Source organism: Mesoplodon mirus (genome assembly GCF_964341445.2).
Source record: "Mesoplodon mirus genome assembly, chromosome: 13".
In the NCBI taxonomy this organism is placed as follows: Eukaryota; Metazoa; Chordata; class Mammalia; order Artiodactyla; family Ziphiidae; genus Mesoplodon; species Mesoplodon mirus.
This window is the reverse complement of record NC_138989.1, coordinates 7,480,883-7,718,386: the sequence shown is the minus strand read 5'-3', so window position 1 is coordinate 7,718,386 and position 237,504 is coordinate 7,480,883. Positions and strand designations below refer to the sequence as shown.

At 44.2% G+C, this 237,504-nt stretch overlaps 8 protein-coding genes across 19 annotated transcripts; 4 read left to right on the top strand and 4 right to left on the bottom strand.

The window, feature by feature from the left end:
* Positions 1-9,991: 9,991 nt before the first annotated feature.
* LOC309814294 (ubiquitin-protein ligase E3B-like) lies at positions 9,992-27,659 on the top strand. The gene is made up of 5 exons (XM_082639928.1): positions 9,992-10,088; positions 11,089-11,266; positions 11,713-11,876; positions 13,020-13,187; positions 27,474-27,659. Exons 1-5 carry the CDS (start codon positions 9,995-9,997, stop codon positions 27,530-27,532), a joined length of 663 nt encoding a protein of 220 aa, XP_082496054.1. The 5' UTR covers positions 9,992-9,994; the 3' UTR covers positions 27,533-27,659.
* A 2,722-nt stretch (positions 27,660-30,381) lies between these two features.
* LRRC43 (leucine rich repeat containing 43) lies at positions 30,382-49,158 on the top strand. 6 transcript variants are annotated; one of them, XR_014295665.1, is made up of 14 exons: positions 30,382-30,483; positions 31,525-31,785; positions 32,405-32,515; positions 35,920-36,059; positions 38,107-38,345; positions 39,026-39,213; positions 39,905-40,128; positions 40,351-40,492; positions 40,646-40,813; positions 40,903-41,091; positions 41,378-41,414; positions 41,535-41,582; positions 42,012-42,079; positions 45,951-45,998. XR_014295665.1 is itself a non-coding variant. In XM_082639922.1 (14 exons), the coding sequence occupies exons 1-13, from the start codon at positions 30,391-30,393 to the stop codon at positions 46,076-46,078; spliced, it is 1,968 nt and encodes a 655-aa protein (XP_082496048.1). In that variant the 5' UTR covers positions 30,382-30,390; the 3' UTR covers positions 46,079-46,093; positions 49,044-49,158. The 6 variants fall into 6 exon arrangements, 5 of the variants coding, with proteins under 5 accessions (XP_082496048.1, XP_082496050.1, XP_082496049.1 ...); XM_082639922.1 differs by lacking the exon at positions 42,012-42,079 and adding an exon at positions 49,044-49,158 and having other exon boundaries at positions 45,951-46,093; XM_082639924.1 differs by lacking the exon at positions 42,012-42,079 and having other exon boundaries at positions 35,920-36,038; positions 45,951-46,172.
* Positions 46,293-50,278, top strand: B3GNT4 (UDP-GlcNAc:betaGal beta-1,3-N-acetylglucosaminyltransferase 4). Of its 2 annotated transcripts, XM_082639927.1 has the most exons (3): positions 46,293-47,641; positions 48,092-48,286; positions 49,044-50,278. In XM_082639927.1, exons 2-3 carry the CDS (start codon positions 48,175-48,177, stop codon positions 50,111-50,113), a joined length of 1,182 nt encoding a protein of 393 aa, XP_082496053.1. In that variant the 5' UTR covers positions 46,293-47,641; positions 48,092-48,174; the 3' UTR covers positions 50,114-50,278. The 2 variants fall into 2 exon arrangements, with proteins under 2 accessions (XP_082496053.1, XP_082496052.1); XM_082639926.1 differs by having other exon boundaries at positions 46,293-48,286.
* A 141-nt stretch (positions 50,279-50,419) lies between these two features.
* DIABLO (diablo IAP-binding mitochondrial protein) lies at positions 50,420-66,784 on the bottom strand. 2 transcript variants are annotated; one of them, XM_082641494.1, is made up of 6 exons: positions 66,693-66,784; positions 65,739-65,865; positions 62,357-62,488; positions 60,504-60,614; positions 60,222-60,318; positions 50,420-51,278 (listed from the first exon to the last, which is right to left on the bottom strand). In XM_082641494.1, exons 1-6 carry the CDS (start codon positions 66,740-66,742, stop codon positions 51,082-51,084), a joined length of 714 nt encoding a protein of 237 aa, XP_082497620.1. In that variant the 5' UTR covers positions 66,743-66,784; the 3' UTR covers positions 50,420-51,081. The 2 variants fall into 2 exon arrangements, with proteins under 2 accessions (XP_082497620.1, XP_082497619.1); XM_082641493.1 differs by having other exon boundaries at positions 60,504-60,548; positions 66,693-66,783.
* Positions 66,785-67,176: 392 nt separating this feature from the next.
* LOC309814788 (uncharacterized protein) lies at positions 67,177-67,311 on the bottom strand (the record flags this gene model as incomplete). Its single annotated transcript, XM_082640916.1, has 1 exon — positions 67,177-67,311. The coding sequence occupies one exon, from the start codon at positions 67,309-67,311 to the stop codon at positions 67,177-67,179; it is 135 nt and encodes a 44-aa protein (XP_082497042.1).
* A 1,769-nt stretch (positions 67,312-69,080) lies between these two features.
* Positions 69,081-98,228, bottom strand: VPS33A (VPS33A core subunit of CORVET and HOPS complexes). 2 transcript variants are annotated; one of them, XR_014295790.1, is made up of 14 exons: positions 98,059-98,228; positions 95,719-95,784; positions 94,979-95,106; positions 93,903-94,089; positions 86,997-87,113; positions 85,890-86,064; positions 82,057-82,250; positions 80,506-80,632; positions 79,548-79,615; positions 78,188-78,325; positions 75,410-75,547; positions 73,228-73,396; positions 70,607-72,848; positions 69,081-70,080 (listed from the first exon to the last, which is right to left on the bottom strand). XR_014295790.1 is itself a non-coding variant. In XM_082641492.1 (13 exons), the coding sequence occupies exons 1-13, from the start codon at positions 98,158-98,160 to the stop codon at positions 72,667-72,669; spliced, it is 1,791 nt and encodes a 596-aa protein (XP_082497618.1). In that variant the 5' UTR covers positions 98,161-98,228; the 3' UTR covers positions 70,584-72,666. The 2 variants fall into 2 exon arrangements, 1 of the variants encoding a protein (XP_082497618.1); XM_082641492.1 differs by lacking the exon at positions 69,081-70,080 and having other exon boundaries at positions 70,584-72,848.
* Positions 98,229-100,103: 1,875 nt separating this feature from the next.
* Positions 100,104-222,965, bottom strand: CLIP1 (CAP-Gly domain containing linker protein 1). Of its 4 annotated transcripts, none has more exons than XM_082641031.1 (26): positions 222,820-222,965; positions 185,634-185,826; positions 181,661-182,232; positions 167,806-167,930; positions 165,579-165,801; positions 161,224-161,421; positions 160,493-160,596; positions 158,530-158,590; positions 157,285-157,317; positions 153,869-153,973; positions 149,124-150,068; positions 147,458-147,574; positions 144,728-144,785; positions 144,115-144,198; positions 143,046-143,202; positions 140,784-140,949; positions 140,470-140,685; positions 134,653-134,769; positions 132,479-132,585; positions 126,835-126,955; positions 111,845-111,897; positions 105,853-105,970; positions 105,625-105,775; positions 105,026-105,075; positions 102,597-102,721; positions 100,104-101,790 (listed from the first exon to the last, which is right to left on the bottom strand). In XM_082641031.1, the coding sequence occupies exons 2-26, from the start codon at positions 185,716-185,718 to the stop codon at positions 101,565-101,567; spliced, it is 4,317 nt and encodes a 1,438-aa protein (XP_082497157.1). In that variant the 5' UTR covers positions 185,719-185,826; positions 222,820-222,965; the 3' UTR covers positions 100,104-101,564. The 4 variants fall into 4 exon arrangements, with proteins under 4 accessions (XP_082497157.1, XP_082497158.1, XP_082497160.1 ...); XM_082641032.1 differs by lacking the exon at positions 222,820-222,965 and adding an exon at positions 216,170-216,243; XM_082641034.1 differs by lacking the exons at positions 153,869-153,973; positions 157,285-157,317 and adding an exon at positions 135,933-138,200.
* Positions 222,966-225,191: 2,226 nt separating this feature from the next.
* On the top strand, positions 225,192-226,247 carry LOC309814624 (RNA-binding protein 3-like). The gene has a single exon (XM_082640614.1). The coding sequence runs from the start codon at positions 225,262-225,264 to the stop codon at positions 225,730-225,732; it is 471 nt and encodes a 156-aa protein (XP_082496740.1). The 5' UTR covers positions 225,192-225,261; the 3' UTR covers positions 225,733-226,247.
* The last annotated feature ends 11,257 nt before the right edge of the window (positions 226,248-237,504 follow it).

Below are 237,504 nucleotides of genomic sequence, written 5' to 3'. Positions count from 1 at the left end.
GGATTAAAACAGACATGTAGATCAATGGAATTCTAGTCTATCAAGAGTCTAGAAATACACCTATAAATCTATTATCAAATGATTTTTGAGAGGGATGCCAAGACTCTTGTGGGGAGAGAATAATCTTTTCAGTAAATGATGTTGGGACTTAGAAGAAAACCGGTCTAAATCTTCATGACCTTGGACTGGGCAACAGTTTCTTAGACATGACATCAAAAGCACAAGCAACCAAAGGAAAAATAGAGTACACTTCATCAAAAATAAAAATGTGTGTCAAAGGACACTATCAAGAAAGTGAAAAGACAACCCACAGAATGGGAAAAAATATTTGCAAATCATATATAAGACAAGGGGCTGGTACTCAGAACATATAAAAAACTCTTACAACTCAATAATAAAAAGACAATTTAGGGCCTCCCTGGTGGCGCAGTGGTTGAGAGTCCGCCTGCCGATGCAGGGGATACGGGTTCGTGCCCCGGTCTGGGAGGATCCCATATGCCGCGGAGCGGCTGGGCCCGTGAGCCATGGCCGCTGAGCCTGTGCGTCCGGAGCCTGTGCTCCGCAACGGGAGAGGCCACAACAGTGAGAGGCCCACGTACAGAAAAAAAAAAAAAAAAAAAAAAAAAAAAAAGACAATTTAAAAATAGACAAAGGATTTGAATGGATCTTTATCCAAAGAAAATACGCAAGTGGCCAATAGTCACAAGAAAAGATGCTCAACCTCATTAGTCAGTCATTAGGGAAATGCATATTAAAAACCACTGTGAGGGCTTCCCTGGTGACACAGTGGTTAAGAATACGCCTGCCAATGCAGGGGTCATGGATTCAAGCCCTGGTCTGGGAAGATCCCACATGCCGCAGAGCAACTGAGCCCGTGTGCCACAACTACTGAAGCCTGTGCACCTAGAACCCGTGCTCCGCAACAAGAGGAGCCACCGCAATGAGAAGCCCGTGCACCGCGATGAAGAGTAGCCCCTGCTCGCCACAACTAGAGAAAGCCTGAGCGCAGCAACGAAGACCCAGCACAGCCATAAGTAAGTAAGTAAGTAAATAAATAAATAAATTTATTTTTAAAAAAACTTTAAAAATGAGGAAAGACAGTCCTTTATAGATACACATGAGTGATAAAACAATGTTTCTCAAGTTGGGGAGATCAGAGAGAAGTGTCAGAATCAATCAAAGTCTTTTTCAAATGATAGGAGTCCTTGACCTTATCTCCATTTGGAGATGACGTGGAGAGCCACGACTAGCAACCATGTGCCTGTAGCATCCCTCAGAAGTGGAGGGGCAGAGGCGGAAAGTTGAGATATAAGATGTGGAAATAATCAGGAGGATCACTTCATATGAATGTGTTAATGTATATATTTTGTGGGTTTTTAAAGAAATTTTCATTGAAATATAGTTGATTTATGATGTGTTAGTTTCAGGTGTACAGCAAAGTGATTCAGTTATACACATATACATATATATGTATCTATTCTTTTTTTAGATTCTTTTCCATTATAGGTTATTATAAGATATTGAGTATAGTTCCCTGTGCTATACAATAGGTTCTTGTTGGTTAACTATTTTATATATAATAGTGTGTATATTTTAATCCCAAACTCCTAATTTATCCTTCCCTCCCCTTCCCCTTTGGTAACTATAAGTTTGTTTTCTATGTCTGTGGGTCTGTTTCTATATATTTTTTGGGGAAAAAAAAGAGGTGGTTTTGGGAGAAAAGAAAATCTTCTCCTAAATAGAGTTGAGAGGTGAAAATGGAGTGAACTTGAATACAGAGAGCACAAGTCACTGTGGGATGCTAGTTGGATCTGTTCTTCTAAAGCAGAGCCTCCGGGCCTTCTCTGGTGGCGCAGTGGTTAAGACTCCAAGCTTCCAATGCAGGGGGCCCAGGTTCAATCCCTGGTCAGGGAACTAGATCCCACACGCATGCTGCAACTAAAAGTTTGAACGCCCCAACTAAGGAGCCCACGTGCTGCCACTAAGGAGCCCATGAGCCGCAACTAAGGAGCCCACCTGCCACAACTAAGACCCAGAGCAACCAGATAAATAAATATTTTTTAAAAAGAGAGAGAGAAAAAGCAGAGCCTCCCATGAACCACTGACAAAGGGCCTCAGAAGCTTTTTCGGCAATAGAGCAAAATGTTTCAGCTCGCTGGTTTCTGTAGTGGGAGAAACCTCGGTTCTGATCTCAGCTTAGCTTCTTATTAAGCTTAGGGAGTAGCACCACCAGCTAAAGAACTACTTAAATCTCTGAATCATGATTTTCTCATGTATAAAATGTTGATGACAGGGGCTTCCCTGGTGGCGCAGTGGCTGAGAATCTGCCTGCCAATGCAGGGGACACGGGTTCGAGCCCTGGTCTGGGAATATCCCACATGCCTTGGAGCAACTAAGCCCGTGAGCCACAACTACTGAGCCTGTACGTCTGGAGCCTGTGCTCTGCAATGGGAGAGGCCATGAGAGTGAGAGGCCCGCGCACCGCAATGAAGAGTGACCCCTGCTCTCCGCAACTGGAGAAAGCCCTCGCACAGAAATGAAGACCCAACACAGCCAAAAAAAAAAAAAAATGTTGATGACAATACTAAAATTGTTCCAAGGATTGTGATAATGTGTGTAAAACACTAGGCAGTCAATAAATGATAGTTTTTATCATTGCCTATTACAAAAAAATTTAAAATTAAAAAAATTAAAGAACACTGTGAGGGCTTCCCTGGTGGCGCGGTGGTTGAGGGTCCGCCTGCCGATGCAGGGGACACGGGTTCGTGCCCCGGTCTGGGAAGATCCCACATGCCGCGGAGCGGCTGGGCCCGTGAGCCATGGCCACTGAGCCTGCGCATCTGGAGCCTGTGCTCTGCAATGGGAGAGGCCACAACGTGAGAGGCCCGCGTACCACAAAAAAAAAAAAAAAAAAAAAAACACTGTGAGATGCCACTTCACACCCACCAAGCTGGTGATAATAAAAACAAAACAAAACAAAACAAATGGAGAATAAGAAGTGTTGTGAAGGATGCAACAGGCAATATTGGAATCCTTGCACAAAGCTGGTTGGAATGTTAAAATGGTGTGGGCTCTGTGGGGGAGTTTGGTAGTTCCTCCAGAAGTTAACTCCAGAGTTACTATGTGGCTCAGCAATTCCATTCCTAAGCACATGTTCCAAAGAAATAGCTGTGTGCAAATATTCATAGCAGCACTCTTCATAATAGCTAAATGCAGAAACAACCCACACGCCCTTGAACTGATGAATGGATAAACCATAGGTGGCATATCCATGAAGTGGAATATTATTCAGTCCTAAAAATGGATAAAGTACCGACACAGGCTACAACATGGATGAATCTTGAAAACATTATGCTCAGTAAAAGAAGCCAGACTAAAAAGGTCATGTATTGTATTATTCCATTTCTATGAAGTGTCCAGAATAAGCAAATCCATAGACAGAAAGTAGGTTAGTGGTCACCAGGGGCTGAAGGGAGAATGGGAAGTGACTGCTACAGGATACAAAGTTTCTTTTGGGGGTGATGAAAATGTTCTGGAAATAGATTGTGGTGATGGTTGCACAACTCTGTGAATATACTTACATACACACACACACACACACAGCTAAATTGCATACTTTAGAGAGATGAAGTAGTTTATGTAAAGTTACATCTGGTCCTAAATAGAGGACCAGAAACTGGAACCCAAGAATATCTGCTTTTACACCAATGCTGTTGGGGGAAGAATGTTTCCAGGGCCCTTGAACAAGTAAATTAATATAGTTGGGATGTCACAGAGCCTCAGAAGTATCATTTTGAATATTCCTTCTCATTATGAAATACTATAGTTTTGGATAGTCCATAGAAGGGCTGAGAGAAGTAATATTGGTTACACTGAAAAATCGGTTATACTATGCAAGGACTAATCCGCCCTGATGCTCTGCTTTGGTTGTGCCATTCAGCTGGGAGTCTGAAGAGGAGATGAAGAGCTGTGAACAGGGAACTCTAGTCTAATTTCAGAGATCAACGAGAAGAAATGACAAACTTTACAAGCCCATTGCTGTGGTGAACAGCCAAAGAATTTTACCTTTACCCGTATGTGTAAAACCCTTCAAAGCTCTCCATTTTTCATCCTCTTTTCTCTGACAGCTATTTCTTTCAAAATTTAAAGTGTGTTTATTTTACTGATTTCTAAAATAATACATACTAATTTTAGAAAATTTGGAAAGTACATAAAAATATAAAGAAAATTATCCTCATCCCCAAAGATACTTTTTTCCAGTCTTGCTTTCTGTCCCTATACTATATAGGTATATACACACATTTTTAAACTCAGTGAGAATGATGATAGATACAGTTTTGTATCCTGCTTCTATAAACATCACAGTTGGAGCATTTTACCATATCATTAAGTATTCTTTGAGGAAATGATTTTGAATAGCCACATAATACCATCTTATAGAGACACAATAGGTTTTTTTTGGTTTTTTGTTTTTTTGCCATTTCCTTATTTTTAGTCATTTGGGTCACATGGAAGCCATGAAAATATGCCTCTCATATCTCCTACTTTAAGAAGCTAGTGGACTGAGGGTCCCAGCTGCTGTGCTCTGAAGCCCAGCAGCCCATCACGCAGGGCTTCGTCCCCCACAGGCCCCTCCCAGACAATGACAGGGTGGCAGGGACACCGAGGCTGCCTCACTCCTGGGAGGCACGAGGTCCCTCTGACAAGTGACTTGGAGGATTTCCTGACAGCCTTGCTGATCTCTCTCAGCAAAGCACCTCAGCGTGAGGTGCTACTCCCTGCCCTCCTGCCTTCTCTCTTCTCTTCAGCACAGGCCAGGCCTTCCTCTTCCTCCCCCACTTCCCCTTACGGGCTTGTCCGTGGATAAACCTTTCTTCACGGCGAATCCCGTCTCCGGATCTGCGCCTCGGATGGCCTCAACTAACTCAGGTTGCTTCCACTCTTGTTTCCTTGTTTGTTTTCTCATTAATGCTATTATGAACACGTCAGTGTGTATATCCTGTCCCAGTTATGATCATCTCCTTAGGAAATTCCGTGAGCAGAGAATACCGAGGAGGGCTCCCCGGGGAGGGTTCCCCAGTGAGGGATAGCGTCCTTTTATAAGACGGGCACCTGTTTCCAGAAGTGGGTGAGTAGGCCTTTCACAGCCTCATCATCAAGCCCGAGCTCTTGTAAAACCTCTGCTGATTGGATGGACGGGAAAGAGAGCCTTCTGTTTATTTGCCTTTCTCGGTTACTCAGTGAGGTTCAGCCGAGTTTCACATTTACGGGCTGTTTGATTTCTTGTTTTCACATTTACACATTTCTTTCTCTTCTCTCCCCTCTCCTCCTCCTCTCTTCTCTCTCTTGTTATCTATTGCCTTTTCTATTATTTCCTTTTGATTTTTCCTCTCATGTTTTTAAATCTCCAGAATAAGAATATGACATTGCTTAGAGGTGTTTTTCTTACAGCTTTATGTTCCCGACTCTTCCTTTATAAATTGAGCAAGTTTTAGCTCTTAAGCTTGAGCTCAGTCTCAAAAAGTTACCCCTGAAAAAAGTAAGTCCTATTATCATATTAGTGTTTTCTTCTCTGTGACCCTTGATTACTTGTTTTCCTCTTCTTTGTGAGTCAGCGGCACTTGATTTTTTTTTTTAATTTTTAAATTTTTGGCTGCATTGAGTCTTCATTGCTGCGCGCAGGCTTTCTCTAGTTGCAGCGAGCGGGGGCTGCTCTTTGTTGCTGTGTGTGGGCTTCTCATTGCGGTGGCTTCTCTTGTTGAGGAGCATGGGCTCTAAGCGCGAGGTCTTCAGTAGTTGCAGCACGCAGGCTCAGTAGTTGTGGCACTTGGGCCCTAGAGTGCGCGGGCTCAGTAGTTGTGGCTCGCGGGCTCTAGAGCGCAGGCTCAGTAGTTGTGGCCCACGGGCTTAGTTGCTCCACGGCATGTGGGATCTTCCCGGACCAGGGATTGAACCCTTGTCCACTGCATTGGCAGGCATATTCTTAACCACTGCGCCACCAGGGAAGTCCCCTGGGTTTTTTAAAAAAATGTTTTATTTTGAAATAAATTTAGAAATACAGCAAAGTTATAGATAGTACAGAGTTCCCATACACCCTTCTCCAGTTTCTCCTAAATGTGAAGTCTTACATAACCCAGCCACATCTATCAAAACTAAGAAATTAACACTAGTACAGGCTTAATTTGGGTTTCCACCAGTTTTTTCGCTAATATCTTTTTCAAATCCCCTCCAAGATTGCATCCAATGATCATGTCCCCTCGGTCTCCACTCTGTGATAATTTCTCAATCTTCCCTTGACTTTCCTAACCCTGACACTTGAAGAGGACTGGTCAGGGATTCTGCAGATTATCTCACAATTTGGGTGTGTCTGATATTTTCTCAGGAGGACGCTGGGCTTGTGGATTTGGGGGAAGAGTCCCACAGAGGTGAGGGGGTGCCCTTCCCATCATGATATATCAGGAGCATCCGACACCCTGACTGGAGGTGTTTATGTCACTACAGGTGGTGTTGACTTTGCCCACTTGCTCAGGGCGGTGTCAGCCGTGTCTCCACCGCTGAGTTGCTGTCTTTTGCTTCCCTACTCTGTGCTTTAGAAGCAAGTCACCATCCAGCCTACTGTCAAGGGGAGTGGTATCCAACTGCACCTCCTGGAGGGGGAATATCAAAGAATTCGTGGACACAAGGTAAAACCACCACAATAATTAGTAAATATTGGGAGGCAGATGCTGGGAGGCCATGCAAATTCCCTGTTTCTCCTCCATTTCCCCCATTAATTTCGGCTTTCATCTGTGGGTCTTATCCGCAGCAGTTACTGCTGTGGTGCTTCATGGTGATTTTCCTCATTTCTATGTTTATTAACGAGAATTCTGTAAGGAACACTTTTTCCTTTTCCTCTATTTATTTATTTATATCACTACAGAGTAGTAGATGTTAGTTTTATTCTTTGGGAAGACATATGGTCACCTTTCTGCCTTATTTCCCTGTTTTGGATAATTTTTCTAATAATAGTAAAGGTGTTCCAATATAGGACAATCGAAAAGAATGATAGATTTCCAACCAACCACAGTGGGTGTTTGTGGAAGGATTGACCAAAACATTGTCATTGGGGGCTGGGACATTCGGGGGCTTTACAAGCCTGGTGTGGGTCTGGAGAAGAAATGCCCACAAGAGGGACTTCCCTGGTGGTCCAGTAGTTAGGACTCGGTGCTTTCACTGCTGTGGCCCGGGTCCAGTCCTTGGTCAATGTACTAAGATCCTGCAAGCTGTGTGGTGTGGCCGAAAAAGAAGAAGAAAAAAGAAATACCCACAAAAGTAAGAATGAGAAGAAACCAAGGCTGGACTGCGTATCTCGGAGTCCAGGTATGCAGATATCCAGATATGGATCTCGCAGTCCAGATATGATGAGAACCACATTAAATAAGTCAAAAGAAAGGGGAAATTGAGTTTAACGATATATTTGATATAAACTGCTATATCCAAATTTATCATTTTTGCATGGGATCAATACTTTTAAGTTATTTATTTTAATGAAAATTAGATAATTTATTCATTTCTCTTTCCGTGCTGAGTCCTCAAAAAGTGGTGGATATTTTACACTTAAAACACAGGAATTTGGCCTAGCCACATTTTATGTACTCAGTAGCCCCTGACATGTGGCCAGTGGCTACTGCATTGGACAGCACACCTCTAGAGGCTAGACCTTCATAACAGGAACAGAATCCAACCGGTTATGCTTTGATTAAAGAAGTAGAACAAATTATCTTGGTAACAGTCATACGTTCGTTACGTACTTTGAGAGGAGTTACATAGACATGTATTTAATGAGTCGTAACACATGTTTTCCTAGATCAGGTTTACTGCAGCTCCCTCTCCTGAGTCACCTGAGCAGCTCATTCCAGCAGCATCGCCCACCCTCTCCTCTGTCAGAGACAGCAGAGGATTGACACACAGACGCCTGAGCCCAGGAGCGCAGCAGCATCCTCTGGCTCCCCTGTCTTCCATCTCCCAAGAACACAAGTTGTCTTTCCGTCCCAGCATCCTTCCCCTGTCCCACTGTGGCTGCAGTTCACACTGTGATCCACCAAGAGGGTCATCTAGTCATTCCACCACGTTTCTTCTCCTTTGAGAATATAATAGCGTCCATGATTTTAAGTTTTTTCTTTCCATATGTCAGAATCCATGGACTCACTTGTTAAGGCTGGGCTGTTCTGAAGCCTTTTTCTTGCACAGTGCACTTTTTGTCCTCCTCTGAATATTTGTAAGTAATTGAACAGGACCAGGACCTTGTAAAACAAGATATTCAGTGGTTTTGTCATACAATATGTAGATACCACTATTAAAAGTCTATGAAGTCATAACTGATATGTTTAGATGGGATCACCAAGTCCTATAATACAAATAGCTAACATTCATGGGCCGCACGTTGTTTTAAGACTTCTACGCAGGGCTTCCCTGGTGGCGCAGTGGTTGAGAGTCTGCCTGCCGATGCAGGGGACACGGGTTCGTGCCCCGGTCTGGGAAGATCCCGCATGCCGCGGAGCGACTGGGCCCGTGAGCCAAAATTACTGAGCCTGCGCGTCTGGAGCCTGTTCTCCGCAGCAAGAGAGGCCGCAATAGTGAGGCCCGCGCATCGCGATGAAGAGTGGCCCCCGCTCGCCACAACTAGAGAAAGCCCTCGCGCAGAAACGAAGACCCAACACAGCCAATAAATAAATAAATAAATAAAGCAAACTGTAAAAATAAAAAATAAATAAATAAATAAATAAATAAATAAATACAGTCCCATTTCCATAAAAAAAAAAAAAAAAAAAAGACTTCTACGCACATTAACTGACTCCTCACCGCATTCTCTTATCTCCATTTTATAAATGAGGCAGCTAAGGCCCAGAGAGGTTAGGTCTCTTGCCCTTGGTCACACAGCCGGGAGGGGCGGGGCCTGGAATTAAACCTGGGCCATCTGACTCCAGAGCCCACACTTTTTATTCCTTACTCTTTAGACTTGCTTCATATAGTCAACACATTTTTATATTCTAAGATCAATATATATTTCTTAAATTAATGGCCCATGGGAACCTCCCCAAACTCACCTTGTTCCATTTATGATCTGGATATATATTCGGAATAAATTGCTTAATTGAAGTACGAGTTATTGGTGACTTATCACCCAGTAAACACACCCGTGTAAGCCGCACCCCACTGTGAAATAGAACCACAGCAGCAGCACCCCAGGAGCCCCTCTTCTCCTCCTTTCCACTCACTACCCCCATCCTCCTCTCCCATGTATATAGTTTCTCATTCTGCTTTTTTTTTTCAAAGTTGTTTATAGCATGAGGATTCTCTCATGTCAGTAAAACTTCAGTAAATTGATTTTTCGTAGCTGCGTCATAGACTAAAGTATCACTTATTCAACCTTCCCCCAGTGAATGGGCCCATTTTCAGCCTTCAGTCTTCCTAGAAGTCCTGTGAAGCATAATTCCAAGGGATTTGGGGGTGTTGGTAGGGTTGTTGTTTTGTTCCAGGTTCACATTAAACATGTCTGAGTAAGGTGATACATCTGTGTCTAGCCCTGTGATTGCTGCACAATTTTCAGACAGTCTGATCCGGCCGTTCCTCATCCACATTGTGTCCGTGCCCGCTCTCATGACTTATCTCAGCACAGTGACCCCCGAGGTGAGTGGGCTCTGAATTCCCCCAATTCCATCTTTGCCTTTGTCCTTAAAATAGAAAGTAAAATGTTTTCTCTGTTAATTTCTACCTCGTCTCCTGATGGTTCTCCTAAATCAGTAGCTACCGTAGACACACTTGTGTTAGAAGCCCAGAGAAAAGGTGTCTCATCTTTGTTCATTTTCTTCTTGGTGATGGATAACATGTTTGGCAGCTAGGGAGTGATCTGCAGGGATAGAGTTCACACTCTGGTGGGAAGCTCCTTTTATCAGCTTCCGCTTTAACAGTCTACTATTGTTTGCAGCGCCTCACAATTTTAGAATCTCATGACATGCTCCGTAAATTCATCACACTTTTAAGAGATGAAGATCCATGCCGTGATGTATATGAAAGTTTAGAAGGATGCCATACACTTTGTCTCATGGGTAAGTATCTATGGCTGGAATTTTATTGTGTTCTGGGCGTTGGGAAAAGCCCAGGTGTTTTGCTTTCCACCATTCTGGAGGCCACAAGCTGTTTTTAGTAAAAGTTGGAAGTGCTTACAATAAAAGACAGGTAATGAGGTAAACAGTTTAAGTAGACACATGAAACTGAAAATCACATGGAAACATACATCAGCCTGGCAAACTAGCCGAGTGACTGTAAATGAATGTTAAATTTCAGCCCTTAGCTTCCTGGCAGCCAAGGGAAAAATGAAAACGTGTTGAGTTACCTGGATAACTCTCATCTCAAGAGAGAAGAGAGCACAGTTGGGTGGGGCTTAGATCAGAGTAGGGTCTACAATGTCTATTTTACAGTGTTTTCATTTAGATGAGGAAAGGGTTTGGGGATAGAGAAGCATCTGAAACAGCAGAGGTACACAAGTCTCGTCGCCTAATTAGAGGAAATTTATTTTACATAGAAAAAGGTTCTTGGGGCTACATTTTAAGGGAGTCGATGGTAAGAGTCCTCCCAGAAAACGTTAAATAAATTCAGTGAACACTGAATAACAGTGATTTCCCAGGACTCTTCAGCTATTCTTCAGGAGGTCATTTCTTGTGTTGACCCTTGGTTGTAGAATCTTGGTGTAAGAAAATGTTATACTAACTTAAAAATCTGCGTACCTGACATTTTACATGTTATGTCATATAGTCCTCACGTCAGGAGTAGGGGTCATCACTCCAGTCTTACAGGTGAGCAAACAGACTCAAGAAGTAAGTTGAGGGTCGCCTAGCTCGCCTCTGGCAGAACCAGGATTTGAGGCCAGGTCTGCCTGTTCCTAAGCCCTGCACAGCACTGCAGCCCCAGCACTGATGGGCTCCTCTCTGCGTGGAGTTTCTTCCTGCACGTAGACATGGATGCACGAGCCCCAGGCAGACAGCAGGGCTGGGAGATGAGGAAGCGTGTCTGTCCGGGCCTCCCACACTCAGCCTTCTCTCTTCGCAGGCAGCCTCCTGCACTTGGGCTCCCTCAGCCCCAGGGCGTTAGAGGAGGAGACAGATGGGTTTGTGAGTTTGCTCACCCAGATGCTCTGCTACTGTCAGAAGTACGTGTCCCAGAAGAAATCCAGCCTGACCCCCTGGCGCCCTGTCCTTGGCTGGTTCTGCCAATCCGTGGACTGTGGGTGAGTCCTGGAGGCAGATCACTGTCTTCCTTGTCTCTGCCTGACTCTCTTCCACCACTTCCCCCTTTTCATCGAGATTTGTGGGCCAGGCCTGCAAGCCGGCTATGAAGAGGACAACGCAGTAGGCATCGGGAAGCTTTTGTCGACTGGGCGGTAAACAGGATGGAATTAGCATGAAGGACAGATAGAGGGTGTCTGGGGAGTGACAGTGACACGTGGGGCCTGGGGGGAGCAACAGTGCTGCTGGAAGCACGGGAAGCCCGTGTGGAGCGAGAGAGCCGAGAAAGAGGTTGGTGCCTTCTGCATCCAGGCCTCGGCGGCGATTTGTGGATCCCACTCCTCTTTTAGCATCTGACTTGCCGTGCTGAGTGGCGGTCCCCAGCTACCCTTCCGTGTGGCCATCCGGCAGGTGGAACTGACGTGCCCGCTCTCCTGCTGTCGCCTAGCCTTAACGAGTCCACGCCCTTGGTCACCAGACAGCCGCAGTTCCTGTGGGGGGTGCCTCTGATCCGGATCTTCTTCAGTGACATCCTGAGCAAGAAGCTGCTGGAGAACCAGGAGCCGGTCCACGCGCCGCCAGCCTCCCCACAGAATGTGCTTCCCGTGAAGGGTGAGTGGCTCTCCTTCCCCGAAGTGCAGCGCCTGACTGGCCCTGTGAACCTGCTCCCCTCTGTCATGTGACCTCCGACTTCTCCCCTGAAGATTTTGAGACGGCTTAAATCAAGTTCACGTTTAGCAAAACAGTGCCTGGAAGTCCTTAGGGATAGTAAACAAGGACTAGGGAAATGTAACTCTGTGAACAAAATCAAGGTTGTGTGTAGAGAACATCCACGGATGATCCATGAGGGCTGCCGTGCTTATCTCTGAACTTCCATTTGGCTCTGAATTTCCAGTGGCCAAAAATGAGAAGGGATTTGTGGACCCTTTATCACTTCCCACTAGTAGGAAGAAGGAGGAAGATCTATTTCTTAGGGGAAGTAGAGCTTTTCTGAGTTCCTGATCGTGAAATAAATCTCCCCCGTGGAGCTCCTTATACAGGTGGCTGTGGTCACTGACCAGGCTACCACCTCAGCGGCATCCCCGTTGCAGGGTCACTAATGGGTTCCTTGGAAAGGTTTCTTACTGCGCACTCTGATAAAAGTAAGGCAATGCTGTTAACACATAATTCAGTGGAGTTACTTGCCTATGGCAGATTGCCAGGTTCGGTGCGGTCTTTCTTCTGCCACCCAGTGTGTCACAAAGCTCCATCTTGTAGCTGTCCATGAGCATGGGCTCAGTGTCACTTCAGCAGGATATAGATGCGAAGGTGTAAAACGAGGGTACAACCCCAAACTGATGATGAGTACTTGAGGTTGATGCTCCTACTTCCCTCTGAAAGCACAGGACACTGGGAATTAGCCAGGCCCCCCACCTTTGCCCCTCTTCCCATAATTCAGTCCTTGGAAGGTTCACCTTTGTGGGTTCTGCAGTTAAGTGGTTACAGTAAAAGAATCCACGGTAAGAATCAAATATGTTTGGTTTGTTCTGACAGATCTTGTGCTGTTCTAAAGAGGTCGTTGTGTTCTGTCTGAAAACCTTTTGTGACTGCTTTTCTGATTTATCCAAAAGAGATGATTTGAATCAAAGCTGCAGCCTCTCTGTCTGGCTCTGGTTGGAAATTAGGAGCTTTCCTGAAGTGCTGTTCCCTTTATGGGGTGGAGTTTGGCAGATGGCTGAACTTCTGCTCACACGTCCCTCCTCCTCTCCACGCCAGCTCTCCTGAAGCGTGCATTTCAGAAGTCGGCGTCAGTTCGGAATATTCTCAGGCCTGTTGGGGGTAAACGTGTTGATTCTGCGGAGGTACAGAAGGTTTGCAACATCTGCGTCCTCTACCAGACCTCGCTGACGACTCTCACCCAGATCCGGCTGCAGATACTCACAGGTCTGGAGTCCTGAGGTGGTCTCTGCCATCTCTCACATTTGCCAGACTAGTTTTCTTAGAACTTGATTCTCTTCAGTTAAATAGCTTAAGGTCATTGTAGTCCTGGCACTTCTAGGTTGTTCCTGTGACCTGGCTTTTATTTTCACTGTGAAGTGCAACTTGCTTTTTTAAAAGTTAATAGTGTTTTATGAACAGAAAACTAGAAAAGACAAGGAAGCTGAAAAAAGAAAACTTAAACCACTCTTAATCCTACAGTCCATAGATAACCACCTGATCCTGAGTCTGTTACATAAATATGTATTTAGATTGAAATACATAGTTTTATTTTTCCCTTTCCATTAATCACATGATAAGCATTTTATCATGTCAGAATTCTTTAAAAACCTCATTTTTATTGGCTGCGTAAGAGCTCATTGCATGGATCTGCCCGACATTTTCCTTTTTAGTTGAGCAAAGGAAGAAAGTCCCCGCACAGGAGTTGTTAGTATGACGGGTGTTATGAGGACAAAACGTCTATAAGCCTTGAAGCTGTTGACTGCATAAAGGGTTAAGAACGTCTCTGTTACATTTTACATTTTTTAAATCAAAGTGCTGCTACTTCTGTCTTTCACACTTACTCACTCATCTTCGGATATTTATAGAGCACCTGTGTGTGCCAGACACTGAGGATGCCGAGGGGAATAAGACAGCCAACCAAGGTCTGTGTTCCCAAGAGGATTGCACTGTAGTAGTGAGGAGACCAATGATAAGTAAGAGGAAAGTATATTTAATATAATGAAGGACACTGTGACAATGAAAATAATGAGAGACATGGTTGACTTGGACTAGGGCAGGGTTTCTCAGCCTTAGCACTGTGGACATTTGGGGCCAGATAATTCTTTGTTGTGGAGGGCATCCTATCCATCATAGGATGTTTAGTAACCCCTGACCCCTACCCATAAATTCCAGTAGCACCTCTCTCCCACTTTTGACAACCGTACATGTCTCCAAACATTGTCAAATGCCCCCTGGGGTGGGGCAGTGTGCAAAATCATCCTTGGTTGAGAACCACTGGGCTGATGGAGATGGAAGCAGGAGGATTTACAATCCCCTCCAGGAGTGGAGTTTACAGGTCTTACTGGTAGATTGGATTTGGGGGAGTGAGGACTATAAGTTTCAAAGATGTTGCCAGATTTCTGGCCCAAGCAACTGTGTGGATGGTGGGGCCATTTGCTGAGCTAGGGGATGACCAGCTTGGATGGGGGGGCAGGAGGTGGAGGGGGGATCGTGGGCCATCGAGAGTTCTGTTTGGCTGTGATGAGTGTAAGGTACCTGCTGGACCTGCAGCAGAGATGCCAAGCCAGCATACTGTGTACTGTGTGGAGGCTTGAGCAAAGGGGTGGGGTGAAAGGCCTGGGCCTGAGGGCCATTTCCCTAAGGAGAGTGCAGAAGGAGAAGGGGCCCAGACGAGCTGGCACCCCAGCACAGTGGGAGGGTCTGGGAAGCAACTGAGTGAGATGATTTTGAGGTTATAGCCTGTGTCCACCTTTATAAGATAACCACATTAAGCATCCCCCATTGTCCCAATGAGAGAATTGAAAAAGAAGTTTTTTGGCCAATTTGAAAGTATATGATTTTAGGGAATTCCCTGGTGGTACAGTGGTTAGGACTCAGCTCTTTCACTGCCAGGGCTCGGGTTCAATCCCTGGTCGGGGAACTATGATCCCACAAGCTGCGCTGCGTGGCCAAAAAAAAAAAAAAGAGGGAAAAAAAATACATGATTTTAAAAATGAAGATGAGCTAGTCTAAAGTATATGTATAATATTCGTTCTATTAGCTTGGCTATACACAAAACTATACACAAACTAGATTATAGAAAGTAACATACTAGTTTTAAAAATACTGATTATAGGGCTTCCCTGGTGGCGCACTGGTTGAGAGTCCGCCTGCTAATGCAGGGGACACGGGTTCATGACCCAGTCCGGGAAGATCCCACATGCCGTGGAGCGGCTGGGCCCGTGAGCCATGGCTGCTGAGCCTGCGCATCTGGATCCTGTGCTCCGCAACGGGAGAGGCCACAACAGTGAGAGGCCCATGTACCGCAAAAAAATAAAAATAAAATAAAATAAAAATACTGATTATAGAAAATAACATACTAGTTTTAAAAATACTAGTTTTAGAAATACATACTAGTTTTAAAAAATCGTGCTCCTCACATACGTGTGTTGGTCCTGGAGCCACATGCTGCTCCTCTGACCCAGCTCTCCAGAGCATGGCATCTTCATTTCTATCTAAGTTGCTTGGGATGCAGCCCTCGTTGAATTGGTATATCATGCTGTAAATGAGTATATTTGTCCTGTAGAAGTATACCTGTGATCTCTGCATTGTAACTTCTTACTCCATTGTTTTTAATTGAGGTGTAGTTGACATGTAACATTATCTTAGTTTCAGGTGTATGACATGATTTGATATTTGTACACATTGCAAAATGATCAACACAGTAAGCCTAGTTAACATCCACCACCATACATTGTTAAATTTTTTTCTTTTTTTTCTTATGTTAAAGACTTTTAAGATCTACCCTCTTAACAACTTTCAGAAATTCAGTATATATTATTAACTGTAGTCACCACGCTGTACTTTATGTCCCATGATTTATCTATTATATAACTTGAAGTTTGTCCTCTTTGATCCCCTTAACCCATTTTGCTTACCTTTCTCCTACCGCCAACCCCCTGCCCCAGCAACCATAGGTACACCAATCTGTCCTCTGTATCTATGAGCCTGGGTTTCTTTCTTTGTTTTTTAGTTTCTGCATATAAGTGAGATTATATGGTATTTGTCTTTCTCTGACTTATTTCAGTTAGTATAATGACCTCAAGGTCCATCCATGTTGTCACAAATGACAAGATACCATTCTCTTTTATGGCTGAATAGTATTCCTGTGTGTGTGTGTGTGTGTGCACTCACGCTTGCGCACACATGCACACCACATCTTTTTATCCATCTGTCCATTGGTGGACACTTGGGTTGTTTCCTTTATCTTGGATATTGTAAATAATGCTGCTGTGAACAAGGGGGTACATACATCTTTTCAAATTAGTGTTTCTGTTTTCCTCAGATGAATACCCAGAAATGCAATTGTGGAATCATATGGTAGTTCTATTTTGTTTTTTTGGGGGGATCTCCATACTGTTTTCCATAGTGGCTGCACCAGTTTACATTTCCAGCAACAATGCACAGGGTTCCCTTTTCTCCACATCCTCACCAACACTAGTTATTTCTTGTCTTTTTGGTAATAGCCATTCTAACAGGTGTGAGGTGATATATCATTGTGGTTTTGATTTGCATTTCCCAGATGGTTAGTGATGTTGAGCACCTTTACATGTGCCTGTTGGTCATTTGTATGTCTTCTCTGGGAAAATGTATTCAGATCCTCTAACCATTTTTTAATCAGATTGCTTGTTTTTTGTTGAGTCGTGTGAGTTCTTTATATATTTTGGATATTAACCCCTTATCAGGTATATGATTTGCAAATATTTTCTTCCATTCCATAGGTTGCCTTTTCATTTTGTTGATGGTTTCTTATGCTCTGCAGAAGCTTTTTAGTTTACTGTAGTCCCACTTGCTTATTTTTATTTTTGTTGACTTTGCTTTTGAGGTCAGATCCAAAAAAAATCATTTCCAAGACCCTTGTCAAAAAGCTTACTGCTGGGCTTCCCTGGTGGCGCAGTGGTTGAGAGTCCACCTGCCGATGCAGGGGACACAGGTTCGTGCCCCGGTCCGGGAAGATCCCACGTGCCACGGAGCGGCTGGGCCCATGAGCCATGGCCGCTGAGCCTGCGCGTCTGGAACCTGTGCTGCACAACAGGAGAGGTCACAACAGTGAGAGGCCTGTGTACCACAAAAAAAAAAAAAAAAAGAGCTTACTGCCTGTGATTTCTTTTAGGAGTTTCATGGTTTCAGATCTTACATTCAATTCTTTAATCCATTTTGAGTTTATTTTTATGTATGGTGTAAGGTATTAGTCTAGTTTCATTCTTTTGCCTGTGGCTGTCCCATTTTCCCAATACCATTTATTGAAGAGACTGTTCTTTCCCCATTGTAAATTCTTGCCTCCTTTGTTGTAAATTAATTGACCATATATGTGTGGGTTCATTTCTGGGCTCTCTATTCTGTTCCATCGATCTGTGTGTCTGTTTTTATGCCAGTACCATACTTTTTTGATTACTGTATCTTTGTAATATAGTTTGAAATCGGTGCATGATGCCTCCAGCTTTGTTCTTCTGTCTCCAGATTGCTTTCCATTCAGGGTCGTTTTTGGTTCCATACAAATTTTCATTCTATTTCTCTGAAAAATGCCATTGGAATTTTGATAGGGATTGCATTGAATCTATAGATTGCTTTGAGTAGTATGGACATTTTAACAATATTAATTCTTCCAGTCCATGAGCATGAAATATCTTTCCATTTATTTGTGTCTTTTTTGATTTCTTTTATCAGTGTGTTTAATTTAATTTAATTTAATTTTTTATTTATTTTTCATTGCATTGGGTCTTCGTTGCTGCGCGCGGGCTTTCTCTAGTTGAGGCAAATGGGGGCTGCTCTTTATTGTGGTGCGCGGGTTTCTCATTGTGGTGGCTTCTCTAGGCACACGGGCTTCGGTAGTTGTGGCACGTGGGCTCAGTAGTTGTGGCTTGCAGGCCCTAGAGTACAGGCTCAGGAGTTGTGGCACATGGGCTTAGTTGCTCTGCGGCATGTGGGATCTTCCTGGAGCAGGGCTCGAGCCCATGTCCCCTGCGTTGGCAGGCAGATTCTTAACCACTGCGCCACCAGGGAAGTCCCTTGTCATTGTGTAGTTTTCAGTGTACAGGTCTTTCAGAACTCCTTGGTTAAATTTATTCTAGACATTTTATTCTTTTTGTTGCAGTTGTAAATGGGATTGCTTTTGTAATTTCTATTTCTGATAGTTCATTTCTGATAGCAGCAGATTTTTGTATATTGATTTTGTATCCTGCAATTCTACTGAATTAATTTATTCTAATAGTTTTTTTTATGAAATCTTTAGGGTTTTCTATATATAATATCATGTCATCTCAAATAGTGAATCTTACTTCTTCCTTTCCAACTGGGATGCCTTTTATTTACTTATTTTTTCTTGCCTAGTTCTGGCTAGGACCTCCAGTACCATGTTGAATAAAAGTGGTGAGAGTGGGCCTCCTTGTTTTGTTCCTGACCTTAAAGGAAAAGCTTTCAGCTTTTCACAATGATGTTAGCTGTGGGCTTTTCATATATGGCCTTTATTATGTTGAAGTACATCCCCTCTGTACCCACTTTGTTGAGAGTTTTTTATCATAAATGGATGTTGAGTTTTGTCAGATGTTTTTCCTGCATATATTGAGATGATCATGTGATTTTTATCTTTCATTTTGTTAATATTATGTATCACATTGATTGATTTGCAGATACTGAACCATCCTTGCATCCCTGGAATAAATCCCATTTGATCGTGGTGTATTATCTTTTTAATATCTTGTCAAATTCGGTTTGCTAATATTTTGTTGAGGATTTTTTGCATCTATGTTCATCAGGGCCTGTAATTTTCTTTTTTTGTTGTATCTGTCTGGTTTTGATATCAGGGTAATTCTTGCTTTGTAAAATGGGTTTGGAGGCATTCCCTCCATTTTTTGGAACAGTTTGAGAAGGATGGGTATTAATTCTTCTTTGAATGTTTGGTAGAATTTATCACTGAAGTCATCTGGTCCTGGACTTCTATTTGTTGAGAGGTTTTTGATTCAGTTTTCTTACTAGTAGTAGGTCTATTCAGAATTTGTTTCTTCATGATTCAGTCTTAGAAGATTGTATGTTTCTAGGAATTTATCCATTTCTTCTAGGTTGTCCAGTTTGTTGGCATATAATTGTTCATAATAGTCTCTTAGGATATTTTGTATTTTTTCAATCAGTTGTCTCTTCTTTCATTTCTGATTTTATTTGAGCCTCTTTTTTTTTTTTTTTTTTTGGTGAGTCTAGCTAAAGATTTGTCAACTTTATTTCAAAGAACCAGCTCTTAATTTCATTGATCTTTTTGGTTGCCTTTTCAGTCTCTATTTCATTTATTTCTCCTCTGATCTTTGTTATTTACTTCTTTCTACTAACTTTGGGCTTCATTTATTCTTTTTCTAGTTCCTTAAGGTAAAAAATTAGATTGTTTGAGATTTTTGTTGTTTCTTGAGGTAGGCATGAATCACTATGAACTTCCCTCTTAGAACCACTTTGATGCATGCCATAAATGTTGAAATGTTTTATTTCCATTTTCACTTGTCTCAAGGTATTTTTTAAATTTCTCTTTTGATTTCTTACTTGATCTATTGGCTATTTAGTCACCATGTTGTTTTTTTTTTTTTGAACATCTTTATTGGGGTATAATTGCTTTACATTGTTGTGTTAGTTGCTGGTGTATAACAAAGTGAATCAGCTATATGTATACATATATCCCCATATCCCCTCCCTCCTGCGTCTCCCTCCTACCCTCCCTATCTCACCCCTCTAGGTGGTCACAAAGTACCGAGCTGATCTCCCTGTGCTATGCGGCTGCTTCCCACTAGCTATCTATTTTACATTTAGTAGTGTATATATGTCCATGCCACTCTCTCACTTCGTCCCAGCTTACCCTTCCCCCTCCCCGTGTCCTCAGGTCCGTTCTCTACACCTGCGTCTTTATTCCTGTCCTGCCCCTGGGTCCTTCAGAACGATTTTTTTTTTCTTTAGATTCCATATATATAAGGGACTTCCCTGGCGGTCCAGTGGTTAAGACCTCCAGAGATTCTGAAGGAGGTAGCACCTGCAGGCCTTGAAGAACATGGCACTCGGGGGGAAGGAGGAGGAGTTCAGAGCGTGCTCAGGTTCCCGGCCTGGGGGCCTGGCTGCTTGAGAGAGCCATTCCCAGAGGTGGGGGCACAGGCAGGAGCGGGACTGGGAAGAGCCGGGAGCAGGCGACGTGTCTGCGGCTCCTCGAGGCCAGTGGACATGAGGGTCTGGAGTGCAGGAGAGAGGACGGGGCTGGAGGTGGACTCGACCTTCGGACGGCTTGCAACCTCCTCGGTGCATTCATGGATGAGGCTGAGGTCGTCAGGGAGCCAGAGGGAGTGAGCAGACCGGGACGGAGGCCAGAGCCCTGCACAGGGAGAGGAGTGATCAGAGGACGGAAGAGAACCGGGGGGTGTGGCATACAGAGCCACGGGGCGTGAGAGCCTTGGGAAGGGCCAGGTGCTGCGTCAGGGGCGCCCGGGAGATGAGGGGTGTCCCTGGTGTGTCGTGAGCGCTCCAGAAATGTCTGCTCCTTCGGGGGGAGGCTCCTTAGAGCCCACAGGTGCCCTTTCCTTTCTCTCCTGCCTTACTTAGTACTCCTCACTGTTCTCTGGTATCGTCTTGACCTTGATGTCATACTTGTCCCTTCTTTACCTCCCCTCAAGCAGCGGTTCACAAACAGATGTGGCCGTTTAAATTCTTACTGCGCCTGACAGCAGAGCCTCTCACAGAGATGACTTAGTCGAGCACCCTCTATGCGGAGCCCCTTCAGCGGCATCCCTGCCCCTGCCTCAGAGAGAGGACGTGCAGCTGTGCAAAGCAGGCCATGGTATGGCTTCTGTCTTCCCAGTGGTGGAACATCCTTCCTTGTCTTACACGATCTACTTCTCTGTAACTTCTACCCTTTGGTCCTTGAACAGCCACTAAAAGTGGACGGTGCCATCTTCTGCGGTTTGCTTTCTGGGTGGTCTGTCTTCCAAGGGTGGGGCCCTGCTCTCCTCCAGCCAGTCCTCCTTTGAAGTGGGCTCCAGCCCTTCACCTCGTGGGTCTGGTCCAGGTTGGTGGAATCGGACTTGACATGCGGCTCCTCGCCCCGTTCCTGGGTGTCTGTGACTTCAGCCCTGGCCCACAGCGTCCCCACAGCGTCTGGTCTGGAATCTCCACTCTGTGTGTCTGCAGTTAACAAATGGTGTGCTGGGGCACCCCGGTTGCTACCAGATATTTTAAATTTTTGAGGGAAACACAGTGAAATCTGTTGGGCACCGTGTGAAGTACTTGCTTGAGTTCACAGCATCAGCGTCAAATTCTGCTCTATTCTTCTCGATGATGTCCTATTTGCTAAGCTGGGTTTTAAAAAAATGAAATTAAAATATTTTTAATTTCAATTTATGCGTGTTTTTTAAATACAACTACTAAGTTCTTAGGACATAAACACTTATTAAGTTGTTAGGACTTAACTGTCTACTAAACGGAACTGTTAGGTACTTTTTTTGACCTAAGATTGCGGTAAGAAATATTACTGAGCCATTAGGGGTGCTGAGAACAAGAAAGTCTGGGAAGCTCTGGGTGTAGCTGACCTGACTTAATAAGAGTCCAGGCTGTATGGTAATCCTCACCAAGGGGCGGGGTGTGGGGCACTTAAGATCGACAGCATGAAGATTATGAGCCGTTGGTCCTTGGCTCATAAACCTCTTGCCTCCCTTGGGAAAATAGGGCCCTTCCTCATCTTCTGGCCCCTGTCCTGCTCCTGTGATGGCACCAGCAGGTCTGGGATAGTGTCTGAGGCTTGGCGTGTTTTCTGTGTCTCTCTCTCTCTCTTGCTTTGGCCTAGAAGACCTAGGGCCACGTGTGGTGGGTAGGGCTGGGTAGTGTGGTGGTCTGTGCATGGGCCCTGGTCCCCCGTGCACCAGCTGTGTGACCTTGCATAACAGTTTCCTCATCTGCAGAGTGGGATGATGATCCTCACCCAGATGTCCACTGTGCCCATTGAGGTCTCCTAGCCCCTTGAGAGCTGGTGAAAGTTACCCCAAACCTTCTTCCCTGCCCCACGGAAATCCAGAGCCCCATCCAGTCTTTCTGCGATTCATGGGAGGCCGGCAGTCTGGTGGTCACCTCTGTAGTTCTGCCTCTGTGTCCGCTGTCTCTGCTCCATACGGTATTAACCTTGACAGGAGGCTTATCTTCTGCCTCAAGTTCCACAAGACAGCACCCCTTGTTCAGGGGATCGTGCTAAAGACTTGGGGGTCACGGGAAGCAGTCATGCCACATGGCCCCCCATGAATTAAATACCTGTGCCTGTCTCCAGCTCCCCAGCACAGAAAGCAGAGGCGGGAGTCCCCGGCATGTGCATCTCCAGCCACTCTCGCTGTCCTCAGCCTTCTCTCTCCCTTCCGCGTTGCCCAGGAACCCCGAGAGCTTTTGCTGTTTTTCAGGGCACTTCAGTCCTAGATTCCAGACTTGTAAACCAGCCACATGGCGCCCCTTCACTGACCAGTCCCTCCACTGAGCACATCCCCCATCTCAGGAGGTTGTCGGCAGTGGCTTTTTCTGTCTCAACCGTATTTTCTTCAGGGAGCTAATAGAATGATCAAATGAAAATGCAGTAGCCTCCCCTCGTGTATAGTTAGCTCTTATTACTACTGTGGCTGTTACTATTATTCCTGTTATTATTTGTATTTAACAATGCTCTTGCCTTTGGGGAGATTTCCATTTTTCAGAAAAACAGCTGAGGTTGGAGTTATTCGTTCATTCCGCTGACATGATTTGAGTGCTATTACAGGATGGGGCCAAAGGTCAGTGCTCTCCTAAAGGAGCCTATCAGAGCCTTGAGAATGCGAGAGGCTTCTATTTAAATGATACTTGAGAAATATTACTGGTGGGACTGCGATGTGCTTGAGGGGACTGGGGAGGCAGGTGGAAAGGTCAGGGACCTTTATAGGGTCAGTTACACATTTCTGACAGTAAAATATATGTATCTTTGAAAAGTTTCTGTGTTTTAAATTCATGCTATTGATTTCCTCTAAAGCAGGCACGGCTGTATAAAGCACCCTCTGTAATGCGTGCTGCCGCAAGGTTTTTACGGTGGATGATTGACTGAACAAGGAGAATGATTTTTCTCCCAGACTGTTCTTAGCTGGGCTCTGGCTGCAGCCAGACCACTCTTTCTGGAACCTTTCCCCCTGGCATGTATTCAGCTATATTTCTAATTCCCAGGAGCGTTTGGGGGGATGTTTACTGTCCTCACAAAACACTTCTAACCTGTAGCACACATCAAAGCGTCCCATTCTGGGATCCTCTCACGTGCTTACATGTCATTCATTTTGTACAGTGTGTTTTAGGGGATCCTCAGTTGTTGACCCCTTTATCGGTCTCACCTTTGCCCACTTCAGAGAGTTCTCCTGTTCCGAAACATGGTGACCAAGGAGAAGGAGAGACTGGGGCTTGTGGAAACCAGCTCCGCCTCCCCTCATGTCACTCACGTTACCGTCCGCCATCCAGGATGTTGGAGGTGAGAAGCCTGTTGCAAAGTGCGCTCTGTAAACTGGAGGGTTTCTAGTGGGTGACCTGTTGCCTCTGAACTGTTCTTATCACTCCTTGATCTAATGACACTGAAGCCAGGGCTGTGGGTGCAGGAAGGGCCTGTTTGTCCTGCCAGCTGCTCTGAGCACTGCGTGATTAAACACGCCCTCAGTTCTGGAGCCCCCAGCGCAGCATTTCCCTCCCTTTACCCCACGAGGTGAGAGTGGCCAACACTCTGTGCCTCTGAAATGAGGACAGACACGCTTATACCTGTGCAGACTCTGTCTGTCCCGGCAGGCACTTTGCCCAGCCGCCCAGCTGTGAGTGTGGAGGCTGGAGTGCGGGTGTTAAGTTACTGAGCCATCCTGGGAAATACATCGATCACAGAGCTACACGTTCTTTTTGGACATAAACTTAGGCGCCGCACGTGAAGTGGCCCACCTAGGCCAAGCCCAGCGTCCAGGGTTCCTCCCATGCAGCGACTTTGTGTGGCTTTGAAGTAGGTGCCTGTCCTCAGGACACTGTCCTCCGTATGTCAGGAAGTTGTCATGATATGTTGATTTTTGCTGGAACAAGACCCTGAACATTGTCATAACAAATGCACGCGCCTGCAGTGTCTGCATCGTGCCTGCCGCACGCCCCTCTGGCATTGTGCAGTGTATGTGCATGTATGGTGATTGAGCCCCATGTCCCCATTCCCAGGAGCGGCCACAGCTCCTCATCGGCATGTTCTGCAGCGTAGAACAGTCAGGGGATCCCAGGACAGCACGGGGCCGCATCGCCAGCCACCAGCAAACGGCATCGGCAGCAGCCCTTCCTCCCCACGCGTTTTCATCTCTGCCTCGGGGCATCTGTGCTGTGTATGTCGCTCCTGGAGAACTTGCTTAAGTTCTCTGACCACTGGTGACTGACACTGAAAGCTGCCGGGGAAAGGCAGCAGGTGGTGAACAGATGATTCTGACATTCTCAAAAGTAGGGATAAGAAATGTAAGTGCCCCCAGGGGCGCTGCCAGTCATGGAGATGAGTAACGGTCGCCGAGAGTGTCTCGGCACAGGGGCATTTGGTTTGCATGCTAAATGAACAGAAATATTCTCCACTTCTACTGCTTGCTCCCGTTTTTCTTGAAACACAGCCCTTGGACTGACCTCACAAGTGAGTTGATAAATGACAACTGACAACCAGCCTCAGTGTCGGGGCGCAGGAGAGGGTAGGCAGGTGGAGAACACATGCCTCTAAAAGAGGCCACCTGAGTATTGCCTTGTGGAGATTTGGGCTCTATAATGCTCCGGCTTGTTAAGAGAAGACCAAAATTTAGAGTTTTGTGTGAAATCCACAGATCCTTTGTGTTGTGAACTAGTCAGTTTTTGTAAAGTACCTGGAAGGTCAGATAACACCTGTCTGCCCATCAAATTCAACCTGCTGGCCACCAGTTTACAACCTCTGCTTTGACTCAAAGAAAAAAAAGCCCAGTGGTGTTGTAGGAACTCACTTCTCCAGCACTTTCTTTGTTGGACCCAGATGCACCTTTCCTGTCTCTTAAACTCCTCCATCCCACTGCCTGTCATACCCACTCCCATGTGGCCAGCACAACGGGGAGTCTGGGTGGTGGAAACTGTGGTGTCTCCTGAGAGTCACAGAATCCCCGACGCCCTCCTCAAGTGTCACTGCGAGATTTACCAGACACCCGCTTACCCTGGGCCAGCTTGTTTAAACACATCCCTCAGGGATGTCAAGGGAGGAATTTCTGTCTTAGATTTTAGGCAAAGTCCATTTTCCTCTTTACGTTCCATTGGGATAGATCCTGTCATGAAATTGATCACTGGTGTTCGTACTGAATGAGGAAGGAGAGAGGGTCATTGATTCAGTGACCCCAGTTCTCACGATTCAGTGGTTTGGGGATCAGAACTTGAGAGCCCAGTGGCCTTTGCTTGATGAGGACACAAGGGGGCATCAAAAAGCCGATATTTGACCCATGATATCCTGGGCTTTTATTCTGTCCCCTTGTTTATGGTTTGTACTGAAGGTGAGGCTTGTGTATTAGGCTTCCAGGTGGTGGTCCAAAGTCCTGCAGGAAGGCCTCTCCTCACAGGGGTGAACGGGGGCCAGAACACCAGCACTGCAGAACTAGAAGGAGCCGTGGACACACCCTTGCTCATCCCCTTCCCCTCACCCCATCAAAGGCAGGGCTGAGGCCAGAGGAATTCAAGGTCCCTCAGGTGTCAGTGACAGAGCTGGGCCTGGAAGCCAGTTCCCCCGTCCCGTCCCCGTCAGTGTTCTGTGCATCCGCTCTTTGAGATGCAGAAGAGAAGAGGAACGCCCAGTCCCCCTTTCACCTTCCCCTGGGGCACAGATATAGAATCCTCCAGAGAGGGCAGTGGGGTGCAACAGGAAGTATGTCAGAGGAGGTGGGCAGCAGATTCCTCTCTACAGTGTTTCAAAGGGAGGCTAAAGTGGGGCTGATCCAGCCAAACTGAGATTTGAGTCCAGCAAACATTCCTGGAGCACCTGCCATGAGGCTGACCACTTGCTAAGAGCTTTCACATGGACCAGCTCGTTTAATCTGCATGACTCTGACACACCTCCTAACACATGCTAAGGTTAGGGAGGCATCATTTTAAAGCAGAATGGAGGAAGTCCTGCAGGCAGGGGCATGTTAGAATTCTCTCCCCGCCCCCACTCAGTGCCAAGATAATTACCTTACATTTAGGCAGAATGACTGAAATGCTGCAGCAGCTGCCTGGTGACTCCCTCTGCTTTTCTCTCCTTTTCGTCTGACTTAATGATTTTCATATTTCATGTGCATAAAAAAGTACTTTTCAGGATTGTGCACTCAAAACCGTGTTCTTATTCCTTCAGGTGACTTAGGGGACTTCAGAGGTAGTTTTTTTTCCCTGCTCACTAACTTTGGAACCTAACTCCTAAATAAGATGGGTAGCTACCATGGCACAGGCCTTTGCATCAGTAGGTGAGCACAAGGAAAACATGATCGGCAGGAAGGCAGCAAGCGTTCCCCAAAACGGGTCTTGCCATACTGGCCTCATTTGATTTGTGACAAGGAACCAGACTGGCAGGTGAGTGGGTGCTGTGGAGATGGCCTGTCTGATGTCAACAGAGCGTCTGAGAGCACTGCATTTGTGCCTGAGGGGAGGAACGTGGGGTGGCCACAATAGGACGTGGCAGCTGATTTGTAACCTTTTCTGTGATGGTATCTAAAGACATCGGTTTGACCCTGGTTATGGGGCCTCTCAGGCTGGGCCAAAGTACTCCTCCCTGGGCCCTGTCGTGTTCTAAGCACGGGTTTTTATAATCACTGCTCTGAAATGAAAGCCTAAGCAGCTTGCCCGTCAGCACCCACCTGCCAGGAATACATTTGAGGACAGGCTCTGGAGCCAGGAAGGCCTCGGCAGATCAGAATCAAGAGATAGACTGTGCACGATGATTTAGCAGGAGAGCTCCAGAGTCATGTCCTAGCTTTCTGGACAGGGAGACGTGCCCAGTGGCTGCGTGTCTCAAGGGAGCCGACCACAAGCCGGAGGTGCTGAGGCCTCTCTTCCCACTGCTTCTGCCCTCCTGCAGGCCCAGCAGCACTCCTGGCACCCATCTCCCTGCTTCCTGCCATCCCTCTGCTTTGCTTCCAACAGAAAGATCTTCCTAAGACAGAAAGCCAGCCACGTGACTCTCTGCCTAAACTCTTCTGTGGCTCCCCAGCACCCTGAGGAAATAACCTGAATTTCCCAGCATGACTCACAGCCTTTCATGATCTGGGGAAAGGTACCAGGAGTTGAGTGGTGGGGGGCTACTCTGATTTTTCATCTCACAGCTTTCATCTTGGCTCAGCGTCTTCCGTCCTGATGACCGAGAGCTTGTCGTGGCTCATCGCGTCTGATCTCTCCATCTCACTGCTCTGCATCCTCCTGAGGGCAGTCTCCCCTTGCCAGAGAGTGGTAAAGTCACATCCCCAAAATGGGTTTTTTTAACAGGCTCTCGTCTAGAAGCAGGTGAAGACTGCTGGCTCTCCTCATGCACCCGTGCGTCCTGACACATTTAGTAATTACACTGGGAAGGCTTCCCACAGGGGAGAGGGAGCTTTGAGGAGGGAGCCCTGAATTATGCGGGGGCCCTTGGGTTCCTAATGGGCTATAATTCTGCCCTTGGCAGGACGGCTACGAGCAACTTCAGCAGCTCTCCCAGCTCTCCCAGTTAGTTATTTACACACAAATAACTCAAAATTAGTGTGGCAGCAAAATCAGAAAATAGTGGAGGGCGCTGGAGGGCTGGGAGAATCCACTCCCTTTGGGATGTCCGCTGTGGAGGTCTGGGGCCAGAGTAAGGAAGCTGAGAGGAGCTTCTCAGAAGCATCTGGGCTTTTACAGAGGGAAAAACTACTGCTCCCCAGAGTGGAATGCCCATTGTAATTCACTGAGGCCTCCCTTTGCGGAGGGTGCTTTTCTATACTTGTGTGTTATTCTACATAGAAATGTTTAAAAAATAAACCAAGGAGGAGACCAATTTTGCTTGATGTAAGAGCCTCCAGTGCTAAAAATAAGACATATCTCTAAAATTAATGCTAAATCTGTACAGCTCAGACAGGAAGTAACCGGCACTCACTAGCTGACTCAGGAGCGGAGGGGGAGCAGAGAGGCGGCCCTCCTTCCTTGGCCTCGTGTCTCATTTAAGCTGCCAGACACTGCACAAGCTCCATCCCCTCTGAGTCTCAGGCTGAGGCCTCCAGGTCAAGATCTTCAGAGGTGTCAGACCAGAACCTGCCACACAAAGGCAGGGACTGGAGTCAGTGGGGAGGTGGGCTCCCTGGGGTCGGTGTGTGGGACCCAGGGGGCTACTCAGACCCTGGAAGTGACTTTGGGCCCCGACATCCCAGGGCTCACATCCCCAGGGCACTGGGGCCTGTTTGCTGCTCTTTGCCAAGTGTGTTCTGGTAGCAGGGAGACATGTCCGACAGGGGCGATTTAACCTGGGCATTTGGCCAGGCGGCGTTCAAGTGACTGGTCCCCTGAACAGTGAAAGTGATGCAGAGGAAAGGGGAGGCTCTGGAGCTCCAGAGTGAAAAGTGTGGGTCCCTCCCACCTGGGCGCTCTGAGGAGTGGGAGGTCTGATGACACAGGTGGGAGTAGTGACCCTGTCCGTCCAGCCCTACTCAACCCGACCCATCAGGAGACCTGCACAGTGGAAATGAACAATTAATTGTTAAGTCACATTTTACCCCCAATAATTTTTTTCCTAACATCCCCACCAAGCCTTGCTTGCTTCTTTCACTTTAGAAAAAGATTATTCAGTGGTAATAAAAAAAATAAGGTTTATGGCCTTAAGTACTCCAATGTGAAGAGGTTATAGAAAACACTGCTATGTAAAATACAATGAGGGCTTCCCTGGTGGCGCAGTGGTTGGGAGTCCGCCTGCCGATGCAGGGGACGCGGGTTCGTGCCCCGGTCCGGGAAGATCCCACATGCCGCGGAGTGGCTGGGCCCATGACCCATGGCCGCTGAGCCTGCGCGTCCAGAGCCTGTGCTCTGCAACGGGAGAGGCCACAACAGTGAGAGGCCTGCGTACCGCAAAAAAAAAAAAAAAGTGGAAACAACTCTAATGTCCATCAACTGATGAATGGATGGATAAACAAAATGCCTTCTACCCATATATAGAAAATTATTCAGCCATAAGAAGGAATGCAGTACGGACACATGCTACAACATAGATGAACCTTGAAACCATTATGCTGTGAAAGAAGCCAGTCATGGAAGGACAAATACCGTATAACTCCACTTACATGAAATGTCTAGAAGATGCAATTACAGAGAAAGAAAGCATATTAGTGGTTGGCAGGGACTGGGCAAATGGGGGTGGGTGTGGGGCTTGACTGCTAATGGATGGTGTTTCCTTTTGGGGTGAGGAAAACGTTGAAAATTAGATTACAGTGACAGCTGCACGACGAATATAGTGGCACTGTGAATATATTAAAAACCACAGAATTGTACACTTTAAACGGGTGGATTTTAGTTATGTAAATTAGATCTCATTCAAGAAGTTGCATTTCCAAATTATAGGAACCAGAATCATCTTACCCCATTAATTTCACAAACCGGTGCCCAGGAGTGCTTAGAATGTTGGGCAGTGGGCTAGGTGCTGGGAGGATGGAGAGATGAATGAGACTGGACGAGTCTAAAATGGGGCCTTGGTGCTAAACGGTTGTATAGATGGACAGTGATTAAAACCCCTGACTCGGGGATTAAAGAGATCCACCTTGGAATCCACCGACGAGAGTGTTCAGATTATTTGGCCCTGGGCTCATTTCTCCTCTCCAGTTCTGCCAAACAGGGATGGGAATTAACACTTTATTCCGAGGGGGCTTCGGAGTAGAAATAGAAACAGATTAACAACTGGGAAGCGCTCAGTACCTGCTGGGGCCCCCCAAGGTTATAACCCCCAGGCTGTGGTGGGGAAGTGTTTTTTTGGTTTGGTTTGGTTTGGTTTTTTTTTTGCGGTACGCGGGCCTCTCACTGTTGTGGTCTCTCCCGTTGCGGAGCACAGGCTCCGGACGCGCAGGTTCAGCGGCCATGGCCCACGGGCCCAGCCACTCCGCGGCATGTGGGATCTTCCCGGACCGGGGCATGAACCCGCGTCCCCCTGCATCGGCAGGCGGACTCCCAACCACTGTGCCACCAGGGAAGCCCGTGAAGTGTATTTTTAACCCAGCGCACGTGGGGCTGAGTCGGGGGTCTCAGATTCCCGGCTGGGAAAAGTTCGCCCGCAAGGGGAGGTAGTGGGTTTCACGAGGGCCGGCGCGGCCGCGCGCCCCCGCCTGCTGGAGCACGCGCCCGCCCTGGCGCACGCGCGCTTCCTAGCGGTTGCCTAGCAACCGGGTGCCGTGGAGAACGCGCGATCATGGAGCCGCCCGCCCTGACAGTGAGCGCCGCGGTCCGGGAGCACCTGCGGCAGTTGTGTCTGCACGAGTTCCCGTGCGGCACGGGCAGCTGGGTGCGGGCGCTGGCGGGGCGGCTGGAGGAGGGGCTCGGGGCTGTGAGGGACGGAGGGGACTGACCAGGGGCCAGGCCGGGGCCTAGGGGCGGAAAGCGGGGCTGGGGTGGTGCTGGCCCGGGGTGCTTTAGGGGGCTGCCAGCCCCAGGAGTTGGCTGGTCTGTAGAAGCCTGAGAGGATGTTTGTGTCTGGGCGTTTAGGGATAGTCCTGACTGGGGCGTGGTGGGGGGTAATGGGGATGGACTGTGGGAAGAGGGGCACTGCAGGGGTGGACGGGATAGGCCCCCCGGGGCCTGTGGGCGCTGACCCAGGGTGGAGGGCAGGGACCCCCCCACCCACCAGAGCAGGACCCCATCCTGAGCGCATCAGGCGGATCCGGGGCAGGCCCCTGGCTGTCTTAAAGACACCGGGCTCCTTTGGGGTGGAAAGCTCATCCTGAGAGCAAGGTTTGCAGTTAGGACCCTGCTGTGCTGTGGCCACAGGGGCCATCCTCATCACCTAAGTGCACAAGGAGCATGACATTGAGAACCCGGGGCTTCCCAGGTGTGCCCGGAAGTCTTGAGTCCTGAAGGGTTCCCGTGGACTTGGTGGGAAGCTGGGGCCCCACCTACTCTTGTCGGCTGGTTTCCATTTTCATAGAAGAGAAAACTGAGATACCAATCAAGGAACTAATTTATTTGTTTCAACAACAAACATTGATTGGGCACCTACTATGTGCCTGGCGTTGTGCTGAACTTGGGGGTTTCATAGATAGATGTGTCTCAAGAGGAAGGAGTGGGAGAGAGTAAACTCCAGGACCGAAATTGTTCATCGTCCACTTACGGCATCTCAAGGCTCTGAATTTACCTTTGCAGGCTTTGCTGCCTCTTCTTCAAACACCTTCCCTTGGCTCGTTACAGCCCACAGATTGCCTTTTGCACCTCCCGGCTTCGAAACTCTCCCTGATTGTCCTGTTTTACAATCGATTGCGTTTTGAGAGTTTTGAGTCCTTGAGAGGGGCTGAGTCATAACGAGAGAAATTCTCTGCCTCCACCTCTGCAGAATAAGTCGCGCTTTCTTCCTCAAACTTACCGAGCATGGCGGGAGCTGATCCCCAGAGACGAGGACGCTGTGGGCCCCAGGGAGGAGACGGTGGATGCCCTGCTGGGCCTGGTCTGCAGCCCCCACTCACCCTGGGCCCTGCTGGAGGGCTCAAGCGCTGAGGACTGTTTTCTGAGAGAGCTGGCCATCCAGAATCCCCTGATGCTCAAAGACAGCTTCTTCTACACCTACTTCAGGTCGCTACGGGTGGTGGACAAGCAGGTGAGCACTGGGGGCGAACACCAGGCACAGAGTCGGTGTTAGGGGGGCCATTCCCCTTACGGGCCTTGGTGGTAAGACCTAGCTCTTCTCTCCTCCTAATTAATCTCACCAGCTTGTCCACAGAGCAGGGCCAACAATCTTGGCGAGCTGGCCCAGTCTGTTACCCCAGAGAAGGGAGGCCCAGCCGGGAAGGGCCCCTAATGTCCTTGAAGCCAAAGTCAACTGAGGATTCACAGACAGACCCCTCCTGAAGCTTCTGGTCTGACCCTGCTGGGTGTAAACTAGAAAGATTCCTTAAGACCATAGGATTCACTGTGGCTCTGGGGTAGACAGTGGAGAAGGTGGGATTCCTGGCTTCAGGAGCTGACAGTCCAACAAGGGACACAGGACATGAGCTGGAAGTTGTCCAACACCTACAGTCAGAGGAGGCGTGAAGGTTGAGAGGTGACAGGCCACTGCGACGGCCGAGGCACGCGGATCCTGGCAGGAAAGGCGTGCAAGAGAAGAAAGGGCTTGGGGTGTGGGGCGGTCACTCTCTGCAGATGGACGCGCCATTGCCGTCCTCACTCCAGTGCCGCCTCATGCGCTGGAGCTCTGAGCTCCCGTTCCTCCCTTCCAGGTGAGCCTGGTGGACAGAGACCTCCTGAAATTTGTGAAGCTTGAAGAGTTGGTGCTGTGTGCTAATCAAATCGAGGAGATTGACACCACCAACCTGCCCCCAACTCTCAAGGTAAAGGAGCCCAGGTTCTGTTCCAGGTCTTGGAGCCAGTGCTGCCCAGAGGCCCTGCCCCTCTGCTGCCCCCCACACAGAAGGTTTGGCCATCGTGACTGTGCTAAGGGCCGGCCTCAGGCTTTGGAGAGGTAGGCCTGATCCCTCAAAAAGTTAAACCTAGAATTTCCACATGACCCAGCAATTCCCTTCCTAGGTATACACCCCAAAGAATACAAGGCAGGAATCAGACAGATTCCTGTACGCCAGTGTTCACAGCAGCGCTATTCACAATAGCCAAAAGGTAGACACAGCCCGCTTGTTATCAGCAGATGAATGGAGCGGCAAAATGTGGTCTTGTCCACACCGTCATAAAAAGGAATGACACATGTACAACATGGATGACCTTGAAAACATGATGCTGAATGAAGGAGGCCGGACACAAAAGGCCATGTATTAGATGATTGCACTGCATGAAATATCTAGAAGAGGCAAATCCATAGAGACAGAAAGTAGGTTAGAGGTTACCAGGGGGAAGGATTGGGGACTTACAGCTTAATGGGTACACAGTTTCTGTTTGGAGTAATGGATAGTAATGATGGTTGTACATTAAGTGAATGTACTAATGCTGCTGAATTGTCCACTTAAAAAGGGTTGAAATGGCAAATTATATATATTTTACCACAATAAAAAAGTTTTAAAAAGAGGTAGGCCAGGCTTTTTTTCTTTTAAGAATACTTTATTTTTAATAAATTTATTTATTTTTGGCTGTGTTGGGTCTTCGCTGCTGCGCGTGGGCTTTCTCTAGTTGCGGCGAGTGGGGGCTACTCTTCGTTGCGGTGCGTGGGCTTCTCATTGCGGTGGCTTCTCATGTTGTGGAGCACAGGCTCTAGGCGCACGGGCTTCAGTAGTTGTGGCACGTGGGCTCAGTAGTTGTGGCTCACGGGCTCTAGAGCGCAGGCTCAGTAGTTGTGGCTCGCGGGCTCTAGAGCACAGGCTCAGTAGTTGTGCCTCACGGGCTTAGTTGTTCCACGGCATGTGGGATCTTCCCAGACCAGGGCTCGAACCCGTGTCCCCTGCATTGGCAGGCAGATTCTTAACCACTGTGCCACCAGGGAAGCCCCAAAAAGAGGTAGGCCAGGCTTTATTACGAGTCTTCAGCTGAGCATATCAAAGTGGTCTCAATTTTAAATTAAATGCTGAGACTACTAGATTTTGTGGCAGAAGAGGCTCAGAAGTATGGCTCAGTACTGGGCTCAGGAAGAAAGTGGGCAAGGCCTTGGAGGAGAAATACAAGAACTCTGTTATCTTTGGGTTTATTCCCTATTCCAGCCAGGGGCCCTTTGGCTTTCCCAGAGACAACTGCCATGAGTCAAGAAGTTGCAAAAATGTTAACTTGGGGCTTCCCTGGTGGTGCAGTGGTTATGAATCTGCCTGTCAATGCAGGGGACACAGGTTCAAGTCCTGGCCCGGGAAGATCCCATGTGCCGCAGAGCAACTAAGCCTGTGCACCACAACTACTGAGCCTGTGTGCCTAGAGCCCATGCTGCGTGACAAGAGAAGCCACCACAATGAGAAGCCCGCGCACAGCAATGAAGAGTGGCCCCCACTCGCCACAACTAGAGAAAGCCCACACGCAGCAATGACCACGCGCAGCAACGAAGACCCAACACAGCCAAAAATAAAAATAAATAAATAAATAAAAATTTAAAAAGTGTTAACTCATTTCCTTTCCCACTCTCTCAGACATCACCTCCACTCCATATTTTAAAGTTTCCTTCACAAAAGGAAAGGAAACTTTTTTTAATTTTTAAGATTAATTTTTATTGCAGTATAGTTGCTTTACAATGTTGTGTTAGTTTCTACTGTACAGCAAAATGAATCAGTTATACGTATACATATATTCCCTCTTTTTTGGATTTCGGTCCCATTTAGGTCACCACGGTGCATTAAGTAGAGTTCCCTGTGCTATACAGTATGTTCTCAGTAGTTACCTATTTTATACATAGTATCAACAGTGTATATATGTCAATCCCAATCTCCCAATTCCTCCCACCCCCAATTTCCCCCTTGGTATCCATACATTTGTTCTCTACATCTGTGTCTATTTCTGCTTTGCAAATAAGATCATCTGTATCATTTTTCTAGATTCCACATATATGCATTAATATATGATATTTGTTTTTCTCTTTCTGACTTACTTCACTCTGTATGACACTCTCTAGATCCATCCACATCTCTGTAAATGACCCAGTTTCATTCCTTTTTATGGCTGAGTAATATTCCATTGTATATATATACCACATCTTCTTTATCCATTCCTCTGTTGATGGACATTTAGGTTGCTTCCATGTCCTGGCTACTGTAAATAGAGCTGCAATGAACATTTTGGTACATGACTCTTTTTGAATTATGGTTTTCTCAGGGTATATGCCCAGTAGTGGGATTGCTGGGTCATATGGTAATTCTGTTTTTAGTTTTTTAAGGTACCTCCATACTGTTCTCCATAGTGGCTGTATCAATTTACATTCCCACCAACAGTGCAAGAGGGTTCCCTTTTCTCCACACCCTCTCCAGCATTTATTGTTTGTAGATATTTTTTAAGTTTTATTTATTTTATTTTATTTATTTTTGGCTGTGTTGGGTCTTTGTTGCTGCGCGCAGGTTTTTCTCTAGTTGCGGTGAGTGGGGACTGCTCTTCACTGCGGTGCGGAGGCCTCTCATTGTGGCGGCCTCTCTTGTTGCGGAGCACAGGCTCTAGGCACACGGGCCTCAGCAGTTGTGGCTCGGGGGCTCTAGAGTGCAGGCCCAGTAGCTGTGGCGCACAGGCCCAGTTGCCCCACGGCATGTGGGATCTTCCCGGACCAGGGCTCGAACCTGTGTCCTCTGCATTGGCAGGTGGATTTCTAACCACTGCGCCACCAGGGAAGCCCTGTCTGTCGATTTTTTTAAATGATGGCCATTCTGACCGGTGTGAGATGATACCTCATTGTAGTTTTGATTTGCATTTCTCTAATAATTAGTGATGTTGAGCATATTTTCTTGTGCCTCTTAGCCATCTGTATGTTCTCTTTGGAGAAATGTCTATTTAGGTCTTCCGCCCATTTTTTGATTGGGTTATTGGTGTTTTTAATATTGAGTTGCATGAGCTGTTTGTATATTTTGGATATTGATCTTTTGTCAGTTGCTTCATTTGCAAATATTTTCTCCCATTCTGAGGGTTGTCTTTTCATTGGAAAAGAAACTTTCTGACACCTGCTGCAGGAATATTTTCTTCCCGGATTCTTAGAAGGGGGTCCAGGTGGGCACAGGGAGATGAGGCATGAGTACTTCGTTAATTCCTCTCCTGAGCTGCCCAGGGCGGAAGCAGGGAGTGGGTTCCATTTTGTCTGGGCTCACAGGCTGTCTTTCCACCCGCGTCGCAGGTGCTGGAGCTCTACGGCAACAGGATGACCAGCATGGAGTGTCTGTGCACCCGCCCGCCCCCAAGGCTCCAGCACTTGGGATTGGGTCACAACAAGCTTCTGGGCCCCCTGGAGAGTCTGTACGTCACCAGTGATTACTGGTAACTCGGGAGCCCCACGTGGAAAGAGGGAGGGAGGGGGTGAGCGTTAGATTGGGGCCATTCCGTGCTGGCGGTTCAGAGAACTCAGCTTTACTCTTCTCTATAATAACTCCTGGTGGGCTGCTAAGTCCAGACCTAGGATTTATTTCTCTGACCCAATAAACAGAAAATCCCACTGAAGCCCAGGGAAGGACACCAAGAGGTATTGGGAATGAGTGGGACCTTTTGCTTCGGGGTTTCTGCTGACACTCAGGCCAGCTAATTCTTGGTTGTGAGGGCCGTCCTGGGCACTGCCGTAGGTGGAGCAGCATCCCCGGCCTCTACCCACCAGATGCCAGTAGCACCCACCCCACACCAGCTGCGACAACCAGCAGGTCTCCAGACAGCACCAAATGTCCACTGGGGGGCAAAACAACCCCCAGTTGAGAACTGCTGCCCTACAGACAGCTCTCGGTTTGACTTTGTCTTCTTGGTGGGTGAGCAGTGGGAAACTGAAACGCTGGATCTGAGGAGCCTCAGGGCCTCAGATACCACCTGTGAACATCCATCAGAGGAAGCGGGGCCAGGGAGGCCTGTCAGAGAAGCTCTGAGGATTCCCGGGGCTCAGCATCCTGGGCAGTACTTCCCCGGGCTGACGTTCATGACTGTTGCTTTCTTCATGGCCCAGAAGGGGGAATGGGGCGCAGGGCAACATCGCTTCCCTGCTTTCCCAGGTCTCCTGGGAACGTGCTCGTGGAAGGCCCGTCTCTCTGACCCTAATTTCCTCCTTCCTCCTCTTTCCCTACTCTTGGCCAAGCTGCCTCTTCACAGCCTTGGCCGTGTGCAATTCCGGATCCCTTCCCTCCACTGACCTCAGCCGTCAGGGTGTGTAGCACAGGAAGGAAACATACACTTTGGACTTTGTGTGTCAGCTGAGTTCAGACTCGTACCATGGACAGAGTTCTAAGTGTTCTGGTTTTTGATTTGGAAAACAGACTGATGAGAACATAACCTGCTTAATGCTGAGTATGGATTTCATAGAAACACAAATGTGTGAAACCTCTGTCTTTTGCTGTTTTGAATTTAGAAGGAGGGTATATATACTTCCTGAGAATCCATTTTGCTGATGTTTCCACCAGTTCTCTTGAAGGAGGCTGATATTGGGTAAAATCTGTGTGCCGGTCAGCATGAAATGTTCTTCTCGGGTGTTTTCGTCACTGGCTGGCCAACATCCTGGGCAGGATGAGAGGAGGGAGAGAGGGGAGTTGAAGTTCCTGAACTCAACAGCTGGGAGGCCGTCACACGTGATGACGGGACTGTACTGATGCGTTGTCCCCTTGTGGGCTTTGGTTCTGTTTGTTTTTGTGCCTCTGTTCTCAGAGCTGAAATTGCTTTGCTTTCTGCTTTGTGCAGCAGGGAGGCCCTCTTCTCCAGGTCGGGGTGCAGGGCGCCTCCTCTGCCCTCCCCGGCCAGTTCTTCTTCACCCACGTTCCCCAGGAAATGAACCAGATGGCTTCCTGTGGTCAGGCGCTGGTCTGACTCTGGAGGGCGTCCTCCAGCTTCTAGACCCCTCAAGCCTCATGCACCCTCTTCCCAGGCCCCCCTATTTACTGACCTCTCCTACCCCCACCCGCTGCTCCTCCGCGCAGAGGCTCCCCTCCGCCTTCCTCGCCAGTTTGTCCCTCTCTGCTGAGAACCTTCTAGATGCACAACCCCGTATTAGGTTCTCTGGGAGATAGACCCTTAACTGAGAAGAGGTCTGTACACGTGGAAGTCCGGTAGAGGCAGGATGTGGCGGTGGCCACCTCTATGCCACAGCAAGGAGGGAGGGCACTGGGAGAACCAGGAGCCCCTTCCCAACAGGGGGGCTAACCCAGGTCAAGGGCAGCACAGAGCTTGGGAGTTGAGGATGGGCACAGCCTCCCATCCCATCCTCAGCACCAGGCCTTGTCCATCGGGGACTCGGGGTGCTGGGGGATGCAGGCGCCGTGGCAAGACCACAGCTACCTGTCCCCACCCCTTTGCTTAGCTGGCCTCTTGACTTCTGGCGGTCCCACTCACCTTCCAGGCCCAACCTCATCTCCCTGGACCTGAGCTTCAACGACCTGACGGACCTGCAGGGCATGGTGGCCGGCCTCCGAACGCTGCGGCGCCTGAGGTTGCTGGTGCTGCAGGGGAACCCGCTGGCCCTGGTGCCCTGCTACCGGGGCTTCATCATCGATAGCCTGTCCGGCCTCTGCGTGCTGGACGACATCGCCGTGGCCCCCAGCGAGAAGCATCTGTTCCGTGGGCTCAGCCACAGCGGGGGTGAGGGAGCCGATGTGCAGGGCAGGGCGGGGGGTTGGGGGACCTGCTGGCCCGCCCATCACCCTACTGGCTGCACATGTCTGTCTGTCATCCAGCTCCCTGGCTGACCCAGACCCTGGTCAGGTGTAGGTCACCTTCTTGGTCAGAGTTCTCTCCCAGATTTTGATCGTCGTGATTGAGATTTGGCAACAGAAATGGTAGGGAGGCTGGGACCCTCACAGTCCCCTCCCTTCCTAGACAAACGGGAAACATTCTTGAAATGTTGTCCGTGGTGGCTTGAGATCACCCCCTTGTGGCTCACAGCACAAGCTGCACCAGAGCCTTCTCAAGGTCAGGGTGACAAAACATGGATAAAAATAGCGACGCCTGCGGAGTACCAGTCCGGGCTAAGGTAACATAGTCTCCACCTGTAAGTACCCTGCAAAGTAGCTACTACCATTCCCATTTTACACATCAGGAAAACAAGGCTTAAGAGGGGCCTCTTGCCCAAAAGAGACTTACCCCAGATCACGGTGTGTTGAACTTGGTAGAGCTGGGATTCGAACCCAAGTCTGCAGAGTGAGGCTCAGCCCTGCTCGGAGGAAAGAAGGCAGGAGCTGAGCTCGCCTGCCCTCCCCCGCTGTCTGCCTGCCCACGCCCTCCCCGCGGCTCCCCCCACCCCTGCCCGTTCCCCCCTGCAGATCTCCTGGCGCAGGAGGCGCGGTTGGTGGTGACTGTTGGACATGTCACAGGGGTTCTGGACTCCTCGGTCTTGGACCCGGAACCAGGGCCCCAAGGCCCTTTCATCACTTACAGCTATTATGTAACGTACGAGTTTGTGGAAGATGAGGAAGGCGAAGGAAATGAATACGGCCGCGTGCTGGCTGAGGTGTGTCCACGGGGGCTCTGCTCTCGGGTGCTCAGGGGCTCCTGTGCAGGCACAACGGCTTTGGGGACCCAGGAGAACCCTTAACATGGATCTTTCCAATTCATACCCTACTCTGAGCAGGAAACTGGCTTCCACTCAGCCCGTTTCTTGCAGCTGGAGTAATTCTCAAACCTGTTCACCCCTTCCCATCCTCCCTGAAATGGGAGCAAAGGACATAACAAGGGAGCTGCCGGCTTCCCCACCGCGTTCTCCAACTCCCCCTGCGCCTCCCGGCTCCTTTCCTGTCACATGAAAACCCAATGGTGGCATCCCACTAGGAGAAATGCCTGGGGCCAGGACTTCCCTGACGGGCCAGTGGTTAAGACTGCGCTTCCATTGCAGGGGGCGCGGGTTCGACCCCCGGTCAGGGAACTAAGGTCCCATGTGCCGCAGGGCATGGCCAAAAGAACCCAAAAAACGCGAGGGTCCCCAGCTAATGTGGAAGTTGTTACTGTTTTTACTGTTAACATAGAACTTTCAGAAAAAACAGGACTGGTAAGTTTTTTTATAACTTCCTGCCTTGTAAGTCCACGTGTTTGCTTTGCTTCACATCCGTCAAACACTGGTGCCCATTTACACCACCTTCACATAGTGTCTGGTGAGAGCTCTGAGGCCGGCAGCCCTGGACGTGTTTTCGTGTTTTCTGTGGTAGATCGTCAAGCCCTCGCCCAGCACGGAACAGCTAGGTGAGGACATCCCCAAAGAGCCCATCAAGGAGGCTGAAGACTCCGTAGGGCCTGGGCTGGCCTGCCAGTCCCAGTCCGGGGAGCTGGAGGAGTCCGGCGCCTCAGCGCCCTTGCCGCGGTCCATAGACTCTGCAGAAGAGCTGGCCAAGCTGCGGCCGCGCCTGGATCTCCGGCTCTGCCCGTCCCCGGGGTAAGGATGCTCACCGGGCTGGGACCAGGGCCCGGACCACACCTGCATTTCTCGGTCTGCATTCTCCTCCGGCCCACGGCCCTCCCTGACAGCACGGGCCCCACAGCCTCACGCTGTGCCCACGTGTGCACATCTTCTCCAAGTGCCCTCCCAGCCTTGTCCCTGGTCCCCAGCACAGCCCCCTGGGTGATGGCCCCCGTGTCTCCATCTCCCCTCCCCAAGGACAGTTCTCTTTAGCACAGTCCGCAAGCCCTGGTCTGACGTCATCGCCTGCAACTACGCGATGCAGCACACGCTCAAGGGCCTGGTGCCGCTCAGGGCCTTCCTGCTCTCAGGGACCACCGTCACCGTCGTGGAGGAGAAGGTGGGAGGCTGGTCTCCAGGGTCCACACACTGCCCCGCTTCTCCTCTGTTCCGCTCTTCTGTCGGGCATCTGTAGCCCCGCTCCCTTGTTGGCAGACCTCGGTGCCTGTCCAGAAAGATCCTGGCTAGCTCCAACCCAGCTCCTGTCCCCTAGATTCTCTCCTGGCCTGCGGTGCCACCTTCCCCCAACAGTCCCTCGGCTGCTAAGAAGGGAAAGGGAGAGACAGACAAGAAAGGGAAGGAGAAAAACAAGGAAGAGAAAGACAAGAAGGGGAAAGATGGGAAAGACAAAGCAGGCAAAGGGGAGAAGGGACCAGCCAAGGTGCGTCTGTGTGGGGTGGCCTGGGTGGTGGGGGGCTGCGCGCTCGGTCCCCTGCTCCCCGCGTCCACTCGCCCGGCCTCTCCCCGCAGGAGCAGAAGGGGAGCAAGAAGAAGAAGGAGCTCCGTAAGGATCTGCGCCAGGACCCACCCGTCCTCCGGGTGCTGGGCAGTGGCCCGGTGGTCCTGGAGCCCCTGCTCTCCGGGGAGCCATTCGTGTCCACCGTGTGCAACTTTGGGGTGGTCCGTACCTTGGAGACCGACAGGCTGACGCTTTACAGGGTACAGCAGTGCCCCTGGCCTCCCCTGCCCACAGAAGCCTGGCCAGGCTGTGGGGGGGAGGGGGAGGGGGCCAGAACCACAGGAGGGGGGGCTGGAGGGGTGACGCAGCAAGGGTCACCTGCATGGAGGGTGGCCTTCTCGAGTGCGAGGGGCCAGGGAAGCGGGTACGTCGGGCAGCTGCTCCCCAGGAGACCAGTCGAGGCCCTGGCGGGGGTGAGAGCACCCACCCCTTCCCCAGCATCCCCCCACTCCAGCAAGGAACTTATTTTGTGGTTCTTCCTCTCAGGATTCAAAGAAGAATAAGAGTAAGAAAGCTAAAAACGGTAAGACCGATGATGGGAACGGGGCAGGGAGTGTTTACTGAGGACCAGTCCTAGTCCATTCAGGTTGCTGTAAAATTCCACGGCGTGGGTGGCTTCTAAACAACAGACATTCATTTCTAGCTGCTCTGGAGGCCAGGAAGTCAAAGACCAACTTGCCAGCAGCGTCAGGTGAGAGTCCTGTTCCTGGTTTGTGCCTTCTCCCTGGGTCCTCACGGGGCGGAAGGGACCAGCCGTCTCCCTCTGCCCTCATGACATAATCGCCTTCCAAAGGCCCCACCTCCTAACATCATCACCTTTGGGGGCTGGGATTTCAACATATGGATTTGGGGAAGGGCACAAATATAGCAGGACTTGCTGAGGGATCAGCCTGATTGGGGACCAAAGGAGTGGAAGGATGGAGAATCATCTCTTCCAGCCGGTGGGAGGGCCACGTCTACCCTGAGGACCAAACCCTGTGTCTTCCCTGCAGCCCCGCTGCGGTCATGACATGGGCAGGACAGGCATTCTGGGGTGGGGGCCAGGATGGAGTGAGTAGGGAGGCCCAGGGTTGGGAGTGTCCAGGGTCCTTCTGGCTCAGCGGTGGTCCTGCTTCTGCAGGACATTAGCCCTGATTGCTGTATAAGGAGCCTGGACTTGTTGTATGGGCAGTGGCAGCATTGAAATAGGTAAGTTTTATATTTAATTTTTAAAAAGATTTATTTATTTTATTTATCTTTGGCTACATTTGGTCTTAGTTGAGTCATGCGGGATCTTCGTTGAGGTGCGTGGGCTTCTCTCTAGTTGTGGCGTGCAGGCTCCAGGGCACGTGGGCTCTGTAGTTTGCAGCAGGCAGCCTCTCTAGTTGAGGCACGCAAGCTCAGTAGTTGTGGCACGTGGGATCTTAGTTCCCTGACCAGGGATCAAACCCGTGTCCCCTGCATTGTAAGGCGGATTCTTTACCACTGGACCATCAGGGAAGTCCCTAGATTTAATTTTTAGAACTATCTGGCTTGGAGGGAGAGGTAGGAGAACAGGTCACTCAGCTGGGAGACTGCTGCAAAAGTCTAAAGCAAGACCACAGCAGCTCGATTCAGAACAGCCAAAAAGTGGGAAGAGCCCAAATGGCTATCAACAGATGAAAGGATAAACAAAATGTGGTCCATCCATACAATGGGATATTATTCCGTCACAAAAAGGAATGAAGCACTGACATGTCCTAAACCACGGATAAACCTTGAAAACTCAATGCTAAGGGAAAGAAGCCAGACACAAGAGACCACATAATGATTTTATATGAAATGTGGAGAATTGTCAAATCCATAGAGACAGAAAGTAGATTAGTGGTTGCCTGGAGGCGGGAGAAGGAGGGAATGGGGCATGACTGCTTAATGGCTGCGGGTTTTCCATCTGCGGTGATGAAAGTGTTCTGAAATGAGCGGTGATGGTTGCACAACATTGTAAATATACTAAAAGCTCCTGAACTGTACCTTTTTTTTTTCACACACACAGTGTATTTTATTTTTACAAGAGATAAATAAACTGACACCAAGCACTGTAAATGGATGACCACAACAAAAGCATCAATGACTGCAATTACCAAACACAACAAAGGGTTCTAGTTAATAAGCCAACAAAGGAGAGAAAATAGGGATTATAAAAATATTCAGTTAATCTGAAGGTGGAAACAGAAAAAACAAAGAACATATGGGATAAATAGAAAACAACAAGATGGTAGACTTAAACCCAATTATATTGAGTCACATGAAATATAAATGGTCTGAATACCCAATTAAAAGGCAGAGATGATCAGATTGGATAAAAAAGTAAGACCAAGCTATCTGCCTATCAGAAACCCCCTTTAAATATAAAGATACAAAAATATGAGAAATAAAAAGGATGGAAAAAGATATTCATGCTAACACTAATCAAAAAATGGGCGTAGCTGCATTAATATCAGGCAAAGTAGATTTCAGAGCAAAGACTATTACCAGGGATAAAGAGGGTCATTTCATAATAAAGGAGTCAGTTCATTGGGAGGATGTAACAGTCCTTAGCATGCATGCACCTAATAATTGAGTTTCAAAATACATGAAACAAAAGCTGATAGAAGTACAAGGAGAAATAGACAAATCCAAAATTATATTCAGAGATTTCAGCACAAATAAGTAATTGCTAGAACTAATAGAAAATCAATAAGCATGTAGAAGACTTGAATCACTGCCAATTAACTTGAGCTAACTGACAGCTACAGAGCGCTCCATCCAATCACACACACACACACACACACACACACACACACACACATTCTTTAAGTGCACACAGAACTGAGATATTCTACAACCTGGGCCATAAAGCAAGTCTCAAGAAGTTTAAAAGAATTCAAGTCAAGGGCCTCCCTGGTGGCGCAGTGGTTGAGAGTCCGCCTGCCGATGCAGGGGATGCGGGTTCGTGCCCCGGTCTGGGAGGATCCCATGTGCCGCGGAGCGGCTGGGCCCGTGAGCCATGGCCGCTGGGCCTGTGCGTCCAGAGCCTGTGCTCCGCAACGGGAGAGGCCACAACAGTGAGAGGCCCGCGTACTGCAAAAAAAAAAAAAAAAAAAAGAATTCAAGTCATATAAAGTATCCTCTATGACCACAGTGGAATTAAACAGAAAAATATTTGCAAAATCCCCAAATTTTTAGAAACTAAATAACACACTTCTAAATAACCTATGGGTCAAAGAAGAAATCAAAAGGGAAATTAGAAAGTATTTTGAACTGAATGGAAATAAAAATACAAAATGTCAAAATTAGTAGGATATAACAAAGCAGTATTTAGAGAGAAATTTATTGCACTAAATGCATATATTAGAAAAGCTTCTAAAACTAATAAGTGAGTTTAACAGGGTTGCAGAATACAGGGTCAGTATTCAAAAAATGTTTCCATTATGAGCAATGAACAATCAGATATTAAAATTTTTAAATAATACCATTTACAATAGCATTATCAATAGAAGTTTTATATGTTGAAAACTATAAAATGTTACTGAGAGAAACTAGACCAAAATCAGTGGAGATATATACTATGTACATAGATTAGGAGATTCAGCATTGTTAAGATGTTGGTTTTCCTCAGATTATTCTACAGAGTCAGTAAAATCTCAATCATAGCCCTGGAGGGGGTTTTTTGTTTGTTTTTTTTTGCGTTACGCGGGCCTCTCACCGCAGTGGCTTCTCCCGTTGCGGAGCACAGGCTCCAGACGCACAGGCTCAGCGGCCATGGCTCATGGGCCCAGCTGCTCCGCGGCATGTGGGATCTTCCCGGACCGGGGCACGAACCCGTGTCCCCTGCATCAGCAGGCGGACTCTCAACCACTGCGCCACCAGGGAAGCCCTTTTTTTCTTTTTTTTTGGTAGAAATCAGCAAGCTGATTCTCAAGTTCATATAGAAATTCAAAGGATCTAGAATAGTCAAAACAACTTTGAAAAAGAACAAAGGACTTACACTACTGGAATTGAAGACCCAGACAAATATGGACATGAGATTTGTGATTGAATCCTGGGGTTAAAATGGGCTTAAACAAAACTTTTTTTTTTTTTTTTTACATTTTTGCAAATTTCTTTAATGTCTGGCTTAATTGAGGAAGCCATATTTGCATAGCTGCTTCTGCAGTCAGTCTCTATGATGTGTTGCTGTAGTTGAAGTGTATGAAGAAAATCTCACCTCACATGGACATGTAATTGGAAAAGAGGGAAATATTTTAATAGGCTTTTAAATAACTGTGGATATTCCTCTTTGCATGAGACTTGACAACTAGTAGTTTTTTAAAGGTTGTTACAGTGTGAAAACTGAATCTATATGGGTGAATTTTTTCATAATCAGTTATGTTAAATTAATCCATTGGTCTACATTGCCTTTTTTTTTTTTTAACATTGCATTTTGAACGGCTATCTTACCCATGCACAATTGTTAACATCTGGCAATTGTTATTTGTAAAATACTGGTTCACTGAGTTATGCAGATCTTCCAACTGTTGACACATTTTTTTTATCCATTATCCAAAAATCGCGTTCTTTATCATCAAGCATAACATCAGAAAAGTCTTTTGAGTATTGGAAAACTGTTAAGTTCATGGTGGCAGATACAGTGTTACAAAATTCTAGTTTCTACTTGAAAGTTCAAATGTTATAAATGTATTTATCAGAATGCTTTCAGTTGTTTTCCCTGAAGTGCCAGGCTTGCTTCATTCTTTTTTTAGAAAATATCTGCCAGATATTCACGTCGAAATAACCATATTTTGTCAGCGTACTTTCAAGTGAAAATGATGTTCCAAGAAAAGCAGCTAGTTCATCTTGTAATTCAAACTGAGACTTGTTAAATGATCTAGTTAGATGTGATTTAATTTTATTCCTTATTACGGTTAAGACCCGAGGGCGGAATCTGATTCTGAAACCGTGCTCGCCTCGGGACGGCGGAGGTCACATTTGCGTTTCCGGGACGTGTCGTGAGCTGGCCCGGGATGGCCCGGCACTGCCACCCCGCTCATCGCTCCGGATTCACACTTTCATATTTCCTCAGAAATAAGAAAATCTTTGGTTTCCGTGTACGAAAGCGACTACCGCCCCGACCCCCTGACGGTGGAGATCCAGATCCAGCTGATCCAAGGCCGCTCGACGGAGGAGGCGCTTCGGGGGCTTCTCCCATAGGGCGCGGGATTAAAGGTTGTTCTGACTCCGCGGCTCCGCGTCTGTCCAGCCGCCGCCGCGCGTCCGGGGAGCGGGGTGCTGGCCGTGGGGAGGAGCGGGGAGGGGGCCTGGCCGGGAGGAGGCGGGAGTGCCTGGCTGGGGAGGAGCGGGGGAATGGCCGTGGGGAGCGGGGAGCCTGGCCGTGGGAGAGCGGGGTCGGCCTCCCCCGGTCAGCACCGCAGGGCCGGGCCTCTCAACCCGCCGGTGCGCGGGGAGCTGCGCAGACCCAGGTGGGCGGGGACCCGCGGCGGCCCCGGGCCCGCCCCCAGAGACCGCGCCCTCAAGCCCAGCCTTTGCCGCTGGGTTGGTGGGCCGAGCGGGGGCGTGGCCAGCGCTCAGGGGTCGCCGCTGAGCCCTGCCCACCTCCCGCGCCCCGCGGAGAGAGCCGTGCTTATGCGGCTGCGCTGCGCGAGCTCCTCGCCGGTGTCCGCTCGGCGTCTTGGCTCAGGTAGGTAGGCGAGGGGCGCGCGGTGTTTGGCCTGGGGCGCCTGGAGCCCCGCTGCTGGGAGGGGGCTGTCACACTGTGAGCGGAGGGGCGCCGAGCCCCCGGCGGGAGGAGCCGACTTGGCAGCAGCGGGGTCGCGGTCGTACTGCCCCGCGGGAGCGGCCTCCCGCCTGCGGTGGACCGTCGGGGCCAGGTGGCCTCCTGCTGCCTGTCGGCTTCTGTTCGCCCCGCTGGGGCGAGAATGGCCGGAGCCGCGGGTTGTGGACGGGGCAGCCTGGGGGCGCTTGCTCCGGAGTCCCCGACGGGCAGCGCCGCTCGCTGTGCTCAGGCCCGGAGGGGTGTCCCCCGCGGGGCTCTGGTCCTTGCTCTGGCGACCCCACGGGCCTTTGCGCCTCCACAAGAGCCCTTTAGAGGCTGTCGTGTGGAGAGAATGAACCAGTCCTTGACCCTTTCCCTCATCAAAGCGTGATGGGTCGCCGAGCCCTGTGAGGACCCCAGAAGCAATTTCAGACCCTTAGGGCTCGCGGCACCCACTTGGAGGGGGGCGTGCACTCGCCGAAGCCCGAGCCGGTTAAGGACCAGGCTTGGGGGCTCGCAGAGCGGAGGGAGGCTTACGCTTAGCAGGTACTGAATGGGATTCACAAGCAGGTGTGTGGAGTGGGGAGCTTCGGGTTGGTTCCCGCAGTGAAGCGCTTGGGGGATTGCGTGCATTGGGAGCGCTGTGGACAAAGGGGAAATCAGGTCCACAGCGCATCTCAGCCTGGGCCTCTGAAACGCACAAGTCAAAACCAAAACAGCTGGCTTTGCGCCCTTCTCGGTAAGTGGCACCACCAACCCGCCCCCCACTCTTTCCCCTCCCCGGGTGCCCTCCCCCACAGCAGGCGTAGCTCCCACACCTGAAATCCATTTTCCACGCCTGAAATCCATCTGGTTTTCTCGTGCTCCACGGCCCCCACCCGAGTCTCAGCTGCGGCTGGTTACTGACTAATGCAAGAGTTTGCTAGCTGGTCTCTTGTTACCACTTCTGCGCTTCCACAATCCATCATCTAAGCAGGAGCAGTAGTGACCTTCCAAACAATGTAAATTCTTATTACCGCCTCTGTTAAATCCTCCGACGTATCTCCGTGGTGCTTACAATAAAACACAAGCTCTTTCCCCAAACTTTCCCCATGGATCTTGCATGTGACCCTCCTCAGGCTACTGCCCCCGCTTCACCACCTAACACTTTCCTCCTTGTTCTTTCTGGTCCAGCCACGCTACACACCTCCTGCCCTGCTTCAGGAGCTCTGCACTTAACTATTCCCTCTGCCCGGCCCACTCCCCCACTCTCCCCCCCCCCGCCCCCAGGTCTTTATGTGGTTTGGTCCCTTACTTTGTTCAGTTCTTGCTCAAGTGTTCTTTTTCAGGGAGGGCTTTCTAAACTACCGTGGGCTAAAAGAGCCTTTCCGGTCACTCTATTCCATCACACTGCTTTAATTTCTTCTCCGCACTCCCTGAAGTTCGTACTGGTTTCTTGGTCTCTTTGTGAGGGCTGGGACCTGTCTTGCCTGCCACTGCATCCCTGGCAGCTAGAAGAGATGCTTTTGTGGCAGTGGCGGCAGGGACAACCGGGATGAGGCTAATGCGGGTAGACCGGATCGAAGTGATGGCCAGCTGGACCAGGACACGGCAGGGGGAGGTGACGAGGAGGGGACTGCTGCCTGGCTACTGTGGCTCTTGGGCAGGTTACTGTACTAAGTTACCATTTCTCAGCTTTCTCTTTGTATTGCTGGGAGACTTGCTGAGAGAAAACCAGAACTCAGTAAGCGGTAGAACTGGTGAGGGGTGGCCGCAGGGGAGCCATGCTGGTACAAGTCTATGGCTTTCCTATTTGCCTTCATGCTCTTCCTGTGCATGTTTTTTTTTTTTCCCCCCCCTAAAGCTCCATTTAAACGACTCCCCAGGAAACCCATACTTCAGGCAAACCTGTACCAGTATGTGTTAAGTGGGTGTGTTCTGTGGTGGCTTCCGCCACCTGCTGCTGCCCTGCCGTGGTCCCCTCCCCCTGGAGGAGCAAACTCCCTAAGGGCAGTGCCGGGGGCCGTCATCTCTGAGACAGGAAACGCAGGGCCTGCCGCCGCTCTAGACTTTTGTTTTTTGGAAGTGAGCGGTGCCATTTTCACCAAAGCTCACTAGGTACTTGAGCTTCGTGGGAAATGCTGAAAACACCTGTGGTGTCTCAGTTTTAAAGTGGCTGCAAGTCCTTTTGGAGAAAACGTTGACCCAAGAGTCCCCTAATGACAGCAGAAGGGAAGCGAGGGCTGGCATAGCAGGTGTGTTTGGTCTGTCCTCTGGGAGAGGGACTCTGGAAAGAGCCGGAGGACACGCTGAAGAAGATAAAGAAAAGGACCTAGCTGCTGGGCCGTGGGTTGCCCTTGGGACCGGGGAGGTGGAGGACGGGCAGGGCCGGGCTCGGTCCGCTCACGGGCTCTCTCCTTGCAGGCCCTGCCATGTTCCGCAGGGGAGGCTGGCTGGTCCTGTACAGCCTTGCTGTGATGCTGCTCAGCTGCCTGTTCTTCCTGAAGAAGGAGGCCCACCCAGCGGGGGGCCCCATGGCCCGACAGCCCTTCTGGGCTCCCCCAGGGCCCCGGCGCAGCCAGTGTCCACCCAACCACACGGTGGCTAACGCCTCCCTGTTCCTGCCTAACCGTCACCGCCTCTTCTTGACCTATCGCCACTGCCGCAACTTCTCCATCTTGCTGGAGCCTTCGGGCTGTGCCGAGGACACCTTTCTGCTCCTGGCCATCAAGTCACAGCCTGGCCACGTGGAGCGGCGTGCGGCCATCCGCAGCACGTGGGGCCGGGCAGGAAGCTGGGCTAAGGGGCGGCAGCTGAAGCTGGTGTTCCTCCTGGGGGTGGCAGGACCTGCACCCCCAGCCCAGCTGCTGGCCTACGAGAGTCGGGAGTTTGATGATATCCTACAGTGGGACTTTGCTGAGGACTTTTTCAACCTGACGCTCAAGGAGCTGCACTTGCAACGCTGGGTGGCAGCTGTCTGTTCCCAGGCCCACTTCATGCTAAAGGGAGATGACGACGTCTTTGTCCATGTCCCCAGTGTGCTGGAGTTCCTGGACGGCTGGGACCCAGCCCAGGACCTACTGGTGGGAGACGTCATCCGCCAGGCCCTGCCCAACAGGAACACCAAGGTCAAATATTTCATCCCACCCTCCATGTATAGGGCCCACCACTACCCGCCCTATGCTGGGGGTGGAGGGTATGTCATGTCCAGAGCCACTGTGCAGCACCTCCGAGCAGCTGTGGAAGAGGCTGAACTGTTCCCCATTGATGACGTCTTTGTGGGGATGTGCCTGAAAAAGCTGGGGGTGAGCCCCATGCACCATGCTGGCTTCAAGACGTTTGGAATACAGCGGCCCCTGGACCCTCGGGACCCCTGCCTGTACAGAGGGCTCCTTCTGGTCCACCGCCTCAGCCCCCTGGAGATGTGGACCATGTGGGCACTGGTAACAGATGAGGGGCTCAAGTGTGCAGCTGCCCCCTCGTCCCAGCTTTGAGGGGTGGGCTGAGCGAGCAGACTGTGAGTTTTGCAAAATCACGAGAAATCGAAAACCCTGGAACCCGGCCCTTGATGGGCTACGAGAAATGCTGACTTTGTTTCTGTAACCCCCTCCCAAACCTTGCTAACGCTGATTAAAACACTGAAACCCGGCTAACTTGTACCCATATGTGTTCAATGGGCAAATGCTGCCACCACTCCAGGGGGGACTCCTGGAGCCCCTCGGGGCTCTTCCAGTCTGGAGGGGGTGGTGAAGGAGGGAGGCTGCCTAGGGCTCCAAAAGACACACACAAACGTCTTTTTTAAATGCAAAAAAAAATTATTCTCCTTTAGATACAACAGAGAAACTCCAAGGAAAGAAGGAAACGAGAAGTGTGTTGGAATAAGTCCTGTTAAGAGCACCAGGTAAACACTGCATCCAGTCCCTGGGCTTTTGGCTCCTTGGCCCGAGCTGTCCTTACAGGGCAATGGGGCCAGGTCACAGAAGGCATTAGAAACACTTACCAAAAAGAAATCTTACAAACACACAGGCTCCCCTTTCCCCAAAAAACTCACATCCCTATGGAGGGAGCAAATACTAAATCATATCTGAAAATGTAGATGGGGAACTGAGGTTTAACAGCTACTAAACTTGTGGACCTGAGAAGGCCCCTTCTCTCTGGCCAGGTTGGTGAGATGCTCTGGGTGGGAGGTAAAAAGATCAATGGATGAGAGGGCAGCTGTGCTGAGCAGGGTGAAATATTAACAGGCTGCAGGGCTAAGAACCAGGTCCAGTAGAAGCCTGAGACCGTGGAGATAGGGGTCAGGCACTCACAGCTCACAATGACCTCTGGTCTGATGGGCCAGGGCAGGACCTGCCTGACATGCCTCTCTGTGCAGAGAAAGCTGTGCTGACCCGGGGCTGGATGGCGTCTGCCCTTGCTTTCCCCAGGCCAAGTGGGCAGACGCGGGCGGCAGCTCAGGCCCTCAGTCCTCACGCAGGTAGGCCTCCTGCTCCGGCTCAGCCCTCTCGTCCCCTTCCTCCTGTGTTTTCTGTCGGAGTTCTTCTGTCTGTGCTTCTGCCAACTTGGCTTCTGCTTTCCGGGAAAGCTGGTGCACCCCCTGCACCTGCGACCTCACCAGCTGGATATGACTCCTGGCGGCCACAGAGGCCTGGTCCGCTCCTGCCAAAAGATGGGCCACTTATGCTCAGTGGACGCAAGGAAAGCCCGGGGGCTCTGTGGCTGTCATCTGAGCCTTTCTTGGGGCCACTTCCCCTGCCCTCCCCGCAGAGCAGAGAACCCTCTGCCCTCCACATCCAGGTCTGCATTTTACTCCTTATTGTCAAAACCCTGGCATTTTCCTCCAGCTGTCAGCAGCCATCATTGTTATGATCATCAAATGCAATTCCCACAATCACCTTTATAGCTACTCAGTTCTTAGTATAGATGTTTTAAGATTTTAATCTTTTTAACTGCACAAGTAATACATTTCTTTTTGACAAATGAAGAGATCACTAATAAAATTGCCAAACATCTCTCCTCACCCTACCCTATCCTCAGAGATAACATCTTTTAGAAGTTTAAAGGGCACCTTCCTCATCCTTTAAAATGTTACTATAAAGTAACATTTCGGGCTTCCCTGGTGGCGCAGTGGTTGAGAGTCCGCCTGCCGATGCAGGGGACACGGGTTCGTGCCCCGGTCCGGGAGGATCCCACATGCTGCGGAGCGGCTGGGCCCGTGAGCCATGGCCGCTGGGCCTGCGCGTCCGGAGCCTGTGCCCCGCAATGGGAGAGGCCACAACAGTGAGAGGCCCGCGTACCGCAAAAAAAATAAATAAATAAAGTAACATTTCATCTGTTTACTAGATGGGCTGCTGTCCAATTCATGAACTGTTGAATAAAGCCAATTAGGTCTTTTTTAAAAAGTTACTACATTCATATGGAATACATAGAAAAAATTTTTATGACTATAAATCTACAAAATGGCACAAACAGTATTTATTGAATGTATTTTGCAATTTTGTTTTTGAGCGCTATCATTTTACCTGCTGCTAGTGTATTTCACAATATAGATATCCATATTTATTAATTCATCTACAGAACATTCAAGCAGTTCTTTTATATGTTACTGCATTAATGAGAACCTTTAGTACAATGTAGAAAGATAGTGGAGGATAGCAGGTATCCTTGTATTTCTGGCGTTGATGGAAATGCTTCTCACATTTCACTATGAAATAGGATTATTTAACCATCATGTTAAGAACGTTCTCTCTATAATTGTACTCAGATTTAAATCGGAAATGGGCACTACATTTTACTGAAGGCTTCTGGGGCATACACTGATAGGATTACACAAGTGGCTTTTCTCCTATAATCTACTGTAGATAATCTCAAGTAGTGAACTAAATGTTGATAGGGTTTTTTTTGCCATATGTAGATTTTTAAAATTTTATTGAAATGTAGTTGATATACAATGTTGTGTTAGTTACTACTGCACAGGAAAGTGGTTCAGTTACACATATATATGCATTCTTTTTTTTTAATATTCTTTTCCATTATGGTTTATCGTAAGATCCTGAATAGAGTTCCCTGTGCTCTACAGTAGGACCTTGTTGTTTATCCATCCTATATATAAAAGCTTACATCTGCTAACCCCAGCCTCCCACTCCATCCCTCCCCTAATGCCCTTGGCAACCACCAGTCTGTTCTCTCTGTCCCTGATTTTGTTTCTGTTTCATAGATAAGTTCATGTGTGTCATATTTTGGATTCACATATAAGTGATATCATATGGTATTATTTGTCTTTCTCTTTCTGACTTACTTCACTTAGTATGATAATCTCTAGTTGCATCCATGTTGCTGCAAATGGCATTATTTTGTTCTTTTTTATGGCTGAGTAGTATTCTATTGTATATATGTACATCTTCTTTAACCATTCATCTGTCAATGGAGATTTAAGTTGTTTCCATGTCTTGGCTATTGTGAATAGTGCTGCTGTGAACATAGGGGTGCATGTAGTTTTTGAATTATAGTTTTGTCCAGATACATGCCCAGGAGTGGGATTGCTGGATCATATGGCGACTCTATTTTTAGTTTTCTGAGGAACCTCCATACAGTTTTCCACAGTGGCTGCACCAACTTACCCTCCCACCAACAGTGTAGGAGAGTTCCCTTTTCTCCACACCCTCTCTGGCATTTGTTACTTGTAGACTTTTTAATGATGGCCATTCTGACTGGTGTGGGGTGGTACCTTATTGTAGTTTTGATTTACATTTCTCTAATAATTAGCGATGTTGAGCATCTTTTCATGTGTCTATTGGCCATATGTATTTCTTCTTTGGAGAAATGTCTACTTAAGTCTTCTGCCCATTTTTCGATTGGGTTGTTTGCTTTTTTGTTGTTGAGTTGTAGGAGCTGTTTATATATTTTGGAAATTAAGCCCTTGTTAGTCACATTGTTTGCAAATATTTTCTACCACTGTGTAGGCTGTCTTTTCGTTTTGTTTATGGTTTCCTTTGCTGTGCAAAAGCTTTTAAGTTCAAGTCCCATTTGTTTACTTTTGTTTTTATTTCCATTGCCTTGGGAGACTGACCTAAGAAAACATTGCTATGATTTATGTCAGAGAATGTTTTGTCTATGTTGATAGGTTTTTTAAATGTTGAATTATCATTTTATTTTGAAGATAAATGGTTATATTTGATTTATATCTATATTCATAAGTGATACTGAACTATAGTTTTTTTGTTCTGGTGCTGGGCAAGTCCAGTTTGGGATCAGGCCTATGCTGGCTTTAGACAATTATAATAGTTGGGAGGCTTGTCATCATTTTTTGGTACACTTTCTATAACACAGGAATTATGTTTCTTGAAGATTTGATAAAACTCTCCCACAAAATTGCCTGAGCTTAGTGTCTATGTTGGGGGAACAGATTCTTTGTGAATACTATTTCAACTTTTGTGGTTACTGATCTTGGATTCTTTACTTCTTGGGCCACCTTAGGATTTACATAAAGATCATAATATTCTCTTATGAGTTAAAACCCCTCCATATCTATAATAGCTCCTTCTGATGTTACTTCTGCTCTCTAAAAAGTTATACTTGCCAAACCTAATTTTTAAATTCTTTTCAAGGAACCAGTTTGCCTTTCTGACTATTTACTTTTGGCAGCATTGTGTCCTCATTGCCGCACACAGGCTTTCTCTAGTTGCGGTGAGCAGGGGCTGCTCTTCATTGTGGTGCGTGGGCTTCTCACTGCAGTGGCTTCTCTTGTTGCGGAGCACGGGCTCTAGGCGTGCGGGCTTCAGTAGCTGTGGCATGCAGGCTCAGCAGTTGTGGCTTGCGGGCTCTAGAGCTCAGGCTCAGTAGTTGTGGCACACGGGCTTAGTTGCTCCACGGCATGTGGCATCTTCTCAGACCAGGGCTAGAACCCGTGTCCCCTGCATTGGCAAGTGGATTCTTAACCACTGCACCACCAGGGAAGCCCCTATTTCTTTTCAGTCTTTTTATACCTTTTCTTTCTTTTATTCCACATTGTCTGAATTTATTTTGCTTTCTCTAACTTACTGGGTTAAAAGTTTAATTAATTTATTTTCAGTTCTTCTTAGTACAGTGAACATTACCTGTCACTTATGGCTGCTGTTCTTTTTATTTATGACATGTGCCTTTAAATAAGGGTCAATTTCTATTTAAGAGCTACTTGTATACAACTCTCTGGGTCTGCTATGTACAAGACTTATGACAGTTCTAAATACATTTAAATTTCCATTTTTCTTTATTGAGGTATAGTTGATTTACGATAGTATATAAGTTTTAGGTGTACAACATAGTTATTCACAATTTTAAAGGTTCTAATCCATTTATAGTTACTGTAAAATACTGGCTATGTTTTCTGTGCTGTTCAGTATATCCTTGCAGCTTATTTATTTTATACATAGTAGTTTATACCTCTTCATCCTCTCCCCACTGGTAACCACTAGTTTGTTCTCTGTATCTGTGAGTCTGTTTTGTTATATTCACTAGTTTTATTTTTTAGATTCCACATATAAGTGATATCATACAGTATTTGTCTTTGTGTCTGACTTATTTTACTAAGACTAAACCTTGCAAGTCCGTCCATGTTGTTGCAAATGGCAAAACTTCATTCTTTTATGGCTGAGTAATATTCCACTGTATGTATACACCACATCTTTATCCATTCATCTGTTGATGGACACTTAGGTTGCTTCCAAATCTTGGCTATTGTAAATAATGCTGCTATGAATATTGGGGTGCATATATCTTTTTGAATTCACAGTTTCATTTTCTTCAGAGATATACCCAGGAGTGGAAAGGAATTGCTGGATCATATGGTGGTTCTATTTTTTTTTCTTTTTTTTCCTCTCTTTTTTTTTTTTTTTTTTTTTGCTGTGCTGCTTGGCTTGTGGGATCTTAGTTCCCCAACCAGGGACTGAACCCGTGCCCTTGGCAATGAAAATGCAGAGTCCTAAACACTGGACCACCAGGGAATTCCCACTATTTTCAGTTTAAGGTGAATCAGTTATACATACACGTATATCCACTCTTTTTTAGATTCTTTTCCCATATAGGTCATTACAGAGTATTGAGTTCCGGGTGCTATACAGTAGGTCCTTATTAGTTATCTATTTTATACATAGTAGTGTATATATGTCAATCCCAATCTCTCAATTTATCCCTCCCCCGAACCTTTCCCCCGGTAACGATAAGTTTGTTTTCTACAGCTGTGACTCTATTTCTGTTTTGTAAATAAGTTCATCTGTATCATTTTTTTTGGTTCCACATATAAGCGATAATCATATGATATTTGTCCTTCTCTGACTTACTTCACTCAGTATGACTATCTCTAGGTCCACCCATGTTGCTGCAAATGGCATTATTTCGTTCCTTTTCATGGCTGAGTAATATTCCATTGTATGTATGCACCACATCTTCTCTATCCACTCTTCTGCTGATGGACATTTAGGTTCCTTCCATGTCCAGGCTACTGTAAATACTGCTGCAGTGAACACTGGGGTGCATGTTACCTTTTCAAATTACCGTTTTCTCTGGATATATGCCCAGGAGCGGGATTGCTGGATCATATGGTAGTTCTATTTGCAGTTTTTTAAGGAACCTCCATACTGTTCTCCACAATGGTTGCACCAATTTACATTCCCACCAACAGTGTAGGAGGGTTCCCTTTTCTCCACACCCTCTCCAGCATTTATTGTTTGTACATTTTTGGATGATGGCCATTCTGACCGGTGTGAGGTGACACCTCACTGCATTTTTGAATTGCATTTCTCTAATGATTAGTGATACTGACATCTTCTAATGTGCTTCTTGGCCATCTGTATGTCTTCTTTGGCAAAATGTTTATTTAGATCTTCTGCCCATATTCTGATTGGGTTGTTTGTTTTTCTGTTACTGGGCTGCATGAACTGTTTGTATATTTTGGAGATTAATCCCTTGTTGGGCACTTCCTTTGCAAATATTTTCTCCCATCCTATAGGTTGTCTTTTTGTTTTGTTTATGGTTTCCTTTGCTGTGCAAAAGCTTTTAAGTTTAATTAGGTTCCATTTGTTTATTTTTATTTTCATTACTCTAGGAGGTGGATCAAAAAAGATATTGCTGTGATTTATGTCAGTGTTCTGCCTATGTTTCCCTCTAAGAGTTTTATAGTATCTGGCCTTACACTTAGGTCTTTAATCCATTTTGAGTTTATTTTTGTGTATGGTGTTAGAGAGTGTTCTAATTTCATTCTTTCACATGTAGCTGTCCAGTTTTCCCAGCACCACTTATTGAAAAGAGACTTTTTGCCATTGTATATTCTTGCCTCCTTTGTCACAGATTAGTTGACCATAGGTGTGTGGGTTTATTTTTAGTTTTTTGAGTAACCTCCATACTGTTTATCACAGTGGCTGCACCATTTTACATTGCCACCAACAGTGTACCAGGGTTCCCTTTTCTCCATTCTCACTGACATTTGTGACTTATGATCTTTTTTTTTTTTTTCTTTTTGCAGTATGCGGGCCTCTCACTGTTGTGGCCTCTCCCGTTGCGGAGCACAGGCTCCGGACGCGCAGGCCCAGCGGCCATGGCTCACGGGCCCAGCCGCTCCGCGGCATATGGGATCCTCCCAGACCGGGGCACGAACCCGCATCCCCTGCATCGGCAGGCGGACTCTCAACCACTGCGCCACCAGGGAGGCCCTTATGATCTTTTTATGATAGCCATTCTGACAGGTGAGGTGATACCTCACTGTGGTTTTGATTTGCATTTCTCTGATGATTAGCGATGTTGAGCATCTTTTCATGCATCCACTGGCCATCTGTACGTTGTCTTTGGAAAATGTCTATTCAGATCTTCTTTCCATTCTTAAATCAGGGTTTTTGATATTGAGTTGTAAGAGTTAAATTTCCATTTTGATCTTTGGTGAGGAAGGGGGGGTATCAAGTCATTTGCTGAGTCTTTATCACTTGGCATAAAAATCAATTTCTGTACATGTTGTATACTATTTGAATTTGAAGAGAATTTTTTTTTGGGGGGGAGGGCAAAATTTTGTATTCAGTATATGTATTTGGTTAAGCTTTTAAAAACCATTCTGTTCCAACACTTACTAGTTTTGTTTTGGTCTTGACCTGTGAGCCCAAGATGGGTATCAAGCCCCACTTCTCCTTGTAAGCCTGTCAGTTTTTGCCGCATTAGGCACACGATTCATGACTGGTGTCCTGATGAACTGTTCTGTCCCTTTCAGTGCTCTTTGTCTGGAATCCCCCTTCAGATTCGGACATGGCTCTGCCACCTTTTTGGGGGTAGATTTCTTTTTGTTAGTAATGGTTTAGTTTATCTTAAAATTCTAAACCTGCCTATGCGTTTTTGTTTTAGATGTGCCTCTGTAAACGGTTTTAGCTAGAATTATTTTTTAATACATTCAGAAAGTATCATTTAATATGTAAATTTATTCTAATTAACAGGCTTTCTTTTTTTTTTTTTTGCGGTATGCGGGCCTCTCACTGTTGTGGCCTCTCCCGTTGCAGAGCACAGGCTCTGGACGTGCAGGCTGAGCAACCATGGCTCACAGGCCTAGCTGCTCCGTGGCATGTGGGATCTTCCCAGACTGGGGCACAAACCTGTGTCCCCTGCATCGGCAGGCGGACTCTCAACCACTGCACCACCAGGGAAGCCCAACAGGCTTTATTTCTTAAACCTTTCCTGCCTTAACTGAATTTTATCAACTTTTCCCTCCTCGCCCCCCCCAAATCTTTTTGAAGTGTTTAACAGTGTCTAATGTTAAGCCATTGTCTCTCTTCTCAAGAAAGCTTAGCATGCTTTCACTTCTTCCCCAAACTGATTTGATTACTTAAAAATTTAACACTCAGGGGGCTCCCCTGGTGGCACAGTGGTTGAGAATCTGCCTGCCAATGCAGGGGACACAGTTCAGTCCCTGGCCCAAGAAGATCCCACATGCTGTGGAGCAACTAAGCCTGTGCGCCACAACTACTGAAGCCTGTGTGCCTAGAGCCCATGCTCCATGATAGAAGCCACCGCAATGATAAGCCTGTGCACTGCAACAAAGAGTAGCCCCCGCAACTAGAGAAAGCCCATGCACAGCAACGAAGACCCAACACAGCCAAAAATAAATTTATTTTTTAAAAAAATGAACACTCAGAGCTTTTGACAAGTTTTACTAAATTTTCATTAGTTTTGTATCTCAGTTGCTTCTTTCTAATTTTTCTTTACGCAGTTTTTCCAGAAAGCATAAGCAGTTGGTAAGCTGAGTCTTTATGTCTGAAAACATCTTTTATTCTCACATTTTAAAGATATTTGGATGGTTTTTTGTCACCTTGCATCTAGGGTTGCAGATAAGAAGATTAATGTCTGATTATACTTCCTTTGTAAGTTATTCTGTTTTTTTCTTATAGTTTTTAGGATTTTTCTTTGTATAGTTTTTGTTTTTTACCATATGAGGTATATTTTAAATTCTGTTCAGAACCTTTGTGAGCCCTTTCAATCAGTTCTGGGAAAATGTCTTTTTTCAGATAATGCTTATAATTTACTCTCCCTCTTTTCTCCTGCTAGATCTAAGCCTAGTGAGTGGTGAGGGCTGCCTGGGACTGTTCCTGCTGTAGAACCCTCAGCAAACCTCCCTGTGAGTGGTGAGGGCTGCCTGGGACTGTTCCTGCTGTAGAACCCTCAGCAAACCTCCCTGTTCACTGCACCTGGAAACCCTGCTCCCACCTTTGGTGTGCCACTACTAAAATGCTACTTTTACACTTCTGTTGTTTCGCTCTTCATTCCAATCCTGTTTTCAGAATCTCTTATTCCTCGGGCATTAGTTAACTAACAAAGAATTTTTTGTTTTTACTTTAAAAATCTTTTATATCTTTAAGATTTGAGAAAACAAAACCACTTTAACAAACCAGTTTCCTAATAAGAATTTCTGTGGTGACATAGTTTGGGCCCAACCAGGTAAGATGTCAAATGAGGGGTTCCCTCAAATACATTTAATTAGAAAACCATTCAGCTCAAGCCCACTGGATGGATAGTGATGGTTTAAAAACGCCTGGTGAATGAATAACTGCATTTTCTATATGCAGGCACCAAGGCACAGAGGATGAAGCCCTGGCTACCAGGGGCAAAGGCTTTAGAATTTGACCTACCTTGCTGAATCCCCGTTTGGCTGCTTACTTACTGTGTACCACAGCATGCTGGGTGAATTACTTAACCCCCTCTGTCAGTTTCTTCATCTATAAAGTGGGAATGATGACAGTAACTCCTACTTTAAAGGAACTATGGGGGTTAAATGTCTATAAAATGTTTACCACAAAGCCTGAAATATAGATACTAGTTAGTTATTCATAAATTATCCAGGTTATTTAAAAATAAAATGTTCAAAAACTATTTGGAAGCAATCAAAATTTCCGGCTGACAGTAGTTTTATCATTTCTCTTTTCTAGATATTAACTATCTAGCTTCTATGGGTCTGGTCTACAAGGGCGTTAATTTTTCCTTTGTGCAGATGAAATATTGGTTAATATATTGGAAATGGTTACAGCCACAATATCCCTCACTTTTCAGCTAGATGAAAACTCAAACAGCACCTCCAGGGTAAGAACTTTAACCTACCAGTTTGGTATGCAGCTTCTGCTGCCATCTCTGAAAGACTAACTGCAGTCATCCAGGTGGTTTCCAACTTCAAGTACTCTTGCTGTTTTGAAGTCATCTATAAATTAAACAAAGCACTTTAGACAACATGACTCTGCATTACGTCATTAAGCACATTTAAATGGACTATCCAATAGTAGACTGAGAGAACAGCTACTGGTAAAACACCTTCATTCAATCATTTAGATAACCACAATGAGGTAGGAGCACTAATACAGAAACGCCAAGTAACTTTTTGCTCACCTCAACTCTGGCTCCTATGATCACCTGCCACACTTCGTCTTCCTCCTGTGAATTCATTTTCCCAAGTAAACTCGTGTATTGTCGGTACAGAGAAATTAAGGTATAAACAGCCTACAAATATAGAATAAATGAGTAAAATAAGTGAGGCATATTAGGGTTAGTGAGACTTACACCTCAAGGTGAAGTCCCATTGCAGCAAACTGGCTCTTCAGTCCTCATGCCTCACTGAACCTGCAGTATTGTATGAAGTAGAGGCATTATCCTAGGACATCAGTATCTCCACTTGTAAACTTCTGTGTTTTAAAAGCTTGTTAGCAATTTAGACATACAAAAAGAACGTAACGCAGATGGAAAACTCAGAAAACTGGGAATAAAGCTGCTGGAAAATGAAGGTAAAGAAACATATAAATGAGACTTTTTAAAATGATTCTGATTATCCACATACTCTCTATTAGCTCAGATCAGTGGTTTTCAAACTGTCCTCACATAGAAACCCCTGGTACCCCCAACTGAACCAGATCAGCATGGTTCCCCTGTCTTATATACCGGGCTGCTATATTTAAGATTTTTCTTTTAAAAAGGGTTCCTGAACAGTGAGGCTGACCACAGCCCCTTCCCAGAGGGCGAGTGTCCCACCTGCAGGGGCCCTACATTAAATAAGGATAAAGCAAAACTCTAATTCAAAAAGATACAAGCACCCCTATGTTCACAGCAGCACTATTTACAACAGCCAAGACATGGAAGCAACCTAAGTGTCCACTGACAGGTGAATGGATAAAGATGAGGTACATATATACAATGGAATATTACTCAGCTATAAAAAAGAATGGAACAGGAGCTTCCCTGGTGGCACAGTGGTTAAGAATCTGCCTGCCAACACAGGGGACACAGGTTGAAGCCCTGGTCTGGGAAGATCCCACATGCTGCGGAGCAACTAAGCCCATGTGCCGCAACTACTGAGTCTGCGCCCTAGAGCCCACGAGCCGCAACTACTGAAGCTCACACGCTTAGAGCCCGTGCTCTGCAACAAGAGAAGCCACCACAAGGAGAAGCCCACACACCGCAATGAAGAGTAGCCCCCGCTCGCCACAACTAGAGAAGCCCATGCACAGCAACAAAGGCCCAACTCAGCCAAAAATAAATAAATAAATAAATATTTATTTTTAAAATGGATAATGTCATTTGCAGCAACATGATCATACTAAGTGAAGTACCCCAGAAAAAGACAAATCATGTGATATCACTTGTATGTGGAATCTAAAATAATGCTACAAATGAACTTACAAAACAGAAACAGACTCGCAGATATAGAGAACAGACTTGTGGATGCCGAGGGGGAGGGAGGTGAGGGAAAGATGGATTGGGAGTTTGGGATTAGCAGGTGCAAACTATTATATAGAGAATGCATAAACAACAGCACAGGAAACTATATTCAATATCCTGTGATAAACCATAATGGAAAAGAATATGAAGAAGAATATATGTGTAACTGAATCACTTTGCTGTACAGCAGAAATTAACACAACATTGTAAATCAACTATACTTCAATAAAAAAATTTTTTTAATAAAATAAAATGAATAATAAAAAGGGTTCCTGGAGAAAGTCTAAAAACCAGTAATTTAGATCAGGACTCAGCCAACTTTTTTTTGGAAAGGGCCAGAGAGTGGCCCTACAATCTCTGTTTGCAACTATTCAACTCACGAAAGCAGTCATAGACAATACACAAAAAAAACGAGCCTGACCGTGTACCAATCCAACTACAAACGCAGGCATCAGATCCGATTTGATCTGTGAGCCACAGTTTGCTAACCACTGACTTAGATGACCAAGACTTAACAAGAGGACACTTACCTTAGTATATTCAGTGATTGCTTCAATCAATGCATATGTGGTCTGAGAGAGAAAGGTAGAGGTGCTATCTGTTACCAAAGACACAGCCCTCCTCATTAACGCATCATTACTAAGAGGATGAGGCTCCGGTTTCTGAAACACACAAACATTTTTAGTCAATTTTGAACCTAAAGCTCGAGCTGGGATCATAGACAGCCAAGTGAAAAATGTAATTCTCACACTGCAACTGCACTATGATGCTTCTGTGTTACCTTTTTCTTTTTAAGCTTTATTTTCGCTATTTAAGACAACATATGAAAATAATTCTAGAATATGCTTTCTACCTACTTTTGTTGCTTATTCTCTGCTCCAAAAAGCAAAGTATTTCTTTTTATCAAATAAAAGGCTAGTATTTATAATCAACAAATTTCATGAAGTTATGATTCATTCATTACCACAGTGCTAGATGCTTGGGATATAAAGATAAATTAGAAAATTAATGCAATCAAGTACCATGGGAGCTGTGGAAGAAGTCTGGAGGGGCACATGTAAGATAGCAATCACTTCTACGTTGAATGAGAATAACTTAGAAAAGGCTTCATAGAGTTGACAAGGATTAAGCTGAGTCTAAGGAAGTAAATGGTGGAGAGGGCAAATCTGCAGAATGAGCTGTACAGTCTTGATGTGGGGGAGAGGAGACACTTCCCTCTGACCTCAGCTGTTGTTTAAAAAAAAAAGAAGGGCAGTATAACTATCTCACGAGTTAAGGGAATGTGGTGGCCAACTTGATTAAATATTGGCAACTATGATGACAAGTCATCCCTAACTTTCCCTTTTTCTCCCATAGCAGAGGATTTATTGTATCAGAACTAACAATCCCTCTATCGTCTGTTGTCTTTTTGCTATTTAAAGTATAAGCACACTGAATCACTACCTGTTGAAAGTAGCAATCAAGAAATATCTCTGATACATGAACAAATCATGAATTTTATCATATTTATATTTCATTCAATCAACTAAGTAAGTATTCATTATGTACCTAGCACTGAGGGGCTAGAAAGGAAAGAATGATATCATCTCTGCTCGTGAGAAGCTAACTTTGACCTGTTCTGATAATCTGTGTCTTCATAATGCTCTCCATTTTACAAGGCATGTGTACTTGTTCCTCACAACAGTCTAGGTATTAGCACTTCTCTTTTAATGAGGACATGGAAGCTCAGAATAGTTATGTAACTCTCCTCAAAAGTACACATGTAGACCTCAAACCAAATCTTCTCACTCCCAAGTTTCCATTATGCTCTGCTGACTCAGGGGAGTCAAATAGATTATCATCAAATATCAAAATAGACAATATAAGTGGTCAGAGAGGGAAATCATTGTTGGCCAGGAACTAGGAAAGCCTTTAAAAAGAGGTGGGAGCTTCCCTGGTGGCACAGTGGTTGAGAGTCCGCCTGCCAATGCAGGGGACACGGGTTCGTGCCCCGGTCCGGGAAGATCCCACATGCCGCGGAGCGGCTGGGCCCGTGAGCCATGGCCGCTGAGCCTGTGCGTCCGGAGCCTGTGCTCCGCAACGGGAGAGGCCACAGCAGTGAGAGGCCCGCGTACCGCAAAACGAAACAACACAACAAAACAAAAAAAAGAGGTGGGATTTGGGTCTCAAGACAACTAGGATTAGCATGGACATGCGTCCTGGGTTAGAAGAAACGATGAGGAAAAGAATACATGTGATGTATGCAGGGGACGTCGGGAATCTAGCCTGGTTGGAGTGGATGGCACCAGGGAGATGAGACTGGCTAGGGCACTGGAGTGCGAGGAGAGTTTGCTGGATTGTAGCTCTGTGACACATTACGGGGAACCACTGCAGGCTCTGAAGAACGAAAGTGGTACTGCTGTCCCTACAGGAGAATGACTAGAGGCTCCTGTCAACCAGAGGCTCCTGGCATGTGGCCTAGAACTGAGGTAACTAGGGCTTAAGAATAGTATACGAACTAGAAAGGACAAACACAGGGGGCTCCTCTGGTGGCACAGTGGTTAAGACTCCGCGCTCCCAATGCAGTGGGCCTGGGTTCTTTCTCTGGTCAGGGAACTAGATTCCACATGTGTGCTGTAACTAAGAGTGCATGTGCTGCAACTAAGGAGCCGGGGAGCCACAACTAAGACCTAGCGCAACCAACCAAATAAATAGGTAAACATTAAAAAGAAATAAAAAGGACAAACACACAAAAAATCTTTTGGAGGAAGAAAGGCTGTCCTAACAATGACTGAAAATGGCTTGGTGTCCAAGTAAGGATTTTAGGGTTAAAGGGTCATTAGTACAGAGATGAGGGCTGAAGTGAGGCACAAAAAGGGAAAGGCTCACGAGTGAGCCTCAGAAGATGCTGAAAATACTTGTGATAGATGGAATTAATCTTGTTGCTGTGATAAACACACACTTAAGTATCAGGAATGTTTTGCCAAAATGGGGTTTGCCGATTTCTTATTTAGCTCTTCCTGATAAAGCATATAACCAACGGTTTTTTAATAAGGTACCACTTTCATATCACTGTCTACTTGACAACTCCACCTAGATGTCATTTCCAAAACTGAACTCTTGGTCTCTTCCTCCCCAAACCCATTCCTCTCCATCCCAGTATATGGCAACAGCATTCTCTCCGTTGCTTAGGCCTTTTAAAAGTACTGGAAGCGAAGTTATATACTTCACACCTAACCCATTGGCAACTCCTGCTGATGGCATTCAGCCCGCTCCCCCCACCCAAGCCAAGCCCGCGATCATCTCATGCCTGGACCCCTGCTGGTCTTTTTAGTTCCACACAGCCACCTTTAAAAACTTACATCAGATCATAATAATCTTATGTTACAATCCTCTGTGGCTTCTTTTCCATAATAAAATCCAAAGCTCTACAATGGCCCACAAAGTACAGAAGTCAAAGCACATTCTGGTCCTGAGCTAACTCTGTGAGCTGAGCTCATCTATTTCTCTCTGTCTCTCCCCCTCTCATTCCACTTTCTCCTCTTCCTTCTCTCCAGAATGTAAGCTTTATGAAAGCAGAAACTTCGTTTGATTTGCTCGTACGGTCTCAGTGTGTATAGCACGTAAAAGTTGCCCAATAAATTTTTGTTGAATGAAAGACTATCTTGTTGACACTGTAATATGTTCTTTTCTTTCTTCCCTCTTTATACAATCTGACCAACTTGACACAGTGTTCCTACCAAATAATACTATTAAAATGGAAATATTACTATATTTGCTCAGCTCTGACAAGAAGATGCCGATACACTAGAAAGTGGGGAGGGGCGCGGGGTAAAACCATGAGAGCTTGTCAGATGCTTCACTGCCCACCTGGGACTTCACAAGAGGACACAGTACACAAAGACAACACGGAGTGACAGGACAGTACTTCACCTGTGCAATAGGAACTGCACACAGGGTTACCCCAAATCCAGCAGCCACGGTTTTGTGCCATGGTCTTATCAATTCCGAGAAAGAGCGCTTCTCACCGTTAGCCACGACTGGCACACACTGTTTGTACCTAGAAACAGAAGTCAAATTTAGTAAGGCACAACCACCAACCTGTGAACGCCTCTTCAATTTACTGTTATTTGCAGGGGCTGGAGACTCAAACTCGGGCCACGCTGGAACCCACACGACAGGACTCTGTGCGGAGCTGGGGGGACTGGAAAGGCCCGGGCTAGAAGAAACCGCTACTTGGCTCCCCGCGCGGGAAGGCGGGCCGATGGTGCCGCAGTTTAAGAGTTACCAGGTGTGGACGTTTAAGAGGTGGCCTCAAAGCCTTTTAAAAACTCAGGCCAAAATAAAACGCTTCTGCAGGCAGGATTTAGCGCTGGCCCTCTGGCCTAGGCTGCAAGTGCTCTGATGGTCCCCTGGAGCCCGCAGACGTCAGGAGGCCGAGGGAGCAGGGCCCGCGGGGAGACAGGCAAGTTCCTGGGGCTCCTCCGCCCTCACGGAAAACCTCCTCCGGGAACCCGCCGCCTGCCCGGGCCTCTCCCCCTACTCTCCCCAGTGACTTCAATGGGCCAACGAGAGTCACTTCGCGGGCAGGCCGAGCGCCCCCCAAAAGACAGCCCGAGAGTGGGGGAACGCGCTTTCGGCAGGTGGGAAAACGGAAAAGCCGTCAGTGAGACACGAAGCCCGGGCTTGGCCGAGGAGGAGGGAGGCCTCTGGCCCGAGGCAGAGGTGGGACGTCCTCAGACCTCCGAGAGGGGCGGGACGCCATGACCCTCTCGGCTGAGAAGGGAAGCGCGCGCCCGCAAGGCCGGGGCTGCGGCCCGGGCGCGGCGCTCTCAGCGTCCCCTCCCTCTGTCCGACCCTGACCTCCTACACGACCTCAGGCCTTACCTGAAGAAGAAGGCTACGCTCCGCGACAGCCAACTCCGTAGAGCCGCCATCCCGCGTCGAACGGACCTCACACGCACACGCCGGAAGTGACGCCACTTCGGAGCGGGGGGCGGGCACGCGGCCCCCAATTGAGATGGCCTCTTCACATGACCACACCCCCCACCCGAGGGCGCAGCCGGGATTGGACAGACGGGGAGAGAGGGGGAGGGGCTGAGGGTAAAGGCTCTAATGGCCTGGCGGGACACCCGACTGCCGGAGCTTCCGCGTGGGGCGGGGCGGGCCGTGTGAGGACGCGGAGCGGGCGGAGCCAAGCCGGCAGTCGTGGAGGGTGGTTGGACTGAGGCCCTTCACCTCGGGAGAGTTCTCTCGTTAGCTGGCCGTGCGGGTCTGTCAGGACAGAAGTCCGAGGCGGAGCAGCGCTCTGCTGGGCAGGCTGCTGCTGGGGCGGGGGGCGGGGGGGCGGGGAGCCGGGCCAGCGGCGCTGTCACTTCAGCACCAGGAAATAGGTGGTCCAGCCGGCCAGCAGCAGCGCCCCGATGAGCACCGTGTAGCTGAGGAGCACGAAAGCCAGCAGCTCCCGCAACAGCTGCAGCACGTGGATGGTGGTCGAGGCCGGCATCGCCCTGCGCGGGGGGCCCGAGGACCTGCGGGGCAGGGCACCCGGGAGACCCTGAGCACGCAAAGAGGACGGTTCTCTCCCCTTGACCAACCTCCGCTGGACCCTAAGCAAGCGCTGCTGAGCCAGGCACTGTTATAGGCAGCGTGGACACAGGGGGCTAGACTAGGTCCCGGCCCTCTGAGTTAACATACTTTCCTAAGGCTAAGGAAGCCCGAAGTGCTGATTTTCTCCATTAACAACCACCTGGACACTGCACTGACACTACAGAATTCTTTTAAACCGAAAGTTCTCCTCATTCTTCGGCTCCCGATCTGGATCTGGGCTCAGAGAAGAGAAGCCTGGCGGTTCCCAGACCCCGCTGCTGCACTGGTCTTCATCCCCCGCCCTCTCCTCCCATCCACCTCCTTCATTTTTAATGTTGTGAGTGCTGCTAATGCGCTGGTGAAGTAAAGCTTTCTTTTGCCATCATTCAAGCTGCAGCCCCGGCTGTCAGCGCTCCTTGGGAGGGGAAGAGAAGAGCCTTTTGAGTAGGGGGAAAGCAGCAGCCCCTCACTGCAGCCCCTCTGCAATTCCTCTGGCCCCAAGGCTTATTAGTACACAAGAGTTTGAGGATCCCTGCTTTGTGGCCAGGCCTGCTTGCCCTTCTGGCCAGCCAGGATAGCAGGAGTGCCAAGAGGTGGGTAGCAATTTGATTCTGGGCTCATCTCCTTCCCCATCGTGCTCTTGGCATCTGCTCCAGCGCTCTATCTTCCACCACAGATGGAATCATATGGTAACAATCACAAACCAGTTCTTTACCTCCACTGCTGCCCTGCCCAGTAACGCCCCTCAGTGCCAGCCACCAGCTTCCCTTTCTCCCCACTTCACTCACTCAGGAAAGTTTCCACGACTCGTCCACCGCAGCACCTCCACGGTCCCTCTCTGGTCTGGTGTCCAAAGGTAGGCTTGCGTGCACTCCGGCGATGTCAGCAGAGCTGAGGGATTTTCAGGCAGCAGCTGCACTCACCAACTAGGTGTGGTCTAGAGACCAATCACAATCTTCACGTGGTCCCTGAGCTCTCACGGAGCTGCGCACAGGCGATCCCAGACCAGGCGGGGCACTGGCAACCCTGCCCGCCCTCTGCCTATGTCACCACCACGGCCCACAGAGCTCTGAACTTGCCTGCAAAGCTCCTGACTTAGATGGGCTGAGCAAGTGGTACACTAGGGGGGATTTCATGGCCCTCTTGTCTGGCTTTTCTAAACACTGCAGGTGGGATACAGTCCAAATCCTAACAAACTCCCACTGAGAGCAGTCCCATCCTACTCAAGTCTCAGACAAGAAGAACCACTGTACGTCCAACACTCATGACTGCCCAACTAAAGCAAAAGCTGTTGTCTTAAAACATATGCAAGTTCGAGCATTTGTGTGTGTGCGTGTGAGAACCAGCTCAGAGAACCAAGAGCTCCCAAGTGCTTGATTCTAATTCACAGAGTTTAGCAGGTTAGAGACTCATTATACAGTCACCTTCCCAATGTGCCCACTTCCAATTTCAACTCTTCCAAATGCCAGGCAAAAAGAACCAGTCAGGATTTCAGCCAGTAAAGAACAGACCCTTTCCCAGATGTAACAATGAAGGGAAAAGAAAGCACAAACTTTATGCTGCTTCTGATTCTTCTGCGTTTTGTAGTAGTTTGTAGTAAGAATATGTTTTGACCTTTAAAAAAAAAGCAGGCAGTGTGGACATCAACCCTTTTATCAACATCATCATCCAGAAGCAAATGGCTCTTTAATTTGATCAGGATCTCTTATTATCAAATCATTGCCCCGCCGCAGCTGGGCTGAAAACAGGAGCAGAATATTATCAAGCTGCGCAGGAAGCCAGTGAGTAGTAATTGCTCCCCCAGAGAACTGGTCATCTGGAGGGCTCTGTGTCCTGCCGAGTCACAGGAAAGAGAGTACAGCTGAGATTTATACCCTCATCCCACACCAAAGTAACAGATGAAAAAGGCGATTAAAATAGGCCTCATTCTGTTCCCCTTTAACTCTCACAACCTTCAAATGGATATCTCAAGTCAGTTATGTGTTCCAGCCTTTGCAGACTCTAGTCACCACCCAATCCGGGGGTATTTTACAGCAACGAGTAACTGGAGCTGAGAAACACTGTGTAGCTTGAAGTTCATATGCATTCATTTAGAAGAGAATCTGAGAAATTTTACATTACTGCCTTTGATTGTTGGATGACAAAACGGCATCCTCTATTTTCTACAGTATGTCATCATTAAACCATATGATTGAATATAATACACCAGGCTCTAGAGTATAATTCACAGTCTGTTCATAATTCATAGTCTATGTGATGTCTGTATTTCTCTGCCTTGCCATCTTTATTACAGCCCCTCTTCCTGGCTGCTTTAGATACTCAGTTTGTTCTGGTGTTTTGTTGTTGTTTTTTAAGAAGTATTTCTTCTTGAGTTCAACTCTGCTGAATACAAACACTTCCTCCTGGTGACAGGCCAGTCTTTAACATACAACTGAGAACAAGAGACAGGCTCCATGTCGGATTAATCATAATCCACTTGCCGTGAGGGCAGAGCTACAGTGGACTATCGCATGGAGATGCTCCCTTCCCAGTTCTCTTCAAGAACTAAATGGGCTGTTTTTAATCCTCCTCCTTTTAACCATTAGTCTCTTGCTCCACAGTTAAACTACAGTTCAAATACTTACTTCTCTGTTGGCTAAAATTCAAAAGTGTACAGTATGACACAAAATAGTGTCTACGTAGACTTCTTTGTCTACGTGGACTTCTTTGTCTACGTGGACTTCTTTGTCTACGTGGACTTCTTTGTCTACGTGGACTTCTTTGTCTACGTAGACACTTCTTTGTCTACGTAGACACTTCTTCGTCTACGTGGACTTCTTCGTCTACGTGGACTTCTTCGTCTACGTGGACTTCTTCGTCTACGTGGACTTCTTCGTCTACGTGGACTTCTTCGTCTACGTGGACTTCTTCGTCTACGTGGACTTCTTCGTCTACGTGGACTTCTTCGTCTACGTGGACTTCTTCGTCTACGTGGACTTCTTCGTCTACGTGGACTTCTTCGTCTACGTGGACTTCTTTGTCTACGTGGACTTCTTTGTCTACGTGGACTTCTTCGTCTACGTAGACACTTCTTCGTCTACGTGGACTTCTTCGTCTACGTGGACTTCTTCGTCTACGTGGACTTCTTCGTCTACGTGGACTTCTTTGTCTACGTGGACTTCTTTGTCTACGTGGACTTCTTTGTCTACGTGGACTTCTTCGTCTACGTGGACTTCTTTGTCCGTAGACTTCTTTTTGGTAGGACTGCTGGTGTAGAACCGTCTACCCAACTAGACAAAAGTCCAGACATGATGGAAACAATCCACCCTCTCCAAGAATAAATGTACCATTCACATACCCTTTTTCTCAGTAAGGGCACACTCCTTTGAGACAAAGACTGCTTCAAGTATTAAATGAACTTACACAAAGGCGTATAATATATAATTATCCACCACTTTCTATTTGCATACAAATGAAGCAATTGATGTTTTGAAGTCTTCTGCTGAATGCATTTTTAGGAGCTGACCTAACTATGCTCGGAGCAAGCAAGTATAGAGCCACCAGTGAATGCAGACACACGAGACACAACCGAGTACCTGTTCACGGGACAAAACCCCAGCCAAGGAGACTTGACTGGGCTTAAATTGAATCCCATGAGCCGAAAACACTTACAGACAAGGTGGATTTCATTCTCTAAAGCAGCTGAGACTCACAGCCGCTGGGGCTGGAAGGTATAAACTAATCTCCCTGGGATAACAAGTAGCTGAAAAAGGATTCCTAAAACAGGAATCATATTAAGACCTTTCCAAATACTGAATATCAAAGCCACGTTAAATCCTCGAGTACCTAATCTTTTAAATATTCCCTCTTCTACCCCTCATTCTTACATTAAGGAGATTTTTTAAAAAGTACAGAATTTCTCCTTCACTCATAACATGCAGTGTGCTAAGAGACTTCCACTAGCGAAAGAAAGTCAGGAAAACATGTACGGGTACTAATTAACAGTAGAAATGACACCTGGGGAAGGACACTGACTTTGGCCCCCAGCAAAGACGGGGATCAGCTAATTTGGCTGGAGACTCAGGCAAGGGCTGTGACACCGTCAATTTGGTCCCCTTCTTGGCCTTAACTCCTCCAGACGCTGGGATAGAGCAGGAGGGAGATTTCCAGCTTCTCCAGCAGCACCCAAGCTCCTCTATCCTGCAGTCTAGCAGTCTCCCGTAGGAAGGTAGCAGCTGGACTCCAAGATCATTGACAAGCTGCGCCAGAGGGGGATGGAGTCACCGGACCACGGACTGAAACGGGGCTGGGTGTTTTCTAGCAAAATAAATGCCAGAGGCCGAATAGGTGTGTCTGCAGACTGCTGGGGAAGCATGTGTGACACTTACCGGGGAGGGGGAGCTGCCGGATGCTGGAGAAGCCGAGCTGCCACTGCTCACAGTGGGACTGGCTGGGTGGTGCGGCCCACGATGGGCAGGGGAGAGAACTGGAGGCATCTACCATTGAAACGTCTTAAGAGTTAATAACACGTGCACTAAGAACGCGTCTTTGAATGGTTACACTCTCAGGAAGCGGCTCCCTAATTATTATGTTACTCAAAGTAAAAAGCCCTTGATAAGTATGGGACCCATACCGACTTAGCTCATCAGGCAGATCATAAACCTGTTCTGGGGAAAGCAGCTCTTCCAAACCTCTTGCTTTTTAGAAGCAGAGGAATCAAAAACAGAAGGAACACAACTTGCCTTAATGACCAGATAAGGTAGAGACTGGTGACACTGAATGTAATGTGCCATGTTCTGCAGGAAAAAGAAATCTCAACTCAGTGATAATACTAGCCCTAGGCCCCCAGCACTCAGCCACTGCCCTAGGCATGATGCACCTTTAAGAAATTCAGCACTATTTATTAGGGGTCGGACCTTCCACTTTTATTTTCATTTTTTACCTGCTTGGTCCCTGCTTTCTTAAGAACTGGACCCATCTGTGTGGCTGTATAGATTATCCATCCCACCATCCTTAATATATTTCCAGAGGCCTCTAATGAAGATCCTGAGCTCAGAACATTAAAAACTGTTATGTCTTTTACCCTGGCTGATTCTCTTCCGTTCTTCTTTCTTTAAGAAATTAGGAACACAAAAGACAATCAGAAAGGAGAAAACAGCGTAATTTAAGAAGCTGACCCCCAAGTAAATTCTGTATCTCGTGTTATTCCTCCATGGGGTTGTACTTCCTTCCAGCAACTTCTTTAAAGGAGCAGTTTATTCTGCGGTTCACCGGTAAGTCTCCTTTGAACGCCCTAGAAAGGTTTTTCCATTAGCGACTCTATCCAGCTGGCCCCGTTTATTAGCTTAGTGGTGGCGATGACGTATTCTGTACCTCCATCTTCCAGCTGAGAAAGAAATCGCAGGGCAGCAATTTCAGCAAAGGTTACACCCCCGAGGAAAAATATCAGAGTGACTCGGTTTTCTCCCGGTTGACCTAAAATAAAAACATTTCAGAATGAAGAATTATTATTGATGCTTCTCTCCCCACCTCTTAAAAAAATTACACCATTCCTAAGGAAAAAGAGTCATATATGTCTTGGTACAGACAATTCATTTGAAACTCAGGACCATGATTTTGATCTCAATGTTTTTTCTAACTTCTGAGATCCTCAGTTCAGAGGTTGAAAGAGGCTTCTCCTGAGGGAGTAGTGGGTTCTAGTGCTTACAATATAATTCACAACTAACAAAAGAGGTGTGTATATCGGACTCTGACTCCTAAGTACTTTACAATGTATTTTACAAAGCAATTGCATAATACGTGAAAAGCACACTAACACTACATAATCATCTGTGGATACGGGCCGTGGACTTACGTTTCTTTTGTAGCCCTGTGGGCAACGGCTGCCGTTCCTCAAAGTGGGGCCCTGGGAGGATGCGCAGAACTTCCTCAATACTGCGCCAGCCGGGCCGGGAAAGCAGCTGGGCCAGGCGCACGCTGAGAGGGGCATAACCACTGTACACATACGATATGTCCGTGGGATTCTGTTAAATAATTAAAGGAAAAAAGGCCTGCAGAGAGGGTGAGAGAGAGAGACGTATAGCTGCCTAACTGTGGCTTGTGGGGTAACCCAAAATTATTTGATTTGGCTTTGAAGGCAGAAACACAAACCCCCGAAATAGCCTGCTCCAATATTGAAATATCCTGCTGCAATATCAAAATATCCTGTTCCAGTCCACCCCTGCTGGGCTCTGCTCTTAGCAGCCAAAGGTTTACTTTTGACTCAAATCTTCAACAGCCACTCAGAGCATCTATAGGTACTGAAGATGAAAAATTGTTACTTGGTTTGGCAAGAAACTTCTTGGACGGTAAAGTGGAACTCCCTAGCCGAGAATATAACCCTTGAACACGGCAATTCCACTTTCAGGCACTTATCCCACAGAGGGGCTTGTACTCTAGAGGACAAAAGACCAAAGCACAAAGATATTAACTGCAACACTGTGCGAACTAGCAAAGGACTGCAAACGACCTGAATTTCTATCAGTAGAAATCTGATAAATCATAAAATAAGATGTATCTGAAAAACCACTAGGTAGCAATTAATTTAAAAAGTTATTTTATTTTAGGGGCTTCCCTGGTGGCGCAGTGGTTGAGAATCTGCCTGCCAATGCAGGGAACATGGGTTCGAGCCCTGGTCTGGGAAGATCCCACATGCCGCGGAGCAACTAGGCCTGTGAGCCACGATTACTGAGCCTGCGCGTCTGGACCCTGTGCTCCACAACAAGAGAGGCCGCGACAGTGAGAGGCCCGCGTACCGCGATGAGGAGTGGCCCCCACTTGCCACAACTAGAGAAAGCCCTTGCACAGAAACGAAGAGCCAACACAGCCATAAATAAACAAACAAACAAACAAATAAATAAAAAGAGTTTGTTAAAAAAATTATTTTATTTTATTCTTGGCCTTGGCGCTCAGCCTGAGGGATCTTAGTTCCCCGACCAGGGATCGAACCCAGGCCCCCTGCAGTGGAAGCTCAGAGTCCTAACCACTGGACTTCCAGGGAAGTCCCTAGGTAGCAGTTAAAAAGAACTTAAAAGAATGAGGAGATCACAGAAGGCTCTTCAAGATACAGTGTTAAGTGGGGGTGGGGTGGGGAAAGTGGTCAGCGCCGTGAAGAGCTGAACTAATCTACGACTTACGTTGTACAACACAGGAATTAAGATTATCTATATTCCCACTGGACAAAAACAATCCAATTTTGCTACTGAGGCAGGAGACTGTTAGCTTTTGCGGCAAGACGCAGCCTAATCAAGTCCCTTATGAAAAACCAAAAAATAAGAAAAATGAAACTTAGGAAGATTGGAGTAAGCAATAAATATAAAGCAAAGCGCACCCTACTTTGGAGACCAGTGGTATAGAATATGCAGCATTTACGTAAAAATGTTTGTCTGTACGTAGAATCTTTCTGGAAGGATAGACTACAAACTCGCCTCGTTACCGTGCTCGCCTCTGAGGGGAACCTGAGGCTGGATGTGGGAGGAGCCTTGCTTCCCACTGTTTGCTCTCCCTGTGCTGGATCTGTGCTGGACCCTCCCGCATTTCTCCTTGTTGCTCTGTGCCCCAGAGGCAGCCCCGTGGGCTCTGTACCAGCTGGAAACTGGAGAGAAGATGGCAGCGTGAGTTGTTGCCCTGACTTCCCCTCTGTGGTGCTGCCAGAGGTTGGCTGTGTCCCTCCGCTTGTCAGACGGCCTGGTCACACAGTTCTTCTCTCCCGGTTCTGGAACAGCCCCCTTCCCCTGCCCTCAGGCCTCGGCTGGGGAAGGTTCCCCACTGCACTGCCTCTCCCCGGTCCACCCCGTCTTTATGAAACTCCCTTAAACTACCCAGTGCAAGAGCACCCTCTGCTTCCTGCTGGGATCCACACGAATGCACGACTTTCTCCAAAACATTAGAAAACTGTCGTTAGAAAGCAAGGTGGATGCGGAGATCAAGTAGCGTGTGTCGTTGCAATAACCCGTTAACTGGGAGCTCAAATGAGCTGAAGAGCAGGAGCGTCTTACTTGCTCGTTTACATCATCCATCCAGAGGCGTAACGTTTTCCGGATGGTTGGGTAAGTGTTTCTGCCCCCCGTCTGTGGTTTCAGCAGGCCAGCCTTCTCTAGGTTGTGTAAGGTCAATATGTGCTCATAGCCGTACGTCTGCAAGAGAAGTCGAATCAGGAAAACGGTTTCTGCGACTTTCAAAAAAGAGCACTTCCACGCACACATGGCCAGTAGGCACGTGAAAAGCTGCTCAACATCACTAATTATTAGAGAAATGCAAGTCAAAGCCACAACAAGGTACCACCTCACACTGGTCAGAATGGCCATCATTAAAAAGTCTACAAATAACAAATGCTGGAGAAGGTGTGGAGAAAAGGGAACCCTCCTACACGGTTGGTGGGAATGTAAGTTGGTGCAGCCACTATGGAAATCTGTATGGAGGCTCCTCAGAAAACTAAAAATAGAGTTGCCATATGATCCAACAATCCCACTTCTGGGCATATATCCAGACAAAACTATAATTCAAAAAATACATGCATCCCTATGTTCACAGCAGCACTATTTACAATAGCCAAGACATGGAAACAACCTAAATGTCCATCGACAGATGAAAGGATAAAGATGTGGTACATACATACAATGGAATATTACTCAGCCATAAAAAAGAATGAAATAATGCCATTTACAGCTACATGGATGCAACTAGAGATTATCAAACTAAGTGAAATAAGTCAGAAAGAGAAAGACAAATACCATGTGATATCACATACATGTGGAATCTAAAATATGGCACAGATGAACCCATCTACAAAACAGAAACAGAGTCACAGACATAGAGAACAGACTTGTGGTGGCCAAGGGGAAGGGGGGTGAGGAGGGAAGGACTGGAAGTTTGAGGTTAGCAGATGTAAACTAGTATACATAGGATGGATAAACAACAAGGTCCCACTGTAGAGCACAGGGAACTATATTCAATATCCTGTGATAAACCATCAGGGAAAAGAATATGAAAACAAAGAACGTCTCTATGTGTATAACTGAGTCACTCTGCTGTACAGCAGAGATTGGCATGACATTGTAAATCAACTCTACTTCAATTAAAAAAAAAAAAAGAGCACTTGCAACAAATCCACTGGTTTGTACCCTGGGGCATGTTACCGAAGTCCAGGCAATGACCATCCATGGGCACAGGTGCAGGGCAGGGATGAAGCCTGCCCTAAAACTGCCTGCCATTACAGCAAACCCAGCTCACTGGATCCCTCAAAGAATGATGTAAATTTTTTTACTTTAAAGTCAGAATTTATGGACCCAACTTAAGTGAGCATCAAATAAATTATAGTATATTTTTATATGGGATATAATTAGCTATTTAAAAAAGAAAGAGGCAGATCTATACATCCTGATAAGAAAGACCTTCTGGATTTATTCTTCAGGACAAAAAAAATATAAGAAGACTATTACGTATAGTAGGATTTTATTTTTGTTAAAGAAGATATAGTAAGTAATAATAATAGCTAACACTTATATAATACTTTCTACGGGGGGGCACTGGTGGATTCTAAGTGCTTTACATACATCACTCAGTCATTCTTATTATAACCCCACGAGGTAGCCACTATTATCTCCATTTTATAGAGAAGTTTAAATAACTTGCCCAAGGTCACACAGCTAATGACTAACAGAGCTGGGACGTGGATCCAGCTGGTCTCGCCCCATGGTCTGTGTATGTAAACATTCTTTGTACATAGATGCAAAGACAGGAATCTGGAAGCACACAAACCAAACTGCTGACATTGGTCCCTTCCAGGGAGGGAAATGGGGGGAGGGGGAGGCGGGGGAGGGTCATGGTTTGCACCATGTACTTCTGCTTTGTTTGAACGTTATATGATGAGAATGCACGTGTCATTTGTGTAATTTTTTAAAAGGCAAAAAACAAACAAACAGGCTTCCCTGGTGGTGCAGTGGTTGAGAGTCCGCCTGCCGATGCAGGGGACACGGGTTCGTGCCCCAGTCCGGGAAGATCCCACATGCCGTGGAGCGGCTGGGCCCGTGAGCCGTGGCTGCTGAGCCTGCATGTCTGGAGCCTGTGCTCCGCGGCGGGAGAGGCTACAACAGTGAGAGGCCCGTGTACCGCAAAAAAAAAAAAAAAAAAAAAAAACCCCAAAACCCAACCTGAATGAGTATTTAGTTTTAACACTAACATACTTAACTGTGACTAGTAATAGCAAATAAATAGTGCCTGAGACATTTTTAAACAGAAGGGAGAATTTTAAAAACAATGGTGGGCTTTTCCTTATATAAAGTAACAGGCTTGATTTAAGTAAGTTGGCTAAAGAATCATCATCAGAAATGTGCAAAACGTTCCCTTCCTCCATCGAACAGATGGGTTAACAACAAGAGCACTAGACCCTGGCTGCCTGGGTTTTAGCCCTGGCTCTGCCACATACTAGCTGGTGACCTTGGGCAAGTTACAGCACTACTCTGTGCCTTAGTTTTCTCATCCATAAAATGGGGATGGTAAGAGTATACAACTCAGTGCCGTTGTAAGGATTAAACAAATGAATACACATAAAGCTCTTCCAATAGAGCCTGGCACATAGTAAAAGCTCACTAAACATTAGCTATTGTTATTATTATGCAAACACAATAAACAATGAATACCAAGGACAATCCCTCCATGTATTAAAAAATTTAAAAGATAGTGGAAACACTATACCAAAATAGCAGCTTTGGGAAGTATTTTTTTAAAAAGATGTTTTCTCCCCTGGCAAATTAGTAATTTAAAATTATACTGACCTGAAGGATTTCTCTTTTGTAATAATCCAAAACTTTTTGTTTGAGTCCACTATTGCACACGGATTGGAGGCAAACCAGTCTTAACACCTTGATCAGTGGATGTTTTTGGGCAATACAATCCTCAATGTAACTGTTGACCTGGAAACAAAATATATACCGGTACCAGCATCTGGTCTGGGGACCTCAAGAACTTGATATTTACTATTATTTTTCAAAGTCAAATATTGTGTGGTGATCTGGGTGGGAAGAGAATTTGAAAAGGAATAGATACCATAATCTATTCCTATATATACGTGTGTAGATGTATGTATATACGTATCTGAATCACTTTGCCGTGCATCTGAAGCTAACACAACATTGTTAATCAACTATACTCCAACATAAAATAAAAAATGAAAAAAAACAAGGAGCTGCGTGGGAGAGCGGTTCCTTCCTTTTTTCACTGTCCCTAAGGCCCCTCCGAAGTAGGTCCTCTGCCTCTGCTACACGCACCCCCGTCACCATGCAGACACACCAGCGACGGGGAGCACAGGGCACTGAGGGCACACGCAGGCAATCCAGCGGCCTGTCTGGACTCACCTGTCTCCACGGACAACCTCGGGAGAGGCTGCTGCATGTCCCGGGTGTGTGACCATAACAGCAGCAATTTATCAGCATAAAGTGACAGGAATCTTTTTAGAAGATGGGAATTTTCATAAATCGAGCAATTTTAAATTTAGTAATAGAAGTGAATATTTAAGGGAAATTATATGATCAATCCTCTCAGAAAGCAAATCTATTCATTTATCTATTATAGTCCTTAAAGGTCTTTGATTTTAGGGGCTGGGTCTCACCTCTCCGTGCACTGCAGAAAGTGCCTTCATAGGATAATGTTAAATATTTGATACTTGATGAAATCTCTATTTTCACATTTTGCATTTGCTCTTCAAAATATGTAGACAAGGGGCTTCCCTGGTGGCCCAGTGGTCGAGAATCTGCCTGCTAATGCAGGGGACACGGGTTCGAGCCCTGGTCTGGGAGGATCCCACATGCCGCGGAGCAACTAGGCCCGTGAGCCACAACTACTGAGCCTGCACGTCTGGAGCCTGTGCTCCGCGACAAGAGAGGCCGCGATAGTGAGAGGCCCGCGCACCGCGATAAAGAGTGGCCCCCGCTTGCCACAACTAGAGAAAGCCCTTGCACAGAAACGAAGACCCAACACAGCAAAAATAAATAAATTAATTAATAAACTCCTACCCCCAACATCTTAAAAAAAAAATGTAGACAAGGCATGGGAATCAAAGCAATTGCTTTTCTAGCTATAATCTTATGTTTGATAAGATATCAGTTATTTGTTAGAACAGTTTTATTGTACACATACCTTATCCGTGTCTATTCCAGACATAAACTCCTGCTCCACTGTTAATTTATCAAAGAAGTCTTCAGAAGCTAAAATGGAATTAGCAAATTTGTAACTAAGAAATTGATGTTAACCCTTTTATACACAGAGCATGATTAAGAAACGAGACACACAAAAAGGAAAGCAAGCAAAAAGTTCAAATCGTCACCTGACAAGAATCTTCTAAGAAACATGGAAACCCCTACAATCCTGAGCTCCTAAATTACATCTAGAAATAGTCGACCACTGTACCCCTTTGCTATCCTTAGGACTTTCAAAAGGACTCAAGAATTTTTTCTCAGTATCAGTGAAAGCTAATCTTGAAAGACCATTTTAACTTGCATCATCACATCCAACCCAGTTTCACTTGATTTCCACTTCTATTAATATGAAAACAATGGATTGATTTTCCAACACTTTTATATAAGATTCAAAGTATACTTTATAAAACAGGGCATTGAACAATCTCCAACTCAGCTTTTACAGCCTGTGTTTTAATGAGTAAACACACATCTTCCAAGCCCTTTCAAAATACTTAACATATGCTCTCTACCAATTCTGCAGAGAGTCTTCAAGAGAAAAACAAGAACTAAAACAGAAACATGATGCTGCTCTAATTAATTAATCTTTAACAACAGGAAAAAAACCAGACTGAAAAAATTAACCGCCTCATGTTATGGGAAGAATTTTTTTCTCTTTTTGACATTCCAAATATTTTATCATATGATTATGTGATTTTAATAATGAAAAAAATTGAGCTAACCACAAAGGGAACATTTTTGACTATAAACATTCGAATACTTAACGCTGAGAATAACATATGGTGTTAAAACAGAGCTGACCTTCCCAAAGGAGTACTGTGGTGCCAGTGATCACGGTGTCAGTCATGGTGCGTGCAAGTCAGGCCCAGGTGAGCACCATCACTCCCAAGGATACTCACTAGTTACGTCTTTGATTAGCTCTGCAATCGAGGTGTGGTTTGCGAGGGAGCCCCTTGCTGCCTGCATGTGGGGCAGTTGCGAAACGAACTGCTTGATCTCCCCAACGGTCTTGGCGTTGTGCCTCTCCTGAAACGGGTAAAACAGCAGAACCGTTGAGCAGGGAAAATATTTTCAGTACTCTGTTCTTTGTACTGCTTAGAGGACATTTAATTTATACTAATGTGAAAGAACAGAACACAAATAAATCAGGCCAAACCCACCTCCAACATGACCCAGAAAAACAGAAAAGATAGGCTCGTTGTTCCCGTTCACTGCATTAGTACTTTTTTTTTTTTTTTGCGGTACGCGGGCCTCTCACTGTTGTGGCCTCTCCCGTTGCGGAGCACAGGCTCCGGACGCGCAGGCTCAGCGGCCACGGCTCACGGGCCCAGCCGCCCTGCGGCATGTGGGATCTTCCCGGACCGGGGCACGAACCCGCGTCCCCTGCATCGGCAGGCGGACTCTCAACCACTGCGCCACCAGGGAAGCCCGCGTTAGTACTTTTTAAGGGAGCAAATGCCTCATGTTTTTTCTTTCCAGGCATCAGATCATATTGTGATTAGTATTTGTGGGGGACAGTACTAGGTTGTCCACAAACATTTCTAAGTAAAAAACTAAAACAAAGACATGTTAAGAGGGGAACATAAACGGCAAAATGTTTCCTTCGTAATAGAAAAATAAATCCATTCTTACTGCTGAACCTCAATCTTGAATACTGTCCATGAATAAAGAGAACCTTACTGGGTGATGAGAACATTGTTTGTTTTGCAAAATTTAGTAATTTAAGCCAAAAGTAACTTCAGAAATTTGAAGAAAATCAACTGGCAAACACAATTCCTAAGGAAGATGAAACCTGGAATACACACTCAATTAAAAAAAAATCAGCCTTCAAAAATTCTCCCAATTTATGTTTCCAAAGATTAAAGACGCAGAGTTCAGCATCTTACTGAATTCACATGTTTCAAAAATGAGCTTAACCAAGAATAAATCAGTGGTGGGACAAGAGGAGGCAGGAAGGTGATAATGAAGCCGCCAATTTAAAAGCTCTGGACTGCTGGGATTTCACTCTTATTATCACCTACCGCATCTGCAGCGTTCCCCTGCATGTTGGTTAAACTGGGAGCTTTTGGCCCAAATTGCAAGTTCTATTATAGAGGATATTTTATTTAGAGTACAGCTGGCTTCCTCTTTTTTTTTTTTTAAACAGCTGCCTTCCTCTTAAGTGAGATAGGAAATAATTAAAAGGAAGGTAAAACAAATATTTATGGTGAAAGCATGTAAACTGCAAACACTACCCCTTTCTCCCCCAAAAGGAGAAAAAATTAACACCTTTTCTCATGGGTCTGGGAAGAAGTTTAAAAAGAAACTCTTGGGTCCTCCAACGGCTGAGCCTGCGGTTTCTCAGGATGAGAACTGCAGCTCTGCTTCGTGGCTGCACTTCCGGCAGCTCGCCCTTCCTTCGGGGGGTGGGCAGTCTAGCCAGAACCAGGAGGACAACCAAACCGTCTCACCTCAAACGCTGCAGAGATCACCTTTGCTTTCTTGCTAAGCACGGAGCCCACTGCATTGAAGTTTTTATCTCGGATCTCAGCATACAGCTCCTCCGCAGAATTCAGCTGAAGCTTCTTTGCTTCCGTGGGAAGGTCCTTACCACCATCGCCCTGTTTCTTAGGTGCAAATTTCTCCGGAGGTAATTTCACGTAACCTGAACAACAGTGGAAGGGAACAAGGCTCTGTGCGCACTTAATGGAAGAACCAGTCAAGTGCTCAGGCACAAAACAGAATCTTCCAACTTAGGAGAGGATGGAAGCCGGCTTTAGAAAAAACTGGAGTATAGCACTGAGGTTCTGATTTTTCCACGATCAAAGTACAGAATGTAGTGACTCTTTAATATTCATATCATGGTTCCGCTTTTCTTTGGGGGCACCTATCTGAATCACTGCAGCAATGACCAGTTCCTGAACTTATTCAGGGATCAGGTTACTTTTTCACTTAAAAAAAATTACAAGGCTCTCCCCATTATCTTCCGGCATTTTTCAAACCGTAAGTCATGTCCTATTAGTAGATCATGAAATCAAGTTGGTGGGTTGCAATTAGCATTATAAACAAACAAAACATTAAATACCATAGTGCATCACATGAAGTAGGGTGTTTTTTATTTAAATAAAATGTTGCTTCAGTTTCACACACACATATGTGTGCATGTACTAGGTCATGATATAAAATATATTTCTTGGGCCTCCCTGGTGGCGCAGTGGTTGAGAGTCCGCCTGCCGATGCAGGGGATACAGGTTCGTGCCCCGGTCCGGGAGGATCCCATATGCCGCGGAGCGGCTGGGCCCGTGAGCCATGGCCGCTGAGCCTGCGCGTCCGGAGCCTGTGCTCCGCAACGGGAGAGGCCACAACAGTGAGAGGCCCGCATACCGCAAAAAAAAAAAAAAAAAAAAAAAAATATATATTTCTTACTATAGGTTGTTGTCGAAAATAGTTTGAAAGCCCACTTCCTGTTTTTATAAATAAAGTTTTATTGGCACAAAGCCATGCCTTTTCATTATGTCTCATTTGGGGCTGCTTTCACATTATAAAGAAGAAGTGAGATTCCACAGAGGCACTGCATGACCTAAAATATTTGCCATCTGGCTCTTATAAGTACCGTGCGCTAACCGATGGCGCCACTGGAGCTACCGCTATCTGGCTCTTTACAGAAGTTGTCCACCCCGCTCTAGAACAAGCTCCCAAATTCCTCAGCACAGCATCCAGCCCCTCCACTAAGTAGCCTTAACCCTCTTCTCCCGTCTCTGTTCCTGCCAAACCAACTTAGTCACCATTTCCGGGAACACCCCACACGCCCTTATGAGTTGCCTATAAGCCAGTTTAACTCTAAGAAGCTTGGCAATATGAATCAAGGGCCTTATAACATTAACAACTTTGACCCCAAAATCCCGCATCAGAGAATGTAGCGAAAGAAAGTAATATGCTATATGAAAAAAAATTTTTGTATACAGATGCTTTTATAACCATAAAAAACCCCCAAATAACCTAAAATGCCCAACATTAGGGGAAGGATTATGCAAACCATGGTATAATATATATTATGGATTTTAATTAAGCTGTTAAAATTATGCATATGCTGAGAAAATGCTCATATTATACCAAATCAAAAAAGAGGTTCAGGGAATTCCCTGGCGGTCCAGTGGTTAGGACTCCGTGCTTTCACTGCCGAGGGCCAGGGTTCAATCCCTGGTTGGGGAATCCCGCAAGCCACGCGGTGAAAACAAAATGACAAAAAAAGAGGTTCAGAATAATTTGGACAAGCTGATGCTATTTATTTTTCGTTAACTAAAATCAACTCTGCATAGAAAAAGACTATAAGGAAATATACCAAAATATTAACATTGGCCGTCCCAAGGTTTGGGGGGTAGGGCTTCAGGGATAATGGGAGATCTATGTTTTCCTTCTTTATTTTTCCAATTTTCCCTTAATTGATATTTGACTCATATTATGGAAAAAACTTGCTGCAGAGAAACTGTGAATTTCTACATATTCCTTCTCTTCTTGGAGAATCCCCTCCTACCTCTCACCTGTCTTAGACAGAGCCCCCTGAGGCTGCCTCACAGGTCACCTCCCTGCTCTAAACTCTAGCTCCCTTTAATGGTCTCCTGGGTGTTTCACTCTCTGGGACCACGAGAGGAGAGGCACCCTTGTTTCCTTCTGTTTTTTTTTTTTTCCAACAGCCTTGCTACCTCGTTTCTTTGACTCCCACCCACTCTCCAGCACAGAACTCCTCTGTCAATGAAATGGAGTTTTAAAAAGTATTTAAGATGTCATCTTTTGGAACAAATAATTTAAAAATAAGATTTTTTACAACTTTATCATTAAAGACTCTTTGTTTTGTGGAAACCCCTCTTCGTGGCTGTGTCTTCACCCATTCCCTCGGCTACCTATCCATCCTTATGGTTAAAATACGCATAACATAAAATTTACCATTTTAACCATTTTACGGTGAACACTGCAGTAGCATTTAGTACATACACAACTTTGTACAACCACAGCTAGTACCTAGTTCCAGAACCTTTTTATCCCAAAAGGAAACCCCATACCCAATAGGCAGTCACTCCCCATCCTCTTAGAGTCCTGGCCACCACTACTCTGTTTTCTGTCTCTGTGTTTTCTCCTCTAGGCTGTTCCTTGGCTCCCTGTGATGTAATTCAGCATGGCAATAGAGGCCAGGGGCTGATGGAAACCAGAGAAGGGGGCCTGCATGGGACAGAGGGAGTGGTGGGACCTGTCGTAAACCGGAGACAGGGGCCTGTCTAAAGAGGGAGCTCCACTGGGCACCAGCTGCAATGTGGGAATGTGACCTCGGGGTCGCCCGAGCTTCAGATGTTTTTAAAGACATGGCATACATGGGAATTCCCTGGCGGTCCAGTGGTTAGGGCTCCGTGCTTTCATTTCCGAGGGCCTGGGTTTGATCCCTGGAGCTAAGATCCCGCAAGCCACGTGGCATGGCCAAAGAAATAAAAATAAATTTAAAAAAAGACATGGCATCCATCAGGATTATTACTAAAAATTCTCTCCAATTTTAAATGCTGACAGAAACAAACAAACATCATGCGGACCAAAACCAGATAAAACATTTGTGACCTCTGACCCCAACAGTTTGTCAGGCCTAAACTCTAGCAGGCCTTCAAATCTTCTTTTGAGTGTCCCAACCTCCCGTATCAGCCTTTTCCCCACAGCGTCCCAGCTGTGCTCTCTGCCTCAGCAAGCTGCTCGTCCCATGGTTCCCTGCAGGTGTTATGCCACCTGCCCCTCGCCAGCAACCCCCCCAAACTCTACCCCTCTTTCCAAACCCAGTACCAAGGCCACCTCTTCCAGAAGCTTTCCTGAACAACTGCCTGCCACGGCATCTATGTTCTCCAACTGCAGAGCCATCTGTTTATTTAGCCCTTGGCCTCTGCTCACAGCGGGCAAGCACAGTCCTGTGCAGTCAACAGCTGCCAGCCCTTGTGTGGCAGACAATGGTAGTTTGCTCAGATGTCGTTTAATTTTTTTTTTTTTTTTTTTTTTTAGCCACACAGTGCGGCATGCAAGATCTTAGTTTCCTGACCAGGGACTGAACCCGTGCCCCCTGCATTGGAAGCATGAAGTCTTAACCACTGGACCGCCGGGGAAGTCCCTCAGATGTCGTTTAATCCTAGCGTCTGCAGGTCTAAAGTCAGCATTTTAATTTTTTTCAAATATTCTCTGATTTATTTGAAAAGGAAGCACCTTCTAAAAAAACGGCCTTTTGGGTATTTTTATCAGATTACCTATTAGTAAAAGTAGGTGTTACTTTACTCACTGTTCTGAATGCCATAAATTTCATCGATGAGTCCTTCATACGTAAGCTGAGTGGCAAGAGGCGTTAGCAAGTCCACATTCCGATCGAGCAACAAGAGATTATCAAAAACAGGGAATATCGAGTTCTGGCTCCCTGTGAACTCTCTCTTCATCCTGATCATCATATTGGCCACTTGCTGGAAACAAAACATGGGATCAGGTGGGACCCTCCTGGGAATAAGCAGGTTAAAATATTCGGCTAAAAATGGAAAGAATCAAAAAAGTGAAAAAAGGAGAAAAACGGTGGAAGAGTGAGATGGATAAGAAATAAGCAGCTACAGAAAAGCGTTCGCTGTTGGCCGCCTGTCCCAACACTTACACTTTAGCCAGTGGCAGCAGCTACTTCTCAACGGGGCATAATTCAGAGTCTATTTCTGTTACTCACAGTAGTTCTGTTCTATAAAGTTGCTGTGAAAACTGAATCAGCAAATACCGAACCACTGCCCCGAGGGGCAATCAGGGTTAGGGTGCCGCAAATCTCTGGTTAAAACATTTTTGTCATCTGATCAATATATAACCTTGTCTTATGTGTGTTTCTGTTTAAAGACACATTAAATATATGCCGCTGATTCTCTAACACCATCACGCATGCCTGAACGAAGCTCATCTAACACGAGATTTCTCCCTAAGGCCCATCACAGCCTTCCTGCGCTCTGAGCACTAGACAGTGCTTCTGCACCACCCTTGGGGGCCATTTTAAACAGCAAAATCACCATCAAAAAGAGCACAAAAATGCAAAAAAAAAAAAAAAAAAAGTGGCACTGAGCAGCGCATGGCATTATATAGGGGCAAAAAGGACACTTGTTTATGGTATGAGCTGAAGGCAGAGGGCTGCTCTGTGTGACCTCAGCTGGGAATATGCACACTGGACAACTCAAATTACTGCTGCTCTGAGCATGTCCACAAAACACTGTGAATATTGATTTGGGGGCTACAAATAAATTTCAGCAAATAGGTGAATTCCCAAATAAAAAGGATTAACTGTATTTGTAAACAGATTCCCACTCCTTCCCTTCCTGGGGACCAGGGGACCCTTCCTCCACCACCAGAAGCACCTGCCGTTTCTCACCCGGGCGCACTCTCCTTTCCCAAAGATCTGGGGGATCGTCCCGTACAGAGCTTGCAGGGTCATCAGCCCCTTGGCTGCGTGGTACAGGCTGGTCTGGTCGCTCTCCAGGTAGCACTCCTGCGGGGACGAAGGGCCGGTTACGGTCACGGTCATCTGGGTGCGTGAGGCACCCACCTCTATCTGGCGCTGGGACTACACAGCCACTGGGTAAGACCATTTCCACTAATTCCCCACTTTGCCAGGAAGCTGCAGACTCGGGTCCAGCCCAGGCCAGGAGGCCAAAAGCTCTGCCGTCGGGGGCAGCTATGGCAGCAATTCTCCCATGGCAGAGCCTTCTGGAAGGCACTCCTCTTAGTTTATCAGCTCTTGAATAAGCTACTGATTAAGAAAGACTGACACAGGGACTGGGCTCTCTCATTCACCGTTGTGAGTGTAAAGGCTAGGAGGACACCGTGGGAGGGCCACATAAGCGCACATATTCTTTGACCCCCCAAAGTCCCAGATGACCTCACAACAGAATACCTGGCAGTTTTTACAAACATGATGCCAGTTTCATATGTACTGACAGCAAATGAAGGCCATAATGTCTTGAGAAATGAGAAAGGGGTAGCTGAAGAGTCTTTAGAGAGTGATCTCATTTTCAGAAAATATATTTTACCTTATACAATATACAGGGTATATTTTGTAAAGCAGACAAAATTATACTTTTCTGCATGGAAAAAGGGACCCCAAAATATACACAAAACCAGCTAGGAAGTGAGAAGAGAGACTCTAGCAGTTCTGACGTGGGAAAGAGCACAGGTTCTCGACTCTGGTTGTTTTGATCTGAACCTCGGCTGTGTCACTTCCCAACTGGTGCCCTCGGCCACTTAGGTAACCTCTCTGTGCCTATTCATTGTCTGCAGAAGGGAGTATATTCAACACAGTATACGGATTAAATGAGGTAATTGCATGTAAAATATTTCATCCCAGGACCTGAAACATATAGTAAGTCCTTAACAAATGTTAGCTTTTATTATTAGAAATTGTTTGATTTTTTTTTTTTACAATCATCATCCACTCATAAGTCAAAATGGAACACTGTACCAGACACCCCTCACCGACCCTCCCAACGTGCTTCTAGCCTCCAAAGCCAGGAGGGAGGGGACACTAGAGGCATTAAGCACGAGAGGGTGCGACTCATGTGCTCCACCCAGGGAGGAAGGAGGGCTGTGCCTGGAAAGAGCCTGGGGAGAGTGCTTGGCGGCTCTTCCAAGTCTGATGATTTTAACATTTCACTGCATGCGACATGTCCAACTCAAGAATGTCCGAAGACGTACTTCCTTGAAAAATTACTTAAAACTTCTTATCAGAGCAGAGCTAAGCTAAAAATTCAAGAAAAAAAAATATTAGGGAATATCTCTCAATATCGTATTCATTTTTTTAAACTTAAAAAGTTGTATTACTATAGACATTCTTTTTGTAATTCTTTTTTAAAAAAATTTAAAAGTTGATGACATATTAATCTTGAATTTTTTGCTCTATTATAATTCGTGGTCGGATGATTATTTGTACTAATATCCCTGTATTCTGTGCTTGTGGAATCACCTGGTATTTCAAGCCATGAGGACATTTTTGGAGGGACAAATGCTAATACCCATTAACATTTAAATACACATATTTTTTTACCCCAAAGTCCCACATGCCTACACGATAGAATACCTGGCAGTTTTTTTGTGGGTTGTTTGTTTTGTTTTTCTATGTTTATCAAACCAGAGAAAATGAATTTTAAACAGGTGTACTTGTAACTACTTGGAATGTGTTTGTTTTCTTGACTTAATTGTAGGCAATTCTTACTTCAGGTTGGGGGAAAAAAGGGTAGGCAGTTTTGATTTTAACTAAAATTATAGTGCTTCACTCACATAACACCAGCCAGTCTAGTGCACTATATAAGAAGTAAGACCTTTTAAAGAAAACTTTACATTCTAAAATTATTAAAAGGACAACATGAACTCATTCAATCATGCAGGTCCTTTAAGCTTTGCTTTGAAAGTCTTAAGGAGAAAAAAATATGGTACTGTGACTAGGGCATAGGCTGGAGAAAACTTTATTTTTCTTCCCTTACCTTACTACTTGAGAGAAGTCAATACAATTTTCCATTTGTATAAACGAAAGGCCACAGTTTTTTTTTTTTTCTTTCTTTTTTTTTTTTTTTTTGTACGCAGGCCTCTCACTGTTGTGGCCTCTCCCGCTGCGGAGCACAGGCTCCGGACGCGCAGGCTCAGCGGCCATGGCTCACGGGCCCAGCCGCTCCGCCGCATGTGGGATCTTCCCGGACCGGGGCACGAACCCGTGTCCCCTGCATCAGCAGGCGGATTCTCAACCACTGCGCCACAAGGGAAGCCCGAAAGGTCACAGTTTTTAACTCTTGTATAATAATATTCCTTGAGCCAGAAGAAGATATACATATTTTCCACATTTTAGTTACATTTCAACAATTATGTATTATATGCTTATAGGGATCATGTTCAATGGCAAAGTGAAGGGGGCCGATGGTCTCAGATGTTTCCGTGTAAGACAGCGTGTCAAGAACTGGCTTATATATTATCCGTCCTCCAGACTGACATCACATTTCAAAATAGCTTGGTAGGATGATGGCTGTCAAAATCGCCTGCATGGGAACATCCGTGCCACTGGGCCTGGTCGTGCCACGCGGGGACCTCGCAGGGAAGGATGCGCGGGCTGGCACGGGGGAGAGAGCCCCAGCGGGTAGCACCCGCACCGCCGCCTCGGAAGGGAGGCCTCCACCGTCCGCTACCTTGCAGTTTTCACAAAGGAGGTAGGTAGATTTTATGTATACTGATTTCTGCATATACATATGAAGGCCACAGTAGTTTAAGCCCTGTGACTGAGCATTAGAGTTCAATGAGCTGAACTCTAATTCCCACGTTTTGTGCAGTGCGATGCTCAAGACGATCATAATCACAGCCCAAAGCACAGAGAGATCTACATGTGCCTCCTGATGCCATGAAAAGCTAAATTATGCTCACTGTTTAAAATCACATAAATAAGTAAAATTACCTCAACTCTATCAGAAACCGGACTTGAATTTAACATTAGGTAGAACTTTCAGCTTTATTATCCAGGCGAAATCTTTGACTTCTAAAATAGAATCTTAAGTGAACATATATAAGCCAAGGGCTTGAAATTCTCAGCAGAAAAGAATTCTGTTCTTTTTCTGCAAACCAGCGGTTAAATAAACAGGAAATCTCTCCTCTGGACAGGTTTTGTCATGCCAGGACAAGTTTTTCTCAGCTGCTACCAATTCACATTAATTACACGGATGTGAATTAATTACATGAGGGTATACCATTATAGCTACGTGATAAAGCCAATATAGCAAAATGTTAATTTCAGAACCTAGGTGATGAGTATACAGGTGTTCACTGTACCCTTCTTTCAACTTTTCTGTATATTTGAAATTTTTCACATAAAATGTTGGGGGGCGGGAAATCTGTACCATCATTGGAAGAGATTTACTGTAAGCAAATCAGTGGGGAACATGGCTGAAAAGAAGAGCCAAGAAGCTCTCCTGGTTATAAAATTCATCAGCGGTGCCACTTAGTTCTTCCTCAGGTTAACTCTTTGAAAGCGGTGGTCACTGTAACAACATACTAGGGAAGAAAGAGTTTCAAATAATTTTTTGCACAACACCAGTGGTTCTCAAAAGTTCTAGTCTCCAGACCAGCAGCATCAATGTCACATATGCATAACTCAGAGAAGGAAATACAGATAAATATGATTACACTAAGAAAGTACGCATAGCAAAAACTACCATAAGCCAAGTCAAAAGACAAATGTCAAAGGCAGGTAAAGAGCCTACAGATACAGGGCCCACGTGTACAGTGATCTATGCACGAGGTAATTCACTGTAGCACTGCCTCTAAAAGCATAAGATGAGAAACAACAAAATGTCCTTCAAAAGGGGACTGACTTAATAAATCATTGTACATCCAAACAATGGAACAGTATACAGCTTCAGCTAAGAATAAAAAAGTATTTTCAGGGCTTCCCTGGTGGCGCAGTGGTTGAGAGTCCGCCTGCCGATGCAGGGGACACGGGTTCGTGCCCTGGTCTAGGAAGATCCCACATGCCGCGGAGCGGCTGGGCCCGTGAGCCATGGCTGCTGAGCCTGCGCGTCCGGAGCCTGTGCTCCGCAGCGGGAGAGGCCACAACAGTGAGAGGCCCGCGTACCGCAAAAAAAAAAAAAAAAAAGTATTTTCATAGATGGTAGAAAATGACTCCAAGATATATTATTAAGAGAATAAAGCAAGTTACCGAAGTTATATAGGATATGCTACCATTTGAATAAAAGCTCATATATACTATGAGCTGTAGCTGCCTAAAGCACTTCCAAAAACAAATAAAAAAGAACGAGTAATAGTGATTGCTTCTGGGAGGTATGGCATTTTGAGAATTGGGTGGAGAGTGGCTTACTTTTCATTCTGTACCCTTTCTTACTCAAAGAAAATTTTCGTGTACACAGATTATGTTTACGAAAGATTTTCAAATTACTTTTTTAAACATAAAGTAATATTCTTATGAGAGAAAGCATTCTTTGAAATAAAGTTGTAAACAAAACCAATATCTAAAGTTACATTTGGAAAAACCATCCAGAACTGGGGAACAAAGATATGCATATTTGCTAACAAACACATGCCGAAAATAATCAGTGGGGAAAAATTGCGCTGGAACAACTGGCACTATATGGAAAAAATAAATAAGCCCCATATGGAAAAATACAGATAAAAATACATTAGTCCCTACTTCACACCACACACTCCAAACACATGGTTCAAGCTGAATTAAAGACATGAATATGATAAGCAAAACTTCAAAACTTTTAAAGGAAAATACAAGATTTTCTATGTCTTCAGGTAGAGAAGGATTTATTAAGACTAAAAAAACACAAACTGAAAGAAAAAAAGTGATATACTACTTTGAAGGGCTCATACCTCCAAATTTCAACGCTTACTACCAAGTTACATTTATCAAGACAGTGTGTTACTGGCATTAAGGAAAGACATATTGATCAGTGGGGTAGAGCTGAGACACCAGAAATAAACACCTTTAGGGACAACTGATTTTCGACAAGGGTACCAAGACAATTAACTGAGGAAAATATACTCTTTCAGCAAATGGTACTGGAACACATGGATATCCACATGCATATCTGCACATGCAGAGGGAAGTTGGACCCCAACCTCACATCAGATAAAAATAAACTCAAAACACATCAAAGACCTAGATGTAGGACCAAAATCGTAAAATTCTTTGAAGAAAACATAGGAGTAAATTCATGACCTTAGATCAGATGCGACACCAAAAGCATAAGCAACAAGAGAAAAAACCAGATAAATCGAACTTCATCAAAGTTAAAATCTTTGGTGCATTGAGATATCCCTTTCACCAAAAAGTGAAAAGAACCCACAGAATGGGAGAAAATATTTGCAAATCAAATATCTGGTAAGAGACTTGCATCCAGAATATATTAAGAATTCTTAAAACTCTTAGAACGCAAAGATAAATGCCCAATTCTAAAAACGTGCCACGCTTAAAGACTTAAATATATGATACCATAAAACTCCTAGAAGAGAACATAGGCAAAACATTCTCTGACGTATATTATACCGATGTTTTCTTAGGTCAGTCTCCCAAGGCAATAGAAATAAAAGCAAAAATAAACAAATGGGACCTAATCAAACTTATAAGCTTTTGCACAACAAAGGAAACCATAAACAAAACGAAAAGACAACCTATGGACTGGGAGAAAATATTTGCAAATGATGCGACTGACATGGGCTTAACTCCCAAAACATGCAGACAGCTCCTACAACTCCATAACAAAAAAACAAACAACTCAATCAAAAAATAGGCAGAAGACCTAAATAGACATTTCTCCAAAGAAGACACACAGATGGCCAATAGGCACATGAAAAGATGCTCAACATCGTTAATTATTAGAGAAATGCAACTCAAAACTACGATGAGGTATCACCTCGCACTGGTCAGAATGGCCATCAGTTATTTGCAAAGCAGAAACAGAGACACAGATGTAGAGAACAAACGTATGGATACCAAGGCGGGGGGGAGGGAGGGTGGGATGAATTAGGATATTGGGACTGACATATATACACCGCTAGGTATAAAATAGACAGCTAATGAGAACCTGCAAGGAAATCCAAAAAAGAGGAGATATATGTATACGTATAGCTGATTCACCTTGCTACACAACAGAAACTAACACAACATTGTAAAGCAACTATACTCCAATAAAAATTAATTTAAAAAAACAGTCTACAAATAATAAATGCTGGAGAGGGTGTGGAGAAAAGGGAACCCTCCTACATCGTTGGTGGGAATGTAAATTGGTGCAGCCACTGGAAAACAGTATGGAGGTTCCTTAAAAAACTAAAAAGAATGAAGTATTGCCATGTGCAGCAACATGGATGGACCTAGAGAATGTTATGCTTAGTGAAGTAAGACAAAGACAAATACTATATAACATCACTCATATGTGGAATCTAAAAAAATAATACAAATGAATGTATACACAAAACAGAGACCGACTCACAGACACATAGAAAACAAACTAGTGGTTACCGGTGAGGAGGGGAAGGGGGGAGGGACAAATTAGGGGTATGGGATCCACAGATACAAACTAGAACACATAAAATAGATAAGCAACAAGGCTTGACTGTACAGCCCAGGGAATTACACCTAATATCTTGTAATAACCTGTAACGGAATATAACCTGCAAAAATACTGAAGCACTCTGCTGTACACCTGAGATTAACATGACCATCATGCTCACAAACTTGGCAAAAATTAAAGTCTGACGTTAAACAAGAAAACGCCAAACTTACTTTGAACGCACCCTCTGATTCCATGGATAAGAGATCCCCGTCAAATGGAATGAGATCTAGGCTGTACTCCTCCCTGTGAATAAGGGATCCCAAAACACCTAGATCCTTCAACCGCTGTTCGCACAATAAGCTACGTCGTGGCACAAACAAAATGTGGAAGTCTCTTGCTGGGCCACGTCTGTCTTCACTGCAAAAGAAGCAACATTTGTTAGCTTGCAAGCTCTTTAGAGTCACAGACCCTTTCACTTACTTTATTCAAACTGCCAGGCACATAGGTGGCACTAAATAAATGCTGGGTGGCACTAAATAAATGCTGGCTAGATAAACATATGAACATTGACTTTCAGACCCAAACTGTTAACAGTCGCTTTCTCGCTCTCTCTCTTTTTTTTTCCCTGAAAGGAAAGCATCGATTCATAGCCAGTATCTGCATTTTCTAGCTTTCTCTTCAACTATTTATGGGGGCATTAAAGCTCTCAGGTTTATTGAAACAGGATATCTGTGTCTTGTTGAAAACAAATTGTTCTTTAACCAAACCAATGCAGCCGCAGCGTCTCATATTAAAACGAAACATCACTCTTGGCTCCTATCTCTCCTCGACACTGGACTTCTCAAAATAGCCCATATGCTTTTAAGATTTTAGGGGCCACATCGATCGATTATACCACAGAGTACAGACTGGGCTGAGAGAACTTCCTCTCCCTAGACTGGATGCTAAATTAAATTTTAATCAGCTCTTACTTTGCTTATGAAATTCAAGCACCTTATATTCAGTATAACCATTAGAGGTGTTTTGTTTGTTTTAAAATCAGTGTCCTTTCTACTGATACACGTCCAAACTCTTAGCTGCCCTGAAAGAATGGGGTTTTATGATAACCGCCCTCTCAAACTGTTTGAACAATGTCACAAGTTTCCCACTTTCCTTCGTTGTATTCTTCCGTGCCTGTCCCAGTTTTTCCAAAAGACCATTTTCCAAGGTACTGGCAAGAGAAGGGGTTCACAATGAAAAGCTCAGGACATTAAAACCACGAGAAGGATTCACTTCTTTTGGCCCAAACATAAGCTCTGAGAGATACCTGAGCACATTTTCAGCGATTATATCCATCAGTTCTAGCCTGGGTCTGACAACAAAAATAATATTCTTGACATCAGCTGCTGGTAAACGACTTCCTTTAAGCGTGAACATTTTTTCCACTTCATGTTCCTAGGAAAACACACACACACGAGAGGTTAACAAAACCCCTGAAATTTACGTATGGTATCCAGACTCAGACATCATAAACACTCCCAGTCAAATGTACATCAATACTTTGTTATCAAAATTTAGATTTCCCAAAGCCAGCTGTGTAACGGACAAGGTTTCTGGATGAAGTCACTGCTACTGTATCTGAATTTAAATGACTCTCACGTGATGAGCTATCAGAGACACCAGGTAACAGTCACATAATACAATGCTAGTAATTAGGATCAGTATAGAATCATTAGCTGAAGGACTGCTGTATACAAAATGTTAGCCAGGCATTGGTATCGGTGTTTATAAAAACCAAAGAGCCTTGCAAGCCAACTACGCAGGAGGAAATGTAAACTTATCATTATTGCTAAAGTACAGAATTATTATTATTTTTTAAATTTAATTTAATTTAATTTTAAAATTTATGGCCGCAACTCGCAGCATTCGGGATCTTAGTTCCTGGATCAGGGATCGAACCTGCGCCCCCTGCAGTGGAAGCGCAGAGTCTTAACAGCTGGACTGCCAGGGAGGTCCCTAAAGTACAGAATTATCAATCCCTGAACAAAACCCAAATAGCTCATTTACCTTCAGTAGTGAATACTGTGCAATCAGGCCAAATGGTCCTGTGAGGTACTCATCCCAAACTATTGCCTATAAGAGGGGAGAAACATTCTCTTATTACAGTTAATATCAGGAATTTCAACAATATCAACAGAAAATAGCAGTCATACGTAGTAGAACTATTGGCCTCAAAATCTGAATTCACAAAGATTGTAACTGGCTCTGGTCACATTCATATCCTGCAGGTCTTAAAAAAATAGCATCAGGGCAAGTGATGTTGCTGGTGTTAATGGGAAAGTTAAGACCTAATCACTGTCCTCAAAGGAAAGAAGGAACTGTACTTTGTTGTGTATCTGTGTCATGGTATTATTATTAGACTGAACCATATGGAAACTGCCAATTGCAACAACTCAACTTGTATTTTATTTTATTTTATTTTTAAACTTATTTATTTTTGGCTGCATTGGGTCTTTCTTGCTGCGTGCAGGCTTTTTCTCCCGAGCGGGGGCTACGGCTTCTCACCGCGGTGGCTTCTCTTGTTGCGGAGCACAGACTCTAGGTGCGCAGGCTTCAGGAGTTGTGGCACTTGGGCTTAGCAATTGTAGCACTCGGGCTCAGTAGTTGTGGCTCACGGGCTCTAGAGTGCAGGCTCAGTAGTTGTGGCACAAGGGCTCAGTTGCTCCGCGGCATGAACCAGGGCTCGAACCCGTGTCCCCTGCATTGGCAGGCGGATTCTTAACCACGGCACCACCAGGGAAGTCCTCAACTTGTATTTTATATATAAGTATCATATAATCGAATTATAAAAATTAAAACCTCTGACATAGGTATTACAAATCTTATTTTGACAGAAGAGGAAATTTTTAAAATTGAATTGTATACTTTATTTTTTAAACTAATTAATTAATTTTTATTTTTGGCTGTTTTGGGTCTTGTTGGGTGTGGGCTTTTTCTAGTTGCGGCGAGCAGGGGCTACTCTTTGTTGCAGTGCAGGGGCTTCTCATTGTGGTTGCTTCTCTTGTTGCGGAGCACGGGCTCTAGGTGCACCGGCTTCAGATGTGGCACATGGGCTCAGTAGTTATGGCGCATGGGCTTAGTTGCTCCGCAGCACGTGGGACCTTCCCGGACCAGGGCTCGAACCCGTGTCCCCTACATTGGCAGGAGGATTCTTAACTACTGCGCCACCAGGGAAGTCCCAGAAGAGGAAATTTTTAAAGGCTCAGAAAGTTTAAGTAACGTCCAAGGCCATATAGGGACCTTGGACGTACACAGTATAAGGGAGTCAGGACTCCAACCTAGGACTTAATGACCCCACAGGGTAGTGCTCTGGGGCTCTACTACTGCTAAAATCCAGTGTGATTTCCTTTTCTTTCATTTTTAATTGAAATTTTTATTGATATAACTGTAGATTAATATTCAGTTGTAAGAAACAACAGAGACCCCCTAGTACACTTTGCCCAGTTTCCCCCAATGGAAACATTTTGCAAAACTATAGTACAATAGGTATTACAACCAGGATACTGACATTGATACAATCCATGATCTCATTCAGATTTCAGATTTATTTCCTGAGCTTGAACTGGGCACGTAGGACTTAGCCTGCTTTTGTTTTCTCTCAATTACTTCTAGCATCCACTCTACCTCTTGAGGTCCTATTCTTTCTAATACTGATTCCTGAGTTTCCCCAATTTCCCCTTTCTCTTCAGAGTTGTATTGCCAGTTACTTACTGGAGGTAAGTACCAGTAATACTGGTAATACCACTTAAAAGGTAATACCACTTAAAAGAAATCCTATGAAGTCTCTAATCTACGGTTTCTGATTCCATTGTGAGCTGGGTGCTAACAAACGTCTAACAGGAGGAACAATACTACTTAAGGAAGCCGACGTTAAAACCTCAAATAGCTACAACTTCTCATAATCCGAGGGTGCAGCAGGTTGTAAGGTGCTGGTGCTTCATACTTTTGAGGGTATGATTTGTAACGACACATATAATCATTGTAATGAACGGACACTGGCCCAGCTACGTCCCTGGGCCGGGCCCGCCTCACCAATTCCAGTGTCTGGGGTGGGAGCTGGGGGGCACCAGATCCATCCCTCGACCTGACCACGAGCTGGTTCACTAGGAGCTGAGACAGCACGGTGGCTTATTCTGCTGCCATGAAACAATCACGATGCCACGCGGACTGCGGGCTGGACGCCCCAGGCCCCACCAGCGGGCTCCTCTCCCCGACTTATCATTCCCGCCAGCTCTCCTCCTGGAAGCCCTAGGAAACCTCGTACACCTGAAGCCCAGGCGGTCAGGGACCTGATCAGGCCAGGCCGGACGGCGCCGGAGGGCGGTGTCGCCGCGCACTGTCCCTCACCTTGCTTCCCGCGCACTTGTCCAGGAACTCGCGCAGCTCGCGACGCACCGCCTCGCGCAGCACGTTCAGGTTCACTCGCCCGTAGGACAGGTGCGTCGCCATCTTGCCCCACCGCTCTCTTTTTCCTGCAATCCAACCGGATCGGCTTTACCCCTACGCGAGGACCACAGACGCTGTCACGTGACGGCATGTTCACGTGACGAGGGCCGCTGACAGCAAGCCAAACCCGGAAACCGGAATCGGTGGGTGTCTGCTGCTTTCTCCCCAGGCCCTAGCGCCCGCCTCTTTCTGCCACTGCGTGGGTTCCGAGGCTCCCCACGACCGACAGACCCGTCCAGACCGCGCCCCAGTCCAGGGCACCTCAGTTGGGCGCTGAGAATTGGGTTTAAGGGCAGAGACCGGATCCTACTCGTCCCGTTTAAAAATCGAGACTTTCATCTTAGCAGCAAGCGTACTCGCTGTAAAATGGTAACGAAGCTAAACTTGAATGGAAATCTTTTAACTTATAGCAATCAAAAAGGTCCTGCGCTTTGCCCTTTTGGTTTGTCGGCTAAAATCTACAAAAATGGCTAAGGGCTGAGGGAAACTTGAGTGACTTGTCTGTTCAGCTCTTTCCTAGTAGACATTCACGCGACATGTTATTTCACACAAATACTATCCGATGTGGAATCTAGGTAAAATTCGCATGTTACCTCGTGAGTTGCGAGGGTGAAACAGGATGTAATTTACATCGTGTGATTTATGTAAAAGGCTTAGCAGGGTGCCTGTTATTTAATAATTGCTAAGTAAATAATTTATTAGGAAGATATATCCGTTTCAGTACTTTGAGGTGTAAAATTGGCTATTTGGGATCTGGTGAAAGGGGCTTGAAAATGTCTGGTCTTGCCTGGCTCCCTTCAACCCTTTATACACTGTTACTAAGAAAGGACTCGCTAAGCAATTACCATGGAGTATGAATAAACAAAGAGTGGAATTCGGAGATGACACAGTAATCAACTATACGTATTTACATACTTCCACTCTCAACTTCTTGACTCTATCAAAGACATTTAATTTTAAAATAACATGTTTCCACACATGCAGACTGTTCCATGCCCTAGTTCTCACCCGATTTTCACAGGGATTCTTCTCAACCTGTATCACAAACTCTTCTCACCTGCCCAGGTTTTTTGCTCAGCTGAGAACATGTATTATTTTAGCACCATCTGTGAGAATAAATGTTCAGCTCAGCAGGCCATGTCCTGAACTGGTAAATGAGGGCACACCCACGTAAGAGGTAAAAATGCCCACGGTTAGCGAACTCTCAGGCATGCGTGGGTGCAAATGAGCAAGACAGGATGATAAACGATCCTCTGCAAACAGGACCAGGGTTCTAAATGATCAACAGAGGTGTTTTATTTGTGTAAAGACCCAACTGGAGATGCTGCAATACTACCGCAGTTGCCCTATAAATATCACAGACTTGTTTAGTGTTAGAGATTTTTTCTTTTTAAAATGTATTTTTAATTGATATAATGGATATTTAATATTAATTTTAGGTGTACAACATAATGATTTGATATATGTATATGTTGTGAAATGGTCACCACAACAAATGTAGTTCATAGTTTTGAGTCTTTTCATCAATTCGGTCAATGCTGAAGTCAAGGACCACTGTCAGGGTAATTTTTAGGTCAAAATAATGTTCAGCTGGTAACTCTGCTTTGGAAATATCTACCTATGGGGGGGTCAGAGCTCATAAAACAGATTGCTTGGTTCAGTTATCATTTTGGAAAATACCACAAAAGCTTTCACAGAGTTTCCTTCCAAACTTCATGCTGTAATAGGTAGTGGGTACTACATGGTGCCACTTTCATTTCTGTCAGGTAATATAGTGAGACATAGCAATGGATAACCACCTTGGGTATTTATCTTATGCTGAATGGGTCACAGAATGCTTTGAGATAATTTCTTAAAAGCAATTTATCAACAGACTGCAGTAGAAATTGCTATTTGGGTCTCTAGTGCTCGCTCACTTAAAGAAAAAACATTACGACAAATAAACCTGAGAATAATACCAGTTTACTACACTGGCAAAAAAGAACCATTTATTAAAGTAGATACAGAACACTTGTTTGCTCAGATTTTAATATTGCTTTACATATCGTTTGTGAAACAGTTCCTATTATAATGTTTATAACCCCAAATTTCAACTGACTACAGATTTTTCACTTGTCAAACACATAGTTGATAACTTGAGAGGAAAATACATCAAAGGCATATATACAATTATAGAAGTTATTATACATGTCTCATGGAAGATACATTTATTTATTACTTTTTACATATTCTAGGAGACATTCAAATGAAGATAAATAGATTCAAACTGGTTGATAAACTTCTTGTGGTTGAGGTCCTTCAGTTTATTTTTTGTGATAAGAAAATCCAAAATTATTAATGTTGAATTTCTCATCGTACATTCATCTAAAAACACAGTAAAAAAAAGTGTAAAGATTGTAGATTGGTTAATTTAGGTGTTTTATAGTGGCTTATTATCTAATTAACTGACTGCTGGGGATATCTGCTGGAGAAGGAAAAAAAATCTGGAGAAAATTCTCCCAGTTATTTACATCTGAAAAAGAAATAAAATGAAAACACAAAGAACAAAGAGCTGCAAAGCCACATGATGCTATTTCTGGCCTAGTCCGCTAGGTCCTGATGAACATTTTAAGGGTTTTCTTTTTCATAAAGGTAAAAATCTGAAAAGAAAGACACATTGTATATGTTTTTTCCCAAAATAGAGATTTTACAAAAATATATACATATAATATATAGAAGCTGAAATTATGCAAAACCAATAAACAAAACACCATAGAAGAGTAAGTGGGTGCAGCATAGAGATTATAAAATGTCCCCACAGCAGTTTGGGGGCTTCCCCCTCCCTTTACCTGTTTCATGATTTTATAATCACACCTAAGTATCATCAAGCCTGAAATAAAGGCACTACTGACATCAGGTAGTGCAAAGAGCTCAGATATTTCTTTAAATATAAAATACTTTAAATGAGTAGATGAATATGCAAAGTAGCACATTTTTTCAACTCATTCCAGTGTCAAAGTTTAACCAAAACATCTAAATATACAAACGCAGCCTGGAAATATTTTAGTGCAAATATGAAAAGTAACAGCATAATTTAAAGTTACTTAAATAAGGTATTGTGAGGGTAGGAGTCGTTCTCTGAGGTCTCCCTAGGGACAATGAATGTAATGGCATCTGGTGCAATGTCTTGTTAATACTTTTTAAAAATCAAGAAGATAAAATCAGAGGTGAAAACTCACCTATTTATTCTTCTAACTGCTAAACTTATAAGGGGAGACTAAAAGGGAGATTTGTTGAAGATCAAAATATTTTCTTAGATTTGTTGATGGGGGGGTCAAAGATCCTGAAGTCTGCACACACAATGCTGGTGGTCAGTTGCCTAAACGCTAGTGCATCTGAGAAAGCCCAGTTCTGGACATGAGGCTTCATCAGAAAGTCTCGTCGTCATTGCAGTTGGTTGCCCAGTGCCCGAACATCTCACAGATTTCACAGTAGGGGCGTTCCTCGCTCCGACTGCCGTGGTGTGTGGAATGGGGGGGGTCCTCAGACATCTGTGCCTGGGTAGGACAATCCTCTGTGTCGTGGAGATCAAAGCAGTCACATATGTCACAGAAGAGGCGAGGTTTCTTCTTGGACTGTTTCTCCTGGTCATCACTACAAATGTTAACGTGCATAATCAGAAACTCATCTCCATCAGAAGAAATTCAAGAGACAGTATCACTTGTAATGAACAAAAAATAAGCAGGAATTATGGCCAGGTCTGGGAGCCTCAAGTGCTTAAGTACTACGGTCCACGCTTTGAATGTTCACATCAAACCATTTTCACTCTCTTGCCAGATTTGTGGAAGTCAATTTATGGCCAAATAACCACAAAGCAATTGTTTCTCCAATCCACTGGAGAACCTAAATTTTGTTTTTTTTAATTTTACTGATGACGTATAGTTGATTTATGTTTTGTTAATTTCTGCTGTATAGCAGAGTGACTCAGTTATACATATATATATTCTTTTAAAAAAATTTTTATTGGAGTATAGTTGATTTACAATGTTGTGTTACCTTCTGCTGTACGCAAAGTGAATCAGCCATACATATACATAATTCCACTCTTTTTTAGATTCTTTTCCCATATACGTCACCACAGAGTATTGAGTACAGTTCCCTGTGCTATGCAGTAGGTTCTTACTAGTTATCTATTTTACATATAGTAGTGTGTATATGTCAATCCCAATCTCCCAATTTATCCCTCCCCGCCTTTACCCCTTGGTAACTAACTGTAAGTTTGTTTTCTACATCTGTAACTCTATTTCTGTTTGTACCATTTGTACTATTTTTTTAGATTCCACCTAGAAGCGATATCATGCGATATTTGTCCTCTGTCTGGAGAACCTAACTTTAAAAACACACATTTATTTAGATGGAACTAAGGTTCCGCTCAGTATTGCTGGACGTGAAATAAATACCTGTCGTAATTGTTCATGTCGTCACCGTTCCCATTCAGGGCTGCTTCCGACATCATCTCCACCTTCATCTTGAGATCCTGATTCTTCCTCTGAAGGTCCACTATTACTGAATTTAGGAAATCAATCTGATTTTTTAGGAAAAAAACAAAAGCAGATGTGTAAAATGTCTTAAATGTGTTCGCTGGAGCATCAAGAAGTCTACAAGTACACTCTCAGGCTGTGGCTGCAGAGTATATGCTGGAGTCGCAGGGGCCCACAGCAGCCGTGACCCAGCTGTGTTTTAGATTATGTTCTCACACACACACACACACAGTACAGAAAGCGTAACCAGTTACTTGTTACACTAAACTACAACTAAGCCAGGACTCTTACGTTCTGTAGATTTAAAAAAACTCATGGCAATTCTCCTCCAACTACGATTTAACACTCACTTATTAGTCATGGTGGGATGGTAAATGGGTCTTTAGAGAAAAAGGTGGGTTTTTTTGTTGTTGTTTTGCAGGATGCGGGCCTCTCACTGTTGTGGCCTCTCCCGTTGCGGAGCACAGGCTCTGGACGCACAGGCTCCGGACGCGCAGGCTCAGTGGCCATGGCTCATAGGCCCAGCCGCTCCGCGGCATGTGGGATCTTCCCTGACCAGGGCACGAACCCATGTCCCCTGCATCGGCAGGCAGACTCTCAACCACTGAGCCACCAGGGAAGCCCAAGGAAGGCGTTTTAAAGAGAAGGCTTAAGCTCTCTTTCACCTGAGGAGGTGTGGCCACACACTGAAGGGGCAGCATTCAGGCCACCTGGGCCCAGAACTGGGGCAGTGGGATAACGAGATGACTGCCCACCGGGAGGAAACGCTCTTGTCCTAACCTTGCAAAGCAAGGGCACTTTAATTTAAAATCAGTAAGTTTCGGGACTTCCCTGACGGTCCAGTAGGTTAAGACGCTGCGCTTCCAATGCAAGGGGCGAGGGTTCGATCCCCATTCAGGGAACTAGATCCCACATGCTGCATGGCGCAGCCAAGAAAAGAAAAAAATCAGTTTCTTCCCTCTTCTACAAATACAAAGGTCTCATTTCTCTAAATGTCCATTGGGAAAAAATCCCATTTTACAGTATTAAAAAATACATCTGTGTGTGTGTACATACTCATACATACATATCCACTTTTTAAAGAAATATCTGGCCTTTTTCTCCTGCTGGGGCAATTATGAAACAAAGCTAGAAATCACTAGCTTTGATTCTCTGCAGAATCTCCCTTCTGCCATTGAAGGCAAGACCCACCGAATCTCATCGCACTTCTCAAACTGTATTTTCTAAAGACTTTATCCTGTTAGCAGATACATATCAGAAAGGGGGGAAAAAGCCACAAAATGGATGTAAGTACAGTGGGAAACCACACACACACACACACACGTGCTCACAAATTAGGAAACATAAAACAAACCATTTGCTGATTGGAAGAAAAGCGTTGGCAGTGGCAGATGAAACAAATGGAAGCAGAAAGGAAGGGGGAAAGAGAAAACATTGTGAATTAAGTTTGTGCTCCTCAGACATACGAACTAAGCAGAGACGATGCTATTCAGGGTAAATGAGGCTGTGCGTTGAATCCTTACATGCCTTTCAAAGGAGATGTCATAACTAAAACAAATCACTAATGTACTGAGTTTCTCTTTTATTTAAAAGTGAAAGAAGGCCTTTTACCTTTCAATTTTGAATGGGATAAGTATGTCCAACATATATAATAAAAATTGAAAATAGATGTTTGTTGCTTGTGGGCTATACATTTCCAAAAACAGAATAGTTTGCCTCCATATAATACCATTTTTAAAACTAAGGCTATTTTGATAATTTTGGCTTTAGGAAACAGTTTTCAAGAGCCCTGTCTTTTTAAGGTAAAGATGAGGAAGGAACCTTTTATGGAGCAATTCTACTTCTAGGAATTTATCCTAAAGAAATATTAGTATATCTGTAAAATGATAGGTGTTCAAGACAGTTCATTATAGCATTGTTTATGATACACCTAAAAGATCAGAAAACATCCCAAATGTCATGTCAACCAATAAGGCCTGATTAAATTATGGTACACCCATATAATGGAATACTATACAGCTATAAAAAGCTAAGTGCAGATCAGTTTATGTAATATGCCCCCATATGTGTAAAAAAAAGGAGGAGGAAAGACTATTAGTCTTAGCTTGTATGTACCTTTAAAAAAATCTCAAAAAATAAAAAAAACATTAATAACCCTGATTACCTGTTTGGGGGGTTGGGAACTGAGCAGGAGAGAGATGGTGTTTGGAGGGAGATTTTTTTTTTTTTTACTGTACGTATTTGTAACGTTGTTTAATGTTTAGAACATATGAATACATTACCTATTCAAAAGATTAAATGATTTTTTAAAAATAGCAAGTAAGCAAAGCAAAAGGAAGGAATATTACCTGACTCTCCTGGGCTCTTTCATCCTCTTCTGCCTGAGTATCAGTATTACCTTATATTAAAAAAAAAAAAAAAAAGTGGAGGGGCGATTTTTTAAAAAATTGCAATCTTATTTCCTTGTTACTGCATTGAAAGGGCCAGTGTTAGAAACGCATTCTCATGTGGAATCCCCACATGCGCCTCTCTGAGAACACGTTTGAAGTTCCCGTCTCTTCTCTGGACCCCTCGGACAACGGTCATCCTCTCTCAGGCCGGCCCACTGCGGGGAGGAACGCCGGTCACGGTCACGGCCATCACTTCCTCCTCCCCGGCAGGGCACCTGCAGAAGCCGCGGCTGCTGCTGGGGTGGCAGCTATCACCCACTGTCTTATATAAATTCCTGCCGATGCTCAGGACCAGGGGAAGGTCCGGAAGTGGGAACCGGCAGGCGCGCCCCTCTGCGTGGGGCCTCATCCGACTACAGGCGGGCGGCCCGGGCCCGGCAGAGAGCGGCCCCGTCGGCGCGGCGCGGCGCAGCAGCCGCCTACAGTGGGCGCGACCGCCACGAACCCCGCGTCCGCGGGAAGCAGCGGTGTCGGGAGGAAGCACGAGGCCATTTTACCTGACGAGGTGCTGAGCTGCCTCTTGTTTTCTTTGAGTTGAAGCTCCAAGTTCTTTACCTTGAGCTCAAGCTTCGCCTTGTCGGACTCTAGAGACTGAACGACTGCGCGCAAGGACTTGGCGGAGGCGTTCTCTCCCCTGAGCGCCGTGACCTGAAACACACGGCTTGGCTTAGCTTCCGCTCGGAACACAGACGGGTACCGCCGGGGTCCCCGAGGTGGTACTCTACCTCGTTCCTCAGCTTTTCCAGCTCGGCATCCTTTTCTGTGAGTAAGGCACTAGTAATACTGATGGATTTCTGCAAGGAAGCTTTTTCTTCATCTGCGTCTTTTATTAGCTTGGATTCTCTAAAAGACCAAAGAGTTAAAAATTCCAGAAATCAACCGAGAGAGCGGTCAGTGTACAACTGTCCTAGAACAAACGCGCAATTAACTTTAGCTAATATACAGGGATAAAGTATCACGGGGAAGTTTTACAGGGGGTTAAGGCTATTATGCTTGCAGAATGTCACTTGAAATTTTACTTACTGTGAGGGGAGAAAAAGTTTACCTATGCAGAGACATGCCAGAATCTGCACATCATTGTATCCGTTTGAATTTAAAGAAACAAGTTAATAACTTTGGAAGACGCAGAATTAAAAAACAAGACTGTTGCACCCCCAAAGAATTACTTTAAAAATCTAACCCCCCCAGATGAATTCTGTTACTTCTTGAATAAATCATTACCAAGCAATAACAACAATTAAAATACACACATGCAAAGCGATTATACAGATGTCATGCAGAGCAGTTTTATGCTGGAAGTATCGATTGGTTCTCACTAATTTCAGTAACTTTCAGCAAGTTCCAAGAGTGTGTTTTGGAGATCTTCTGGGCCAAAACAGTAGCAGAGATTATTACCACTATTCAAACGGAAGGATGATTACTTTTCGTCCAGAGACTCTGAAGAGGACAGACATTAAGTTGCTCATAGAAATCAAAGGTAATGACATAAAGGCTAGCACGGAAATGTGAAGATGGATTTCCAGGTGTGGAATGGAAGCCAAGGGGCATCTGGAGGGAGAAGGTCAGCACACGGGATGTATGTTCTCAGGCCGATCCAGCATTTGGTTATCAGCACAGGGACGGGGACCGGGCTTTCCAGGAGAGGAGAACATTTATCTTGGAGTCAGGGGAGTAGGAAAAGAAAGGGAAAGATGAAGGGAAGACAGGGGAAGAGGGCAAGACACAATAGAGACAACCCCAGAGGGCAGGCTACTATGTGTTTATAAATGTGTGAGTGTATTTAAATTTTTGTGGTGAAAATTCAAACGTGCCAAGGTCACAAAAGCCAAGGAAAGACTGAGGAGCTGTCACAGATGGGACAACTAAATGCACTGTGGTCTCCTAGACTGGATCCTGGGAGAGAAAAAAAGACATGAATGGAAAAACTGGGGAAATCTGAACAATGTCTAGAGTCTGGCTAAGAGTACTGGACCAATGTTACTCTCTCAGTTTGGATCAAAGGACCAGGGGATGTAAGATGTGCCCGTGAGGGGAAGCTGGGTGAAGGGAAATGTGGGACCTCCAGGTACGACCTTTGCAGCTCTTCTGGAAACCTCAGATTTTGAAATAAGAAGTTTTTAAAAAATGACATGCAGTGTGAAACAAGAGGAAAAAAGACCTTGTATCACAAAAATATTTGGGGAAAACACAACTGGAGAAAAATTTCCTGGCCGGCCCTCAGGCCATACAACCTACTCATTTGCATCCACGTAGATAAGTTCATGGCTTAAACCACAACAAACCGAATTACTCCCGGTTCTATGAGAAGTAGCTGGGTGAATGCAGAGCATGTAGTGGTTCAGTTTGTCTTCGAACCAACTGAAGGGATTGGAAACTGAGGCCCAGGTTAGAAATGGCAGAATGTATGTCTGGTTAGTGAGACCCAAGATATCCGGCACACGAATTACAGAATTCTCATGGTTTATGGTAAGTTGAAATTCTATTCTACACAAAGATGAAAAATATAAGTGTTGTACTTATCTCATTGTGTGGCTTACACTTACACCCCAGAATAAGTAGTAAGAAAAGAATCTGAGACTTACAGAAAATGTCTTGAATTCAACACCCAAGCATTATATGAACACTTGGTGCTGTTAAATTACTAACTGCATAACACCTCGCTAGGAAATAGGACCCTGTTTAAGTAAAAACAACAACAAAACAAACAAAACCCCAAAGATTTAAGTGAAAGGAATGTACACAGGCATCTTTTCCACCTGGGAAGTAAATATCTGATTTTATCCAAACATTCAATAACTTTTGGGCTCTTTAAGTTTCCATTAAACTTATTTGGTAGTTCACTCTATTATAAAAACCGTTTCAAGAGATTCACTTGTAAATCCAACTCAAATTTGAAAGATGTGATTTTAAATGTTTTTACTGAGAAATACCAGGATTTGGGGGTTAACGGATTTAGATTCTTCTGTAATCAGGACTCTAGTTAGTCAAGCTCTCACAGGTGCTTTGTGTTAGGGAGGGCTGAGGCCGGCATCAGCCGGCAGAAGGAAACAGGAGCAGGTACCTTTGCTTATCACCACGTACGTCCACCCTCTAAGTGAGGCTGCTTTCTAAGAAGATGGCAAGCGGATGTTTCTCATACAAAAGTTGTCCAAAGATGCATGGTTAAAACAGGGATCTGACTTGTGATTTGTACACCAAATGAAGGGACGGATAGACCTTGGCAGCTCACCTTTGTGACAGGTCTTCAACGTTGGCATCTTAGGTGATTTCTAAGCCCAAATCCCACCGTGCAAACCAAGAGGGGCTAAATTAAACCATGTATGCCAGCATTACTGACACCTGAGTCACACATCGCGCTGACAGTAAGGCCTGTGTTACTTTAAAGCCACGCTGGCCCCAGCGACTTGGCGTTACTGAAAGTATCAAGAAGGGAAGATAAACCTAACATGAAAGACGGGTTAGAGGGGCCAGAAGTCTTTCCCCCAAGGGAACATATTACCCAGATTCTTTCCTTACTACTTACATAAGAAAGAAATTCCAGTAATGAAGCAAATACCTTAAAGTGTTACTGGGCAAGCTTTAAAAATGCAAGATAACAAGAACCAAATATTAGGAACATGAAGAGAACTGCAAATGCAGTAAGGAGAACTCAATTTGCACTGAAGTTCTGTGCTGTATATACATATAAAAAAGGTATGTGTGCATGTGTGTGTATGTATAGACTGCTGAGAATATTTTACCAAACAAAAGCAAGACACAGAGGGACAAAGGCAGCCAAAAAATATATACAACAATTCTGTTGACTAAAAATATATGAAATTTATTTATTATAACGTGGATAGACTTTCTTTAGTCTTACCATTAAAGACACACAGATATAGCAAAGGAAGCAAGAGTAGGAAAGGGAAAAGAGAGGGGTGAAATGAGCATTGGTCAGTAGCGCAAGCTTGGAGACAGTCAGACGGTTAGCAACCCACAGTGAGCCGCATGAGCTGCAGTGGCAGTGACCTCTTCAGAACTGGTGGACAGGGACCATCGGCCAGTTTTCCTTCCTGACAGGCATCTTGCCTTGACACCCACAGAATTAATCCTGACTCAACAAGTCCATAGCTAAGATGATGGCTCTGGAGTTCCTTCTAGGACATCAAAAAGCCTGGAGAAGGGAGGGGAGCCAAACAGGTTCCCAACTCTGCCGTAGGCTCTCTGGCCAGAGGGACACACGTCTCTACTTCCATCAATTAGAGCGCTCAAGTTGGCTCTGCTTTATCTACTACACGTGTTGGAACCTGCTCTGAAAGAGGTTTGCCTAACTTGGAGACCACTTTCCCGAAGAAATGATTACATTTTTAAGTGAAGAGAAAAACTTATGCTACGTGTTGCTTGCAATTCGATGCTAGATAGCAAAAAGGCAGAGCAAGTACAAAAGGGTGATACTAATTTCTTAACGATAAGGAGTTTCACCCTACATCAGGAGTAAGTACTGCACTTCAACAGAATGAACAACAGAGTTTGAATGAAGCAATCATATACTATGTTGACTGTGTATGTTCAGTTCTCACCTCTAAATTAAACTGTTGGCTAAGATCTCGGTTCTTGCATGAACCACCACATTTCAAATATCTTCATGATTTAAGTACTTTCCAGATTCTTAAATTAAGAAAGTATCCACTTCTTTTTAGTACTCTATGCTACAGGTACTTAACTATTACCCACATAGACCTACATACGAATCCTTTACAAAACTGACTTTCAGAAGGCATTTAAGGCCCCCAAAATATTAGCTAAAATATATTTGCATTCAGATTTCTGAAAGAGACATAACTTTCCATGAGGATTAATTAACAATTTGATTAAAAAACAGTTCTAAATATAAGAAACTAAGTTTTAACATTTTAAACTCCCAGAAAAATAATCTTTATCTGCATTTATTGATTTATCCAGGACCTAAAAATGGGAGCAGGGTGAAATAAGAAGAGAGGAATGGACAAGTACCCAAATTTGTTCTATCTTTTTAAGCCGTGAAAAAAGTCACATGTCTAATCGCATTTTGAGAGGCATGTAATTTAGTCAAAGTCACATGAAAAGGACTAACAAAGCAATAGCATCTTTATTTTTAAAAAAGATTAAAAAGTAAAAATAAATAAATAATAAATGTACAATGAGAAAAGACCCCTTGTAAAAATCTGAAGTCCTGGGTCTTGTGCCTGCATCTGAGTTCTTGGTCAAGTTGCCTAACTTTGGGGGTTTTAGTTTCATCATTCTTCAATGCAAGCCCCACCATATATTTCAGTCGTTTGTTTTGACATATGAGAAATTTGTGAATTACAAGGGCTACATAAATGCAAAGGGATTACATCAGTACTCACACCAGCCTGTTTTTATTCATTCCCTTGTCAGAATGCCTCAGGAATAAGTGCTATCAATTTTTTCACATACCCTTGACAACTGCATACATGGGGTTCTTTTTAAAGAAACAAAGCCTTATTCATGGAAAATTAAATATCCCAAGGCCCCCAGGGGTGGAGCTGTGCTTGTACCTGGGCCCCAGGTTAAGGCATGGCAGGCCAGTCACCACAGCTCATAGGCACTGGGCGAACACCTGGCTGGACCAGGGGTGTGGCAGTCATGGAACACACATGCATTCTGATGTGACACTTTAAAGAAGAATGAGTCTAAGGATGTCTTAAAAAAAGAAGGGAGGAAGGCACCCCTGAACTGAGGCCTAATTTCCTTTAGAATGTAGCTTATGGAACCCAAATATCTTTGTGGGCTAAATAAAGCCCTCGACTCTGAAGCAACCGCCATACTGGCAGGAGGGACAATGTCAGCATAAACGCATGCGTCAGTGGTCAGAAAGGGAGACTTCCTCTGCTCTGACAAGGAAGAATAAAATGCTCTGCAAGACCACGAAGGAATTCTTTTTTTTTTTCTATTTTATTTTCTTATTATTTTTTAATTGAGGTATGGAAGAATTCTTCATTATACTATTCCTAAAGGTTTATTTTTCTTTTTGTAATTAATAAGACAAAAACGCCTGTCACTGTTGTGACGTACTCTACAGCAAACCACTGTACAGGCTGTGGTTCTTAGCAACAGTATACACTATGCCTACTTGGCATGCAGAGTAAAGCAGAGAATTTCTCTAGACACAGAGTGCACATTTTAAAAAAGCAGACAGAGACCATCAGAAAGCATAAGCATCAGGCTTCTACATGATGACTCCTGGGGGCCCGTTTATCCTTACTCAAAAGTACTGGAAGCTTCCATGTGAACAGCATTCGATTATCATCAAAGAATAACAAATAACAAAGCTCTTTTTAAGAAAGTAAGTAGAAACATTTAAAATGTTTCCCATTATTACTGAAAAAATGAAATTTTTATATAACTGAATTTATTTGCAGATTACTCTAGGTAAAATTATAGTACTTTAGTTACTGAAACTAGGAGGTAAGCAGTATAATATGAGACAATCTAATTTAGAACACTTCTGGACAAATGCAACTGAACATGGCTTAAAAATCGAACTATTCTTTCAGTAATTCATACTGAAACTCTTACAAATTTGTCAATTATGAGTACCAAACTATCATGATGCAGTTTTCTGAATATAAGAAGGTCATATGTTTTCTACAAGTCACTGTACACAGCATGTTCTAACATTTTCCTTATTAAACACACACACACACATAAAACAATATATACAAAAAGAAAGCCTACCTCTTTTTCATTTCTAACAACTGATTATTGAGCACAGATCTCTCTTCTTCCAGCTGGGGAAAAAACACACACACACAAAAAAGTTCAGTTCATAAGAGACAGGCCAGTTTCCCATCCCCCAGGTCACATTCCCATGCTCCAGGACCGCTAAAGTAATGGGCTTTCCTCAGAGGCAGTGAAAAAGGACCAAGTGTACATCAGGGACCTGAGAGTTAAAATATTAAACAATACCATGTACATGCCATATCTTAGACATTCAATAAATGTTTCCTTCATTTGTTAGACGAATGAGTGAAAGCTTCACTATTAACATTCTGGTTCCTTTACTGAAACAAAAGAAGTCAAAGGTCACTAACTTGTGTAGGGCTAGGAACAGGTAATTTATTCTACACGGGCCTTATCTTATGCCTACTATATCCAGGCATTTCTTTCTCACCTATAAAATAAGAAAGTTACAGAAGAATTTCCAATGGCCCTTTAGTTCTAAAATTCTGTTATTCTATTAAGGATAAAAAACCAAAGATTCAGCTAGTCAATCCTGTGAGATAAGATTCATCTCTACCCCCCAATCTGTACCACATACACTTTAGCCAAATACAGTACCAATTTTCACTCACCCTGTTAATAAAACAAAGAGGTGACAAAAGCTCTTACATGGTTTTTTTGAATCAAAGGATAACACCAAAGACTATGTAATGGTTTCCAACCATTTGGGAGTGGCCCAGAATTTAAGCCACTAATTCACGATAAGTAGTGGTGGTCTTATTTCTGATTATGTATCAGTTATGTACATGCTTTGCTATAAAGGTCTTTTATACTTAAAAGTTCTTAAATATAAACATATATGTTTTGAACATAAGTTTATCAAGAAATCTATAGAGGTTAACATAGTTTTTTCCACTGTAGACTCTCTCCTTTCCTAGTCCATTAAGATAAATGCTTTTGCTGCATGAGTAATTCACAGATATATTTAGAAATTTGTAAAGAGTAAAAGGAAGGAAAAACAGTGGAAGGCAAACTTTAAAGGAATGAAACAAGAGGGAGAACATCTGGAGAGTGGGATGTGGAGACGAGAGGGGCTCTCATTTTTTCCTTTGTACCCTTTTATATGGCTTATATTCATTTTTTAAACAAGGAAGCTGTTTAATTTTTATAGTTAAAAAAATTTAAAAAGAAAAAATCAATAAACAAACAAGACTGGGAAATGACTACAATGAAGATATAAATGGATAAATGACATGGCAGATAATTCACAACAGAGAAAATACAAATAATTAATAAACACTTGAAAAATCATTCAACACTGCAAAGAACAAGTATGCAGAGATTCTCCCCATTTCTTGGAGGCTGAATTTTTTTGTGCCTGAATTTCCACAGAACAGAAGTTTAGGACACTTATTGTACTGATTCTTCATAGGAAATAATGTTTTTTTCTTCTTCTGGTCCAGGATAACAAGCTTCATTTAGTAGTCAAATTTCTTTAGCCTGTCTGGTTCCTCATTCTTTCCTTGTCTTTTGTGACCCTGACTTTTTTTTTTGGCTGCGCGGCTTGTGGGATTTTACTTCCCTGACCAGGGATTAAACAGGGGCCCTCAGCAATGAGAGCTCGGGGTCCTAACCACTGGACCGCCAGGGAATCCCCTGACCTTGATATATATTTTTTGACCTTGACATTTTTGAAGAGCACAGAGGTGAGTAGAATGTCCGTCAATTTGGATTCACCTGATATTCCCACATGCGTAGAGTCAGACTATGCACTTTTTGGCAGAAACACCACAGAAGTGATCCCATGTTCTTCTCAGTATGTGATATTAAGAGGCACACAATGTCGATTTTCAGTGAGGGTAACTTCAATCACTTGGCTAAAGAAGCATCTTCCACGTTTCTCCACTGTAAAAATACTACTATTTTGTGGAGAGATACTCTGAAACTATGTAAACATTCTGTTCCTTAACAAAATTTCACCCACTGGTTTTAGCACCAATTGATGACTCTTGCCGAAATAACTACCATGATGGACACCAAATAAGGATGTTCTAATTCCATCATTTCACGTACTTACCAGTTGGCATTTTACCATAAGGAAGAGCTTTCTATTATTATTTTTTTTAAGAAAGGCATTCCTATCTATCTATCTGTCTGTCTGTCTGTCTATTTATGGCTGTGTCGGGTATTCGTTGCTGCCCACAGGCTTTCTCTAGTTGTGGCGAGCAGAGGCTACTCTTCGTTGTGGTGTGTGGGCTTCCCATTGCAGTGGCTTCTCTTGTTGCGGAGCACAGGCTCTAGGCACTCGGGCTTCAGAAGTTGTGGTTTGTGGGCTCTAGAGCGCAGCCTCAGTAGTTGTGGTGCATGGACTTAGCTGCTCCGTGGCATGTGGGACCTTCCCAGGCCAGGGATTGAACCGTGTTCCCTGCACTGGCAGGCAGATTCTTAACTACTGCACCACCAGGGAAGTCCCAGGAAGGGCTTTCATTTTTCCCTCATTTACTTATTTATGTCTGTTTCCATGGTGTATTTATATATCATGGTTTCTTATTTTATTCAATAGGCTATAATCCATTACTATCATTATTTCTTTTGATGCTCAAATTATCTCAGATTTGGCCAGTGGAAGCCCCTCCAACATGGTTCTGATAGGTTTCTGACTAATCCCCAGTTCTTTAAGCACTTCCTTGCTTTTTGATACACAAGATATTCCAGGCTCATCTTGTAGTCTTTCTGTCTCAGCCCTGGAATCAGCCATTTCTCTAAGGACCTTTTAGTGGGGAAGAGTATTTAGAAACCAAAATCTAGGTAGTTAGGTGTGCTCATTGATATTGGAGTGTTATTACTTCTAAGCCCTGTCAGTGGACTTGACCAAAATTGGAAACTTCTGCTCTTCAGAAGACACTGTTAAGAAAGTGTAATGAGAATACAGACTGAGAGAAAACACTTGCAAAACTCAATCTGATAAAGAACTTGTATCCAGAACATATTAAGAGCTCTTACAACTCAATAATACACAGACTACAAACCAAACCTTAAAATGGGCAAAAGATCTGAACAGACACTTGACCAAAGCAGCAGCTCCAAATCATGAGCCATCAAGGAAACGCAAATTAAAACTACACCTGAGATACTTGGGTTATCACTTCTAGTTTCATTTCATTGTGGTCAGAGAACATACTTTGCAGGATATGATGAGACTTGTTTTATGGCCTAGCGTATGGTCTCCCATAGAGAACGTTCCACCTGCACTTGAGGAGAGTGTGTCTTCTGCTGTTGTTGAATGGAGTGATCTGAAGATGACTGTTGGGCTTGGCTGATGTTCAGGTCTTCTACTTCCTTGTGGATCTTCTGTCTAGTTGTTCTGTCCATTACTCAAATAGAATACTGAAATCTCCAACTATTATGGCTGAATTATCTATTTTGTCCTTTAATTCTGTCCGTTTTTGCTTTCTGTATTTTAAGGCTCTGCCATTAGTTGCATATATATTTGTAATTGTTTATTTTCTTGAGGGATTGATCTTTTTACCACTATAAAATTTCTTCCTCTGTTTCTAGTAACAATTTTTATCTTCAAAGTCTACTTTGTCTGATAATTAGTATAGACACTCCAGCTTGCTTTTGGTTACTAGTTGTATGATATATCTTGTTACATCCTTTTACTTTCAATCTACTGTATCTTTGAATCTAAATTGTGTCTCTTTTTTTTTTTTTTTTTTTTTTGCGGTACGCAGGCCTCTCACTGTTGTGGCCTCTTCCGTTGCGGAGCACAGGCTCCGGATGCGCAGGCTCAGCGGCCATGGCTCATGGGCCCAGCCGCTCCACGGCATGTGGGATCTTCCCGGACCAGGGCACGAACCCATGTCCCCTGCATCGGCAGGCGGACTCTCAACCACTGCGCCACCAGGGAAGCCCAATTGTGTCTCTTATAGGCAGCATATAGTTTGATGATGCTTTTTTAAAATTAATTCTGCCAATGTCTGCCTTTTAATCAGTGTTTAATTCACTTACATTTAGTTATTATGCGTAAGGTTACATACTTTTTTTTTCAACTAATACAGTTTATTTTTTTAAAGAAGTTTCAGGTTCACAGCAAAATCGAACAAAAGGTAGAGATTTCCCATAACTCCGTGTCCCCACGCATGTACAACCTTCTCCACTATCAACATCCCACAGGACCGCGGTGCATTTGTTACAATCAGTGACACATCATTACCACCCAAATTTCCATAGTTTACATCAGGTTCACTCTTGGTGTTGTATATCCTACGAGTTGTGACAAATGGATAGAGACATGTATCCACCATTGTGGTATTGTACAGAATAGTTTCACTGCCCTAAAGACCCTGTACTCTGCCTAGTCATCACTCCCTCTCCCTTTTGCCCCTCACAACCACTCTATTTTTGTCCCCATAGTTTTGTCTTTTCCAGAATGCCATATCTTTGGAACCATACAGTATGTTGCTTTTATAAATTGGCTTCTTTCACTTTGTAATATGCATTTAAAGTTCCTCCATCTATTTTCATGGCTTGATAGGTCATTTCATTTTGGTGCTGAGTAATATTCCATCATCTGGATGTACTTCCGTTTATTTATCCACTCACCTACTGAGGGACATCTTGGTTGCTTCCAAGTTTTTGGCAATTGTGATTAAATCTGCTGTAAACATCCACGCACAGGATTTTATGTGGACATAAATTCTCAATTCACTTGGGTAAATACCAAGGAGCCCAATTACTGGATCACATGTTGCCTCCATGAAACAACAATGGGAGGAGTAATAACTTTGAAATGGTATGTATTTGTATTGTTTCATGTTACAAACATGTATGATTATTTTTAATTTTAAAATAACATTACAATTTAAAAGGAATAGGGAATTTCCTGGCGGTCCAGTGGTTAGGACTCAGCGCTTTCACTGCTGTGGGTCCTGGGTTCAATCCCCTGTTGGGAACGAAGATCCCGCAAACCACGCAGCATGGCCAAAAAAAAAAAAAAAACGGGGCTTCCCTGGTGGCGCGGTGGTTGAGAGTCCGCCTGCCGATGCACAGGTTTGTGCCCCGGTCCGGGAGGATCCCACATGCCGCGGAGTGGCTGGGCCCGTGAGCCATGGCCGCTGGGCCTGCGCGTCCAGAGCCTGTGCTCCGCAACGGGAGAGGCCACATCAGTGAGAGGCCCACGTACAGCAAAAAAAAAAAAAAAAAAAAAAAAATGGGGGGAGATAAATAATTTTATTTTTTAGAGGTACAAAGATATTTACAGATAAAATGACAGTATTCTAGGATTTGCTTCAAATTAATCTATGATGGGGTGGAGGGTGAGTGAGAGTAGAATTGAAGCAAGAGTGACTGGGACTTCCCTGGTGGCCCAGTGGTTAAGACTCCTCGCTTCCACAGCAGGGGGTACAGGTTCAATCCCTGGTCTGAGAACTAAGATCCCACAGGCTGCACGGCCAAAAAAAAGAAAAAAAAAAGAAAGAAAGAAACAAGAGTGACCAAGAGTTGACTGCCTTTCGAGTGGGGTACATGGGGATTCACTGTTCTGCTCACTCTGCTTCTGTGCGTGTTTGAAACTTTTTGTAATAAAAGGCTGAATAAAAGGGAGGGTTACTTTACAGAAAAATATTAAGAAGATAACATTACGGTGAAGACAGTATACAAGTGACCATGATTTGGGGAACACTGGACCAGAAAATCTCAAACAGCTGATCTATCCACAAAACTGTTTTATAATACAATAAACATGGTGGGTAATTTGTTTTCAATCTATCAACTTAAGAAAAATACTAGCTTGTGTGAAGTGAAGGATGTGCTGAAGTTCGGAACCATTACACAGTCAGACCACTCGACGGAGGGAGGAGCAGCAGTTTTCTGTTCTGTTCACCGCTGTCTCCTCCGTTTCTGGAGCACTGGCAGGCACACAGTAGGCACTCAGTAACTACGTGTCGTGTAAACGACTGGGTCAGAGAGCCGGTAAGCTGGTGCTCTCCTCGGATGTGGGTTGGCAGTGACATTGAGGAACCAGGGTTCTCACAGGAGGAACTCTCTGCTCGGCCAGTCTGAGCGATCTGGCGCTCAGCTGCTGCTTTTCTCACCGACTTCCCCAGGGAAGTGGTTCATGTGTGGGCGACTTCAGCCTCTTCTCCGAGCAAGTGTTCTGAGGTCCAAAATAGCGGCGCTACCTTGACAGCACAAGACATCCCCATCCCCTGTGTCTGCGGATTTCTAGTCTCGCCTCCCACACAGACTCCTGCTCTTGGAAGTGGCGAAGGTAACGGGGAGAGAGGAAGAGGAGGATTTAGTCAGTTCTGTGGACAAGCCGTTTCAGAGAAGAAACAATGAACGTTAGCTGTCTCGCCTCGCACACACAGACACACTTCTCCATGTACACAGAGCAATAAGGACAGAGAGGGGAGAAAGAAGCAAATTTAATTTGACTTGAATTTAACAGGAGAAAGAAAAATCAAATTAAATAAAAGAAAATGGCTGAGGGCAGAAAAATGTTCTTTACCACAAAGATATATTCCTTTCTAAGAACTCCCACTAGGTTTATACATTTGTTTTGTAAAATTTTTAAGTAGAATATATTTTTTAAAAAACATAGATGTTAATATCATTTTCTTAGGTATAAGTTAATTTTAATTTTAAATAATATCAAACATCACCCTGATATAAAAGATGAGGAGGCTTGCATACTACCACATTCTTTCAACTCTGTCACCTCAAATTTTGTTAGTCATGTTCTCTCTGTATATTTTTCTTTTTCTCCTTTGTCTTTGATTTTTTTCTTTTTGTCTTGCAAATCCTTTAAGCTTACCTTCACTAAATGATCAAAATTGACATCACCAATAATGGAATAAAGCAACATCACCTGCCTCCGGGCAGGAAATGGTAATCCCTTATATAGTCTTCCTGCTAAAAATGAATAACCTAAATACCATCATGAGGAAACACCTGACAAACCCAAAATAAAGGATTTTATACAACATAACCGGCCTGTTTTCAAAAAAGTCAAGTCATAAAAGACAAAGGCAGAAGAACCATTCCAGATAAAGACAACTAAAGAGACCTGAGTCAATGAATGGAACGCATGATCCTGGACTAGATCCTGAATCGGGGGGAAAAAAAACCCACAAAAACTATTGATATAAAGGATATCACCAACAATTGCCTAAACAGGAATAGGGCCCATACATTAGATAATAGTGTTCAACTTCCTGAATTTGACAGCTGCACTGTGGTTAGGTAAAAACAAATCCTTAGCCTACATGAGTATTCTGTGTTTTATTCTTACAACTTTTTGCAAAGCTTGAAATGATTTCCAAATAAAGAGTTAAAATCACCACTCTGTTCCTCATCTGTGATTCTCTGGACTGTTAGCTTAGCTGTCTGTTTACCTGGATTTAGTGTTCACCTCCAGTCCCTTTGCCAGGCTTCTCCTGAGCTAGTAAGTCCTGTATATTGAGTCATGTCTTGCTTGGCCAAATTTTACCAGCAAGTAGCTACTTTCCAGAAGGACTCATAGATGCTATAGCTTCTAAGTTCTTGCAAGTTTGGAAACACCTGTCTTCTTACCTGAATAATAATTGCTTGGATATGATGCTCCTGATCATATTTTCTGTCCCTTAGAACTTTGGAAACAGTGCACTATGGTTTTTTTTTTTGTTTTTTTTGTTTTTTGTTTTTTTTTTTTCTGGCATTGAATGCGGCTGCAGTGGGCTATTTTTTCTCCTTTTTATAAGGAATCTGCTTTTTCTGCCTGGAGACCTGAAGAATTCTCTGTATATTTTTCAGAAACGTTCATTAGGTCCCCGTCTGTTTCTGATGTATTTACCAGTTCGGATATGGGGTGGTTTTGGTCTTCAGTTTGTTTCCTTAACTCTTTCCTCTCTCTGTTCAGCTTGTGTCATTTTACCATCTTCTCTCTGAACAGTTGTTTTATTCACATCACTTAAGCTTTTATATAACACAAAGCAATAGTTTACTCTGGGTAACGTTTTCTCATGGCCTGAATCCCTCACCTCTCTTTGGATTCCTAGGTTCTTTTCTTTTCTTCTCTCCTCTTTTGGTACGGTATGTAGTCAGTTGTTCATCTTACCCTGGGCAGCTCTACTTAGACCTTCTATCTGCTCACATGTAATGTAAATGAATTTTCCTTTATGCCCCTCTTACTTTATCTGAGACCTCCAAGCTACAACTGAAAAATCGGGCATTGCAGTCTATATATTTCTGTAGCCAGAGGGCCCTGGGGCAAGGGTGGGGAGAGTGCTGTTTGGGTGACTATACGATCGGCTGGAGGTCTCTCTCTGAGCTTTTCCCTTTAGTGGCCTGCATCTCATCGACTGCATCGGAAAAGAGGCAACTCTATTCCTGAAGGAGTGTGTGCTCAGCCTCAGCTCCAGGCAGATAGTACAAGTTGGCTCTTTCAACGTCTACTCTCACCTCCTCTGTTTCCTTCCCTTCCTGGAGGAATCCAGCCTCACTCGTGGTTGGAGGTGACACTATTACAGAGATCTGAATTGTCCTCTCCAAATGAAAAGATAAACCACGTAAAGAGGAGCCCTCTGCCTTTCCCCGCTTGTCCTTCCGCCTGCTTCCTCCTGGAAAGTTTTGCAATGCCTGGGGGTGTAAGAGCCACTGAGATTGAGAGGATGAAAACTATCTGCTGAGGACAGTAGCAGAGCAGAGAGGGAGCGCAGGGTTTCCTGAGGACATTCTTGAGTGGCTGGACCCACGGGGACTACCTACCTGTGAACTTATCATCATTTGAGTAAAAACCCACCCATTCCCACCCACCCCTGTTTACTTAAGCCACCCTGTCGGCTAGCCGAGCTATGGAAAATGACAACTAGCTGTTTTTCCTGCTCTGGTAGCGTGCTGGGTGGCAATAGCAACGCTGGCCTCAAAGATTTTTCCCTGACTGCCTACTCACTTCTTCAGTCTAATTTTCTCCAAACTGGGTTGGGCATAGGGATGGGGAGAATTAGAGGGAAATTTCTGGGGATTTTGCTATTTGTTTTCCTTTCTCTTACCACTGTGAACACAGTTTCAAACAGAGTCACACCACAATTTTGTTTCTTTTCTTGGTTGTCAGTTTCAACGTTTACAGCATGAACTTGATTAGCTTTGCTGGATTTTCCTGAAGGTGTTTTTAACAGGCGAAGAAGTGTGTTCATTTCACTAGGTGTGGCAGCGGGAGAGAGATTCTGTGACCCAGCTTCACTCGGCCCTACTGGCCCGGAAAGCCACCCCACCTCAACTCCAGATTAAAATGATCACTACTTTTCCAAATAAAACATGACAAGCTAAAAACAGCGTTTCCTTTCTAAACATTCAGGTCTGGGAATGCAGGCTTATTTAAAAGGCAGGCAATGATTCATGGATCAATTTAGATGATAACCCCAGTTTTCTGTATACTGCATCTGTTATAACCTCTGTTAGGAAGAGGTGTTGATGAAATACAGTTACTGAGTCATCTCATAACTGTCCAGTTTCCATAAGCCAACTATGACCTCATTTTGCAAATAACCAGGGAAAACCCAGCACTATTCCCATAGTGACAGTTCAGTGTATCTGCAACGCTCACAGAGGAGAATACGTGTGAGGTTTGGGAATGAAGCATCAGACATTTCAAAGCTGACTCCCTAAGGTGACTGTTTCTATAGAAGAACTCACATCATTCTGATTATTTTTAGTATTCTCTATGAGAAGAAATAATGCTCTGCATTAAGCTTGACACCACATGACCCTGCCCGAATTCACTGTACAGTCCACCATCCACACAGAGCAAATGTCCTGCTCATGTGGTGATTGGCTTTTGGCAACCACAGCTCTGCAACAGAGCCATGAAACTGGAAGTAAGTGGACTGGAAGAAAGCAGAAAGAGCAGTCTCACAGTCTCCATATCTTACGCTGTAAAACGGGACCTGAGGGCCTGGCTAAAGATGAGACAGTCATTTCATCACCTGTTCACTCATTCACTCGTTAAACCTGCATGTCCTGCTTTAGGAGGTCCACTGTCTCCGAGCTGTGCGGGGAGGGAGCCTGAGTGGACCACACACCCGGCTCCGAGGGTCACGCGCAGAGCGCCGAGGAGACTGAGACCCGGACTGGGGAAGGAAGCGGCCACCTGCAGACGAGAGGTGACGACACGGCACAGGCCTCCAGCGGTGAGGGAAAGTGCACGAGTTGGGGGGGGAGGAGGAGAGACGGACAGGCAGACACGCAAACGGCCAGGGACAGGGTGTGGCGGGAGATGCAGGAGACACGTGAGGCGTGGAGGAAGCCAGGGGAGGAGCGTCGGAACGTGGATGGTGGTGCGCACCGTCTACAGAGCGGCAAGGAGCCACGCACGTGCAGCCGCAGGGAAGCGACCGCTCAAGCCAGAGTCCTTGCCGGCGTGCACTGGGGCGGCAGGAAGCCGACTGCAAGGGACGGGGAAGGAAAGGGGAGTGAGAAACAAGGCAGAAAACAAACTTTAAAAGTTTGGAAGTAAAGATAAGCTGAGAAGATAGGGCTGCAAGTGTGAAGGGTGTGGCGAGATTTAGAAATGAGGAGGATCTCCCGACCCTGCGGAAGACCCGAAGGGGGACGAGACGCAGCGGCTCCAGGCGGGGGTGGAGGCTTCAGGAGGGACGGGTGGCAGTCTGAGTGGAGAAAGAGGCTGAGACACCTGAAGCAAACGGATACATGAAACGTGGTCGATCCTTTCAATAAAATGCGACTCAGCCACGAAAAGATATGAAGTTCTGACACAGGCTGCAACATGGATGAGCCTCGAAAGCATTATCCCCAGTGAAAGAAGCCAGATGCAAATGGACACGTACTGTATGATGCCATTTATGTGAAACATCCAGAATAAGCAAATCCACAGGGGTAAAAAAAAAATAGATTAGTGGTTGCCAAGGGCTGGGAGGAGGGAGGGATGGGGAGTGGCTGCTTAAGTGGAGTTTCCTTTCGGGGTGAAGATGTTCCGCAACTAGACAGAGGTGATGGTCGCACAACACTGTGAATGGACTAAGTGCCACTGAATCGTACACTGTAAAATGGGTAAGACAGTACATTTTATGTTACGTGTATTTGAACACAAACACACACACACGCGTGCGCGCACACACACACACATCCCCCAAACCAACCCAAAGCAGCATGAAACCAGTCAGGACATCAGGAAGGAAACAGTGTGAGAGCAAACCGTCAACAGCAATTATAATGACAATCTTCAAAACCATCAGTCCTAAGAAAGACTAAATTATGTGAGCTATTAGGTTGAACCATGTGAAATTACAGAACAATAGCTATTTCATATGTTCAATCTAATATAGCCTCTTTCAAAAGACGAGGCACTCTATGTGACACTTTATGAAGATTTCTGTCACAGGCGATGCCAGGTTAACTCCAACACTTCTGCTTCTCACAACCCTCACTGATTCTGGTTGTCACTCCCCTCCCCTCTTAAAATGAAAAACCCTACTGGGTAAAGGGGACTTAGAGAGGAGAGGAGAGTGTCTGATAGGGCAGGCAACGAGGAGTGCGCACACGGGGCTCTGCTTCTGGCTTAGGCAGCTCCACCCTGGAGGGCTGCCAGCGAGCAGGTAAGCCCCACAACTGTTCAAACACTTCCTCCCGGGGGACATGGCGCCCGCTTGCCAATCAAGGCAGACGAGGGTTTCTAAGAAAGCACAGAAGCTACCGTCACTCTCCACGCCTTTGACCAACCTGTCCCGCTCACTGTTAGCCCTCTTAATTTCGGGACTCCTTCATCCCCTTTTAAGGTGATAGAGAGAACGCTCTACAAAACCACTGTCACAGGGCAGCAGGGATTCTTTTATTTCAACAAATAATCTGACTTCCAAATGACAAACAGGAGATGAAATAGCCCTCTTCATGAAGATGGCTTCTCAAGGAAATCAAAATCCTTAGCCCATATTCCCAGTGAGAGTCTTAAGATGCAGGATAGGATGTCCCTTGCACTCTAGTGGTTAAGACTCTGCGCTTCCAATGCAGGGGGCGTGGGTTCGATCCCTGGTCGGGGAACTAAGATCCCACATGCCACGCAGCGAGGCCAAAAAAAAAAGATGCAGAACAGATTCTGGAATCTCGTGGGCTTTCTAAGCAAAATAAAGATTTGAGGCAGAAAAAAGTAACAGTAGAACTGAAAGTATATTTTTATAGTACTGTGTGACCCCACCTACCCCATTCCTAGCTCAGAGGGTTTTTTTCTTTTAATTTTAACAATAATTATGAAGTACATAGAAATAAGTTTTATTCTCAGTAGGGGACAGGAGCAGGCAAACAGGCTTACGAGTTAGTCAGACACGAGCTCTGATCTCAGCTCCTCCGCTGCCTAGCTCTGTGTCCTTGGTGAACTGCTTCAGTTTTGAGCCTCAGCTTCCTTCCGTCCTACAAGATAACCTTACTGTCTTAGGTATGTGGTGATGATTCTGTGAAACAACGGCAGAGCAATCCGCTCAGCACACGGTCAGCGAATGCGGTGCTGCTGAGCAAAGGGACCGGGATGGGACTCGGGTCCCGGGTCTGTCCCACGTCAATCTAGTCTCTACTGTCTTCACTTTATTATTTTTTTAAATATTTATTTATTTACTTACTTATCTTGGCTGCGCCAAGTCTCAGCTGCGGCGTGCGGGATCTAGTTCTCCAACCAGGGATCAAACCCGGGCCCCCTGCATTGGGAGTGCGGAGTCTCGCCCACTGGACCACAGTCCTCCACTGTCTTCACTTTAGAATGAAACACTGACTATGTCTATAGTACTACAATTAAAATTCTTTTTTTTTTAATAGGGTTTCTGCCAAACTCTGTAGTATATTTCTGAACAAAGTTGATCAATAGTTCGGCTCAACTGCAGCAAGTAACAAAGTGGAAATTCGTGATTTTACGTAAGTAAGGAGCACTCTAGACTCTTGGAGATTATGTAGTAAGAGTAATAAGAGCCGATGAATTAAATCAGTCTTCTTTAGCCTAAGGCTGCTTCTAAGTTATTTTAAATGGGGGGGACTCTCTCCACTCTTTTGAAACGTGTACACGTCAAGGGAAGCAGTATCTGCAGTCTTCCTTGGTGTTCACCATCACCGTTCACAATCTCTAATGTCACAGCCTATCATGGTTTAGTTCACAGCCGCTTGCTTCTCTCTCCAGAGTAAAACACAGGGCCCTACAAAGGGCCAAACAACCCCTGCTTTTAAGGGAAGTCACTGCCCTGGTTGTTTCTTGCAGGTGCTGTTTTCTAACATTCTTCAAAGTCACTGAGCTTCAAATTTTTAGTCCCAAGACATTTTCAGAAAGAAGGTAATTCAAATACCAAGGCAGAAGAGAAAGGGCTGGAGGATGGAGAGGAACCCTGAAAACCTCTGCCCAAGGAATCGTGACGCTTCCCGCTTAGTCTTTCCGGTTCTGAGTGACAGAAACAAGAAATGTAATCAACAGTCCGGTTAAGGTCAAAACGTAAGACAGGAGGCTGACCTCTGTGTGTTCTTCCCATTGGTGGATTCCACGCTCTCCATCAAAGACGTTCAATGAGATGAGATAAAAGGAGACGAACAGACTCAGCACTTGGCCAAGATCCTTCCCTTGCAAGTCCTTACAGACACCCTGATGTCAGAGGTACCCACAGGGTTTCAGACGCTCTGGTTTGTGCCAGGAAAAAAAGAACCTCATCTGGTCAAAGGGCTTCTGTTTTCCATGAACCCTGCTTCCTCACATAGTGACCAAAGCAGAGTGCAGCAACCCTATTTACGTCAACCCCCTTTGATCCTTTTCTGGACCCAAATCAGAAAATGACCCACGTCTCCTGATGCTATGGGCTGAATGAGGTTGAGCCCATTACTACCTTCTCTGGGCTTCCGTTTCCTCTTTTACAAGTGGGGGTAATGACAGTGCCATCTCATGGAACCACTGTGAAGACTGGGAGGACAGCTCTCATGTATTTGTGCCCATCACACAGTAAAATAAGAGCCACTGAATGTGAGCTACCATCACCAAGAGCATCACTGTTGGCCTGGAGTCTGGAGACACGGGCCACTTCTCCAGTGAAGTAAGGCAGCTGTGGAAAGCTCTAACGAAGACTTTCAAGTATGAAATCAACTCTCTGAAGAGCGCTTTCACTACAAATGGCACCACGTCAATGGACACTCAATCTACTCCATCCCCATGAGAATTAACATTTGCAAAGTATGCTTGGGAAAAAAATTTTTTTTTTCCCCTTGACGTGCAAAGCAAGAAATAATGACCACACAGTAAAATTCTCTTAAAAATATTATTTTTTGGAACTTCTGCTCTGAGGTCAGACGTGACTAACAGTCTAGCGTTTTGATTCAGGAATAAAAAGCAGAATACAGCATTCTTTAAAATCAGTTTTGCTTCAGTGTTTAATAAACTTGGCAGAAGCCTTTGTAATTTAAATACGGAAACAAGTGGGTTGTGGTCAGCTTATCGTTCACTCCAGGTGTAACACACGTTCCATACACCAATGCACACAAGTGCACATGTACACACAGTTCCATTAGCAGATATTTAAACATTTTTTTTAATTTAAAGAAAAGCAGAGTCCTATTTGAAAACAGCTGCCAACCCTCACACCAAATCTGTATTCTTGGAACCTTTTTCTTAAAATCAATTTTGATGAAAGAAAAAAAAAATCTTCGAGAAAAAAAAAATTGAAACCCAAGCAGTAGGGAAAAGATACTGTCCCTATCCATTTAAATGCATTGCCATACGATCATCTGATAAAGATCTTATTTGCTACTTGCCTGCAAGTTCCCAGCGCTTTTTTTGGTTTTGTTTTTAAAGGACCTGTCAACTCACTCCTACCCAAGTCCTACAGCAGCACGCTTGAAAACCAGGAGACATAGAACACAGGTGACTTGAAATCCCATCTGCACCACCCCACCACATGGAGCACGTTCTCTGAGGAGCCTCCGAGCGCCCTGCCCACAGCAGCAGACATCAGCGTGGCCAAGCTGGGAATGCCCACCCAACGCCCACTGACCTTTTGATGACTTGTGACTTCGTCCCTGCTTCTCCCCAGCTCCTCGGCAAGTTTCACGTTCTCTTCTTGCAGGGCTGAAAGCTGCTGGGACTTCTGAGCTGCTGCCTGCTTTAGGGTTTCTCTGCAAGGACAGTGAGTGCAGGGTTACCATAGAAACAAGACAGGCAAGGAAACTGTGGGAGACGACCAGCTTCACAGCACCAAGGAAAATATATCTGGGTCACGTGCCTGATAGGCTGTATGACAACAGAAGGCAGTATTATCTACGTGCAGAAGGGGCCAAATGGCTTTAACCTCTCAGGAGGAGGACTGCTGCTCGCATGTATTCCATTTTTTTTCAAACCTGATAAACACTACATCCACTCTCTCATCACCCACACTTACCCCACTTCTAAATACTCCCCATACAAAAAAGCAGTGTCACTCTAAAATAAATGACAGATGAAATGGTCAGTATTCCCCTTATTTCCATTAGAAAATTATACTTAAACCTATCATGTTGATAAAGTGATTTACTTTGCTGCCACAGCACTGTTCTAACTGTACAAATCTGTAATCTGTTTTTTTTTTTTTTTCTGGCAGAAATGCATATCTGATGGTTCCATTTGCCAGTATCTGTCAGAATCAAGTGCTGGCGGGAATCTGGGTATATTTTCAGGACAATTAGAGGTGAAATGCCCAAAGGAAATGCAGTTTTCTAATTACATAACAAGTGTTTTGTTTTGATTATATTCTTTCCATACTGCTAACTTGAAATTAAAAGAAGCAGGACTTCCCTGGTGGCGCAGTGGTTAAGAATCCGCCTGCCGACGCAGGGGACCCGGGTTCGAGCCCTGGTCCAGGAAGATCCCACGTGCCACGGAGCAACTAAGCCCGTGCGCCACAACTACTGAGCCTGTGCTCTAGAGCCCGCGAGCCACAACTACCGAAGCCCGCACGCCTAGAGCCCGTGCTCCCCAACAAGAGAAGCCAAAAAAAAAAAAAAAAAAAAAAATTAAAAGAAGCAAATAAAAATACAGCTTGCTAACCATATTATACCATGAATATCAGCATATAAAATGTGAACAGGGTAAATGTATTTATTAAACATCTTCCCATTATAAAGCTTAATTGCAAATATACATCCCAAATTACCCTTTACACGTGGACATTGAAAATAGTTTATTTGATTGTTGGATTTTAGTTTTATACCATAGAAGGTTTTGATGCAATTATGAATTTTAAGTCTGTGCTGGCTATATTCCATTTAGGGAGCTGTCATACGTGGCTGAATTCTGAATCAAGTCATCTGGGTATGAATCCATCTGCTGATGCATGAACACATCTATTTTTAACTTCAGTTGTCTAATGGGTGGCAGTGCTTGGCATCTTCAGTTTTCTTGATTTTTAATTCTCCACGTACCTATAACATACCTATGGGGCTGACCTCACGAAGATATAGGAGAAGATGTCTACACAAAAATCCTCTTAGCACATTAAATTTGGCATTTTAGAGAGATGTTTATTTAGCAAGTGAAGAAAAACTGAGAAGGAATTTTAGCTTCAGGTAATTAGTCATTCGAAAGCTGGGAGGCAGGGCTTCCCTGGTGGCGCAGTGGTTGAGGGTCCGCCTGCCAATGCAGGGAACACGGGTTCGTGCCCCGGTCCGGGAAGATCCCACATGCCATGGAGCGACTGGGCCCGTGAGCCATGGCCGCTGAGCCTGCGCGTCCAGAGCCTGTGCTCCGCAACGAGAGAGGCCACAACAGTGAGAGGCCTGCGTACCGCAAAAAAAAAAAAAAAAAAAAAAAAGCTGGGAGGCCTGATTTTAATTATGGATCAAAACACACACACACACACTTACACACACGTGCACTACAGCTAAAATTCATCTTCTGGCCAAAATCTATCAGCTCTTGACAAATCAGAAGATTTTACTTATGATGAAATCATCATAAGCCAAACCTTTTATTCCCAAGTGGTCACCACCTTTATTAGGGGCTATTTGGTTTCAGCATTTGTGTGGCCTGTCAGTGATAAGTTCAAGATCCTGTTCTCTTTTAAAGATTTTCATCCTGTAAAAATTTTTAAATCCTTGGTTTCTATTAAGAGCCCACAGTAAATTAAAACAAGGAGTCAAAGAAATATCAAGATGCCCTAAGATTTATAAAAATGAGATTTGTTCAATGTTTTAAAACCTGCAAAATGATTTCATGTTCATTTAATCCTCAAAGCCCAAGGAAGTTAATGTTATTATTTATATTTTAAAGATGACAAAATTGAAGCTCAGGTAGGTGAAAAGATTTGCCCCAAATCAGTAAGTTGTAGAACCAAGAGAACTGGAGTTAAAACTGGCAGACAGACCTCAGTTGTGATTTGAATATAGAAACACCTCTTTCAATTTTTCTTTAGACCAGAGGGGATATGTATGTTTCATAGAAGAAGGAGGCTCTAACAGCCCAACTTCTGGACATATTCTAAGGAATAATTCTAAAAATACCTACAAATATGATTCTCCCAATTTTTAAAGATGCTTTTCTTTCTACATTATAAGACAGATATCTTGCAACAGAAAGGAGACTGTCACAGTTTTAAAACTGAGAGGCAAACATTGCTAATATTGACTTGCAGACATTCTACTTAGGAATCTATCATACACTTATTAATTACCATGCTAAATATATTCTAGATTTATTACTGTGCCAGGTGAGTAATTAAAGGCAAAAATTAGATGGCTTATATCACACCAGAGAGAAACCATTTTATTCTCCCTCTCCAACTAAAAATAGGAGCTGGCTCACCAAAATCAAGTTTTCCTAAAACCAGTTGAGTAAGTGACATAGAGGAAAAGGAACATTTAGCTGCAAATGCTGGGATTCCAGGGCCAAGGGCAAGTTTCTGTAGGAGGTGGTTCCCGTTAGAACTCCTGGGTCTGCACAGGTGTCCTGGCAGGTGAAGAGAAACACCTGAAAAGCTCTAGAGGCCGTGAAGATCCCAGGTATGTGCTAAACCTCAAAAAACAAACAGCTGCTCCTTCCCTAGCTCGGAGCACTGGGGAACAAGACTAAGGAACAGTAAAATGACTGCTTTTTTCTTTTTAAGAAGCACTGTTCTCATGACACAGTACATTTATATCAGCTGGTCCCTGAAATGCGGCCAAGTCTCAGGCAGGGAACAATGAGTCACTGGGGGTGGGGGGCGCTTTCAACCCACTCCTCACACCTCCCTCCAGCAGCTTCCCACGTACGTCACTGCTGTGTCTCCCACTGCCCCTCCGTCCTGCTAAGAGTCCCGGCCTTGACCGGCCAAGTTACTGGCACAAGGCGCAATTCTCGCAGCCCTGCTGGGCCAGGACAATCAGAAGCAGTGCAGGCCCTGTCTGCCCTGTGGTCTGGTTCCCCCTGGCCCGAACTCCTCCCTCAGGGATCAGAGACCCGGGAACTGGCCCCGGGGAGGAAGGCGCAGGCGCGGTGGATGGCAGTGCAGCCCACAGGCTTTTGCTCCGGCTCCCTTGCGGCCGCGGGCATGAGGCTGAGCTTTCCTTATTCAATGGGGTCGTTCAAAGGGCACGCAGAAAGAGTTTCCCTCTTGGCAGGGGTGAGACCACCGCACACTGAGCGGAGGTGGGGGACATGACAGAGAGACTGAGTGAGGAGGGTGACACTTAACGCTAGACCAGTGCGACGACCCTTACAGGAGACTCCCAGATAGCTCTGCAGGAGACAGGAATTCCACCCTCGGCTGGGTCCCCTCTCGCCCCGCCCCTCCACTACCCAGCACCGTCCAGAGAGCTCAGAGGGGGGTGATGGCAGAGGGGGCGTGGTGAGGGTATCTTCTCCCTACGCTCAGATCCTCCCTCACCAGCTGCCTTTGTGACGCAGATGATGGGCTCCAGACACTCAGGTGAGCAGAGCTACTGTGTCACGGTGGGTGGGTGGGGGACACCCTGAACTGTAGCTGAACCCACCCTCTCTGAACTGATTTGAATTCGTTTTTCCTATCACAGTGACCGTTTCTATTTGTGCTCTTTGCCTTTGGCAGACCAGGAGATTCAAGCCTCTCCTGGTGGCCAATCACCACAACTGTGCATGTATACATCAGTGTAAAAGGAACTGTTGGGAACTGTTTAAACACCACCTAGAGAAATATCACTAAAACCAAGACTGCCCAAAGGATCCATCATCAACGTCGTGAGCTGTCCATCCCCTCAGATGAGCAGCTCAGATGAGATCATTTCTAGGAGGATTTTAAGAACTCGCAGAAGAACTAGACATAGTATATACTGATTTAATCCAAGCTTGATCAACACATAGTATTGAGGATGGTGACTTGGGAACAGCAGTTTGGAACTGGTGCTTTTGCTTGTGTTTGAATCTCATCTATTCATTTGATCAAAACTGGAAATAAATAACACAAACCCTCGGAGGGCAGGGTCCACATACAATTCACCTTTGTATCCTTCCTAGCTTAACTGTACCTAGAACAAAGGACATACTCAAATGTTCACCAGATTAGTTGGCTTTAAATTTTAGGTTCACATGGCTGATACAGTGTAGTTCTCAGAACAGATAAGCAAAATGAAATCTACTCTGTAACTGTCACTTACAATGCCAGATAAATAACCACCTGCAATGATTATAAGAACCAAACTCGAAAGGTGGTATTAACAAAGGAAACATGGGCAGCCTGTCTGCCTGAAATCTAGGCAGCAGACTGATGGGTAAACCTTGATTGGAAAGAGTCTCCCAAAATTCTGCTCTTTTAATTTCCATGCCAGAAGATTAGATTACTACTAAAATCAAGACTACTGATAATCTCAAAAGTGCATGCTTGGGCTTTCCTGGTGGCACAGTGGTTGAGAGTCTGCCTGCCGATGCAGGGGACACGGGTTCGTGCCCTGGTCCGGGAAGATCCCACATGCCGCGGAGTGGCTGGGCCCGTGAGCCATGGCCGCTGAGCCTGCGCGTCTGGAGCCTGTGCGCCACAACGGGAGAGGCCACAGCAGTGAGAGTCCCGCGTACCGCCAAAAAAAAAAAAAAAAGTGCATGCTTTTTTTTTTTCCCTATAGAAAGAGTTTTGAGGGATTGATTAATAGAGGGTCTGATGTTTCCTAATGTTGAGATTAGCTACCATGTAAGCATACTACTTTAAAAAGCTCTGGGGGTTTCCCTGGTGGCGCAGTGGTTGGGAGTCTGCCTGCCGATGCAGGGGACACGGGTTCGTGCCCCGGTCCGGGAGGATCCCGCGTGCCGCGGAGCGGCTGGGCCCGTGAGCCATGGCCGCTGAGCCTGCGCGTCTGGAGCCTGTGCTCCGCAGTGGGAGAGGCCACGGCGGTGAGAGGCCCATGTACCGCAAAAAAAAAAAAAAAAGCTCTGATTCCCCTTGGATTTTCATAAGGCTTTACCAAGTCACATTTGAATTCCAGCTGTCCTAACTTATCAGCCAGCACATTTCATTTTGATCCTGTAACTTAGCTATAGTTCTGACTTCACAGTGTAACGTTACAGGGGTGACTTCTCAGGTTTGCAACAGCGTTTGGGGGGCAGGAGGGAGACTATTACTTTTGACTATGTACTTGTCAAGTATTCTAAAAATAATTAGCATTGTTTTCCCTTTTGCAATTTTAAATAAGTGCCATAATTTCTCTCAAAGAAGGTAAACTTACATTTCTTTCTTGAATTCTTCCATTTTTTGGTTCTCTACAGTCAGAAGTTCTTTTGATTTGTTCAGCTCTTCCATATTTTTCAAGTTGTTTTCTTTAAGTGTATCCAACTTAAACACCAAGAGAAAAAAACTTGATGAAATTATTTCATTTTCGAGTCACATGACTGGACAGACAAATCATTCATGAAAAGGTGAAATTAGTCATTTGCAAAACAAACAAACAAAAAGATCACCTGGGTGAAGAGATTATAAATGATCAAGTCTATTATAAACTGCAACCTCCCCCTTACTTTCGTCAGACATGTCCTGTACACCTGGCCAAAATGTCAAACTAAATTGCTACATAAATTAAAGCAAAAGTTTTCTTTCACCTTGTATACAATTCTCAAAATTTATCATTGAACTTGCTATTCATGTATAATCCATCTTAAAAAAAAAAACAAAAAGAAATTGCAAAGGCATGCCATCAGCAAGGATTAATTCTCTGTAATGAAAATAAACCCCTTTCTTCCCCAAAGACTAGTCATTTAGGATAAGATATTTTTCAATGTCAGTACCAAACTTCTATGGTCGTCATTATAAAAATTATTGGGATATTTGTAGATGGGAAAAGATTCAGTTATTCATCTCAACTTCAATCTGAAAAGGAAAAGGCCACGTAGTGAGACTGAAAAGCACTCACTCACATTCAGCCCTATCACCTGCCCATGGGGGACACAGCCAGCCTAGGTCCTGGCCCCTGGTGGGAAAGCCAGACACATTACTAGAATGAGCGGGGATGTCCAACCACAGGCTCTGGCAGGTGGCTGGAGTTCGAGCTGTGCATCCCCCAAGGATGGGGAGCTCGTCACGGGCAATCCATTACACAGGGTGTGCTTCTGGCGCCTTGTTGGCTTTCTAGGGCTTGTATAGTTATCTCCTACAGCCAAAGGTACTTCTGTCCTGTCACCTGCTACCAGTCAGGAGCCTTAGAAAGTGTCTTGCTGGTTTTAATACCCCATCTCCCTTTTAATGCCCCCTAACATTCCAGATTCATGGAATGTTCAGTGGGTCCAAAAACGGATTCCTCCAGTCTGTATTCTGGCTGTAACAAGACATCAAGGGGTATGGTTTAGAAGCACACAATTCTCCCTGAATCTATCTTCAAAGGTTAGAGACATTCCCTAAAATCTCATTTACTTTAGCTTCTAATTTTGGTTATCATCTATTATTTTTGATGCTTTTATATTTTCAGCTTAAGTCCTCTTCTGTTAGGACTGTCAATTCCTAAACGTACTCTTTTTTCTTATATACAGCAGCTTCTTATTAGTCATCAATTTTATAAACATACTCTTTTCTATGTCAAGTTTTATTTACCCTAAAATTATCTCAAAATGTTCATGTCTTTATGGATTTCAATCATTGACCTTCCATCATGAGAAGGCCTGATCTTTATAGTAGCTATTCAATGTGGCTATCCAGATTTTCCCTGGCTTTAATTTCTTAACCTCTTACCTGACTATCGCTTTAAAAAGTATTTCAAGTTCTACAGAACTTCACATAACTATTTCAGCGAAGCAATCTGCTTGAGATTTATGTAACAGCTTTCCAAAGAAAGAAAGGGTTGGTATGAGCTGGGGGTGGGGGGACTGGGAATCAAAGGAAGGTGCAAGAATAAGAAATGCTACTTCTGGACAGAATCAAAATTATCTTGAGGCCGCACATCTATCCAAGACCCAGAAGTGACTGATTCAAAATGAGACAAAAGGGAACCAGTACTGAATTAGGCCAAGAAAAAGGCCTATGTCAAACTCAGGGCTGCGGGATGGAATTCAGTGGCTCAAAGTTGGGAGACAGTTGAGAAAAAAAGCATATGTGATTTAAGATAAAAAATACAAAAGCTAGAGAATGTTATCGGTACCTCCTATCATTAGTTCTACCACTGAACAATTACCACAGAAAGCCACGCTGTTAGGGTTTTCCCCCCCTTTTTTAAAGGTTGATCCTACTAAATAAGTAATGAAGTGATACATTTTACTTAATATTATCATCCGGGTGTACGTGCGACTCCACTAACATAGATCAAACCTGTGTAAGGCCACACTTCAAAAAATAAACAATCCTGAGTTAGTGATCAAACACTCCATGAAGTCGATAAGCTGTCCTCTGTACAAAAAGCCATTTAAATCTGATTACTTCGTTCTGCAGTTTTTCATTTGTCTGCTTGGAATCCTCCAAGGAGGCCAGAGTTTCCGTCTTCTCTTTGGTCATCTGTTCCATTATCTGCATGGCATCTTCTGCTGTTTGAGCAGCCTAAATACGAGAAAGCCCTGTGAGAAATGAGGGCACCCCTCACCAACCCGGGAAGGTGACTAACACTCAGGCCATAGGGCTCAGGGTCTGTGTGGTGAAGGGAATCACACAGAGACGGTGAGCCAGTCACTGATCCTGTGCCGAAGCAGACAGACCAAGACATCAGAGGTCTTTACTCCAAAGCAGAACAAAGTTATAGACCCTTTTTGTGCCATTTTTTCAACAGGCCAACTGTAATATGCAATTTGTGTATTTTCAGACCCCTCTAAACCTACATTTTCTAAGTTCCAAGTTCCACTAACAACAGTGCTCACTATTCTGACTTATGTTTGAGAGAAATGCTTAGCAATAATAAAGAGTAACATCCTTACGTGGCCGAATTTTCTCTTCATCATATTTATTGTTAAAAATTTTAAATACTATTCTTGCTATCTCAAATTTGGGGCTTTTGAGATCACTTGGAATTTAGGTTGGGAACTTCTCATATAAAAATAAAAATTATTTGGGCAGTTACAGTGTAAGGCTCAAGCGTTTAATGCGAAGCACTGAATGACAAAGTCGATGAGAAGCTGTAGGTAATGAACATAAGCATGGCTGTGAATAAAAAAGATAACATGCATATGGAAACAAATCCTTAGCTGATAAGATATTGAAAAAAATCACCTAAGTGAATTAAAATCTTTTTAGGCACCTGCTTACAATTTCATGTGGTCTAATAAAGTTTATAGGAATTCTGCCTTTATACCTTCCCTGTTACCAACTGTGGAGGTTTCCCTGGAATCTTCCAATTCGGAATGAATAGACACAATGGAACAATTAAAAGTCACATAGAAGATACTTTGTTTTAACATGTGCCCATTTTACTATCGTTCTTAAGCCTTTAAGAACCACGGTTGCCTTTTTCACAAAAAATTCTCCCTACATTAAAAAAATCTATCCTTTTTATTCACAGTTTGCAATTTTTTCTAATGGAGAGGGACAACTGCGATTAGACACTTAGTAAAGAGTTGCCCTTTCAGGTGGTGACAAAGAGCTTGAGATATCTAAGCCAGTGATTCAATGGGGTGGGTTTCCTTCTGCCGAAATGAAGAAATCCCTCAGCCACTGCAGGGTTAGTGCACAGGGTTAGGCCAGGTGCTAAACACTTGAACCTCCCACTTTACCGTAAAGGACTGCAGAGTCTCGAGCTCTCTAATTTTAAGAGTGAGCTTGCTCTTGTCTTTCCTTAAAATACGGTTCTCATTTTGAGATTCTAGGAGGTTGATTGAGATATGGCTGTTGGTTTTGGCCAACTGGCTGATCTCTTTCTGAAGGATGAAGTAGCTTTCGGCCAGCTTCTCCTTCTCCTTCAGGAGCTCGTCCTTTTCCAGTATCATCTCTCTTTTCTCAGCCAGGAGGTTCTTGTTGTCCTGCATCACCCTGGCCCGCTCAGCCAGGGTCACCTCGTGGTTCAGCCGCAGGTCATCCAGCATCTTGGTGAGGCAGCTGTGCAGCTCCTGCAGCTCCAGCTTGGATTTGGACAAGGCAGCAAAATCGCTCTTCAGATCCTCTATGTTGGTGGCCAGTTGAGCCGTCTCTGCGCTCAAGAGTTCCTTCTCCTTAACAATCTCCGCCACTTTCTGCTCTGAGTTGCTCTTGTCTTGGATGAGCACAGAGTTCTCGGACTGGAGCTCCTTGGTGCGCATGCTCAGAGCCTCCACCTCCTGCTCCAGGAGCACCACTCTCTCGTGGAGTCTGTTGTTTTCACACAAGGATGACTCTTTGTCCTGGGTCCTGGCTTCTTTCTCCAGGATGAGGGACTGCTGCATCATGTGGATCTTCTCATTTAACTTCTGACACTCTTCTTGCAGGTTCAACCCATCCTTCAGCAAGATGTTCTTTTCAGTACAGCAAGCCTTGAGTTCAGCGTTCAAACTCTCCTTTGCTTGCAGTACGTTCGTGTGTTCTTTTTCTAGAGTCTTTTTGGCATTTTGAGCCTCTTTCAGCATCAAAGCGAGATCACACTTGGTGGCTGCGGGTTCTTGGTTTTCCTTTTTTCTCTCTTGAAGCTCTTTCTTCAGAGCATCAAGATTACCGAGCAGTTTCATCTTCTCGTGCACAATGATTCTTCTGTTTGCAGACTCTTGATCGTATTTCTTTTTAAGGTCTTCTATGGCTTTGACGGAATTCTCTCTTTCTGCAAGTAAATCTGTATTTTTCATTTCCAGTACAGATTTTTCTTTCAAGAGACTCTCCTGCTGCTTTTTGAGCTTAGTGATTTTCTGACAAAGCATCTCCTTCTCAGAAGTTAGGTAAGTGATCTTCTCGTTCAGGTTCATCTCGATGTGGGCAGCCTCTTCCGAGCATTTGTTGAGTTTTTCAGTGATGAGCCTATTTTCACTTAGAAGTTCTTCTTTTTTGGCCAAGAGCCTTCTCTCAGAGGAGGCCAAGGTTTCTTTTTCATGCAGAAGCTGGATGCACTCGGAGTCTGTGATCTCCCGACTGGTCTTAATTTCTTCCAGCAGCTTGGTGAGGCTTGTGTTTGTGGCCTGAAGTTGCAGAGTCTCCAGCTCGGCCTCCCTCAGAGCTTTGCTGGCCTCCTGCAGCTGTGCGCGGAGCCCACTGGCTTCCATGCTGAGCAGATGTTTGACCTGAAGGGCAGCCTCCAGGCTGGCATTCAGCTTTTCCTGATCTTGAAGCAGCATGTCCTTCTCAAACTGCAGATCTTTGCTGTTTTGGAGGAGACGGTCTCTTTCGACCTTTAAGGCTATGCACATGTTATCAAGACCTGACTGTTTCTCCAAAGCTGACTTTTTCTCAGTTGTGAGATTTTCCATCTCCTGCACCAAGCTTTTCTGATCTTTGACTAGCTCCTCATAGGCGTTCTGAAGGTTCTGAATAATTTCATCTTTATCTTCAGCCAGTGCAAGGTTTTCAGTTACAAGCTTCTTGATATGATCCTCCAGGTGATCTTTTTCTTCCAGATTCTTCTTAGACTCAGCCATCAAAATATCTTGGCTGAACTGGAGTTCCTCTGTGAGTGCCTGCAAGCTTGCTTTGGAAGCCTGCAAAGACTCATTTTCCATATTTACCTTCAAGAGTTCTTCCTGTGCGTTATTGATTTCTTTCAGTAATTTCTCTCTCTCAACAGCCAAAGCTGCTCTATTGGGCTGTTCCTGCTGATAAAGCTTTTCAGCATCTTGCTTTTCTTCTAAGACTTTCTCCTTTTCTAAATTAAGAGTTTCGTTTACTGACCATAGCTTCTGTTGGTCTTCCTGAAGTAAAGTTATTTTGGCCTCCACCTCTACAAGCTTTGACAAAAGTGAACCTTTTTCTAACTTTAAAGCATTTCCCTCCTGTGCAAGAAGCTGCTTCTCTGATTTCAGACCCCTCAGCTCTTCTGACATTAGTTCAATTTCGTTTTTGGCTGATGTTAATAAGTAAGTTAGCGACTACAGAAACAAAAGATGGAAAGAATGGAAACAAAATGAAATCAAGCAGCCAAATGCAAGCCCGAATAACTTAACGTAACCTAAACCATAAAGTTAAAAAAAATTTTACAATAACTGTCATAGAAACTGTCTGGATAACAGGGGAAAGAAACTCGATGAACAGAGCCCCAAAAAGGATAATGCAAAGCAAGTTTAGCTTTGCAAAGTGCTGATGTATCTACTGGTTTATCTTTGAAACAACTTTTGAAGTATTCCTGATAGACACCTAGAAGATACAAACAGTAGTTTGACTTTGACGTCAGGGCATGAAATTCTTTCCTGCCATTCCAATTATCCAATTGTTTCTATTGTAGAAGGGATTCATAGAATTTTTTAAAACACAATCCAAAGAACTACAAAAAGTGAGTATACTTTAACCAAAAAAGAGGAGGAAGGGCAAGGTATTATAAACTACTGCTTTTCAAACTAAATGCAGAACTTTACTTACTAAAGGACCTGGCCTGAGACTGATTTAGCTTCAATATTACATATAACTTAGTAAAAATACAGACTAATTTGCTAGTCTCTGGTGACCAAAATAAATGGGCTTTAAAAAAGTGTATTGGTTTATAAAGTAAATTGACCACAATGTCTCTACCAGCTCTGTCCAGAACTTTCTGCAATGATACAAATGGACTTTATCTGTGCTGTCCATTGTGGTAGCCACTAACCACACGTGCGGTGCTTGCGACTGAGAGGATGAATTTATAACTTGAACTAATTTAGATTTAAATGGCCACATGTAGCTAGTGGCTACTGTACTGGACGGCACAGCTATAGTTCATTGGCTCTTAAACCAGGGAACATGGGAGCATTGTGGGCTCCATGAATCTCTTGAGATTTCATCTAAAACTTGTTGAGTGTGTATACCAGCTTTCCTGGGGGAAATATCTTAAGGTTTCATCAGATTCTCAAAAGAGTCTGTTGAGCCCCTGCTGTTGACAACATTGAGATTCTCAGAAATCGGATATCCAGACAACTTTGGAAGGGGAACAATCCTGGGCATTTTAACCAAATGATCTTTATAAAAACAACAACAACAAACAAACAAATTAATGAGCCTTTACACAAACCACCAGAATGCTGTGGTTTGGTCAGGCTGCAACATTTTAAGGGAAACACTAAAAAACTAGAGTCTGTCCAGATAAAGGGAACCACAGAGACAAAAACTCTGGAAATTATATCCAGTTGTTAAATGGTTCATAAACCTGGAGACACATCACAGGGAAAAGAGAAAGTTTTGATGGACAGCATGTAGGAAAAAGAAAATTTAGGCATCTTATACATGACATATATTACATGTCATGCTACACTTAATTTATAAGTTTTAAATAGGCTCTGTTTCAAGTCCTATGTATGCTCTTTTCTATTTTCTTTCTACTAAACTCTCTCTCTCTCTCTCTCTCTCTCTCTCTCTCTCTATATATATATATATATATATATATATAAACATTTCTCTGACACATTAAAAATAATTAAAGACAAGTATTTGCTTTTCTTTGAGCCATTTAGATGGGAGTAGGAGGGTTGAACTTCATTACGTTACCAGAGTCAAAAAACATATCGGGACACTGATACTATCCTGACACCATAAAATGAAATTCAGTGTATCAAGTTCTACTCTACTTAGCAGTAGGATGTTTTCTCACAGCCCTTAACTCCAGCTTCCTTGTTGACGAGCTCGTAGTGCCTTCCTGCGGACATGCGGGAGCCCTCTCTAGAGCTCTCCCTTCTGCTTTATCCTCTAAGAGCTCTGTGCCTCCCACCAGGCTCCATTCCCTGCCCACCTGCCTCACGTGGCCTCTGCCTCTTGCTTTTCTGCAAGATGTCTCTCCTAACCCTGGTGCAAGGTGGCAGCAAGATGGCCAAGATTAGAGGAACATGCTTTCCCACCACAAAGAGTCTACTACAGGCAGGCAGACAGAGGTCAGGCAACAGCAGACTGTTCGTGACAGCTGGGGAGCAAGCAGCGTAGGGGGTGGTGGCCACACAGTACATTTGGGGGAAAGACCTGTAGCCATCACCCTCCCTGAGAAGGAACAGCGGCTGGTACAAAGCACTTAAGATACAGGAAATGTAATTCGCCCTCCTGCCACGCACTCTGAGGGCCGACACAGGTAACGGCCACTGAACCCATCCCACGTGCTGCTGCTTTCCAAGCACCCTTGCAGCCCTGACGCGGAACGCAAACAAACTGTAATTCGACAACACGGTTCTCCCCACCACGTACTCTGGCTTTGTCGGCTTGCCTTCTCAGCTCCTCCGTCTCCTGCAGCAAGTCGCTGTTCTCCTTCTGTGCGGCCTTCAGCCGCTCCCCTGTGTCCAGCAGCATCTTCTGGAGGTTCTGCAGAACTTCTTCGTGCTTGGCCTGTGTCTCAGAACTGGCTTCTTCATACCTGGCTTTCAGCTCTTGACACTCGTTGTGGCTCATTTGCATTTTCTTTTCCTGCAGACACCCCGAGTCAGGAGTGAGTCATTTGGCCATGTCTGTTCTGCCCCTCAACCTCCCCTGCCAGCCAACAGTCCCACTGATTCTCTCCTTACCAGGTCTGACAATTTTGTCAGCAGTTCTTTCTTTTCTTCCTCATGCTTTTTAGCTGCTTCTTGCTGGCTCTGTTCAGCTTTGAGAGTTACTTCCCCAATACTTTTCTGCAGAAGACTTGCATTTTCATTAGCCTTGGTGAGTTTTAGCTGTAGTTCTTCTACATTTCTAGAACAAGTTTCAATACAAGGCGTCAGATTTTTCAAAAGAGTAATTTAAATTCTAGAGTTGTACTTTAAAATATTAATAATAATTGTCTTAATGATTATAAATGTTATGAGCAATTAATAACATCTGAAATAAGCAAAAAACCAAAACAGGGCTTCCCTGGTGGTGCAGTGGTTGAGAGTCCGCCTGCCGATGAAGGGGACACAGGTTTGTGTCCCGGTCCGGGAAGATCCCACATGCCGCAGAGCGGCTGGGCCCATGATCCAGGGCCGCTGAGCCTGTGCTCCGCAACAGGAAAGGCCCCAACAGTGAGAGGCCCGCGTACCGCAAAAAAAAAAAAAAGAAAAAAACAAAAAAACTGACTTGTCCTGAAGAATAATTTAAACAGTTGTGATGGCTACAAATACCTTAGAGTAACTACTCCTCTAACTGTGAACATTTATTATTTTATGTCAGTAGATCAATAAGGAAAAATGAGTGAAAAGTAATAAGCACATTAGAGGACGTAAGTATTTCGAGGTTTCCAAATTTTAGCAGACTAGATTATCAAAGACTCATTTTGGGGTCGCTTGAGAACAGAAGATACGAAAATAACAGTAATGTGACATTCTAGCTCAAAGAGAACCACGTGGTCCCACAAAGATGTACGAGGGCCATCAACCTGGAGAAAAGGCTGGCTCATGGACCGGAGAACAGGAAGGAAACTTGGACGGTGCCTCTGGATAATCACCGACAGAAGTGGAACTTCTCCAAGGCTCTGTGCCACAACCGCCTGGGCAGCTGTGCCCACCTCACAGCAGGACTGCCACAGTCGGCCAACCAAGGCCCATCTGCCCGTCACCCACCAACCCTGAGCCGTGCGTGAGTGCACGGCTGGACGTAAACTAACTCTGCCAAGTATTAATGCTTTCAGAATCAGAAGTCTACCGGGGCTAATATGTCCTCTAAAAGTTTTTGCCTTATAAAATAAACATTTGGGGCTTCCCTGGTGGCGCAGTGGTTGAGAGTCTGCCTGCCGATGCAGGGGACACGGGTTCATGCCCCGGTCCGGGAAGATCCCACATGCCACGGAGCGGCTGGGCCCGTGAGCCATGGCCGCTGAGCCTGCGTGTCCGGAGCCTGTGCTCCGCAACGGGAGAGGCCACAACAGTGAGAGGCCCGCGTACCACAAAAAAAAAAAAAAAAAAAAAAAATTTGATTTTTATATGGCAGCCATCAAAAGAAAAAAAAATCAAAGCAACGAGAGCCTCAGAATAAAGATGAGAAGAGAGATTACGATAATAGAAGCTTTAGCGCTGAGGAAGTAGGGTGTAGTGATGAAAAGCAGCAAGGGCTCTGGGACCACACCACCTAGATCTGAAACCTCAGGCAAGTTACTTAACCTCATTAAGCCTCAATTTCCTTTTCTTTGAAATAGGAACAATAGGGGCTTCCCTGGTGACGCAGTGGTTAAGAATCTGCCTGCCAATGCAGGGGACACGGGTTCAAGCCCTGGTCCGGGAAGATCCCACATGCCGCAGAGCAACTAAGCCCACACACCACAGCTACTGAGCCTGCGCTCTAGAGCCCACGCTCTAGAGCCCGGGAGCCACAACTACTGAGCCCACGTGCCACAACTACTAAAGCCTGCGCGCCTAGAGCCCGTGCTCCACAAGAGAAGCCACCACAGTGAGAAGCCCGCCCACCGCAACGAAGATCCAACGCAGCCAAAAATAAATAAGTAAAAATAAATTTTTTAAAAAAAGGAACAATAATACACTCACCTGAGAGGATTATTAGAACTAGAAAATATACTCTACACAAAGCTGTCAGCATAGTGTGTGACACGTGGTCAGCCCTTCACACGTGTTATCTATCATTACACTGAAATAGGTTAAAAATATTTTTAACTGCCTGTAAAAGATGTTATTGCCATTGGTAAACTACTACCTTTACAAGTCACCAGAAAGTCTGCAATACACTGCGATAACAGAGAAAGAATGAGATTCAGGCAACTTTAAAACCTAACAGTCCTGAAGATTTCGGCTCCCTTCCCACCCAGACCTTGCTCGAGGGCCTAACCCAAAGCAGGCGCTCTTATTAATACTCATACGTACCTTTCTTTCAGACGTAATTCATCATTCATTTTTGTCAGCTGAGAAGAACTATCTCCTGACATTTTCATTATTACTGCAATGTCGTTTTCCAGTTTTTCCTTCGCCTTTATCAACTGCTCTTCCCTTTCATCTCTCTCTCTAAATTTTGCCTCCATATCTGAATATATATAGAAAAAAATAGCACTGTTGTGTTATAATAAACAAAAATGTATTAACTACACCCTGTATGCCAAGCCTTGCTCTGGGAATATTTGCATATAGCAATCCCTGCCCTCATGAAAATTACACTCTAGCAAAGAAGACAGACAATAAACAAGACAAATAAAGAGAATAAATAGTACAATAGATAGTGGTAAGTGCTAAGAGGGAAAAAAAATACAAGTGGAGAAAGGAGTCAGGAAGGAGTTGGGGAGGTTAAAATCTTAGAGAGCGCCTCTCTGAGACGGTGACATTTAAGTAAAACCCTGAGGGAAGTGAGGGAAGAGGAATGCAGGCAGAGGGGAAAGCAAGAGCAAAGGCCCCGAGGCAGGAACATGCTTGACAATCAAGTATCACCAAGGAGGCCAATATGGTTGCAGTGGAAGGAACAAGGGGAAGAATAGTACAGGATGAAATCATAGAGATAAGAGGACCTGATGACAGTAAGGACCACAGCTTTTAATGTGAGTGAGATGGGAGCCACTGGGCCATTCTGAGCAGAGAAGTGACATGATCTGACTCGATGTTGAAAGGATCCCCCTGGCTGCTGGGCTGAGAACAGACTGAAGGGGTGAAGAGCAGAAGCAGGCAGCCCAGGTGGCCAGCTGTTACTACAGCTTCGATTAAAGATGCTGGTTGACTCGGATCAAGGATAGCAGGGGGAGTAGTGAGATGGGGTGGATTCTGACTTGTTTGAAAACAAGGCAGAGAGAATTCGCTAAGGTTTAAAGACCTCAAACAAGTATTTTATCACAATATAACATGAGTGAAGAATTTATGCCTGAATAGTAGGTATGCTGTGACAACACACTAAAATTATCTCAAATCTTAGGAAGCCTACTACATTTAATGTGTAGAGACGTCTTCTTACCTGTTAAATTTTCTCTCAACTTCTCCAATTCAGAAGACAGCACATTAAACTGTTCCTCTTTTTGGTGTAATTTATTTACAGTTTCTATTTGGGATGAAGTTAAAAGTTTAATACATTTCATAGTTAATAAGCCATCTAAAGCTTGACTGTCTTAAAACCAAATCAAATCAAAAGCTTGAGATTTGGGATCACAGGAATACTAAACAGTCCCATTACAAATCAAACCACTGAATAATGAACCTAAAGAAACAAGCAAGCAACTCTTTCTTGTCTCCCCAAATCTGTAGATCAGTTAGGCACCAGGCATCCATTTTCCAGGCATCTCTTTCCTCCTTCCACTTAAAACTCAATAAAGCTATCAATGACTGAAGCTTAGTTAAGACAATACTTTTCCCAAGTACACCTACATTTTAATACGGAACAAGCTTTAAGTCAAAAGGAAGAATGAATGGGAGCTTGAGGCTTCAGGAAGCCAAGGGAACCCAGTATTACTGTGCACTGCAGGAACTTCCAGGGTGGTGAAATCAGGCTACAGGCAGCATCTATTTTTATGCACCAAAGGCCAGCTCCAGCTTGAGAACAAGTGAGCTGCTCATACTCTGCTAAGACATACCTTGCATACTTCTCTGAACAGAGACTGTCTGCTGTGAAGCATCAGCAAAATTTTCTCTCTAAAGAAAAAGAAGTGGACATTCAGAATAGAAAGATTTCAGATTATAAAAATAAAGTTTCTATGACTACAACATTATCTATTTTTTGTTGCTAGCTTTGTTTCATTAAAGCTAACATATGCTTAAAACATGTAGGCATCAATTACTACCATATGCATACTGTGCGCGTGTACACACGAGTGAGGTTTGCATGTGTGCTGCATGCGTGGGTATGCACATGTCTGTACATGTGTGGATGTGCACACTTATGTCAGTATATGCATGTGTGGACACACATGTGCCACATGTATGCTTTTTTTTCATGTTGCTACCCTCAAGTAGCAGAACCTCTCTTCAGAAATCTGCCTGAGACAGTGTACAGAGTTCCGAAATTTGTTTTTTTAATATTTCTTTTTTTCATTGAAGTATAATTGGTTTACAACGTTGGGTTAGTTTCAGGTGTGTACAGCAAAGTAATTCAGTTATACATATATATTTTTTCAGCTTCTTTTCCCTAATAAGTTATTACAAAATACTGAGTATAGTTCCCTGTGCTACACAGTAGGCCCCTGTTGGTTATCTATTTTGTACGTAGCAGTGTGTATACGTTAATCCCAAACTCCTAATTTATCCCTCCCCCTGGCCTTTCCCCTTTGGTAACCATAGTTTGTTTTCTATGTCTGTGGGTCTGAGCTCTGAAATGTTTTACATCTAAGAATAGTCAGAACCTAGTATCTTAAAACCAGATCTGTGTCAACTACCTTCAACCAAGAAGTCCACTGCTCACTCACTATCTTCTCTAAACATGACGGGAGGGCAGGATAAAACCACTCTCCTGATCTTCCTGAGACGAACTTTGAGCTAGATACACCAAGTGAATTTTTATTTATTTTTATTTTTTTTATTTTTAAAAAATATTTATTTATTTTTGGCTGTGTTGGGTCTTTGTTGCTGTGTGCGGGCTTTCTCTAGTTCCAATGAGCGGGGGCTACTCTTCATTGTGGTGTGTGGGCTTCTCATTGCGGTGGCTTCTCTTGTTGCAGAGCACAGGCTCTGGAGCGTAGGCTCACTAGTTGTGGCGCACGGGCTTAGTTGCTCCGCGGCATGTGGGATCTTACCAGATCAGGGCTCGAACCCGTGTCCTCTAGCATTGGCAGGAGGACTCTTTAACTACTGTGCCACCAGGGAAGCCCCCAAGTGAATTTTTAAATGAGTCTTTGTAATTAATTATATTTTAGTTTAAAAATGGGCTCACAAGCCACAAGTCCATCAAAGCCCACAAGTTGTCCACCTGTGTTACTCCCAAAGCCAGACCTCAGGTGACATGTTTTCAGAAGACATAGAGGAATACTCTAACTTAGAAAAAAAAGTAAGGCATCCTGAAAGTTCAGGGAGGAGGGCAGAGGAACGACATGAAACTCAAAACACATTTTCTTAAAGGACACCATATTGAAAAATGGTAATTTCCAGGTCAACTTTTCTCAATATGTAGCTGAAATATGCTGTATCATAACTGTCTGATAAAACTCTCTACATTGAAACTGTGCTGTTCAACTGGCAGCCACCGGCCACGTGTGGCTTCTAAGCACTTAAAACGCGGCTAGTGCAACTGAGGAACTGAATTTTATATTTTATTTAATTTTAATTAATTTAAATTTATAGAGCCATATATATAGACAGTAGCTACCATAATGAAGAGTGCGGCTATATAGTTAACATTTTATAAAGTAGAAATATGTAATATTGGCATTTAAATAAGAAAAAAAAAATCAAACACTTTTTTTTTTTTTTTTTTTTGGCCGTGTGTCATGTGGGATCCTAGCTCCACAACCAGGGATCAAACCCACGTCCCTGAATTAGAAGCACAGAGTCTCAACTACTGGACCAGCAGGGAAGCCCAAAAATCAAACACTTTTATTCACCACTGGTATTAGCAGAGAAGTGTAAAACGTGGAGAACAGGAAGGTGCATGTAAGACCCAAGACAACTGACCCTTCATAGCTAACGTTTCTCTTATCAAGTTTTCTCCATGAGCCTACGCCTCTCCTTTCCCATGACGTGTGGGCATCACTGGCACCTGTCCGTGGTTATCAGCCTTGACTAAGCTTGTGTTTTTGATGTAGGAGCCAAGGCAGAAGGGAGAACAGTTGAGAAAAAGACAAAAACTGTCCTACAACCTGGGATTAAGCAAAGAGGATATATATGAAAGGAAAAGTAATTTCCTGAGGAGGACTAAACTGAGCTGTAAGAGGGAATTCTGTGAACTCGTTCATTAGACAGCACCCTGCCTTGCTAAGAGGGTGCCGATGGTCCAGGAGAGCTTGTTGGCTTGCTGTCACAGGGCAGGTAGGACAAAGCATAGGGCAAGACCTCACTATATATGAAACCTAATGTGCTGGGTATATAACTTGGAAGGTTCCTGTGTTTGGTGAAACTAAGTAGTCGATAACGTGCCAAAGCAATGCATTACCAGAGGCAAAGGACAGATTAAAAAAAAAAAAAGTAATACTTACCTTTATTGCTAGTTTGGGTTTGAGCCAGTTCCTCTCAAGTTATTCATCAACCAATCAATACTTTGCAAGAGAAAGGAAATAGGTGCAATACGTCTTTCTTTATAGAAGTTTTTGTTTTTTAAACAGGAACAATTCAAATGGCCAGAAACCCTGAGATTCAGATTCCCAACAGGTACTTACCAAAATCTGAAGTTCTTTTTCCAAAGTCTCTTTCACTTGACTGACTTCACTCAAGTTTTCCTGAAGTTTATTAAGCATTAGCTCTTTTCCCTGCAGCTCTGTGGTGATGCTACTAGCCTACCATATAGAGTTACATGGTACAGAAACCAGTGAACGAAAGGAAACAAAAAAGAATGAGAAAGAAAACATAAAACAAATGTAGAAAAATGTATGAGATACAAACATAACCAAACAAAACTGAAAGGAATAAAGGCATGGGTAAAAAGTCATTCTGGTGTTTTTTTGGTTTTTTGTCTTTAATTCTAAGAAGCCAATGACTTTTCATACAATCAGTTCTAGATAAGATTGTCCAATGGCTAATGTTAAATAATCAAAAGAGTATTTTTCTATACCTGAATTTGGACTGTCAGCATGCTCTAAAGCAGAAAGTACAGATGCTTACTTTCTAAATGAGACAGCTGAGCAATTTCATCGTCTGGACTTTAGAAAACCTTAAGACAGGAATGGTGGATTCATATGGACTGTGTTTCATTTTCTGTATTTTTGTACACGCTTAAAGTATTTCAACATTTAAAATAAAAATTTTAAAATGTACTACACAACAGTCGTCAGAAATTGGCTTTCATTAAATCTTAATGTAAAAAAAGTAGACCAACACATTAGCTGCAGATTCCATATTAATTTTTGTGTTTTGATTGGTATTTCAGAACCAAGTGAGGAGATCTGAGAAAAATTTCCTATGACTGTCATCTTCAACTAATGTTACTTAGCAATTTTTGCCGTTTGTCTGTCTTCACCTCTCCCCATTTAACCATCACAACCCTTCCTTCTTTGCCAGTAAAGCAGCTTCTCCTGCAAAAAGCTCAGGACATTCAGCATCAATACCAGCACCTCCACTAGTGGCAGGAGGACTGGGAAAAAGGGCCCCTTCCTTGAACAATCCTTAAAAATGAAGATGACATTTAGCAAGGCTAGTGAGTAAGAAAGGTAGCCAGCCAATGTCTCACATCATTTCCTATGCCTTGATCAAAAGCACACTTGTCCAGTCTTTCCTCAAAAAACCAGGGACTAGATCACGTTCTCATTGTGGCCTAGAAAAAACTCCAATGAGACATAAGTAGCAACGCAAAGGGCTCCAGGCTCTTCACCTTCATCTTGCTGCGACCGTTATTTATCATAGCATGTTAATTCGCACCAGTCAAGTGCTCTCGGAGTTCACATTCTGTTTTACATGTAACCTTACGGACAAGGCAGTTACGTAGGTGGGAAAGGAGGAGATGATCTTACAAGTTTCTATCTTATTCTTTCAATTCATTCACCTCAATGCCATCATTTCTGGGGAGTTCTCTATTTTAAAAAGTTTATAGACTGGAACCCAGCTTAAACAGGGGATCATAGCAAGCCCAGAGATAAAGTAATAAAGTATTCAGATACTAGGAAACCAGGATTAATCCACATAGTTGAGCCACTATTTTCTCTAATCTCCTCAGATGAAACCATACTCAAAATACTCAGAAGATACTATACTCAACTGGGAAATTTGTTAGCACCAGTTTTAACTAAGTCAAGAATCTGGAGGATGAATTACCTCAACTGAAAAATAAGATACAATGCAAAATAAAAACAAGAAATGGAAAAGAAAAAGATGGAGGATGTTGATACAAACCTTGCCACTTTCAGCATTCTTTTCGATCTCTAAATTTTTAATCTGTTTCTCTGCTGCCTCAAGCTGCTGTCTAAGGTTCTCGATTTCCGATTTACCTTCGGAACTGGCTTTCCAAAGAGCATCAAGATCCAAGAGCTTTTCTTCGGCAGCCTTGAGCTGTGATGTAAAATTACCAATAACCTTGGTTTGTTCATTGCATTTGGCTTGTAGTACCTCTAGCTCCTTTACCTTTAGCTCAGCTTCCTGCAATTTGTTTAAGGTGTCCTCCATTTCTACTAGATGCTGGTCTTCCGCTTTGTCCAGCTTCGACTTGATGGCTTCCAGACTGTTCTCTTTCTCTTTAATGACTTTCATCAGTTTAGCCCTTAGGGCTTCGAGCTCTTTAGCGTGAGCAGACCTTTCCAAGTCTTGTTTATTCTGCAAATTTTCTATTTCGTGCTGGTAATCTAGTCTCACTTTCTCTATTTGCATTTTTAACTCGGCAAATTCTGCCGTCTCCATGCCGACCCCCTTGCTGAAGGACACCTTCAGCCCCTCCATCGCCTGCTGGTGGGATGCGATGGCGGTCTCCAGCTTGGACTTCCACAGAGCTATCACGTCCGAATTCTCCTTGTTGGCGTGATCAAGCTTGCTTTTCAGTGACTCGTTCTCTTTGGAAAGCTTCTCTGTGGTGGCCTGAAGAGCCTTTATCTCCTTCTGATGCGTTTCTTCCCGGGCTCCAAAATGCTCCTTCAGAGAAGTGATTTCTTTCTGATGGTCAGTACGGGTGGCTTCTAACTTCTCTTGCAAAGCGCTTATCTCTTGTAAAAGGGAGAGTGACATGTCAACATCCCCAGCAGGCTTACTGGACTCCAGCCTCCTTCTCAGCTCAGCTGCTTCCTGTATTCTGAATGCTAGGTCTTTTTCTAGTTCCATTATACGGGACTTTTCTGACACTGTGGCCACCTAGTATCAGCAAAGAAAGAGAAATCGTTTAAATAACATATCACTGACGATTTTCTTTAACCTTGAAGATCTTCAGTAACCACCCCAGCTCAGGCAGCAGTCAAGCCACCAAGAATTTCTATGTGTTAATCTAGCTGTGATAATGGCTTAAGCCCAGTTCCGGGAGCTCCAAATCAAATTTATAGTCTTTGGCAAACTTTTCACCATCTTGAGATGCTAAAGGAAAATAAAATTGATATTGAGTTTAACTCACCCCCAAAATATTTCTTTTCCCTTTAAAGAACCTTAATCAGGAAAGTACCCATTAACTGTAGTAAGTTAATAGAAACAGTACCTTTCAAGGTTCCCCTACATCTGCCTTCTGGAAGAAGAATCCTTATTTTGCCTACTTCAACTAAGGCGTATGAACGTTTGTCTATCTGATGGAAGTGACTCTACAGAAGTGTGCTGTCCCGTATGGCAGCCATTAACCACACACGGCTACTCAGCACTTGAAACGTGGCTCCAAGTGTCAAATATACATCAAATAATGAAGACTCGGGAAAAACAGAACACATCTTGTTAATAATTTCTTTCTCTCTCTCTCTCTTTTTTTTTTTTTTTTTTTTTTTGGCCACACCACGTGCCTTATGGGATTTCAGTTTCCTGACCAGGGATCAAACCTGGGCCCTTAGCAGTGAGAGCGTGGAGTCCTAACCACTGGGCCGCCAGGGAATTCCCAATAATTTCTTATACTGATTACATGATGAAGTGATAATAGTTTGGATATATTGGTTTAAATAAATAAAATATATGACTAAAGTAATTTCACCTGCTCCTTTTTACGTATTAAAAAAGTATGTTAATGTGGGTACCAGAAAATTTCTAATTATATATATGTGGCTCATGTCATAATTCTGTTGGATAGCACTGGTGTTAAAGGTGTAAAAATATCTATGAAATGTTTCATTGAATACCATGACAACTGTAGAATAAAAGCCTCAAGTGGATAAAGCAGAACTAATTCACTAACCTTTTTTAAAAAGGACAAAGAAAGAATGATTACTTACCTGCACTGATACCTAAGAATCTTATACAGAGTCCCTCCCCCCTTTTAGATTTTGTAATTCCTTCACCATCTTGACGTGCATGTCTCGCTCCCCTAACCCAGTGGTTCTCCGACCTTAGTGTGCGTGTGAGTTGCCTGGGACGTGTGTCTACGGTGCAGGCCCAGTTCCTCCCACGTGTGCTCTGGGACAGAACCCGGGAATACGCTGCTATTTAAACTCACACCCCCAGGACGAGGAAAAACACTTTCCTGACCTGCGTCCTTTTGTTCTTAGGAAGTTATTTCCCTCTGCTGTTAGGCAGTCAGTTTAGTACACAAAATATGTGGGAAATGGTCGCTTTGGGCATAAAAACTCATTATTGGACTAACCTGGGAAATAGAAGGGAGCCTGAATGACTTAAAGACATCAGTGAATCCCCAATGTCATGGGTCAAAAGTCCTCCGGAGTGAAGGCCCTGCTCCCTCACTGCCTTGATCGGGACAGAAGGTAACGGGTGTGTTCTTCCTTCAGCCCGTCTGTCCACCTACAGGCTGTGAGATGGACAAAGACTGACGTGTCCACCAAGAACAGGAACATAAAGCACTTGGGGCTCCAAAACTGCATGATCAAATCATTAAGTATTTCAGAGCTGGCTATAATTGTTGTGTTTCAGGGTTTTAGGTGCTTCAAAGACGTTAATTCATTTACATAGTTTTTTCTGGGGTGGAGGTGGGGAGGTGGGGAGAAGGTGCATGATTAAACCCCATTGCTACAAGGTCCATAACATAAATAAATTGAATCCAACAGGGCACTAATTCTTAATCAGTCACAACAAAACCGTCAAACAGAGGAAATACCAAGTAAAAAATAAGGGAAAATAATAAATAGTGTGGTTATGCAGCATTTTCACAGCAGTTCCATTTTTAAAATTTTATTTCTCAAAATCTGCCCTCAGGCAAAACTATCTATGTGTCTGCCTTTCCCACCATAAAAGTCAGGTATCATTTCTTATTCTTGCTAATGTTTCTACAGCGCCAAGCACACTGTTTATAAACTGGGCTTACTGGCTTAGAGGAATTCTAAAGCGCTTCCCAAAAAGGAATGTAGATGATGGGAAACTTCGATGGGTCAGTGGTTAGTTTCACGCTTGGCAAACCAAGAGTGAGGACCAATGGGAGACAAGGCTTGTTATAGGAAGATGACAGCTTGCTTGAATCTGAAACACTTAAATAAACCATGCTGTCAACGGATGCCTTCTTTTCCACAGAAAACAAAACAAAAACACAAAAAATCAACACTGTTTGCTGACAAAGCGGTAATGGAGATTTGTTCAGAAGTAAAAAAAATCCATCCTTACTTCAACAGGCAGCCACACCACGGGAGCTCAGTCTTACTATGAGTTCCTTGTATTTCCCAGATCAAGTCTTTGGCTCTCGGGTAACAAAGAAACGGCACCAAACTACCAGGATTTTTTTTCTTACCAAATACACAGACGATATCTTTAGTTTTGAGGCTGACTGAGAACATTTTCTTTCTCTTAAAAAATAAAAACTCATGACTTAGAGAAGAAATATTACTCGATTTTCTAGATTTTTTAGATCAATGATTTCTCAAGAAGAGAAATTTCTACAAATACTAATAATTCAAAAGGAAAAAAATCAGGATACCAAATTTGATCAGAGACAGAATAATTTTTGAAATTTTAAAATTAAGGATCTGGGTGATTTAGCTATTAACAGTCAAATTTGTGATTTAAGAGGTATATAATACATACATGTTTTCTTATATGTGACTCAGATTAGTTCTTAAATCTTTTACCACAAAACTACTTCCATAATGGACAGACTCCATCCTGTAGTGGTTAAGAGCACAGACTCTGGGGTCAAATGGCCCAGATAGAAATCCTGGCCCCACTATCTCTATTAGCTGTGTGACCTTGGACATATTATTTAACCTCTCTGTGCCTCGGTTTCCTCATCTGTAAAATGGGGACAATACTACTACCTCTCCCCTGGGGTTGTGGTAAGACTGAATAAGTTAATGCTTGTAAAGTGCTTGGAATAGTGCCTGGCATAAAGTAAGCAGTATATGTGTGCTTAAATACATAAATAAGTGAAAACATGACTAATGCACTGGCTCCGAGAGCCAAACGCAGTGAGCTGGGGGTTGTAAGAAGCCATTCTGTTCCCAACACACTTTCTCCTCCTGACCACTGAGATTCTAACCTACTGGGTAACAGAAATTCAAAGAGATCAGGTGCGAAGAAAAAAAGATAGCTGGGGTGAAAGTCCCTAACTCTCATTAAAAAAGAGCCAATGTTTCAATTCCCTTTGCCTAAGAGGCCAGGGAAGAAGGCAGGAAAAGAGAGCTAAAGTGAAACAACAAAAAATTATTTAGAAAACCCACTAGGAATATGAGAACAAGAGGACCACTGACGGCTGGTGCAAACTGGAGAAAGGTATTTCCTGGTATTAATACAAAGAACCTCAAATGCAGCTGAGGACGTCCATGCAGCCTACACAGTCGCAGAGTTTCGGATCTTGATTTTGGTTGAGTTAACCAAAGGAATGAATCTTCACCTTGGACAAAAGGTTCCACATAAAACACCTGTGCCCACCCATCAGCCTACACTCACGAGCACGTGGGCGGTGCCAAGACCAAACTCAAGTCGAACCACTGGGTCAAGCCTTAGGCCAACTGCAGGGCCCGTCACCCGCGGTGTCCACCGTTCGCAAACATGGGTCTGCTTCATTAAATAGTGAAAACCATTACCCTAGTGTCTTCTAACTCCCTCTGGAGTTTGTCAGCTTTGGTCTTTTCAAAGAGCAGGCTCTGTTCAAGCTCCTTAATGCGGGCATGCTCCAGTTTGGTCTGCGTCTGTCAGTAAAAAGGAAGAGGAAGAAACACAACAGTGCCACCGTGACATGCCAGCAGGGAGGAGAGGGCGCGGCACGCAGGCTGGGCCAGCAGTACCTTCCGCCGGAGGATGAGCAGAAAGGGTGATGGAGGAGGGGCGAGGGTGGACCGAGATGAAGAGGTTGGGGGCGAGGATGAACACTATGGACAAGAGGATGAGGTGGGCAGGGGACATGAGCTAGTCTACTGAGGCAGACAACATGGAAAACACATGAGGCAAGGTGAAAAGTGTCAGATGCATGCAGCCAAATATAAGTTATATTGATAAGTGAAGTTTATCAGCACAAATTAGAATAGTTAATATTCCTCTAATCTATCATTTTCCCTCCTCCCCAACAACAGCTACTTGACATTAATGTGTATGTAACTGACTCAGTGACTTAAAAAGTAAATTGACCCTCAAAATGATCATTGTCACCCAAATATGGAAAAGATAACGTCCTAAGTCTGTAAGTGTTCAGTTAGTCCCTAGAGCGGATCTTTGCACTTTGGCGTACAATTTGACGTGAGCAAGGGTCAAGTATTAAAACTAACAAAGGAAATCTAGGACCTAGAGCTAAGGAAATCACACCAGTGGCCTTTTGCTGAGATGAGTGAGAAGGGCCTGTGATTCTTAGCAACATTCCCCTATAGGACAGGTGAGGAGACACTAAAGCTCTCATTTCCTTCCAAGGGTGGACTTTCCAAAGACTGTTGCCAGAAAACAAAGGGGCGGGGGGATCAGATTTAAAAGAGAAAATTCAGTAATAATTATGCTTGAGGGCCTCCATCCCTGAGGTTCAAAGCAGGAGAAAAGCAGAACTGCAACTGGTAAGGGGCTCCTAATCTTGATCCTAAGACAACTCATTCTTCTCAGTTCAGAGGTAAGAAATGGTGACTCAACAGAAAGGCATGAGTTTCAACTCCATGCAGAAAGAGCCGGTAAGGTCTTCACATGTTTCAAAACCTCAGACTCCCCGTCATCACTTACTTACATGGAAGCTGATGGAGCAGCCAGAGGGCGACCTCTTTCTAACAGGCTTAAGTGCATCAGAACCTTAATCAATTTGAAATAACCTAGATCAGTCTGAATGGACCTCTTTCCCCACTCACCTCTCCCACCCAAGAGGTTATCAACATAATCAACTGACAAAACCTGGTGACAGAGCTGCTCCCAGCAGCTTCTAGTTATTTTGTGGCTCCAACTGGTCGGATCTATCAGTCTGGACAATTAAGGGCAACAAGGAAACGACAACAAACTCTAAAGTGACAGAAAGGAGCGCAAAGCTTAAGGTGGAATGTTTTACATTATAAACATCTTTGCTCACTCCAGGGGTGCCCTGGGGATTTCAGTGCATTCAAGAGGTCAGTTTGCTTGTGAACCAGGTATAAAAAAAACCATCATAGAATATTTAAAAAGTAAATAGAATTTTTTTTGTAAAAATTCTTCACCTGCTTCAGCTCTTTACATTCAAGAAAAATAATGAAATAAAATTCAAAACCTAATTGTCTGGGTAAGTCCCCTTCGTCCATATGTACCTTAGACAGAGGTTGTTCAATTTACCTGCTTTTACAAGAAAAGAATCTAATCCAGATCTACACAGTTGGGGTCACAGCCTCAACAACAGAAATCCAAAATTAACAGGAAGAAGCCAAAGGCAACAGAACCTTTCTTCCCTTGACACTGAGCTCAGTGTCCTCTGGGTGAAAGGTCACTACTTCCAGATAAAAAGCAAATACCCACTGAATGTGATCTTCTCCCCATTCCGAGACCCTCCAGGTGCCTCCTGACTGGTGAGAGTGCACACGAATGATCTGGGCTCTACAGTTGTACTTGGTCAACTACCAGCAAGGAAGCCAGCGATCCGCTTCCCTTCCACGGTATGTGGTAAAAACGTTATGCGGAACAGGACAACCCTCCCATTAAAATTATTCCTTTCTTAGAATAGGACAGAGCATCCCAGGAGGAGAGCCCTGGGGCAGGGGATTGAGAGAGAAAGCCAAGGCTCTGCGAGAAGCGCACAGGAGAGGCAGGAGGGAGTCCCATGCAGACTGGCTCCGGAGGTAGCAGAAGCCTGTTTTGGAAGCAGAGAAGAGACCCAGATCACTGAAGGAGCTTCACAAAAAGGAGACCTTCAGAACGGAGGCTTTTTAAAAAGTTCAGTCTCGGGCTTCCCTGGTGGCGCAGTGGTTGAGAGTCCGCCTGCCGATGCAGGGGACACGGGTTCGGGCCCTGGTCCGGGAGGAGCCCACGTGCCGCGGAGCGGCTGGGCCCGTGAGCCATGGCCGCTGAGCCTGCGCGTCCGGAGCCTGTGCTCCGCAACGGGAGAGGCCACGACAGTGAGAGGCCCGCGTAACGCAAAAAAGTGAGAGGCCCGCGTACCGCAAAAAAAAAAAAAAAAAAAAAATTCAGTCTCGAGTTGTCTAGTTCAGCTGCCGGGAGGTGGTGGGAAGAAAAATTCTTTGTTTTAATCTTGTTCTCTTGTGGTGGTACCTCAAAGGAAGAAGTTTTTAGGTTTTTTTCAATTGGCATCTCAGCTGGCAGGGTACGCCGAGAAGCCGAGCTTCTGAGGCCACTCTGGTACGATCTGAACTGGGTGTTTGATCCTAAACAGAGGAAGGAAAAAAAATACACCTCCGTGCCTAGTGGCACTGCTACTAGAAAAGTCTCGCTTCAAGAATAATAAATTTAAAATACACAACGTCTTCACTGAAGAATGCTTGCCTCGAGCCTCAAACTAGGGAAAACACTGCCCCAACAAACTGAAGTTTGAATTTCCCGTCAGCTGCACTGGCAGCCATTGGCCAGCAGTGGGAGCTCACACAAAAGGCAATCAGTCTGGGACTCGATTCCTTTATTTTCATGGGAATAAATGAAACTTGGGGAAACTTTCCCCCAAAATTTCTGTAACAACTTCATCTAATATGTTTTATGTTTCAGTCAGGTATCATCTATTTTGGAATAATTCTATTAAAACTAGAAGGCATTATGAATTAAGGGAAGAAGGCCGGGCCCCACACAAAATTCTTTTCTTTCTTTTTGCCTAAATTCTGTATAGAAGAAACGTGTGCCTATGTGTTAAACAAATGGGTTTACAGAACTTAGTCATTACATACAATTTCTTCAGGATTCAAATGTAACTGCTTTGAAAGCCCACATGCACAGAAATATTAAGGACAATGTCTCAAGATCAGATTATGCAGTTAGTATTTGAGTATATCAATAAGCATTTTAATCTGTAATCAATCTGTGTTAACAAGGGAAATATCCACACAGTTAAGTGCCCTCTTACATTCTCAGGATCTTCAGAAATCTGGCTCTTTTGCTATCAGTAAAAAAATAAAATAATTAACAACAAAAGAGAGATTCAACTAAAGTTTCAATATGTGTTAGGGTTTCAAAATAACTCTGATTAATTACAAATTTACCAGACAGACTATCCTAGCCTAGTGCTGATGTAAATATTTTAACTGCCCCTCCTCAAAACATCATAGGCTGTATTTGACATGAATTAGATGATGACATGAAACTTCTAATGAGATTTTGGGGTGTTTTTAAATGGATGAGAACAACACAAAAGTCAGCTAAAGGACTGCGACTCTACATGAAATGAGGGAGGAAGACACCCATCAAATTACTAATAATCCAATAAATTCTGGGCCTTTTTTTAAAACTGGAAATCAGAATATGCTTCCCTTATTCTTCATTGGCTGTAAAGATACATTGACTCCCAAAGAAATCAGAGTTCTTATTTGGAAGGGCTCTTGAAATTGAAGCAGGGTGTGGGCAATCAATAGACTAAAATTGCAACAGTAGCAAAAATGTGTATTCTGAGAACTGCACAGACAAGTGAAACTTTTACTAAAATATTACAGATTAAAGTACCAAAAATCTGCAAATTTGAAAATTTTTAAATTTATATTTGTCATACATCTAGCAGTGGTTTGAAAAGCATCGAAGCCATTTAATTCTGGTGTCTTATTAAAAAACTAATATGAATGACTGTTAAGAGAGAGAAAAACTTGATGCTAAAGGAAAATCTCTGTGAATTTAAAATATGCCATGGAATAAAGAAGTTGAAATAAAATTGTTCTTTTTTTGGTAATTACTAGGAAAAAAATCAATTACTGGAACATACATTTATTGTCTATAGGGTTATAAAGGATTTATCCTGCTCAACTGAAAAGCAAAGCTGAGATTGCTCTGAACTATCATGATGAAATAAAAAATGTTCTTTAAAATGCCATTTCTGATCATTGGAGGAAGGTATACAGTCTCACGAAGGACACACTGCCAGATTTATGACTTGATTAACTCCAATTCAAGGTTTTGAATTCTGAAGCATGAGAATAGGGTAGTAAAAATTTTACTCGGCCACCGGAGTTGGGACGGCACAGTGACTGGCTCGAGGGCAGCCACAGCCCACAGGCCGGGGTTCCTGCCACCCCCCTCTGCTGCCTGTTCTGACCACAATGATTTTATCCATATTTCTGAATACTGTACCCATAAAGGCTTTAGAAAGCTGGTGGGGTTTTACCTCAAGATCGCCCTTAGTAATTGATTCTTCTTCAACCCGGAACTGAAGGTCCTCAACCTTCCTGTGGAATAAAATCAAAACAAAACACCTAAGAAAGTAACTAAGAAACACCTCTGCCTTATCCCAAAATTATATATATATAATCAATGTCCTGATGAATGTAGCAGATGATGATGGAAAGAAATGCCTTAGAGACATAGAAAATAAAGAAATGCATCTTTAAGCCTCTGGTTTATAAATCTAAGAGCTCTTCTCTACTTGGGAAACTCTAAAGTTTTATCCAGGCATTGATTCCAGAAGGGATGAGGTAGGAGTTGAGAAAAAGCAACTGGTTCCCCAGGTCACAGCCACCAGAAATGGATCTAATCAAGGCAAGCTCTCTTCTCCTCCTCCTCCCCCTCCTCCCCAAAAAAAAAGAAAAAAAAAAAAAAGCCAAGATCAGCCTGAAAGGAAAAGGTTTGATTACCACAGAAACAGGTTTGAGAATGGAAGTCTATAATTTCTACTTTCCAATAACAGAACATAGGGGAAAGTGGCACAGAAAACAAATCTCTCTTTATACCACCCCTCATCAGGCATTCTAGCGTGAGGTTAGCAGAGATGCTACCCATGCAGAGATCCCCAGGACAACACGAGTACCTGTTCCAAGAGTGGGAGAATAAGGCTGTGAATAATTTGGGAGAGAGGCAATCAAGGATCCTATTTCTTTGCTTCTAAAATGCACATTTCTTTTTCACATTTAAAAATCTCTGATATGGCATGTGGGTTTCAATTAATGCCATCACAAAGTCAATGAAATACACTAGGAAGAGCTACAAAATCTGGGTAACACCCACATTGTGAATCTTTACAAAATTGGATGTAAGAGAAGGAAGAAAAGGAGGACAAACCTACATGCAAAAAAAAAAAATCTTTCAAACTCACTAGCATTTCTAACAAAATTAAGAATAAAAAAATTCTACTCAGTTAAGTCAGAAATACAATCATAGGTTAGAGCCCTCAAGCTTACTGGAGAGCTGGGGGACATTTCTACTGCCCAGAAGTCAGCAGAGCAAGAGCCAGTTTAAAAACAGAAGCAAGTGGTACAGATGCCTTGGCCTTCAGAAGGCCCTGGAAGGGTCTGTCACTATGTCTCGTTCACTCGTAGCCATTTTTAGGATGCAAGGAGAGCTTCCTGTGTATAGTGCCTCTCTCTCCAGTGGGACAGCCATTTCCCTAGTAAGGCACTGTTATTATCCCCCTGTATCCCCCAGCACAGTAGTGCTCGTGACCACCCTAAGGACCCCTGCATGACATCGCTGCGACCAGAAGTGACAGGAGATGGCATTAAGTGCAACCGAGGACAAACAACGTCCCACAGCCCAGAGACAGTCAAGTCGTTTCCACGCAGACACTCTTCCCAGAGATCTTGTTCGCTCACGGCCCCAAAAGACCTTTTATAAGAATCAAACTTGCTTTCTCTGTCTCACACAGTTTAGCACCTGATTTCATCCTGACCTGGATAATTCTCTAATTCAGAGTTTTGCTTTCCTATAAAGGTAGTGAGTTTCCTGAGGTCAGGGCCCCTCTGTCACCCCCCAGACACAATACGATTTCATTAGATATGCAGAAGGCATTTCATAAAGACCAGGTAACTGGGCCTAGAAAATCCTTTTTCCAGGAGGAGTGGCTCTAGGTAGAAGCTGGGTTTGAATTAACTGACTCAGGCCATCCTCTAGAGGACGTTTGGCACACAGCAGGTGCTCAATAAATAGTTGTTAAATTAATCAGGGCACATTTAGCTGGCTCCAAACTTCTCAAAAAAGTCAAATCAAAGCAAACCCTCCTCACACAGCACGAGGAGTTAGTTCAATCTCCACTGAACACACAGAGAGTCCTTTGGTTCTAAGGGTGTGACACCAACAGGCTGTTGATGGGGAAGTTCTCCCGAAGGCTGTTTAAAAGGAGAACAGTTCAGGATCACCTTCTCTCCTCTTCAAGTTGGTTGAGAAGCTCCACCTTCTCCCGGTCAGCAGCTTCCACCATGGCTCGCAGCTGGTCCATCTTGGCCTCCAATTCCAGGACATGCTGCGGAAGGCAAGGGTGTCGGTGAGTGGCCTCCTTCTGACCCAGATGCACACCCAGGGATGCCTCCAAAGAGCTACGGCTAAATGGGACCACTGTGGGTCGGCATTACTCAAAAAACCTTTTCCCATTAAAATGCTTTCTATGATCTCTTATGATAGGTTGTTCTCGGCAGCAGTCCTGGGAACTAGATGATGAAAAACCACACCATTAAAGAAACAGGGGGCAATGTTAAAACAACGCTCATCTTTTTTGAGCTGAAACTCGGACAAAGCATAATCTACCAAACAGGAGCCTTCACCATTGGTAAGGTCCTAGTACACAAGCTCACCCGACACAGACAGGCCAAGAGACCTGGATGTAAAGACCAAAAGAGTGCAGTAGACTCGAGAAGAACAGAACTTCATCTTTATGATGATGCAAACTGGTACCCCAGGGCACAGCTTTCAAACAAGCCCAGCAAAGGCATTTATGCTCCTTTCCAGTGCCCTCGAGACCAGCTCTCCGGCTCCAAGCACCAGGTACACGGTTCAACCTCCTCCCTCAATTCAGAAACCATCACGGTCTCTGCAACAAGATCAGCTTAGAACCTGTCACCATCTCTGCAACAAGGTCAGCGCCAGACTTCACCTGGTCGTGTCCGTCCCGGGCCAGAGCCAGCTCCTGCTCCATCTCCCCCACGTGGCTTGTGGCCTTGGCCACCTCCGCCCGCTCGAGATCCCGTTCAGCCAGCAGCTGCTCGATGTGCTGCTGCTTCTCCTTCAGGGCCTCCTGGAGGGCGGTGGTGCCGGAGATCTTCCTGGCGTAACGGGAGGAGGTTTCGGTCAACTGCAAAGGAAAGTTAAAGAAGTGAAGGGCGATGATGCTATCAGGGACGCAAGGAGGGAGCGATGCGTGCAGGCAGGTGTCTCCTCGGCAAAGCAAAAGCACTGCCCCAGGGCTTCCCTGGTGGCGCAGTGGTTGACAGTCTGCCTGCCGATGCGGGGGACACGGGTTCGTGCCCCGGTCCGGGAAGACCCCACATGCCACGGAGCAGCTGGGCCCATGAGCCATGGCCGCTGAGCCTGCGCGTCCGGAGCCTGTGCTCCACAACGGGAGGGGCCGCAACAGTGAGAGGCCCGCATACCGCAAAAAAAAAAAAAAAACCAAAAAATTAAAAATTAAAAAAAAGCACTGCCCCAGCTCGCAGGCTTGCCGAGGCTTAGGAAACGCTTTTCAGTTTTCATCGAGGAAACAAGACAGCGTGTGCCTCCTGTCTGTCAGTTTCACAAAGAACCCAGCAATGTAAAGAAGCCATGGAACAATCGGGAAGATGTTTAGAAGAAGTGGCTCAAAAGCAAAGGTGCCCTGAGCTCGGCTGATGGGGCCGGGTAGGAATCTAAAAAATTCCTCAGAACCCAGGTAACAAGCTTCTCTAGACTCTGTTTCGGCCTGACCTTCATGAATAGTTAGTTATCTTCTTGTTATGACAGTTTGGCCAATCTTTTGATCCTTAGAGTTCGGGATTAGACCTTTTTTTCAACTTCTTAAGCTTCTAAATACCATTACGTGACCAAGAGGTCACCCTTGGAGTCACAAACCTTCTTTCAATTGATTACGTAGTTGGATCTCTGACAGGATTTTCTTCATCTTTCTTTCAAAATGAAAGGCAGAGGTGATTTCACCCAGGAATCCAGCCATGAGGACCTGAATCCCAGTCACCAGAAAGACTTATAAAGACAAAAGATTAAAAGGAAACCTGTGGACTTCCCTGGTGGCGCAGTGGTGGAGGGTCCGTCTGCCGATGCAGGGGACACGGGTTCGTGCCCCGGTCCGGGAAGATCCCACATGCCGCGGAGCGGCTGGGCCCGTGAGCCATGGCCGCTGAGCCTGCGCGTCTGGAGCCTGTGCCCCACAACGGGAGAGGCCACAACAGTGAGAGGCCCACGTGCCGCAAATTTTAAAAAAAGGAAACCTGTATGTGCCTTCAAAAGCATGTGTGAGTGGGTGAATAAGTGTGTAAGTACACGTAAGAGAAAGGAGGAAAAGGGGCATGAGAGAAAGAAAGGGGGGGGAGATAAATCTGTGGAGAAAGACAAGCAGGGGAAGGAAGGAGGGAGGAAAAAATGGGGACTGGAGAGGGAACGGGGGGAAAACAAGAGGTGAAGGAGAAAGAGTGGTGGCGTGAGGTGTGGAGAAAACGTGTTTCAGCGCTGTCACCTGTTCATCTTTGCTGCTTCACACACCCGATACCTCCTCAAGATGGCTCATCGTCATGTAAAAACACAGAGGACATAACCTTCCGTTAAATGTGCACAGGTAATGTGGGCAAGTTGAGTAACACTCTTCCAAGCTGGGCTCCGGGGGCTGGGAGGCGGTCCAGAAGAGGCCGCGTCCCTTGGCAAGCGCTTGTCCACGGCCATCTACTTGGCAATCACCGGCCCTAGGTCAACGCCGCTTGACTTCAGCCTCTGCAGTCAAAGCCTCGCTTGCTGCTTGAAGGCTCTCCTCGTCCTCCGGCTAGCTGAGCCCCCGGCCCGGACGCAGACCGACAGTGAGGACCTGCTGTCAGTTCAGAGTTAGGCAATTTGACAGCTATGAGAGTACAGGACACCACATTGTCCTTCGCTGTTTCTACGTAGTGAAATTTCTTGAATTATTTAAATATATGGGGGGGAGGGGAATTCTTATTCTCTCTTTTAACCATCTGACCTTGATTTTCCAATTTTACTATGTGGTTATACTTTCTCGTACTGACATTTCTTCCCGAATACACTAAATCTGAGGTTCCCAAACCCCGCGCAGAGGTACACCCCAGGGTACTGCAGCAAACTCACAGGGAGACACAAGGAAACAGGGCGACACGCGTTGGATACCATGCAGACTACTAGCTGGAGGTGATTCACTTTCAACCTTGGATTGTACTACATTCCTTTCCATAACATCATGTCTTTCCGAAGCCGGGTTTTGGCTACTGCCAGACCAAAAGCAAGTACTGTGCAAAAACCAATGTGGCACAGGAAGTAAGGGTGGCAGTGTCCAGGAAGAGTACAAGGTCTGACAGGATATGCAGTGCCCAAGAGCATGCAACCTAATACTAATTCATTGTGGTTATTTAAGAATGAATTAAAAATATGTTTTTCCTTTCAATTAATGTGAACTTTTTTTTTATTTTTGAAGAGCTACTAAATTGTTAGGACATAAATATTAAGTTGTTTGGACCTAACTACTTAATAAACAGAACTGTTAGCTATTTCTTTAGGCTGATGGGCACTGTGAAAATATAACTGAGACTCTAAAGGTTCTGTGGAACCAGAAAGGCTGGGCACCTCTGTACTCAATTCTTTCAGAAGATCACTTTGCATTAAGGAGTGTTCCCACTTTTTTATATATATACACAAGGGATCACATGGTTGAGATGCATTTTTAAGAAGTCACACTTTCAATTATTCTGTATTTTGGGTATATTCTTTTATGGTGATTTTTGGTTTAGAAACTATAGCCACTCTGTATAAAGAGATACAAAAACAAGCTGTTTTACAAGGCAAGGAGACTCATTTCTCTTTTGCTAGTTTTCTTCAAAAGAAAATGAGGTGAACTAAGAGGAATCAGAACTGTTCTAAAAAGTAAGAGGACTGGTTGGGGGAGCAGGGGGGGCTTGGGCATCTCCAAAGAAACGGACGCTTAATTACAACGTAGTAAAAATTACACAAGAAATAATTCCTAATCCAGAGTAGATACTTCCACGGAATTGTTCCTGGATTAGTAAACTCGATGTCCACTTTAGAGTTTGCTGACCCACTCTGAACAAGGCTTTGTCCAAACAGAGGGGTTTCTTCATCCATTTCACTCAAACATTCAAAAAGTTCTTGACAAGCTTTTCTCATAAGTCCGTTTGTAATTTTTCTGTTGAAGATGCAGACTTTTATATGCAAAATGACATAGTCCAAGCAGGTATTTATTTTACTTGAACATAAGAGGAACAAAGTCCAGAGGAGCATAACCCCTACTTTAAAGAAAGATGCTTCTGCTGTTGCCTTCCCTGCCCAAGGTCAATGGAGAGAAGGCAAAACGAGATCAAGGGCCAGCAGCCTTACTGCCCGATCATGACACTTCACATTCTAACTCCTGTCTGTAGTTCATTGTCATAAAGCAGAGATCCTGAATTCAGTCTGGAGTGCAACCTCATACTGCCATTTCAAATTTAAACAGTATTTGCCTCACTTCAAGTGAATAAACTAAAGGGCGGGGGGTGGGAAGGGGTGAAGCCAAAAAAGTCATTGCTTGACGCTAAAAAAAGCATGACATTAACAAACAGAATGAGATGCTGCCTATTTTGATTCTGATGATTTTCTCTTGCTGATCTAAATGGGAAAGAGAGGGAGAAAGTAAGAGGGAGTCGGGGAAGGGGGCAATGGAGACAAAACAAAACATGGCTTTTCCTAGCATCCTTTCAAGTTCCCTAAGCTCCCCTCTGCATCCTCTGGCCTGAGTCAGGAACGCTCCACACACTAACTGCTTTCAGTGGGTTAGACTGTACGAACATAATACTAAAATTCTAAGAACATGCCTTTTCTCAAACGACTGTAGTTCCTAAAATTGTTTGATGTCAAAGAGAAAGAGACCCAGGTCCTTGAGGAAAAGGATCCCTCCAATTTTCCTGTCCTTCTGATGCCAAAATAATTTCAGAATACTCCATCATCCTATACATTAGACTAAGTCATAGTTACTACAGATTCACCAAGAACTGTGCTATCTTAAAGTCTAAGGAACCTGAAAAGGGCTGTTAAAAAAATTCTTTATTTCAAACGTGTATTCTTGCTAGAGGTTTTTGTTTTGTTTTGTTGCAAAATTTGTAAGGACTTTCACAAGCGACAGAGAACATTTAGTACAAGGGCAAGGGGAGACTTAACATCTCCTAAAGCAAAGCAGGCACACCGACGGGGCGGGGGGGCATTTACAGTGCCTGGGGTGCAGAGACACGCAGCGGGAGAAGGGAGGCTTACCAATCCCGTCCGACTGGGCTTGCTGCTCACAGAGGAGGCCACAGAGCTCATGGAGCTGAGAGAAGAGGCGGAAGGGCTGCGCGTCAGGCTGGCGGGCGTGGCCGCCATCACCCGCCTCACTGCAGCGGCCTTGGCTTTGGCTGGTGTGGTGGAAGGGAAGCCGATCCTGGTCACTTTGTGGACAGGAGCAAACAGGCCATATTTGGGTTGACACTGAAAATACCTATAGGGGACAACAACAGGAACAGTAATGAGAAGCAACTTAATTACAAGAAATAACAACTATAACCAAAAAGCTCTCCTGACTCATAACTCGTGACTGGTTTGCTATGAACTTTACCAACCAGCTGGGGTGGTGCACCAGCCCGTGGCACTCACTGGTGTGCAAGCTGATAAATAACCACGATAATAGTTTTTATTTTAATTTATTATTTTTAAAATTATTTATTTATTTTTGGCAGCAGTGGGTCTTTGTTGCTGCGCGCGGGCTTTCTCTAGTTGCGGTGAGCAGGGGCTACTCTTCGTTGTGGTGCACAGGGCCTCATTGCGGTGGCTTCTCTTGTTGCAGAGCACGGGCTCTAGGCATGCGGGCTTCAGTAGTTGTGGCTCGCCAGCTCTAGAGCGCAGGCTCAGTAGTTGTGGCACACGGGCTTAGTTGCTCTGCGGCATGTGGGGTCTTCCTGGACCAGGGCTCGAACCTGTGTCCCCTGCATTGGCAGGCGGATTCTTAACCACCGCACCACCAGGGAAGACCCACAATAATGTTTTAGAAAACACACTAGGAAATAACAGTATGATACACAGAGATGGAATCACTCATCTGTTACTAAGATTTTACGCAAAGAGAAGGTCTTTCTACTATCTGATAAATACACAGCACAGGCGTGATCTCACTTAATAAAACCTTGCCAAACAAAGGGCAAGAGAAATCAAACAAGCACCTAACTCTGGCAGATTCACTCAAGTAAAGGTGGAGTAGTATCAACTGGTACTGACACTTGGAGATCTCACGACTCTAGTGAATTAGAACATCTTAATACGAAGGATATCAATGATATGGTTTCATAATCATTGCAGCACCAAGAGATTTTTTTTAATCTCCTTGCGGCATTATTATGGTAGTTGGTACGTAAGCCCTATACGCTTATAATCAGTCTGTAAACATTTCGTAAGTAAAATGTTAACTACAGCACTTTATACTACGAACAATAATGCATCAGAGACCACAACTGTGCCCAAGGCCTTCAAAGCATCTGAGGCGTGGGAAACGCCTCTTGCATTCACCTGCATGACTTAACTCCCACCCCATCCCTGGGAGGTGAGAGTGGGGTTAGCCTCACAGGGGAATAGGTGTGCCTGCCGTCCGTCCTCCTGCCACAGGATGGAATCCTTGTCACCAGATATAAAGACACATTCTGCGTTCTCGTCCTAACAGAAGCAGCTTCCTTCTCCTCACTCCGCCTACCCTCCAACGCCCAGAAACTCATTCAGACGTTGACTGCTATCAAAGGGAGAGCAGCCAAGAGGATGACATAGTATTTCCTTTCTATTTTGAAAAATAAAATGAAAACACTATAGATGACACTATAATTGTAGAAACGTCATTACACACTTGTCTAAATCCATAGAATGTATACCAAGAATAAACTGTAATATAAACTACAGACTTTGGGGGATAATGATGTGTCCATACAGGTTCATCAGCTGTAATAAATGGACCACTTGCATGCAGGATGTTGATAATGGGGGAGGCTGTGCATGTGTGGGGCAGGGGGTAGAGGAGGGCTATCTCTGTACCTTCCTCTCAATTCCGCTGTGAACCTAAAACTACTCTAAAAAAACAAAAAAGCCTTAAAAATAAATAGATAGGGCTTCCCTGGTGGTGCAGTGGCTAAGGATCCACTAGGAAAGCCTGCGCACAGCAACGAAGACCCAACACAGCCAAAAATAAATAAAACTAATAAATTTTTAAAATAAAATAAACAAATAGGTAAATAAACCAAATGCTTGCTCAGAATCTACTCAGACGCGTTGCACATATTACTAAATCAGACAGTCAAAGGCAAGACTCTGATTCTAGTGGGGGGAAAAACCGGTAGATGAGTCTTAGGAAATAAAAGTGCAGCTCTTCAAAACACTCACGTCCGTTTTATTACACACGGTTGGTGGGATCGGCTTGAGCACCTTTACATGCAAGAGGGAGACGAGATGCCAACTGCAAACAAACCTTGTGCCAGCGACAGCCCCGTCGTTCTTCCCAAGAGGCTCATCCAACTCCACACCACACCACTCCCCCTTGGCGAAGTCCGTCTCCCCGAGAAACCGGACGACGCCAGCCTTCGTGCCACCGACCTGGAAGAAGAGGACGTTAAAAGGAAGAGATGAACATAATTACAATCTCACAGCTTAATCCTTTGCAGTTGCGGCCAATACTGTGTTCCATCATTTCTCCAAGCAGCTCTTCTCTTAACCTCCTCTCCAACTCTTCAAAGAGTTCTCTCCAAAGGTTAGCAAAGTTCACCTGGGTGACTTCAGTCGCCAGAGTGATCTGATACCTGATACAGTCCAATAATGAAGTCGCCTAGGTGATGTGCAGTCATCAACATTTAGTCGAATTAAAAAAATACCTTATTACTCCAGAGGGAGGTTTCGGCTTCAAAATAAATATTTGCTACAAAAATAAAACCCCTACGTCATTAAAGAAAAACAAAATTCATGCATAATCCACTGTAACAACTGCTGTGTTTATGTTCCCAAACTTCCTTTACATCATTATCCAGGTAAAGCAATAACACATACATGTTAAAGACAAATATTCACACATCCACACACATGAAATGTAAATTCTTTAAAATATTTAAAATATTGGTATTTTCCACTGTGAGGCTCTCCATTTCTTCACAACTATTAAAATGACTGTTCTTCATATTTTACGTGAACTGTTCAAAGCTGTGAATCTTTTTAAATGTCTCTTTGTCCCAGCTGTTGTTTGACATAACATGCAAACATTAACTATTTCCAAAATTATCCCATCAGCATTTATTATTTCTTCCTTTGCCATTATTTTTCTATTTCAAATACTCATTTTATCATATTCTCTCTCACATGCACGTAGAACAGATCTGAGTCTTTTTACAGTTTCAAAAGTTCAATGTCTGTGCTATTGCCATGGCATTTTGATTACTGCTACTTCACAACCTGCATGATACTTCCTGGTGCTGGTTTCCCTTACTACTATTATTCTTCAGAATACTGATTTTCTTACTTTTAGCTAAGCTTCTTTTTTCTTTTTTTAAAATTTTTTGGCTGAGCCTCATGGCTCGCGGGGTCTTAGTTCCCCAACCAGGGCTTGAACCTGGGCCCCAGCAGTGAAAGCACAGAGTCCTAACCACTGGACCACCAGGGAATTCCCTGTTTTTTCTTAATTAAAAAAAATTCCCCAATTATACAAGAGGCGAGTCACCACAGGCAATTAAGAACATTACGAACAAAAAATAAATGTTATTCCTGTAATCTCAACACCCAGGGACACTCACTGCTGACATTTTGGTTCATTTTCCCTGCGATTTTATGGCAGCTGTTTAATATCCACAGTACAGATGTATCACAATATGTACTTTACTCATTTTTCGTTTGGGATGTTCACCTTTTTCTTACTGATTAAAAAGGTAACTCTTTATAATGAATTAATTCTTGAATAGCCAATACATTCTCATGGTTCAAAAACTTTTAAATATAAGTATGTATCCAGGGGAAAGCCTCTCTTACTAAACTCCTGTCCCTAACTATCCCACCTTCCCCATCACAGGTAGCCACCGCTATTGATATACAGTGTATCCTCCTCGCAGCATTTCTTTATGCATATAAAAGCAAATGTTGGGGTTTCCCTGGTAGCACAGTGGTTAAGAATCCACCTGCCCATGCAGGGGACACGGGTTCGAGCCCTGGTCCGGGAAGATCCCACATGTCGCGGAGCAACTAAGCCCGTGTGCCACAACTCCTGAGCCTGCACTCTAGAGCCCGCGAGCCACAACTACTGAGCCCACACACCTAGAGCCCGTGCTCCACAACAAGAGAAGCCACCGCAATGAGAAGCCCGCGCACCGCAATGAAGAGTAGCCCCCGCTCGCCGCAACTAGAGGAAGTCCACATACAGCAACGAAGACCCAACACAGCCAAAAATAAATAAGTAATTTTTTTAAAAAAAGGAAATGTTAATTCATATTTTTACTCCTCCCTTTCATTTTTACATACAAAAAATGAGTTGTCTTGCACCTGTACTACATGAGCTGTCCTGCACCTCACTTTATTCCACATCAAGACACAGAGGGGCTTCCCTGGTGGTGCAGTGGTTGAGAGTCCGCCTGCCGATGCAGGGGACGCGGGTTCGTGCCCTGGTCTGGGAGGATCCCACGTGCCGCGGAGTGGCTGGGCCTGTGAGCCATGGCCTCTGAGCCTGCGCGTCCAGAGCCTGTGCTCCGCAATGGGAGAGGCCACAACGGTGGGAGGCCCGCATATCGCAAAAAAAAAAAAAAAAAAAAAAAGACACAGAGAATGTCCTCCTTGTGTTTACAATTGCACGTCATTCCACTGTACGGATTCACTCCAGTTTATTAAATCAGTCCCCACTGGGAGACATTTAGGTTATGTAGGTTTACTGATTTAATAAATTTAAAAATCATTTTGGTTAATTAAAAAAAAAGTCCAATGGGATTGTGTTAAATGTAGATTTACCTTGGGAAGGTAACTTATTTTATTGATCTTCACAAGGAACCAGCTTTTCAGTTTTTCCTTTTTGTTTTTAATGTTCTCCATTTTATTTAATTCACTTTTTATCTCACTATTTCCTTTTTTCCCCACTTCCTTGTGGTTTATTACTCTTTCCTTCCTAACTTCTTAAGACCAATACTAATTTGCTTTTTAATACCAAAGCTATTTTGTTTTAATTTTTCTCTGAATATAGTTTTCTATGAGTTTGGTATGATACACATTTTTTTCCAGCTCTATTTAAGCTTTGTTGAAGATGGAAAATGTTAAGTCTCAAAGCTAGATACTTTTTCTCTGGAAGACAAACTCTTTGTGAAATTGATTTAAGGAACCAAAGCAGTTAGAGTTTAAGGTACTCTAGACAGGAGAGCATGTGAAGGGTGACAGAGGGCATGCAGTCCCCGGACAGTTCAGAAACATCCTGGTGTCATGACAGGTGTCACTGAGGAAAGATGGAGTTGGAGGCTGGAGAAAACTCCACGCAGGAACCGTTGTGTCCAGCACCGCAATCCACAGTGCACAGCAGGAGACACTCAACAAACATTTGCTGAAGAAATGAAAGGTGACCTTCTCCGTAGGGAACTACACAGAAAAGGCCATTTTTCCATGTAAACCAACAAAAGGAAAAGGATATCCAGTGGCTGAGGCTGAATTTGATGGCTCAGAAGAGAGCAAAGGAAGAAATATGCTAACACAGACTAAGTAAGCATGGGCTCCAAGTTGGACAAATTCAAATGCCAGCTCTGTCTATGAATTAGTCAAGCTGCTTAGTTTCTAAATCTTAGCTTCGGAACTTCCCTGGTGGTCCAGTGGTTAAGAATCTGCCTTTCAACGCAGGGGACGCAGGTTCGATCCCTGGTCGGGGAATTAAGATCCCACATGCCGCAGGGCAACTAAGCCTGCGTGCCACAACTAGAAAGAAGCCCTTGCACCACAACAAAGAGCCTACGTGCTGCAGCTAAGATCCAATGCAGCCATAAATCAATCAATCAATCTTACCTTCCTCATAAGTAAAATGGCAATAATTATAGGATTGCTGTGAAGATTAAATAAAATAATCCACATAAAACTGTTTAGTCAGTGTCTGACAGATAGTGTGAGAGTCTGCTATATGTTAGCAGCCAGTGTGTCCATGCTAAGGAAAGTATTAGTTCTAGATCTGGCAAATTGGACTTTTTAGCACTCTTATTGGTAACCATGGAATGTATGAATAGTAACCTATATAAAATTGGCCTCTGTTTTCTCTGTCCTCTCACACACCTTTCAGAGCAGCAGACTAACCAGCATCACGTGAGCAGAACACAGCACATTAGTTAAAGATGATGTAATCTTTCCAGATAATCTGTTGAATTCTTTGGGGGTGAGTCTAAGTTACTGTTATGACAATTGTTTTTCCAAGAGGCGTCTAACAGGCTGTGGGCAGTAAATTCTCCAAACAAACCATGGCTTCACTCAGATCAGAAGCTTTATAACAAATTACCACACACAGATCAGCAACTTTTTCTCTAAATGCAGGTAACAGAACATACATCTACTCCGAAAAAAAAAAAAGCCATAAAGTTTGTTTCAAATGGATGATTACTAGTTCCTAGAATGGGCAGTTTTCTTATACTTTTTCTCTCACCTAACTTGAAATTCTTGGCTCCTATGACAGATAATATGCTTTCCTTTCCCCTGTGAAAGATCCTAAGTAATTATTCAAAATATCTTTAACACAGACAGAAAGTCACATCCAAAATCACTCACTTTTCTACTTAATCTTTTTACAGTCAAATTTTTTTCTAAGCATTTAAACATCATTTTATAAAGTTAAGTTTTACTTCTCATGTGTTCCAGAGAACCCAACGTTATTACAGTATGTGCACTTACATTAAGTATAAGCCACAATTTTCAAATCTATGTTTTACGGGCAGATAACAGGATTTTTTGAAATATTTATTTACTTATTATTCATTTGGTTGCACTGGATCTTAGTTGTGGCAGGCGGGCTCCTTAGTTGCAGCAGGTGGGCTCCTTGGTTGTAGCTTGCTGGCTCCTTAGCTGTGGCATGGGAACTCTTAGTAGCGGCATGCATATGGGATCTAGTTCCCTGACCAGGGATCGAACCCAGGTCCCCTGCATTGGGAGCACGGAGTCTTAACCACTACACCACCAGGGAAGTCCCAGATACCAAGATTATTAAAGATTAAACATTTTACAACATTGAAACAAACAAACAAAAAGGATCCTTAAGGCAAACACAAGTAACTACCATTCATTCAGAATATATACATATAACTCATAACACTGTGGTCAACCTAAGTCAAAATGAGAAGTCACTACTGAAGACCAAATTAATTTAAACTAGAAACTCAGCTAAAGGAAAACCTAGCTGTGCTCAGGCTTTAGCAAATCTCAGGTTTTTCAGTTCTCATTCATTCATTCGATATATATTCCCTGAGTGCTTGGGCCCTGAGGATACAAATATAAACAGAATACAGTGTTGGCCACTGACAGAAAAATTCAAGCAAATATTTCTAGTGAAAAGTGATAAGCACTTTAAGAGGTTTCTGCAAAATGCTGTGGGAACAGAGACAAACACCCTTCTTGTAAACTCTTCTGAAAAGTAAGAACACTGATACATTCTGCTGGGGACTTCCCTGGTGGTCCAATGGCTAAGACTTCACGCTCCCAATGCAGGGGGCCCGGGTTCCATCCCTGGTCAGGGAACTAGATCCCACAGGTCACAACTAAGAGCCCGTGTGCCACAACTAAGGACTCCATGTGCTACAACTAAAAAAGATCCTGTGTGCTGCAACTAAGACCTGGCGCAGCCAAATAAATAAATATTAAAAAAGGAAACATTCTGCTGGGCTGATGAATGGGTCCACAAACAGGAAACAGGAAACCTTTCATCCTCTCTCAACTCTCCCATCTATTCATCAAATCTCAAACAGGCCATTTAACCTCACTGTGCCTCAATTTATAAAGCTATAAAATGTCCAGTGGGTGGTAAGGAGGGACTGTTCCACAGGGATTTCGTGAGCAACTGAATTTTGTGAGGTGGCTTCTTATCTGCCATATTGTAGGTTAAGCAGCTTAATTTAAAAAGGTAACTATGGCTAATTGGTATTTACCGATACAAATTCAGCCCTGACTTAAAACTTAATCACCCGTGAGATGATGATGTCCATATTTTATATTACCTCAACTAGAGAGCAATCCAGCTTAGGGCAGCTCCACTGGGCAGCTCCTGCAAGAAAGGTGAGATCCGCCCGGCCCGGTTTTTATCCACTGGTCCTAAGTGCATCCCTCGTCACACTTTACAGTGTTACTCCTCCTCTTTAAGGGTATAATGTGACAACAGTATTTAAAACCCTCTGATGCTTTGGACAATATTTTATGAATACCTACTGTGTGCCAGGCACTGTTCTAAGTGCTGGGGAAAAGACGGTGAATGAGACAGAAAGCTTCCAGACTCTCATGGAGCCTAAATTCTGGTCAGAGGGAGATGGGCAATGAACAAATAAATAAATGAAAAGATCATTTTAAATACATAGAGGGGGACTTCCCTGGTGGTGCAGTGGTTAAGAATGTTAAGTGGTTAAGAACCTGGACACAGGTTCGAGCCTTAGTCCGGGAAGATCCCACATGCTGTGGAGCAACTAAGCCCGTGAGCCACAACTACTGAGCCTGTGCACCACATCTACTAAAGCCTGTGCGCCTAGAGCCCGTGCTCTGCAACGAGAGAAGCCACCACATGAGAAGCCCACGCACCGCAAAAAAGAGTAGCCCCCGCCCGCCGCAACTAGAGAAAGCCCGCCCGCAGCAACGAAGACCCAACGCAGCCAACAATTAATTAATTAATTAAACTACTGCTATTAAAAGACCCGACACAGCCATAAAAGAAAAATAAACAACTAATAAATATATCTTTTAAAAAATCCATTTGTAACTGTTTAAACATTTAATAGGAACCAAAAAAAAAAAGAACCCCTACTGTCCCTGAGGTTGATAAAAGAGCAGAATATTTAATTGCCAGAGTCACACTCTTTTAAAGCACTGAGATCAAAAAGTACCCCACTTGACCAAAACGGTATTAGCAAAGTTTGCTTTTCTAATCTATATGTTTCAGAAGCTACAAAGAGTCTCAGCCTCAAGATATTTTTGTAATTATGCTTAAAGAATTCACAGAAGCAGTATTAAAAGTTAGAAGATGTGATCTAGCAACAGACATTTCAACATTAGACTCTGGCCCGGGCAGTGGTCCAACTTTCCTCTCTTCAAGACCCATAGCTAGACAGCATAAGCTGCCTCCTCAACCCAGAAACTCCTAAGCCCCAAGAGCCTACACAAAGTCCTCAAGGCAGAGATACCAGCTTTGACGTGTTTGGTGTAAAGATACTGGCTTAGGTTTGCAAAAAGAACCTAATGTCACACTGATCAGCCAGTGCCCAGGTACTGAGCCCCGTAGAAAACCCCCAGCACTGTGAGAACAGCACTGGTGTAGGCAGACCGGGCACCACCACACAGGAGAACAGCATGATGAGATCCACATGTCAGGCGCGTCACTCCATAATTGTGTGAAGACCAGAACCGAGGAGAGACGGGGCTAGCAGCATGGACAGCAGTCTGGGGGTCCATGTGAAGAGGATCGTGGCTTAATTCAAGGCAGCGCAGGACAATGGGGCTGGAGAGAGGAGGATGGATAGTAAAACCAAAGACCTGAAGTCCAACGGCAGGTGGATGAGTTTATGCATTCCCAAGCCTCAGAAGTGACAATGGCAAAAGCACACGAATCCTACCCTCTCACAGCTGAAAGCAACGAGCAGGAAGAGGAGCCCCGCTATCAACTATGAACTAAGAAGTGGCTCTACTGAACCCGGCTGTGCACAGACAGGAGGAAGCTGCCGAATCTAGCTTCTCGTCAACAGTGTGATTCTCTGCGCTCCTTCCAGACAACCCTACAAGGCTATGCTGAGTAAGATTTAAGGCTTATGGAAATTGAAAATGAAAAAAAAAAAAAGAAGAAAACTAAAATCAGAAAAAATGATTCAAATCCGCAGCAATCCTCACTGTAAGGGAATTAGGCTAAGACTGTGGTGCTGGAAAAGATCTCAACATTCAGCCAAGGTGTCCAGAGAGAGTTAACATAATGTGAACATCTGGAGTCTTCTCAACCTTGGGCCATACAAAATAACAGATTCTTCTACTAACAACTACTCTATCAGCAATCAAGGGAAGGAGAGGGCGCTGTGTAAAGAACAGCCTCCCTAGAGCTCAAACGCCCCGCCCAAAAAGAGCCCAAGAACCCCCAGGTAGATGATGAACAAACGTCCAATATAAGTGCAATATCACAATCAGACTTGTAGATTTGGGGGTTATAAGTCACTGTTAAGAAGACTGAGAAAAATAGAAGAAGTCAAATTATAACAAAGGGCATACTTGTACACACTTTGTGGGAACATAAAATGCTAACGGCTTTTTGGACTGTACTTTGGCAATATTTATTATGATTTAAAATATTTATATATTCTTTGACTCAGAAATTTCATTTCTAGGGAAAAAAGGCAGGGAGCAATCTAAATGTCTATGATTAAATTAGGTGCCCCAAACAGTGTGATATCAAACAGCAGCTTATTATTTTAAATGAAGAGTTGTATTTACTAGCACAGAAATGCCCCAAATCTATCAAAGTATACTGTAAAATGGTGTGTATATAATATGACCCCACTATATGTGTGTTTTAAATTTACATGTTATAATAAGTCTCACAAATAGTGCTGAACAAATAAAGACACACAGAAAAGTACATACTAAATGAACTGTAGTTATTTAGACTCAAACACAAGCAAAGTAACTTATAAATAAGAGTTTTTTTAAAATCTCAGGAAGATGTTTTTCCCTTTCACAGTATCCAAAAGACCTACAGATTTACACTATAGGATTCTTAGTTTAAGAGCCCTGCGAGCAGCTTGTAGAAGGATAAAGCTTGTCGCTTTAAAAACAAAAGCCTAAAAAGTCTCCTTCTCATACTTGGTCGTAAGCTAAGAATTCAGCATAGAACATACAGTACCGGACATGGAGACAACCATGTTAAACAGAACGGCTGGAAGTCAGTCAAGTTCTCCAGAACCTGACATCACATCCCTGAAATAGCGCCTACACCCGAAAATGCAGCAAGACCAGCTCAAAAACATTCCAAGTTATTGGTCATCCCAGGGATCCCCAGTCTGGAAAGAGGTGAGCCTGAGAGTCAGCTGGACCGCAGCATCAGCCCAAAGCAGCTCATGTCACAAGGCAGATGAAAGCAATCTTCAACTAAGGAGATCTGTGGAATATCTGTGGGCAAATGGGAAAACAGAGGGGCCAGAGGGAGATGGGAAGGAGGCAGGTGGGTTTGTTACAAGCAGCTCCAACTGACCCTCCTTGACCCAGAACATCTACCCCACTGAGGACCACGAGCGTAGAGGGGGGCGAGGACAGGCTTCCCCAGGCCCTGACTGCCTCCCCCAAGATGGGAGCGCCCAATACAGTCATAGCTCAGGAGCTCCCACCTGGATCTTCAAGAGGTCATTGAACTAAACCTCACATCTGACGCAGAAATCCGCTTTCCTGCTCTTCCCGCGATGAGAGCCAGAACTGGAGAGAGCTGTGTGGAGAAGGCGCCAAGTGGAAGGCGCCACGAGGGCACTGGGGGCGGGACTGGGAATATTCTATACCGCTCCCCACATAACAGTGACCTAACGAACTTAGTTCTATTGGAATTTTTTTACTGAAGCCTAACTGACTTACACGTCACATTAGTTCAGGAGTGCAACGTGGGGACCTGATACTCTCATGTGTTACAAAATGATCACCAGGAAAATTCTAGTAACTGTCTATCACCATACAAAGTTATTACAATATTATTGACTACCTTCCCTATGCTGTACATGACATCCCTGTGATTTACTTATTTTGTAACTGGAGGTTTGTACCTCTTAATCCCCTTCACCTAATTCGCCGGCTCCCCCCCATCCCCCTCTGGCAGAACCAGTTTGTTTGCTGTATCCATGAATGAGTCTGTTTCTGTTTCATTATGTGTGTTGGTTTGTTTCATTTTTTTAGATTCCACATATACAAGGAAAATCATGATATTTGTCTTTCCTCTGACTTATTTCACTTAGCATAATACCCTCTAGGTCCATCCATGTTGTTGCCAGTGGCAAGATTTCATTCTTTGTTATGGCTGAGTAATATTCCATTGTATATATATACCACATCTTTATCCACTCATCCACTGATGCACATTTAGGTTGCCAACAGAAGTTTTCTTTAATTAGGAGAATTCCAATCAAGTATTTCAGATTTCTAAATCTAATTCTCTTTATACATGAATTTTGAAGTAAAAATGTTTTACATTCCTAAATCAAAGATTTCTATTAAACAAGGCAGCACATTAAAGTAGAAAAAACATATTAACTGGGAACAAGAGGCCATAATGATATGTATACACGTACATCACATATGACCTGAGGCAAGTTGCATTTCTTCTCTGGGCTTCAGTACTCTAAGCAAAAAGAGGCATTTGTTGATCTCAAAAGAGCCTTTCCAGATCTAAAATACTGTGATTCTAAGGTACTCCTTTAATTTCTCCTAGAAATACTAACCAAAATAGTCAACAATTCTACTGCCTCTAAAAACACTCTCATTAGACTTCAGACTCTTAGAGATTCAAATTCTGTTCCACGTATGCCAGGTTTGAACATGTAATTAACATTCTCCTACAAATACACCATTCAAGCCTCTACAAACCAACCTGCATCTGCAGATGCTCCTTCTTCCTTACTATAAAAATGGAGGAAATCTCCGTCCGTCTCAATCGAAGGCAAAGCAATCCCCGTGTGTGCTGAGGGTGCCATCTCTTCCCAGGAACCTCATCCCAACACTGATTCCCCCGCCCCTCACCGCCACTGTATCTGCACCCTGTTCCTCTAGTCCAGGTCAGTTTAGTCAGGATGTAAACACCCCAGACTCTGCCATCTTTAGAAAGCATCTTCCCTAGATCCAATACTCCTCCAGCATCAGCCTGACGACTCTACCCTCCTTCAACATCCAACTTCTTCAAAGAACGGTCACCCCAAATCCACTTTCAACCACCTCTGATCTATTCTTTACGAAGCAGCTGGAGCGATCTTTCCAAACTACAAATCTAATCACATCACTTATCACTCTTGTTGCTCTTAAGGGCAAAATCAAAATCCTTAACATGGCCTAAACTTACAGGCCCTATGTCCCCAGTCCCCGCAGACACCACCTAGTTAATGAGTCTCATCTCCTACCCCTATGGGGTCCCCCGCCTGTGGGGAATGATGCTGGCCACTTCCCCAAACGTGCCAACTCCCTCCCATCTGGGGAATTTGCCAATCCCTCTGCTAGAACGTTCCCTCTTGCCACTACCATTCCTCCGCCTGGCCAATCCCTACTCTCCTTCAGGTCCACTTTAGTCCTTACATCCTCATGGAAGCCTTTTGTTGTAAGCTAAGGTCCATCCGGACCTTGTCATTTTGTCTGTTTCATCAGCCAAGCAGCACAATACTTGACTAGTAATTTAATCAACTGTTTCTTACTCTGGTGGAAAAGGAGAGCTACTTGTTTTGAAAGCGTGCCATACGCTATCCCATTTCATTTACAGCTAGGCACTTAGAATGGAATTGCATATAACCTGCAGTCTAATCTACAAAGCTGTCCTGTGCTAAGGTAACAGGTTTCTGATTTAACCAAAGCTTACTAGATAAATACGTACCATAAGTCTTAAATATTTTAGGCCCTTTGACCTGGTAATTCCACCACTATAAATTTATCCTAGGAAAGTAAGAGAGATACACCCAAAAAATTTTAAATGGCATGCATGGCAGCAATATCTATACAGTAAAAAGTGGAGGAGAGGGGAGGGGAAGTAAACATCAGTAAAAGTGAAAAGAAGAGTAAGCATCAAAAAACCTTCACTGCAACAGTGGTCAGGATACGTGCTCTCACTGCCGAGGGCCCGGGTTCAATCCTTGGTGGTGGAACTAAAATCCCACAAGCTGCTCAGTGTGGTTAAATAAATAAATAAATAAATAAATAAATTGGTATAGCAAGTGAGTATGAGCTAAACAAACAAGTTACAGATTGAGCCGCAGAGCACTGACAGACTGAAATGCTGCTCCAAGTTCTGAAGCATCAACTGTTAAAACTCATGACTATTATCACCAGAAGAAGGAACCTACTGACCTTGAAACTAAGAGATCCAGAAGGACCCCCTTGAAGGTAACAGGTATTAAAGGGTTCCCACAGGTGCATGGGGCCTTCTAGGTTCATGATGCTACAGGACTGGGAGACAGAAGTCCCAAGTTCTAAATCTAAAACCTATAGTGAACGTACTACATGACTACAGGGAGTCACTGCCTTTTTCGGGGCTTACGTTTCCTTGTCTGTAGGACAAAAAAATCACAAAAACTTCCAATTTCAAAATTATACTATCAATCATCAGCTCTACATAACAGGTTCTGGCGTAAAAATACCTAAATTTTAATTGCAGAAGCATCACTCTTCATGACCTTGGGCAAGTGATTGTACTTCTTAGGACCTCAGTTTCCTCACCAGCTCTATGGGGGCTACTCCATATACTGCTGACACATTCAACGAGATGCATGGGACATTCTAAAGGCTAACAGCCATTCTTTTTTTCCCATTATATTACTGTAAGCCTCCAAGACTGACGGAATTTTTACAGATACAAAGGAAACTGAAGAGCACAGGGTCAAAGACTTCAGACAGACGTCATGCCTTGAACTGAACTGACTAAAGTGTTGAAAAAGTCAGAGAATAGCTTTAAATTTTCATCAATGAGAAAAACAGCTACCATTTCTTGGGAATTCTCTGGCGGTCCAGTGGTTAGGACTCGGTGCTTTCACTACCGAGGGCCTAGGTTCAATCCCTGGTCAGGGAACTAAGATTCCACAAGCCACATGGTGTGGCCAATAAATAAATAAATAAATAAGGTTCTGCTGTTTAAAAAAAAAAAAAAAGCTACCATTTCTTGAGTGTTGACTGGATACCAGGCACTGCTAAGAATGTTATATGCATCAGCTAATTTAATCCTCACAACAATGCTAGATGTTAGCACTATTATTCAACCTAATTTTCATAGATGAGAAAACTAAGAAGTTAAATAACTTGATAAGGTCACAAAGGCAGAGCTGGACTCAGCTTGTGTTTTTAGCACTGCTACACTGCCTCTCATTTAAAACAATCAAAAAAAGAATAAATCAGTCACTGTGTCATTCAGGGGTTCTAGAATGTACAGCATGTAGACCTTATACATTGTTTCCTGCTTATTAGTAAAATAAATAAATAAATAAATAAACTACAGTACATTTCTTTTTTCTTAATATTTATTTATTAATTTATTTGGCTGCATCAGGTCTTAGCTGCCGTGCAGTCTTCTCTCTAGTTGTGGCGCGCAGGTTCCAGAGCGCACAGACTTGGTTGCCCCTTGGCACGTGGGACCTCAGTTCCTGGACCAGGGATCAAACCTGCGTCTCCTGCATTGGAAGGTGGATTCTTAACCACTGGACCACCAGGGAAGTCCCTCCTTTCTTTTCCTAGACCTAAACCTGATCATTTAAAAGGCAGAGAAATTCTGAAATAACATCCTGTGATCTCTGAGTTTTCCAAGACCCTCAAAGAAACAGGATCTCATATTTACCCACACACTATCCTTAAAGCAAAAATTAAAAACCAGAAAGAAAAAAAAAACTTTGTTAAAAACATCTAAGTCGGGCTTCCCTGGTGGCGCAGTGGTTGAGAGTCTGCCTGCTGATGCAGGGGACGCGGGTTCGTGCCCCGGTCCGGGAAGATCCCACATGCCGCGGAGCGGCTGGGCCCGTGAGCCATGGCCGCTGAGCCTGCGCGTCCAGAGCCTGTGCTCCGCAACGGGAGAGGCCACAACAGTGAGAGGCCCGCGTACCGCAATTTAAAAAAAAAAACAAAACACCTAAGTCCACCTCTCAGCTTGTTTTGTCAAGTAAAGTTACCTTAATATTTACAAGCTAAAAACTCAATATTCTTTTGACTAAACGAAGATAAAACTAGAGTCGATCCCTGCAAACCTACGCTTATACTACGCACAAGCTATGTAGCCAGTTTCTGATCTGTTGTATATGTACACATAAACGGAACCAGAAAAGCTGATTACTTACTCTATAAATGAATGGTCATCCCTACAGAACAGATTCTGAGCCCGCGTGTGTGTAGTTCAACCCCTCACTCAGGTCAACATAACGACCTTGGAAGGTTCATGGACTCACCAATACTCGGTCTCCAATTTTGAGCTCTCTTTCTCCTTTCTTGACTGAGCCAGCCTCCGAAAGGTTGGAAATAGATTCACTGGTGGTTTTTGTAAGGTTGCTGATCTGAGACGTGGCTGAAGGTTCCTTTGCGGTTGGCTGGGGCGATCTATGGGGAATATGTGAGGGGGCGGCTGGGGAAGAGGACACCATGCTGGCTGTCGAAGTGGACAGGGGCGAAGTCGCTCTGGAAGCGTGAGCTGTCTGCAGGCCGTCGGCTTCATCGTCTGCCTGCGCCTTCCTGGTCAACTTTGAAGGCCGGGTGAATATGCCCTTTAAGGGCTCGCACTGGAAGTACCGGATTCCTGCCACCGAGCCGTCATTCTTGCCTATGGCTTCATCTAAAACGATCCCGGCCCATTGGCCTGGTGCGAACTGGGTTTCTCCCAGGAACTGGATAAATCCAGGCTTATTCCCATTCACCCAAACGCGCTCCCCAACTCGAAAATCATCCACAAACTCCTCCTGTGTCTCAGCAGATGGAGTGCTTGAGGCTTTTTCACTGGATATTGTTTTTTCTATTGGAGCTGCAACTGAAAACAGAAGAAAGGATCAGAAAGGATTCGATTTCATATTTAAGCAGACAACCCCTAGGTTAAAAGGAAAATAAACTAGAGAAAGGGCCAAAAGCAACAGAAGTAGCCACAACTCTTCAAGAGGTGCTCTGTTTATCTTTCTTCTTCATTTTTCTTTTTCTTTTTCTTTTTTTTTTTTTATCAAGGAGGCAAAAAGTACTTGACCCATCACTACCATTTTCTTTTTTTTAATTAATTAACTTATTTATTTATTTTGGCTGCGTTGGGTCTTCACTGCTGCACGCGGGGCTTTCTCTAGTTGCGGTGAGCAGGGGCTACTCTTCGTTGCGGTGCGCGGGCTTCTTGTTGCGGTGGCTTCTCTTGTTGTGGAGCACAAACTCTAGGCATGCCGGCTTCAGTAGCTGTGGTGCACGGGCTTGTTCCGTGGCATGTGGGATCTTCCTGGACCAGGGCTTGAACCCGTGTCCCCTGCATTGACAGGCAGATCCTTAACCACTGTACCACCAGGGAAGTCCTGCATCACTACTATTTTCAATGCTGTCAAAACTCAGTGAGCTGATAAGACTTAGTCCTTATCTGCAATCAAGATTGGAGGAAGTCAAAATTGGGGAAAAAAGTAGTCCTTTTCCCAGAATTCATAATATAGGTCTGATTTCATTCTTCACCCTGTATCCTGCACATCATGAGCAAATGCCCATTCAGACCCACTGAGACGGGTTCTATTCCCCCATTTGAGTGGTCAGTTAAAGCTGACAGGACTAGGCCCATTTAACCACACACATTCGCAATTAACTAGATGCAGGAGGGGATTCAGTGCCGTAGTCCCTACCATCATTATTCCAAGACTAATCCTTTGCTAGCAGAAATGGAAATCACAGCAGGGAAGAAAAGAGAGCATCTGGCCTGACTCCCTGTAAAGGCAAGACGACTTGGCAAACTCTACCCTACGGTAAAGACAGAGTTAAGTTCTGCCAGGAATGTGATATTTACACTGGAAATACATCCACGCATTCACCCGGCAAGCGTTTATTGAATATTTAGCGTGAACTGGCAAAGAGCCTGAATTCTTAATGTCTGCCACTTACTGGGCATATCGTGATCTGAGGATGTTCCGTGACCTCTCGTAGTTTAGTTTTTTCATCTGTAAAAGGGGAAAGCAGTAATATCTATCTTGAGAGGTTTTTTTCTTTGAACGAGGATTAAATGAAATAATGTATTTATCCACGTTATGCATCTTTCTTGAGTTCCTACCACTCCGGAACTAGTCCCAGGCACTGTTCTTCACCAGGGACAAAGCAAGACAGCACAGTCCACGCCTTCATAGAGCTCAGAGTCTAGCGGTGGAGAAGCAGACAGTCAAGGCACACACCAGGTAACTTCAGGTGGTCTAAGTGCTGTGAAGGAGACAGTGCCTCTGGGCAGAGCAGTCAGGGAAGGCCTCCTGGAGGAGGTGATATCTAGTCTGAGGCCTGACTGACAGGAGTGAATCACACAGACTGGGGAGCAGAGTGGCCCAGTGGAGTGAGAGTGGGTGCTGATCATCTCTTTACCCTACATAGAAAGGGGGACTGTGGAGTTTCCATTTGCGGAGGGTTTTCTTGCTTGTTTGTTTGTTTAGAAGACAGTGGATGCTCTCAGATAGAACAGATAATGATCTGCCAAAGACAGGGGCCAGTGTTTTTTTTTAGCATCAGTTCTGGCTTTGCACATCAACAGTTACTCTTCCCAGAGTGCTGCAAGCATGAATTTCTGAAAAACAGTGTTCATAAACGTGTCTTGAATTCCTTGGCAATTACCTCCTTTTAAGCGTGTAAGTTTTAGTATTAATAAGCTGCTTTAATCTTAATTTTAAAAAACCTAATGTGTGCCAAGTAATACTGGAGAAACCAAGTTGAATTACTCATGATCCCTGGACTCAAGGACTTCAAGTGCTAGAAGGTATGCACGAAAAATACTAAAAGTGAAAAAGACAATTCTAACGGGGGTAAATATAACAATAGAAGGCCTTATAGAAGGGTTGGCATTTGAAGGGGTCTTAAAAGAGGAAGGATTTTGAGGAGAAGGGGATGCCAATTTTGACTGACTTCCCCAAGGCTAAATAGTCCTTAAATAAACCCATTTCTTCACAATCCTTTGTTTTATCAGTAGAGCTTTCCTCTAAGATGTTGTTACCGAGTCTAAGCTCGTACTACTCACCACACACCAGGCAGATAACCAAGAGACGAATTGTTGGGGCAAAGACTAACGAGTTTATTCGGAAAGCCAGCAGACTGACAAGATGGTGGGCTCGAGCCCCAAAGAACCATCTTGCCTGAGTTAGAATTCGGGCTCCTTTTATACTAAAAGGGGAGGGAGTAACGTCGAACACTTCCTGGTTCTCATCAGCCTCCGGAGGGCATGGGTTAATTTCTTCCTCCCTGCAGTCATTCACAGGTGGGCCTGGTCAGGATGCTTCCTGTGAGCTGAACAAAGGTATTTCAGCTTAATGCTCATTATCTGGGAAGCAGGGTTCCAAGAGATGGGCCATTATTAATAGTATACAAATCACATAAAAAGATGGTAAAAGCAAGCATCAGATACTTCTCTCCTGCCTCTCTTACTAAAGACCTTAGGTGATCATTATGGATGGAAATGGAAATGCTGAAGGAGGAGATGGAGAACAGATGAGGAACAGGTTGTTAAAGATAATAAAAGACACAAGTTCATCTATAAAATGGGGAAGGTTTTCCCTCATGAGCCAGACTTGAGCCACTGTACTACCTGCCCCGCTGATGATGATGGACAATTTCAGGTCAATGACTGTCATCATATCTTTTAAGCCAGATTAGTCTTTGTTTTTCTCTCTCTATATCCCTAAACCCCAAGAGAAAGGTCCTGATGAGTTCAGGAAGACACATGGGCAGAAAAACTGAAGAAACACTTTAACACTGTAAGGATCAAATACTGAAATTAACTTGACAACTATTTCAGAACCTTACACTGAATAAATGAAATAGACTCTTCACTGATTAAGACTACTAAACATAAAATTCTATGTCTTTTAATTGAAACTTTTTCAAATATTTTCAACAATATGAAGTTTTATAAGATTGTCTTTTTTGGGGGCTTCCCTGGTAGTGCAGTGGTTGAGAGTCCGCCTGCCGATGCAGGGGACAGGGGTTCGTGCCCTGGTCCGGGAGGATCCCGCGTGCTGCGGAGCGGCTGGGCCCGTGAGCCATGGCCGCTGAGCCTGCGCGTCCGGAGCCTGTGCTCCACAACGGGAGAGGCCACAACAGTGAGAGGCCCGCGTACCGCAAAAAAAAAAAAAAAAAAAAAAAGATTGTCTCTTTAAATTTTTCAAATAGAAGTCTTCACATAGGATGAAAAACTTGCTGTTAAGGAGAAACATAAAGCATTACCAGAAGCAGGTGTCTTCAAGGCTGTGCTTCCAGGCTTAAGGATCTTCGTAGGGGCCTTAAGCCCGCTTGGTTTTAGCATACTCATTGTCCTTAGTATATCAGAGCTGTTTTTCCTTTGCCTGTTGCCACTACCTTTCCCCAGTCATTGATAGAACTGTGTGTTTCTATAGTGGAGTCAGTCTCTGGGTTAAATCTGCAAAGAGAAAAATATAAAAAGAGTTTAGAATCTATAGGAGAAAGAAAGTAGAGTTACCAAAGTAGCTCTCACAGCCTAAACTTTTCCTTATGATAACCATCTCCACAATGAACCTAGGAACCTAGAAAGCTCCAAATATCAAAAATATGATGATGATGCTGAAATAGATTTAAAAGCACTTTACTATCCTAAAGACAAGTAGCTAAGGCTGGCAATACATTCACTTTTCTTTATAGTATCTAATAATACCAGATCAGTACAGTGTCTGAAAACCACACAATCCATAGAAGAGGGTTCAGAAAAACGTGCACCAAACTAAATGGGGGGAAGAGAAGGGAGTTTTCAGTTTTCACTTCATTGACATCTATGTTGCTTAAGTTTTATGACCACAAGCCCGTATTAATTGTATATACTGTTTAATCCAAAGAATTATACAATAACTCAGTATAAAGCCAAGTAGAGGTTAAACAAGAGAAAGGTTCAAATTCAAACTCTGTTAAGAAAAAGCCATATCTGGAAAGTACTAAAAGGAAGTTATCTTTGTTTTGTCCTCAGAAACACAATGAACTTCTGGTTTACTCAGGACCAAGTATGAATCTACAACTTCTGGGCTCAGGCAAAACAGTACCTTGCCATTTACTCTTTAAGAGAGGAGGAAGACCTTGGGATTTTGGAATACAGAAAAATATTTCTAGACATAATACCCAAAAAAACAAAATTCAAAGAGAAAAATGCTATTTACTGACTCTCTCAAACGGCTGCATTTTGCTTTTTTTTTCTGGGAGTCGAGCTTGGATGATGAAGCACAGACCTCACTCTCTGGCTCTCTTACAAGCAATGCCAAGCATCAGTAAACAACCTGGCTAGGGCTAACAGAGGAGCTGCTATGGTCCCTGTAGTGAGTTGAATGGTGGCCTCCCCAAAAGATATGTCCATCTGGAACCTATGCATGTGACCTTATCTGAAAGAAGAGTCTTTGAAGACGTAATTCAGTTACGGATCTTGAGATGAGCTCGTCCTGGATCACCTGCCTGGGCCCTAAATCTGATGACAAGTGTCCTAATTAGAAGAGGAGATCACAGAGGAGACGGCCAGGTGAAGACCCAGGCAGAGATTGCAGCCATGTGACTATAAGCCAAGGATGGCCAGCAGCCACCAGAAGCTAAGATAGAAGCATGAGACGGATTCTCCCTCAGAGCTCCAGAAGGAACCAACCCTGGTGATACTTTGATCTTGGACTTCTGGCCTCCAGATCTGCAAGAGAACAAATCTGTTGTCTTAAGCCACCCGGTTTGTGGTCCCTTGTTATGGTGGCCCCAGGAAACTAATATAGCCATGTAAGTTTTTCTATTCAAAGATAATCAGACTGGGACTTCCCTGGTGGTCCAGTGGTTAAGACTTCACCTTCCAATAAGGGGGTGCAGGTTCAATCCCTGGTCGGGGAGCTAAGATTCCCACATGCCCCGAGGCCAAAAACCACATAAAAACAGAAGCAATACTGTAACAAACTCAATAAAGATTTTACAAATGGTCAACATCAAAAAAATCTTCAAACAAACAAACAAAAAAAAACAAAGATAATCAGACTGAACGGAAATCAAACCAAGACAGTAGCCTCATTAGGCTCACTCTGAAGACTCCCCATGGTTCTCAAGAGGGTCCAAAACGGCACAAAGTGTTTTTTACAAAGTCAAAGGTAAGCCGTGTGGCTTGGGGGAAGACTGGGATTAACAGAGAAAGCACTGCTGTGTGCTTGAAGACAGGGGTTGCCGATCCTGGCTATTCATACAAAATTCCTGGGCTCCTGTCACCACCATCACCCTCACTGCCAGGACAGTGGCAGTGTGCTGGGGGTCTGTGTGCCAGGCCAGGTGGTTCTAACTCAGAGTCAGATTTGAAACCACGTGCTTTACTGCCAGACCCTCACCATACACAGTCTGTAAGCCACAAGCAGAGCTACCTGCTCCTGCTACTGCCTTAGACAGCTGGAGGGTTTCGCTGAGTCTCCTCTAGGCTATTTACTCGAGCAAAAATATTTGAGGAGGATGGGGATAAGCCAAGTGCAGAGATTACCATGGGGTCTTGTGTCTTGGCTACTCTTCACCCTGGTCCAATATCATGAAGTGACAAGGGTCAGGTAGTTAAGGACAGAACAGACAAAGGAGGCACGATCGTCCTGGAAAAGCTACTACAGTGGCGAGAAGAGAGGATGAAGTACCCCTTAAAATATTTCACTCAGGCTAAACAGTGAATTCTTGGGCTCAGGTCAAGCACTCCTCCCTAAAGAGAAATTCTGAAAACTGCCACAATAAGCGACTAGGCCAGCCTCAGCCAGTTTCAAACCTTGCAGCTCAACGTGCTAAGCTCACAAAACACTGGCCAACTAAAAGCCTCGGCCTAAGAAACAGGCGTGTGGTTATCAGGAACCCAAGAACAGTTGTAAACCCAAAGTCTTATGTCTTCTGTTGTCTAATCTTCATGCCTCTAGCTCTCGGTCCACCTGAGCTACTTGAATCCCAAAGCAGGGAACTGTGACCAAGATTTAATGAAGGAGAAAAATCTAGTCTGTCTCAATAAGAGAATTAGGAGCAATTTAAAAAAACACTCTGTGTTTTTTGTGTCTTGGACCTATTTCTGGGCCTTCTAGTTTTCCACACTATTTTAATAATTATGGCTCTAATCACTGTTAATATTTCATAGTACAAGTTCTCTCTCATTCTTTTAAATTTTGTAAAATATACAGAAAAGTACATAAAACAGATATGTACATAAAACAGATATGCAGTTTAATGGGTGAAGCAAACAGCTATGTAATCACAAACCAGATGCAGAAAAGCCACTGCCAGCACTCCAAAACCTCCCTGTGTGTCCCCTCCAGCCTCGCCTTTGTCTCCCAGAGGTAACTACTATTCTGACTTTATGGCAATACTCCCCTTTTAGAAAACAGTTTTACCGGTTATGTGTGCAACATGATTAGTTTGTTTTGCCTACTTTTGACGTATAAAAATGGAATCATACTGTATGCTGTGTCTGGTATCTTTCACTCAACATTGCTTATACAATTCACACCGCGTGTTGGTGTGATTTATTCATTTTCATTACGGTATGATGTGCCATTTCCTTAGTACCACTTTATTTTACTGCGATGGACACTTCTATAGTGATTTCAGTTTGGGGCTATTATAAGCAATGCTGCAACGAGCATCTTGGTGCACATAAGCACATTTCTGTAGGGCATTTACCTAGGAGTTTAATTGCTGGATTATGAGGTAGGCATATCTTTAACATTTAATATCCCTCTCCTTTTCCCCTGCTGTGTATGAGTTCCAGTTCACCAACACGTGATATTGCCAGACTTTAACTTTGGCCAGTGTGATGTTGAGACATTCATTGTGGTTTTATTTTGCATTTCTCTAATTAGGAACAAATTTGAGCATCTGCCTGCGTTCATTGGTCACTGCAATTCTTCTTTTGAAAAGTGCCCATTCAAAACTTGTCTCTGGGCTTCCCTGGTGGCGCCGTGGTTGAGAGTCTGCCTGCTAATGCAGGGGACACGGGTTCGTGCCCCGGTCCGGGAAGATCCCACACGCCGCGGAGCGGCTGGGCCCGTGAGCCATGGCCGCTGAGCCTGCGCATCTGGAGCCTGTGCTCCGCAACGGGAGAGGCCACAACAGTGAGAGACCCGACCCGCGTACCGCAAAAAAAAAAAAAAAAAAATCAATTCACTGAGAAACAACAGATCAAAGTCTTGGTCATGGTACCCATAAAATGTAATGATCCAGAAGCAACAGCTCTGCATAGTGTTTCAAGGTCAGTGAATGTCACATTGAAACTAATCAATTCCAAAACACATGCGAAAGGAAAAAAGATATCCTTGCCTCACTAATACACTGAGAATATTTGAAATTTTGACACTTATGATCACTGAATCAACAGTTTTGGATCTAAAATAAGACACCCCCATCCTCCCAACACCTAAGGACCATAACACCGGAATATTATAATTTAGAAACACAATTGTTATCCTTATTATCCCAGTTGAGCCTTACAATAATACTATAGATTAGCTACTATAACTATTCGTTCTTCAGTGAAGGAACACCTCAGAAACGAACACATGTATTTCCTCATTTGTTAATGACCTGCCACCTAAAGTTATTCAGCTAAGAAGCAGAGAGGTGAACACAAGTGTGACTCCAGAGCCCAAGTTCTTTCCCTAAATCTAACGTTCAAACTCACAAGAGACCACACACCACAATTAAAAACACTAGGACTAAAAAAAAAAAAAAAAAAAAAAAAAAATTAGGGGGCGTCCCTGGTGGCGCAGTGGTTAAGAATCTGCCTGCCGATGCAGGGAACACGGGTTCGAGCCCTGGTCCGGGAAGATCCCACATGCCGTGGAGCAACTAAGCCCGTGGGCCACAACTACTGAGCCTGCACTCTAGAGCCCGTGAGCCACAACTACTGAGCCCGTGTGCCACAACTACTGAAGCCCACGTGCCTAGAGCCCGTGCTCCTCAACAAGAGAAGCCACCGCAATGAGAGAGAAGCCTGCGCACCACAATGAAGAGTAGCCCCTGCTCGCCGCAACTAGAGAAAGCCGGCACACAGCAACAAAGACCCAATGAGGCCAAAAATAAACAATAAAATAAAATAATTAAAAAAAAAACATTAGGACTAGTATTACTAAAATGACCTACATATGTACAGTGCCAAGTGCACAAGGCACAAATATAAAACTGCCTTATTTGTGTCTCAAAATAGCTGTGAAGGTAGGTGAACAAATATCTTTATGCCCATTCATGGACAAAGAGAATTAAGGTCTGAGAAGGTAAGTGACTTTCCCAAGGGCAATCAAATTAGTGCTGGTGCTTTGGGGACCTGCTACTTTGCTGAACAGATTCACTCTCTGAAGGAAATCTTCCCACAAGATGGTCATCCATTCATTCAACAAATATTTCTGAGAAACTACTATGTAAAATGTACTCTTCCATTTTCTCACTGGCCGGTGGGGTAAGCAGGAAAGGAGAAACCGCTGGGAGGCTCAGAGAGAGTGCTGAACACACAAAAATATTTGTCTTTGAACAGAGAAACAGGAGCCTACTAGGGAAATGCAGTAGGAACGCCAGGCAGCCCAAAGTACACGTGAGGCTTGTGGTCATGAATTTAAAGTGAAACCAGTCTCCCGTTATTTTTTCTCTAATAACAAGCTTCTGCTCAGGCACAGATATGAGGAAGGTAGATAGCTAAGTTCAACTACAATCAAAATTCTGTCAGTTAAATTAAAATAGAAGGGAAAAGCAAGGGAGGTGATGGTGATTTTAAAGGAGTGTTTTATAGGAGTGATTAAAATGGCACGGGGAGGGCTCCCCTGGTGGTGCAGTGGTTGAGAATCTGCCTGCTAATGCAGGGGACACGGGTTCGAGCCCTGGTCTGGGAGGATCCCCCATGCCGCAGAGCAACTAGGCCCGTGAGCCACAACTACTGAGCCTGCGCGTCTGGAGCCTGAGGTCCGCAACAAGAAAGGCCGTGATAGTGAGAGGCCTGCGCACTGCGATGAAGAGTGGCCCCTGCTTGCCACAATTAGAGAAAGCCCTCACACAGAAACAAAGATGCAACACAGCAAAAATAAATTAATTAATTAATAAACTCCTACCCCCAACATCTAAAAAAAAAAAAAAAAAAACATAAGGGGAAAGCTTCATAACAATGGATTTGGCAATGATTTCTTGAAAATGACACCAAACACAAGAAACAATAACAAAAGAAACAATAGATGAATTGGACTTCATCAAAATTAAAAAAAAATGGCACGGGGAATCTGAGATGAGTAAAAAGGCAAGTGAAGACAAGGTGGGGTCAGAGTGAAAAATTGGATCAGAGATCTTAAAGAGGATGAAGGATTGTTACAGTGAAGACACTGGATACTCAAATGTGCATACAAATCTGGGGATCTTTTTTTTTCTTTTAATGTATTTATTTTTTTTATTTTTGGCTGCGTTGGGTCTTCATTGCTGTGTGCGGGCTTTCTCTAGTTGGGGCGAGCGGGGGCTACTCTTCGTTGCGGTGCGCGGGCTTCTCACTGCGGTGGCTTCTCTTGTTGCGGAGCACGGGTTCTAGGTGTGCAGGCTCCGTAGTTGTGGCGCACGGGCTTAGGTGCTCCGCGGCATGGGGGATCCTCCCGGACCAGGGCTCAAACCCATGTCCCCTGCATTGGCAGGCGGATTCTGAATCACTGCGCCACCAGGGAATTCCTGGGGATCTTGTTAAACTGCAGATTCTGACTTGGTAACTCTGGGGTGGGGCCTCAGATGCTGCTTTCCAACACTTCCAGAGGATCTGACAAAATCCTGCCATTTTGAGGACACCCCCTCCCCTTTGAGTAGCAAGGGGTCAGTGGATCAGAGGTGGTGTTTAGAGTGAGAAGCTTGAAGGCTCTGACCGTGGGAATGGAACTCAGAGCCCTGGGCGCCGAAGGGATTACTGGTAGGACTGTGGGAGTCGAAAATACAGGGACTGGAGGAGGAGATGTGGATAGCAAGACGGAGGCAGAAGCTAAAAGGAGTGAAGGGAAGAGACGGAGGTCAGGGGACAGCAGCATGGTAGAGCCTCGAAGGGGCCGCGGTTTTTGAAGGCCTGAGAAGTAGCAATTTACAGCATCAAACAACACGGTCAAGTCTGAGGTAGGCCCTTGAGAGGCCTGCAGGGGAAACAGTGTCTTCAGAGACCAGCCAAGTTCTAGACAAGGCAAGGAGCGAAAGAGACTGTTCAGAGAAGAGGCTGGTGACACAGAGAGAAGACTGATAATCACAAACATGAACTATATTAGGCCGAGTTAAAGAGTCTGGAACTGGGCTCAATTAGCAGATGAACCCAGCAGTTCAGAGATGAATGGTTAAGTATAAAATTATCTGTCTTACATTGTAGTTAAGAGGCAGTGTACTTAAAAAAAAAAAGTGGATTTGTGAAGAAAGCAACCTAAACATAATGAACCTAAAATTTAACAAAAAAATGACGCTGTGTTTTGTAATAATCAGTTATAAAAACAACATCGAAAGTCAACATAATGGTAATGTTCAATTTCTTAAACTGGGTGGGGTGTACCTGGGTATTCACTCCATTGTTCATTAGGTGCACACAAATCTCCTGGGGATCTTGTTAAACTGCAGATTCTTATATATGTATACACATACATTTCATTATGAGTAATTTAACATAACATGAAATACACCAGAAGAAGAAAGAAAGGTGACTGTGCATTGCCAAATTAAAAAGAAGCACAGCAGCTCTATTCACAATAGCCCGGAGCTGGAAACAACCTAAGTGTCCATCATCGGATGAATGGATAAAGAAGATGTGGCACATATATACAATGGAATATTACTCAGCCATAAAAAGAAACGAAACTGAGATATTTGTAATGAGGTGGATAGACCTAGAGTCTGTCATACAGAGTGAAGTAAGTCAGAAAGAGAAAGACAAATACCGTATGCTAACACATATATATGGAATTTAAGAAAAAAAATGTCATGAAGAACATAGGGGTAAGACAGGAATAAAGACACAGACCTACTAGAGAATGGACTTGAGGATATGGGGAGGGGGAAGGGTAAGCTGTGACAAAGTGAAAGAGAGGCATGGACATATATACACTACCAAACGTGGGGTAGATAGATGGTGGGAAGCGGCCGCATGGCACAGGGAGATCAGCTCGGTGCTTTGTGACCGCCTGGAGGGGTGGGATGGGGAGGGTGGGAGGGAGGGAGATGCATGAGGGAAGGGATGTGGGAACAGATGTATGTGTATGACTGATTCACTTTGTTATAAAGCAGAAACTAATAAAAAAAATTGTGTAAAAAAAAAAAAAAAAAAAAAAAAAAAAAAAAAAAAAAAAAAAAAGAAGCACAGCCCAAGAAGTCTAGAAAAAGAGTTAAAAAGAAAATGTGTATTTTACACACCCTGGGAAAAGGTTCTCTGGAAAATAAACATAGGGCGTCTATGGAGCAGACTTGGAAAAGCTGGGTGAAAATCAGCATTTAAGGACATTTGAGACAATGCTCCAAAATCCTTTGCTCACATATGGCTTGGGTTTCTAAGAGCAACCAAAGGGAATGGTGCCTTTTGGCATTTCACTCATTATAAATACACAGAGTTATATTTTATAAACTTCAATCTCTGAGTTTGTTACTATGAGTCTAATCTCTGAGTATATGGATTAAAAAAAAGAGTTTCTGAGCTTACAAAGTGGAGGGTAAGATCTCTAAGACAGGAGTGACACAGAGACAGGCCGTCCTGCCAACCCTGATTTTTGTTACTTTAACGCAGCGGTTCTCTAAGTGTGAGCCCTGCATGCCTAGGGCACCCAGAGACCCTTTCAGGGAGTCAGAACTATTTTCATAATATTGCTAAGACGTGACTTGCCTTCTCCTGCAATGTTGACATTTACACTAGTGGTACAGAGGCAATAGCGGGTAAAAAGTGTAGATGCCATAATCGAGGCAGTAGAGGCATACTGTGCTATTCTTTTCTGTATTCAGTGCTTCCAGGAAAAAAAAAAACTACTTTCACATAAGAATGTGATAAAGCACTTGATAAAGCATGAAAATGAATAATTTTATTAAATTTCAACCTTGAATATGTGCTTTTTTAATATTCTGAGTAACAAACGGGAAGTCCATGTGAAACACTTCTGCTGCACACCCCTGAACAATGACCGTCTCAATAAAAAGCACACGTGCAACTGAGGGGCAAGCTCAATCAGCCACTCTGTTCACGGAACACCATTTCCACCCGAAAGAATCCCTGACAAACTGTGGTTACTCAGACTCGGTATCTCCAGCAGACATCTTCTTGAAAATGAACCATGTGAGCCGTCACTTCAAGGAAAACAACTATTTGTTGACAATGATAAAATTTAAGCTTTCAAGAGAAAGAATTTTGGAAAACCTATCCTCTGCTGTGAGCTTGAGAGCTTCGCAATACTACAGATTTTTCTGATGAGATCGATGGTGTTAACAAACATAATTTTTAATGTGCCAATATTTGGAAGATCTCATAACTCAGTAAATCAATATTTTCCAACCAAAAATGTATAATGTTACAAAATCCCATATAGGTAAAGGGTTCATTCAAAGCACAAATTAGACCAATGGATTTTTACGTAACGATAAAAGTTCATTCATATAGTTTGAGATGCCACCTTTAAGAAACTACAGCCTATCAAGTTTTTGGAGTAGTATTTTTCTTATACATAAATTTATTTTATTTATTTATTTTTGGTGTGTTGGGTCTTCGTTGTTGGGCACAGGCTTTTCTCTAGTTGCCGCGAGCGGGTGCTACTCTTCATTGCGGTGTCTTCTCTTGTTGCAGAGAACAGGCGCTAGGTGCGCCGGCTTCAGTAGTTGTGGCTCGTGGGCTTCAGTACTTGTGGCACACGGGCTTAGTTGCTCTGTGGCATGTGGGATCTTCCCGGACCAGGAAGATCCCACCTGTGTCTCCTGCATTGGCAGGCGGATTCTTAACCACTGTGCCACCAGGGAAGCCCTGGAGTAGTATTAAAGAAGAAAATCCACAATTATCTGAAAATGCTCTTCCTTTCCTATAAATCTGTGAGGCCAATTTTCTTCATGTACTTCAATCAAAACAATGTATAGGGACTTCCCTCGTGGTGCAGTGGTTAAGAATCGGCCTACCAATGCAGGGGACACGGGTTCGAGCCCTGGTCTGGAAAGATCTCACATGCCGCAGAGCAACTAAACCCGTGCGCCACAACTACTGAAGCCCGCGCACCTAGAGCCCGTGCTCCGCAACAAGAGAAGCCACTGCAATGAGAAGTCCGCCCACCACAACGAAGAGTAGCCCCTGCTCGCCTCAACTAGAGAAAGCCTGCGCACAGCAACGAAGACCCAACGCAGCCAAAAATAAATAAATTTATTTTTTTTAAAAAAGTATCACTACAGATTAAATGCAGGAGTTCACTTCTATTAAGCTTGTCTTCTGTTAAAGCCAGACATTCAGAGATTTGCAAAAATGTACAACAATGCCATCTTCTCATTAAATTTTTTACTTTAGAAAATAGTTATTCTTCATTAAAGAAATATAACATGTATGGGTTTATTATTATGTCCAATGAATTAATAAATATTTTAAAATATTTTCAGTTTTACTTCCTAGTATGGTAAATATCAATAGATAAAACCTACAAATAAAAACTCTTTGGAGACCTCAATAATTTTTAAGAATGTAAAGGGGTCCTAAGGAAAAAAGTTTGAGAACTGCTGCTATAGGCATTTTCGCTTTACGTTTTGAGTCACAAAGGGCTTCCCAGTTTATAAGGCCTCCCCAAAGCATGTGCTTCTTGTTCAGATCATTTTAGATCTGGATGCCAAGTTAGCAAGCACAGGATTTACTACTGTATTACCACTGATACAGCACTGTGCTAGGGGCTGAGTGGTGTAAGGAGCCTGAACTTACAGTCTACAAGAAGACCAGATGTGTGTACATAAAGCACCATGAACACAATGATGCACTGACACTGGGGTATTTGCATATGTAAGACAGACGTTTCTCTAAGGCAGATATCAGATGGACCGGAGCTCTGAATCAGCACTTCTCAAAACGTGCAGCAGCGTCGCCTGCGAACTTACTAAAAATGCAAATAATTCGGGACCCTCTCCAAACCTACTGAAACGAACTCTGGAGGGGGGCCAGCTATCTGCATTTTAAGCCCTTCTGGTAATTCTGAGGCTAATGTTTGAGAAACACTGCTGAACAACTGATAAGATCAGAGGTTCATATTCTCAATCACATGCACATGAATCACCCACATGATCCATCTGGCAAATACCCCTACAGAAGCCCTGGTGCTTTCACTCTATGCTTTTGTTTCAGGTTTTTCACTCAGCCTTGAATGCCCTTTCCAAGCCGAGTTATTTTCACCTGCTGAAACTTTACTCAAGGGCAAATTCAGGGATACAGCCAGCCCACAAAACCTTCTCCAATGAAAATGTGTTCATCCTTCAATTTCCCATAGAACTGAGTCTGTATCTCTTTCCTATCACCTAGCACACTGAGCTGGGTGTACACGGACTATTGATTCTACAGATTACAAATGCCCTGGGGGGAGAAACTGTATTTTAGTCATTATATCCCTCATGATAGTTTATAAACTATGCTCACTACAAAAAATGAGAAAAAAAGTCTCAATTGTTTAAATGAGTTTACAAACCAGTTGGGATATACCCAATATTTAAAAAAGTTATTCTTGGTGCTTGCTACAGGTGACAGAAAAATATATGACACAGGCATAAGCTCAATAATTTATGATGCAGTTGGAGAGAAAAGACCCACATATATGAAAAATAACTAAGAACACAATGCAACTTGTGTGTCAAAGGGAAGTAACAGCTGTTGGCAGTCAGGATTTTTTAAAAGGCAGAGAGAAAAATTTCAGAAAAGACCAAGGAAGGAAGAGGAAAGGTATAAAGCATGCGAATAAGACAATGAGATGCTCAGTTTGGCTAACATTAGTTAGGAGATTCTTGTAAGAAATCAATTTAGAAAGTTAAATGAAAAGGAGACTTTGAAGAGCCTTAAAGGCTGATGGTCTAGTCGGGTGGGGTGGGGGGTGGGGAGGGAGCGGATGTGTGTATGCATATGGCTGATTTGCTTCACTATGCGCACAACATTGTAAAGCAATTATACTCCAATTTAATTAATTAATTAATTAATTAAAGAGCCTTAGACGGAATTCCCTGGCAGTCCACTGGTAGGACTCTGAGATTTCACTGCTGTTGCCGGGGTTCAATCCCTGGTTGGGGAATAAGATCCCACAAGCCACAAGGTGCAGCCAAAAAAAAAAAAAAAAAAAAAAAACTTTAAGACTCTACTGGTACAAGATAAAAGATGTCTAGAGTTTCCCTTTAGGCCCTATATGTATTTCATTTGTTCATTTCAGTTACCTTAACCTAACCACCATTACCAAGCAAAGATTTAAACTGAAGGTTGGCAGCCCCTTCTCCAATGGCATGCTGAGTCTTCATTCACTCCAACCATGGGTGTTTGTAATAGATGGGGGCTGACTGCTGGGGCAGGTCTTAAATTTCAGGGAAGAACCATGAGCATCAAAAGACGATGATGAAATTGCAAGTACAAAGAAAGGTTCTCATCTAAAACCCTTCGGATAACACCTTAGCAAGGATAAACTTGGAGAGGCTATAAAGATTGGATACCACTGAACACAAATGACAAATTGCAGACTTCTCTACTACTCTTCGCACTGCGGGAGGGGAGGGGGATCAGATATTCCACAACCTACTTTGCCTCGATAACTTTTGGTATCTTAGCATAAGCTGCTCACCCCAGTTTACAAGTCAGGCTGAAAGCTAAATATTCTAGGTCTGCACTCTCCAATATGGTAGCCACTAGCCACTTTAAATTCTTTTAAAACATAATCAAGTTAAAAATTCAGTTCCTCAGTCACACCAGCCACACTTCAAGTGCTCAAGAGCCACAATGCAACGTACAGAATAATTTACACCATCACAGAAAGTTCTATTGGATAGCACTGTTCTAGATCCTCCAGGAACCCCCTACTGCCAAATGAACAGTGTCCTTCAAAGTGACCACCTGAGGAAATAAGTTTATTTGAATAATACTGCTTTGGTCAAAATATTTTTAACTCTTCTTTTATTATTTTTTTTTAATTTTTTAAAAATTAATTAATTAATTTTTATTTTTGGCCACATTGGGTCTTCGTTGCTGCGGGCGGGCTTTCTCTAGTTGCGGCGAATGGGGGCTACTCTTTGTTGTGGTGCATGGGCTTCTCACTGCAGTGGCTTCTCTCGTTGCGGAGCACGGGCTCTAGGCTCACGGGCTTCAGTAGTTGTGGCTCACGGGCTCTAGAGCGCAGGCACAGTAGTTGTGGCGCACGGGCTTTGTTGCTCCGCGGCATGTGGGATCTTCCCAGACCAGGGCTCGAACCTGTGTCCCCTGCATGGGCAGGCGGATTCTTAACCACTGCGCCACCAAGGAAGCCCCCTTAACTCTTCTTTTAGAAATAACTTCAGAGACAGTTTACAAGTTACACTTTATTAGTGAACCAAGGCAACAGTGACCATCTCAATCTCTCAATACTCTTCTTTGGACTTGGCTCTTAAAACACTACTAGCTGTTTCCAAAACTTGAATCCAAAAAACCTCAAAATATAATGATGTGCAGCTACTGAACATAGCAAAAATTTATCCAAGGCATATGGGCCAATTCCAACAGTTCGAAAAAGTATTCATGAATGGCTTATCACTATAATTAATGAACAACACCTCCCTAAATGAAAAAACTAAGTTCTGGTGTATTTTTTGCATTTATTTTTAAGGCAGTCACATCGCTTTATTATTCCACCTTCCAAACTATAATATTGCAACATATACCACACACACAAACCCCCAGAATCCTTTATTTACACCACTGACTGATGCCATAGCTCTAATATTTTTCAAGCCAAAAACCATTTGTAAAATGTTCATCTCTAGAACAACTCATTTCTGAATAGTCAATAGCTACTGTTTTGCTCGTACATTCTCAAATGGGAGACAGAGAGAGACCTACTTCCAAGAGCCAACGATGTAGCAGGGAGAAGAGCCCCAGGCCACAGGCAGCTCAGCTACACAGTCCCTTCTGCCTCTCTCCCTCTCAGTGAAAGGGTTACATTTCCACCTAAAACCAGGAAGCTTTGTTGCCAAACATCAACACCAGAGGAACAGTTTTTTTTTGTTTTGTTTCTGTGTAACCTACAGGTTTATTTTAAGAAGACAAAAATGCCAAGCCTGGAATAAGCAAAAATTTTGAACTAGATTAACAGCCTCTGTTTGTGATTTAACTCCGAGATCTGATCTAAGTAACAAATATAAAAGGGCAAGATATTTATTTCAGGGAAGCAAATAACCTTAAAAGACCTATTCCTCTTTGGTATTTCTTAAAAAAGAAATGTGCGTTTTATTTCTTGAGAATGTCAGCTTTACTCAAAGTTGGGATTTCAGGAAGTAGGACTATTCTTCCACCCAACAAACAAATTGTCTTCTGGGACTTCCTTGGCGGTCCAGTGGTTAGGACTCTGAGCTTCCACTGCAGGGGAAACGGGTTCGATCCCTAGTCGGGGAACTAAGATCCCTCAGGTCACAAGGGGTGTGGCCAAAAAAAAAGTCTTCTACCCTCTATGAAGTCAAGGACAGGTACATATTTGTCTAGTGTGTTAGAAAATACCGGCATCTGGGGAGGTTTCGTAAGATTAAAACAATGCCGGGACAGAAAACGCCACAGATACTAGCTATTACTATTTCTAAGAATCCAAGCACCCCACTTTCCTCTCAGAAAGAACCTCTCTCAGGACACATCACTGGACAGGAAATTACATACAAATCACGCTCCCATTCTAAACAAACAAATTTTCAGAGGTCGAAGATACTGTTCAAGACTATATCCTTCTCAAAACACAGAACCTATGCTTACTGCAGTTATTCCTTTTAATAAGCAATTTAATAAGCAATCACCTATCATCAGCCTCATAAAGGTAAGAACATTGAAAACATCCAGATAAAGAAAAATTTTACTCTTTCTTTATCTGGATGTTAGTTAGTTCATCTGGATGTTAGTTAGTTGTTAGTAGGGAGAAAAGACCCTACTAATGAAGCCCAAGTTTGGAGGTGACGCTACTGCTATCTAACACTTTATGCAAGACACAGAGAGCAGGTACTGCTCCAGCCACCTCAGAAAACTGCCACAGTGTCATTTCAAGATGCCTCTGGGATCACTCCCCATCTGCTAACACCCACCACCATTCAGACCCCATCCTGATAACCCTTCCATGAAGAGGTCTTGCACAGTGAATGAAAATTCAAAAGTTAAAGATCTAGTTCTATTCTCCCTGCATAAGAATATATGTTGAGGGCTTCCCTGGTGGCGCAGTGGTTAAGAATCTACCTGCCAATGCAGGGGACACGGCCCTGGTCTGGGAAGATCCCACATGCCGCGAAGCAACTAAGACCGTGAGCCATAACTACTGAGCCTGCGCGTCTGGAGCCTGTGCTCCGCAACAAGAGAGGCCGCGACAGTGAGAGGCCCGCGCACCGCGATGAAGAGTGGCCTCCACTCGCCGCAACTGGAAAAAGCCGTTGCACAGAAACGAAGACCCAACACAGCCAAAAATAAATAAATAAATAAATAAAAATTAAAAGTTAAAAAAAAAAAAGAGCAAAACAATAGATTCAAAACCAAATGGTGACAACCTCTCAATTGTGATATATCAGAATTTAGGCCTCTGGGTGATTAATTTATACCACTGACAAACCAAGTCATTCCAAATTGTTACTTGTCTAGTGCTATGGATACATTTTCACAGAGCAAAAATATTATGTTCATTTGCAGGGGACGGGAAAACTGACAGCAAATTTCATAGCTGACTGAGCCACTGGTTATCTACATACTTATCCACACAGCAAAATACTTCGGCTCTACTGCTGAGTTTTCTATTTTCAAATGTCCTGCCAGAGGATACTTTAAAACAGTGATATTCTTATCATTATACGTTATTTTTCAATAAAATACAGAGCGCCCAATGTCAATGTCTTTACTTTTTATCTAGTGAAGTTGCAGAAAAGCCGACACACATCTAGCAAAATGGGACAAACCGGTACCTCATGGTGGCTGCAGAACTGCAGACTGTCTGCCAGGCCTCACCTCATATCCGGGCAGAAGCCGGACAAACACTGTGAGCAATCCTGGCTGCGAGATCACAATGACGGCATCACAAGCAGGGATTCGGATGCCTGGACGCCTCTAGGATGCAACCTCACCACGTTAAACAAAGACCAGAAGGTTCCATAATCCTGAACCTGGAGCTGATGACCCAAGACATGCACCTTCTCCCAAGAAATTATCCTCCCGTGTAAAATTAAGCAGCATCACTCTCCACTATTAACCAGCATAGGCAATGCAGGTGAGCAGAGAAAAGCTCATCCACCTAAAGTTAAGTATCCAGCTCACCACCAGGAAGGTATTTTTATATACTTCAAGTTCGCAAGTTTTCATTTCAGGTCAGTTTCAAACACCTTTCCTGAGTATTCTGTCCTGGAAAATGAAGCTCTATTTCAGAATTCTGAAAACTGAGGAGGATGTGAATCATACACTTAAAATATCACCTTGGTCTTGCCACTCTACCACGTCGCCAACTTCACCAATCCCAGTACTTATTGACTAAGAGGAATAAGGATTATAATGTGTAAGCGAGAGGTTCATTTCGAAAATGCCACAAGTACAAAGCCTCACCACAGCTCCACAATAGTGTATCTTTGCTAAGAAAAGCCAAAATTGCCAGATTGTTGTCATTGTTGTGGTTCCCTCCCCCCACCCCCATGAGTTATGGAATTTTCAAGCCAGCACAGAATAAGAATTAGTGACATTTTATTGTTACTTCTAAGAGGTTAAACATTCTTAAATTGGAAGGAAATGTAATAAAGGATTAACAGTAATTATCTCTAGGTGATGGGATTACTGGCAGTTTTTAATACCCTCTTTGTGTTTTCTTGGGTTTCTCAATTTTTTTTTTTTTTTCTGGCACGCGGGCCTCTCACTGCTGTGGCCTCTCCCGTTGCGGAGCACAGGCTCCGGACACGCAGGCTCAGCGGCCATGGCTCACGGGCCCAGCCGCTCCGCGGCACATGGGGCACGAACCCGTGTCCCCTGCATCGGCAGGCGGACTCTCAACCACTGCGCCACCAGGGAAGCCCTCTCAAATTTTATTTAATGAACAGATATAATTTCTGAAGCAGGAAAAAAAATTTTAGTGACTTTTTTGGAGCCACAGTAAAATGGGCTTCAATCAGGGAGTGAGGAAGCAGACTCTGCTGTGCTATGTGCACAGGAACATGAAACTATCAGGCCAGTGTAAGCAGTGAGAAGTGGGTACCCATGGGGAGAGGCTAGGTGTTCACCAAGCCGACTTCCTTCTCTTCCAGGAGTCACAGACCTCGTTTCCCAGCTCCCTTTGCAGCTCAGGGTGACCACGTGACTGAGTCCTAGCCAATGGAATGAGAGCAGTGCCTGGGACGTGTGCACTTCTAGGCCTCCCCCATAATATCTTCCCATTCTTGGCCCTTCCAGTGGCTTGATGGAGATGAGCAGGGCAACCTCAAAAGCATGGATGGAAGACAATGTGATCACAACTTGGAAGAAGCTTGAATCCCTGTATCACTTCTCTTCATTCCCCCATCAGAAAATACCTACCCTGGACTTTTCCATAACTGAAAATAAACTTTCATCCATTTAAGTCATTAAAATTAGTGGAGTTTGCTACAGCAGTTACCTTTTCTTACCTAATACAGTGGCAAAGAGATAAAAACTCTTGCTAAGAGCTTTGGAATCATCTCAGCTAAGTAAACTCAAAGAATATTTTAGGATAAACACCTGAGACAGAAATGCTTCACATCACAAAAAGCATAATTATATGAAAGATAAATAAACTCAGTGGTTAAGAATCCGCCTGCCAGTGCAGGGGACACGGGTTCAAGCCCTGGTCTGATAAGATCCCATATGCCACGGAACAACTAAGCCCGTGTGCCACAACTACTGAAGCCTACGCGCCTAGAGCCCGTGCTTCCCAACAAGAGAAGCCACTGTAATGAGAAGCCCACACACTGCAAGGAAGAGTAGCCCCTGCTCACCACAACTAGAGAAAGCCCGCGCACAGCAATGAAGACCCAACACAGCCAAAAATAAATAAATAAATTTATTTATTTAAAAAAAAATAAATGTACTGTATTTTTTTTTTAAAGCAAAAAGACATTTTACTGGGACTTCCCTAGCGGTCCAGCAGTTAAGACTCCGCGCTTCCACTGCAGGGGGCAAGGGTTCGATCCCTGGTCGGGGTACTAAGATCCTGCATGCCGTGTGGTGCGGCCAAAAAAATAGGCATTTTACTGGCAAGAGCAAAATATGTTTAAACAACACATAAGTGTGACTGTATGTAAGGTAAGACTGATGATGAGTTGATAAGTGTTCAAGAGTTAGGTGATGGTACTACTCACTTTACTTATGTAAATGTCTGAACTTTCCCATAATAAAAAGTTTCTATTATAGAAGATATTTTAGTAAGATCCAAACTCCACCTTCTTCCTCACCCCTTGTAACCTAAAAAAAGCTTAAGCAATTTACAGAAATGAGAGGTTCCTCAAAATAAGCAGTTCCCCACAACAAGCATGGTATAAATTATGTCCAAATGAAAAGAAATAATAGTCTTCATAATTCTTCTCTGATTTCCTAAGGTTTTATTTACTCTTTTGTTGTTTTGCGGTTTTTGTTTTTGTTTAGTTATAAAAAATGTGTTTAAAAAAAAAAAAGGAAAAGAGGGTTAGATTAGGAAATGAAACACCTGGATTCTGTCCCAGCTGGATGACCTTAAACTAGTATTTAACCCCTTCCTGGAACTCGGCACTCTCATCTATATAACCTAAGGATACTCATTACATAAAATCGGTTTCTAACTCTGTCCTTTCGTAGTTCCACTGTTTCAGATTTCAAAGCCAAACTCCCTAAGTGAAAGGGCAAGGATTCACAAGTGAAAGGACTTGTGGCTCAAACTTTGCCAAAGTAAGAGTACTCTGCTATGAGGGAAGGAAGAACCACACCTGATAAGATCGGCCTCTAACAAGTGCAGAGTCTCCTGGTGCTCTCCAGCTCGGCACTGCATCCTCCGAGGCAACTCACATCTCCACACTCCCCCTCAGTCCCTTCACAGTCCATTTCGCCCCATCAGCTAAATGAAAATACTCCTCTATTTACTAAATCTGGAAATTCTATCGGGAGGCAAAGGAGTTGAAGAATTTGCAATGAATTTAATCTGCCAGGAGAGGGAGTTTAACAGTGAGCCTCCAAGAACAAGCTGCCCCCGACTGCAGAGTGAGCACCTACCTGGACGCTCAGGTTTCTGCTCGACCCTGCTGGGTGCCCACGAGGAGACCGGGCATCAGACAGGTGAAGGGACTTACGCGTAGACAGCTGCACTCTGAGACTTCGGAGCTCCTGTCTATTTCTAAAATGTTAAAAGTCCACGCACTTTATAATAGAAAGGAAGTGGGAAAGAAGTTCTGGTTTAATGGAAAGTCTAGTTGAGAGAAAGATGTTTCTGAAGCTGATTTTCAAGTCAAGCTAGAGAGAAAAACTCAAAGGCTGTGTTCTAATATCATGTTCCTGAATTTGGGAAGTTCATTCACAGCTTAATCCCCTCCCCTGAAGTCACGGTTACATAAGTGTCTGTCGCCTGCTGGGTCACTTGCTGTCCCCCACCCCCAACCCAGGAGACGCCTTGTAACCTGAGCTTGTCTGCTTCAGTCACTGAAAACACTTACACAACACCCTGGTCGCTTTCCAAATTGACTTGTACTGCTACTAAGGAAAGCCAAGTTATTCCATTTTTTCCCATCTTTCAGTTTCATTCACATTGATATTTCTGTACATACGTAAAACACAAAGTGGAAGATCATTTTCGTATGTTCTTCAATTCCTGAGTAAAACAAGGAAGGTCAAGTATTTCAACTTCACAGAAGGAGAGCAAAGCACAATCAATAAGCTGGCAGGCTTGCCTGGGGCCAAGTTAAACATAACTCATCTCCTAGGTGAACAGAGCTGATAGCCCTCGTAGGGGAACTGCACAGTCATGCCTATTTATATACCCAAGGCCCACATTCCACTGCTCCACGCGGCACACCCCCACGTGTAAGGGCTTCTGGGGGACACAGGAAATGAATGACTCTAGAAGAATACAAGCAGACACATCGCCTCCTCGGAGGTCTTTTCTGACCGCGCTTCCTGCCCTATCTCCTCCTCTTCAGGACTGCTCTAGCCACTGTGCAGTCGGCTATAATTGAACAATGAATCATACTCACTCCTGTTTGGTTTGCACGTCATGCTATGACTAAGTTTCTCATGGTCGGGGAGGAAATTTGCCTCTGCATCCAACGGGCCTAAAAAAAGTATCTGATACTCAGCAAGAGTTCAAAAAAGTCCTGAACTGACTCAACAAAACAAGAACCCCCAAAACGATGCAATACTGCAATTTCCAAACTAAAGCATCCTCTTCTACGCATTTGATGAAGATGACAACATTATAAGGCTTCCCAACCCTGGAACCTCCTTTAAAAAGTAGGCCAATGAGGCTATGGGCAAACTGTTCAAGTACCACCTCCAGTGAATGCTATGTAAGAGCTGTACATCTCAAATTAGATCACCTTTGTTGACACAGAGATACCTGCTCTGTCCAACAGAAATATAATGCGAGGCAAATGTGTAACTTTGAATTTTCTAATAACCATGTTTAAAAATTTTGTAAAAACCAGGTGAAATAACCTCTTTTTGTTAACCAAATATTGATATATGCAAAATATTACTTCAAATGTAATCAATATTACATTATTAATAAGCTATTTTTACATTTTTTTTTCCTATTAGGTTTCTGAAATGCAATTGTGTATTTCATACTCAGATCTCAACTTGGACTTGCCAATAGCCATATGTGGCTTATGGCTACTGTACTGGACAGTGCAGCTCTAGAACATATGCTTAAGGTAGACTATAAGGTAGCTCTCCTCTTGACATCAATAATGAACTGGCCAATCAGATACCCCAAGTCCCCGTGGCTATGCAACATTCGTCTTTCCTATCTCATTACAACACACATGTGAGGGAAAGGAAAAAATGTGTAAACTCTTGAATGTAAAACTGAATAATTTAATTGTTCTTAAGATAAAAAAAGAAAAAAGAACATTTCTAGTAAGAGGACCTGTTTTTTTTTTAATTTTTTTTTGTAAGAGGACCTTTAAAATATCTATTTGACAGGGATATATGATGTATAAAGAAGCCCTGTTTATAGCACAAGGCACTGCCCAGTAAAACTGATAGCTCAATGCAAACAGTTTGAAAACACACCCACACAAAACTCAAAGCAAAGTACAGAGATTAAATTACAGATGAAAATTTAATAAGTGTGTCTCAAGATACAAGAAAGGAACCTGAGAGGTAGTGACTGGCAGATTTAAGGGCAATGTAGCAGGAGGCAGCATTTCAAGCATGAAGAGGGGCGTGGAAGCATCGTTCTACTGAAGTGGCGTCACACTCAGCTGCTTCTGGCTTTCTGATTGCAGAAAACCAACACAGAGTCAAGGAAGGGTGGAATAAGAACATGTGGAAAGACAGGCCTGGAGACTGGAGGGGAAAACTACAGGAGAGAAGGAGGGGCTCAGGATGAAACCGCCTTGTCAGTTATTCATTTCTTACTAATCTGTTATTTTTTTCCCCAAAACTTTAGTAAACTGGCTTTGACTTAGAAACAGTCTAATGGCTATAATTTAAAATGTAAGACCCAGGGAAGAAAAGCAATGTCCCAAGTTTTAACATCTGGGAAACATGTCAGTCTACTGAATGGAGACACAGAACGCTCCTTGGGGGAGGAAGAGGGGAGCATCTCCTCCAGGGCGAGGGTTCAATGTGAGGGAACGATGATGAGTGACGTGAGGCCACCTAAGGTCAGCCTAAGGTCCGGGCCTCCCAGAAGCTTGCCCCTTGAACATAGGAAATGTGTGTGATGTCACCAAACACAGTTTAGGGCACAGGCCACCAAAGAGCCACTGCTTCACATTAGTGTGATAGCAAGTGAGATAAACTAAAGTGAAGAGTGAGCAGGGAATTGGAGCCATTTGGTTTTAGCAGCAACTAAGTGGTTGGCTTAAAGGGGAAAGCGAGAGGTAAGTCTGCTGAGGCTGGCTGATGACAGAGAGGGAAAATCCAAATGGCCCGGCCGTTTCTTTATTCCCCCATCTTCAGGAAAGCATTCCAATACTCAGGAATAATGGAAAGATTAGCCAGGGGGAAAGGTCATACAGCCCTCTCAGAAATAAACATACACAAGAAGTGAAAGAGAGCAAATGAGAGACTCCATCTTCCAGAGAGGTGACTGTCCTTCCGAGTGCTATGCCTCAAAGGGTGGGGCAGTGTCTCAAATTTGTTCAGGAGGCCGGGGCATCTGGAAACAGTGGTGTTCTTAAGAGAATACCATGAAATACTGAGATACAGTACAAAGCCTAAAACATCTAAATGCATCCATAGCAGCAGAAGACTAAGACAAACTAAGAAGCCCTATACAAGGTGAAAAATGAAATCAAGAAAACCACTGTTCATTATTTAATTTCTTGTATACACTGGAAAAAGCAGCATCTTAGTCTAGCCTAAAGATTACTAGCATTTTCCAACAATCACCTGGCTAAAGAAACAGAACCTTCTAAGGACTGAAAGTTGGCTGATATCTCTCTCACAATTCATTCACGTTATTTTGGTACTGCTTTTGATAAATTTACAGTTAATCCACAAGCGGAAGACAGAGCTAGCAATAATTGATATTCGTGGAGTGCTAAGTTTATACTTTTCAGAAATCATTACAAAGCATGACACAAAACAATAACGTAAGTTAAAGGGACGGAAAAGGAGACATGGGAGACACAAGTAAAATTAAACTGTAAAAACACCAACTTAACTGTGGTGCCACTTGTCAGTACTTCCATTCAGGCCCACATGTACCAAATTTACTACCTTGTTTACAGGATTTACTTATACTAACTCCCAAGAGACACATGTCAGAGTAAGAGTACTAGCATTTATCCTTCAAAACTGCAGTCCTCACTGTCTTCACTTGCAACAAGGAACTATTCCTTGTTGACTTTGGATCAATGTGCCTTTCATATGGTAGATTCCTTAACAAATATTTATCCAATATTAAAGCCATGTCCTTTTTAAAAAAATTCCATTGTCAACAATATTCCTAAACACCAGTATTTCCTCAAAGATTTCCAACCCTTGAGTAGCCCTTGCTACCCAGACTGATGACAGCAACAGGACAACCCAGATGTCAAAGAACTCTTGACGGGTTACTCAGGGGTTGGAAATCTTTGAGGAAATACTGGTGTTTAGGAAGAGTCCAGGAGGCATAATTCTGGGTCTTCTTTAGCCTTTTGTCACCTTATTCTACTAGAGGACCACTAAGATCTGTCTTCACTGATACTTATCTACATAAGTATTTATATATTTCATACACAATATACAACTTTTTAAACAGGCCAGACTCAAATAGCTTTAAAATTAACACAAAGATTAAAAACACAAACTACATATCTCTAGCAAGGATAAAGTACATAAGATGAAAATAAATAATGTAGTCACCGTTTGTTTAAAAGGATCAATGTGAGAGGGCTTCCCTGGTGGCACAGTGGTTGAGAGTCTGCCTGCCGATGCAGGGGACACAGGTTCGTGCCCTGTGGTCCGGGAAGATCCCACATGTCGCGGAGCGGCTGGGCCTGTGAGCCATGGCCGCTGAGCCTGCGCATCCGGAGCCTGTGCTCCGCAACGGGAGAGGCCACAGCAGTGAGAGGCCCGTGTACCGCGAAAAAAAAAAAAAAGAGAGAAGCCCGTTTAGACACTAAAGGTCGACACAGCCAGGAAGTGTCAGAAAATGAATTGGCTCAATTCAAATGGTGCTACAAGGGAGTTGCACTTCCAATGTCTAACTGGTAGAGCCCTTACAGGGCAATTTATAAAGTCAGTGCTCGTCTGAGAATATCACACAATAAGGTGCTGAAGGTAAACAGAAAGTTTTACATCTTTCCATCAAAGTCAGAAGTAGAAGGTTAAATGATTAAAGACTCAGTTTAGGATGTTTGCCAAATAAAGTCAGAATTGGATGTCAACAGAGAGACATAACCCCTTGAAAAATTATTCTGTGCTCGAAAATTATATGGTTTTAAAACTTGACGTGTATATGACACAGTACCGAATACAAGTGGTACCCAGAGTTTTGAAGTCTACAGCAGTTTTTAAAAGGAGGGGGAGGGTGCCAAAACCCAACCAAAGCAAAAGGAGCTGGAGCATTCGGCAATTTTCAAGACGGAACACTGAGCCATGATGCATCGGCCTGCAATTATGAGTGTCTTTGTACAGCTCAGTTTGAGTGAAGATTTATTTTCTGTTCCTGTTACTTAGATAAGCAGATAATAAGCAGCCTCCCAAAGTTCCTCCATCTGCAAAAGAATTCTTTTTAAAAGGAGGGGAATGTAAAGCTGAGCTATTCTGCTCATTTATACAAGTTTTGACAAAATTCTTGTGACTTTGTAACTCTATTACCACCAGCTTAGAGACGGGATCTTAAAAGGAACTGAAATTACTAGGCCTGGTTAGTATCTCCCAGAAGAACTTAATAGGTCAGCAGCAGTCAATTATACTAATGTGTAAAAAGGAGCAAATGTGCTTAATATAGCATCATAAAATTTTAGACTTCAGAAGAGACCTGCAATCTAGTTCAACTTCATCATTTTACCACTGAGGAAACTGATTCTAAAAAGTGAAATCACTTGTTAAGGTCACAGTTACTTAAGAGTCTAGGACTTAAACCCCAGTCCCCAGTTTAAAAACTCCTGACCCTAAACAATACTGATGAATAGAAGTTTCTGATCTGTTATAAACAGCAGTGAGATGAGTGAGTCAATCTCAAGGCAAGTTAAAACTCGTCTCCCTTTCCAGTCTTCACAAAGGAATAAAAGTAAGCATATTTTCGCTTGCCCTGAAACAGCCACACATTGCCCATACCAAAAGCAAACACTTGGCAACTGTTTGTTCTGATCAGGAAAAGGGCACAAAGACAGCACAAAGAAGAATCAATGACTTCCTTACTGGGTTTTTTTGCCTCTTTATAAAAATTTTCTTGCTTTTGCTTTGCAAATGAGCAAGTTTAATAGCTGCAGGTTGGGAATTCCCTGGTGATCCAGTGACTAGGGCTCGGCCAGGGCCTGAGTTCAATCCCTGGTCAGGGGACTAAGACCCCACAAGCCACATAGTGTGGCCAAAAAAGAAAAATAGAATAGTTGCAGGTCTTTAGAGCAAATGGAAAAAATAACCACATTTCTGTCTTCACAATACTGAAGGATACTCGGCTACTTCAAATTTATTCATAAGTCCCTATGACAGTTTTCCATACAACCACCCTAGATGCTGTCAAAGGAAACTAGGAATTGTTTCATTTGGATCTTAACACCCAACTTCATTGTCGGTTATTTTTTACCTGTTTAGGTAATCTTCTACACAGACACAGCAAGTTCTATCAGACCTTAGAAAGAAAGAAACCCCTTTTAATTAAACCGTGGGAAATAAAACTGACAAATATACAAAAGCGCCTGAGGTTTAGCAAGGCACAAGTTCTGACATGGGGAGCGAAAGTTCCTTTTCCGTGCTGGATATTTAGCTCCTCATAAATTCAAGTTCTTCAGGGAAAGCTGTTCATTAAAAATGTGCCCTTCAGGGCTTCCCTGGTGGCGCAGTGGTTGAGAATCTGCCTGCCAATGCAGGGGACACGGGTTCGAGCCCTGGTCTGGGAGGATCCCACATGCCGCAGAGCAACTAAGCCCCGTGAGCCACAACTACTGAGCCTGCGCGTCTGGAGCCTGTGCTCCGCAACAAGAGAGGCCACGACAGTGAGAGGCTCGCGCACTGCGATGCAGGGTGGCCCCCGCTCGCCGCAACTAGAGAAAGCCCGCGCACAGAAACGAGACCCAACGCAGCCAAAAATAATAAATAAATAAAATAAAATAAAATAAAAAGTGCCCTTCAATAGTGGCAAGACGTTCCTCCCCAAATTAACTTTCTAAAACATGACAGAAAAAAGGTTTTCATTTCCCAGACTAGTAGAAGTGGGGTTTTCCCCCATTCTGACTTAAATGAAAGAAGAAAATTGAGGTGCTGAACCCCGACTTCCTTTAGGGATGGGAGGGCGGGAAGACGCAAGGGATTAAAGGGAAGGGGAGAGAAGAGTTCTGACACTTAGTTTTACAGACAGTAATTCATTTAATAGTCACGACAACTGTGAAATAGCTATTATCCCCAATTTATAGATGAGAAAACTAAGCTCCAGAAGGTTAAGCAGTTTGTACAAGATCTTCCATAAAGTAACAGAGCTGGGATTTGCTGTCAGGCAAGGACTGAGGTCGTGCCCTTAACCTCACTTCCGTTAACAGCTCTGGGTTCTCCAAGAGCAGCACGTGCGCCTGTTTTACTGAACTTTGTATCTCCAGCATCTGGGTTAGTGCCGCGCAACAGCGGGCGCTCAAAAATGCCTGATGAGGGCTTCCCTGGTGGCGCAGTGGTTGAGAGTCCGCCTGCCGATGCAGGGGATACGGGTTCGTGCCCCGGTCTGGGAGGATCCCATATGCCGCGGAGCGGCTGGGCCCGTGAGCCATGGCCGCTGGGCCTGCGCATCCGGAGTCTGTGCTCCGCAACGGGAGAGGCCACAACAGTGAGAGGCCCGCATACCGCAAAAAGAAAAAAAAAAAAAAAAAAAATGCCTGATGAATATATGAATTAAAAGGTAATTGGTAGGACTCCCCTGGTGGTGCAGTGGTTAAGAATCCGTCCGCCAATGCAGGGGACATGGGTTCAAGCCCTGGTCCAGGAATGATCCCACATACCGTGGAGCAACTAAGCCTGTGTGCCACAGCTACTGAGCCTGCACTCTAGAGCCCTCAACCCATAACTACTGAGCCCGCGTGCCGCAGCTACTGAAGCCTGCGTGCCTAGAGCCCGTGCTCCACAGCAAGGGAAGCCACTGCAATAAGAAGCCCACACACCACAACGAAGAGTAGCCCCCGCTCGCCGCAACTAGAGAAAGCCTGTGCGCAGCAACAAAGACCCAACACAGTCAAAAATAAATAAATTTATTTAAAAAAAAAGATAATTGGTAAATTCAGCAACAAAAAAACAACTCAACTCAAAACTCTGCAAAGGGGCTTCCCTGGTGGCGCAGTGGTTGAGAGTCCGCCTGCCGATGCAGGGGACACGGGTTCACGCCCCAGTCCGGGAAGATCCCACATGCCGTGGAGTGGCTGGGCCCGTGAGCCATGGCCGCTGAGCCTGTGCGTCCGGAGCTGTGCTCCGCAACGGGAGAGGCCACAGCAGTGAGAGGCCCGCGCACAGCAAAAAAAAAAAAAAAAAAAACAACTCTGCAAAGAACTTGAATAGACATTTCTTCAAAGATACACAAATGGCCCATAAACCCATGAAAAGATGATCAACATCACTAATCATAAGAGAAATGCATATCAAAACTACACTGAAATAAGACCTCACACCCATTAAGATGGCTACTATAAAAAAGAAAAGAAAAAAGAAAAAGTGTTGGCAATGATATGGAGAAACTGGAACCCTTGTGCACTGTTGATAGGAGTATAAAATGGTACAGCCTCTGTGAAAAACACTCTAGCAGTTCTTCAAAAAATTATGAATCACCATATGATCCAGTAATTCCACTTCTTGGTATATACCCAAAAGAATAGAAAGCAGGGTCTCGAAGCAATAGTTCTACACCCATGTTCAAAGCGTCATTATTCACAATAGCTAACATGTGGAAGCAACCCAAGTGTCCACTGAGAGATGAATGGATAAGCAAACTGTGGTGCAACCATACAAATGGAGTATTATGCAGCCTTAAAAAGGAAGGAAATTCTGACACATGCTACAACAAGGATGAACCTTGAGGACATTATGTTAAGTGAAATAAGCCAGTTACAAAAAGACAAATACCGTATGATTCCATTTATATGAGGTATTTAAGAGTAGTCAAAATCATAGAGACAGAAAGTAGAATGGTGGCTGCCAGAGGTTGAAGGAGGGAGGAATGAGGAGTTATTGTTTAATGGGTAAAGAGCTTCAGTTTTGTAAGATGAAAAGAATCCTGGAGATGGACGGTGGCAATGGCTGCACAGCAACGTGAATGTCCTTAATGCCACTGAACTGTACAATTAAAAATGGTTAAGATGGTAAATGTTATGTTATGTATGTTTTACCACAATAAAAACAATTTTAAAGACAATAACTGGGGACTTCCCTGGTGGCTCAGTGGTTAAGAATCCACCTGCCAATGCAGGGGACATGGGTTCAAGTCCTGGTTCGGGAAGATCCCACATGCCGCAGAGCAACTAAGGCCATGGACCACAACTACTGAAGCCTGCGTGCCTAGAGCCTGTGCTCCACAATAAGAGAAGCCACCACAATGAGAAGCCCACACACCACAGCGAAGAGTAGCCCCCGCTCACTCCAACTAAAGAAAGCCCGCGCACAGCAACGAAGACCCAACACAGCTGAAAAATAAATAAATAATTTTATTTAAAAAAAAAAAAAAAAAGATAACCGGTATGCCTTTGTATGCCCTTTTTATTCTAAATGGTAACATACTATTTTTCTGCACTTTGCTTTTATACTTGATTTTTTTTTTTTTTTTTTTTTTTGTGCTACGCAGGCTTCTCACTGTTGTGGCCTCTCCCATTGCGGAGCACAGGCTCCAGACGCGCAGGCTCAGCGGCCATGGCTCACGGGCCCAGCCGCTCCACAGCATGTGGGGTCTTCCAGGACCAGGGCACGAACCTGCATCCCCTGCACTGGCAGGCAGATTCTCAACCACTGCGCCACCAGGGAAGCCCTATACTTAATATTTTGAAGGGAAAAAAAAATGATAACTGGGATATTTTCTAAAGAAGCCATACAATGACAACTAAGCACACGAAAAGAAAATGATAACTGGGATATTTTCCAAAGAAGCCGTACAATGACAACTAAGCACATGAAAAAAAAAATGATAACTGGGATATTTTCCAAAGAAGCCGTACAATGACAACTAAGCACATGAAAAAAAAAGATAACTGGGATATTTTCCAAAGAAGCCATACAATGACAACTAAGCACATGAAAAGGTACTCAACATCACTAGCCATCAGGTAAATGCAAATCACATCACAATGAGATATCACACTTCATCCTCACTAGGATGCCTGTAATCAAAAAGATAATAACAAGTGTTGATGACGATGTGGGAAAATTGGAATCTCGCTCATTGCTGGCAGTACAACCACTTTGGAAAACAGTTTTTCAGTTCCTCAAAAGGTAGGGTTCCCACATGATCCAGTAATTCTATTCCTGGGTGTGTACCTCAGATGAATGAAAACATATGTCCACACAAAAACTAATACACACATGTTCACAGCTGCATTATTCATAACAGGAAAAAGTAGAGACAACCCAAATGTCTATCAGCTGATGAACAAAATGTGGTATATCCACACAATGGAATGTGATTCAACCATAAAAAGGAATGAAGTAGCATTGATATATGCTACAACATGGATGAAGCTTGAAAACATTTTGCTAAGTGAAGTCAGTCACACTGTATGACTCCATTTACATGAAATGTCCAGAATAGGCAAATCTCTAGAGATAGAGAGTAGGGCTTGGGAGAGTAAGGAGGAAATGAGGACTGACTATTAATGGGTACAGGGCTCCTTTTTGGTGTGAAGAAAATATTCTAAAACTGAGTGTGGTGATGGCTGCACAACTCTGTGCAAAAAAAGATAACTGGGGGAAAAAAATATAATTGGTATACCCAGAAGTTTTCCTATTTACCACCTACAACCAGATATTTTTGACCAAACATCATAAAAAAAAACTTGCCAGAAAACTTAATGATTATAAAGTGCTACAGACCAGTAAGAGGGACTCCTTCTCAGGGCAGGGAAGCCTTTGCTTGATATAAACCCAGACATCTTAGCTCTATTTCCTGTTACCTGCCCTCAAACTTCAGAGCAGTAGACTGACTGTCTGCTATCATCTCAACACACTACCTTTATGCCTTTGCTCAATCCGGCCTAGAATGTCTTCTCGAACCCACCCCTGCCTAGACGCCCTCTCTCTCCACCAATGCCAAACACAAGAGCTAATTCCCACTTCGGAAGTTTCCTTAATCCCCTCTCACACACACACACCCGCGCCAAGAGAACGGACCCTCTTCCAGGGCCCCAGCACGTCTCCGCCTTAGCCTCCACCTGGCCCACAGTTAGCTGTCTCACCTGGTGAGACAGTCTTTGCAGCACTCAACAAATGTTTGATAAATCGGTATTTCTGGGGTTTTCGCCCACCCCACAGGACACTTTCTATTGGTCACATTCATCTGAAAAGCTTTACTAAAAATGTAACCATTCGCAGAATACGCCAGGTGACTCACAGGCAACTAGTGATCCTGGACTAGTCTTTCCTCTGTCTCCTGGTCTCTTTGGTATTTGAAAGCGCCGACTCCCTTAGCACTATGACTGCCACCGAATCCCTACATTAACAGAGCAACCCCAGCAGGTGGACAGGGCAGGTGTTACCCCCACTTGACAGAGTGAGAAGCAGACTGAGAGAGGTCAAGCAACTTGCCCAACTTCACATGACTCACGGAGCTGGGGCTGAAGCAAATCCAGGACCTCAAACTTCTTCTCTTTTTTTTCTTTTCTGGCCGAGCTGTGTGGCATGCGGGATCTCAGTTCCTGGACCACGGATGGAACCCGTGCCCCCTGCATTGGAATTGCGGAGTCTTTACCACTGGACCTCCAGGGAAGTCCCTCAAACTTCTTAACAGTAGTTCTGATTCCCCATGTTGGTTTACCCAGAATATTTCCAGTGAAAATATTACACTTTTAATTACTTCAAAATAGAAATATAGATCCAGCCATAAATATATTTTTTAAGTATAAAGAAGAAAAGATTAGAAGGACATACTCTAGAACACTGAAATAATCTTCTCTGGGCAGTAGGATTATGGATAATTTGCTTTTTTCCGTGTTTTTTAATATGTGTGTTTTATATCTTACGCATTGAAACCACATATTATAGGATGACCAATATATGTTATTAAAATGTAAGAGCCCTTGGGCTTCCCTGGTGGCTCAGTGGTTGAGAGTCCGCCTGCCGATGCAGGGGACACGGGTTCGTGCCCCGGTCTGGGAAGATCCCACATGCCGCGGAGCGGCTGGGCCCGTGAGCCATGGCCGCTGAGCCTGCGCGTCCGGAGCCTGTGCTCTGCAACGGGAGAGGCCACAACAGTGAGAGGCCCGCGTAACGCAAAAAAAAAAAAATGTAAGAGCCCTTGTAAAACTGGTACATAAGGGGAAAGTAAACCTGAGAACCTAAAAAAGTAACAACTTCACTAGAAAAAATTTTCTAAAATCTGAATCTGACTCTTATACTAGATTCTCAGTGTCACAACCCAAGCAAGCCACATATGCCTTAAAACAGAAATTAGCAATACACTTTTTTCCAGTCACCCACGTGTGAAAGAAACTTAGTGATAAAAGTTTTCTTTCACTTAAGCTGTAAAAGAAAAAAAAATTACCCTGCCTATAAAGTTTATTTTTTTATAGTGTGGAAAAGAGAAGTCTAAATAGGTTACTTCCTGCCTTACGATATTAGAAGGCAGTGTCTCCAGTTAAGAAATCATTCTATGGAGGAAACCAGATAAAGAGAGAAGGCAGGAGATAAAATGATTTGATTGAAAGATTTTTAGGGAAATTTCCCTAATATCTCTTATTTTTCCTGAGAAGACAGGGAAAAATTATGCCAAATATTTCAGCGCACTACTTGACCAGGGATCTGTAGAATCAGGAAAAAAAATCTCATTAAAGTTGTCTTCCCTTTTACAAGAAACACAAATTTTGGATGATTTGCACCTCCTGAACATCTGGATCTTCAGGCCTTTAACTTCAGAGAAGATACAGTAAATCAAGGACTTGGCAATTTTAAGAGTAAAAAATGGGCAGAGTTAAAACTGGGATCTAATCCAAGCTATACTTAGACATAAGTAAGCAAAGGAGAATACAAATATCAAACTACTTAATTCAAGTTAGAAGTATAATATATTAGACCTTATGCTTATAGAAAATATTAGGGCAGCAAAATGTCTGTCTGTAGTCTCATTGGGATTCCTAAGAGGCAAATGAGAATACAATTCCCCAGGGAAAGAGAGATCAGAAAGGGTTTCCAACAGGGATTCTGTAATAGGGGTACTTCTTTTCTAAGATTTTACAAAGAATACTTTCAAGATTTTGTTGCTGAACCACCATAAGATAGACAATCAAAAAACAGACCCACCCACTGAGTTAGTGCTAGTGGAATCTGTCCTTCTGGAAGTGCCAGATGGAGATTAAAAAAAAAAAAAAAAGCTCTTTCCTAACTGTGGCCAAGATTCCTTGGTACTTGGTGCCAGGGCCAGGATATTAACCCAGATGTCCTAGCCAAATTCAAGGTTGGTTAATTACAGTCTGCCAACCCACCCCCCCCCCAAAAAAAAAACACTCCTGTGTTCCCCTGATTTGGAATCTGAAGAAGTCACTCTTGAAATTCTTGTACAGTACCATCAGTCAATATGTTTTCCCTTAAAAGTGCATTGTAATTCAAATGCTGATTTAAAGCATATGGATTCCTTGAGTTCCACCTTCATGGGAAACATATACTATGTATATTAAAAATATATAAGATGCTATATTAGTTTAAAGCCTCCCTAAACAGTTCTCTAAAAAATTCATATTCAGAGTAATACTGTCACTGCCCTCCAATTAAGGTTGAAGAGACTTAAATAAAAGTTTATATTAAACACAGATTTTGAACCATGAAGCTTTTAAGACTGAAAAGGAAGGCTTTACTGCCAGGAGCACAATTCCAGGAAAAAGCTATATTTGCAAATGTCAGTTACAAGGCCTCCCAGGGTTGAGCAAAAATCCTGCATACAAACAGGAAAGTATACACTTAACAGCAAGTCTGAACATCAAGTACTGGTCTGGCCTTTCTGCCAGCCACTTACTCAAGGTTCCACTGCCAACATATTCTGTGCATTGCTTAAAATAATATAAACTAAGTTCAATTTCTAGCTCTGTATTCACTGGCTGTGCGGCCTTTTAGGGAAGTTAGTGAAATTCTTTAAGCCTTACTTCCCCCATCTTTAACTTTTTCTTCATCAAAATCACTAATAACATAGCACAAAATTCTTTATCTTTCACTATTTTAAATTTTTGTTTGTTTGTTTGTTTGTTTGTTTGCGGTACGTGGGCCTCTCACTGTTGTGGCCTCTCCCGTTGCGGAGCACAGGCTCCAGACACGCAGGCTCAGCGGCCATGGCTCACGGGCCCAGCCGCTCCGCGGCATGTGGGATCTTCCCGGCCTGGGGCACAAACCCGTGTCCCCTGCATCGGCAGGCGGACTCTGAACCACTGTGCCACCAGGGAAGCCCTAAAATATTTTAATACATATTTTAAGGACTACAACCTACATGGCCTTAAATTATCTGTCCCCTCCCAAGCTCCCACCTCAGGACCCTTGCCTTTGCTGTTCCCCTTCTTAGTATGCTCTTCCCTCTGGGATCTACGTTCCCTCACTTCCTCTAGATCTCTATTTAAAAGTCATTTTCTCAGCTAGGTCTCTTCTTATCACCCTATCCAAAATTTCCATTACCCTAACTCTTGTCCCCCAAACTTCATATTCCCCCTTCCCTGATTTATTTTTCCTTACCATGTATCACCCTCCAACATTTTTAATATGGTTATTGTCTGCCTCCCCTACTTGAAGGGGAGTTTCAAGAGAGCAGGGATTTCTGTCTGTTTTATTTACTGTTGTATCACCAGCACCCAGAACAGCACCCGGCACACAGTAGTTACTCAATAAATATTTGCTGAATGAATACCAAATGAGACCTAAGTACTGCCCACATATAAGTACACCATAGCCCCACAAGCTCCCTTTGGGAAGACTCCCACAGATTTCAAAATTACTGAAAAGGAGAACTACTGGCTTGCAATGATTAATAAACAACAGTGTCCATTCTTTATATCAGAGAAAAACACTCAACCTCTCACCTCATTTGTACAAGGAAGAGAGGGAAAGAAGCTGATAATTCAGATAAAGTGGAAAATTATACGAGGTGAAAAGTCTCACTTTAGTTAACACTGCACAAAGTTTTCTTTTCATGTTAACAAATATTAAGCCATCTTCCTGTGACTTTACTACACTACTTTCAGTTTTTTCTTTAGCTTTAACTTCTATAAAGCCAGTCCTGAAACTTATGGACCTCATATTTTCAATTAACTAAATAATAAATATTTACTGAGCACATGGGACTCTGCAGAATTCTGGAGAGGGTGCTATAAAGTGAAATACAAGGTCCTAGATAGATAGATAGATAGATATACACACACATATCATTGAGATACACACACACACACACACACACACACACACACACACACACTGGGAAGAACAGAAAATAACATCTGTAAAAAACAATGAAGAACATCAGGCAGCCAATATGTGACAAATTCAAAAGCGCCTACCTTTGCACAGAGTATAAGAGGACCAAGTCAGCTCTTTTTTTTTTTTTTTTTTGCGGTACGCAAGCCTCTCACCGCTGTGGCCTCTCCCGCTGTGGAGCACAAGCTCCGGATGCTCAGGCTCAGCGGCCATGGCCCACGGGCCCAGCCGCTCCGCGGCATGTGGGATCTTCGCGGGACGGGGCACGAACCCGTGTCCCCTGCATCGGCAGGCGGACTCTCAACCACTGCACCACCAGGGAAGCCGCCCAAGTCATCTCTTACACACCATGAGTTGGGTTTGGAATCCCAAAAGAGACAGCACGTAAAAGCAAGAGTCAAACATGACTGACTTAATGGGTCACACAGGACGCGAGAGACTCAATGTTAGACACTAGGTTAAAAAAAAATTTTTTTTAAGTAAATAAGAGGAGCACCAAATTCTAAACTCCTAAAGAACAGAAACCAGATCTGCCTCTGTCATACTGAAGCACAATTAGGAGCCTAAGCAACTGCTGAAAAAAAGAGGGAAGGGCCGATCTTTATCTTTAGACAAAATACCTTCGCAAGGTCCACCCAGTTCGTTTTTTACCCTTTTGAACAATGCCTAGTGGGAAGCCTAAGCTGTACTTTACCACTTTCTCTGAACCTCAAAAACCTAGGATAAGCTCTTGGCCAAGCAATCACCCACTTTCTTTGCTTTAAAAAGGGCCAACCACGAGCTTCCCTGGTGGCGCAGTGGTTGAGAGTCCGCCTGCCGATGCAGGGGACACGGGTTCGTGCCCCAGTCTGGGAAGATCCCACATGCCGCGGAGCGGCTGGGCCCGTGAACCATGGCCGCTGAGTCTGTGCGTCCGGAGCCTGTGCCCCACAGCGGGAGAGGCCCCAGCGGTGAGAGGCCCGCGTACCGCAAAAAAATTAATAAATAAAATAAAATAAAAAGGTCCAGCCTTGGGCTTCCCTGGTGGCGCAGTGGTTAATAATCCACCTGCCAACGTAAGGGACACAGGTTCGAGCCCTGGTCCGGGAAAATCCCACATGCCGCGGAGCAACTAAGCCTGTGCGCCACAACTACTGAGCCGGCATGCCACAACTAGAAGGCACTGCAGTGAGAAGCCCACACACCGCGCAGCAACGAAGACCCAAGGCAATCAAAAATAAGTTTTTTTTAAAAAGACCCTATAGAAAGGGCCAGCCTTGCTCCTTGCCAGAGAGAGGCACTATACTAATTTAATTACTCAGCACCTGGAGTCAGAATACCTGAGCTCAAATCCTGACACCACCACTTATCAGCTGTGTGACCCTGAGCAAGTTTCCTGACCTTTCTATGCCTCCTCTGTAAAATGGGGATAATAACAGCACCATCATTGGGTTAGGTTAATTAATGAGATAAAACATATAAGAGACTTGCCCGAGGCATGAGCACAGGAAGCCCTCAATAAATGTTAATATTTCCAGAGAAAAATGCCCCAAAGCTGAGGAGCCACATACCTGAGGATTCTTGCAAAAAATTATCATTAAACCCAAAATTCTAACACATTTGGTCTCCGGACTTGTGCATACTATAGGTAACAGTAGTAATAAAATAAAATAAAATAAAATAAAAACCAGCAACACCCACCAGAACCAGAACCAGAACCATATAAGCAGCAGCAGTCACACTAATGCTGAGCTCTTACTGGCCAGGCACCGTCCTAACCTGAAACAGGAAGAAGGCAAGGCCGCCGAATCCAACAAAAATAACCACAAAAAGCAGCATTTTCTCCACTCTCCTTCTTAAAAACGGTAATTGGTGCCCAGGTTTTGCTAAAAGCAGGTAACTGAAGATTACAGACTTAACGTGCAATTTCTTCACATCCAAGAGGTGGGGCTGGGAAGGGAGGAGGGAGGGAGTGGTGCTCGGCTCCTGCCAGATGGAAAAGCCACATGAAGTGGAGAAACAGCCGAGTTCAGGGTTTCTCCCCAGATCAAAATCAGATTTCTGAAGCACAGGACCTCCAAAGGAGGGGAATCAGAAGGCTCTGCTTTTAAAATAACCTCTGAACAAGTGTCATCTGTCTTCCGAGCCAATGCCCTGCCGAGGCAGAAGGTTCGGGTTACGGGGCAGCGGTGTTATTTCAGAAATCCCTGTCACCTCTTGTCACCCACCTTCTCCAAGAATCACAGTCCCACTCGGGTGGGGGGGGGGGCTGGGGGACAAAAGCCAAGGCCGGCCAGGCCCCAGGCCAGCAAGGCCAGCCCGCCGGCCGGCGCCCGCCACGGAGGCCACGGCCAGGGTGCCCTCCATTCCGGCTCACGGGCACCGCGGCCAAGGGCCCGAGGCACGGTCAGGTGCCCGCCGGGGCAACAGGTCCCGCTGGGCGTCCGCCCCCCCCACCCCCCATCCGGGGCCGAGGAGAGCGGAGAAGGGTGCCGGGGAGGGAGCGGCGCCTGGGGCGGCGCAGGGGCAAGGAGTCCAAGCTCCATCTTGAGGCGGGCGGAGGAAGGGAAGGCCGGGCTCGGCGCTGACAGGGCCGGCCACTTTTCCGGCTCCGGGCGGAGCACCCCAGGAACCGCCGGCCTCCAGGGCCATCGCCTTAGAGCTCCCTGCGGCCCCTCGGGGTCGGCCTGGCGCGCGGGACTCGGTCCCCCTCTCGGACGCCGGGCCCGGCGGCCCCGAGCCGGGCGGGCAGGAACGGGCCGAGCGGAGCGGGAGGGAAAAGGTGAGGAGGGGACGAGGAAGGGGAGAGGGCCCGCGCCGCGCCCCGCTCACCGCTCGCCGCCGCCGCCTCGGTCGCCGCCAGTCACCGCCACCTGCCCCACTGCAGCAGCAGCAGCAGCAGTAGCAGTAACAGCAGCCGCGCGGCCACCGCCTCCCGCCTCCCGGCTCGTCGGCTCCGGGCGGGGGAGAGCGTGACGCGCCGCCGCGGGGCCGGGCGGGCGCGCGCCGCCAGGAGAAGACGCCGCGGCGGCTCCTCCCCGCGCGCTCCGCCGCCGCGCCCAACCCGGTCGGCCCCGCGGCCCGCACCTCGCGGCCCGCACCCCGCGGCCGGCGTCGGGCCCGAGCCCCCCACCGCCGCCTCTTTGTCTTCACCCGCCGCGGCTCGGGGGAGGCGAACCCCAGACCGCCGGCGCGCCCGCCGTCCGGCCCTCAGACCCTAACGAGGACCGGGATGGGGAGGAAGGTGCTAGGGAAACCCGAGAGGCCTGGACTAAGGGGCTTCTCATCATCTCGGTTAGTTCCCCATTTTCTGAAAGTGTTCCCCAAATTTGCAAGTCACACCCGATAGCTCCATTCAGTCTTGACCACACAGCCTGTTAGTTTGGAGCCGATTCCCCGCCCCCCAAACCCCCAGGATGAGAAACCCTTTGAAACAAGCTAGGAGAAGCTGCCCAGAGCTGGTTAAGTTTAGGGAGCATCCTCTCTGCCCTCCTCGCCCCCCAGAGTGAGGAATCCCTGGGGGAAACGCTGAAAGGCGCTGCCTACAGCAAGTGAAGCTTGGGAAGAACCATCTCTGCTCTTCCTTTCCCATCAGGGAAAGAACGAGGGTTAAAAATCCCGTGAAACAAGCCCAGCCCTTGCACCGTTAGTTTGAGAAAAGCCTCTTTTATTCGCCCCAGCCGCTTGGACGGAAGCCCTGGTTGATGTCCCGTCCCCCCACCTCCCCCCAGGGATCTCCTTTAAAAGCTTTTGAAAGGGACTGAAGGGAAGGCAGCAACAGCCTGCTCCGGGCTGGTGCAGCGAGGGCGGCCAGCATTTCATTCCCATGGACCATGGCAACCCCAGAAGCTTGGCAGCTCCTGGGAGGAATTTGCAGCTGTCAGGGATGCCCAGGATTTTGTAGCGACTCAGGGGTGGATAAGGGGCCCGGGGCTTCCTCCTCCTCTCCGGTAGAAGGGAATAATCAGGAGGGTGACCCCTTTGCTGACCTTTATTCAAAGCACCGTGCTGCGTGGACCAACAGGCGTGCACAGAGCAGGGGGAGCAAACGACATTGAAAATGCATGGAATTCTGAACAAATAAGTAACTTTATCTGCTGGCCCCTCCCCTCGATTCACCTTTTAAGTCACAAAAATTCTGTTTCCTAATTCAACATCGCTTTAGCTTGCAAGTTGCGAGGTCAAAGTGTGGTGGCACCCGGATATCCAGTATCGATATTCCTAATCTGAAAGGCACACCTCACCCTCTCACCTGAAACACTTTTCAGCTCTCGTACACAACCTGCGTAATCACAGATGCCGTGGAAAGAGGCAAAGACCACTGTTAAACGTGGGGCGCAGATATAAACACTTCCGATTTTCTCTTTTCTACTGATTCTGCCGAGCCTATCTTTATTTCTAAATTATATTTTGTTCCTTATGGACTTTTTGGCATTATTTTTGATTTTTAGAATATTATATTAAAATAGTATTCTTCTTGACTACTGAGTTTTTAGCGCCCACTTAAATTTTGTGACCAAGGCCTAGTCCCTGTCCTACAACCAGGGCATTGACGGTGTTCAGTCCCACGGTGTGGCTGGTGTTAGGACTAAGGAAGTTGCTCAGTCCTATTTCAAAATAAGCATTCACAGTCCGTTTTTAGAGCTGAGCCACTGAGCTTTGTAAAATGTCTATCTGCTGTAAGAGTATTGGAACAGCTCAATGGAGAAAACTTGGGAAGACGGAGGGAAGTGGCAGAAGTCGAAAGCCAGTAGAGGTCCCAGAGCTTCATTTTACAAAGTGCGGAAGTCATTAAATACTTTTTTTTTTTTTTGCTAGAAAAAAAAGGTTTACTGGGGCTTCCCTGGTGGCGCGGTGGTGGAGAGTCCGCCTGCCGATGCAGGGGACACAGGTTCGTGCCCCGGTCCGGAAAGATCCCACATGCCGTGGAGCGGCTGGGCCCGTGAGCCATGGCCGCTGAGCCTGCGCGTCCGGAGCCTGTGCTCCGCAACGGGAGAGGCCACAACAGTGAGAGGCCCGTGTACCGCAAAAAAAAAAAAAAAAAAGTTTACTCCTATCATTAGTGTAACCAATAAGAACAACTACAAATAGTGGTAGACCTGTGTGGAGGGGAAGAGGTAGTGGTGCTTAATCATAACACAAAGTCAACAGATAATGTCTACAGATGATAAATAACTAACAATAGAAGTATACTTTTAACCCAGTCTCTCGGCTTCTTGGCGGTAGCTGTCTCTTCGGTCTTTTACTTAATTTCCAGGACTTGAATTTACCGCCATGTCCTCTGAAGAAGGGAAGCTCTTCGTGGGAGGGCTCAACTTCAACACTGATGAGCAGGCTCTGGAAGACCACTTCAGCAGCTTCGGACCTATTTCTGAGGTGGTTGTTGTCAAGGACCGGGACACTCAGCGATCCCGGGGTTTTGGCTTCATCACCTTCACCAATCCAGAGCATGCCTCAGATGCCATGAGAGCCATGAATGGAGAGTCTCTGGACGGTCATCAGATCTGTGTAGACCACGCAGGCAAGTCGGCCCGGGGAACAAGAGGGGGTGCCTTTGGGGCCTATGGGCGTGGTCGCAGCTACTCTAGAGGTGGTGGGGACCAGGGCTATGGAAGTGGCAGGTATGACAGCCGACCTGGAGGATATGGATATGGATATGGAAGATCCAGAGACTATGGCGGCAGAAGCCAGGGTGGTTATGACCGCTACTCAGGAGGAAATTACAGGGATAATTATGACAACTGAGATGAGGCATGCACACCTAATGTAGATACACAAGGAATAAAACTTCTTCTGATCCAGGACCATCCCTCCAAATGGCTGTATTTATAAAGATTTTTGGAGCTGCACTGAAACATCTGTTTTAGTTACATCAACCTTTTTTTTTTGAGTAGAGCTCCCAAGGTAGCTTGTTAAAGACCTTTCAGAAAGTTCCATGTGTTTTGTTTTTTTTTTAAATTTTTCTCCCATTTAAAGACAAATTCTGAGACATTTGTGGAGTCTGGATATTTTTTCCTTTTTTACCAGTTTTTTAGTTAGGGCTCTCAGGAATGTTGGTTCTGGCAAAAAAATGTTTGGCCAGACTGTTTTTTTTTAAATAATGTGCATCTAGGAACATTTTTAAACACCTGTGCACAATGTTTAATCATGATTAGGAAGCAATTTCTGACTGTAACTATAGGAAATGAAGAACATGATTACTTAGAGGTGTTTTTTACTCCAGATCTCTGCCTTGATTATATAGAAGTTTCTTAAAAATATTTGTGTGTCATTTTTTTTTAATACTGGAAGAAAAAAATATTCTGTTGTGTTTCATGTAGCGTTTAGGATGTCTTTCACCAAGTTGATTAAAAAGATGAAAACAAACAAACAAAAAAGAAGTATACTTTTAGAGATATGGAAGTTACCACCTGAAGAACTGAAAGCAAAAAATTAGTGGTCTCTGGGGAACAGGTTTGGGAAGATTGGCAGAACAATGTTGCTTTTCATTATAAACTCTGATGTACTTTTTTTTTTAATTTGTTTTATTTTTGGCTGCGTTGGGTCTTCGTTGCTGCACGCAGGCTTTTCTCTAGTTGCAGGGTGCTACTCTTCGTTGCGGTGAGCAGGCTTCTCATTGCACTGGCTTCTCTTGTTGCGGAGCGCTGGCTCTAGGTGCACGGGCTTCAGTAGTTGTGGCACGTGGGCTCAGTAGTTGTCGCTTGCAGGCTCTAGATAGAACGCAGGCTCAGTAGTTGTGGCACACGGGCTTAGTTGCTCTGTGGCATGTGGGATCTTCCCGGACGAGGGATCAAACCCATGTCCCTTGCATTGGCAGGCGGATTCTTAACCACTGTGCCACCAGGGAAGCCCGTACTTTATTTTTAAAAACGTGCATGCATTACTTTGATTTCTGTTAAGAAAAAAAAAAAAGGTATTTAAGGTCCTCAAACAAATAAATAGCGAATATTCTCTGCAAAGTGGTGGGTGTTCATAGTTTGTTTCTACACAGCCCTTTAGCTTCATTCTTTCTCTGATAGTTTCCTGCTGTACAGCAGGTTTATTATTTTGTTTATTACCTGTCTAATTCCATCCCTACTGGCATGTAAGTTTCAAGAAAGAAGGATTGTTGGCTCACTGCTCTAGCTGCATCCCTAGAATACACTTGGTTCATAGTAGATTAATTTTAAAAAGGATGTAGTATAAGACTTCAGGTTCTAAGTAACTGGGGACTTTTTTCCAGTATTTTGTCTTCATTTTTTAAAAGAATAATAGGTGTTCCATAAGTAAAATTAAAACAAGCAAACTGAAGAAGACAAAACAGTTATAGTCCCATACATCCAGATAAAATTACTATAAATAATGGTTTTAAATCAATTCATTACTGTTAAAAACATTTTAAATCTTTCACTAAAGGCACAAATAGTCCTTATTGCCATTCAAAAACAATGCTCAGTATAAAATAGTGGTTGGAGAGTATTCTGTAAATTTCTAAAAAGATGTGAGGATTTATAGAGCTTTTAAAATAGAAAATGAAACAAGCTGTCAAGACAAGGACACTCTTTAAATTAAAAGTAAATTCTTTTCTTTTTTGTTTTCTTCTTCTTTTTTTAAGTTCCTGAACCATAACAGATAACAATTAAAAATGTAAATCCTTCAGTTATAAAATAACTGTCATATAGCATACAATACTGTGACTACAGTTCGTAATACTCTACTGCATATTTGAAAGTTACTGAGAAAGTAAATCTTAAAAGTCTTCATCACAAGAAAGAAGATTTTTTTGCAACTGTGTCTGGTGACAGTTGTTAACTAGCCTTACTGTGGTGATTATTTCACAATATATACAAATATTGAATCATGTTTCACACTTGAAACTAATATAATGTTATATGTCAATTATACCTCAATAAAAATGTTTCATGTAACTCCTAAGAGATAGTCCATAATTAAAATAATCTTTATAAAGAAGACATAGTAATTCATTTTCACTATGCTTTTTTTTAATTACATCTACTTTTTTTAGCATTGTTTCAGAAACTAGAGTCAAATTAATTTCATTCACTCATCCATCAAATATTTACTGGCCCCCTGCTGTGTCCCAGGCACTGTTCCAGGTATTGGGAGAGCATGCAGTGGAGATCAAGTACTTATCCTCCAACCTTGACTTTTACTGCTATGTGCTTTACTAAATCAAGGTGGGATAATTACTGTTCCGTGAATTCCACTGGTATTATGCCCACGGTGGATATAATGCATCAGACCATATTCCTTGTCAATTTCATTCAACTCTGCTAAAAATTGAGAGAGAGATTTATAAAGTCAGATACAAGAAAAATGTTTAAGTTAACTCTGGTGTTTAAGGAGATACTAACATTTCCTTGCAAAGGTAAGGAGCTAGTGCTGGTTCATTTAATCAAAAAGTGACTAATCCAGAGCAAGACAGTGTCTTAAAATGCAAAGAAAGGAAACCAAAAAATAAATCCCACAATGCATGATGAAGCATTCAAACTATTTTGGACCAAAAATTAATTTTATCACTGAAACCAATTAAGACTGTTTGCCATATCTACTTTATAAAAACAATGCTGATGGTGGTGGTTTTGTGGAATTTTCAAGAAGCAAAACAATGAAAGAATGACAAGCTACTAAATTTAAATGCATAGATCACTTCTCAAGGAGAACCGTCTTATGACAACAAAAGCCGTATTGTACACGTTCAGTTAACAAAGAACAATATCAGTAGGGTACCACACATCATGATGTAAACTGTATTTAGGGACTTCTAAATAGACTACTGCTTTGAGTGCGTGTACTTTCATGATGAGGGGGTTGAACAAGATGACTTATGAAGTTCCTACCACAAACATTTTTAAGATTCTGTGACTTTTATCCGGTGAAGCAAAACATTTGTGAAATCAGTGGTTGTTGCAGCAGTTTTAATCTAATGCAACAAATATTTGTTGAGTGCATGAAAAGTTGATTCTACCTTCAGCAAAAAATCAAGCAGACTCAAACAAATACACGTATATACATGTTCACAGCAGCACTCTTCACAGCCAAAAGGTGGAAGCAAGCCAAATGCCCAACAATAGATGAAAGGATAAACAAATAATGGTATATACGTACAATGTAATATTACTCAGTCAAAAAAAAAAATGAAGTACTGATACCTGCTACAACCTGGATGAACATTGAAAACGTTACGCTGAGTGAAAGAAGCCAGACACAAGAGGTCATGTATTGTCTGACTCCACTTATACGAAATATCCAGAAAGGATATTTATATGAGATAGCCAGAAGTATCTAAAGCCATAGCAACAGCACATAGATAGTGGTTGCCAGTGACGCGGGGGAGAGGGAAGTTGGAATCAACAGTTTAATGAGAGGGAAGTTGGAGTCAACAGGTCTCCTTTCGGGGTGAAAAAATGTTTGGAACTAGGGCTTCCCTGGTGGCACAGTGGTTGAGAGTCCGCCTGCCAATTCAGGGAACAGGGGTTCATGCCCCAGTCCGGGAAGCTCCCACATGCCGCGGAGCGGCTGGGCCCGTGAGCCATGGCCGCTGAGCCTGCGCGTCCGGAGCCTGTGCTCCGCAACAGGAGAGGCCACAACAGTGAGAGGCCCGCGTACCGAAAAAAAAAATAAAAAAGTTTGGAACTAGATAGAGGCAGTTGTGGCATACTAAATGCTGCTGAATTGTGTACTTTAAAATGACTAATTTTATATTATGTGAATATTATCTCAATAAAAATACATAAATAAATGAAAGTAATAAACACTCAAAAAAAAAAAAGGCAAGTAGAGAATGGATGATAACCAGGCAGGTGGGAGATTTTGGAAACGAGATTTTTTAATTGGGAGGCTGTTGGGACTAAAGTCCTTCCCAACTCTAAGAGTCTATTATTTTACAGACTGAGCTCTTCCTTAGTGTTTAATCACAACCATATTAGCTCTAAAAAGTCTAACTGTACAAAAGAGATAAAAATTAAATTTGAACTATAAATTAAGGAAATGTGTACAGGGAATTGTCAGCTTCTGCCAGGGTTTGTATTCAAATAAAATGACTAAATCTCATTTAGACGCCTTCTAGAAGGAAAGGCTCAAACTAAATAGGCAGATTTAATACTATCCTCAATCTTACATCATGGAAATAAAGTGTTTGATTTCAAATAAAAAATTAAGGGACTTCCCTTGTGGCACAGTGGTGAAGAATCCGCCTGCCAATGAAGGGGACACGGGTTCGAGCCGTGGTCCGGGAAGATCCCACATGTTGCGGAGCAACTAAGCCCATGCACCACAACTACTGAGCCCATGTGCCACAACTACTGAAGCCCGTGCGCCTAGACCCCGTGCTCCGCAACAAGAGAAGCCACCGCAATAAGAAGCCCGCGCACCACAATGAAGAGTAGCCCCCGTTCGCTGCAACTAGAGAAGTAGCAATGAAGACCCAGCGCAGCCAAAAATAAACTAATTAGTTAAAAAAAAACAAATAAAAATTAATACTAGGTTAACTAGTTTAACTCATTAGTACTAAATTAACTTAATTGATTTCATGCCTCACAGTCTGTGTGGGTATGTGTGTATGTCTTTCTGAGTATACATTTATTACATGTGAAGAGGTCGATTGGACACACTTGGGTTTAAATGGTTGTCAATGAGACTCGGGATTTCCTGGGGAAAATATATTAATATCAATATAGATTAATATTTTATCATTATAAAAAAAGGAGGGTACAAAACAGTGTGCATAATATGCTATGTTTTTTCCTTAAATAAGCAAGGGAGAGATACATACATACCTGTTTAATAGAAGTTGTCTTTTTTTTTTTTTTTTTTTGGCTGCGCTGGCATGCGGGATCTTAGCTCCCCGACCAGGGATCCAACCCACGCCCCCTGCATTGGAAGCGCAGAGTCTCAGCCACTGGCCCACCAGAGAAGTCTCTGGAAGTATTCATTTTAAATAAAATATTAATGCACATTTTTTGTCATGTTCCTCACACCTGACCTTGACCCTAAACAGCGCAAGGCATCCACTTGCCATGACTGGGAGGCGGGAGAGAAAGTGAGGTTGGGTTGTTGCCCAAGAAGAGAAAAGGAAAAGAAGTTTATATGCAGGTTTTGACATTCAAAATAGGATCTTTGCCCGCGTGCCGCAACTAAGACCCAATACAACCAAATAAATAAATATATAAATAAATATTTTTTTAAAAATAAGATCTTTGTAATAGCTTTGTTGAGATGTCTTGATAATTCACATACTCATTGAAGTGTACAAATCAATGGTTTTTGGTATGTTACATGACTAACTTTTTAAAATTGTAGTAAAAAATATATAACAAAATTTGCCATTCTAACCATTTTTAAGTGTACAATTCAGTGACATTAGTTGCATTCACAATGTCATGCAACCTAAAATAGAATTTTGTAGAGAAAAAAAAATGGCTTGGTATTCCAGCATTGTCAAGCAAGAAAGGATTATTAAAAATTTGTTTAGCTCCCATTTGTCGGACCAAGGGCCTGGAAGACCAGAGTTTCTGCTATGAGGTACAGAAGAAACTCCTGTCCAACATTAAGACTTAGGAGGCTGGACATGGGAAGAAAGAATATGGCATCAAAGAACTAAGAGAAAATGCTGTACTTCCAGGCCTGGGAGTTGATGGAGGGAAAAGATCAAGAGAGCAGGTAAGGAAGGCAGATCTACAGGTTGAGATCTGGGACAGGGAAGGGGGGTGGACCCCAGAACTAGACTCTTTGTCCCTACTCCACGTTTGAGAGTCTGGAAGAAAACCCTTAGCCAGGGTGGTAGTTCTATGCCAACGTTGTTAGGAAGATGGGTGGCAAGGTCAGGCATAGGTAAGATGTAGTTTGCGCTGCTGAGCCTCCCTTAGACATGAATGGCTGGTTGAGAGTTTTGTGCACCTGCTCTGGGACCCACATGATGCCCAGCATCATGGCAGAGACTCAGAGGTGCCAGCTGTGCCAGAAAGAGGAGGGAAGGCTGAGTCAGCAGGAGGAGGCTCTGAGCCAAGAAAGCATATGTTAGGAACAGACTCCAAACAAACACTGAGACACAAAATCAGGACCGCTGCCCTCAAAGAACTCAGCTGTGGCTGACATTGCTGATTACCAACCTGAGATCCTCTCCCTTCCTTTGACTTAACAAACCCCAGTTATACTTGACATGACAATGTGCCCAACAATTTATGCTCACTTACTCAGGCTTTTCCTAGGAAATTCGGCTAGAGGTGCTTCTGGGAAAGCTTTTGCTTCTCTGATAAATGGAGACAGACACAGATGTACTGTCTGGAGCCAAAGCAGCTATGTTGTCATGCCGAGGTAGTGAACATGGAGACAAAAGCCAACAGGCCAAGGTGACAGAGAAGAAAGACTGAAAGAACAGAATTCCTCTCCTAGAAAAAGAACTGTTTATCTGGGGCAAATATTTGATAAGAACAAAAATAGAGCTGCTTAGAATGATAAAATAAATACTTGAGGGTTAACAGACTTGTTGAAAAGGAACTTTGTGCAGAAAACAGAAATGGCTACTGAGGATTTTTATTGTCTTACTATATGTTGTGTGTAGCTGTGTTTTACTCCAATGTTTTAAGAAAATGTATGTCTCTATGAGTTTGAATTTGCTTTTAGGGGAAAGCCATGTAGTCCTGAGTCCTGCTCCAATGTAGACGTGGGTTCAGAGGAAACCAAAATTTACTTATAGGAGTTTTTCCTCAGTGAAGAGTCCTCAGATGACACTTGCATGGTCTGTAATGTATATAATCCATATATGAATACAAGCACAAATAGTATTTTCACATATAAATCCTTTCATTAGTCTGGACTTTGCCAGATAAGGTAGTTTATCAAATTTTTATTTAACTTTCTGCATACCTAGGTAGATCTCAGGTTGAACACTGGTGCCAAGTATATGAATTATCCATTTTTTAAAATTTATTTATTTATTTATTATTATTTTTTAAATTTATTTATGGCTGTGTTGGGTCTTTGCTGCTGTGTGGTGAAAAAGAAAAATCACGATGAGCTACCACTTCATGACCGCTAAGATAACAAAAATTTTAAAGGCAGACAGTAACAAGGGTTGGCCAGGATGTGAAGAAATTAGAAACTTTATAAATTGTTGGTGATAATGTAAAATGGTGCTACTACTTTGGAAAAGTAAGCGGCCTTTTATGACTGGCCTTTTTCACTTAGCATAACGTTTTCAAAATATATCTGTATTGTCAACAAACTACTGAATATAATGAAAAAGAAGCAGACACAGATATAGAGAACAAACTAGTGGTTACTACTAGGGAGAGAGAAAGGGGGAAGGGGCAAGATAGGGGTAGGGAACAAAGAGGTACAAACTATTATGTATAAAATAAATAAGCTACAAGGATATACTGTACAGCACAGGGAATACAGACAATATTTTATAATAACTATAAATAGAGTGTAAGCTTTAAAAATTTGAATCACTATGCTGAACACCTGAAACATATAATATTGTATTTCAACTCTACCTCAATAAAAACAATTAATTAAAAAAAAGGGGGGCTTCCCTGGTGGCTCAGTGGTTAAGAATCTGCCTGCCAAAGCAGGGGACATAGGTTCGAACCCTGATCCGGGAAGATCCCAAATGCCACGGAGCAACTAAGCCCATGCGCCACAACTACTGAGCCTGCACCCTAGAGCCCGTGAGCCACAACTACTGAAGCCCACATGCCTAGAGCCTGTGCTCTGCAACAAGAGAAGCCACTGCAATGAGAAGCCCACACACCGCAACGAAGAGTAGCCCCTGCTCGCCATAGTTAGAGAAAGCCCGCGCACAGCAACGAAGACCTAACGCAGTCAAAAATAAATAAATAAATAAATTTAAAAAATAAATAATAAAACCTGCCTGCCAATGCAGGGCACGCAGGTTTGAGCCCTGGTCTGGGAAGATCCCACATGCCGCGGAGCAACTAAGCCAGTGAGTCACAACTACTAAGCCTGCGCTCTAGAGCCTGGAGCCAGAACTACTGAAGCCCACGTGCCTAGAACCTGTGCTCTGCAACAAGAGAAGCCACCACGATGAGAAGCCCGTGCACCCTAATGAAGAGTAGCCCCTGCTCACCACAACTAGAGAAAGCCCGTGAGCAGTAACAAAGACCCAAAGCAAAAAATCAATAATAATAAAATAAATAAATTTATTTAAAAAAAACACTAAGTGGCACGATATTAGTAATTGCTGAATCTAAGTGATAGTTTATGGGCATTCATTATATTATTCATTCAATTTCCTGTATGTTGGAAAATGTATCTCTATTCCCTTCCACAGTCTTATCAAAATGGTAATAAAGGGATGAAAACCCACAAGGATAAAGAGAAGGGAAGAGGGAACTTTCCTGGTGGCACAGTGGTTAAGACTCTGTGCTCCCAGTGCAGGGGGCTGGGTTCAATCCCTGGTCAGGGAACTAGATCCCACATGCATGCCACAACTAAGGAGCCAGCAAGCTGCAACTAAGGAGCCCGCCTGTCACAACTAAGACCCAGCACAACCAAATACATAAATAAATATTTAATAAATAAATAAATAAATATTTTTTAAAAAGAGAGAGAAGGTAAGAGGTGCCAGCAGTGGGTTTTTTAGCCTTTTCCAACAGCAAATTTTTGGAGGATGAAAGGCTGATCGAAGAATACCGGCCTTTAGTAGAGAGAAGAATGCTGCCAGTAACTTCAGCGAGGATACTGATAAGGGGCAGGACACTGGACCAGCACAGGCAGGAGGCACTGGGCCCCGCAAAAGATGGGGATGACTTGTGGGGCTGGCCTTAGGCTGCTGGATACTTGTGGCCACTCTTGGACTTTCAGCCTTGCTGCACCCACAGGGAATCTTTTTTATTCTTATTTTATTTATTTATTTATAGAAAGTTGATGGTCTAGTTCTTTTTTTTTTTAATTTATTTTTGGCTGTGTTGGGTCTTCGTTGCTGCACGCGAGCTTTTCTCTGGTTGTGGTGAGCGGGGGCTACTCTTTGTGGCTGTGCACGGGCTTCTCATTGTGGTGGCTTCGCTTGTTGTGGAGCACAGGCTCTAGGCGCGCGCGCTTCAGTAGCTGTGGCTCACGGGCTCTAGAGCGCAGGCTCAATAGCTGTGGCACACGGGCTTAGTTGCTCCGCGGCATTTGGGATCTTCCCGGACCGGGGCTCGAACCTGTGTCCCCTGCATTGGCAGGCAGATTCTTAACCACTGCGCCACCAGGGAAGTCCCTGAAAACCTTTTTTCATTTCTTAAATTATCATTACTCTATCAAAAATCACAAGCTGGTATTAGAACTCATCATCTCAAATCTTCAGTTTTCCCATTTGTCCACCAAGCCCTAAGATTCATGAATCTTCTTGGCATCTGAACACAGTGCTTTTTTACTTTGTAACTATGTGAAAACCATAAAAGCAAAAAATTGGCATCTTTGGTGAGGAAGTTAATTTTAGTTTAGAATGTTCCTTTTGTCATTATGGAGCAAGGCTTCAGGCTGCTGAGGTTAATTCTCCTCCCTGTGTTTATTTCAAAGAGCTTAAGTGCAAAAGAAAATTAGTTTGTATTTTTTTTCCATTATATAATCTGTATACAGTGCTTCTGGTTTGGCAGTAAAAGTACAAACAAATGAGCAGTAACAGCAACAAAACACACACGCTTTAAAGCTAAATGCACAAAGTCACAAGACAAATTTTATCTAAGTGGATTTATTCGCATGAGATATCTCCTTCAGAAAACAGAGCAAATGAAGAAGATGGTCATAGTACTGCTCAAGAGGAAGAAAAGATACAGCCTCTTCCCTGCAGAAACTTTACCTTTCCAGCTACTCATGCCTGTAAAAAGCTGCATTAGAAAACTACCTTCCAAGAAAGCCAGCCACTTACATTTTGCATGTCTTCCAGCTAAAAATACAACCGGCGTAATAACAAACAATAATGCACTGCTTCAGATCTCTGCATCTGAATAGCACAGGCTAATGACTTGCTCTAATAGTGTGTCCTTGTGAGAACAGGATGTAAAGTATTATTATCCCCATTTCACAGATTAAAGAACTGAGACCATGTAAATTAAAAGCTCAGGGCTACTGGAGTCAACAAAGGTTGAAGCTCAAAGAGTTCATTGGCCTTCCTACAAAACTGATGAGTGTGCTTTTCTGCATTCAGACTCTTGGCAGCTGTCAGGTTGAACCATGTGAAATTGCTGGCATTCGGTTACTTTCGTGTACAAAAACAGTAACTTCACGTGGTTGAACTGAATCATTTGTTTACATTTATTGTGGCACAGTGTCTGTGCCAGTCCCAAAGAAATGCATCTCCTCTCTTTGTGGCTCTCTCCAAAACAGAGGGTCTTTGACAATCCATTGACTCTCAAACAAGTTGAGATTTTATACATTATATTACATTGAACCACTGTCCCTTGTCTGAACTACCTATTGCCATGTAACAAATTAGTCTAAAACTTAGTGGCTTAGGGGACTTCCCTGGTGGCGCAGTGGTCAAGAATCCGCCTGCCAGTTCAGGGGACACGGACTCAAGCCCTGGTCCAGGAAGATCCATGCCACGGAGCAACTAAGCCTGTGTGCCACAACTACTGAGCCTGCACTCTAGAGCCCGCGAGCCACAACTACTGAGCCCACGTGCCACAACTACTGAAGCCCGTGTGCCTAGAGCCCATGCTCCGCAGTAAGAGAAGCCACCGCAATGAGAAGCCCGCGCACCACAATGAAGAGTAGCCCCTGCTCACCACAGTCAGAGAAAGCCTGCACACAGCAACAAAGACCCAACCCAGCCAAAAATAAATAAATTAATTTAAAAAAAATTAAAAAATAAACCTTAGTGGCTTAAAGCCATAAACATGATCTCACACAGTGTCTGAGGAACGGGAATCTAGGAGTGGCTTAGCTGGGTCTGCTGGCTCATGGGCTCTAAGGAGGTTACATTCAAGATGTCAGCCAGAACTGTAGTCATTCAAAGGCTTGACTGGGGCAAGAACATGCGTTCTCAGTGGTGGCTTTATTACCCCCCATGGGGATGAAAATTTGTTCTTGGATGGCAAGGTAGTTGGGGGGGACCTTGGATATTACAATGGCCCTCTAAAGCTCAACCTTACCTGACAAAATCTTATTCCTTAATAGTATTTAATTTCTTTCATTAAGGAGAAATTAAATAATTAATATGATTATATTGGAAGTTTAATATAATTTAACATTTTTCCTTAAGGGGGTTTCTTAGTCCGCTTAGGCTGCTATAACAAAATAACAGAGACTGGGTGGCTTGTAAACAACAGAAATTCATTTCTCACAGTCTCGGAGGCTGGAAGTCTGAAGCCAACGTGCCAGCAGATTCAGTGTCTGGTGAGGGCCCGCTTCTTGGTTCATAGATGACCATCTCCTTGCTGTGTCCTCACGTTGTGGAAGGGGTGAAGGAGCTCTCTGGGGTCTCTTTTATTTATTTTCTTTTAAAAAAATTTTTGTTTTGGCCACGCCAGACGACACGTGGGATCACCCTAACCCAAGAATCTTTAG

What these genes read in the sequence shown, in the direction of transcription:
- LOC309814294 (XM_082639928.1), top strand. Translation starts at nt 9,995, where the DNA reads ATGCTCCGTAAATTCATCACACTTTTAAGAGATGAAGATCCATGCCGT. An exon ending in GAATGTGCTTCCCGTGAAGG is followed by an intron (nt 11,877 to 13,019) that starts GTGAGTGGCTCT and finishes TCTCCACGCCAG; the next exon opens with CTCTCCTGAAGCGTGCATTT. An exon ending in CCGGCTGCAGATACTCACAG is followed by an intron (nt 13,188 to 27,473) that starts GTCTGGAGTCCT and finishes TTTTTTTAACAG; the next exon opens with GCTCTCGTCTAGAAGCAGGT.
- LRRC43 (XM_082639922.1), top strand. Translation starts at nt 30,391, where the DNA reads ATGGAGCCGCCCGCCCTGACAGTGAGCGCCGCGGTCCGGGAGCACCTG. An exon ending in GAGTAAGAAAGCTAAAAACG is followed by an intron (nt 41,415 to 41,534) that starts GTAAGACCGATG and finishes ATTCATTTCTAG; the next exon opens with CTGCTCTGGAGGCCAGGAAG. An exon ending in CAACTTGCCAGCAGCGTCAG is followed by an intron (nt 41,583 to 45,950) that starts GTGAGAGTCCTG and finishes ATATTTCCTCAG; the next exon opens with AAATAAGAAAATCTTTGGTT.
- B3GNT4 (XM_082639927.1), top strand. Translation starts at nt 48,175, where the DNA reads ATGAGGCTAATGCGGGTAGACCGGATCGAAGTGATGGCCAGCTGGACC. An exon ending in CTACTGTGGCTCTTGGGCAG is followed by an intron (nt 48,287 to 49,043) that starts GTTACTGTACTA and finishes CTCTCCTTGCAG; the next exon opens with GCCCTGCCATGTTCCGCAGG.
- DIABLO (XM_082641494.1), bottom strand. Translation starts at nt 66,742, where the DNA reads ATGGCGGCTCTACGGAGTTGGCTGTCGCGGAGCGTAGCCTTCTTCTTC. An exon ending in GTGCAGTTCCTATTGCACAG is followed by an intron (nt 62,489 to 65,738) that starts GTGAAGTACTGT and finishes TGTGTGTTTCAG; the next exon opens with AAACCGGAGCCTCATCCTCT. An exon ending in CAATCACTGAATATACTAAG is followed by an intron (nt 60,615 to 62,356) that starts GTAAGTGTCCTC and finishes CTATATTTGTAG; the next exon opens with GCTGTTTATACCTTAATTTC.
- VPS33A (XM_082641492.1), bottom strand. Translation starts at nt 98,160, where the DNA reads ATGGCGACGCACCTGTCCTACGGGCGAGTGAACCTGAACGTGCTGCGC. An exon ending in ACAAGTGCGCGGGAAGCAAG is followed by an intron (nt 95,785 to 98,058) that starts GTGAGGGACAGT and finishes CCCCTCTTATAG; the next exon opens with GCAATAGTTTGGGATGAGTA. An exon ending in TGGATGATGTAAACGAGCAA is followed by an intron (nt 73,397 to 75,409) that starts GTAAGACGCTCC and finishes ATTATTTAACAG; the next exon opens with AATCCCACGGACATATCGTA.
- CLIP1 (XM_082641034.1), bottom strand. Translation starts at nt 185,718, where the DNA reads ATGAGTATGCTAAAACCAAGCGGGCTTAAGGCCCCTACGAAGATCCTT. An exon ending in TGTTCAGAGAAGTATGCAAG is followed by an intron (nt 144,199 to 144,727) that starts GTATGTCTTAGC and finishes CATCCCAAATAG; the next exon opens with AAACTGTAAATAAATTACAC. An exon ending in AAAGAGCCCAGGAGAGTCAG is followed by an intron (nt 102,722 to 105,025) that starts GTAATATTCCTT and finishes CTAAAAAATCAG; the next exon opens with ATTGATTTCCTAAATTCAGT.
- LOC309814624 (XM_082640614.1), top strand. Translation starts at nt 225,262, where the DNA reads ATGTCCTCTGAAGAAGGGAAGCTCTTCGTGGGAGGGCTCAACTTCAAC.